We start from the raw sequence: 237377 nt of genomic DNA on the forward strand, positions 1-237377 counted from the left end.
AGCTTTTCCTTGCCAATATCTCTCTTTTGCAAAGAGATAGGCATTGGAAAATGCAGGGCTATAACGTGTAGATGAAGCACTAACAGGAGGCTTTACAATTTTCATTCTAGTGTCTTTCGTTTGGGAGAAAAATGCAAAGGTACAATACAGTTTTTCCTTGCCGATATCTCTCTTTTGCAAAGAGATAGGCATTGGAAAATTCAGGGCTATAACGTGTAGATGAAGCACTAATAGGAGGCTTTAAAATTTTCATTCTAGTGTCCTTCGTTTGGGAGAAAAATGCAAAGGTACAATACAGCTTTTCCTTGCCGATATCTCTCTTTTGCAAAGAGATAGGCATTGGAAAATTCAGGGCTATAACGTGTAGATGAAGCACTAACAGGAGGCTTTAAAATTTTCATTCTAGTGTCTTTCGTTTGGGAGAAAAATGCAAAGGTACAATACAGCTTTTCCTTGCCGATATCTCTCTTTTGCAAAGAGCTAGGCATTGGAAAATGCAGGGCTATAACGTGTAGATGAAGCACTAATAGGAGGCTTTAAAATTTTCATTCTAGTGTCCTTCGTTTGGGAGAAAAATGCAAAGGTACAATACAGCTTTTCCTTGCCGATATCTCTCTTTTGCAAAGAGATAGGCATTGGAAAATTCAGGGCTATAACATGTAGATGAAGCACTAACAGGAGGCTTTAAAATTTTCATTCTAGTGTCTTTCGTTTGGGAGAAAAATGCAAAGGTACAATACAGCTTTTCCTTGCCAATATCTCTCTTTTGCAAAGAGCTAGGCATTGGAAAATTCAGGGCTATACCGTGTAGATGAAGCACTAACAGGAGGCTTTTAAATTTTCATTCTAGTGTCCTTCGTTTGGGAGAAAAATGCAAAGGTACAATACAGCTTTTCCTTGCTGATATCTCTCTTTTGCAAAGAGATAGGCATTGGAAAATTCGGGGCTATAACGTGTAGATGAAGCACTAACAGGAGGCTTTAAAATTTTCATTCTAGTGTCTTTCGTTTGGGAGAAAAATGCAAAGGTACAATACAGCTTTTCCTTGCCGATATCTCTCTTTTGCAAAGAGCTAGGCATTGGAAAATTCAGGGCTATAACGTGTAGATGAAGCACTAATAGGAGGCTTTAAAATTTTCATACTAGTGTCCTTCGTTTGGGAGAAAAATGCAAAGGTACAATACAGCTTTTCCTTGCCGATATCTCTCTTTTGCAAAGAGATAGGCATTGGAAAATGCAGGACTATAACGTGTAGATGAAGCACTAACAGGAGGCTTTAAAATTTTCATTCTAGTGTCTTTCGTTTGGGAGAAAAATGCAAAGGTACAATACAGCTTTTCCTTGCCAATATCTCTCTTTTGCAAAGAGCTAGGCATTGGAAAATGCAGGGCTATAACGTGTAGATGAAGCACTAACAGGAGGCTTTACAATTTTCATTCTAGTGTCTTTCGTTTGGGAGAAAAATGCAAAGGTACAATACAGTTTTTCCTTGCCGATATCTCTCTTTTTCAAAGAGATAGGCATTGGAAAATTCAGGGCTATAACGTGTAGATGAAGCACTAATAGGAGGCTTTAAAATTTTCATTCTAGTGTCCTTCGTTTGGGAGAAAAATGCAAAGGTACAATACAGCTTTTCCTTGCCGATATCTCTCTTTTGCAAAGAGATAGGCATTGGAAAATTCAGGGCTATAACGTGTAGATGAAGCACTAACAGGAGGCTTTAAAATTTTCATTCTAGTGTCTTTCGTTTGGGAGAAAAATGCAAAGGTACAATACAGCTTTTCCTTGCCGATATCTCTCTTTTGCAAAGAGATAGGCATTGGAAAATGCAGGGCTATAACGTGTAGATGAAGCACTAACAGGAGGCTTTAAAATTTTCATTCTAGTGTCCTTCGTTTGGGAGAAAAATGCAAAGGTACAATACAGCTTTTCCTTGCCGATATCTCTCTTTTGCAAAGAGATAGGCATTGGAAAATGCAGGACTATAACGTGTAGATGAAGCACTAACAGGAGGCTTTAAAATTTTCATTCTAGTGTCTTTCGTTTGGGAGAAAAATGCAAAGGTACAATACAGCTTTTCCTTGCCAATATCTCTCTTTTGCAAAGAGCTAGGCATTGGAAAATGCAGGGCTATAACGTGTAGATGAAGCACTAACAGGAGGCTTTACAATTTTCATTCTAGTGTCTTTCGTTTGGGAGAAAAATGCAAAGGTACAATACAGTTTTTCCTTGCCGATATCTCTCTTTTTCAAAGAGATAGGCATTGGAAAATTCAGGGCTATAACGTGTAGATGAAGCACTAATAGGAGGCTTTAAAATTTTCATTCTAGTGTCCTTCGTTTGGGAGAAAAATGCAAAGGTACAATACAGCTTTTCCTTGCCGATATCTCTCTTTTGCAAAGAGATAGGCATTGGAAAATTCAGGGCTATAACGTGTAGATGAAGCACTAACAGGAGGCTTTAAAATTTTCATTCTAGTGTCTTTCGTTTGGGAGAAAAATGCAAAGGTACAATACAGCTTTTCCTTGCCAATATCTCTCTTTTGCAAAGAGCTAGGCATTGGAAAATTCAGGGCTATACCGTGTAGATGAAGCACTAACAGGAGGCTTTTAAATTTTCATTCTAGTGTCCTTCGTTTGGGAGAAAAATGCAAAGGTACAATACAGCTTTTCCTTGCCAATATCTCTCTTTTGCAAAGAGATAGGCATTGGAAAATTCAGGGCTATAACATGTAGATGAAGCACTAACAGGAGGCTTTAAAATTTTCATTCTAGTGTCTTTCGTTTGGGAGAAAAATGCAAAGGTACAATACAGCTTTTCCTTGCCAATATCTCTCTTTTGCAAAGAGCTAGGCATTGGAAAATTCAGGGCTATACCGTGTAGATGAAGCACTAACAGGAGGCTTTTCAATTTTCATTCTAGTGTCCTTCGTTTGGGAGAAAAATGCAAAGGTACAATACAGCTTTTCCTTGCCGATATCTCTCTTTTGCAAAGAGATAGGCATTGGAAAATTCAGGGCTATAACGTGTAGATGAAGCACTAACAGGAGGCTTTAAAATTTTCATTCTAGTGTCTTTCGTTTGGGAGAAAAATGCAAAGGTACAATACAGCTTTTCCTTGCCGATATCTCTCTTTTGCAAAGAGCTAGGCATTGGAAAATTCAGGGCTATAACGTGTAGATGAAGCACTAATAGGAGGCTTTAAAATTTTCATTCTAGTGTCCTTCGTTTGGGAGAAAAATGCAAAGGTACAATACAGCTTTTCCTTGCCGATATCTCTCTTTTGCAAAGAGATAGGCATTGGAAAATTCAGGGCTATAACGTGTAGATGAAGCACTAACAGGAGGCTTTAAAATTTTCATTCTAGTGTCTTTCGTTTGGGAGAAAAATGCAAAGGTACAATACAGCTTTTCCTTGCCAATATCTCTCTTTTGCAAAGAGATAGGCATTGGAAAATTCAGGGCTATAACATGTAGATGAAGCACTAACAGGAGGCTTTAAAATTTTCATTCTAGTGTCTTTCGTTTGGGAGAAAAATGCAAAGGTACAATACAGCTTTTCCTTGCCAATATCTCTCTTTTGCAAAGAGATAGGCATTGGAAAATTCAGGGCTATAACGTGTAGATGAAGCACTAACAGGAGGCTTTAAAATTTTCATTCTAGTGTCTTTCGTTTGGGAGAAAAATGCAAAGGTACAATACAGCTTATCCTTGCCAATATCTCTCTTTTGCAAAGAGCTAGGCATTGGAAAATGCAGGGCTATAACGTGTAGATGAAGCACTAACAGGAGGCTTTACAATTTTCATTCTAGTGTCTTTCGTTTGGGAGAAAAATGCAAAGGTACAATACAGCTTTTCCTTGCCGATATCTCTCTTTTGCAAAGAGATAGGCATTGGAAAATTCAGGGCTATAACGTGTAGATGAAGCACTAATAGGAGGCTTTAAAATTTTCATTCTAGTGTCTTTCGTTTGGGAGAAAAATGCAAAGGTACAATACAGCTTTTCCTTGCCTGCCAATATCTCTCTTTTGCAAAGAGCTAGGCATTGGAAAATTCAGGGCTATACCGTGTAGATGAAGCACTAACAGGAGGCTTTTAAATTTTCATTCTAGTGTCCTTCGTTTGGGAGAAAAATGCAAAGGTACAATACAGCTTTTCCTTGCCGATATCTCTCTTTTGCAAAGAGATAGGCATTGGAAAATTCAGGGCTATAACGTGTAGATGAAGCACTAATAGGAGGCTTTAAAATTTTCATTCTAGTGTCTTTCGTTTGGGAGAAAAATGCAAAGGTACAATACAGCTTTTCCTTGCCAATATCTCTCTTTTGCAAAGAGCTAGGCATTGGAAAATTCAGGGCTATACCGTGTAGATGAAGCACTAACAGGAGGCTTTTAAATTTTCATTCTAGTGTCCTTCGTTTGGGAGAAAAATGCAAAGGTACAATACAGCTTTTCCTTGCCGATATCTCTCTTTTGCAAAGAGATAGGCATTGGAAAATTCAGGGCTATAACGTGTAGATGAAGCACTAACAGGAGGCTTTAAAATTTTCATTCTAGTGTCTTTCGTTTGGGAGAAAAATGCAAAGGTACAATACAGCTTTTCCTTGCCAATATCTCTCTTTTGCAAAGAGCTAGGCATTGGAAAATTCAGGGCTATACCGTGTAGATGAAGCACTAACAGGAGGCTTTTAAATTTTCATTCTAGTGTCCTTCGTTTGGGAGAAAAATGCAAAGGTACAATACAGCTTTTCCTTGCCAATATCTCTCTTTTGCAAAGAGCTAGGCATTGGAAAATTCAGGGCTATACCGTGTAGATGAAGCACTAACAGGAGGCTTTTAAATCTTCATTCTAGTGTCCTTCGTTTGGGAGAAAAATGCAAAGGTACAATACAGCTTTTCCTTGCCGATATCTCTCTTTTGCAAAGAGCTAGGCATTGGAAAATTCAGGGCTATAACGTGTAGATGAAGCACTAACAGGAGGCTTTAAAATTTTCATTCTAGTGTCTTTCGTTTGGGAGAAAAATGCAAAGGTACAATACAGCTTTTCCTTGCCAATATCTCTCTTTTGCAAAGAGATAGGCATTGGAAAATTCAGGGCTATAACATGTAGATGAAGCACTAACAGGAGGCTTTAAAATTTTCATTCTAGTGTCTTTCGTTTGGGAGAAAAATGCAAAGGTACAATACAGCTTTTCCTTGCCAATATCTCTCTTTTGCAAAGAGCTAGGCATTGGAAAATTCAGGGCTATACCGTGTAGATGAAGCACTAACAGGAGGCTTTTAAATTTTCATTCTAGTGTCTTTCGTTTGGGAGAAAAATGCAAAGGTACAATACAGCTTTTCCTTGCCGATATCTCTCTTTTGCAAAGAGCTAGGCATTGGAAAATTCAGGGCTATAACGTGTAGATGAAGCACTAACAGGAGGCTTTAAAATTTTCATTCTAGTGTCTTTCGTTTGGGAGAAAAATGCAAAGGTACAATACAGCTTTTCCTTGCCGATATCTCTCTTTTGCAAAGAGCTAGGCATTGGAAAATTCAGGGCTATAACGTGTAGATGAAGCACTAATAGGAGGCTTTAAAATTTTCATTCTAGTGTCCTTCGTTTGGGAGAAAAATGCAAAGGTACAATACAGCTTTTCCTTGCCGATATCTCTCTTTTGCAAAGAGATAGGCATTGGAAAATTCAGGGCTATAACGTGTAGATGAAGCACTAACAGGAGGCTTTAAAATTTTCATTCTAGTGTCTTTCGTTTGGGAGAAAAATGCAAAGGTACAATACAGCTTTTCCTTGCCGATATCTCTCTTTTGCAAAGAGCTAGGCATTGGAAAATTCAGGGCTATAACGTGTAGATGAAGCACTAATAGGAGGCTTTAAAATTTTCATTCTAGTGTCCTTCGTTTGGGAGAAAAATGCAAAGGTACAATACAGCTTTTCCTTGCCGATATCTCTCTTTTGCAAAGAGATAGGCATTGGAAAATTCAGGGCTATAACGTGTAGATGAAGCACTAACAGGAGGCTTTAAAATTTTCATTCTAGTGTCTTTCGTTTGGGAGAAAAATGCAAAGGTACAATACAGCTTTTCCTTGCCAATATCTCTCTTTTGCAAAGAGATAGGCATTGGAAAATTCAGGGCTATAACATGTAGATGAAGCACTAACAGGAGGCTTTAAAATTTTCATTCTAGTGTCTTTCGTTTGGGAGAAAAATGCAAAGGTACAATACAGCTTTTCCTTGCCAATATCTCTCTTTTGCAAAGAGATAGGCATTGGAAAATTCAGGGCTATAACGTGTAGATGAAGCACTAACAGGAGGCTTTAAAATTTTCATTCTAGTGTCTTTCGTTTGGGAGAAAAATGCAAAGGTACAATACAGCTTTTCCTTGCCGATATCTCTCTTTTGCAAAGAGCTAGGCATTGGAAAATTCAGGGCTATAACGTGTAGATGAAGCACTAATAGGAGGCTTTAAAATTTTCATTCTAGTGTCCTTCGTTTGGGAGAAAAATGCAAAGGTACAATACAGCTTTTCCTTGCCGATATCTCTCTTTTGCAAAGAGCTAGGCATTGGAAAATTCAGGGCTATAACGTGTAGATGAAGCACTAACAGGAGGCTTTAAAATTTTCATTCTAGTGTCTTTCGTTTGGGAGAAAAATGCAAAAGTACAATGCTGCTTTTCCTTGCCGATATCTCTCTTTTGCAAAGAGATAGGCATTGGAAAATGCAGGGCTATAACGTGTAGATGAAGCACTAATAGGAGGCTTTAAAATTTTCATTCTAGTGTCTTTCGTTTGGGAGAAAAATGCAAAGGTACAATACAGCTTTTCCTTGCCTGCCAATATCTCTCTTTTGCAAAGAGCTAGGCATTGGAAAATTCAGGGCTATACCGTGTAGATGAAGCACTAACAGGAGGCTTTTAAATTTTCATTCTAGTGTCCTTCGTTTGGGAGAAAAATGCAAAGGTACAATACAGCTTTTCCTTGCCGATATCTCTCTTTTGCAAAGAGATAGGCATTGGAAAATTCAGGGCTATAACGTGTAGATGAAGCACTAACAGGAGGCTTTAAAATTTTCATTCTAGTGTCTTTCGTTTGGGAGAAAAATGCAAAGGTACAATACAGCTTTTCCTTGCCGATATCTCTCTTTTGCAAAGAGCTAGGCATTGGAAAATTCAGGGCTATAACGTGTAGATGAAGCACTAATAGGAGGCTTTAAAATTTTCATTCTAGTGTCCTTCGTTTGGGAGAAAAATGCAAAGGTACAATACAGCTTTTCCTTGCCGATATCTCTCTTTTGCAAAGAGCTAGGCATTGGAAAATTCAGGGCTATAACGTGTAGATGAAGCACTAACAGGAGGCTTTAAAATTTTCATTCTAGTGTCTTTCGTTTGGGAGAAAAATGCAAAGGTACAATACAGCTTTTCCTTGCCAATATCTCTCTTTTGCAAAGAGATAGGCATTGGAAAATTCAGGGCTATAACATGTAGATGAAGCACTAACAGGAGGCTTTAAAATTTTCATTCTAGTGTCTTTCGTTTGGGAGAAAAATGCAAAGGTACAATACAGCTTTTCCTTGCCAATATCTCTCTTTTGCAAAGAGCTAGGCATTGGAAAATTCAGGGCTATACCGTGTAGATGAAGCACTAACAGGAGGCTTTTAAATTTTCATTCTAGTGTCCTTCGTTTGGGAGAAAAATGCAAAGGTACAATACAGCTTTTCCTTGCCGATATCTCTCTTTTGCAAAGAGATAGGCATTGGAAAATTCAGGGCTATAACGTGTAGATGAAGCACTAACAGGAGGCTTTAAAATTTTCATTCTAGTGTCTTTCGTTTGGGAGAAAAATGCAAAGGTACAATACAGCTTTTCCTTGCCGATATCTCTCTTTTGCAAAGAGCTAGGCATTGGAAAATTCAGGGCTATAACGTGTAGATGAAGCACTAATGGGAGGCTTTAAAATTTTCATTCTAGTTTCCTTCGTTTGGGAGAAAAATGCAAAGGTACAATACAGCTTTTCCTTGCCAATATCTCTCTTTTGCAAAGAGCTAGGCATTGGAAAATTCAGGGCTATAACGTGTAGATGAAGCACTAACAGGAGGCTTTAAAATTTTCATTCTAGTGTCTTTCGTTTGGGAGAAAAATGCAAAAGTACAATGCTGCTTTTCCTTGCCGATATCTCTCTTTTGCAAAGAGATAGGCATTGGAAAATGCAGGGCTATAACGTGTAGATGAAGCACTAACAGGAGGCTTTAAAATTTTCATTCTAGTGTCTTTCGTTTGGGAGAAAAATGCAAAGGTACAATACAGCTTTTCCTTGCCAATATCTCTCTTTTGCAAAGAGCTAGGCATTGGAAAATGCAGGGCTATAACGTGTAGATGAAGCACTAACAGGAGGCTTTACAATTTTCATTCTAGTGTCTTTCGTTTGGGAGAAAAATGCAAAGGTACAATACAGTTTTTCCTTGCCGATATCTCTCTTTTGCAAAGAGATAGGCATTGGAAAATTCAGGGCTATAACGTGTAGATGAAGCACTAATAGGAGGCTTTAAAATTTTCATTCTAGTGTCTTTCGTTTGGGAGAAAAATGCAAAGGTACAATACAGCTTTTCCTTGCCAATATCTCTCTTTTGCAAAGAGCTAGGCATTGGAAAATTCAGGGCTATAACGTGTAGATGAAGCACTAACAGGAGGCTTTAAAATTTTCATTCTAGTGTCTTTCGTTTGGGAGAAAAATGCAAAGGTACAATACAGCTTTTCCTTGCCAATATCTCTCTTTTGCAAAGAGCTAGGCATTGGAAAATTCAGGGCTATACCGTGTAGATGAAGCACTAACAGGAGGCTTTTAAATTTTCATTCTAGTGTCCTTCGTTTGGGAGAAAAATGCAAAGGTACAATACAGCTTTTCCTTGCCGATATCTCTCTTTTGCAAAGAGATAGGCATTGGAAAATTCAGGGCTATAACGTGTAGATGAAGCACTAACAGGAGGCTTTAAAATTTTCATTCTAGTGTCTTTCGTTTGGGAGAAAAATGCAAAGGTACAATACAGCTTTTCCTTGCCGATATCTCTCTTTTGCAAAGAGCTAGGCATTGGAAAATTCAGGGCTATAACGTGTAGATGAAGCACTAATAGGAGGCTTTAAAATTTTCATTCTAGTGTCCTTCGTTTGGGAGAAAAATGCAAAGGTACAATACAGCTTTTCCTTGCCGATATCTCTCTTTTGCAAAGAGATAGGCATTGGAAAATGCAGGGCTATAACGTGTAGATGAAGCACTAACAGGAGGCTTTAAAATTTTCATTCTAGTGTCTTTCGTTTGGGAGAAAAATGCAAAGGTACAATACAGCTTTTCCTTGCCAATATCTCTCTTTTGCAAAGAGCTAGGCATTGGAAAATGCAGGGCTATAACGTGTAGATGAAGCACTAACAGGAGGCTTTACAATTTTCATTCTAGTGTCTTTCGTTTGGGAGAAAAATGCAAAGGTACAATACAGTTTTTCCTTGCCGATATCTCTCTTTTGCAAAGAGATAGGCATTGGAAAATTCAGGGCTATAACGTGTAGATGAAGCACTAATAGGAGGCTTTAAAATTTTCATTCTAGTGTCCTTCGTTTGGGAGAAAAATGCAAAGGTACAATACAGCTTTTCCTTGCCGATATCTCTCTTTTGCAAAGAGATAGGCATTGGAAAATTCAGGGCTATAAAGTGTAGATGAAGCACTAACAGGAGGCTTTAAAATTTTCATTCTAGTGTCTTTCGTTTGGGAGAAAAATGCAAAGGTACAATACAGCTTTTCCTTGCCGATATCTCTCTTTTGCAAAGAGCTAGGCATTGGAAAATTCAGGGCTATAACGTGTAGATGAAGCACTAATAGGAGGCTTTAAAATTTTCATTCTAGTGTCTTTCGTTTGGGAGAAAAATGCAAAGGTACAATACAGCTTTTCCTTGCCGATATCTCTCTTTTGCAAAGAGCTAGGCATTGGAAAATTCAGGGCTATAACGTGTAGATGAAGCACTAACAGGAGGCTTTAAAATTTTCATTCTAGTGTCTTTCGTTTGGGAGAAAAATGCAAAGGTACAATACAGCTTTTCCTTGCCAATATCTCTCTTTTGCAAAGAGATAGGCATTGGAAAATTCAGGGCTATAACATGTAGATGAAGCACTAACAGGAGGCTTTAACATTTTCATTCTAGTGTCCTTCGTTTGGGAGAAAAATGCAAAGGTACAATACAGCTTTTCCTTGCCGATATCTCTCTTTTGCAAAGAGCTAGGCATTGGAAAATTCAGGGCTATAACGTGTAGATGAAGCACTAACAGGAGGCTTTAAAATTTTCATTCTAGTGTCTTTCGTTTGGGAGAAAAATGCAAAGGTACAATACAGCTTTTCCTTGCCAATATCTCTCTTTTGCAAAGAGATAGGCATTGGAAAATTCAGGGCTATAACATGTAGATGAAGCACTAACAGGAGGCTTTAAAATTTTCATTCTAGTGTCTTTCGTTTGGGAGAAAAATGCAAAGGTACAATACAGCTTTTCCTTGCCGATATCTCTCTTTTGCAAAGAGCTAGGCATTGGAAAATTCAGGGCTATAACGTGTAGATGAAGCACTAATAGGAGGCTTTAAAATTTTCATTCTAGTGTCCTTCGTTTGGGAGAAAAATGCAAAGGTACAATACAGCTTTTCCTTGCCAATATCTCTCTTTTGCAAAGAGCTAGGCATTGGAAAATTCAGGGCTATAACGTGTAGATGAAGCACTAACAGGAGGCTTTAAAATTTTCATTCTAGTGTCTTTCGTTTGGGAGAAAAATGCAAAAGTACAATGCTGCTTTTCCTTGCCGATATCTCTCTTTTGCAAAGAGATAGGCATTGGAAAATGCAGGGCTATAACGTGTAGATGAAGCACTAACAGGAGGCTTTAAAATTTTCATTCTAGTGTCTTTCGTTTGGGAGAAAAATGCAAAGGTACAATACAGCTTTTCCTTGCCAATATCTCTCTTTTGCAAAGAGCTAGGCATTGGAAAATGCAGGGCTATAACGTGTAGATGAAGCACTAACAGGAGGCTTTACAATTTTCATTCTAGTGTCTTTCGTTTGGGAGAAAAATGCAAAGGTACAATGCTGCTTTTCCTTGCCGATATCTCTCTTTTGCAAAGAGCTAGGCATTGGAAAATGCAGGGCTTTAACGTGTAGATGAAGCACTAACAGGAGGCTTTAAAATTTTCATTCTAGTGTCTTTCGTTTGGGAGAAAAATGCAAAGGTACAATACAGCTTTTCCTTGCCAATATCTCTCTTTTGCAAAGAGCTAGGCATTGGAAAATGCAGGGCTATAACGTGTAGATGAAGCACTAACAGGAGGCTTTACAATTTTCATTCTAGTGTCTTTCGTTTGGGAGAAAAATGCAAAGGTACAATACAGTTTTTCCTTGCCGATATCTCTCTTTTGCAAAGAGATAGGCATTGGAAAATTCAGGGCTATAACGTGTAGATGAAGCACTAATAGGAGGCTTTAAAATTTTCATTCTAGTGTCTTTCGTTTGGGAGAAAAATGCAAAGGTACAATACAGCTTTTCCTTGCCAATATCTCTCTTTTGCAAAGAGCTAGGCATTGGAAAATTCAGGGCTATACCGTGTAGATGAAGCACTAACAGGAGGCTTTTAAATTTTCATTCTAGTGTCCTTCGTTTGGGAGAAAAATGCAAAGGTACAATACAGCTTTTCCTTGCCAATATCTCTCTTTTGCAAAGAGCTAGGCATTGGAAAATTCAGGGCTATACCGTGTAGATGAAGCACTAACAGGAGGCTTTTAAATCTTCATTCTAGTGTCCTTCGTTTGGGAGAAAAATGCAAAGGTACAATACAGCTTTTCCTTGCCGATATCTCTCTTTTGCAAAGAGCTAGGCATTGGAAAATTCAGGGCTATAACGTGTAGATGAAGCACTAACAGGAGGCTTTAAAATTTTCATTCTAGTGTCTTTCGTTTGGGAGAAAAATGCAAAGGTACAATACAGCTTTTCCTTGCCAATATCTCTCTTTTGCAAAGAGATAGGCATTGGAAAATTCAGGGCTATAACATGTAGATGAAGCACTAACAGGAGGCTTTAAAATTTTCATTCTAGTGTCTTTCGTTTGGGAGAAAAATGCAAAGGTACAATACAGCTTTTCCTTGCCAATATCTCTCTTTTGCAAAGAGCTAGGCATTGGAAAATTCAGGGCTATACCGTGTAGATGAAGCACTAACAGGAGGCTTTTAAATTTTCATTCTAGTGTCCTTCGTTTGGGAGAAAAATGCAAAGGTACAATACAGCTTTTCCTTGCCGATATCTCTCTTTTGCAAAGAGATAGGCATTGGAAAATTCAGGGCTATAACGTGTAGATGAAGCACTAACAGGAGGCTTTAAAATTTTCATTCTAGTGTCTTTCGTTTGGGAGAAAAATGCAAAGGTACAATACAGCTTTTCCTTGCCGATATCTCTCTTTTGCAAAGAGCTAGGCATTGGAAAATTCAGGGCTATAACGTGTAGATGAAGCACTAATAGGAGGCTTTAAAATTTTCATTCTAGTGTCCTTCGTTTGGGAGAAAAATGCAAAGGTACAATACAGCTTTTCCTTGCCGATATCTCTCTTTTGCAAAGAGATAGGCATTGGAAAATGCAGGGCTATAACGTGTAGATGAAGCACTAACAGGAGGCTTTAAAATTTTCATTCTAGTGTCTTTCGTTTGGGAGAAAAATGCAAAGGTACAATACAGCTTTTCCTTGCCAATATCTCTCTTTTGCAAAGAGCTAGGCATTGGAAAATGCAGGGCTATAACGTGTAGATGAAGCACTAACAGGAGGCTTTACAATTTTCATTCTAGTGTCTTTCGTTTGGGAGAAAAATGCAAAGGTACAATACAGTTTTTCCTTGCCGATATCTCTCTTTTGCAAAGAGATAGGCATTGGAAAATTCAGGGCTATAACGTGTAGATGAAGCACTAATAGGAGGCTTTAAAATTTTCATTCTAGTGTCCTTCGTTTGGGAGAAAAATGCAAAGGTACAATACAGCTTTTCCTTGCAAATATCTCTCTTTTGCAAAGAGCTAGGCATTGGAAAATTCAGGGCTATACCGTGTAGATGAAGCACTAACAAGGAGGCTTTTAAATTTTCATTCTAGTGTCCTTCGTTTGGGAGAAAAATTCAAAGGTACAATACAGCTTTTCCTTGCCGATATCTCTCTTTTGCAAAGAGATAGGCATTGGAAAATTCAGGGCTATAACGTGTAGATGAAGCACTAACAGGAGGCTTTAAAATTTTCATTCTAGTGTCTTTCGTTTGGGAGAAAAATGCAAAGGTACAATACAGCTTTTCCTTGCCGATATCTCTCTTTTGCAAAGAGCTAGGCATTGGAAAATTCAGGGCTATAACGTGTAGATGAAGCACTAACAGGAGGCTTTAAAATTTTCATTTTAGTGTCTTTCGTTTGGGAGAAAAATGCAAAGGTACAATACAGCTTTTCCTTGCCAATATATCTCTTTTGCAAAGAGATAGGCATTGGAAAATTCAGGGCTATAACATGTAGATGAAGCACTAACAGGAGGCTTTAAAATTTTCATTCTAGTGTCTTTCGTTTGGGAGAAAAATGCAAAGGTACAAATACAGCTTTTCCTTGCCGATATCTCTCTTTTGCAAAGAGATAGGCATTGGAAAATTCAGGGCTATAACGTGTAGATGAAGCACTAACAGGAGGCTTTAAAATTTTCATTCTAGTGTCTTTCGTTTGGGAGAAAAATGCAAAGGTACAATACAGCTTTTCCTTGCCGATATCTCTCTTTTGCAAAGAGCTAGGCATTGGAAAATTCAGGGCTATAACGTGTAGATGAAGCACTAATAGGAGGCTTTAAAATTTTCATTCTAGTGTCCTTCGTTTGGGAGAAAAATGCAAAGGTACAATACAGCTTTTCCTTGCCAATATCTCTCTTTTGCAAAGAGCTAGGCATTGGAAAATTCAGGGCTATAACGTGTAGATGAAGCACTAACAGAAGGCTTTAAAATTTTCATTCTAGTGTCTTTCGTTTGGGAGAAAAATGCAAAAGTACAATGCTGCTTTTCCTTGCCGATATCTCTCTTTTGCAAAGAGATAGGCATTGGAAAATGCAGGGCTATAACGTGTAGATGAAGCACTAACAGGAGGCTTTAAAATTTTCATTCTAGTGTCTTTCGTTTGGGAGAAAAATGCAAAGGTACAATACAGCTTTTCCTTGCCAATATCTCTCTTTTGCAAAGAGCTAGGCATTGGAAAATGCAGGGCTATAACGTGTAGATGAAGCACTAACAGGAGGCTTTACAATTTTCATTCTAGTGTCTTTCGTTTGGGAGAAAAATGCAAAGGTACAATACAGTTTTTCCTTGCCGATATCTCTCTTTTGCAAAGAGATAGGCATTGGAAAATTCAGGGCTATAACGTGTAGATGAAGCACTAATAGGAGGCTTTAAAATTTTCATTCTAGTGTCTTTCGTTTGGGAGAAAAATGCAAAGGTACAATACAGCTTTTCCTTGCCGATATCTCTCTTTTGCATAGAGCTAGGCATTGGAAAATTCAGGGCTATAACGTGTAGATGAAGCACTAATAGGAGGCTTTAAAATTTTCATTCTAGTGTCTTTCGTTTGGGAGAAAAATGCAAAGGTACAATACAGCTTTTCCTTGCCGATATCTCTCTTTTGCAAAGAGCTAGGCATTGGAAAATGCAGGGCTATAACGTGTAGATGAAGCACTAACAGGAGGCTTTAAAATTTTCATTCTAGTGTCTTTCGTTTGGGAGAAAAATGCAAAGGTACAATACAGCTTTTCCTTGCCAATATCTCTCTTTTGCAAAGAGCTAGGCATTGGAAAATGCAGGGCTATAACGTGTAGATGAAGCACTAACAGGAGGCTTTACAATTTTCATTCTAGTGTCTTTCGTTTGGGAGAAAAATGCAAAGGTACAATACAGTTTTTCCTTGCCGATATCTCTCTTTTGCAAAGAGATAGGCATTGGAAAATTCAGGGCTATAACGTGTAGATGAAGCACTAATAGGAGGCTTTAAAATTTTCATTCTAGTGTCTTTCGTTTGGGAGAAAAATGCAAAGGTACAATACAGCTTTTCCTTGCCAATATCTCTCTTTTGCAAAGAGCTAGGCATTGGAAAATTCAGGGCTATACCGTGTAGATGAAGCACTAACAGGAGGCTTTTAAATTTTCATTCTAGTGTCCTTCGTTTGGGAGAAAAATGCAAAGGTACAATACAGCTTTTCCTTGCCGATATCTCTCTTTTGCAAAGAGATAGGCATTGGAAAATTCAGGGCTATAACGTGTAGATGAAGCACTAATAGGAGGCTTTAAAATTTTCATTCTAGTGTCTTTCGTTTGGGAGAAAAATGCAAAGGTACAATACAGCTTTTCCTTGCCAATATCTCTCTTTTGCAAAGAGCTAGGCATTGGAAAATTCAGGGCTATACCGTGTAGATGAAGCACTAACAGGAGGCTTTTAAATTTTCATTCTAGTGTCCTTCGTTTGGGAGAAAAATGCAAAGGTACAATACAGCTTTTCCTTGCCGATATCTCTCTTTTGCAAAGAGATAGGCATTGGAAAATTCAGGGCTATAACGTGTAGATGAAGCACTAACAGGAGGCTTTAAAATTTTCATTCTAGTGTCTTTCGTTTGGGAGAAAAATGCAAAGGTACAATACAGCTTTTCCTTGCCGATATCTCTCTTTTGCAAAGAGCTAGGCATTGGAAAATTCAGGGCTATAACGTGTAGATGAAGCACTAATAGGAGGCTTTAAAATTTTCATTCTAGTGTCCTTCGTTTGGGAGAAAAATGCAAAGGTACAATACAGCTTTTCCTTGCCGATATCTCTCTTTTGCAAAGAGCTAGGCATTGGAAAATTCAGGGCTATAACGTGTAGATGAAGCACTAATAGGAGGCTTTAAAATTTTCATTCTAGTGTCCTTCGTTTGGGAGAAAAATGCAAAGGTACAATACAGCTTTTCCTTGCCAATATCTCTCTTTTGCAAAGAGCTAGGCATTGGAAAATTCAGGGCTATAACGTGTAGATGAAGCACTAACAGGAGGCTTTAAAATTTTCATTCTAGTGTCTTTCGTTTGGGAGAAAAATGCAAAAGTACAATGCTGCTTTTCCTTGCCGATATCTCTCTTTTGCAAAGAGATAGGCATTGGAAAATGCAGGGCTATAACGTGTAGATGAAGCACTAACAGGAGGCTTTAAAATTTTCATTCTAGTGTCTTTCGTTTGGGAGAAAAATGCAAAGGTACAATACAGCTTTTCCTTGCCAATATCTCTCTTTTGCAAAGAGCTAGGCATTGGAAAATGCAGGGCTATAACGTGTAGATGAAGCACTAACAGGAGGCTTTACAATTTTCATTCTAGTGTCTTTCGTTTGGGAGAAAAATGCAAAGGTACAATACAGTTTTTCCTTGCCGATATCTCTCTTTTGCAAAGAGATAGGCATTGGAAAATTCAGGGCTATAACGTGTAGATGAAGCACTAATAGGAGGCTTTAAAATTTTCATTCTAGTGTCTTTCGTTTGGGAGAAAAATGCAAAGGTACAATACAGCTTTTCCTTGCCGATATCTCTCTTTTGCATAGAGCTAGGCATTGGAAAATTCAGGGCTATAACGTGTAGATGAAGCACTAATAGGAGGCTTTAAAATTTTCATTCTAGTGTCTTTCGTTTGGGAGAAAAATGCAAAGGTACAATACAGCTTTTCCTTGCCGATATCTCTCTTTTGCAAAGAGCTAGGCATTGGAAAATGCAGGGCTATAACGTGTAGATGAAGCACTAACAGGAGGCTTTAAAATTTTCATTCTAGTGTCTTTCGTTTGGGAGAAAAATGCAAAGGTACAATACAGCTTTTCCTTGCCAATATCTCTCTTTTGCAAAGAGCTAGGCATTGGAAAATGCAGGGCTATAACGTGTAGATGAAGCACTAACAGGAGGCTTTACAATTTTCATTCTAGTGTCTTTCGTTTGGGAGAAAAATGCAAAGGTACAATACAGTTTTTCCATGCCGATATCTCTCTTTTGCAAAGAGATAGGCATTGGAAAATTCAGGGCTATAACGTGTAGATGAAGCACTAATAGGAGGCTTTAAAATTTTCATTCTAGTGTCTTTCGTTTGGGAGAAAAATGCAAAGGTACAATACAGCTTTTCCTTGCCAATATCTCTCTTTTGCAAAGAGCTAGGCATTGGAAAATTCAGGGCTATACCGTGTAGATGAAGCACTAACAGGAGGCTTTTAAATTTTCATTCTAGTGTCCTTCGTTTGGGAGAAAAATGCAAAGGTACAATACAGCTTTTCCTTGCCGATATCTCTCTTTTGCAAAGAGATAGGCATTGGAAAATTCAGGGCTATAACGTGTAGATGAAGCACTAATAGGAGGCTTTAAAATTTTCATTCTAGTGTCTTTCGTTTGGGAGAAAAATGCAAAGGTACAATACAGCTTTTCCTTGCCAATATCTCTCTTTTGCAAAGAGCTAGGCATTGGAAAATTCAGGGCTATACCGTGTAGATGAAGCACTAACAGGAGGCTTTTACATTTTCATTCTAGTGTCCTTCGTTTGGGAGAAAAATGCAAAGGTACAATACAGCTTTTCCTTGCCGATATCTCTCTTTTGCAAAGAGATAGGCATTGGAAAATTCAGGGCTATAACGTGTAGATGAAGCACTAACAGGAGGCTTTAAAATTTTCATTCTAGTGTCTTTCGTTTGGGAGAAAAATGCAAAGGTACAATACAGCTTTTCCTTGCCGATATCTCTCTTTTGCAAAGAGCTAGGCATTGGAAAATTCAGGGCTATAACGTGTAGATGAAGCACTAATAGGAGGCTTTAAAATTTTCATTCTAGTGTCCTTCGTTTGGGAGAAAAATGCAAAGGTACAATACAGCTTTTCCTTGCCGATATCTCTCTTTTGCAAAGAGCTAGGCATTGGAAAATTCGGGGCTATAACGTGTAGATGAAGCACTAATAGGAGGCTTTAAAATTTTCATTCTAGTGTCCTTCGTTTGGGAGAAAAATGCAAAGGTACAATACAGCTTTTCCTTGCCAATATCTCTCTTTTGCAAAGAGCTAGGCATTGGAAAATTCAGGGCTATAACGTGTAGATGAAGCACTAACAGGAGGCTTTAAAATTTTCATTCTAGTGTCTTTCGTTTGGGAGAAAAATGCAAAAGTACAATGCTGCTTTTCCTTGCCGATATCTCTCTTTTGCAAAGAGATAGGCATTGGAAAATGCAGGGCTATAACGTGTAGATGAAGCACTAACAGGAGGCTTTAAAATTTTCATTCTAGTGTCTTTCGTTTGGGAGAAAAATGCAAAGGTACAATACAGCTTTTCCTTGCCAATATCTCTCTTTTGCAAAGAGCTAGGCATTGGAAAATGCAGGGCTATAACGTGTAGATGAAGCACTAACAGGAGGCTTTACAATTTTCATTCTAGTGTCTTTCGTTTGGGAGAAAAATGCAAAGGTACAATACAGTTTTTCCTTGCAGATATCTCTCTTTTGCAAAGAGATAGGCATTGGAAAATTCAGGGCTATAACGTGTAGATGAAGCACTAATAGGAGGCTTTAAAATTTTCATTCTAGTGTCCTTCGTTTGGGAGAAAAATGCAAAGGTACAATACAGCTTTTCCTTGCCGATATCTCTCTTTTGCAAAGAGATAGGCATTGGAAAATTCAGGGCTATAACGTGTAGATGAAGCACTAACAGGAGGCTTTAAAATTTTCATTCTAGTGTCTTTCGTTTGGGAGAAAAATGCAAAGGTACAATACAGCTTTTCCTTGCCGATATCTCTCTTTTGCAAAGAGCTAGGCATTGGAAAATGCAGGGCTATAACGTGTAGATGAAGCACTAATAGGAGGCTTTAAAATTTTCATTCTAGTGTCTTTCGTTTGGGAGAAAAATGCAAAGGTACAATACAGCTTTCCCTTGCCGATATCTCTCTTTTGCAAAGAGCTAGGCATTGGAAAATGAAGGGCTATAACGTGTAGATGAAGCACTAACAGGAGGCTTTAAAATTTTCATTCTAGTGTCTTTCGTTTGGGAGAAAAATGCAAAGGTACAATACAGCTTTTCCTTGCCAATATCTCTCTTTTGCAAAGAGCTTGGCATTGGAAAATGCAGGGCTATAACGTGTAGATGAAGCACTAACAGGAGGCTTTACAATTTTCATTCTAGTGTCTTTCGTTTGGGAGAAAAATGCAAAGGTACAATACAGTTTTTCCTTGCCGATATCTCTCTTTTGCAAAGAGATAGGCATTGGAAAATTCAGGGCTATAACGTGTAGATGAAGCACTAATAGGAGGCTTTAAAATTTTCATTCTAGTGTCCTTCGTTTGGGAGAAAAATGCAAAGGTACAATACAGCTTTTCCTTGCCGATATCTCTCTTTTGCAAAGAGATAGGCATTGGAAAATTCAGGGCTATAACGTGTAGATGAAGCACTAACAGGAGGCTTTAAAATTTTCATTCTAGTGTCTTTCGTTTGGGAGAAAAATGCAAAGGTACAATACAGCTTTTCCTTGCCGATATCTCTCTTTTGCAAAGAGCTAGGCATTGGAAAAATCAGGGCTATAACGTGTAGATGAAGCACTAATAGGAGGCTTTAAAATTTTCATTCTAGTGTCTTTCGTTTGGGAGAAAAATGCAAAGGTACAATACAGCTTTTCCTTGCCGATATCTCTCTTTTGCAAAGAGCTAGGCATTGGAGAATTCAGGGCTATAACGTGTAGATGAAGCACTAACAGGAGGCATTAAAATTTTCATTCTAGTGTCTTTCGTTTGGGAGAAAAATGCAAAGGTACAATACAGCTTTTCCTTGCCAATATCTCTCTTTTGCAAAGAGATAGGCATTGGAAAATTCAGGGCTATAACATGTAGATGAAGCACTAACAGGAGGCTTTAAAATTTTCATTCTAGTGTCTTTCGTTTGGGAGAAAAATGCAAAGGTACAATACAGCTTTTCCTTGCCAATATCTCTCTTTTGCAAAGAGCTAGGCATTGGAAAATTCAGGGCTATACCGTGTAGATGAAGCACCAACAGGAGGCTTTTAAATTTTCATTCTAGTGTCCTTCGTTTGGGAGAAAAATGCAAAGGTACAATACAGCTTTTCCTTGCCGATATCTCTCTTTTGCAAAGAGATAGGCATTGGAAAATTCAGGGCTATAACGTGTAGATGAAGCACTAACAGGAGGCTTTAAAATTTTCATTCTAGTGTCTTTCGTTTGGGAGAAAAATGCAAAGGTACAATACAGCTTTTCCTTGCCGATATCTCTCTTTTGCAAAGAGCTAGGCATTGGAAAATTCAGGGCTATAACGTGTAGATGAAGCACTAATAGGAGGCTTTAAAATTTTCATTCTAGTGTCCTTCTTTTGGGAGAAAAATGCAAAGGTACAATACAGCTTTTCCTTGCCGATATCTCTCTTTTGCAAAGAGATAGGCATTGGAAAATGCAGGGCTATAACGTGTAGATGAAGCACTAACAGGAGGCTTTAAAATTTTCATTCTAGTGTCTTTCGTTTGGGAGAAAAATGCAAAGGTACAATACAGCTTTTCCTTGCCAATATCTCTCTTTTGCAAAGAGCTAGGCATTGGAAAATGCAGGGCTATAACGTGTAGATGAAGCACTAACAGGAGGCTTTACAATTTTCATTCTAGTGTCTTTCGTTTGGGAGAAAAATGCAAAGGTACAATACAGTTTTTCCTTGCCGATATCTCTCTTTTGCAAAGAGATAGGCATTGGAAAATTCAGGGCTATAACGTGTAGATGAAGCACTAATAGGAGGCTTTAAAATTTTCATTCTAGTGTCCTTCGTTTGGGAGAAAAATGCAAAGGTACAATACAGCTTTTCCTTGCCGATATCTCTCTTTTGCAAAGAGATAGGCATTGGAAAATTCAGGGCTATAAAGTGTAGATGAAGCACTAACAGGAGGCTTTAAAATTTTCATTCTAGTGTCTTTCGTTTGGGAGAAAAATGCAAAGGTACAATACAGCTTTTCCTTGCCGATATCTCTCTTTTGCAAAGAGCTAGGCATTGGAAAATTCAGGGCTATAACGTGTAGATGAAGCACTAATAGGAGGCTTTAAAATTTTCATTCTAGTGTCTTTCGTTTGGGAGAAAAATGCAAAGGTACAATACAGCTTTTCCTTGCCGATATCTCTCTTTTGCAAAGAGCTAGGCATTGGAAAATTCAGGGCTATAACGTGTAGATGAAGCACTAACAGGAGGCTTTAAAATTTTCATTCTAGTGTCTTTCGTTTGGGAGAAAAATGCAAAGGTACAATACAGCTTTTCCTTGCCAATATCTCTCTTTTGCAAAGAGATAGGCATTGGAAAATTCAGGGCTATAACATGTAGATGAAGCACTAACAGGAGGCTTTAAAATTTTCATTCTAGTGTCTTTCGTTTGGGAGAAAAATGCAAAGGTACAATACAGCTTTTCCTTGCCAATATCTCTCTTTTGCAAAGAGCTAGGCATTGGAAAATTTAGGGCTATACAGTGTAGATGAAGCACTAACAGGAGGCTTTTAAATTTTCATTCTAGTGTCCTTCGTTTGGGAGAAAAATGCAAAGGTACAATACAGCTTTTCCTTGCCGATATCTCTCTTTTGCAAAGAGATAGGCATTGGAAAATTCAGGGCTATAACGTGTAGATGAAGCACTAACAGGAGGCTTTAAAATGTTCATTCTAGTGTCTTTCGTTTGGGAGAAAAATGCAAAGGTACAATACAGCTTTTCCTTGCCGATATCTCTCTTTTGCAAAGAGCTAGGCATTGGAAAATTCAGGGCTATAACGTGTAGATGAAGCACTAATAGGAGGCTTTAAAATTTTCATTCTAGTGTCCTTCGTTTGGGAGAAAAATGCAAAGGTACAATACAGCTTTTCCTTGCCGATATCTCTCTTTTGCAAAGAGCTAGGCATTGGAAAATTCAGGGCTATAACGTGTAGATGTAGCACTAACAGGAGGCTTTAAAATTTTCATTCTAGTGTCTTTCGTTTGGGAGAAAAATGCAAAGGTACAATACAGCTTTTCCTTGCCAATATCTCTCTTTTGCAAAGAGATAGGCATTGGAAAATTCAGGGCTATAACATGTAGATGAAGCACTAACAGGAGGCTTTAAAATTTTCATTCTAGTGTCTTTCGTTTGGGAGAAAAATGCAAAGGTACAATACAGCTTTTCCTTGCCGATATCTCTCTTTTGCAAAGAGCTAGGCATTGGAAAATTCAGGGCTATAACGTGTAGATGAAGCACTAATAGGAGGCTTTAAAATTTTCATTCTAGTGTCCTTCGTTTGGGAGAAAAATGCAAAGGTACAATACAGCTTTTCCTTGCCAATATCTCTCTTTTGCAAAGAGCTAGGCATTGGAAAATTCAGGGCTATAACGTGTAGATGAAGCACTAACTGGAGGCTTTAAAATTTTCATTCTAGTGTCTTTCGTTTGGGAGAAAAATGCAAAAGTACAATGCTGCTTTTCCTTGCCGATATCTCTCTTTTGCAAAGAGATAGGCATTGGAAAATGCAGGGCTATAACGTGTAGATGAAGCACTAACAGGAGGCTTTAAAATTTTCATTCTAGTGTCTTTCGTTTGGGAGAAAAATGCAAAGGTACAATACAGCTTTTCCTTGCCAATATCTCTCTTTTGCAAAGAGCTAGGCATTGGAAAATGCAGGGCTATAACGTGTAGATGAAGCACTAACAGGAGGCTTTACAATTTTCATTCTAGTGTCTTTCGTTTGGGAGAAAAATGCAAAGGTACAATGCTGCTTTTCCTTGCCGATATCTCTCTTTTGCAAAGAGCTAGGCATTGGAAAATGCAGGGCTTTAACGTGTAGATGAAGCACTAACAGGAGGCTTTAAAATTTTCATTCTAGTGTCTTTCGTTTGGGAGAAAAATGCAAAGGTACAATACAGCTTTTCCTTGCCAATATCTCTCTTTTGCAAAGAGCTAGGCATTGGAAAATGCAGGGCTATAACGTGTAGATGAAGCACTAACAGGAGGCTTTACAATTTTCATTCTAGTGTCTTTCGTTTGGGAGAAAAATGCAAAGGTACAATACAGTTTTTCCTTGCCGATATCTCTCTTTTGCAAAGAGATAGGCATTGGAAAATTCAGGGCTATAACGTGTAGATGAAGCACTAATAGGAGGCTTTAAAATTTTCATTCTAGTGTCTTTCGTTTGGGAGAAAAATGCAAAGGTACAATACAGCTTTTCCTTGCCAATATCTCTCTTTTGCAAAGAGCTAGGCATTGGAAAATTCAGGGCTATACCGTGTAGATGAAGCACTAACAGGAGGCTTTTAAATTTTCATTCTAGTGTCCTTCGTTTGGGAGAAAAATGCAAAGGTACAATACAGATTTTCCTTGCCGATATCTCTCTTTTGCAAAGAGATAGGCATTGGAAAATTCAGGGCTATAACGTGTAGATGAAGCACTAATAGGAGGCTTTAAAATTTTCATTCTAGTGTCTTTCGTTTGGGAGAAAAATGCAAAGGTACAATACAGCTTTTCCTTGCCAATATCTCTCTTTTGCAAAGAGCTAGGCATTGGAAAATTCAGGGCTATACCGTGTAGATGAAGCACTAACAGGAGGCTTTTAAATTTTCATTCTAGTGTCCTTCGTTTGGGAGAAAAATGCAAAGGTACAATACAGCTTTTCCTTGCCGATATCTCTCTTTTGCAAAGAGATAGGCATTGGAAAATTCAGGGCTATAACGTGTAGATGAAGCACTAACAGGAGGCTTTAAAATTTTCATTCTAGTGTCTTTCGTTTGGGAGAAAAATGCAAAGGTACAATACAGCTTTTCCTTGCCGATATCTCTCTTTTGCAAAGAGCTAGGCATTGGAAAATTCAGGGCTATAACGTGTAGATGAATCACTAATAGGAGGCTTTAAAATTTTCATTCTAGTGTCCTTCGTTTGGGAGAAAAATGCAAAGGTACAATATAGCTTTTCATTGCCGATATCTCTCTTTTGCAAAGAGCTAGGCATTGGAAAATTCAGGGCTATAACGTGTAGATGAAGCACTAACAGGAGGCTTTAAAATTTTCATTCTAGTGTCTTTCGTTTGGGAGAAAAATGCAAAGGTACAATACAGCTTTTCTTTGCCAATATCTCTCTTTTGCAAAGAGCTAGGCATTGGAAAATTCAGGGCTATACCGTGTAGATGAAGCACTAACAGGAGGCTTTTAAATTTTCATTCTAGTGTCCTTCGTTTGGGAGAAAATTGCAAAGGTACAATACAGCTTTTCCTTGCCGATATCTCTCTTTTGCAAAGAGATAGGCATTGGAAAATTCAGGGCTATAACGTGTAGATGAAGCACTAACAGGAGGCTTTAAAATTTTCATTCTAGTGTCTTTCGTTTGGGAGAAAAATGCAAAGGTACAATACAGCTTTTCCTTGCCGATATCTCTCTTTTGCAAAGAGCTAGGCATTGGAAAATTCAGGGCTATAACGTGTAGATGAAGCACTAATAGGAGGCTTTAAAATTTTCATTCTAGTGTCCTTCGTTTGGGAGAAAAATGCAAAGGTACAATACAGCTTTTCCTTGCCAATATCTCTCTTTTGCAAAGAGCTAGGCATTGGAAAATTCAGGGCTATAACGTGTAGATGAAGCACTAACAGGAGGCTTTAAAATTTTCTTTCTAGTGTCTTTCGTTTGGAAGAAAAATGCAAAAGTACAATGCTGCTTTTCCTTGCCGATATCTCTCTTTTGCAAAGAGATAGGCATTGGGAAATGCAGGGCTATAACGTGTAGATGAAGCACTAACAGGAGGCTTTAAAATTTTCATTCTAGTGTCTTTCGTTTGGGAGAAAAATGCAAAGGTACAATACAGCTTTTCCATGCCAATATCTCTCTTTTGCAAAGAGCTAGGCATTGGAAAATGCAGGGCTATAACGTGTAGATGAAGCACTAACAGGAGGCTTTTAAATTTTCATTCTAGTGTCCTTCGTTTGGGAGAAAAATGCAAAGGTACAATACAGCTTTTCCTTGCCGATATCTCTCTTTTGCAAAGAGCTAGGCATTGGAAAATTCAGGGCTATAACGTGTAGATGAAGCACTAACAGAAGGCTTTAAAATTTTCATTCTAGTGTCTTTCGTTTGGGAGAAAAATGCAAAAGTACAATGCTGCTTTTCCTTGCCGATATCTCTCTTTTGCAAAGAGATAGGCATTGGAAAATGCAGGGCTATAACGTGTAGATGAAGCACTAACAGGAGGCTTTAAAATTTTCATTCTAGTGTCTTTCGTTTGGGAGAAAAATGCAAAGGTACAATACAGCTTTTCCATGCCAATATCTCTCTTTTGCAAAGAGCTAGGCATTGGAAAATTCAGGGCTATACCGTGTAGATGAAGCACTAACAGGAGGCTTTTAAATTTTCATTCTAGTGTCCTTCGTTTGGGAGAAAAATGCAAAGGTACAATACAGCTTTTCCTTGCCGATATCTCTCTTTTGCAAAGAGCTAGGCATTGGAAAATTCAGGGCTATAACGTGTAGATGAAGCACTAACAGGAGGCTTTAAAATTTTCATTCTAGTGTCTTTCGTTTGGGAGAAAAATGCAAAGGTACAATACAGCTTTTCCTTGCCGATATCTCTCTTTTGCAAAGAGCTAGGCATTGGAAAATTCAGGGCTATAACGTGTAGATGAATCACTAATAGGAGGCTTTAAAATTTTCATTCTAGTGTCCTTCGTTTGGGAGAAAAATGCAAAGGTACAATACAGCTTTTCCTTGCCGATATCTCTCTTTTGCAAAGAGCTAGGCATTGGAAAATTCAGGACTATAACGTGTAGATGAAGCACTAACAGGAGGCTTTAACATTTTCATTCTAGTGTCTTTCGTTTGGGAGAAAAATGCAAAGGTACAATAAAGCTTTTCTTTGCCAATATCTCTCTTTTGCAAAGAGATAGGCATTGGAAAATTCAGGGCTATAACATGTAGATGAAGCACTAACAGGAGGCTTTAAAATTTTCATTCTAGTTTCTTTCGTTTGGGAGAAAAATGCAAAGGTACAATACAGCTTTTCCTTGCCAATATCTCTCTTTTGCAAAGAGCTAGGCATTGGAAAATTCAGGGCTATACCGTGTAGATGAAGCACTAACAGGAGGCTTTTAAATTTTCATTCTAGTGTCCTTCGTTTGGGAGAAAAATGCAAAGGTACAATACAGCTTTTCCTTGCCGATATCTCTCTTTTGCAAAGAGATAGGCATTGGAAAATTCAGGGCTATAACGTGTAGATGAAGCACTAACAGGAGGCTTTAAAATTTTCATTCTAGTGTCTTTCGTTTGGGAGAAAAATGCAAAGGTACAATACAGCTTTTCCTTGCCGATATCTCTCTTTTGCAAAGAGCTAGGCATTGGAAAATTCAGGGCTATAACGTGTAGGTGAAGCACTAATAGGAGGCTTTAAAATTTTCATTCTAGTGTCCTTCGTTTGGGAGAAAAATGCAAAGGTACAATACAGCTTTTCCTTGCCAATATCTCTCTTTTGCAAAGAGCTAGGCATTGGAAAATTCAGGGCTATAACGTGTAGATGAAGCACTAACAGGAGGCTTTAAAATTTTCATTCTAGTGTCTTTCGTTTGGGAGAAAAATGCAAAAGTACAATGCTGCTTTTCCTTGCCGATATCTCTCTTTTGCAAAGAGATAGGCATTGGAAAATGCAGGGCTATAACGTGTAGATGAAGCACTAACAGGAGGCTTTAAAATTTTCATTCTAGTGTCTTTCGTTTGGGAGAAAAATGCAAAGGTACAATACAGCTTTTCCATGCCAATATCTCTCTTTTGCAAAGAGCTAGGCATTGGAAAATGCAGGGCTATAACGTGTAGATGAAGCACTAACAGGAGGCTTTACAATTTTCATTCTAGTGTCTTTCGTTTGGGAGAAAAATGCAAAGGTACAATACAGTTTTTCCTTGCCGATATCTCTCTTTTGCAAAGAGATAGGCATTGAAAAATTCAGGGCTATAACGTGTAGATGAAGCACTAATAGGAGGCTTTAAAATTTTCATTCTAGTGTCCTTCGTTTGGGAGAAAAATTCAAAGGTACAATACAGCTTTTCCTTGCCGATATCTCTCTTTTGCAAAGAGATAGGCATTGGAAAATTCAGGGCTATAACGTGTAGATGAAGCACTAACAGGAGGCTTTAAAATTTTCATTCTAGTGTCTTTCGTTTGGGAGAAAAATGCAAAGGTACAATACAGCTTTTCCTTGCCGATATCTCTCTTTTGCAAAGAGCTAGGCATTGGAAAATTCAGGGCTATAACGTGTAGATGAAGCACTAATAGGAGGCTTTAAAATTTTCATTCTAGTGTCTTTCGTTTGGGAGAAAAATGCAAAGGTACAATACAGCTTTTCCTTGCCGATATCTCTCTTTTGCAAAGAGCTAGGCATTGGAAAATGCAGGGCTATAACGTGTAGATGAAGCACTAACAGGAGGCTTTAAAATTTTCATTCTAGTGTCTTTCGTTTGGGAGAAAAATGCAAAGGTACAATACAGCTTTTCCTTGCCAATATCTCTCTTTTGCAAAGAGCTAGGCATTGGAAAATGCAGGGCTATAACGTGTAGATGAAGCACTGACAGGAGGCTTTACAATTTTCATTCTAGTGTCTTTCGTTTGGGAGAAAAATGCAAAGGTACAATACAGTTTTTCCTTGCCGATATCTCTCTTTTGCAAAGAGATAGGCATTGGAAAATCCAGGGCTATAACGTGTAGATGAAGCACTAATAGGAGGCTTTAAAATTTTCATTCTAGTGTCCTTCGTTTGGGAGAAAAATGCAAAGGTACAATACAGCTTTTCCTTGCCGATATCTCTCTTTTGCAAAGAGATAGGCATTGGAAAATTCAGGGCTATAACGTGTAGATGAAGCACTAACAGGAGGCTTTAAAATTTTCATTCTAGTGTCTTTCGTTTGGGAGAAAAATGCAAAGGTACAATACAGCTTTTCCTTGCCGATATCTCTCTTTTGCAAAGAGCTAGGCATTGGAAAATTCAGGGCTATAACGTGTAGATGAAGCACTAATAGGAGGCTTTAAAATTGTCATTCTAGTGTCTTTCGTTTGGGAGAAAAATGCAAAGGTACAATACAGCTTTTCCTTGCCGATATCTCTCTTTTGGAAAGAGCTAGGCATTGGAAAATTCAGGGCTATAACGTGTAGATGAAGCACTAACAGGAGGCTTTAAAATTTTCATTCTAGTGTCTTTCGTTTGGGAGAAAAATGCAAAGGTACAATACAGCTTTTCCTTGCCAATATCTCTCTTTTGCAAAGAGATAGGCATTGGAAAATTCAGGGCTATAACATGTAGATGAAGCACTAACAGGAGGCTTTAAAATTTTCATTCTAGTGTCTTTCGTTTGGGAGAAAAATGCAAAGGTACAATACAGCTTTTCCTTGCCAATATCTCTCTTTTGCAAAGAGCTAGGCATTGGAAAATTCAGGGCTATACCGTGTAGATGAAGCACTAACAGGAGGCTTTTACATTTTCATTCTAGTGTCTTTCGTTTGGGAGAAAAATGCAAAGGTACAATACAGCTTTTCCTTGCCGATATCTCTCTTTTGCAAAGAGCTAGGCATTGGAAAATTCAGGGCTATAACGTGTAGATGAAGCACTAATAGGAGGCTTTAAAATTTTCATTCTAGTGTCCTTCGTTTGGGAGAAAAATGCAAAGGTACAATACAGCTTTTCCTTGCCGATATCTCTCTTTTGCAAAGAGATAGGCATTGGAAAATGCAGGGCTATAACGTGTAGATGAAGCACTAACAGGAGGCTTTAAAATTTTCATTCTAGTGTCTTTCGTTTGGGAGAAAAATGCAAAGGTACAATACAGCTTTTCCTTGCCAATATCTCTCTTTTGCAAAGAGCTAGGCATTGGAAAATGCAGGGCTATAACGTGTAGATGAAGCACTAACAGGAGGCTTTACAATTTTCATTCTAGTGTCTTTCGTTTGGGAGAAAAATGCAAAGGTACAATACAGTTTTTCCTTGCCGATATCTCTCTTTTGCAAAGAGATAGGCATTGGAAAATTCAGGGCTATAACGTGTAGATGAAGCACTAATAGGAGGCTTTAAAATTTTTATTCTAGTGTCCTTCGTTTGGGAGAAAAATGCAAAGGTACAATACAGCTTTTCCTTGCCGATATCTCTCTTTTGCAAAGAGATAGGCATTGGAAAATTCAGGGCTATAACATGTAGATGAAGCACTAACAGGAGGCTTTAAAATTTTCATTCTAGTGTCTTTCGTTTGGGAGAAAAATGCAAAGGTACAATACAGCTTTTCCTTGCCGATATCTCTCTTTTGCAAAGAGCTAGGCATTGGAAAATTCAGGGCTATAACGTGTAGATGAAGCACTAATAGGAGGCTTTAAAATTTTAATTCTAGTGTCTTTCGTTTGGGAGAAAAATGCAAAGGTACAATACAGCTTTTCCTTGCCGATATCTCTCTTTTGCAAAGAGCTAGGCATTGGAAAATTCAGGGCTATAACGTGTAGATGAAGCACTAACAGGAGGCTTTAAAATTTTCATTCTAGTGTCTTTCGTTTGGGAGAAAAATGCAAAGGTACAATACAGCTTTTCCTTGCCAATATCTCTCTTTTGCAAAGAGATAGGCATTGGAAAATTCAGGGCTATAACATGTAGATGAAGCACTAACAGGAGGCTTTAAAATTTTCATTCTAGTGTCTTTCGTTTGGGAGAAAAATGCAAAGGTACAATACAGCTTTTCCTTGCCAATATCTCTCTTTTGCAAAGAGCTAGGCATTGGAAAATTCAGGGCTATAACGTGTAGATGAAGCACTAACAGGAGGCTTTAAAATTTTCATTCTAGTGTCTTTCGTTTGGGAGAAAAATGCAAAGGTACAATACAGCTTTTCCTTGCCAATATCTCTCTTTTGCAAAAAGATAGGCATTGGAAAATTCAGGGCTATAACATGTAGATGAAGCACTAACAGGAGGCTTTAAAATTTTCATTCTAGTGTCTTTCGTTTGGGAGAAAAATGCAAAGGTACAATACAGCTTTTCCTTGCCAATATCTCTCTTTTGCAAAGAGCTAGGCATTGGAAAATTCAGGGCTATACCGTGTAGATGAAGCACTAACAGGAGGCTTTTAAATTTTCATTCTAGTGTCCTTCGTTTGGGAGAAAAATGCAAAGGTACAATACAGCTTTTCCTTGCCGATATCTCTCTTTTGCAAAGAGATAGGCATTGGAAAATTCAGGGCTATAACGTGTAAGATGAAGCACTAACAGGAGGCTTTAAAATTTTCATTCTAGTGTCTTTCGTTTGGGAGAAAAATGCAAAGGTACAATACAGCTTTTCCTTGCCGATATCTCTCTTTTGCAAAGAGCTAGGCATTGGAAAATTCAGGGCTATAACGTGTAGATGAAGCACTAATAATAAGAATTTACTTACCGATAATTCTATTTCTCGGAGTCCGTAGTGGATGCTGGGGTTCCTGAAAGGACCATGGGGAATAGCGGCTCCGCAGGAGACAGGGCACAAAAGTAAAGCTTTCCGATCAGGTGGTGTGCACTGGCTCCTCCCCCTATGACCCTCCTCCAAGCCAGTTAGGTACTGTGCCCGGACGAGCGTACACAATAAGGGAGGAATTTTGAATCCCGGGTAAGACTCATACCAGCCACACCAATCACACCGTACAACTTGTGATCTAAACCCAGTTAACAGTATGATAACAGCGGAGCCTCTGAAAAGATGGCTCACAACAATAATAACCCGATTTTTGTAACTATTTACAAGTATTGCAGATAATCCGCACTTGGGATGGGCGCCCAGCATCCACTACGGACTCCGAGAAATAGAATTATCGGTAAGTAAATTCTTATTTTCTCTATCGTCCTAGTGGATGCTGGGGTTCCTGAAAGGACCATGGGGATTATACCAAAGCTCCCAAACGGGCGGGAGAGTGCGGATGACTCTGCAGCACCGAATGAGAGAACTCCAGGTCCTCCTTAGCCAGGGTATCAAATTTGTAGAATTTAGCAAACGTGTTTGCCCCTGACCAAGTAGCTGCTCGGCAAAGTTGTAAAGCCGAGACCCCTCGGGCAGCCGCCCAAGATGAGCCCACCTTCCTTGTGGAATGGGCATTTACATATTTTGGCTGTGGCAGGCCTGCCACAGAATGTGCAAGCTGAATTGTATTACACATCCAACTAGCAATAGTCTGCTTAGAAGCAAGAGCACCCAGTTTGTTGGGTGCATACAGGATAACAGCAAGTCAGTTTTCCTGACTCCAGCCGTCCTGGAACATATTTTCAGGGCCCTGACAACATCTAGCAACTTGGAGTCCTCCAAGTCCCTAGTAGGTGCAAGGCACCACAATAAGCTGGTTCAGGTGAAACACTGACACCACCTTAGAGAGAGAACTGGGGACGAGTCCGCAGCTCTGCCCTGTCCGAATGGACAAACAGATATGGGCTTTTTTTGAGAAAAAAACACCAATTTGACACTCGCCTGGTCCAGGCCAGGGCCAAGAGCATGGTCACTTTTTATGTGAGATGCTTCAAATCCACAGATTTGACTGGTTTTAAACCAATGTGATTTGAGGAATCCCAGAACTACGTTGAGATCCCACAGTGCCACTGGAGGCACAAAAGGGGGTTGTATATGCAATATTCCCTTGACAAACTTCTGGACTTCAGGAACTGAAGCCAATTCTTTCTGGAAGAAAATCGACAGGGCCGAAATTTGAACCTTAATGGACCCCAATTTGAGGCCCATAGACACTCCTGTTTGCAGGAAATGCAGGAAACGACCGAGTTGAAATTTCTTTGTGGGGCCTTCCTGGCCTCACACCACGCAACATATTTTCGCCACATGTGGTGATAATGTTGTGCGGTCACCTCCTTTCTGGCTTTGACCAGGGTAGGAATGACCTCTTCCGGAATGCCTTTTTCCCTTAGGATCCGGCTTTCCACCGCCATGCCGACAAACGCAGCTGCGGTAAGTCTTGGAACAGACATGGTACTTGCTGAAGCAAGTCCCTTCTTAGCGGCAGAGGCCATAAGACCTCTGTAAGCATCTCTTGAAGTTCCGGGTACCAAGTCCTTCTTGGCCAATCTGGAGCCATGAGTATAGTTCTTACTCCTCTACGTCTTATAATTCTCAGCACCTTAGGTATGAGAAGCAGAGGAGGGAACACATACACCGACTGGTACACCCACGGTGTTACCAGAACGTCCACAGCTATTGCCTGAGGGTCTCTTGACCTGGCGCAATACCTGTCCCGTTTTTTTGTTCAGACGGGACGCCCTCATGTCCACCTTTGGTATTTCCCAACGGTTTACAATCATGTGGAAAAAAACTTCCCGATGAAGTTTCCACTCTCCCGGGTGGAGGTCGTGCCTGCTGAGGAAGTCTGCTTCCCAGTTTCCATTCCCGGGATGAAACACTGCTGACAGTGCTATCACATGATTTTCCGCCCAGCGAAAAGTCCTTGCAGTTTTTGCCATTGCCCTCCTGCTTCTTGTGTCGCCCTGTCTGTTTACGTGGGCGACTGCCGTGATGTTTTTCCCACTGGATCAATACCGGCTGACCTTGAAGCAGAGGTCTTGCTAAGCTTAGAGCATTATAAATTTACCCTTAGCTCCAGTATATTTATGTGGAGAAAAGTCTCCAGACTTGATCACACTCCCTGGAAATTTTTTCCTTGTGTGACTGCTCCCCAGCCTCTCGGGCTGGCCTCCGTGGTCACCAGCATCCAATCCTGAATGCCGAATCTGCGGCCCTCTAGAAGATGAGCACTCTATAACCACCACAGGAGAGACACCCTTGTCCTTGGATATAGGGTTATCCGCTGATGCATCTGAAGATGCGACCCGGACCATTTGTCCAGCAGATCCCACTGAAAAGTTCTTGCGTGAAATCTGCCGAATGGAATTGCTTCGTTGGAAGCCACCATTTTTACCAGGACCCTTGTGCAATGATGCACTGTTTTTAGGAGGTTCCTGACTAGCTCGGATAACTCCCTGGCTTTCTCTTCCGGGAGAAACACCTTTTTCTGGACTGTGTCCAGAATCATCCCTAGGCACAGCAGACGTGTCGTCGGGATCAGCTGCGATTTTGGAATATTTAGAATCCACCCGTGCTGTTGTAGCAGTATCCGAGATAGTGCTACTCCGACCTCCAACTGTTCCCTGGACTATGCCCTTATCAGGAGATCGTCCAAGTAAGGGATAATTAAGACGCCTTTTCTTCGAAGAAGAATCATCATTTCGGCCATTACCTTGGTAAAGACCCGGGGTGCCGTGGACAATCCAAACGGCAGCGTCTGAAACTGATAGTGACAGTTCTGCACCACGAACCTGAGGTACCCTTAGTGAGAAGGGCAAATTTGGGACATAGAGGTAAGCATCCCTGATGTCCCGGGACACTATATAGTCCCCTTCTTCCTGGTTCGTTATCACTGTTCTGAGTGACTCCATCTTGATTTGAACCTTTGTAAGTGTTCAAAAAAATTTTTTTAGAATAAGTCTCACCTAGCCTTCTGGCTTCAGTACCACAATATAGTGTGGAATAATACCCCTTTTCTTGTAGTAGGAGGGGTAATTTAATTATCACCTGCTGGGAATACAGCTTGTGAATTTTTTCCCATACTGCCTCCTTGTCGGAGGGAGACCTTGGTAAAGCAGACTTCAGGAGCCTGCGAAGGGGAAACGTCTCGACATTCCAATCTGTACCCCTGGGATACTACTTGTAGGATCCAGGGGTCCTGTACGGTCTCAGCGCCATGCTGAGAACTTGTCAGAAGCGGTGGAACGCTTCTGTTCCTGGGAATGGGCTGCCTGCTGCAGTCTTCTTCCCTTTCCTCTATCCCTGGGCAGATATGATCTTATAGGGACGAGAGGACTGAGGCTGAAAAGACGGTGTCTTTTTCTGCAGAGATGTGACTTAGGGTAAAAAACGGTGGATTTTCCAGCAGTTGCCGTGGCCACCAGGTCCGATGGACCGACCCCAAATAACTCCTCTTCCTTTATACGGCAATACACCTTTGTGCCGTTTGGAATCTGCATCACCTGACCACTGTCGTGTCCATAACATCTTCTGGCAGTTATGGACATCGCATTTACTCCTGATGCCAGAGTGCAAATATCCCTCTGTGCATCTCGCATATATAGAAATGCATCCTTTAAATGCTCTATAGTCAATAAAATACTGTCCCTGTCAAGGGTATCAATATTTTTAGTCAGGGAATCCGACCAAGCCACCCCAGCTCTGCACATCCAGGCTGAGGCGATCGCTGGTCGCAGTATAACACCAGTATGTGTGTATATACTTTTTATGATATTTTCCAGCCTCCTGTCAGCTGGTCCTTGAGGACGGCCCTATCTATAGACGGTACCGCCACTTGTTTTGATAAGCGTGTGAGCGCCTTATCCACCTTAAGGGGTGTTTCCCAACGCGCCCTAACTTCTGGCGGGAAAGGGTATACCGCCCATAATTTTCTATCGGGGGGAACCCACGCATCATCACACACTTTATTTAATTTATCTGATTCAGGAAAAACTATGGTAGTTTTTTCACATCCCACATAATACCCTCTTTTGTGGTACTTGTAGTATCAGAAATATGTAACACCTCCTTCATTGCCTTTAACGTGTGGCCCTAATAAGGAATACGTTTGTTTATTCACCGTCGACACTGGATTCAGTGTCCCTGTCTGTGTCTGTGTCGACCGACTAAAGTAAACGGGCGTTTTAAAACCCCTGACGGTGTTTTTGAGACGTCTGGACCGGTACTAATTGTTTGTCGGCCGTCTCATGTCGTCAACCGACCTTGCAGCGTGTTGACATTATCACGTAATTTCCTAAATAAGCCATCCATTCCGGTGTCGACTCCCTAGAGAGTGACATCACCATTACAGGCAATTGCTCCGCCTCCTCACCAACATCGTCCTCCTACATGTCGACACACACGTACCGACACACAGCACACACACAGGGAATGCTCTGATAGAGGACAGGACCCACTAGCCCTTTGGAGAGACAGAGGGAGAGTTTGCCAGCACACACCAAAAACGCTATAATTATATAGGGACAACCTTATATAAGTGTTTTCCCTTATAGCATCTTAATATATAAGCATATCGCCAAATTAGTGCCCCCCCTCTCTGTTTTAACCCTGTTTCTGTAGTGCAGTGCAGGGGAGAGCCTGGGAGCCTTCCCTCCAGCCTTTCTGTGAGGGAAAATGGCGCTGTGTGCTGAGGAGATAGGCCCCGCCCCTTTTTCGGCGGCCTCGTCTCCCGCTCTTAACGGATTCTGGCAGGGGTTAAATATCTCCATATAGCCTCCGGAGGCTATATGTGAGGTATTTTTAGCCAAAATAGGTATTCATTTGCCTCCCAGGGCGCCCCCCTCCCAGCGCCCTGCACCCTCAGTGACTGCCGTGTGAAGTGTGCTGAGAGGAAAATGGCGCACAGCTGCAGTGCTGTGCGCTACCTTTAGAAGACTGAGGAGTCTTCTGCCGCCGATTCTGGACCTCTTCTTACTTCAGCATCTGCAAGGGGGCCGGCGGCAAGGCTCCGGTGACCATCCAGGCTGTACCTGTGATCGTCCCTCTGGAGCTGATGCCCAGTAGCCAAGAAGCCAATCCATCCTGCACGCAGGTGAGTTCACTTCTTCTCCCCTAAGTCCCTCGTTGCAGTGATCCTGTTGCCAGCAGGACTCACTGTAAAATAAAAAACCTAAGCTAAACTTTTCTAAGCAGCTCTTTAGGAGAGCCACCTAGATTGCACCCTTCTCGGCCGGGCACAAAAATCTAACTGGCTTGGAGGAGGGTCATAGGGGGAGGAGCCAGTGCACACCACCTGATCGGAAAGCTTTACTTTTGTGCCCTGTCTCCTGCGGAGCCGCTATTCCCCATGGTCCTTTCAGGAACCCCAGCATCCACTAGGACGATAGAGAAAGGAGGCTTTAAAATTTTCATTCTAGTGTCCTTAGTTTGGGAGAAAAATGCAAAGGTACAATACAGCTTTTCCTTGCCGATATCTCTCTTTTGCAAAGAGATAGGCATTGGAAAATGCAGGGCTATAACGTGTAGATGAAGCACTAACAGGAGGCTTTAAAATTTTCATTCTAGTGTCTTTCGTTTGGGAGAAAAATGCAAAGGTACAATACAGCTTTTCCTTGCCAATATCTCTCTTTTGCAAAGAGCTAGGCATTGGAAAATGCAGGGCTATAACGTGTAGATGAAGCACTAACAGGAGGCTTTACAATTTTCATTCTAGTGTCTTTCGTTTGGGAGAAAAATGCAAAGGTACAATACAGCTTTTCCTTGCCGATATCTCTCTTTTGCAAAGAGATAGGCATTGGAAAATTCAGGGCTATAACGTGTAGATGAAGCACTAACAGGAGGCTTTAAAATTTTCATTCTAGTGTCTTTCGTTTGGGAGAAAAATGCAAAGGTACAATACAGCTTTTCCTTGCCGATATCTCTCTTTTGCAAAGAGCTAGGCATTGGAAAATTCAGGGCTATAACGTGTAGATGAAGCACTAATAGGAGGCTTTAAAATTTTCATTCTAGTGTCTTTCGTTTGGGAGAAAAATGCAAAGGTACAATACAGCTTTTCCTTGCCGATATCTCTCTTTTGCAAAGAGCTAGGCATTGGAAAATTCAGGGCTATAACGTGTAGATGAAGCACTAACAGGAGGCTTTAAAATTTTCATTCTAGTGTCTTTCGTTTGGGAGAAAAATGCAAAGGTACAATACAGCTTTTCCTTGCCAATATCTCTCTTTTGCAAAGAGATAGGCATTGGAAAATTCAGGGCTATAACATGTAGATGAAGCACTAACAGGAGGCTTTAAAATTTTCATTCTAGTGTCTTTCGTTTGGGAGAAAAATGCAAAGGTACAATACAGCTTTACCTTGCCAATATCTCTCTTTTGCAAAGAGATAGGCATTGGAAAATTCAGGGCTATAACATGTAGATGAAGCACTAACAGGAGGCTTTAAAATTTTCATTCTAGTGTCTTTCGTTTGGGAGAAAAATGCAAAGGTACAATACAGCTTTTCCTTGCCAATATCTCTCTTTTGCAAAGAGCTAGGCATTGGAAAATTCAGGGCTATACCGTGTAGATGAAGCACTAACAGGAGGCTTTTAAATTTTCATTCTAGTGTCCTTCGTTTGGGAGAAAAATGCAAAGGTACAATACAGCTTTTCCTTGCCGATATCTCTCTTTTGCAAAGAGATAGGCATTGGAAAATTCAGGGCTATAACGTGTAGATGAAGCACTAACAGGAGGCTTTAAAATTTTCATTCTAGTGTCTTTCGTTTGGGAGAAAAATGCAAAGGTACAATACAGCTTTTCCTTGCCAATATCTCTCTTTTGCAAAGAGCTAGGCATTGGAAAATTCAGGGCTATAACGTGTAGATGAAGCACTAATAGGAGGCTTTAAAATTTTCATTCTAGTGTCCTTCGTTTGGGAGAAAAATGCAAAGGTACAATACAGCTTTTCCTTGCCGATATCTCTCTTTTGCAAAGAGATAGGCATTGGAAAATTCAGGGCTATAACGTGTAGATGAAGCACTAACAGGAGGCTTTAAAATTTTCATTCTAGTGTCTTTCGTTTGGGAGAAAAATGCAAAGGTACAATACAGCTTTTCCTTGCCGATATCTCTCTTTTGCAAAGAGCTAGGCATTGGAAAATTCAGGGCTATAACGTGTAGATGAAGCACTAATAGGAGGCTTTAAAATTTTCATTCTAGTGTCTTTCGTTTGGGAGAAAAATGCAAAGGTACAATACAGCTTTTCCTTGCCGATATCTCTCTTTTGCAAAGAGCTAGGCATTGGAAAATTCAGGGCTATAACGTGTAGATGAAGCACTAACAGGAGGCTTTAAAATTTTCATTCTAGTGTCTTTCGTTTGGGAGAAAAATGCAAAGGTACAATACAGCTTTTCCTTGCCAATATCTCTCTTTTGCAAAGAGATAGGCATTGGAAAATTCAGGGCTATAACATGTAGATGAAGCACTAACAGGAGGCTTTAAAATTTTCATTCTAGTGTCTTTCGTTTGGGAGAAAAATGCAAAGGTACAATACAGCTTTTCCTTGCCAATATCTCTCTTTTGCAAAGAGCTAGGCATTGGAAAATTCAGGGCTATACCGTGTAGATGAAGCACTAACAGGAGGCTTTTAAATTTTCATTCTAGTGTCTTTCGTTTGGGAGAAAAATGCAAAGGTACAATACAGCTTTTCCTTGCCGATATCTCTCTTTTGCAAAGAGCTAGGCATTGGAAAATTCAGGGCTATAACGTGTAGATGAAGCACTAATAGGAGGCTTTAAAATTTTCATTCTAGTGTCCTTCGTTTGGGAGAAAAATGCAAAGGTACAATACAGCTTTTCCTTGCCGATATCTCTCTTTTGCAAAGAGATAGGCATTGGAAAATGCAGGGCTATAACGTGTAGATGAAGCACTAACAGGAGGCTTTAAAATTTTCATTCTAGTGTCTTTCGTTTGGGAGAAAAATGCAAAGGTACAATACAGCTTTTCCTTGCCAATATCTCTCTTTTGCAAAGAGCTAGGCATTGGAAAATGCAGGGCTATAACGTGCAGATGAAGCACTAACAGGAGGCTTTACAATTTTCATTCTAGTGTCTTTCGTTTGGGAGAAAAATGCAAAGGTACAATACAGTTTTTCCTTGCCGATATCTCTCTTTTGCAAAGAGATAGGCATTGGAAAATTCAGGGCTATAACGTGTAGATGAAGCACTAATAGGAGGCTTTAAAATTTTCATTCTAGTGTCCTTCGTTTGGGAGAAAAATGCAAAGGTACAATACAGCTTTTCCTTGCCGATATCTCTCTTTTGCAAAGAGATAGGCATTGGAAAATTCAGGGCTATAACGTGTAGATGAAGCACTAACAGGAGGCTTTAAAATTTTCATTCTAGTGTCTTTCGTTTGGGAGAAAAATGCAAAGGTACAATACAGCTTTTCCTTGCCGATATCTCTCTTTTGCAAAGAGCTAGGCATTGGAAAATTCAGGGCTATAACGTGTAGATGAAGCACTAATAGGAGGCTTTAAAATTTTCATTCTAGTGTCTTTCGTTTGGGAGAAAAATGCAAAGGTACAATACAGCTTTTCCTTGCCGATATCTCTCTTTTGCAAAGAGCTAGGCATTGGAAAATTCAGGGCTATAACGTGTAGATGAAGCACTAACAGGAGGCTTTAAAATTTTCATTCTAGTGTCTTTCGTTTGGGAGAAAAATGCAAAGGTACAATACAGCTTTTCCTTGCCAATATCTCTCTTTTGCAAAGAGATAGGCATTGGAAAATTCAGGGCTATAACATGTAGATGAAGCACTAACAGGAGGCTTTAAAATTTTCATTCTAGTGTCTTTCGTTTGGGAGAAAAATGCAAAGGTACAATACAGCTTTTCCTTGCCAATATCTCTCTTTTGCAAAGAGCTAGGCATTGGAAAATTCAGGGCTATAACGTGTAGATGAAGCACTAACAGGAGGCTTTAAAATTTTCATTCTAGTGTCTTTCGTTTGGGAGAAAAATGCAAAGGTACAATACAGCTTTTCCTTGCCAATATCTCTCTTTTGCAAAAAGATAGGCATTGGAAAATTCAGGGCTATAACATGTAGATGAAGCACTAACAGGAGGCTTTAAAATTTTCATTCTAGTGTCTTTCGTTTGGGAGAAAAATGCAAAGGTACAATACAGCTTTTCCTTGCCAATATCTCTCTTTTGCAAAGAGCTAGGCATTGGAAAATTCAGGGCTATACCGTGTAGATGAAGCACTAACAGGAGGCTTTTAAATTTTCATTCTAGTGTCCTTCGTTTGGGAGAAAAATGCAAAGGTACAATACAGCTTTTCCTTGCCGATATCTCTCTTTTGCAAAGAGATAGGCATTGGAAAATTCAGGGCTATAACGTGTAGATGAAGCACTAACAGGAGGCTTTAAAATTTTCATTCTAGTGTCTTTCGTTTGGGAGAAAAATGCAAAGGTACAATACAGCTTTTCCTTGCCGATATCTCTCTTTTGCAAAGAGCTAGGCATTGGAAAATTCAGGGCTATAACGTGTAGATGAAGCACTAATAATAAGAATTTACTTACCGATAATTCTATTTCTCGGAGTCCGTAGTGGATGCTGGGGTTCCTGAAAGGACCATGGGGAATAGCGGCTCCGCAGGAGACAGGGCACAAAAGTAAAGCTTTCCGATCAGGTGGTGTGCACTGGCTCCTCCCCCTATGACCCTCCTCCAAGCCAGTTAGGTACTGTGCCCGGACGAGCGTACACAATAAGGGAGGAATTTTGAATCCCGGGTAAGACTCATACCAGCCACACCAATCACACCGTACAACTTGTGATCTAAACCCAGTTAACAGTATGATAACAGCGGAGCCTCTGAAAAGATGGCTCACAACAATAATAACCCGATTTTTGTAACTATTTACAAGTATTGCAGATAATCCGCACTTGGGATGGGCGCCCAGCATCCACTACGGACTCCGAGAAATAGAATTATCGGTAAGTAAATTCTTATTTTCTCTATCGTCCTAGTGGATGCTGGGGTTCCTGAAAGGACCATGGGGATTATACCAAAGCTCCCAAATGGGCGGGAGAGTGCGGATGACTCTGCAGCACCGAATGAGAGAACTCCAGGACCTCCTTAGCCAGGGTATCAAATTTGTAGAATTTAGCAAACGTGTTTGCCCCTGACCAAGTAGCTGCTCGGCAAAGTTGTAAAGCCGAGACCCCTCGGGCAGCCGCCCAAGATGAGCCCACCTTCCTTGTGGAATGGGCATTTACATATTTTGGCTGTGGCAGGCCTGCCACAGAATGTGCAAGCTGAATTGTATTACACATCCAACTAGCAATAGTCTGCTTAGAAGCAAGAGCACCCAGTTTGTTGGGTGCATACAGGATAACAGCAAGTCAGTTTTCCTGACTCCAGCCGTCCTGGAACATATTTTCAGGGCCCTGACAACATCTAGCAACTTGGAGTCCTCCAAGTCCCTAGTAGGTGCAAGGCACCACAATAAGCTGGTTCAGGTGAAACACTGACACCACCTTAGAGAGAGAACTGGGGACGAGTCCGCAGCTCTGCCCTGTCCGAATGGACAAACAGATATGGGCTTTTTTTGAGAAAAAACCACCAATTTGACACTCGCCTGGTCCAGGCCAGGGCCAAGAGCATGGTCACTTTTTATGTGAGATGCTTCAAATCCACAGATTTGACTGGTTTTAAACCAATGTGATTTGAGGAATCCCAGAACTACGTTGAGATCCCACAGTGCCACTGGAGGCACAAAAGGGGGTTGTATATGCAATATTCCCTTGACAAACTTCTGGACTTCAGGAACTGAAGCCAATTCTTTCTGGAAGAAAATCGACAGGGCCGAAATTTGAACCTTAATGGACCCCAATTTGAGGCCCATAGACACTCCTGTTTGCAGGAAATGCAGGAAACGACCGAGTTGAAATTTCTTTGTGGGGCCTTCCTGGCCTCACACCACGCAACATATTTTCGCCACATGTGGTGATAATGTTGTGCGGTCACCTCCTTTCTGGCTTTGACCAGGGTAGGAATGACCTCTTCCGGAATGCCTTTTTCCCTTAGGATCCGGCTTTCCACCGCCATGCCGACAAACGCAGCTGCGGTAAGTCTTGGAACAGACATGGTACTTGCTGAAGCAAGTCCCTTCTTAGCGGCAGAGGCCATAAGACCTCTGTAAGCATCTCTTGAAGTTCCGGGTACCAAGTCCTTCTTGGCCAATCTGGAGCCATGAGTATAGTTCTTACTCCTCTACGTCTTATAATTCTCAGCACCTTAGGTATGAGAAGCAGAGGAGGGAACACATACACCGACTGGTACACCCACGGTGTTACCAGAACGTCCACAGCTATTGCCTGAGGGTCTCTTGACCTGGCGCAATACCTGTCCCGTTTTTTTGTTCAGACGGGACGCCCTCATGTCCACCTTTGGTATTTCCCAACGGTTTACAATCATGTGGAAAAAAACTTCCCGATGAAGTTTCCACTCTCCCGGGTGGAGGTCGTGCCTGCTGAGGAAGTCTGCTTCCCAGTTTCCATTCCCGGGATGAAACACTGCTGACAGTGCTATCACATGATTTTCCGCCCAGCGAAAAGTCCTTGCAGTTTTTGCCATTGCCCTCCTGCTTCTTGTGTCGCCCTGTCTGTTTACGTGGGCGACTGCCGTGATGTTTTTCCCACTGGATCAATACCGGCTGACCTTGAAGCAGAGGTCTTGCTAAGCTTAGAGCATTATAAATTTACCCTTAGCTCCAGTATATTTATGTGGAGAAAAGTCTCCAGACTTGATCACACTCCCTGGAAATTTTTTCCTTGTGTGACTGCTCCCCAGCCTCTCGGGCTGGCCTCCGTGGTCACCAGCATCCAATCCTGAATGCCGAATCTGCGGCCCTCTAGAAGATGAGCACTCTATAACCACCACAGGAGAGACACCCTTGTCCTTGGATATAGGGTTATCCGCTGATGCATCTGAAGATGCGACCCGGACCATTTGTCCAGCAGATCCCACTGAAAAGTTCTTGCGTGAAATCTGCCGAATGGAATTGCTTCGTTGGAAGCCACCATTTTTACCAGGACCCTTGTGCAATGATGCACTGTTTTTAGGAGGTTCCTGACTAGCTCGGATAACTCCCTGGCTTTCTCTTCCGGGAGAAACACCTTTTTCTGGACTGTGTCCAGAATCATCCCTAGGCACAGCAGACGTGTCGTCGGGATCAGCTGCGATTTTGGAATATTTAGAATCCACCCGTGCTGTTGTAGCAGTATCCGAGATAGTGCTACTCCGACCTCCAACTGTTCCCTGGACTATGCCCTTATCAGGAGATCGTCCAAGTAAGGGATAATTAAGACGCCTTTTCTTCGAAGAAGAATCATCATTTCGGCCATTACCTTGGTAAAGACCCGGGGTGCCGTGGACAATCCAAACGGCAGCGTCTGAAACTGATAGTGACAGTTCTGCACCACGAACCTGAGGTACCCTTAGTGAGAAGGGCAAATTTGGGACATAGAGGTAAGCATCCCTGATGTCCCGGGACACTATATAGTCCCCTTCTTCCTGGTTCGTTATCACTGTTCTGAGTGACTCCATCTTGATTTGAACCTTTGTAAGTGTTCAAAAAAATTTTTTTAGAATAAGTCTCACCTAGCCTTCTGGCTTCAGTACCACAATATAGTGTGGAATAATACCCCTTTTCTTGTAGTAGGAGGGGTAATTTAATTATCACCTGCTGGGAATACAGCTTGTGAATTTTTTCCCATACTGCCTCCTTGTCGGAGGGAGACCTTGGTAAAGCAGACTTCAGGAGCCTGCGAAGGGGAAACGTCTCGACATTCCAATCTGTACCCCTGGGATACTACTTGTAGGATCCAGGGGTCCTGTACGGTCTCAGCGCCATGCTGAGAACTTGTCAGAAGCGGTGGAACGCTTCTGTTCCTGGGAATGGGCTGCCTGCTGCAGTCTTCTTCCCTTTCCTCTATCCCTGGGCAGATATGATCTTATAGGGACGAGAGGACTGAGGCTGAAAAGACGGTGTCTTTTTCTGCAGAGATGTGACTTAGGGTAAAAAACGGTGGATTTTCCAGCAGTTGCCGTGGCCACCAGGTCCGATGGACCGACCCCAAATAACTCCTCTTCCTTTATACGGCAATACACCTTTGTGCCGTTTGGAATCTGCATCACCTGACCACTGTCGTGTCCATAACATCTTCTGGCAGTTATGGACATCGCATTTACTCCTGATGCCAGAGTGCAAATATCCCTCTGTGCATCTCGCATATATAGAAATGCATCCTTTAAATGCTCTATAGTCAATAAAATACTGTCCCTGTCAAGGGTATCAATATTTTTAGTCAGGGAATCCGACCAAGCCACCCCAGCTCTGCACATCCAGGCTGAGGCGATCGCTGGTCGCAGTATAACACCAGTATGTGTGTATATACTTTTTATGATATTTTCCAGCCTCCTGTCAGCTGGTCCTTGAGGACGGCCCTATCTATAGACGGTACCGCCACTTGTTTTGATAAGCGTGTGAGCGCCTTATCCACCTTAAGGGGTGTTTCCCAACGCGCCCTAACTTCTGGCGGGAAAGGGTATACCGCCCATAATTTTCTATCGGGGGGAACCCACGCATCATCACACACTTTATTTAATTTATCTGATTCAGGAAAAACTATGGTAGTTTTTTCACATCCCACATAATACCCTCTTTTGTGGTACTTGTAGTATCAGAAATATGTAACACCTCCTTCATTGCCTTTAACGTGTGGCCCTAATAAGGAATACGTTTGTTTATTCACCGTCGACACTGGATTCAGTGTCCCTGTCTGTGTCTGTGTCGACCGACTAAAGTAAACGGGCGTTTTAAAACCCCTGACGGTGTTTTTGAGACGTCTGGACCGGTACTAATTGTTTGTCGGCCGTCTCATGTCGTCAACCGACCTTGCAGCGTGTTGACATTATCACGTAATTTCCTAAATAAGCCATCCATTCCGGTGTCGACTCCCTAGAGAGTGACATCACCATTACAGGCAATTGCTCCGCCTCCTCACCAACATCGTCCTCCTACATGTCGACACACACGTACCGACACACAGCACACACACAGGGAATGCTCTGATAGAGGACAGGACCCACTAGCCCTTTGGAGAGACAGAGGGAGAGTTTGCCAGCACACACCAAAAACGCTATAATTATATAGGGACAACCTTATATAAGTGTTTTCCCTTATAGCATCTTAATATATAAGCATATCGCCAAATTAGTGCCCCCCCTCTCTGTTTTAACCCTGTTTCTGTAGTGCAGTGCAGGGGAGAGCCTGGGAGCCTTCCCTCCAGCCTTTCTGTGAGGGAAAATGGCGCTGTGTGCTGAGGAGATAGGCCCCGCCCCTTTTTCGGCGGCCTCGTCTCCCGCTCTTAACGGATTCTGGCAGGGGTTAAATATCTCCATATAGCCTCCGGAGGCTATATGTGAGGTATTTTTAGCCAAAATAGGTATTCATTTGCCTCCCAGGGCGCCCCCCTCCCAGCGCCCTGCACCCTCAGTGACTGCCGTGTGAAGTGTGCTGAGAGGAAAATGGCGCACAGCTGCAGTGCTGTGCGCTACCTTTAGAAGACTGAGGAGTCTTCTGCCGCCGATTCTGGACCTCTTCTTACTTCAGCATCTGCAAGGGGGCCGGCGGCAAGGCTCCGGTGACCATCCAGGCTGTACCTGTGATCGTCCCTCTGGAGCTGATGCCCAGTAGCCAAGAAGCCAATCCATCCTGCACGCAGGTGAGTTCACTTCTTCTCCCCTAAGTCCCTCGTTGCAGTGATCCTGTTGCCAGCAGGACTCACTGTAAAATAAAAAACCTAAGCTAAACTTTTCTAAGCAGCTCTTTAGGAGAGCCACCTAGATTGCACCCTTCTCGGCCGGGCACAAAAATCTAACTGGCTTGGAGGAGGGTCATAGGGGGAGGAGCCAGTGCACACCACCTGATCGGAAAGCTTTACTTTTGTGCCCTGTCTCCTGCGGAGCCGCTATTCCCCATGGTCCTTTCAGGAACCCCAGCATCCACTAGGACGATAGAGAAAGGAGGCTTTAAAATTTTCATTCTAGTGTCCTTAGTTTGGGAGAAAAATGCAAAGGTACAATACAGCTTTTCCTTGCCGATATCTCTCTTTTGCAAAGAGATAGGCATTGGAAAATGCAGGGCTATAACGTGTAGATGAAGCACTAACAGGAGGCTTTAAAATTTTCATTCTAGTGTCTTTCGTTTGGGAGAAAAATGCAAAGGTACAATACAGCTTTTCCTTGCCAATATCTCTCTTTTGCAAAGAGCTAGGCATTGGAAAATGCAGGGCTATAACGTGTAGATGAAGCACTAACAGGAGGCTTTACAATTTTCATTCTAGTGTCTTTCGTTTGGGAGAAAAATGCAAAGGTACAATACAGCTTTTCCTTGCCGATATCTCTCTTTTGCAAAGAGATAGGCATTGGAAAATTCAGGGCTATAACGTGTAGATGAAGCACTAACAGGAGGCTTTAAAATTTTCATTCTAGTGTCTTTCGTTTGGGAGAAAAATGCAAAGGTACAATACAGCTTTTCCTTGCCGATATCTCTCTTTTGCAAAGAGCTAGGCATTGGAAAATTCAGGGCTATAACGTGTAGATGAAGCACTAATAGGAGGCTTTAAAATTTTCATTCTAGTGTCTTTCGTTTGGGAGAAAAATGCAAAGGTACAATACAGCTTTTCCTTGCCGATATCTCTCTTTTGCAAAGAGCTAGGCATTGGAAAATTCAGGGCTATAACGTGTAGATGAAGCACTAACAGGAGGCTTTAAAATTTTCATTCTAGTGTCTTTCGTTTGGGAGAAAAATGCAAAGGTACAATACAGCTTTTCCTTGCCAATATCTCTCTTTTGCAAAGAGATAGGCATTGGAAAATTCAGGGCTATAACATGTAGATGAAGCACTAACAGGAGGCTTTAAAATTTTCATTCTAGTGTCTTTCGTTTGGGAGAAAAATGCAAAGGTACAATACAGCTTTACCTTGCCAATATCTCTCTTTTGCAAAGAGATAGGCATTGGAAAATTCAGGGCTATAACATGTAGATGAAGCACTAACAGGAGGCTTTAAAATTTTCATTCTAGTGTCTTTCGTTTGGGAGAAAAATGCAAAGGTACAATACAGCTTTTCCTTGCCAATATCTCTCTTTTGCAAAGAGCTAGGCATTGGAAAATTCAGGGCTATACCGTGTAGATGAAGCACTAACAGGAGGCTTTTAAATTTTCATTCTAGTGTCCTTCGTTTGGGAGAAAAATGCAAAGGTACAATACAGCTTTTCCTTGCCGATATCTCTCTTTTGCAAAGAGATAGGCATTGGAAAATTCAGGGCTATAACGTGTAGATGAAGCACTAACAGGAGGCTTTAAAATTTTCATTCTAGTGTCTTTCGTTTGGGAGAAAAATGCAAAGGTACAATACAGCTTTTCCTTGCCAATATCTCTCTTTTGCAAAGAGCTAGGCATTGGAAAATTCAGGTCTATAACGTGTAGATGAAGCACTAATAGGAGGCTTTAAAATTTTCATTCTAGTGTCCTTCGTTTGGGAGAAAAATGCAAAGGTACAATACAGCTTTTCCTTGCCGATATCTCTCTTTTGCAAAGAGATAGGCATTGGAAAATTCAGGGCTATAACGTGTAGATGAAGCACTAACAGGAGGCTTTAAAATTTTCATTCTAGTGTCTTTCGTTTGGGAGAAAAATGCAAAGGTACAATACAGCTTTTCCTTGCCGATATCTCTCTTTTGCAAAGAGCTAGGCATTGGAAAATTCAGGGCTATAACGTGTAGATGAAGCACTAATAGGAGGCTTTAAAATTTTCATTCTAGTGTCCTTCGTTTGGGAGAAAAATGCAAAGGTACAATACAGCTTTTCCTTGCCGATATCTCTCTTTTGCAAAGAGATAGGCATTGGAAAATGCAGGGCTATAACGTGTAGATGAAGCACTAACAGGAGGCTTTAAAATTTTCATTCTAGTGTCTTTCGTTTGGGAGAAAAATGCAAAGGTACAATACAGCTTTTCCTTGCCAATATCTCTCTTTTGCAAAGAGCTAGGCATTGGAAAATGCAGGGCTATAACGTGCAGATGAAGCACTAACAGGAGGCTTTACAATTTTCATTCTAGTGTCTTTCGTTTGGGAGAAAAATGCAAAGGTACAATACAGTTTTTCCTTGCCGATATCTCTCTTTTGCAAAGAGATAGGCATTGGAAAATTCAGGGCTATAACGTGTAGATGAAGCACTAATAGGAGGCTTTAAAATTTTCATTCTAGTGTCCTTCGTTTGGGAGAAAAATGCAAAGGTACAATACAGCTTTTCCTTGCCGATATCTCTCTTTTGCAAAGAGATAGGCATTGGAAAATTCAGGGCTATAACGTGTAGATGAAGCACTAACAGGAGGCTTTAAAATTTTCATTCTAGTGTCTTTCGTTTGGGAGAAAAATGCAAAGGTACAATACAGCTTTTCCTTGCCGATATCTCTCTTTTGCAAAGAGCTAGGCATTGGAAAATTCAGGGCTATAACGTGTAGATGAAGCACTAATAGGAGGCTTTAAAATTTTCATTCTAGTGTCTTTCGTTTGGGAGAAAAATGCAAAGGTACAATACAGCTTTTCCTTGCCGATATCTCTCTTTTGCAAAGAGCTAGGCATTGGAAAATTCAGGGCTATAACGTGTAGATGAAGCACTAACAGGAGGCTTTAAAATTTTCATTCTAGTGTCTTTCGTTTGGGAGAAAAATGCAAAGGTACAATACAGCTTTTCCTTGCCAATATCTCTCTTTTGCAAAGAGATAGGCATTGGAAAATTCAGGGCTATAACATGTAGATGAAGCACTAACAGGAGGCTTTAAAATTTTCATTCTAGTGTCTTTCGTTTGGGAGAAAAATGCAAAGGTACAATACAGCTTTTCCTTGCCAATATCTCTCTTTTGCAAAGAGCTAGGCATTGGAAAATTCAGGGCTATAACGTGTAGATGAAGCACTAACAGGAGGCTTTAAAATTTTCATTCTAGTGTCTTTCGTTTGGGAGAAAAATGCAAAGGTACAATACAGCTTTTCCTTGCCAATATCTCTCTTTTGCAAAAAGATAGGCATTGGAAAATTCAGGGCTATAACATGTAGATGAAGCACTAACAGGAGGCTTTAAAATTTTCATTCTAGTGTCTTTCGTTTGGGAGAAAAATGCAAAGGTACAATACAGCTTTTCCTTGCCAATATCTCTCTTTTGCAAAGAGATAGGCATTGGAAAATTCAGGGCTATAACATGTAGATGAAGCACTAACAGGAGGCTTTAAAATTTTCATTCTAGTGTCTTTCGTTTGGGAGAAAAATGCAAAGGTACAATACAGCTTTTCCTTGCCAATATCTCTCTTTTGCAAAGAGATAGGCATTGGAAAATTCAGGGCTATAACATGTAGATGAAGCACTAACAGGAGGCTTTAAAATTTTCATTCTAGTGTCTTTCGTTTGGGAGAAAAATGCAAAGGTACAATACAGCTTTTCCTTGCCAATATCTCTCTTTTGCAAAGAGCTAGGCATTGGAAAATTCAGGGCTATACCGTGTAGATGAAGCACTAACAGGAGGCTTTTAAATTTTCATTCTAGTGTCCTTCGTTTGGGAGAAAAATGCAAAGGTACAATACAGCTTTTCCTTGCCGATATCTCTCTTTTGCAAAGAGATAGGCATTGGAAAATTCAGGGCTATAACGTGTAGATGAAGCACTAACAGGAGGCTTTAAAATTTTCATTCTAGTGTCTTTCGTTTGGGAGAAAAATGCAAAGGTACAATACAGCTTTTCCTTGCCGATATCTCTCTTTTGCAAAGAGCTAGGCATTGGAAAATTCAGGGCTATAACGTGTAGATGAAGCACTAATAGGAGGCTTTAAAATTTTCATTCTAGTGTCCTTCGTTTGGGAGAAAAATGCAAAGGTACAATACAGCTTTTCCTTGCCAATATCTCTCTTTTGCAAAGAGCTAGGCATTGGAAAATTCAGGGCTATAACGTGTAGATGAAGCACTAACAGGAGGCTTTAAAATTTTCATTCTAGTGTCTTTCGTTTGGGAGAAAAATGCAAAAGTACAATGCTGCTTTTCCTTGCCGATATCTCTCTTTTGCAAAGAGATAGGCATTGGAAAATGCAGGGCTATAACGTGTAGATGAAGCACTAACAGGAGGCTTTAAAATTTTCATTCTAGTGTCTTTCGTTTGGGAGAAAAATGCAAAGGTACAATACAGCTTTTCCTTGCCAATATCTCTCTTTTGCAAAGAGCTAGGCATTGGAAAATGCAGGGCTATAACGTGTAGATGAAGCACTAACAGGAGGCTTTACAATTTTCATTCTAGTGTCTTTCGTTTGGGAGAAAAATGCAAAGGTACAATGCTGCTTTTCCTTGCCGATATCTCTCTTTTGCAAAGAGCTAGGCATTGGAAAATGCAGGGCTATAACGTGTAGATGAAGCACTAACAGGAGGCTTTACAATTTTCATTCTAGTGTCTTTCGTTTGGGAGAAAAATGCAAAGGTACAATACAGTTTTTCCTTGCCGATATCTCTCTTTTGCAAAGAGATAGGCATTGGAAAATTCAGGGCTATAACGTGTAGATGAAGCACTAACAGGAGGCTTTAAAATTTTCATTCTAGTGTCTTTCGTTTGGGAGAAAAATGCAAAGGTACAATACAGCTTTTCCTTGCCGATATCTCTCTTTTGCAAAGAGATAGGCATTGGAAAATTCAGGGCTATAACGTGTAGATGAAGCACTAATAGGAGGCTTTAAAATTTTCATTCTAGTGTCTTTCGTTTGGGAGAAAAATGCAAAGGTACAATACAGCTTTTCCTTGCCAATATCTCTCTTTTGCAAAGAGCTAGGCATTGGAAAATTCAGGGCTATACCGTGTAGATGAAGCACTAACAGGAGGCTTTTAAATTTTCATTCTAGTGTCCTTCGTTTGGGAGAAAAATGCAAAGGTACAATACAGCTTTTCCTTGCCGATATCTCTCTTTTGCAAAGAAATAGGCATTGGAAAATTCAGGGCTATAACGTGTAGATGAAGCACTAACAGGAGGCTTTAAAATTTTCATTCTAGTGTCTTTCGTTTGGGAGAAAAATGCAAAGGTACAATACAGCTTTTCCTTGCCGATATCTCTCTTTTGCAAAGAGCTAGGCATTGGAAAATTCAGGGCTATAACGTGTAGATGAAGCACTAACAGGAGGCTTTAAAATTTTCATTCTAGTGTCTTTCGTTTGGGAGAAAAATGCAAAGGTACAATACAGCTTTTCCTTGCCAATATCTCTCTTTTGCAAAGAGATAGGCATTGGAAAATTCAGGGCTATAACATGTAGATGAAGCACTAACAGGAGGCTTTAAAATTTTCATTCTAGTGTCTTTCGTTTGGGAGAAAAATGCAAAGGTACAATACAGCTTTTCCTTGCCAATATCTCTCTTTTGCAAAGAGCTAGGCATTGGAAAATTCAGGGCTATACCGTATAGATGAAGCACTAACAGGAGGCTTTTAAATTTTCATTCTAGTGTCCTTCGTTTGGGAGAAAAATGCAAAGGTACAATACAGCTTTTCCTTGCCGATATCTCTCTTTTGCAAAGAGATAGGCATTGGAAAATTCAGGGCTATAACGTGTAGATGAAGCACTAACAGGAGGCTTTAAAATTTTCATTCTAGTGTCTTTCGTTTGGGAGAAAAATGCAAAGGTACAATACAGCTTTTCCTTGCCGATATCTCTCTTTTGCAAAGAGCTAGGCATTGGAAAATTCAGGGCTATAACGTGTAGATGAAGCACTAATAGGAGGCTTTAAAATTTTCATTCTAGTGTCCTTCGTTTGGGAGAAAAATGCAAAGGTACAATACAGCTTTTCCTTGCCAATATCTCTCTTTTGCAAAGAGCTAGGCATTGGAAAATTCAGGGCTATAACGTGTAGATGAAGCACTAACAGGAGGCTTTAAAATTGTCATTCTAGTGTCTTTCGTTTGGGAGAAAAATGCAAAAGTACAATGCTGCTTTTCCTTGCCGATATCTCTCTTTTGCAAAGAGATAGGCATTGGAAAATGCAGGGCTATAACGTGTAGATGAAGCACTAATAGGAGGCTTTAAAATTTTCATTCTAGTGTCTTTCGTTTGGGAGAAAAATGCAAAGGTACAATACAGCTTTTCCTTGCCGATATCTCTCTTTTGCAAAGAGCTAGGCATTGGAAAATGCAGGGCTATAACGTGTAGATGAAGCACTAACAGGAGGCTTTAAAATTTTCATTCTAGTGTCTTTCGTTTGGGAGAAAAATGCAAAGGTACAATACAGCTTTTCCTTGCCAATATCTCTCTTTTGCAAAGAGCTAGGCATTGGAAAATGCAGGGCTATAACGTGTAGATGAAGCACTAACAGGAGGCTTTACAATTTTCATTCTAGTGTCTTTCGTTTGGGAGAAAAATGCAAAGGTACAATACAGTTTTTCCTTGCCGATATCTCTCTTTTGCAAAGAGATAGGCATTGGAAAATTCAGGGCTATAACGTGTAGATGAAGCACTAATAGGAGGCTTTAAAATTTTCATTCTAGTGTCCTTCGTTTGGGAGAAAAATGCAAAGGTACAATACAGCTTTTCCTTGCCGATATCTCTCTTTTGCAAAGAGATAGGCATTGGAAAATTCAGGGCTATAACGTGTAGATGAAGCACTAACAGGAGGCTTTAAAATGTTCATTCTAGTGTCCTTCGTTTGGGAGAAAAATGCAAAGGTACAATACAGCTTTTCCTTGCCGATATCTCTCTTTTGCAAAGAGATAGGCATTGGAAAATTCAGGGCTATAACGTGTAGATGAAGCACTAATAGGAGGCTTTAAAATTTTCATTCTAGTGTCCTTCGTTTGGGAGAAAAATGCAAAGGTACAATACAGCTTTTCCTTGCCGATATCTCTCTTTTGCAAAGAGATAGGCATTGGAAAATTCAGGGCTATAACGTGTAGATGAAGCACTAACAGGAGGCTTTAAAATTTTCATTCTAGTGTCTTTCGTTTGGGAGAAAAATGCAAAGGTACAATACAGCTTTTCCTTGCCGATATCTCTCTTTTGCAAAGAGCTAGGCATTGGAAAATTCAGGGCTATAACGTGTAGATGAAGCACTAACAGTAGGCTTTAAAATTTTCATTCTAGTGTCTTTCGTTTGGGAGAAAAATGCAAAGGTACAATACAGCTTTTCCTTGCCAATATCTCTCTTTTGCAAAGAGATAGGCATTGGAAAATTCAGGGCTATAACGTGTAGATGAAGCACTAACAGGAGGCTTTAAAATTTTCATTCTAGTGTCTTTCGTTTGGGAGAAAAATGCAAAGGTACAATACAGCTTTTCCTTGCCAATATCTCTCTTTTGCAAAGAGCTAGGCATTGGAAAATTCAGGGCTATACCGTGTAGATGAAGCACTAACAGGAGGCTTTTAAATTTTCATTCTAGTGTCCTTCGTTTGGGAGAAAAATGCAAAGGTACAATACAGCTTTTCCTTGCCGATATCTCTCTTTTGCAAAGAGATAGGCATTGGAAAATTCAGGGCTATAACGTGTAGATGAAGCACTAACAGGAGGCTTTAAAATTTTCATTCTAGTTTCTTTCGTGTGGGAGAAAAATGCAAAGGTACAATACAGTTTTTCCTGGCCGATATCTCTCTTTTGCAAAGAGATAGGCATTGGAAAATTCAGGGCTATAACGTGTAGATGAAGCACTAACAGGAGGCTTTAAATTTTTCATTCTAGTTTCCTTCGTTTGGGAGAAAAATGCAAAGGTACAATACAGATTTTCCTTGCCGATATCTCTCTTTTGCAAAGAGATAGGCATTGGAAAATTCAGGGCTATAACGTGTAGATGAAGCACTAACAGGAGGCTTTAAAATTTTCATTCTAGTTTCTTTCGTTTGGGAGAAAAATGCAAAGGTACAATACAGTTTTTCCTGGCCGATATCTCTCTTTTGCAAAGAGATAGGCATTGGAAAATTCAGGGCTATAACGTGTAGATGAAGCACTAACAGGAGGCTTTAAATTTTTCATTCTAGTTTCCTTCGTTTGGGAGAAAAATGCAAAGGTACAATACAGATTTTCCTTGCCGATATCTCTCTTTTGCACAGAGATAGGCATTGGAAAAGTCAGGGCAATAACGTGTAGATAAAGCACTAACAGGAGGCTTTAAAATTTTCATTCTAGTGTCCTTCGTTTGGGAGAAAAATGCAAAGGTACAATACAGCTTTTCCTTGCCAATATCTCTCTTTTGCAAAGAGCTAGGCATTGGAAAATTCAGGGCTATACCGTGTAGATGAAGCACTAACAGGAGGCTTTTAAATTTTCATTCTAGTGTCTTTCGTTTGGGAGAAAAATGCAAAGGTACAATGCAGCTTTTCCTTGCCGATATCTCTCTTTTGCAAAGAGATAGGCATTGGAAAATGCAGGGCTATAACGTGTAGATGAAGCACTAACAGGAGGCTTTAAAATTTTCATTCTAGTGTCTTTCGTTTGGGAGAAAAATGCAAAGGTACAATACAGTTTTTCCTGGCCGATATCTCTCTTTTGCAAAGAGATAGGCATTGGAAAATTCAGGGCTATAACGTGTAGATGAAGCACTAACAGGAGGCTTTAAAATTTTCATTCTAGTTTCCTTCGTTTGGGAGAAAAATGCAAAGGTACAATACAGATTTTCCTTGCCGATATCTCTCTTTTGCAAAGAGATAGGCATTGGAAAATTCAGGGCTATAACGTGTAGATGAAGCACTAACAGGAGGCTTTAAAATTTTCATTCTAGTGTCTTTCGTTTGGGAGAAAAATGCAAAGGTACAATACAGCTTTTCCTGGCCGATATCTCTCTTTTGCAAAGAGATAGGCATTGGAAAATTCAGGGCTATAACGTGTAGATGAAGCACTAACAGGAGGCTTTAAAATTTTCATTCTAGTGTCCTTCGTTTTGGAGAAAAATGCAAAGGTACAATACAGCTTTTCCTTGCCGATATCTCTCTTTTGCAAAGAGATAGGCATTGGAAATTTCAGGGCTGTAACGTGTAGATGTAGCACTAATAGGAGGCTTTTAAATTTTCATTCTAGTGTCTTTCGTTTGGGAGAAAAATGCAAAGGTACAATGCAGCTTTTCCTTGCCGATATCTCTCTTTTGCAAAGAGATAGGCATTGGAAAATGCAGGGCTATAACGTGTAGATGAAGCACTAACATGAGGCTTTAAAATTTTCATTCTAGTGTCTTTCGTTTGGGAGAAAAATGCAAAGGTACAATACAGCATTTCCTTGCCGATATCTCTCTTTTGCAAAGAGATAGGCATTGGAAAATTCAGGGCTATACCGTGTAGATGAAGCACTAACAGGAGGCTTTAAAATTTTCATTCTAGTGTCTTTCGTTTGGGAGAAAAATGCAAAAGTACAATGCAGCTTTTCCTTGCCGATATATCTCTTTTGCAAAGAGATAGGCATTGGAAAATGCAGGGCTATAACGTGTAGATGAAGCACTAACAGGAGGCTTTAAAATTTTCATTCTAGTGTCTTTCGTTTGGGAGAAAAATGCAAAGGTACAATACAGCATTTCCTTGCCGATATCTCTCTTTTGCAAAGAGATAGGCATTGGAAAATTCAGGGCTATAACGTGTAGATGAAGCACTAACAGGAGGCTTTAAAATTTTCATTCTAGTGTCTTTCGTTTGGGAGAAAAATGCAAAGGTACAATACAGTTTTTCCTTGCCGATATCTCTCTTTTGCAAAGAGATAGGCATTGGAAAATTCAGGGCTATAACGTGTAGATGAAGCACTAATAGTAGGCTTTAAAATTTTCATTCTAGTGTCCTTCGTTTGGGAGAAAAATGCAAAGGTACAATACAGCTTTTCCTTGCCGATATCTCTCTTTTGCAAAGAGCTAGGCATTGGAAAATTCAGGGCTATAACGTGTAGATGAAGCACTAACAGGAGGCTTTAAAATTTTCATTCTAGTGTCTTTCGTTTGGGAGAAAAATGCAAAGGTACAATACAGCTTTTCCTTGCCAATATCTCTCTTTTGCAAAGAGCTAGGCATTGGAAAATTCAGGGCTATACCGTATAGATGAAGCACTAACAGGAGGCTTTTAAATCTTCATTCTAGTGTCCTTCGTTTGGGAGAAAAATGCAAAGGTACAATACAGCTTTTCCTTGCCGATATCTCTCTTTTGCAAAGAGATAGGCATTGGAAAATTCAGGGCTATAACGTGTAGATGAAGCACTAACAGGAGGCTTTAAAATTTTCATTCTAGTGTCTTTCGTTTGGGAGAAAAATGCAAAGGTACAATACAGCTTTTCCTTGCCGATATCTCTCTTTTGCAAAGAGCTAGGCATTGGAAAATTCAGGGCTATAACGTGTAGATGAAGCACTAATAGGAGGCTTTAAAATTTTCATTCTAGTGTCCTTCGTTTGGGAGAAAAATGCAAAGGTACAATACAGCTTTTCCTTGCCAATATCTCTCTTTTGCAAAGAGCTAGGCATTGGAAAATTTAGGGCTATAACGTGTAGATGAAGCACTAACAGGAGGCTTTAAAATTTTCATTCTAGTGTCTTTCGTTTGGGAGAAAAATGCAAAAGTACAATGCTGCTTTTCCTTGCCGATATCTCTCTTTTGCAAAGAGATAGGCATTGGAAAATGCAGGGCTATAACGTGTAGATGACGCACTAACAGGAGGCGTTAAAATTTTCATTCTAGTGTCTTTCGTTTGGGAGAAAAATGCAAAGGTACTATACAGCTTTTCCTTGCCAATATCTCTCTTTTGCAAAGAGCTAGGCATTGGAAAATGCAGGGCTATAACGTGTAGATGAAGCACTAACAGGAGGCTTTACAATTTTCATTCTAGTGTCTTTCGTTTGGGAGAAAAATGCAAAGGTACAATGCTGCTTTTCCTTGCCGATATCTCTCTTTTGCAAAGAGATAGGCATTGGAAAATGCAGGGCTATAACGTGTAGATGAAGCACTAACAGGAGGCTTTAAAATTTTCATTCTAGTGTCTTTCGTTTGGGAGAAAAATGCAAAGGTACAATACAGCTTTTCCTTGCCGATATCTCTCTTTTGCAAAGAGATAGGCATTGGAAAATTCAGGGCTATAACGTGTAGATGAAGCACTAATAGGAGGCTTTAAAATTTTCATTCTAGTGTCCTTCGTTTGGGAGAAAAATGCAAAGGTACAATACAGCTTTTCCTTGCCGATATCTCTCTTTTGCAAAGAGATAGGCATTGGAAAATTCAGGGCTATAACGTGTAGGTGAAGCACTAACAGGAGGCTTTAAAATTTTCATTCTAGTGTCTTTCGTTTGGGAGAAAAATGCAAAGGTACAATACAGCTTTTCCTTGCGGATATCTCTCTTTTGCAAAGAGCTAGGCATTGGAAAATTCAGGGCTATAACGTGTAGATGAAGCACTAACAGGAGGCTTTAAATTTTTCATTCTAGTGTCTTTCGTTTGGGAGAAAAATGCAAAGGTACAATACAGCTTTTCCTTGCCGATATCTCTCTTTTGCAAAGAGCTAGGCATTGGAAAATTTGTTCTCTGAAAAGTGTCCACAAAGCCAAGTTTCTGATTAACACCTTTGTAGGGATGGTTTTTAACCTATTACTAAATTAAACTTGCTTCATTGGAAAGGCAGCAAGATGCATCCTCATTTCAATATCTACTGAAATAATACAGGTTGACACCAGGAAACATTAACGCCACTGCATCCTTGCTGCTTTCTCATGTGGAAGTCTGTTTAATGTGAAAACAAGGTGATATCTAATTAGCACACAGGTAAGGAATTAAGAAAATCTTTATTTAAGGGTGAAGATGTTTCTCACAAAATCGTTGCCCCAATGCATCATTGAAATTCAAGCTGGAAAGATGATTTTAATATATCACTTGTACATTTTGTATTGCTCTTCTGGTGACAATGTAGTTTGTTTTTGTCAATTACCATTTTAATAATCGGATAAAGAAAATTAAGTGGATTTTTGAAAGAAAACAATACTGTCAATATACTATTAAAACAAATTAAAATGGTAAAAGTTATTGTACTTTAAGTAAAAATAAAAGAGCAAAAATATCAATCCCAGTTTTGGTTTACTTTAATTAACAAACAAAAAAATGCATATAGCAGAGGATAGTTTCAATCTGCCTATCTCTGGGTTATGGACCCAGCATGCTTCCATTACAGTACTCTGCTGCACATGTAATTGCAAGAGATCCTGAAGCACTCACTCATCATGGGAAAGTACCAATGTGTTTCTTCATTGGTTGATGGAAGAAACATCTTACAAAAACTCTCCAGATTATTGACTATTTAAAGTTTTTCTAGGAAACGTTCTAGATGAATGCTTATTAGCCTTTGTCAGTATGTACTTTTGCAAAGTGTCTCTGTGGTGCAATCGGTTAGTGTGTTTGGTTATTAACCAAAGGGTTGGTGGTTCAATCCCACCCAGGGATGTTATTGACCTTGTCATCAGATTTTGGTGATCTTTAAGTAGACAAGTCAAAATTTCAAACCCCCTCTTATGGTGTAGGGTACCTGGCCTACTCTGATGTAATCAGAGTTAGATTTGATTAAGTGATTTTATCAAAAAACAGCTAGGAAGCACAATTTAGCAGTGGGTTGCAGAGAAAATGAAATATGCTGGCAGAAAAATCCAATTGAGTGATTAAACAGCTCTTCATTTTCTGGCTTTATTTTTATGCTAACAAATTTGTTCTCTGAAAAGTGTCCAAAAAGCCAAGTATCGGATTAACATCTTTGTAGGGATGGTTTTTCACCTATTACTAAATTAAACTTGCTTCATTGGAAAGGCAGCAAGATGCATCCTCATTTCAATATCTACTGAAATAATACAGGTTGACACCAGGAAACATTAACGCCACTGCATCCTTGCTGCTTTCTCATGTGGAAGTCTGTTTAATGTGAAAACAAGGTGATATCTAATTAGCACACAGGTAAGGAATTAAGAAAATCTTTATTTAAGGGTGAAGATGTTTCTCACAAAATCGTTGCCCCAATGCATCATTGAAATTCAAGCTGGAAAGATGATTTTAATATATCACTTGTACATTTTGTATTGCTCTTCTGGTGACAATGTAGTTTGTTTTTGTCAATTACCATTTTAATAATCGGGTAAAGAAAATTAAGTGGATTTTTGAAAGAAAACAATACTGTCAATATACTATTAAAAATATTAAAATGGTAAAAGTTATTGTACTTTAAGTAAAAATAAAAGAGCAAAAATATCAATCCCAGTTTTGGATTACTTTAATTAACAAAAAAAATGCATATAGCAGAGGATAGTTTCAATCTGCCTACCTCTGGGTTATGAACCCAGCATGCTTTCATTACAGTACTCTGCTGCACATGTAAGTGCAAGAGATCCTGAAGCACTCACTCATCATGGGAAAGTACCAATGTGTTTCTTCGTTGGTTGATGGAAGAAACATCTTACAAAAACTCTCCAGATTATTGACTTTTTAAAGTTTTTCTAGGAAACGTTCTAGATGAATGCTTATTAGCCTTTGTCAGTATGGACTTTTGCAAAGTGTCTCTGTGGCGCAATCGGTTAGTGTGATTGGTTATTAACCAAAGGGTTGGTGGTTCAATCCCACCCAGGGATGTAATTGACCTTGTTATCAGATTTTGGTGATCTTTAAGTAGACAAGTCAAAATTTCAAAAACCCCTGTTATGGTGTAGGGTACCTGGCCTTCTCTGATGTAATCAGAGTTAGATTTGATTCAGTGATTTTATAAAAACAGCTAGGAAGCACAATTTAGCAGTGGTTTGCAGAGAAAAAGAAATATGCTGGCAAAAAAATCCAATTGAGTGATTAAACAGCTCTTCATTTTCTGGCTTTATTTTTATGCTAACAAATTTGTTCTCTGAAAAGTGTCCACAAAGCCAAGTATCTGATTAACATATTTGTAGGGATGGTTTTTCACCTATTACTAAATTAAACTTGCTTCATTGGAAAGGCAGCAAGATGCATCCTCATTTCAATATCTACTGAAATAATACAGGTTGACACCAGGAAACATTAACGCCACTGCATCCTTGCTGCTTTCTCATGTGGAAGTCTGTTTAATGTGAAAACAAGGTGATATCTAATTAGCACACAGGTAAGGAATTAAGAAAATCTTTATTTAAGGGTGAAGATGTTTCTCACAAAATCGTTGCCCCAATGCATCATTGAAATTCAAGCTGGAAAGATGATTTTAATATATCACTTGTACATTTTGTATTGCTCTTCTGGTGACAATGTAGTTTGTTTTTGTCAATTACCATTTTAATAATAGGGTAAAGAAAATTAAGTGGATTTTTGAAAGAAAACAATACTGTCAATATACTATTAAAACAAATTAAAATGGTAAAAGTTATTGTACTTTAAGTAAAAATAAAAGAGTAAAAATATCAATCCCAGTTTTGGATTACTTTAATTAACAAAAAAAATGCATATAGCAGAGGATAGTTTCAATCTGCCTACCTCTGGGTTATGAACCCAGCATGCTTTCATTACAGTACTCTGCTGCACATGTAAGTGCAAGAGATCCTGAAGCACTCACTCATCATGGGAAAGTACCAATGTGTTTCTTCGTTGGTTGATGGAAGAAACATCTTACAAAAACTCTCCAGATTATTGACTTTTTAAAGTTTTTCTAGGAAACGTTCTAGATGAATGCTTATTAGCCTTTGTCAGTATGGACTTTTGCAAAGTGTCTCTGTGGCGCAATCGGTTAGTGTGATTGGTTATTAACCAAAAGGTTGGTGGTTCAATCCCACCCAGGGATGTAATTGACCTTGTTATCAGATTTTGGTGATCTTTAAGTAGACAAGTCAAAATTTCAAAAACCCCTGTTATGGTGTAGGGTACCTGGCCTTCTCTGATGTAATCAGAGTTAGATTTGATTCAGTGATTTTATAAAAACAGCTAGGAAGCACAATTTAGCAGTTGTTTGCAGAGAAAAATAAATATGCTGGCAAAAAAATCCAATTGAGTGATTAAACAGCTCTTTATTTTCTGGCTTTATTTTTATGCTAACAAATTTGTTCTCTGAAAAGTGTCCACAAAGCCAAGTATCTGATTAACATCTTTGTAGGGATGGTTTTTCACCTATTACTAAATTAAACTTGCTTCATTGGAAAGGCAGCAAGATGCATCCTCATTTCAATATCTACTGAAATAATACAGGTTGACACCAGGAAACATTAACGCCACTGCATCCTTGCTGCTTTCTCATGTGGAAGTCTGTTTAATGTGAAAACAAGGTGATATCTAATTAGCACACAGGTAAGGAATTAAGAAAATCTTTATTTAAGGGTGAAGAGGTTTCTCACAAAACCGTTGCCCCAATGCATCATTGAAATTCAAGCTGGAAAGATGATTTTAATATATCACTTGTACATTTTGTATTGCTCTTCTGGTGACAATGTAGTTTGTTTTTGTCAATTACCATTTTAATAATCGGGTAAAGAAAATTAAGTGGATTTTTGAAAGAAAACAATACTGTCTATATACTATTAAAACAAATTAAAAAGGTAAAAGTTATTGTACTTTAAGTAAAATAAAAAGAGCAAAAATATCAATCCCAGTTTTGGATTACTTTAATTAACAAAAAAAAAATGCATATAGCAGAGGATTATTTCAATCTGCCTACCTCTGGGTTATGGACCCAGCATGCTTCCATTACAGTACTCTGCTGCACATGTAAGTGCAAGAGATCCTGAAGCACTCACTCATCATGGGAAAGTACCAATGTGTTTCTTCGTTGGTTGATGGAAGAAACATCTTACAAAAACTCTCCAGATTATTGACTATTTAAAGTTTTTCTAGGAAACGTTCTAGATGAATGCTTATTAGCCTTTGTCAGTATGGACTTTTGCAAAGTGTCGCTGTAGCGCAATCAGTTAGTGTGTACGGCTATTAACCAAAAAGTTGGTGGTTCAATCCCACCCAGGGACGTAATTGACCTTGTGATCAGATTTTGGTGATATTTAAGTAGACAAGTCAAAATTTCAAACCCTCTCTTATGGTGTAGGGTACCTGGCCTACTCTGATGTAATCAGAGTTAGATTTGATTAAGTGATTTTATAAAAAAAACAGCTAGGAAGCACAATTTAGCAGTGGTTTGCAGAGAAAAAGAAATATGCTGGCAGAAAAATCCAATTGAGTGATTAAACAGCTCTTCATTTTCTGGCTTTATTTTTATGCTAACAAATTTGTTCTCTGAAAAGAGTCCACAAAGCCAAGTATCTGATTAACACCTTTGTAGGGATGGTTTTTCACCTATTACTAAATTAAACATGCTTCATTGGAAAGGCAGCAAGATGCATCCTCATTTCAATATCTACTGAAATAATACAGGTTGACACCAGGAAACATTAACGCCACTGCATCCTTGCTGCTTTCTCATGTGGAAGTCTGTTTAATGTGAAAACAAGGTGATATCTAATTAGCACACAGGTAAGGAATTAAGAAAATCTTTATTTAAGGGTGAAGATGTTTCTCACAAAATCGTTGCCCCAATGCATCATTGAAATTCAAGCTGGAAAGATGATTTTAATATATCACTTGTACATTTTGTATTGCTCTTCTGGTGACAATGTAGTTTGTTTTTGTCAATTACCATTTTAATAATCGGGTAAAGAAAATTAAGTGGATTTTTGAAAGAAAACAATACTGTCAATATACTATTAAAACAAATTAAAATGGTAAAAGTTATTGTACTTTAAGTAAAAATAAAAGAGCAAAAATATCAATCCCAGTTTTGGATTACTTTAATTAACAAAAAAAAATGCATATAGCAGAGGATAGTTTCAATCTGCCTACCTCTGGGTTATGAACCCAGCATGCTTTCATTACAGTACTCTGCTGCACATGTAAGTGCAAGAGATCCTGAAGCAATCACTCATCATGGGAAAGTACCAATGTGTTTCTTCGTTGGTTGATGGAAGAAACATCTTACAAAAACTCTCCAGATTATTGACTTTTTAAAGTTTTTCTAGGAAACGTTCTAGATGAATGCTTATTAGCCTTTGTCAGTATGGACTTTTGCAAAGTGTCTCTGTGGAGCAATCGGTTAGTGTGATTGGTTATTAACCAAAGGGTTGGTGGTTCAATCCCACCCAGGGATGTAATTGACCTTGTTATCAGATTTTGGTGATCTTTAAGTAGACAAGTCAAAATTTCAAAAACCCCTGTTATGGTGTAGGGTACCTGGCCTTCTCTGATGTAATCAGAGTTAGATTTGATTCAGTGATTTTATAAAAACAGCTAGGAAGCACAATTTAGCAGTGGTTTGCAGAGAAAAAGAAATATGCTGGCAAAAAAATCCAATTGAGTGATTAAACAGCTCTTCATTTTCTGGCTTTATTTTTATGCTAACAAATTTGTTCTCTGAAAAGTGTCCACAAAGCCAAGTATCTGATTAACATCTTTGTAGGGATGGTTTTTCACCTATTACTAAATTAAACTTGCTTCATTGGAAAGGCAGCAAGATGCATCCTCATTTCAATATCTACTGAAATAATACAGGTTGACACCAGGAAACATTAACGCCACTGCATCCTTGCTGCTTTCTCATGTGGAAGTCTGTTTAATGTGAAAACAAGGTGATATCTAATTAGCACACAGGTAAGGAATTAAGAAAATCTTTATTTAAGGGTGAAGATGTTTCTCACAAAATCGTTGCCCCAATGCATCATTGAAATTCAAGCTGGAAAGATGATTTTAATATATCACTTGTACATTTTGTATTGCTCTTCTGGTGACAATGTAGTTTGTTTTTGTCAATTACCATTTTAATAATAGGGTAAAGAAAATTAAGTGGATTTTTGAAAGAAAACAATACTGTCAATATACTATTAAAACAAATTAAAATGGTAAAAGTTATTGTACTTTAAGTAAAAATAAAAGAGCAAAAATATCAATCCCAGTTTTGGATTACTTTAATTAACAAAAAAAATGCATATAGCAGAGGATAGTTTCAATCTGCCTACCTCTGGGTTATGAACCCAGCATGCTTTCATTACAGTACTCTGCTGCACATGTAAGTGCAAGAGATCCTGAAGCACTCACTCATCATGGGAAAGTACCAATGTGTTTCTTCGTTGGTTGATGGAAGAAACATCTTACAAAAACTCTCCAGATTATTGACTTTTTAAAGTTTTTCTAGGAAACGTTCTAGATGAATGCTTATTAGCCTTTGTCAGTATGGACTTTTGCAAAGTGTCTCTGTGGCGCAATCGGTTAGTGTGATTGGTTATTAACCAAAGGGTTGGTGGTTCAATCCCACCCAGGGATGTAATTGACCTTGTTATCAGATTTTGGTGATCTTTAAGTAGACAAGTCAAAATTTCAAAAACCCCAGTTATGGTGTAGGGTACCTGGCCTTCTCTGATGTAATCAGAGTTAGATTTGATTCAGTGATTTTATAAAAACAGCTAGGAAGCACAATTTAGCAGTTGTTTGCAGAGAAAAAGAAATATGCTGGCAAAAAAATCCAATTGAGTGATTAAACAGCTCTTCATTTTCTGGCTTTATTTTTATGCTAACAAATTTGTTCTCTGAAAAGTGTCCACAAAGCCAAGTATCTGATTAACATCTTTGTAGGGATGGTTTTTCACCTATTACTAAATTAAACTTGCTTCATTGGAAAGGCAGCAAGATGCATCCTCATTTCAATATCTACTGAAATAATACAGGTTGACACCAGGAAACATTAACGCCACTGCATCCTTGCTGCTTTCTCATGTGGAAGTCTGTTTAATGTGAAAACAAGGTGATATCTAATTAGCACACAGGTAAGGAATTAAGAAAATCTTTATTTAAGGGTGAAGATGTTTCTCACAAAATCGTTGCCCCAATGCATCATTGAAATTCAAGCTGGAAAGATGATTTTAATATATCACTTGTACATTTTGTATTGCTCTTCTGGTGACAATGTAGTTTGTTTTTGTCAATTACCATTTTAATAATAGGGTAAAGAAAATTAAGTGGATTTTTGAAAGAAAACAATACTGTCAATATACTATTAAAACAAATTAAAATGGTAAAAGTTATTGTACTTTAAGTAAAAATAAAAGAGCAAAAATATCAATCCCAGTTTTGGATTACTTTAATTAACAAAAAAATGCATATAGCAGAGGATAGTTTCAATCTGCCTACCTCTGGGTTATGAACCCAGCATGCTTTCATTACAGTACTCTGCTGCACATGTAAGTGCAAGAGATCCTGAAGCACTCACTCATCATGGGAAAGTACCAATGTGTTTCTTCGTTGGTTGATGGAAGAAACATCTTACAAAAACTCTCCAGATTATTGACTTTTTAAAGTTTTTCTAGGAAACGTTCTAGATGAATGCTTATTAGCCTTTGTCAGTATGAACTTTCGCAAAGTGTCTCTGTGGCGCAATCGGTTAGTGTGTTTGATTATTAACCAAAGGGTTGGTGGTTCAATCCCACCCAGGGATGTAATTGACCTTGTTATCAGATTTTGGTGATCTTTAAGTAGACAAGTCAAAATTTCAAACCTCCTCTTATGGTGTAGGGTACCTGGCCTACTCTGATGTAATCAGAGTTAGATTTGATTAAGTGATTTTATAAAAAATAGCTAGGAAGCACAATTTAGAAGTGGGTTGCAGAGAAAAAGAAATATGCTGGCAGAAAAATCCAACTGAGTGATTAAACAGCTCTTCATTTTCTGGCTTTATTTTTATGCTAACAAATTTGTTCTCTGAAAAGTGTCCACAAAGCCAAGTATCTGATTAACACCTTTGTAGGGATGGTTTTTCACCTATTACTAAATTAAACGTGCTTCATTGGAAAGGCAGCAAGATGCATCCTCATTTCAATATCTACTGAAATAATACAGGTTGACACCAGGAAACATTAAAGCCACTGCATCCTTGCTGCTTTCTCATGTGGAAGTCTGTTTAATGTGAAAACAAGGTGATATCTAATTAGCACACAGGTAAGGAATTAAGAAAATCTTTATTTAAGGGTGAAGAGGTTTCTCACAAAACCGTTGCCCCAATGCATCATTGAAATTCAAGCTGGAAAGATGATTTTAATATATCACTTGTACATTTTGTATTGCTCTTCTGGTGACAATGTAGTTTGTTTTTGTCAATTACCATTTTAATAATCGGGTAAAGAAAATTAAGTGGATTTTTGAAAGAAAACAATACTGTCTATATACTATTAAAACAAATTAAAAAGGTAAAAGTTATTGTACTTTAAGTAAAATAAAAAGAGCAAAAATATCAATCCCAGTTTTGGATTACTTTAATTAACAAAAAAAAATGCATATAGCAGAGGATTATTTCAATCTGCCTACCTCTGGGTTATGGACCCAGCATGCTTCCATTACAGTACTCTGCTGCACATGTAAGTGCAAGAGATCCTGAAGCACTCACTCATCATGGGAAAGTACCAATGTGTTTCTTCATTGGTTGATGGAAGAAACATCTTACAAAAACTCTCCAGATTATTGACTATTTAAAGTTTTTCTAGGAAACGTTCTAGATGAATGCTTATTAGCCTTTGTCAGTATGTACTTTTGCAAAGTGTCGCTGTAGCGCAATCAGTTAGTGTGTACGGCTATTAACCAAAAAGTTGGTGGTTCAATCCCACCCAGGGACGTAATTGACATTGTGATCAGATTTTGGTGATATTTAAGTAGACAAGTCAAAATTTCAAACCCTCTCTTATGGTGTAGGTTACCTGGCCTACTCTGATGTAATCAGAGTTAGATTTGATTAAGTGATTTTATAAAAAAAAACAGCTAGGAAGCACAATTTAGCAGTGGTTTGCAGAGAAAAAGAAATATGCTGGCAGAAAAATCCAATTGAGTGATTAAACAGCTCTTCATTTTCTGGCTTTATTTTTATGCTAACAAATTTGTTCTCTGAAAAGAGTCCACAAAGCCAAGTATCTGATTAACACCTTTGTAGGGATGGTTTTTCACCTATTACTAAATTAAACATGCTTCATTGGAAAGGCAGCAAGATGCATCCTCATTTCAATATCTACTGAAATAATACAGGTTGACACCAGGAAACATTAACGCCACTGCATCCTTGCTGCTTTCTCATGTGGAAGTCTGTTTAATGTGAAAACAAGGTGATATCTAATTAGCACACAGGTAAGGAATTAAGAAAATCTTTATTTAAGGGTGAAGAGGTTTCTCACAAAATCGTTGCCCCAATGCATCATTGAAATTCAAGCTGGAAAGAAGATTTTAATATATCACTTGTACATTTTGTATTGCTCTTCTGGTGACAATGTAGTTTGTTTTTGTCAATTACCATTTGAATAATAGGGTAAAGAAAATTAAGTGGATTTTTGAAAGAAAACAATACTGTCAATATACTATTAAAACAAATTAAAATAATAAAAGTTATTGTACTTAAAGTAAAAATAAAAGAGCAAAAATATCAATCCCAGTTTTGGATTACTTTAATTAACAAAAAAAATGCATATAGCAGAGGATAGTTTCAATCTGCCTACCTCTGGGCTATGGGCCCAGCATGCTTCCATTGCAGTACTCTGCTGCACATGTAAGTGCAAGAGATCCTGAAGCACTCACTCATCATGGGAAAGTACCAATGTGTTTCTTCATTGGTTGATGGAAGAAACATCTTACAAAAACTCTCCAGATTATTGACTTTTTAAAGTTTTTCTAGGAAACGTTCTAGATGAATGCTTATTAGCCTTTGTCAGTATATACTTTTGCAATGTGTCTCTGTGGCGCAATCAGTTAGCGTGTTCGGTTATTAACCAAAAGGTTGGTGGTTCAATCCTACCCAGGGACGTAATTTACCTTGTTATCAGATTTTGGTGATCTTTAAGTAGACAAGTCAAAATTTCAAACCCCCTCTTATGGTGTAGGGTACCTGGCCTTCTCTGATGTAATCAGAGTTAGATTTGATTAAGTGATTTTATAAAAAATAGCTAGGAAGCACAATTTAGAAGTGGGTTGCAGAGAAAAAGAAATATGCTGGCAGAAAAATCCAACTGAGTGATTAAACAGATCTTCATTTTCTGGCTTTATTTTTATGCTAACAAATTTGTTCTCTGAAAAGTGTCCACAAAGCCAAGTATCTGATTAACATCTTTGTAGGGATGGTTTTTCACCTATTACTAAATTAAACTTGCTTCATTGGAAAGGCAGCAAGTGATGTCATCCAAGCAGTGGGTCAAAGTTGGCTTCAACCCTCGTCTGCTTATGAAAAGAGAAAAGGGATATGCAGGGCATGGCGGCCTTTTGCGACGCTTGGATGACCCCTAGTTCGCATTAAACACCCCCACCCTCCTTCGGTGTGGGGCTCATGTTGGCCATGCCCCAGCCCCTGAAGCATTCAAGCTGATTTCTTGCAGCAGCTGGGTACTGTAACAGCTCCAGAGCTGCTCTGTAAGGCAAGTAAAAGGGTGTGGGCCCTGCAGCACTACCTGTAGTTTGCATTGTGCATTGGAAGGCACAAAGTAAGCAGATGGGAGGAGAAGTCAGGATAGTGCACAAGGTTATAGAAGGGAGGGGCTCAAGAAAAGAGAAGTGGAAACAGACAGCATACTAGGCTGGAGAGAGACCTGAGACAAAGAGATCTGAATTATACGAGAGCCGTCCAGGGGAAACACAAATTATGCAGTCAAGTTTCCCACATTTGGGGAAATCGCAAGGGGCAGCACACCCAGAGTGCAATGGGTGAGCCTTGCCCTGGGAGAAGCAACTTCATGATCATAGTATCTCACCTGGCAGGTTAGTAGGAGTTGGGCTAGAGCTGGGGAGGGTCGCTGCTCGGGCACCCCCCTGTCAAGTGAAGGAGATCCAACTGAGGCAGCACAAGGGAACTCTCGAAAGAAGAACAAGGCTAGAGTAAGATCTGAGACAAAGAAATCTGACTTTTACCAGAGCTGACCAGAGGAAAGCACAAACACAGTCCCCCACTACCACAAATAATGCAGTCGAGTTTCCCACATTTGGGGAAATCACAGGGGTCAGCATACCCAGAATGCAATGAATGAACCTAACCCTGGGAGAACAATCTTCATGACCATGGTATCTCCTATGCAAAATAAGTATGATTTGGGATAGGGCTGGGGAGGGCCGTTGCTCAGGCACATCTCTGTCAAGTAAGTTGCATTTGATTTGTTGTTTGGGGGTGCTTCAGTATTAGGCAGCCTTCTGCCCTACCATGTTCATCTGAAAATATGTGTTCTCCCTGCAGTTGTTGTCCCCAGATGAAAGTTCCCTTGTGCTGCCTCAGTTGAATCTCCTTTTGGAGAAGACCTCAATAAGATTGTAGCTGATCTGGCTACTGCTAAAACAGCTTGCCTACCTAGTATGACTCCTACCACGCAGAAGGCTAAAAGTACTTTTCTTGGCCCTTTCATCCTCCAGGTAAAGCGTACCCAAGGTCAGGCATACCCAAAGCAAGCTCATGTTTCCGGACCTGCCAAGCCCAGACTGAAGCAATCCTGGGCTGCCCATCAGCCTGCTTCCAAAACGGACAAGCCTGCCGCATGACGGTGCAGGCCTCCCTCTGGGGGATCCCCGGGTGGGGGGCCCGACTTCTAGGTTTGGCAAAGAAAGGTATAATTCTAAGCTAGAGAATTCTGTTTGGAGCTCACCTTGTACTTTGTGAAGAAATAATCAGCATTGTGGCTGAGCAGATACATGTAGTGTGTGGCTGCAAACTGCATGGATCTGCTGCGTTGTAATGCTGATTCTTTTTTTTTGCAAAGTACCAATAGCTTCATATAATGTTCACAATTTTTATGCAGGATCAAATAGCTCAATAGGTAGGGTGTTTGATTAGAATTCAACAGGTTATAGGTTTGAATCCTGGGTATGGTAGTTTGAGATGTGTTATTTAATAAAGTCTGTTGTTCTGACTGCCGGCATCCTATCACCTGGGATATCATACTAAATAAATGGAATTGATCAAATTTTTTTTTTTTTTTTAACTAGGGACAATTTCCAGATACTTCTCTTTATAACTGAGATTGCCCCCTGGAACTTCACATCAGTTGACAACTATGCATGAGTGGGCAGTGCTTGCCCTGGATCTGCCCACCCATTTATGTGCTGTCATAAAATAAAGCATGACTAACAGTTAGCCTGGGCGTACACTACACAATTATCTGTCAGGCTATCTATCCAGTCTGGATGGATGGAATGAAAATCTGGTAATGTATAGGAGCAAATGTCAATTAACCATTTGCTCCCAAACACTAGAAAAGTGGTCAAAAATGGTCATTACACAAATTGGTTAAACCCAAAATTTAACCAATTTGTTCAGGGGACCATTTTTGTCCATTTTTTAGTGTTTGAGAGTAAATCGTTGATGGTCATTTGCTCACATAGATAACCGGATTTCTATTCCAACCAGCCAGTGTTGGAGAGATGGTCTGCCAGATTACATAATGCATACCAGAGCCATAACTAGACTTTTTGGTGCCCTGTGACAGAGAATTATATGCCCACCCCCCCATTTTTGCAATATGGACAAAAGGCGCATGCCTTGTGGGGAAGGGGCATAACAAGATTGGTCTCAGAGAAAGCACATGAGATATGAAGATATATCTAGTATACTTGACACTCAATGGTTTGTGGTATTGCAGGGGTGCCCTCCTTAAATGCATATACAGTCACACATGGCATGTTTGTGTAAATGGCATATCAGCAGTCAGCACTAACTGGTGACATGCCATTTGTACAAGTAAGCCATGTGTGACTAATATATAAACATACTTTATTAAATAACACCTCAAACTATCATACCCAGGATTCAAACCTATAACCTGTTAAATTCTAGTCAAACACCCTACCCATTGAGCTACTTGATCCTGCATCTATTCTAACCTCCAAAAACAGATTCAGTTGCATTTTCCAGCGTGTTTTGTTTGCGCCTTTGCAAATGTCTTACATCGACAAACTTATTTAGTACTATTTTGCAAATAGGGTTACATTGTCGCAACATTGTGTTCCCTAATTGCTTGATTTTTTAAATGCAAAAATTGATAAAGACACCTGATAATTGCTCTGTGGAGTCTTCTTTTGTGTCTACTTCTTATCTACATTTAATTCCCTACCTATAATCAAGGCATTTTTAAATGCTGGGCGCTGCCAGGACGTGAGGCCTACCTAGTCTTTAGATCTGAATTTGAATGTACTTGTGAACTTACTTAATTTCCTACTTCTAAATTCATTCCTAAATTCACTACTTACATTAATCCTGTAGTTGGGCATTTTGAGCATTCAATTGTGGGCATTGTTTTGTGTCCAGACCAGCAGCTGGTGGTGTGCATTTGCTGGAAAGGCATCGAAGATCTCCGATATGCTGCATCTCCTGATGTGTGTCTGCCTCAAGTGGCTGTCAGCAAATGCATGCTAGACACCCCATTCCAAGCTGATTGTGACATCACGGAACATGCATCATAGAACAGGCATGCTAGAACATGGGTCTTCAACCTGCGATCCTCCAGCTGCTGTGGAACTACATATCCCAGCATGCCCTGCCTCAGTTTTAGCATACCTTAATAGCAAAACTGTGGCAGGGCATGCTGGGATGTGTAGTTTCACAGCAGCTGGAGGGCCACAGGATGAAGACCCATGTGCTAGAACCAAACCGCAGGTACATTGAATGCTAGCAAGCTGAATGTTTAAATCCTTTTTGTTCCGCAGCATTCCAATGCGGAAGATTCCATGGAACCAGAGATTATTCCATTGAGAAGGACATGCTGCCTGGATGACTGCACTGTGCAAATTAAATCACGGAGCCAGTTGGCTTGTGGGTGGCTCTGGTGACTGGGTGGTTGGGTGGGCGGTGTGTCGGAGGTGGAGCACATGCAAATGAATGTGTATCATCCAGCTAGTGAGAGAGAAAACTCATGCAAGAGTGTGCCTGCTTGTCAGTGAGTTATGCACCTTGCCAGACGTCAAATCTACATGGAGCAACTGGAGGGGACAAGAGCAGGTTTGGAAAATATAGACAGAAGAGCATATATGCTGGCGCATTCTCCATGATTGTGTCAGCTTATGTTTTGGTGCACTGCACTTTCCTCCACTAAGTTTTAGCCATTTTGTTTAAACGCAAGTGTAGTTGCTTCTCGCTCTTTTGGCTGTGATATTGTATCGTGGTTGAAGAGTCTGCTGGAGGGATTGTTTTCTTCATTGGCGAGAGACTGAAGATATTCCAGGATGGAAGGCTTGGGAACACTATCCGTTTTTCAGTTGTGGAAGAGTTGAAAGACCGGATTGGACTACATTCTATAGTAAAGGGTATCTTTGTATTTATTAATCCTCCCTTTATATGTGTCTGTCTTTCAATAAAGCTTTGGGCTTGTGATTCCGTCACCCTCTTACACTCCACACCCATAGCCTTATTAACTATTGTATTGTTTAAATGTATAGTGCAGTTCATGATTTATAGTGTAGGCTGGCCTGTGCTGTAGTTCTTGAACTGTACTATACCGACAGCATTTGTATTGTGTTTTGGCTGTGCTGCAACACAGTACTTATGTGTGTAATGTTTATGTATGTTTTTTTGCTTCTTTATGTCAATAAAGACTGCTTTTTCAATCCAATATCTGAAAACAATCAATGTTTATCTTTGATGGCAATAGAAGTGGTATGATATTTGCTGCTTTTGAAAGGCAATATCTGATATGTCCCCTATCTGGGAACCATATATTAAATGGCTTTTCAGAAAAGGGAGATGGGAGAAGAGCTTTCAGTACTTGTAGGACCGATGCACATTTCCTATTCTAGCCTCCAAAAACAGATTCAGTTGCATTTTCCAGCGTGTTTTGGATGCGCCTTTGCAAATGTCTTACATCGACAAACTTATTTAGTACTATTTTGCAAATAGGGTTACATTGTTGCAACATTGTGTTCCCTAATTGCTTGATTTTTTAAATGCAGCAATTGATAAAAACACCTGATAACTGCTCTGCGGAGTCTTATTTTGTGTCTACTTCTTATCTACATTTAATTCCGTACCTCTAATCAAGGCATTTTTAAATGCTGGCGGCTGCCAGGACGTGAGGCCTACCTAGACTTTAGATCTGAATTTGAATGTACTAGTGAACTAACTTAATTTCCTACTTCTAAATTCATTCCTAAATTCACTACTTACATGAATCCTGTAGTTGGGCATTTTGGGACTTCGATTGTGGGCATTGTTTTGTGTCCAGACCAGCAGCAGGTGGTGTGCATTTGCTGGAAAGGCATCGAAGACCTCCGATATGCTGCATCTCCTGATGTGTGTCTCCCTCAAGTCGCTGTCAGCAAATGCCTGCTAGACACCCCATTCCAAGCTGATTGTGACATCACGGAACATGCATCATAGAACAGGCATGCTAAAACATGGGTCTTCAACCTGCGACCCTCCAGCTGCTGTGGAACTACACATCCCAGCATGCCCTGCCTCAGTTTTAGCATACCTTAATAGCAAAACTGTGGCAGGGCATGCTGGGATGTGTAGTTTCACAGCAGCTGGAGGGCCACAGGATGAAGACCCATGTGCTAGAGCCAAGCCGCAGGTACATTGAATGCTAGCAAGCTGAATATTTAAATCCTTTTTGTTCCGCAGCATTCCAATGCGGAAGATTCCATGGAACCAGAGATCCTTCCATTGAAAGGACATGCTGCCTGGATGACTACACTGTGCAAATTAAATCACGGAGCCAGTTGGTTTGTGGGTGGCTCTGGTGACTGGGTGGTTGGGTGGGTGGTGTTTCGGAGGTGGAGCACATGCAAATGATTGTGTATCATCCAGCTAGTGAGAGTGTGCCTGCTTGTCAGTGGGTTATGCACCTTGCCAGACGTTAAATCTACATAGAGCAGCTGGAGGGGACAAGAGCAGGTTTGCAAAATATAGATAGAAGAGCATATATGCTGGCGCATTCTCCATGATTGTGTCAGCTTATGTTTTGGTGCACTGCACTTTCCTCCACTAAGTTTTAGCCATTTTTGTTAAGCTCAAGTGTAGTTGTTTCTCGGCCTTTTGGCTGTGATCTTGTATTGTGGTTGAAGGGTCTGCTGGAGGGAGGGATTGCTTTCTTCATTGGCGAAAGACCAAAGATATTCCAGGATGGAAGGCTTGGGAACACTATCCGTTTTTCAATTGTGAAAGAGTTGAAAGACCGGATTGGACTACATTCTATAGTAAAGGATGTCTTTCTATTTATTAATCCTCCCCTTATATGTGTCAGTCTTTCAATAAAGCTTCGGGCTTGTGATTTCCTCACCCTCTTACACTCCACACCCATAGCCTTATTAACTGTTGTATTATTGTACAGTTTAAATGTATAGTGCAGTTCATGATTTATAGTGTAGGCTGGCCTGTGCTGTAGTTCTTGAACTGTACTATACCGTCAGCATTTCTATTGTGTTTTGGCTGTGCCGCAACGCGGTACTTATGTGTGTAATGTTTATGTATGTTTTTTTGCTTCTTTATGTGCATCGGTCCTACAAGTACTGAAAGCTCTTCTCCCATCTCCCTTTTCTGAAAAGCCATTTAATATATGGTTCCCAGATAGGGGACATATCAGATATTGGATTTCAAAAGCATCAAATATCATACCACTTTTATTGCCATCAAAGATAAACATTGATTGTTTTCAGATATTGGCTTGAAAAAGCAGTCTTTATTGACATAAAAAAAACATACATAAACATTGCACACATAAATACAGTGTTGCAGCACAGCCAAAACACAATACAAATGCTGACGGTATAGTACAGTTCAAGAACTACAGCACAGGCCAGTCTACACTATAAATCATGAACTGCACTCTACATTTAAACTATACAATAATACAACAGTTAATAAGGCTATGGGTGTGGAGTGTAAGAGGGTGAGGGATTCACAAAACCGAAGCTTTATTGTAACACAGACACATATAAGGGGAGGGTCAATAAATAGAAAGATATCCTTTACTATAGAATGTAGTCCAATCCGACCTCTGTGCTCTTCCACAACTGAAAAACAGATAGTGTTCCCAAGCCTTCCATCCTGGAATATCTTTGATCTTTCGCCAATGAAGAAAACAATCCCTCCCTCCAGCAGACCCTTCAACCACGATACAAGATCACAGCCAAAAGGCCGAGAAGCAACTACACTTGAGCTTAACAAAAATGGCTAAAACTTAGTGGAGGAAAGTGCAGTGCACCAAAACATAAGCTGACACAATCATGGAGAATGCGCCAGCATATATGCTCTTCTATCTATATTTTGCAAACCTGCTCTTGTCCCCTCCAGCTGCTCTATGTAGATTTAACGTCTGGCAAGGTGCATAACCCACTGACAAGCAGGCACACTCCTGCATGAGTTTTCTCTCTCACTAGCTAGATGATACACAATCATTTGCATGCGCTCCACTTCCGACACACCACCCACCCAACCACCCAGTCACCAGAGCCACCCACAAGCCAACTGGCTCCGTGATTTAATTTGCACAGTGTAGTCATCCAGGCAGCATGTCCTTCTCAATGGAAGGATCTCTGGTTCCATGGAATCTTCCGCATTGGAATGCTGCGGAACAAAAAGGATTTAAATATTCAGCTTGCTAGCATTCAATGTACCTGCGGCTTGGCTCTAGCACATGGGTCTTCATCCTGTGGCCCTCCAGCTGCTGTGAAACTACACATCCCAGCATGCCCTGCCACAGTTTTGCTATTAAGGTATGCTAAAACTGAGGCAGGGCATGCTGGGATGTGTAGTTCCACAGCAGCTGGAGGGTCGCAGGTTGAAGACCCATGTTTTAGCATGCCTGTTCTATGATGCATGTTCCATGATGTCACAATCAGCTTGGAATGGGGTGTCTAGCAGGCATTTGCTGACAGCGACTTGAGGGAGACACACATCAGGAGATGCAGCATATCGGAGGTCTTCGATGCCTTTCCAGCAAATGCACACCACCTGCTGCTGGTCTGGACACAAAACAATGCCCACAATCGAAGTCCCAAAATGCCCAACTACAGGATTCATGTAAGTAGTGAATTTAGGAATGAATTTAGAAGTAGGAAATTAAGTTAGTTCACAAGTACATTCAAATTCAGATCTAAAGACTAAACACAAAACACAAAATAAGACTCCACAGAGCAATTATCAGGTGTCTTTATCAATTGTTGCATTTAAAAAATCAAGCAATTAGGGAACACAATGTTGCGACAATGTAACCCTATTTGCAAAATAGTACTAAATAAGTTTGTCGATGTAAGACATTTGCAAAGGCGCAAACAAAACACGCTGGAAAATGCAACTGAATCTGTTTTTGGAGGTTAGAAAAGATGCAGGATCAAGTAGCTCAATGGGTAGGGTGTTTGATTAGAATTCAACAGGTTATAGGTTTGAATCCTGGGTATGATAGTTTGAGGTGTTATTTAATAAAGCATGTTTATATATTAGTCACACATGGCTTACTTGTACAAATGGCATGTCACCAGTTAGTGCTGATATGCCATTTGCACAAACATGCCATGTGTGACTGTATATGCATTTAAGGAGGGCACCCCGGCAATACCACAAACCATTGAGTGTCAAGTATACTAGATATATCTTCATATCTCATGTGCTTTCTCTGAGACCAATCTTGTTATGCCCCTTCCCCACAAGGCATGCACCTTTTGTCCATATTGCAAAAATGGGGAGGGGGGGGGAATATAATTCTCTGTCACAGGGCACCAAAAAGTCTAGTTATGGCTCTGGTATGCATTATGTAATCTGGCAGACCATCTCTCCTTTACTTGACAGAGATGTGCCTGAGCAGCGGCCCTCCCCAGCCCTATCCCAAATCATACTTATTTTGCATAGGAGATACCATGGTCATGAAGATTGTTCTCCCAGGGTGAGGTTCATTCATTGCATTCTGGGTATGCTGACCCCTGTGATTTCCCCAAATGTGGGAAACTCGACTGCATTATTTGTGGTAGTGGGGGACTGTGTTTGTGCTTTCCTCTGGTCAGCTCTGGTAAAAGTCAGATTTCTTTGTCTCAGATCTTCCTCTAGCCTTGTTCTTCTTTCGAGAGTTCCCTTGTGCTGCCTCAGTTGGATCTCCTTCACTTGACAGGGGGTACCCGAGCAGCGACCCTCCCCAGCTCTAGCCCAACTCCTACTTACCTGCCAGGTGAGATACTATGATCATGAAGGTGCTTCTCCCAGGGCAAGGCTCACCCATTGCACTCTGGGTGTGCTGCTCCTGCGATTTCCCCAAATGTGGGAAACTTGACTGCATAATTTGTGTTTCCCCTGGTCGGTTCTCGTATAATTCAGATCTCTTTGTCTCAGGTCTCTCTCCAGCCTAGTTTGCTGTCTGTTTCCACTTCTCTTTTCTTGAGCCGCTCCCTTCTATGCCCTTGCGCACTATCCTTACTTCTCCTGTCTGCTTACTTTGTGCCTTCCAATGCACAATGCAAACTACAGGTAGTGCTGCAGGGCCCACACCCTTTTACTTGCCGTACAGAGCAGCTCTGGAGCTGTTACAGAACCCAGCTACTGCAAGAAATCAGCTTGAATGCTTCAGGGGCTGAGGCATAGCCAATATGAGCCCCACACCGAAGGAGGGTGGAGGTGTTTAATGCGAACTAGGGGTCATCCAAGCGCCGCAAAAGGGCGCCATGCCCTGCACGCCCCTTTTCTCTTTTCACATGCAGACGAGGGTTGAAGCCAACTTTGACCCACTGCTTGGATGACATCACCATATGCAAATCCATCTGCTGCAGGCCTTCCCCCAGGAATGCTTGCACTAGTTGTTGCATTTGGTTTGTTGTTTGGGGGTGCTTCAGTATTAGGCAGCCTTCTGCCCTCCCATGTTCATCTGAAAATATGTGTTCTCCCTGCAGTTGTTGTCCCCAGATGAGAGTTCCCTTGTGCTGCCTCAGTTGAATCTCCTTTACTTGACAGAGATGTGCCTGAGCAGCGGCCCTCCCCAGCCCTATCCCAAATCATACTTATTTTGCATAGGTGATACCATGGTCATGAAGATTGTTTTCCCAGGGTGAGGTTCATTCATTGCATTCTGGGTATGCTGACCCCTGTGATTTCCCCAAATGTGGGAAACTCGACTGCATTATTTGTTGTAGTGGGGGACTGTGTTTGTGTTTTCCTCTGGTCAGCTCTGGTAAAAGTCAGATTTCTTTGTCTCAGATCTTCCTCTAGCCTTGTTCTTCTTTCGAGAGTTCCCTTGTGCTGCCTCAGTTGGATCTCCTTCACTTGACAGGGATGTGCCCGAGCAGCGACCCTCCCCAGCTCTAGCCAAACTCCTACTTACCTGCCAGGTGAGATACTATGATCATGAAGGTGCTTTTCCCAGGGCAAGGCTCACCCATTGCACTCTGGGTGTGCTGCCCCTGCGATTTCCCCAAATGTGGGAAACTTGACTGCAGAATTTGTGTTTCCCCTGGTCGGCTCTCGTATAATTCAGATCTCTTTGTCTCAGGTCTCTCTCCAGCCTAGTTTGCTGTCTGTTTCCACTTCTTTTTTCTTGAGCCCCTCCCTTTTATACCCTTGTGCACTATCCTGACTTCTCCTCCTCTCTGCTTACTTTGTGCCTTCCAATGCACAATGCAAACTACAGGTAGTGCTGCAGGGCCCACACCCTTTTACTTGCCTTACAGAGCAGCTCTGGAGCTGTTACAGTGCCAAGCTGCTGCAAGAAATCAGCTTGAATGCTTCAGGGGCTGGGGCATGGCCAACATGAGACCAACACCGAAGGAGGGTGGGGGTGTTTAATGCAAACTAAGGGTCATCCAAGCGCCGCAAAAGGCCGCCATGCCCTGCACGCCCCTTTTCTCTTTTCATATGCAGACGAGGGTTGAAGCCAACTTTGACCCACTGCTTGGATGACATCACCATATGCAAATCCATCTGCGGCAGGCCTTCCCCCAGGAATGCTTGCACTAGTTGTTGCATTTGGTTTGTTGTTTGGGGGTGCTTCAGTATTAGGCTGCCTTCTGCCCTCCCATGTTCATCTGAAAATATGTGTTCTCCCTGCAGTTGTTGTCCCCAGATGAGAGTTCCCTTGTGCTGCCTCAGTTGAATCTCCTTTACTTGACAGAGATGTGCCTGAGCAGCGGCACTCCCCAGCCCTATCCCAAATCATACTTATTTTGCATAGGAGATACCATGGTCATGAAGATTATTCTCCCAGGGTGAGGTTCATTCATTGCATTCTGGGTATGCTGACCCCTGTGATTTCCCCAAATGTGGGTAACTCGACTGCATTATTTGTGGTAGTGGGGGACTGTGTTTGAGTTTTCCTCTGGTCAGCTCTGGTAAAAGTCAGATTTCTTTGTTTCAGATCTTCCTCTAGCCTTGTTCTTCTTTCGAGAGTTCCCTTGTGCTGCCTCAGTTGGATCTCCTTCACTTGACAGGGGGGTGCCCGAGCAGCGACCCTCCCCAGCTCAAGCCCAACTCCTACTTACCTGCCAGGTGAGATACTATGATCATGAAGGTGCTTCTCCCAGGGCAAGGCTCACCCATTGCACTCTGGGTGTGCTGCCCCTGCGATTTCCCCAAATGTGGGAAACTTGATTGCATAATTTGTGTTTCCCCTGGTCAGCTCTCGTATAATTCAGATCTCTTTGTCTCAGGTCTCTCTCCAGCCTAGTTTGCTGTCTGTTTCCACTTCTTTTTTCTTGAGCCCCTCCCTTTTATACCCTTGTGTACTATCCTGACTTCTCCTCCTGTCTGCTTACTTTGTGCCTTCCAATGAACAATGCAAACTACACACCCTTTTACTTGCCTTACAGAGCAGCTCTGGAGCTGTTACAGTGCCAAGCTGCTGTAAGAAATCATCTTGAATGCTTCAGGGGCTGGGGCATTGTTAACATGAGCCCCACACCGTAGGAGGGTGGGGGTGTTTAATGCGAACTAAGGGTCATCCAAGCGCCGCAAAAGGCCGCCATGCCCTGCATACCCCTTTTCTCTTTTCATATGCAGATGAGGGTTCCAGCCAACTTTGGCCCACTGCTTGGATGACATCACCGTATGCAAATCCGTCTTCTGCAGAACTTCCCCCAGGAATGCTTGTACTAGTTGTTGCATTTGGTTTGTTGTTTGGGGTGCTTCAGTATTAGGCAGCCTTCTGCCCTCCCATGTTCATCTGAAAATATGTGTTCTCCCTGCAGTTGTTGTCCCCAGATGAGAGTTCCCTTGTGCTGCCTCAGTTGAATCTCCTATACTTGACAGAGATGTGCCTGAGCAGCGGCCCTCCCCAGCCCTATCCCAAATCATACTTATTTTGCATAGGCGATACCATGGTCATGAAGATTGTTCTCCCAGGGTGAGGTTCATTCATTGCAGAACAAGGCTAGAGGAAAATCTGAGACAAAGAAATCTGACTTTTACCAGAGCTGACCAGAGGAAAGCACAAACACAGCCCCCCACTACCACAAATAATGCAGTTGAGTTTCCCACATTTGGGGAAATCACAGGGGTCAGCATACCCAAAATGCAATGAATGAACCTCACCCTGGGAGAAAAATCTTCATGACCATGGTATCTCCTATGCAAAATAAGTATGATTTGGAATAGGGCTGGGGAGGGCAGCTGCTCATGCACATCTCTGTCAAGTAAAGGAGATTTAACTGAGGCAGCACAAGGGAACTCTCATCTGGGGACAACAACTGCAGGGAGAACACATATTTTCAGATGAACATGGGAGGGCAGAAGGCTGCCTAATACTGAAGCACCCCCAAACAACAAACCAAATGCAACAACTAGTGCAAGCATTCCTGGGGGAAGTTCTGCAGAAGACGGATTTGCATACGGTGATGTCATCCAAGCAGTGGGTCAAAGTTGGCTTCAACCCTCATCTGCATATGAAAAGAGAAAAGGGGCGTGCAGGGCATGGCGGCCTTTTGCGGTGCTTGGATGACCCCTAGTTCGCATTAAACACCTCCACCCTCCTTTGGTGTGGGGCTCATGTTGGCCATGCCCCATCCCCTGAAGCATTCAAGCTGATTTCTTGCAGCAGCTGGGCACTGTAACAGCTCCAGAGCTGCTCTGTAAGGCAAGTAAAAGGGTGTGGGCCCTGCAGCACTACCTGTAGTTTGCATTGTGCATTGGAAGGCACAAAGTAAGCAGACGGGAGGAGAAGTCAGGATAGTGCACAAGGGTATAGAAGGGAGCGGCTGAAGAAAAGAGAAGTGGAAACAGACAGCAAACTAGGCTGGAGAGAGACCTGAGACAAAGAGATCTGAATTATACGAGAGCCGACCAAGGGAAACACAAATTATGCAGTCAAGTTTCCCACATTTGGGGAAATCGCAGGGGCAGCACACCCAGAGTGCAATGGGTGAGCCTTGCCCTGGGAGAAGCACCTTCATGATCATAGTATCTCACCTGGCAGGTAAGTAGGAGTTGGGCTAGAGCTGGGGAGGGTCGCTGTTCGGGCACCCCCCTGTCAAGTGAAAGAGATCCAACTGAGGCAGCACAAGGGAACTCTCGAAAGAAGAACAAGGCTAGAGGAAGATCTGAGACAAAGAAATCTGACTTTTTCCAGAGCTGGCCAGAGGAAAGCACAAACACAGTCCCCCACTACCACAAATAATGCAGTCGAGTTTCCCACATTTGGGGAAATCACAGGGGTCAGCATACCCAGAATGCAATGAATGAACCTCACCCTGGGAGAACAATCTTCATGACCATGGTATCGCCTATGCAAAATAAGTATGATTTGGGATAGGGCTGGGGAGGGCCGCTGCTCAGGCACATCTCTGTCAAGTAAAGGAGATTCAACTGAGGCAGCACAAGGGAACTCTCATCTGGGGACAACAACTGCAGGGAGAACACATATATTCAGATGAACATGTGAGGGCAGAAGGCTGCCTAATACTGAAGCACCCCCAAACAACAAACCAAATGCAACAACTAGTGCAAGCATTCCTGGGGGAAGGCCTGCAGCAGATGGATTTGCATATGGTGAAGTCATCCAAGCAGTGGGTCAAAGTTGGCTTCAACCCTCGTCTGCATATGAAAAGAGAAAAGGGGCGTGCAGGGCATGGCGGCCTTTTGCAGCGCTTGGATGACCCCTAGTTTGCATTACACACCTCCTCCCTCCTTCGGTGTGGGGCTCATGTTGGCTATGCCCCAGCCCCTGAAGCATTCAAGCTGATTTCTTGCAGCAGCTGGGCACTGTAACTGCTCCAGAGCTACTCTGTAAGGCAAGTAAAAGGGTGTGGGCCCTGCAGCACTACCTGTAGTTCGCATTGTGCGTTGGAAGGCACGAAGTAAGCAGACGGGAGAAGTCAGGATAGTGCGCAAGGGCATAGAAGGGAGCGGCTCAAGAAAAGAGAAGTGGAAACAGACAGCAAACTAGGCTGGAGAGAGACCTGAGACAAAGAGATCTGAATTATACGAGAGCCGACGAGGGGAAACACAAATTATGCAGTCAAGTTTCCCACATTTGGGGAAATCGCAGGAGCAGCACACCCAGAGTGCAATGGTTGAGCCTTGCCCTGGGAGAAGCACCTTCATGATCATAGTATCTCACCTGGCAGGTAAGTAGGAGTTGGGCTAGAGCTGGGGAGGGTCGCTGCTCGGGTTCCCCCCTGTGAAATGAAGGAGATCCAACTGAAGCAGCACAAGGGAACTCTCGAAAGAAGAACAAGGCTAGAGGAAGATCTGAGACAAAGAAATCTGACTTTTACCAGAGCTGACCAGAGGAAAGCACAAACACAGTCCCCCACTACCACAAATAATGCAGTCGAGTTTCCCACATTTGGGAAAATCACAGGGGTCAGCATACCCAGAATGCAATGAATGAACCTCACCCTGGGAGAACAATCTTCATGACCATGGTATCTCCTATGCAAAATAAGTATGATTTGGGATAGGGCTGGTGAGGGCCGCTGCTCAGGCACATCTCTGTCAAGTAAAGGAGATTCAACTGAGGCAGCACAAGGGAACTCTCATCTGGGGACAACAACTGCAGGGAGACCACATCTTTTCAGATGAACATGGGAGGGCGGAAGGCTGCCTAATACTGAAGCACCATCAAATATCAAACCATGGCCCTCATTCCGAGTTGATCGCTCGCAAGGCGATTTTAGCAGAGTTACACACGCTAAGCCGCCGCCTACTGGGAGTGAATCTTAGCTTCTTAAAATTGCGACCGATGTATTCACAATATTGCGATTACAAACTACTTAGCAGTTTCAGAGTAGCTTCAGACTTACTCGGCATCTGCGATCAGTTCAGTGCTTGTCGTTCCTGGTTTGACGTCACAAACACTCCCAGAGTTCGACCAGACACTCCCCCGTTTCTCCGGCCACTCCTGCGTTTTTTCCGGAAACTGTAGCGTTTTTTCCCACACGCCCATAAAACGGCCTGTTTCCGCCCAGTAACACCCATTTCCTGTCAATCACATTACGATCGCCGGAGCGAAGAAAAAGCCGTGAGTAAAAATACTTTCTTCATTGTAAAATTACTTGGCGCAGTCGCAGTGCGAATATTGCGCATGCGTACTAAGCAGAATTTCACTGCGATGCGATGAAATTTACAGAGCGAACGACTCGGAATGAGGGCCCATATGCAACAACTAGTACAAGCACTCCTGGGGGAAGGTCTGCAGCAGACGGATTTGCATACGGTGATGTTATCCAAGCAGTGGGCCAAAGTTGACTGGAACCCTCATCTGCATATGAAAAGAGAAAAGGGGCATGCAGGGCATGGCGGCCTTTTGCAGTGCTTGGATGACCCCTAGTTCGCATTAAACACCCCCACCCTCCTTTGGTGTGGGGCTCATGTTGGCCATGCCCCATCCCCTGATGCATTCAAGCTGATTTCTTGCAGCAGCAGGGCACTGTAACAGCTCCAGAGCTGTTCTGTAAGGCAAGTAAAAGGGTGTGGGCCCTGCAGCACCACCTGTTGTTCGCATTGTGCGTTGGAAGGCACAAATTAAGCAGACGGGAGGAGAAGTCAGGATAGTGCGCAAGGGCATTCTTTTCTCTTAGTCCGGGGGCAAGGCTTCAAAATGGGGTCTGCAACGGAGGAGACACAGGGGGCGTGGTCACAGCAGCTTTTCTCTACAGTCTGCACCAGCAGGAGCCTACACCATTTTTTATGATCACGCTGAACTGCAGTGCGACTGCAATTACAGCATGGTCAAGAAGGGAGGCGTCATGCTGGGTGGCCATGCCCTGTCACTGTGCAGGAGCCAGCACCGCTCACACACTAGTCCCCGGGTGCAGCCCCCAACCCCCGGGACACCCGGAGCAACAAAATGTAGATTCAGGCCACCAGGCCACGCCCCTACCTATGAAACCATGCCTCCTTTTTACCATTGCGCTGTTTATCTGCGCGCACTGCATTACAATCTCCCTCGCCACCTCTCTGGGTGTCACCAGTGATAGTGACACCTCTGCCATGCTTGTAGCAGCTGGTCCTAAGATCTACGCCTCAAGCCCTGAGTGTTTGCCCTTGTGACTTGTTGATCATCATAGCGAAGCAGATGCTTACAGAAAACTGCAGGGGCTTAGATTGAAAATAAAAAAAATTGATGGGTATAAGGTAGAGAGGAGCGGGTTCGGTTCTCCGAGAACCGAATTCCCCACGAACTCCACGTGGTTTACACTGGTCCGAGGCAGGCTCGGTTGTTCCCGCCTGACTCGGAAAACCTGAACAAGGGAAAATGTCATCATCCCGCTGTCAGATTCTCGTGAGATTCGGATTCCATATAAAGAGCTGCGCGTTGCTGCCATTTTTACTCGTGCATTGAAGAGAGAGCGGAGAGGACGTGGCTATGTTCTCTCAGTGGAAATCTCAATATCAGTGCTCAGTATCAGTGGTTACTTATTGCTGCTCAGTAATACTAGTAGTGTGTCTCTCCTGCTCAGTGTCAGTTCTCAGTAGTATCCTCATCAGTGCTCAGTATCACTGCTCATTGTCTTGTGCTGCATTGTGGTGCTCAGCATACTACAGTACATTACTAATAGTCCAGTGCTGCATCTTGCTGCTCAGTGTCAGTTCTAGTATCCTCATCAGTGCTCACTATCACTGCTCATTGCATTGTGGTGTTCTGTATACTACAGTAACATAGTAATATAGTATATATAGAGGAGCGGGTTCGGTTCTCCGAGAACCGAATTCCCGACGAACTCCACGTGGTTTACACTGGTCCGAGGCAGGCTCGGTTGTTCCCGCCTGACTCGGAAAACCTGAACAAGGGAAAATGTCATCATCCCGCTGTCGGATTCTCGCGAGATTCGGATTCCATATAAAGAGCTGCGCGTTGCCGCCATTTTTACTCGTGCATTGAAGAGAGAGCGGAGAGGACGTGGCTATGTTCTCTCAGTGGAAATCTCAATATCAGTGCTCAGTATCAGTGGTTACTTATTGCTGCTCAGTAATACTAGTAGTGTGTCTCTCCTGCTCAGTGTCAGTTCTCAGTAGTATCCTCATCAGTGCTCAGTATCACTGCTCATTGTCTTGTGCTGCATTGTGGTGCTCAGCATACTACAGTACATTACTAATAGTCCAGTGCTGCATCTTGCTGCTCAGTGTCAGTTCTAGTATCCTCATCAGTGCTCACTATCACTGCTCATTACATTGTGGTGTTCTGTATACTACAGTAACATAGTAATATAGTAACATATGGTAACATAGTTTTTGAGGTTGAATAGAGGCAAATTGCCCATCGTGTTCAACCTGTTTTAAGTTGTGATGATTCTACATACTTGCTGAATAATGTTTTATGACTAGTTAGCTACTATAACTCATGTTACCCCCGGATTAACCATGTTGATATTTTAAGTATTATAACCTTGGATAGCTTTTTAATTCAGAAATGTATCCATTCCTTTTTTAAATCCAATTACAGAGTCCGCCATTACCACCTTCCCTGGCAGGGAATTCCACATCCTGATTGCCCTAACAGTGAAGATCATAGTATCTCACCTGGCAGGTAAGTAGGAGTTGGGCTAGAGCTGTGGAGGATTGCTGCTCGGGCACCCCCTGTCAAGTGAAGGAGATCCAACTGAGGCAGCACAAGGGAACTCTCGAAAGAAGAACAAGGCTAGAGGAAGATCTGAGACAAAGAAATCTGACTTTTACCAGAGCTGACCAGAGGAAAGCACAAACACAGTCCCCCACTACCACAAATAATGCAGTCGAGTTTCCCACATTTGGGGAAATCACAGGGGTCAGCATACCCAGAGTGCAATGAATGAACCTCACCCTGGGAGAACAATCTTCATGACCATGGTATCTCCTATGCAAAATAAGTATGATTTGGGATAGGGCTGGGGAGGGCCGCTGCTCAGGCACATCTCTGTCAAGTAAAGGAGATTCAACTGAGGCAGCACAAGGGAACTCTCATCTGGGGACAACAACTGCAGGGAGAACACATATTTTCAGATGAACATGGGAGGGCAGAAGGCTGCCTAATACTGAAGCACCCCCAAACAACAAACCAAATGCAACTACTAGTGCAAGCATTCCTGGGGGAAGGCCTGCAGCAGACGGATTTGCATATGGTGATGTCATCCAAGCAGTGGGTCAAAGTTGGCTTCAACCCTCGTCTGCATATGAAAATAAAAAAGGGGTGTGCAGGGCATGGCGGCCTTTTGCGGCGCTTGGATGACCCCTAGTTCGCATTAAACACCTCCACCCTCCTTCGGTGTGGGGCTCATGTTGGCTATGCCCCAGCCCCTGAAGCATTCAAGCTGATTTCTTGCAGCAGCTGGGCACTGTAACAGCTCCAGAGCTGCTCTGTAAAGCAAGTAAAAGGGTGTGGGCCCTGCAGCACTACCTGTAGTTTGCATTGTGCATTGGAAGGCACAAAGTAAGCAGACGGGGAAGTCAGGATAGTGCACAAGGGCATAGAAGGGAGCGGCTCAAGAAAAGAGAAGTGGAAACAGACAGCAAACTAGGCTGGAGAGAGACCTGAGACAAAGAGATCTGAATTACACGAGAGCCGACCAGAGAAAACACAAATTATGTAATCAAGTGTCCCACATTTGGGGAAATCGTAGGAGCAGCACACCCAGAGTGCATTGGGTGAGCCTTGCCCTGGGAGAAGCACCTTCCTGATCATAGTATCTCACCTGGCAGTTAAGTAGGAGTTGGGCTAGAGCTGGGGAGGGTCGCTGTAGGGGCACCCCCCTGTCAAGTGAAAGAGATCCAACTGAGGCAGCACAAGGAAACTCTCGAAAAAAGAACAAGGCTAGATGAAGATCTGAGACATAGAAATCTGACTTTTACCAGAGCTGACCAGAGGAAAGCACAAACACAGTCCCCCACTACAACAAATAATGCAGTCGAGTTTCCCACATTTGGGGAAATCACAGGGGTCAGCATACCCAGAATGCAATGAATGAACCTCACCCTGGGAGAACAATCTTCATGATAATGGTATCTCCTATGCAAAATAAGTATGATTTGGGATAGGGCTGGGGAGGGCCGCTGCTCAGGCACATCTCTGTCAAGTAAAGGAGATTCAACTGAGGCAGCACAAGGGAACTCTCATCTGGGGACAACAACTGCAGGGAGAACATATATTTTCAGATGAAAATGGGAGAGCAGAAGGCTGCCTAATACTGAAGCACCCCCAAACAACAAACCAAATGCAACAACTAGTACAAGCATTCCTGGGAAAAGGTCTGCAGAAGACGGATTTGCATACGGTGATGTCATCCAAGCAGTGGGCCAAAGTTGGCTGGAACCCTCATCTGCATATGAAAAGAGACAAGGGGCGTGCAGGGCATGGCGGCCTTTTGCGGCGCTTGGATGACCCCTAGTTCGCATTACACACCTCCACCCTCCTTCGGTGTGGGGCTCATGTTGGCTATTCCCCAGCCCCTGAAGCATTCAAGCTGATTTCTTGCAGCAGCTGGGCACTGTAACTGCTCCAGAGACGCTCTGTAAGGCAAGTAAAAGGGTGTGGGTCCTGCAGCACTACCTGTAGTTTGCATTGTGCGTTGGAAGGCACGAAGTAAGCAGACGGGAGAAGTCAGGATAGTGCGCAAGGGCATAGAAGGGAGCGGCTCAAGAAAAGAGAAGTAGAAACAGACAGCAAACTAGGCTGGAGAGAGACCTGAGACAAAGAGATCTGAATTATACGAGAGCCGACCAGGGGAAACACAAATTATGCAGTCAAGTTTCCCACATTTGGGGAAATCGCAGAAGCAGCACACCCAGAGTGCAATGGGTGAGCCTTGCCCTGGGAGAAGCACCTTCATGATCATAGTATCTCACCTGGCAGGTAAGTAGGAGTTGGGCTAGAGCTGGGGAGGGTCGCTGCTCGAGCATCCCCCTGTGAAGTAAAGGAGATTCAACTGAGGCAGCACAAGGGAACTCTCATCTGGGGACAACAACTGCAGGGAGAACACATATTTTCAGATAAAAATCTTGGTCATGCTCTGGTTTCTCTTCAGAACGAACAAATCTTTCGCCTTTTACTAAAGATTTCCGTGGAGAGGAGCAAAACCGAGTTTTATCTCAATTTTTGCATGCCCCATCTTTTTGGGGTTTCTTTTATCGGTTTAAAGATAGAATGAGTGTGCTTTAATGTAAGCTCATTTGCATAGAAATGACAGTAAATGTTTGTTTCTTTTCAAACAGAACTTTCTTGACCATGCTACTTGCTTGAAAGATCTGGGAGCACATGGAATACAGTACAAACCATGCTTATAGCAAGGAGAAGACAGGTGAGAAATCTGCTTTCTTTCAAATTGGGCGCTCACTTTGATCTGAATGAGGACTGCTGGCACGGCACTCAGGCGACAGGTGGAATCTTGGTCATGCTCTGGTTTCTCTTCAGAACGAACAAATCTTTCGCCTTTTACTAAAGATTTCCGTGGAGAGGAGCAAAACTGAGTTTTATCTCAATTTTTGCTTGCCCCATATTATTGGGGTTTCTTTTATCGGATTAAAGACAGAACGAGTGTGCTTTCTTGTTAGCTTTAATGTAAGTTTATTTGCATAACAATGACCATAAATGTCTGTTTCTTTTCAAGCAGAACTTTCTTGACCATACTAATTGCTTGAAAGATCTGGGAGCACATGGAAAAGAGTACAAACCATGCTTATAGCAAGGGGAAGCCTGGTGAGAAATCTGCTTTCTTTCTTTCAAATTGGGTGCTCACTTTGAGCTGAATGAGGACTGCTGGCATGGCACTCAGGCGACAGGTGGAATCTTGGTCATGCTCGGGTTTCTCTTCAGAACGAACAAATCTTTCGCCTTTTACTAAAGATTTCCGTGGAGAGGAGCAAAACTGAGTTTTATCTCAATTTTTGCATGCCCCGTCTTATTGGGGTTTCTTTTATCAGTTTAAAGATAGAACGAGTGTGCTTTAATGTAAGCTCATTTGCGTAGAAATGACAGTAAATGTTTGTTTCTTTTCAAACAGAACTTTCTTGACTATACTAATTGCTTGAAAGATCTGGGAGCACATGGAAAAGAGTACAAACCATGTTTATAGCAAGGGGAAGCCTGGTGAGAAATCTGCTTTCTTTCTTTCAAATTGGGTGCTCACTTTGAGCTGAATGAGTACTGCTGGCATGGCACTCAGGCGACAGGTAGAATCTTGGTCATGCTGTGGTTTCTCTTCAGAACGAACAAATCTTTCGCCTTTTACTAAAGATTTCCGTGGAGAGGAGCAAAACTGAGTTTTATCTCAATTTTTGCATGCCCCATCTTATTGGGGTTTTATTTTATTGGTTTAAAGATAGAACGAGTGTGCTTTAATGTAAGCTCATTTGCATAGAAATGACAGTAAATGTTTGTTTCTTTTCAAACAGAACTTTCTTGACCACACTAATTGTTTGAAAGATCTGGGAGCACATGGAAAAGAGTACAAACCATGTTTATAGCAAGGGGAAGCCTGGTGAGAAATCTGCTTTCTTTCATTCAAATTGGGTGATCACTTTGAGCTGAATGAGAACTGCTGGCATGGCACTCAGGCGACAGGTGGAATCTTGGTCATGCTCTGGTTTCTCTTCAGAACTAACAAATATTTCGCCTTTTATTAAAGATTTCCGTGGAGAGGAGCAAAACTGAGTTTTATCTCAATTTTTGCATGCCCCATATTATTGGGGTTTCTTTTATCAGTTGAAAGACAGAACGAGTGTGCTTTCTTGTTAGCTTTAATGTAAGTTTATTTGCATAACAATGACAGTAAATGTTTGTTTCTTTTCAAACAGAACTTTCTTGACCATGCTACTTGCTTGAAAGATCTGGGAGCACATGGAAAACAGTACAAACCATGCAGTATCACAAGAGCCTTTATTTGATCTTTCATGAAGATAGAGCAGAATTGAGGACACGTCAACAATTTCTGCCGAAGGTGGTTCATCTTTCCACATGGTGCCTTTGGCCACTGACACCTTCGTTGAGTCAAAGTCTCTGGCTGTGGTCAGAACTTTGAAAATTTATGTCACCAGAACGGTTCAGATTAGGAAAACAGAGGCTCTGTTTGTCCTGTATGCTCCCAACATGATTGGGTGTCCTGCTTCCATGCAGACCATTATGCGCTGGATCTGTGGTAAGATTCAGCATGCTCATTCCACGGCAGGATTGCCGTTACTGAATTAGGTGAAGACCCATTCTACTAGAAAGGTGGGTTCATCCTGGGCAGCTGGTCGGGGAGTCTCGGCATTGCAACTTTGCCGAGCAGCTATTTAGTAAACACTTTTGCTAAGTTTTACAAGTTTGATACCTTGGCTGATGATAACCTCAAGTTGGGTCATTCGGTGCTGCAGAGTCGTACGCACTCTCCCACCCGTTCAAGAGCTTTGGTATAACCCCATGGTTCTTAATGTGACCCCAGCATCCTCTAGGTCGTATGAGAAAATAGGATTTTAATACCTACCGGTAAATCCTTTTCTCTTAGTACGTAGAGGATGCTGGGCACCCGTCCCAGTCCATACTGTGTCTGCAGTTATTACTTGTGGTTATACACATGTTGTGTTACGGTTCTGGTCAGCTTTTTGCTGCAATTGTTCATGCCGTTGGCTTGTGTTCTGTTGAATGCCACGTTCTGCGGCATGCTTAAGGTGTGAGCTGGTAAGATGCTCACCTTAGTTTAACAATAAATCCTTTCCTCGAAATGTCCGTCTCCCTGGGCACAGTTCCTATAACTGGAGTCTGGAGGAGGGGCATAGAGGGAGGAGCCAGTTCACACCCTTTGAAAGTCTTAAAGTGCCCATGTCTCTTGCGGATCCCGTCTATACCCCATGGTTCTTAATGTGACCCCAGCATCCTCTACGGACTAAGAGAAAAGGATGCCCTTGTGTACTATCCTGACTTCTCCTCCCGTCTGCTTACTTTGTGCCTTCCAACGCACAATGCGAACTACAGGTGGTGCTGCAGGGCCCACACCCTTTTACTTGCCTTACAGAGCAGCTCTGGAGCTGTTACAGTGCCCAGCTGCTGCAAGAAATCAGCATGAATGCTTCAGGGGATGGGGCATGGCCAACATGAGCCCCACACCAAAGGAGGGTGGGGGTGTTTAATGCGAACTAGGGGTCATCCAAGCACTGCAAAAGGCCGCCATGCCCTGCATGCCCCTTTTCTCTTTTTATATGCAGATGAGGGTTCCAGCCAACTTTGGCCCACTGCTTGGATGACATCACCGTATGCAAATCCATCTGCTGCAGACCTTCCCCCAGGAATGCTTGCACTAGTAGTTGCATTTGGTTTGTTGTTTGGGGGTGCTTCAGTTTTAGGCAGCCTTCTGCCCTCCCATGTTCATCTGAAAATATGTGTTCTCCCTGCAGTTGTTGTCCCCAGATGAGAGTTCCCTTGTGCTGCCTCAGTTGAATCTCCTTTACTTGACAGAGATGTGCCTGAGCAGCGGCCCTCCCCAGCCCTATCCCAAATCATACTTATTTTGCATAGGAGATACCATGGTCATGAAGATTGTTCTCCCAGGGTGAGGTTCATTCATTGCATTCTGGGTATGCTGACCCCTGTGATTTCCCCAAATGTGGGAAACTCGACTGCATTATTTGTGGTAGTGGGGGACTGTGTTTGTGCTTTCCTCTGGTCAGCTCTGGTAAAAGTCAGATTTCTTTGTCTCAGATCTTCCTCTAGCCTTGTTCTTCTTTCGAGAGTTCCCTTGTGCTGCCTCAGTTGGATCTCCTTCACTTGACAGGGGGTGCCCAAGCAGCAATCCTCCACAGCTCTAGCCCAACTCCTACTTACCTGCCAGGTGAGATACTATGATCTTCACTGTTAGGGCAATCAGGATGTGGAATTCCCTGCCAGGGAAGGTGGTAATGGTGGACTCTGTAATTGGATTTAAAAAAGGAATGGATACATTTCTGAATGAAAAAGCTATCCAAGGTTATAATACTTAAAATATCAACATGGTTAATCCGGGGGTAACATGAGTTGTAGTAGTTAACTAGTCATAAAACATTATTCAGCAAGTATGTAGAATCATCACAACTTAAAACAGGTTGAACACGATGGGCAATTTGCCTCTTTTCAACCTCAAAAACTATATTACTATATGTTACTATATTACTATGTTACAGTAGTATACAGAACACCACAATGTAATGAGCAGTGATAGTGAGCACTGATGAGGATACTAGAACTGACACTGAGCAGCAAGATGCAGCACTGGACTATTAGTAATGTACTGTAGTATGCTGAGCACCACAATGCAGCACAAGACAATGAGCAGTGATACTGAGCACTGATGAGGATACTACTGAGAACTGACACTGAGCAGGAGAGACACACTACTAGTATTACTGAGCAGCAATAAGTAACCACTGATACTGAGCACTGATATTGAGATTTCCACTGAGAGAACATAGCCACGTCCTCTCCACTCTCTCTTCAATGCACGAGTAAAAATGGCGGCAACGCGCAGCTCTTTATATGAAATCCGAATCTCGCGAGAATCCGACAGCGGGATGATGACATTTTCCCTTGTTCAGGTTTTCCGAGTCAGGCGGGAACAACCGAGCCTGCCTCGGACCAGTGTAAACCACGTGGAGTTCGTGGGGAATTCGGTTCTCGGAGAACCGAACCCGCTCCTCTCTACCTTATACCCATCAATTTTTTTATTTTCAATCTAAGCCCCTGCAGTTTTCTGTAAGCATCTGCTTTGCTATGATGATCAACAAGTCACAAGGGCAAACACTCAGGGCTTGAGGCGTAGAGGACCAGCTGCTACAAGCATGGCAGAGGTGTCACTATCACTGGTGACACCCAGAGAGGTGGCGAAGGAGATTGTAATGCAGTGCGCGCAGATAAGCAGCGCAATGGTAAAAAGGAGGCATGGTTTCATAGGTAGGGGCGTGGCCTGGTGGCCTGAATCTACATTTTGTTGCTCCGGGTGTCCCGGGGGTTGGGGGCTGCACCCGGTGACTAGTGTGTGAGCGGTGCTGGCTCCTGCACAGTGACAGGACATGGCCACCCAGCATGACGCCTCCCTTCTTGACCATGCTGTAATTGCAGTCGCACTGCAGTTCAGCGTGATCATAAAAAATGGTGTAGCCTTCTGCTGGTGCAGACTGTATGTGCGCGCAGGAAGCCGCCACCATTTTTGTGATCACAGCGGCTGAATGTGATGTCATACAGCCGCTGTGACCACGCCCCCTGTGTCTCCTCCGTTGCAGACCCCATTTTGAAGCCTTGCCCCCGCACCGCTTCATCCCTGACTTGGAAATGGAGTGTTGCTGACCCCCCTCTCCCCCCCTGCCCCGATTGACAGGCAGAGGCGATCGCATTCTCTGCGGGGTGCCGCAGAAAATGCAGGCACATGCGTATGCTCTTAGCAATTTTTGCAGTTGGATCGCTTATTGTGATTGCAACCCAACCTGAATCAGGCCCTATTACCTATCACAATGCGCTGTGGGCAGTACAAAATTGGTTTAATATGGGAGAAAAACCCCCAGACCTGTGCTCCTTAACTGTACCTGGTGGCTTGTGGAGCGGCTGCCCAGTAATCAGTGTCCACGCCAGTGCGCACACGGTCCACCCCCTACGGCCACGCTCCCCTTCATCAGCGGCCTCGTGATCCGGAAGGGCGGTGTGTGTGTGACTGACCTTAGGAAGAAACCGGAGCCTCCGCTGCAGTGATCCAGCAACCAGGGCACGGGAGTATACAGCGCCGCTGGGAGTGATGAAGCTGCAGTAAAGATGTCTATTAGACCTAGCCTGCTGCAGCCCTTGTAGATTCTCATAAAAAAAGTTCTTATTTTCTTGTCAAAATTAATAGCTAAGAATAGGCTGCCTGAGGCAGGCCCCTGTTAAGTGGCCTGCTACTGAAGGCACCAACTACAAACTGAGCTCCCTGTTCATGGAAGCGGGGTTATAGAGGAGAATGCGCTGAGCATCTTGGGAACAGTCAAAAGCTTTGAGCCGGTTGGTGCCTCAGATCAAGATCCTACTCTACACCCCAATGTGAATCCTTGTGGAGTCCAGTGTACCCCACAGAAGAAATTAATGTGTCACACCCATTGGCAGCAACCTTAGAATAGCTGCTGACGGGCACAATTGAGAAAGGAAGGGGGGGGGGACATTTGAATCCAGCACATAGATGCAATTCAAATATGTAATTTGAACCTTCCTATTTTAAAATATAATGGATGAACCTCACCCTGTGAGAACAATCTTCATGATATAGAGATCTCATATGCAAAATAAGTATGAGTTCGGATAGGGCTGGGGAGGGTGGCTGCTCGGGCAAGCCCCTCCCCCGTCAAGTTAAGGAGATTCAACTGAGGAGGCACAAGGGAACTCTCGTCTGGGGACAACAACTGCAGGGAGACCACATCTTTTCAGATGAACATGGGAGGGCGGAAGGCTGCCTAATACTGAAGCACCATCAAATATCAAACCATATGCAATAACTAGTACAAGCATTCCTGGGGGAAGGTCTGCAGGAGACGAATTTGCATACGGTGATGTCATCCAAGCAGTGGGCCAAAGTTGGCTGGAACCCTCATCTGCATATGAAAAGAGAAAAGGGTTATGCAGGGCATGGCGGCCTTTTGCGGCGCTTGGATGACCCCTAGTTCGCATTAAACACCTCCACCCTCCTTCGGTGTGGGGCTCATGTTGGCTATGCCCCAGCCCCTGAAGCATTCAAGCTGATTTCTTGCAGCAGCTGGGCACTGTAACAGCTCCAGAGCTGCTCTGTAAGGCAAATAAAAGGGTGTGGGCCCTGCAGCACTACCTGTAGTTCACATTGTGCGTTGGAAGGCACAAAGTAAGCAGACGGGAGAAGTCAGGATAGTGCGCAAGGGCATAGAAGGGAGCGGCTCAAGAAAAGAGAAGTGGAAACAGACAGCAAACTAGGCTGGAGAGAGACCTGAGACAAAGAGATCTGAATTATACGAGAGTCGACCAGGGGAAACACAAATTATGCAGTCAAGTTTCCCACATTTGGGGAAATCGCAGGGGCAGCACACCCAGAGTGCAATGGGTGAGCCTTGCCCTGGGAGAAGCACCTTCAAGATCATAGTATCTCACCTGGCAGGTAAGTAGGAGTTGGGCTAGAGCTGGGGAGGGTCGCTGCTCGGGCACCCCCCTGTCAAGTGAAGGAGATCCAACTGAGGCAGCACAATGGAACTCTCGAAAGAAGAACAAGGCTAGAGGAAGATCTGAGACAAAGAAATCTGACTTTTACCAGAGCTGACCAGCGGAAAACACAAACACAGTCCCCCACTACCACAAATAATGCAGGCGAGTTTCCCACATTTGGGGAAATCACAGAGGTCAGCATACCCAGAATGCAATGAATGAACCTCACCCTGGGTGAACAATTTTCATGACCATGGTGTCTCCTATGCAAAATAAGTATGATTTGGGATAGGGCTGGGGAGGGCCGCTGCTCAGGCACATCTCTGTCAAGTAAAGGAGATTCAACTGAGGCAGCACAAGGGAACTCTCATCTGGGGACAACAACTGCAGGGAGAACACATATTTTCAGATGAACATGGGAGGGCAGAAGGCTGCCTAATACTGAAGCACCCCCAAACAACAAACCAAATGCAACAACTAGTGCAAGCATTCCTGGGGGAAGGCCTGCAGCAGATGGATTTGCATATGGTGATGTTATCCAAGCAGTGGGTCAAAGTTGGCTTCAACCCTCATCTGCATATGAAAAGAGAAAAGGGGCGTGCAGGGCATGGCAGCCTTTTGCGGTGCTTGGATGACCCCTAGATCGCATTAAACACCCCCACCCTCCTTTGGTGTGGGGCTCATGTTGGCCATGCCCCATCCCATGAAGCATTCAAGCTGATTTCTTGCAGCAGCTGGGCACTGTAACAGCTCCAGAGCTGCTCTGTAAGGCAAGTAAAAGGGTGTGGGCCCTGCAGCACTACCTGTAGTTTGCATTGTGCATTGGAAGGCACAAAGTAAGCAGACGGGAGGAGAAGTCAGGATAGTGCACAAGGGTATAGAAGGGAGGGGCTCAAGAAAAAAGAAGTGGAAACAGACAGCAAACTAGGCTGGAGAGAGACCTGAGACAAAGAGATCTGAATTATACGAGAGCCGACCAGAGGAAACACAAATTATGCAGTCAAGTGTCCCACATTTGGGGAAATCGTAGGAGCAGCACACCCAGAGTGCAATGGGTGAGCCTTGCCCTGGGAGAAGCACCGTCCTGATTATAGTATCTCACCTGGGTGTGCTGCCCCTGCGATTTCCCCAAATGTGGGAAACTTGACTGCATAATTTGTGTTTCCCCTGGTCGGCTCTCATATAATTCAGATCTCTTTGTCTCAGGTCTCTTTCCAGCCTAGTTTGCTGTCTGTTTCCACTTCTTTTTTCTTGAGCCCCTCCCTTCTATACCCTTGTGGACTATCGTGACTTCTCCTCCTGTCTGCTTACTTTGTGCCTTCCAATGCACAATGCAAACTACAGGTAGTGCTGCAGGGCCCACACCCTTTTACTTGCCTTACAGAGCAGCTCTGGAGCTGTTACAGTGCCAAGCTGCTGCAAGAAATCAGCTTGAATGCTTCAGGGGCTGGGGCATGGCCAACATGAGCCCCACACCGAAGGAGGGTGGGGGTGTTTAATGCGAACTAAGGGTCATCCAAGCGCCGCAAAAGGCCGCCATGCCCTGCATACCCCTTTTCTCTTTTCATATGCAGATGAGGGTTCCAGCCTACTTTGGCCCACTGCTTGGATGACATCACTGTATGCAAATCCGTCTTCTGCAGACCTTCCCCCAGGAATGCTTGTACTAGTTGTTGCATTTGGTTTGTCGTTTGGGGGTGCTTCAGTATTAGGCAGCCTTCTGCCCTCCCATGTTCATCTGAAAATATGTGTTCTCACTGCAGTTGTTGTCCCCAGATGGGAGTTCCCTTGTGCTGCCTCAGTTGAATCTCCTTTACTCTAAAACTTTTAAAACTTAGCAAAAGTGTTTACTAAATAGCTGCTCGGCAAAGTTGCAATGCCGAGACTCCCCGACCAGCTGCCCAGGATGAACCCACCTTTCTAGTAGAATGGGTCTTCACCTAATTCAGTAACGGCAATCCTGCCATGGAATGAGCATGCTGAATCTTACCACAGATCCAGCGCATAATGGTCTACATGGAAGCAGGACACCCAATCCTGTTGGGAGCATACAGGACAAACAGAGCCTCTGTTTTCCTAATCTGAACCGTTCTGGTGACATAAATTTTCAAAGTTCTGACCACAGCCAGAGACTTTGACTCAACGAAGGTGTCAGTGGCCAAAGGCACCATGTGGAAAGATGAACCACCTTCGGCAGAAATTGTTGACGTGTCCTCAATTCTGCTCTATCTTCATGAAAGATCAAATAAAGGCTCTTGTGATACTGCATGGTTTGTACTGTTTTCCATGTGCTCCCAGATCTTTCAAGAAAGAAGCATGGTCAAGAAAGTTCTGTTTGAAAAGAAACAACATTTACTGTCATTGTTATAGAATTTGGGAGAAAAAACAAGAAGAAATCTGCACTGTTGACGCACTGGACAGAATGAATGAATCATAAAATATAACCTTTATTAAGTATGTATTAAAATTGGATAAATATTAATATTATTATCCCAAACTGCAGTGAAACATAAAGGTTAAAATCACAGAACTAACATACATGTGCATAAGAAAAATAAAGAGATGTGAAAAAAAGGTTTAAAAAGCGTGTCCGTGTGTGATTATTTTTGAAGGCACAACCCTGGCGGGGTTGTTTATATAGATATATATGTTGCTAATAATCACTTTCTAGCGTAATGTTATTAAATAGCTGTTAGTATCTATGTCGTCAGGTACCACTGGGTCGTATCCTATATACTCCTGTGGGAAACTTGACTGCATAATTTGTGTTTCCCCTGGTCGGCTCTCGTATAATTCAGATCTCTTTGTCTCAGGTCTCTCTCCAGCCTAGTTTGCTGTCTGTTTCCACTTCTCTTTTCTTGAGCCGCTGCCTTCTATGCCCTTGTGCACTCTCCTGACTTCTCCTGTCTGCTTACTTTGTGCCTTCCAACGCACAATGCAAACTACAGGTAGTGCTGCAGGGCCCACACCCTTTTACTTGCCTTACAGAGCAGCTCTGGAGCTGTTACAGTGCCCAGCTGCAGCAAGAAATCAGCTTGAATGCTTCAGGGGCTGGGGCATAGCCAACATGAGCCCCACACCGACGGAGGGTGGAGGTGTTTAATGCGAACTAGGGGTCAGCCAAGCGCCGCAAAAGGCCGCCATGCCCTGCATGCCCCTTTTCTCTTTTCATATGCAGACGAGGGTTGAAGCCAACTTTGACCCACTGCTTGGATGACATCACCATATGCAAATCCATCTGCGGCAGGCCTTCCCCCAGGAATGCTTGCACTAGTTGTTGCATTTGGTTTGTTGTTTGGGGGTGCTTCAGTATTAGGCAGCCTTCTGCCCTCCCATGTTCATCTGAAAATATGTGTTCTCCCTGCAGTTGTTGTCCCCAGATGAGAGTTCCCTTGTGCTGCCTCAGTTGAATCTCCTTTACTTGACAGAGATGTGCCTGAGCAGCGGCCCTCCCCAGCCCTATCCCAAATCATACTTATTTTGCATAGGAGATACCATGGTCATGAAGATTGTTCTCCCAGGGTTAGGTTCATTCATTGCGTTCTGGGTATGCTGACCTCTGTGATTTCCCCAAATGTGGGAAACTCAACTGCATTATTTGTGGTAGTGGGGGACTGTGTTTGTGCTTTCCTCTGGTCAGCTCTGGTAAAAGTCAGATTTCTTTGTCTCAGATCTTCCTCTAGCCTTGTTCTTCTTTCAAGAGTTCCATTGTGCTGCCTCAGTTGGATCTCCTTCACTTGACAGGGGGGTGCCCGAGCAGCGACCCTCCCCAGCTCTAGCCCAACTCCTACTTACCTGCCAGGTGAGATACTATGATCATGAAGTTGCTTCTCCCAGGGCAAGGCTCACCCATTGCACTCTGGGTGTGCTGCCCCTGCGATTTCCCCAAATGTGGGAAACTTGACTGCATAATTTGTGTTTCCCCTAGTCGGCTCTCATATAATTCAGATCTCTTTGTCTCAGATCTCTCTCCAGCCTAGTTTGCTGTCTGTTTCCACTTCTTTTTTCTTGAGCCCCTCCCTTCTACACCCTTGTGCACTATCCTGACTTCTCCTCCTGTCTGCTTACTTTGTGCCTTCCGATGCACAATGCAAACTACAGGTAGTGCTGCAGGGCCCACACCCTTTTACTTGCCTTACAGAGCAGCTCTGGAGCTGTTACAGTGCCAAGCTGCTGCAAGAAATCAGCTTGAATGCTTCAGGGGCTGGGGCATGGCCAACATGAGCCCCACACCGAAGGAGGGTGGAGGTGTTTAATGCGAACTAGGGGTCATCCAAGCGCCGCAAAAGGCCGCCATGCCCTGCACACCCCATTTTTATTTTCATATGCAGACGAGGGTTGAAGCCAACTTTGACCCACTGCTTGGATGACATCACCATATGCAAATCCATCTGCTGCAGGCCTTCCCCCAGGAATGCTTGCACTAGTTGCATTTGGTTTGTTGTTTGGGGGTGCTTCAGTATTAGGCAGCCTTCTGCCCTCCCATGTTCATCTGAAAATATGTGTTCTCCCTGCAGTTGTTGTCCCCAGATGAGAGTTCCCTTGTGTTGCCTCAGTTGAATCTCCTTTACTTGACAGAGATGTGCCTGAGCAGCGGCCCTCCCCAGCCCTATCCCAAGTCATACTTATTTTGCATAGGCGATACCATGGTCATGAAGATTGTTCTCCCAGGGTGAGGTTCATTCATTGCACTCTGGGTATGCTGACCCCTGTGATTTCCCCAAATGTGGGAAACTCGACTGCATTATTTGTGGTAGTGGGGGACTGTGTTTGTGCTTTCCTCTGGTCAGCTCTGGTAAAAGTCAGATTTCTTTGTCTCAGATCTTCCTCTAGCCTTGTTCTTCTTTCGAGAGTTCCCTTGTGCTGCCTCAGTTGGATCTCCTTCACTTGACAGGGGGTGCCCGAGCAGCAATCCTCCACAGCTCTAGCCCAACTCCTACTTACCTGCCAGGTGAGATACTATGATCTTCACTGTTAGGGCAATCAGGATGTGGAATTCCCTGCCAGGGAAGGTGGTAATGGCGGACTCTGTAATTGGATTTAAAAAAGGAATGGATACATTTCTGAATGAAAAAGCTATCCAAGGTTATAATACTTAAAATATCAACATGGTTAATCCGGGGGTAACATGAGTTATAGTAGCTAACTAGTCATAAAACATTATTCAGCAAGTATGTAGAATCATCACAACTTAAAACAGGTTGAACACGATGGGCAATTTGCCTCTATTCAACCTCAAAAACTATGTTACTATATGTTACTATATTACTATGTTACTGTAGTATACAGAACACCACAATGTAATGAGCAGTGATAGTGAGCACTGATGAGGATACTAGAACTGACACTGAGCAGCAAGATGCAGCACTGGACTATTAGTAATGTACTGTAGTATGCTGAGCACCACAATGCAGCACAAGACAATGAGCAGTGATACTGAGCACTGATGAGGATACTACTGAGAACTGACACTGAGCAGGAGAGACACACTACTAGTATTACTGAGCAGCAATAAGTAACCACTGATACTGGGCACTGATATTGAGATTTCCACTGAGAGAACATAGCCACGTCCTCTCCGCTCTCTCTTCAATGCACGAGTAAAAATGGCAGCAACGCGCAGCTCTTTATATGGAATCCGAATCTCGCGAGAATCCGACAGCGGGATGATGACATTTTCCCTTGTTCAGGTTTTCCGAGTCAGGCGGGAACAACCGAGCCTGCCTCGGACCAGTGTAAACCACGTGGAGTTCGTGGGGAATTCGGTTCTCGGAGAACCGAACCCGCTCCTCTCTACCTTATACCCATCAATTTTTTTATTTTCAATCTAAGCCCCTGCAGTTTTCTGAAAGCATCTGCTTCGCTATGATGATCAACAAGTCACAAGGGCAAACACTCAGGGCTTGAGGCGTAGATCTTAGGACCAGCTGCTACAAGCATGGCAGAGGTGTCACTATCACTGGTGACACCCAGAGAGGTGGCGAGGGAGATTGTAATGCAGTGCGCGCAGATAAGCAGTGCAATGGTAAAAAGGAGGCATGGTTTCATAGGTAGGGGCGTGGCCTGGTGGCCTGAATCTACATTTTGTTGCTCCGGGTGTCCCGGGGGTTGGGGGCTGCACCCGGGGACTAGTGTGTGTGCGGTGCTGGCTCCTGCACAGTGACAGGGCATGGCCACCCAGCATGACGCCTCCATTCTTGACCATGCTGTAATTGCAGTCGCACTGCAGTTCAGCGTGATCATAAAAAATGGTGTAGCCTCCTGCTGGTGCAGACTGTATGTGCGCGCAGGAAGCCGCCACCATTTTTGTGATCACAGCGGCTGAATGTGATGTCATACAGCCGCTGTGACCACGCCCCCTGTGTCTCCTCCGTTGCAGACCCCATTTTGAAGCCTTGCCCCCGCACCGCTCCATCCCTGACTTGGAAATGGAGTGTTGTTGACCCCCCTCTCCCCCCCCCGCCCCGATTGACAGGCAGAGGCGATCGCATTCTCTGCGGGGTGCCGCAGAAAATGCAGGCACATGCGTATGCTCTTAGCAATTTTTGCAGTTGGATCGCTTATTGTGATTGCAATCCAACCTGAATCAGGCCCTATTACCTATCACAATGCGCTGCGGGCAGTACAAAATTGGGATAATATAGGAGTAAAACTCCCAGACCTGTGCTCCTTAACTGTACCTGGTGGCTAGTGGAGCGGCTGCCCAGTAATCAGTGTCCATGCCAGTGCGCACACGGTCCACCCCCTACGGCCACGCTCCCCTTCATCAGCGGCCTCGTGATCCGGAAGGGCGGTGTGTGTGTGACTGACCTTAGGAAGAAACTGGAGCCTCCGCTGCAGTGACCCAGCAACCAGGGCACGGGAGTATACAGCGCCGCTGGGAGTGATGAAGCTGCAGTAAAGATGTCTATTAGACCTAGCCTGCTGCAGCCCTTGTAGATTCTCATAAAACAAGTTCTTCTCATATGCAAAATAAGTATGAGTTGGGATAGGGCTGGGGAGGGTGTCTGCTCGGGCAGCCCCTCCCCCGTCAAGTTAAGGAGATTCAACTGAGGACGCACAAGGGAACTCTCGTCTGGGGACAACAACTGCAGGGAGACCACATCTGTTCAGATGAACATGGGAGGGTGGAAGGCTGCCTAATATTGAAGCACCATCAAATATCAAACCATATGCAACAACTAGTACAAGCATTCCAGGGGGAAGGTCTGCAGAAGACGGATTTGCATACGGTGATGTCATCCAAGCAGTGGGCCAAAGTTGGCTGGAACCCTCATCTGCATATGAAAAGAGAAAAGGGGCATGCAGGGCATGGCGGCCTTTTGCGGTGCTTGGATGACCCCTAGTTCGCATTAAACACCCCCACCCTCCTTTGGTGTGGGGCTCATGTTGGCCATGCCCCATCCCCTGAAGCATTCAAGCTGATTTCTTGCAGCAGCTGGGCACTGTAACAGCTCCAGAGCTGTTCTGTAAGGCAAGTAAAAGGGTGTGGGCCCTGCAGCACCACCTGTAGTTCGCATTGTGCGTTGGAAGGCACAAAGTAAGCAGACGGGAGGAGAAGTCAGGATAGTGCGCAAGGGCATCCTTTTCTCTTAGTCCGTAGAGGATGCTGGGGTCACATTAAGAACCATGGGGTATAGACGGGATCCGCAAGAGACATGGGCACTTTAAGACTTTCAAAGGGTGTGAACTGGCTCCTCCCTCTATGCCCCTCCTCCAGACTCCAGTTATAGGAACTGTGCCCAGGGAGACGGACATTTCGAGGAAAGGATTTATTGTTAAACTAAGGTGAGCATCTTACCAGCTCACACCTTAAGTAGTGATGAGCGAGGTTCGGTTTTACTCGGTTTTACTCGGTTTTACTCGGTTCTCAAAACGGCATCTTATTGGCTATCCAAAACACGTGACATCCGTGAGCCAATAAGATGCCGTTTTGAGAACCGAGTAAAACCGAGTAAAACCGAGTAAAACCGAATCCGCTCATCACTAACCTTAAGCATGCCGCAGAACGTGGCATTCAACAGAACACAAGCCAACGGCATGAACAATTGCAGCAAAAAGCTGACCAGAACCATAACACAACAGGAAGTTAGTTGAGGAAGTTAAAAAGAGACTCGAACCACATGCTAACATGCCTGAATTTAAAGAAAGGGATAGGATCGTTACTGAAAAAATTGATAAATTTGAACAAACGCTTCTAGATACCAAATGTACAAAATTTAGGCGAGACTTTGATGATTATACGAAAGGAACAGTGAGAACATATAAACTAAAGAATAGGGAGGAACAGATAGAACAGCGAGGGAGACCATACGAAAAACTACAAGGTCGACCATATAATAAATCAACATCCAATAGACGCAGGAAATTTTCCACTAGAAAAACTTATCCCTCTCCCCATAGGAACTTCAACTATCCCCAATATAGAGAACGGGAATATACGAGACATTACTGGCCAAATAGCTCTCCTACTTTTAGGAGAAATAAAAGAAATGAAATAGAAACCCCCTATTCCAGATATCCCCATCCAATATCCCCTAGAATACAGGATAGACCAACCTATGACACACAGAGTAGAGGGGCGAGACCTAAAGAAAGAGATCTAAATATGAGCAGAACGGAAACCACAACAGAGGGTTTTTTAGACAAACGCCCAAACAAATTACATTGGGATCAAATACCACATGCGAACGAACAACAGATAACATCAAAAAGAGGAAGAAGAAGTACAGATTCAGAGGTAGAAGAGGGGGTAAGAAAGAAAAATACAAGAAACTAAATAGAAATAAGAATAAGGGCACAAAGACCTCCAATATTTTCAATTTATCTACAAAAGTTCTCTCAGACTCTGAAATTACCCTCCTAAATAAGGGCCTTAAATTTTCCCCATCCACTCCCCCAAACATCTTCACTTTGTTTGTGGAACTTAATAGATACATCAGAACTTTATGCCGTAAAAGATTCTTCGCTAAACAACACATAAAACAAAGGAAGGAGGAAGCTATACCTATAGTGCTTGATGATGGGGACCAGATAGCTCTGGATATATTGGAGGAACTGGCTAATACAGAACAATGTACCCCCAACAAAACAGAGAAACTGTACGACATATCCAGAAAGAATTTTAAACAGAGATCAGAATTTTTCCCAATTAAATCCAAATGTTCCAGCATAGAAACCTTTTATAAGGTGACCATGGACGATTTTAAGACAATGTGTTCTGACATTCATCTCCATTCACATAAGAACAAATCTAACCTATCTCGACAAGAGAAAAGGGCCATCAATAATCTAACTAGGGATAAATCCATTATCATTAAGGAGGCCGACAAGGGGGGAGGGCTTGTCATACAGAACAAAACCGACTATATACTGGAGGCCACAAGACAGTTAGAAAACCCCGAGTTCTACACCAAACTAAGCAGTGATCCCACCCGAGAATTCCTTCTGGAGCTTGTTACTCTTCTGGGGGGGGCTCTAAGCGATGAAGTCATATCCAAAGACGAATACAATTTTCTTTATTCTGCACACCCTGTCACCCCGGTTTATTATCATTTACCCAAGATACACAAATCCCTCACCTCACCCCCAGGGCGCCCTATTATTTCTGGTATTCACTCCCTCACATCCAACCTATCTTATTATGTAGACTCATACCTACAACCACGTGTACCTACACTCAGGTCTCACATCAAGGACACTACTCACTTTTTATCCCTTATCAAAGATGTGAAATGGCTTAATTCATATGCATTCCTAACTTTGGATGTCCAAAGTCTTTATTCAAATATCCCACACGAGAAAGGCTTACTCACAATATCTAACCGACTCACTCAAGATGGGGACCTGAGTGAGATACACAAGAAATTCATAATTGACTCTATTTCTTATATCCTTCATCACAATTATTTTTTGTTTCTACAATCTCACTATTTACAAGTCAAGGGTACCGCCATGGGGACCAGGTTCGCCCCCAGCTATGCCAACCTCTATGTGGGCGAATTGGAGGAACAACTTATCTGGAGGGGAGGCTGGGAGGCGCACCTGGTCCTATATGGCAGGTACATTGACGATCTTTTTATTATTTGGGATGGGGACTCACATTCAGCACAGTTATTTGTTGATTCTCTTAATTCTAACACTTATGGTTTAACTTTCACACACCAATATCACTCCCAATGTATTAACTTTTTGGACGTGTCACTTGAAGTTAAAGATGATACAATCTACACTACTAATTATGCTAAGGAAGTAGGCACTAATGCATATCTACACTATTCCAGTGCACACTACCCCCCCTGGAAGAGGAATATCCCCAGGGGACAACTCATACGCCTCAGACGCAATTGCTCTGATATAATATCTTTTGAAGCCCAAGCATCCGAGATGCTAAAATCGTTTGAACAGAGAGGGTACCCTACAGTTCTTCTAAATAAAGCACTTGAAGAAGTTAGAAAAATAGACAGAAACACGTTACTAACTAATAAGAAAAAGGATAAAACTAACCTAATAGAAGATGAGAAACCAATAGCATTCATTTCTACCTATAACAGTCACTGTTCCCAAATCAAACAAATTATAAAGAGAAACCATAATATCCTTAAACAGGATTATCTAATAGCCCCCCTGCTACCAAGCGACCCAGTTTTTATCTTTAAGAAAAATAGATCCCTTAGAAATTCATTGGCACCCAGCTTTTTGAAACCTGATTTAAAACCCACAGCCCAATTAGACTCCTGGCTTCCATCTAATACTAAGGGGTTTTTCAAATGTGGAGCAACCAGGTGTATCACCTGCAACTATATAGATAATAGAACTAAGACCATTAAAATTGAAGATAGTGGGGCACTATATGAAATTAAACACTTCATTAACTGTAATTCATCATATGTTATATATATACTCTCATGTGAATGCGGACTCAAATATGTAGGGCGTACCACCAGAAAACTCAAAATCAGGTTTCTTGAACACCGGAGAAATATTATTAAAAGACTGTCATCCCATAGTGTCTCCCAACACTTCCATGAATTCCACCAAGGCAATCCCAACAGCCTTAAACTAATTGGAGTGGAGCACATCCCTATAACCAATAGGGGTGGGGACCGTTATAAAAAACTATGCCAACAAGAAACTTATTGGATGTTTAAAATGGGCTCCATTTACCCTGGCGGTCTTAACGATGCCGTAGAATTAAATACCATAATATGAAATATTGCTAATAATTAATCTTTCTCCCACATGGAGTATACATGGCTTTCCTCTAAAAATTACAATTCTGTTCATAAATTATTGTCTCGCCCTTTCTAGTGAACTTTTTAGTGATCTGTTCATCACGCTGAAACCTCTGAATCAATATTACAATAAATAATAAAATATTAAATATTTATATATTAATAGAGGGGACATTTATATGGTCCCTATACCACTATATCTATTATAATATTTAGATAAAATCAATATACTGAGTAATAATTAGTCATGAAGTATCACATTTTATTAATTCATTTAGGATATTAATATTTAGATTTTTACCCATTGGATGCGATAACATAATGTTTAAAATACTTATTATTAGAACTTAAATATACCCCCCTCCCATAGTCTGAACATTGGCCCTGTTGGGTCAGATCCCTAAGCCACCTAAAAGGTATGAGTTCCAATTGAATCTAAATCTAAATGTAATCCCTATCTCTGATAACTTGGTTGGCGGAAGTACTATGCCTCTAACGGACTGGTGGGCGGAAGTAATGCCTGTAATGATTCATAGACAATGACGCAATCACGTCCTCCCTAAACACACGGACTAGGGCGGACAAGTCGCTACGGATCATGGTCTGTGTAATCGAATACACTATCCGGTTGCCTAGCAACCGTCTCCCCGCTCTCCCGCACGCTATAAGACATACAATACAAAGCCCCGACCACGTGACATAAGTCACGTGATCGGAACAAAACGGAAATATGCAATTTCAGTCCCGCTCTCTACATGTTCCTCCACCTATAATGGAAGCTGTCAATATCATCTCCATGACAACAGGATCCACAACAAATTCAGTTATTGGTTAATGCTCTTTTACACACTTCCTGTTTGTCTTTATTCACTTACTTACATATCAATAAAGGCCTTTAAACAACTCGGTTTTTATAAATAATGTATATATCTGCTACCTATCATATGCTACTCGAAGTAGGTCTGTCTCAGCTCATAAGTTTATTCTGATTTTATGCATCTAGCCCTAAAAGTGATTATGCAATTGCACTCAGGTGTTTCAAGGGGCTAATTAGCCACCATATTAGAGGTGGTATATAAACCCCACATGTTTTAGACTGCACATACCTTTGAGAAAGCTGCCAGCTGATTGCAGCGAAACGCGTCAGGTGAACCAGGGACCCCTGCCAGGAATTGACTCCAAGGAGGACCGAACCATTCCCCAAGCCTCGTCCAGACGATTTTTCTAATTCTCAGACTCCACATGGCAAACATCGCATAAAGGACTGCAGTAACCGTAATGCATGAGGAGCTCTCCACTACAGATTTCGGAGCACATTACCCTCTAACGGTAACTTGTCCATACATTGGACCTTGCCTAAATTCTGAGACTACTGTATAAGCTGGACTATAATGATATAGGGGAAATACATCAGGAACGGTCACTGCATATATCTCCACAAAGTCTAATTCCATATCTGGCGGATTGGTTAGTCCCTTGGGATATTTATTTACATTTTAGAAATTGTATTATTTAATACTTTACACATGTGCATATTTTTAATATAATCCTTATATACCTATTGTACTATTTTAGGAATAAACTTGTTTTATTGATTATACCAATAGTGTTGTATTCATCAAATCTAGCGCAGTCTCACCACCCCCTTTCTTTTGCAGAACCATAACACAACATGTGTATAACCACAAGTAATAACTGCAGACACAGTATGGACTGGGACGGGTGCCCAGCATCCTCTACGGACTAAGAGAAAAGGATTTACCGGTAGGTATTAAAATCCTATTTTCTCATACGACCTAGAGGATGCTGGGGTCACATTAAGAACCATGGGGTTATACCAAAGCTCTTGAACGGGTGGGAGAGTGCGTACGACTCTGCAGCACCGAATGACCCAACTTGAGGTTATCATCAGCCAAGGTATCAAACTTGTAAAACTTAGCAAAAGTGTTTACTAAATAGCTGCTCGGCAAAGTTGCAATGCCGAGACTCCCCGACCAGCTGCCCAGGATGAACCCACCTTTCTAGTAGAATGGGTCTTCACCTAATTCAGTAACGGCAATCCTGCCGTGGAATGAGCATGCTGAATCTTACCACAGATCCAGCGCATAATGGTCTACATGGAAGCAGGACACCCAATCCTGTTGGGAGCATACAGGACAAACAGAGCCTCTGTTTTCCTAATCTGAACCGTTCTGGTGACATAAATTTTCAAAGTTCTGACCACAGCCAGAGACTTTGACTCAACGAAGGTGTCAGTGGCTAAAGGCACCATGTGGAAAGATGAACCACCTTCGGCAGAAATTGTTGACGTGTCCTCAATTCTGCTCTATCTTCATGAAAGATCAAAGATCAAAAGCTCTTGTGATACTGCATGGTTTGTACTGTTTTCCATGTGCTCCCAGATCTTTCAAGCAAGTAGCATGGTCAAGAAAGTTCTGTTTGAAAAGTAACAACATTTACTGTCATTGTTATAGAATTTGGGAGAAAAAACAAGAAGAAATCTGCACTGTTGACGCACTGGACAGAATGAATGAATCATAAAATATAACCTTTATTAAGTATGTATTAAAATTGGATAAATATTAATATTATTATCCCAAACTGCAGTGAAACATAAAGGTTAAAATCACAGAACTAACATACATGTGCATAAGAAGAATAAAGAGATGTGAAAAAAAGGTTTAAAAAGCGTGTCCGTGTGTGATTATTTTTGAAGGCACAACCCTGGCGGGGTTGTTTATATAGATATATATGTTGCTAATAATCACTTTCTAGCGTAATGTTATTAAATAGCTGTTAGTATCTATGTCGTCAGGTACCACTGGGTCATATCCTATATACTCCCTTCACTCAATAGGGGTTACCTCCCGGGAAGCCATCCCCATTGGCGAATTTGTGGGGGTGATTGAGTATAACCGGTAAGCTAACCTCCAATTTGTGGGGTGCTTAGGTAGATGGGGATCACTTATTTCTCTGTGTCCCCTAAGACTATATTCCTAAATTCAATACCATAGGGGGATAGCTTTCTATATCGGATAAGGAATCACTTGATAGGGAAATCTCTATGCATCATGGAAAGATCATATTTATTAATATCCAAACTAAAAAAATGATGAATAGCTTTAATTTAGCTGTTTAGATATAGTTAATTGGCGAGATATACCAACAGGTGCGGTTGCCTTAAGGAATATGGCAATTCCAATATAAATAGCAGCCCTCCTTCATATAATCAGCCAGATCTTATTAAATCTGGTCCAAATATAGCCGTTCAGATATACTTAATTGACAACATATATCAATCGGTGGGGTTGCCTTAAGGAATATAGCAATTCCAATTCTCATATAAATAGCAACCTTCCTTCATATATTCAGCCAGATCTTATTTAATCTGATCTAGGCGTAGGCAATAATGCTTTCCTTAGAGGTATAGCCACCTCAATTCTTATTAGGAAGCAAAGTGTCTGTCATAATGGTTTATCCAATTCATCTAAGAAATAATATATTCCATGTGTCAGAGATTCATTACTCTCTATTTACACTGTTAAAGAGTTAATTCTTATTATGTTACAGTGTAATGAAATTATCATATAGGGAGATGTGGCAATTCCATGTGCTATATATATAATAACCCTTAGTGGTCCAGATTCCACAATGAGGAATTTTCTTATAAACCGCTGAAACACACAGCTGTTTGACTGACTTCCAAATATATCTATCTCACTTTGTAACAGTCTTATGATAGAGAAACTGTTACATATTCGGTCACTTAGTTATCTAAAGGTAAACAGACTCAGTGTGAGGGTAATATAATATATCAAATGCGCTGTCAATAATCGTGGTAACTGGTGTAATAATGTGGTATATTGAGTATGCTAGTAAGGCATATAACTGCTCTCCAGCCTTTAAGTGTTACCAATCAATTTGTTACACTGTAAAGGATTTATGGTGTCCTGTTAGGACATGCAGCTGCTAGGCTGACTCAAAGATTTATCCATTTGTAACAATTATGTAACAGTTATATACATGTTACTGGTATTACATAGAAATAGTATGACACAGGCCAGCAGTCCCATGTGTCTAGATTCCACAATAGGAGATTTTCTTTGTCTTATAAACTGCTGGAACACACAGCTGCTAGACTGACTTCAAATATATATATTACTTTGTAACAGTCTTATAGTAAAGAGACTGTTACACACTGTCATTTAGTTATCTCAAGGTTAGCAGATTCTGTGTGAGGATAGTGTTCTGTTAGAACAGGGGTGGCCAACCAGTTAGAGGCAAAGAGCCAAAAAATATCTGTAGTCAAGCGAAAGAGCCACTGCCATGTGCGCGCCGAAGGCGCGCCCAAAAAATGGGGCGTGGCCTAGCTGGCACAAGGCTACGCCCCATTTTTGTGTGTATGCCTTCAGTATGATGTTCGTAGGAGCATGACCGTGTGTATCATTCTCCCCCATTTTTAATCACGCAGGTGGTGAGCCCAGCACATAGAAAATAACACATCATCTGCACACAATCTTCCCAGTATAAAACTTTGTTTACCTTTTTACTTTGCAAACATAGAGAAAGCCATATTCACATAAAATACACTGAAACAAGCCAGATCAAAAGAAAATACACCGAAAAAAGCCAGTTTCACATAAAATACACTCCACAAGAAAATACACTGGAAAAATACACTTCCACATAAAATGTTTTTTTTAAAACCCACAAACATAAAATAAATTTTGAAATTCAAAACCACATAAATTAATTGAAAAAGTCAGATTCACATAGTACACGTCTCCATGTGTCACTTTAGCCCCTCCCATGTCATTCCTGCCCAGGGACAGATTATAGGTGGGGTGACAGGGGACACAGTATCCACTATCCAGCATCCCCCCAGCTCCACATACAGTATCAAGCATCCCCCCCAGCTCCAAACCCAGTAGCCAGCATCCCCCCCAGCTCCACACACAGTAGCCAGCATCCCCCCCAGCTCCAAACACTGTAGCCAGCATCCCCCCAGCTCCACACACAGTAGCCAGCATCCCCCCCAGATCCAAACACAGTTCCCAGCATCCCCCCCAGATCCAAACACAGTAGTCAGCATTCCCCCCAGCTCCAAACACTGTAGCCAGCATCCCCCCAGCTCCACACACAGTAGCCAGCATCCCCCCCAGATCCAAACACAGTTCCCAGCATCCCCCCCCAGATCCAAACACAGTAGTCAGCATTCCCCCCAGCTCCACACACAGCATAACATCCAAGACCCGAGTATTCCCTCCTCCTCCCCTCTCACTCCCCGCAGGTATTTAGCATCTGATCTTCTCACCGCACGGCGCGTGGTGCTGGCTGGGCCGCCCTCACCGCACAGATGACAGCGGCGCCTGGGTCCCCCTCACCGCACAGATGACTGCGGCGCCTGGGTCCCCCTCACCGCACAGATGACAGCGGCACCTGGGTCCCCCTCATCATGCAGACAGGCTCTCATGGCAGGCTCCAGGCTCCACCACCACCCCCTCCTCCGCTGTGGCATTTAGACACCAGCCGCAGCCTAGACTGCATACTTACAATGGCGTCCACGAGTCCCGCAGCTGCATCCTCTCCTGTGGCAGCGGCTCCGCCTCTCATTAAGCGATGTGACGTCCTAACTAGAGATGAGCGGGTTCGGTTTCTCTGAATCCGAACCCGCACGAACTTCATGTTTTTTTTCACGGGTCCGAGCGACTCGGATCTTCCCGCCTTGCTCGGTTAACCCGAGCGCGCCCGAACGTCATCATGACGCTGTCGGATTCTCGCGAGGCTCGGATTCTATCGCGAGACTCGGATTCTATATAAGGAGCCGCGCGTCGCCGCCATTTTCACACGTGCATTGAGATTGATAGGGAGAGGACGTGGCTGGCGTCCTCTCCGTTTAGAATAGATTAGAGAGACACTTGATTTACTAATTTTGGGGAGCATTAGGAGTACTCAGTACAGTGCAGAGTTTTGCTGATAGTGACCACCAGTTTTATTTATAATCCGTTCTCTGCCTGAAAAAAGCGATACACAGCACACAGTGACTCAGTCACATACCATATCTGTGTGCACTGCTCAGGCTCAGGCCAGTGTGCTGCATCATCTATTATCTATATATAATATTATACATATCTGATTATCTGTCTGACTGCTCAGCTCACACAGCTTATAATTGTGGGGGAGACTGGGGAGCACTACTGCAGTGCCAGTTATAGGTTATAGCAGGAGCCAGGAGTACATAATATATTATATAGTGAGTGACCACCAGACACACAGTGCAGTTTATTTAATATATCCGTTCTCTGCCTGAAAAAAGCGATACACACAGTGACTCAGTCAGTCACATACCATATCTGTGTGCACTGCTCAGGCTCAGGCCAGTGTGCTGCATCATCTATATATATTATATATCTGTCTGACTGCTCAGCTCACACAGCTTATAATTGTGGGGGAGACTGGGGAGCACTACTGCAGTGCCAGTTATAGGTTATAACAGGAGCCAGGAGTACATAATATTATATTAAAACAGTGCACACTTTTGCTGCAGGAGTGCCACTGCCAGTGTGACTAGTGACCAGTGACCTGACCACCAGTATATATAATATTAGTAGTATACTATCTCTTTATCAACCAGTCTATATTAGCAGCAGACAAAGTACAGTGCGGTAGTTCACGGCTGTGGCTACCTCTGTGTCGGCACTCGGCAGCCCGTCCATAATTGTATATACCACCTAACCGTGGTTTTTTTTTCTTTCTTTATACATACATACTAGTTACGAGTATACTATCTCTTTATCAACCAGTCTATATTAGCAGCAGACACAGTACAGTGCGGTAGTTCACGGCTGTGGCTACCTCTGTGTCGGCACTCGGCAGCCCGTCCATAATTGTATATACCACCTAACCGTGGTTTTTTTTTCTTTCTTTATACATACATACTAGTTACGAGTATACTATCTCTTTATCAACCAGTCTATATATTAGCAGCAGACACAGTACAGTGCGGTAGTTCACGGCTGTGGCTACCTCTGTGTCGGCACTCGGCAGCCCGTCCATAATTGTATATACCACCTAACCGTGGTTTTTTTTTCTTTCTTTATACATACATACTAGTTACGAGTATACTATCTCTTTATCAACCAGTCTATATATTAGCAGCAGACACAGTACAGTGCGGTAGTTCACGGCAGTGGCTACCTCTGTGTCGGCACTCGGCAGCCCGTCCATAATTGTATATACCACCTAACCGTGGTTTTTTTTTCTTTCTTTATACATACATACTAGTTACGAGTATACTATCTCTTTATCAACCAGTCTATATATTAGCAGCAGACACAGTACAGTGCGGTAGTTCACGGCTGTGGCTACCTCTGTGTCGGCACTCGGCAGCCCGTCCATAATTGTATATACCACCTAACCGTGGTTTTTTTTTCTTTCTTTATACATACATACTAGTTACGAGTATACTATCTCTTTATCAACCAGTCTATATATTAGCAGCAGACACAGTACAGTGCGGTAGTTCACGGCTGTGGCTACCTCTGTGTCGGCACTCGGCAGCCCGTCCATAATTGTATATACCACCTAACCGTGTTTTTTTTTTCTTTCTTTATACATACATACTAGTTACGAGTATACTATCTCTTTATCAACCAGTCTATATATTAGCAGCAGACACAGTACAGTGCGGTAGTTCACGGCTGTGGCTACCTCTGTGTCGGCACTCGGCAGCCCGTCCATAATTGTATATACCACCTAACCGTGTTTTTTTTTTCTTTCTTTATACATACATACTAGTTACGAGTATACTATCTCTTTATCAACCAGTCTATATATTAGCAGCAGACACAGTACAGTGCGGTAGTTCACGGCTGTGGCTACCTCTGTGTCGGCACTCGGCAGCCCGTCCATAATTGTATATACCACCTAACCGTGTTTTTTTTTTCTTTCTTTATACATACATACTAGTTACGAGTATACTATCTCTTTATCAACCAGTCTATATATTAGCAGCAGACACAGTACAGTGCGGTAGTTCATGGCTGTGGCTACCTCTGTGTCGGCACTCGGCAGCCCGTCCATAATTGTATATACCACCTAACCGTGGTTTTTTTTTCTTTCTTTATACATACATACTAGTTACGAGTATACTATCTCTTTATCAACCAGTCTATATATTAGCAGCAGACACAGTACAGTGCGGTAGTTCACGGCTGTGGCTACCTCTGTGTCGGCACTCGGCAGCCCGTCCATAATTGTATATACCACCTAACCGTGGTTTTTTTTTCTTTCTTTATACATACATACTAGTTACGAGTATACTATCTCTTTATCAACCAGTCTATATATTAGCAGCAGACACAGTACAGTGCGGTAGTTCACGGCTGTGGCTACCTCTGTGTCGGCACTCGGCAGCCCGTCCATAATTGTATATACCACCTAACCGTGGTTTTTTTTTCTTTCTTTATACATACATACTAGTTACGAGTATACTATCTCTTTATCAACCAGTCTATATATTAGCAGCAGACACAGTACAGTGCGGTAGTTCACGGCTGTGGCTACCTGTGTGTCGGCACTCGGCAGCCCGTCCATAATTGTATATACCACCTAACCGTGGTTTTTTTTTCTTTCTTTATACATACATACTAGTTACGAGTATACTATCTCTTTATCAACCAGTCTATATTAGCAGCAGACACAGTACAGTGCGGTAGTTCACGGCTGTGGCTACCTCTGTGTCGGCACTCGGCAGCCCGTCCATAATTGTATATACCACCTAACCGTGTTTTTTTTTTCTTTCTTTATACATACATACTAGTTACGAGTATACTATCTCTTTATCAACCAGTCTATATATTAGCAGCAGACACAGTACAGTGCGGTAGTTCACGGCTGTGGCTACCTCTGTGTCGGCACTCGGCAGCCCGTCCATAATTGTATACTAGTATCCAATCCATCCATCTCCATTGTTTACCTGAGGTGCCTTTTAGTTGTGCCTATTAAAATATGGAGAACAAAAATGTTGAGGTTCCAAAATTAGGGAAAGATCAAGATCCACTTCCACCTCGTGCTGAAGCTGCTGCCACTAGTCATGGCCGAGACGATGAAATGCCAGCAACGTCGTCTGCCAAGGCCGATGCCCAATGGCATAGTACAGAGCATGTCAAAACCAAAACACCAAATATCAGTAAAAAAAGGACTCCAAAACCTAAAATAAAATTGTCGGAGGAGAAGCGTAAACTTGCCAATATGCCATTTACCACACGGAGTGGCAAGGAACGGCTGAGGCCCTGGCCTATGTTCATGGCTAGTGGTTCAGCTTCACATGAGGATGGAAGCACTCAGCCTCTCGCTAGAAAACTGAAAAGACTCAAGCTGGCAAAAGCACCGCAAAGAACTGTGCGTTCTTTGAAATCCCAAATCCACAAGGAGAGTCCAATTCTGTCGGTTGCGATGCCTGACCTTCCCAACACTGGACGTGAAGAGCATGCGCCTTCCACCATTTGCACGCCCCCTGCAAGTGCTGGAAGGAGCACCCGCAGTCCAGTTCCTGATAGTCAGATTGAAGATGTCAGTGTTGAAGTACACCAGGATGAGGAGGATATGGGTGTTGCTGGCGCTGGGGAGGAAATTGACCAGGAGGATTCTGATGGTGAGGTGGTTTGTTTAAGTCAGGCACCCGGGGAGACACCTGTTGTCCGTGGGAGGAATATGGCCGTTGACATGCCAGGTGAAAATACCAAAAAAATCAGCTCTTCGGTGTGGAGGTATTTCACCAGAAATGCGGACAACAGGTGTCAAGCCGTGTGTTCCCTTTGTCAAGCTGTAATAAGTAGGGGTAAGGACGTTAACCACCTCGGAACATCCTCCCTTATACGTCACCTGCAGCGCATTCATAATAAGTCAGTGACAAGTTCAAAAACTTTGGGTGACAGCGGAAGCAGTCCACTGACCAGTAAATCCCTTCCTCTTGTAACCAAGCTCACGCAAACCACCCCACCAACTCCCTCAGTGTCAATTTCCTCCTTCCCCAGGAATGCCAATAGTCCTGCAGGCCATGTCACTGGCAATTCTGACGAGTCCTCTCCTGCCTGGGATTCCTCCGATGCATCCTTGCGTGTAACGCCTACTGCTGCTGGCACTGCTGTTGTTGCCGCTGGGAGTCGATGGTCATCCCAGAGGGGAAGTCGTAAGCCCACTTATACTACTTCCAGTAAGCAATTGACTGTTCAACAGTCCTTTGCGAGGAAGATGAAATATCACAGCAGTCATCCTACTGCAAAGCGGATAACTGAGTCCTTGACAACTATGTTGGTGTTAGACGTGCGTCCGGTATCCGCCGTTAGTTCACAGGGAACTAGACAATTTATTGAGGCAGTGTGCCCCCGTTACCAAATACCATCTAGGTTCCACTTCTCTAGGCAGGCGATACCGAGAATGTACACGGACGTCAGAAAAAGACTCACCAGTGTCCTAAAAAATGCAGTTGTACCCAATGTCCACTTAACCACGGACATGTGGACAAGTGGAGCAGGGCAGGGTCAGGACTATATGACTGTGACAGCCCACTGGGTAGATGTATGGACTCCCGCCGCAAGAACAGCAGCGGCGGCACCAGTAGCAGCATCTCGCAAACGCCAACTCTTTCCTAGGCAGGCTACGCTTTGTATCACCGCTTTCCAGAATACGCACACAGCTGAAAACCTCTTACGGCAACTGAGGAAGATCATCGCGGAATGGCTTACCCCAATTGGACTCTCCTGTGGATTTGTGGCATCGGACAACGCCAGCAATATTGTGTGTGCATTAAATATGGGCAAATTCCAGCATGTCCCATGTTTTGCACATACCTTGAATTTGGTGGTGCAGAATTTTTTAAAAAACGACAGGGGCGTGCAAGAGATGCTGTCGGTGGCCAGAAAAATTGCGGGACACTTTCGGCGTACAGGCACCACGTACAGAAGACTGGAGCACCACCAAAAACTACTGAACCTGCCCTGCCATCATCTGAAGCAAGAAGTGGTAACGAGGTGGAATTCAACCCTCTATATGCTTCAGAGGTTGGAGGAGCAGCAAAAGGCCATTCAAGCCTATACAATTGAGCACGATATAGTAGGTGGAATGCACCTGTCTCAAGTGCAGTGGAGAATGATTTCAACGTTGTGCAAGGTTCTGATGCCCTTTGAACTTGCCACACGTGAAGTCAGTTCAGACACTGCCAGCCTGAGTCAGGTCATTCCCCTCATCAGGCTTTTGCAGAAGAAGCTGGAGGCATTGAAGAAGGAGCTAAAAGGGAGCGATTCCGCTAGGCATGTGGGACTTGTGGATGCAGCCCTTAATTCGCTTAACAAGGATTCACGGGTGGTCAATCTGTTGAAATCAGAGCACTACATTTTGGCCACCGTGCTCGATCCTAGATTTAAAGCCTACCTTGGATCTCTCTTTCCGGCAGACACAGGTCTGCTGGGGTTGAAAGACCTGCTGGTGACAAAATTGTCAAGTCAAGCGGAACGCGACCTGTCAACATCTCCTCCTTCACATTCTCCCGCAACTGGGGGTGCGAGGAAAAGGCTCAGAATTCCGAGCCCACCCGCTGGCGGTGATGCAGGGCAGTCTGGAGCGACTGCTGATGCTGACATCTGGTCCGGACTGAAGGACCTGACAACGATTACGGACATGTCGTCTACTGTCACTGCATATGATTCTCTCAACATTGATAGAATGGTGGAGGATTATATGAGTGACCGCATCCAAGTAGGCACGTCACACAGTCCGTACTTATACTGGCAGGAAAAAGAGGCAAATTGGAGGCCCTTGCACAAACTGGCTTTATTCTACCTAAGTTGCCCTCCCACAAGTGTGTACTCCGAAAGAGTGTTTAGTGCCGCCGCTCACCTTGTCAGCAATCGGCGTACGAGGTTACATCCAGAAAATGTGGAGAAGATGATGTTCATTAAAATGAATTATAATCAATTCCTCCGCGGAGACATTGACCAGCAGCAATTGCCTCCACAAAGTACACAGGGAGCTGAGATGGTGGATTCCAGTGGGGACGAATTGATAATCTGTGAGGAGGGGGATGTACACGGTGATATATCGGAGGGTGAAGATGAGGTGGACATCTTGCCTCTGTAGAGCCAGTTTGTGCAAGGAGAGATTAATTGCTTCTTTTTTGGGGGGGGGTCCAAACCAACCCGTCATATCAGTCACAGTCGTGTGGCAGACCCTGTCACTGAAATGATGGGTTGGTTAAAGTGTGCATGTCCTGTTTTGTTTATACAACATAAGGGTGGGTGGGAGGGCCCAAGGACAATTCCATCTTGCACCTCTTTTTTCTTTTCTTTTTCTTTGCATCATGTGCTGATTGGGGAGGGTTTTTTGGAAGGGACATCCTGCGTGACACTGCAGTGCCACTCCTAGATGGGCCCGGTGTTTGTGTCGGCCACTAGGGTCGCTAATCTTACTCACACAGTCAGCTACCTCATTGCGCCTCTTTTTTTCTTTGCGTCATGTGCTGTTTGGGGAGGGTTTTTTGGAAGGGACATCCTGCGTGACACTGCAGTGCCACTCCTAGATGGGCCCGGTGTTTGTGTCGGCCACTAGGGTCGCTAATCTTACTCACACAGCTACCTCATTGCGCCTCTTTTTTTCTTTGCGTCATGTGCTGTTTGGGGAGGGTTTTTTGGAAGGGACATCCTGCGTGACACTGCAGTGCCACTCCTAGATGGGCCCGGTGTTTGTGTCGGCCACTAGGGTCGCTAATCTTACTCACACAGCTACCTCATTGCGCCTCTTTTTTTCTTTGCGTCATGTGCTGTTTGGGGAGGGTTTTTTGGAAGGGACATCCTGCGTGACACTGCAGTGCCACTCCTAGATGGGCCCGGTGTTTGTGTCGGCCACTAGGGTCGCTAATCTTACTCACACAGCTACCTCATTGCGCCTCTTTTTTTCTTTGCGTCATGTGCTGTTTGGGGAGGGTTTTTTGGAAGGGACATCCTGCGTGACACTGCAGTGCCACTCCTAGATGGGCCCGGTGTTTGTGTCGGACACTAGGGTCGCTAATCTTACTCACACAGCTACCTCATTGCGCCTCTTTTTTTCTTTGCGTCATGTGCTGTTTGGGGAGGGTTTTTTGGAAGGGACATCCTGCGTGACACTGCAGTGCCACTCCTAGATGGGCCCGGTGTTTGTGTCGGCCACTAGGGTCGCTAATCTTACTCACACAGCTACCTCATTGCGCCTCTTTTTTTCTTTGCGTCATGTGCTGTTTGGGGAGGGTTTTTTGGAAGGGACATCCTGCGTGACACTGCAGTGCCACTCCTAGATGGGCCCGGTGTTTGTGTCGGCCACTAGGGTCGCTTATCTTACTCACACAGCGACCTCGGTGCAAATTTTAGGACTAAAAATAATATTGTGAGGTGTGAGGTATTCAGAATAGACTGAAAATGAGTGTAAATTATGGTTTTTGAGGTTAATAATACTTTGGGATCAAAATGACCCCCAAATTCTATGATTTAAGCTGTTTTTTAGTGTTTTTTGAAAAAAACACCCGAATCCAAAACACACCCGAATCCGACAAAAAAAATTCGGTGAGGTTTTGCCAAAACGCGTTCGAACCCAAAACACGGCCGCGGAACCGAACCCAAAACCAAAACACAAAACCCGAAAAATTTCAGGCGCTCATCTCTAGTCCTAACTTCACATCCCGCATAGAGCGGAGCAGTGCCGGCGCCTCCCAAGCCTCCTGTGACGGAGGCAGGCTGTTGGAAGGCTGAGACAAGTGCCGGTGCTAGTCAAGAGCCGCGTCACTTGAATGAGAGAGAGCGGGAGCCGCATCACAACAAGGAGAGAGCCGCATGCGGCTCGAGAGCCGCGGGTTGGCCACCTCTGTGTTAGAACATGCAGCTGCTAGGCTGACTCATAGAAAATGTATCCATTTGTAACAAATGACACATACAGCATTAAATTAATATCTATAGCAGCCCATGTGACATCTCTACTCTTATCATAATTGTCTGGTTATTGCCAATCTGGACAGCAGGAGTGATATATATTCACTAGTCCCAATATCCCATCATATAAATATACCCACACTGATATACTTTCTTATCAAGAGTTATTAGTAGCTATCTGTATGCACTTTAGACATTGTAATTGCTAAGTGACATCATATCTAGTGTATTCCTTTCTTATAGCTCAGCTTCTATTCCCTATTAGTGGAGACTAACAGCTAACATCATAATCATATATTTTTGTTTTATAACATTTCACATGAGTCAAATACACGCGGACACGCCGTGCCCTACACGCGTGTTTCACTGCATCTATGGCAACTTATATTAAAGCTAACAAGAAAGCACACTCGTTCTGTCTTTAAACTGATAAAAGAAACCCCAATAATATGGGGCATGCAAAAATTGAGATAAAACTCAGTTTTGCTCCTCTCCAAGGAAATCTTTAGTAAAAGGCGAAAGATTTGTTCGTTCTGAAGAGAAACCAGAGCATGACCAAGATTCCACCTGTCGCCTGAGTGCCATGCCAGCAGTCCTCATTCAGCTCAAAGTGAGCACCCAATATGAAAGAAAGAAAGCAGATTTCTCACCAGGCTTCCCCTTGCTATAAGCATGGTTTGTACTCTTTTCCATGTGCTCCCAGATCTTTCAAGCAATTAGTATGGTCAAGAAAGTTCTGGTTGAAAAGAAACAGACATTTACTGTCATTGTTATACAAATAAACTTACATTAAAGCCAACAAGAAAGCACAATCGTTCTGTCTTTAAACTGATAAAAGAAACCCCAATAATATGGGGCATGCAAAAATTGAGATAAAACTCAGTTTTGCTCCTCTCCACGGAAATCTTTAATAAAAGGCGAAAGATTTGTTCATTCTGAAGAGAAACCAGAGCATGACCAAGATTCCACCTGTCGCCTGAGTGCCATGCCAGCAGTATTCATTCAGATCAAAGTGAGCGCCCAATTTGAAAGAAAGCAGATTTCTCACCTGGCTTCTCCTTGCTATAAGCATGGTTTGTACTGTATTCCATGTGCTCCCAGATCTTTCAAGCAAGTAGCATGGTCAAGAAAGTTCTGTTTGAAAAGAAACAAACATTTACTGTAATTTCTATGCAAATGAGCTTTCATTAAAGCACACTCATTCTATCTTTAAACCGATAAAAGAAACCCCAAAAAGATGGGGCATGCAAAAATTGAGGTAAAACTCAGTTTTGCTCCTCTCCACGGAAATCTTTAGTAAAAGGCGAAAGATTTGTTCGTTCTGAAGAGAAACCAGAGCATGACCAAGATTTTAATCTGAAAATATGTGTTCTCCCTGCAGTTGTTGTCCCCAGATGAGAGTTCCCTTGTGCTGCCTCAGTTGAATCTCCTTTACTTGACAGAGATGTGCCTGAGCAGCGGCCCTCCCCAGCCCTATCCCAAATCATACTTATTTTGCATAGGAGATACCATGGTCATGAAGATTGTTTTCCCAGGGTGAGGTTCATTCATTGCATTCTGGGTATGCTGACCCCTGTGATTTCCCCAAATGTGGGAAACTCGACTGCATTATTTGTGGTAGTGGGGGACTGTGTTTGTGCTTTCCTCTGGTCAGCTCTGGTAAAAGTCAGATTTCTTTGTCTCAGATCTTCCTCTAGCCTTGTTCTTCTTTCGAGAGTTCCCTTGTGCTGCCTCAGTTGGATCTCCTTCACTTGACAGGGGGTGCCCGAGCAGCAATCCTCCACAGCTCTAGCCCAACTCCTACTTACCTGCCAGGTGAGATACTATGATCTTCACTGTTAGGGCAATCAGGATGTGGAATTCCCTGCCAGGGAAGGTGGTAATGGCGGACTCTGTAATTGGATTTAAAAAAGGAATAATTACATTTCTGAATGAAAAAGCTATCCAAGGTTATAATACTTAAAATATCAACATGGTTAATCCGGGGGTAACATGAGTTATAGTAGCTAACTAGTCATAAAACATTATTCAGCAAGTATGTAGAATCATCACAACTTAAAACAGGTTGAACACGATGGGCAATTTGCCTCTATTCAACCTCAAAAACTATGTTACTATATGTTACTATATTACTATGTTACTGTAGTATACAGAAAACCAAAATGCAATGAACAGTGATAGTGAGCACTGATGAGGATACTAGAACTGACACTGAGCAGCAAGATGCAGCACTGGACTATTAGTAATGTACTGTAGTATGCTGAGCACCACAATGCAGCACAAGACAATGAGCAGTGATACTGAGCACTGATGAGGATACTACTGAGAACTGACACTGAGCAGGAGAGACACACTACTAGTATTACTGAGCAGCAATAAGTAACCACTGATACTGAGCACTGATATTGAGATTTCCACTGAGAGAACATAGCCACGTCCATTCCGCTCTCTCTTCAATGCACGAGTAAAAATGGCGGCAACGCGCAGCTCTTTATATGGAATCCGAATCTCGCGAGAATCCGACAGCGGGATGATGACATTTTCCCTTGTTCAGGTTTTCCGAGTCAGGCGGGAACAACCGAGCCTGCCTCGGACCAGTGTAAACCACGTGGAGTTCGTGGGGAATTCGGTTCTCGGAGAACCGAACCCGCTCCTCTCTACCTTATACCCATCAATTTTTTTATTTTCAATCTAAGCCCCTGCAGTTTTCTGTAAGCATCTGCTTCGCTATGATGATCAACAAGTCACAAGGGCAAACACTCAGGGCTTGAGGCGTAGATCTTAGGACCAGCTGCTACAAGCATGGCAGAGGTGTCACTATTACTGGTGACACCCAGAGAGGTGGCGAGGGAGATTGTAATGCAGTGCGCGCAGATAAGCAGCGCAATGGTAAAAAGGAGGCATGGTTTCATAGGTAGGGGCGTGGCCTGGTGGCCTGAATCTACATTTTGTTGCTCCGGGTGTCCCGGGGGTTGGGGGCTGCACCCGGGGACTAGTGTGTGAGCGGTGCTGGCTCCTGCACAGTGAAAAGGTATGGCCACCCAGCATGACGCCTCCCTTCTTGACCATGCTGTAATTGCAGTCGCACTGCAGTTCAGCGTGATCATAAAAAATGGTGTAGCCTCCTGCTGGTGCAGACTGTATGTGCGCGCAGGAAGCCGCCACCATTTTTGTGATCACAGCGGCTGAATGTGATGTCATACAGCCGCTGTGACCACGCCCCCTGTGTCTCCTCCGTTGCAGACCCCATTTTGAAGCCTTGCACCCGCACCGCTCCATCCCTGACTTGGAAATGGAGTGTTGCTGACCCACCTATCCCCCCCCCCCGCCCCGATTGACAGGCAGAGGCGATCGCATTCTCTGCGGGGTGCCGCAGAAAATGCAGGCACATGCGTATGCTCTTAGCAATTTTTGCAGTTGGATCGCTTATTGTGATTGCAATCCAACCTGAATCAGGCCCTATTACCTATCACAATGCGCTGCGGGCAGTACAAAATTGGGTTAATATAGGAGAAAACCCCCCAGACCTGTGCTCCTTAACTGTACCTGGTGGCTAGTGGAGCGGCTGCCCAGTAATCAGTGTCCACGCCAGTGCGCACACGGTCCACCCCCTACGGCCACGCTCCCCTTCATCAGCGGCCTCGTGATCCGGAAGGGTGGTGTGTGTGTGACTGACCTTAGGATGAAACCGGAGCCTCCGCTGCAGTGACCCAGCAACCGGGGCACGGGAGTATACAGCGCCGCTGGGAGTGATGAAGCTGCAGTAAAGATGTCTATTAGACCTAGCCTGCTGCAGCCCTTGTAGATTCTCATAAAACAAGTTCTTCTTTTCTTGTCAAAATTTATAGCTAAGAATAGGCTGCCTGAGGCAGGCCCCTGTTAAGTGGCCTGCTACTGAAGGCACCAACTACAAACTGAGCTCCCTGTTCATGGAAGCGGGGTTATAGAGGAGAATGCACTGAGCATCTTGGGAACAGTCAAAAGCTTTGAGCCGGTTGGTGCCTCAGATCAAGATCCTACTCTACACCCCAATGTGAATCCTTGTGGAGTCCAGTGTACCCCACAGAAGAAATAAATGTGTCACACCCATTGGCAGCAACCTTAGAATAGCTGCTGACGGGCACAATTGAGAATGGAAGGGGGGGGGGGGGACATTTGAATCCAGCACATAAATGCAATTCAAATATGTAATTTGTACCTTCCTATTTTAAAATATAATGGATGAACCTCACCCTGTGAGAACAATCTTCATGATCAAGAAATCTCATATGCAAAATAAGTATGAGTTGGGATAGGGCTGGGGAGGGTGTCTGCTCTGGCAGCCCCTCCCCCGTCAAGTTAAGGAGATTCAACTGAGGAAGCACAAGGGAACTCTCGTCTGGGGACAACAACTGCAGGGAGACCACATCTTTTCAGATGAACATGGGAGGGCGGAAGGCTGCCTAATACAGAAGCACCATCAAATATCAAACCATATGCAACATCTAGTACAAGCATTCCTGGGGGAAGGTCTGCAGCAGACGGATTTGCATACAGTGATGTTATCAAAGCAGTGGGCCAAAGTTGGCTGGAACCCTCATCTGCATATGAAAAGAGAAAAGGGGCGTGCAGGGCATGGCGGCCTTTTGCAGTGCTTGGATGACCCCTAGTTCTCATTAAACACCCCCACCCTCCTTTGGTGTGGGGCTCATGTTGGCCATGCCCCATCCCCTGAAGCATTCAAGCTGATTTCTTGCAGCAGCTGGGCACTGTAACAGCTCCAGAGCTGTTCTGTAAGGCAAGTAAAAGGGTGTGGGCCCTACAGCACCACCTGTAGTTCACATTGTGCGTTGGAAGGCACAAAGTAAGCAGACGGGAGGAGAAGTCAGGATAGTGCGCAAGGGCATCCTTTTCTCTTAGTCCGTAGAGGATGCTGGGGTCACATTAAGAACCATGGGGTATAGACGGGATCCGCAAGAGACATGGGCACTTTAAGACTATCAAAGGGTGTGAACTGGCTCCTTCCTCTATGCCCCTCCTCCAGACTCCAGTTATAGGAACTGTGCCCAGGGAGATGGACATTTCGAGGAAAGGATTTATTGTTAAACTAAGGTGAGCATCTTACCAGCTCACACCTTAAGCATGCCGCAGAACGTGGCATTCAACAGAACACAAGCCAACGGCATGAACAATTGCAGCAAAAAGCTGACCAGAACCATAACACAACATGTGTATAACCACAAGTAATAACTGCAGACACAGTATGGACTGGGACGGGTGCCCAGCATCCTCTACAGACTAAGAGAAAAGGATTTACCGGTAGGTATTAAAATCCTATTTTCTCATACGACCTAGAGGATGCTGGGGTCACATTAAGAACCATGGGGTTATACCAAAGCTCTTGAACGGGTGGAAGAGTGCGTACGACTCTGCAGCACCGAATGACCCAACTTGAGGTTATCATCGGCCAAGGTATCAAACTTGTAAAACTTAGCAAAAGTGTTTACTAAATAGCTGCTCGGCAAAGTTGCAATGCCGAGACTCCCCGACCAGCTGCCCAGGATGAACCCACCTTTCTAGTAGAATGGGTTTTCACCTAATTCAGTAACGGCAATCCTGCCGTGGAATGAGCATGCTGAATCTTACCACAGATCCAGCGCATAATGGTCTGCATGGAAGCAGGACACCCAATCCTGTTGGGAGCATACAGGACAAACAGAGCCTCTGTTTTCCTAATCTGAACCGTTCTGGTGACATAAATTTTCAAAGTTCTGACCACAGCCAGAGACTTTGACTCAACAAAGGTGTCAGTGGCCAAAGGCACCATGTGGAAAGATGAACCACCTTCGGCAGAAATTGTTGACGTGTCCTCAATTCTGCTCTATCTTCATGAAAGATCAAATAAAGGCTCTTGTGATACTGCATGGTTTGTACTGTTTTCCATGTGCTCCCAGATCTTTCAAGCAAGTAGCATGGTCAAGAAAGTTCTGTTTGAAAAGAAACAAACATTTACTGTCATTGTTATGCAAATAAACTTACATTAAAGCTAACAAGAAAGCACACTCGTTCTGTCTTTAAACTGATAAAAGAAACCCCAATAATATGGGCATACCTCCCAACTTTGTCGGCTCGCATAGAGGGACACACGCGCGGCGAAGTCGCGCGCGCTCCCAAAAAGGGCGTGGTCTAAGTAAAAGGGGTGTGGCTTCGCGGGAGGACCCGCGATCGCGAGTCACGCCCCCGTTTTCGGCACTGAGGGGGCATGCCCAGCGCTCTGTGAGCCGCTGGCATGCCACCTCTCCCTCTGACTTCAGTGAATAGACGCTGTGCGCATGCGCACAGCGTCTATTCACCGCTGCTCTGCTAAGCAGGGCAGCGACAGACAGAGCCTCCCAACTGTCCTCCCCACCGCGGGACACTGCGGCCCGCAGGTGGGACAGCGGGACAGTCCCCAAAAAACGGGACTGTCCCGCGAAAATCGGGACAGTTGGGAGGTATGATATGGGGCATGCAAAAATTGAGATAAAACTCAGTTTTGCTCCTCTCCACGGAAATCTTTAATAAAAGGCGAAATATTTGTTAGTTCTGAAGAGAAACCAGAGCATGACCAAGATTCCACCTGTCGCCTGAGTGCCATGCCAGCAGTTCTCATTCAGCCAGGGCCGGCGCTACCACTAGGCAGCTTTAGGCAGCTGCCTATGGGCGGCGACCACTGGAGGGCGGCACTGCTTAGTGAACGAAAGTGAAAGAGAACACTTTTTTATCATGTGCCTCAGCAGAAACAGAGGAGCTGCTCGTGTGTGCCCACCACGTCTGTCTGACTCTGCCTTCAAAAGTGAGTTGACTGACTGTGTGCCTACTTCTGCAACCCTGCCGTGCCGCCGCCCCCCCACCTCTGCGATCATAACACATTCCACTATGTTATGTGGGCTATGTGCAGCCTGCTGCCGCCTGTGCTCCTGAGTCCGGGGTCCCGGGTCCCACAGTATCAGCCTATCACTGACTACCCGCCGCTCCCCCACGCGATGGTCTCCCGCGTCCCCCCCCCATCACCCCTGCATTTGGGCACAGGGCACATGAAGGAGAGTCACCCGCTGGCCTAGTCCGCTCCGCATCACTGACTACCCGCCGCTCCCCCACGCGATGGTCTCCCGCGCCGCGTCCCCCCCCCCCCATCACCCCTGCATTTGGGCACAGGGCACATGAAGGAGAGTCACCCGCTGGCCTGGTCCGCACTGCTGCCGCATCGGGCGCCGCCTCTCCCTACAATCCAGTGCAAATTGTTATCCGCGCTACCCCCCCAATCCCGCGACCGGCTCCCGCATCAGTACCTGCTGCTGCCTCTTTTTGTGACAAGCGCCCCCACAGCTATTAGGCTCCCGCTGCACCCCCCCCCCTCCCCTCCTGCATCTTGTAGCTTTGTTCACTTCTCCCCCCCCTTCTGCATCTTGTAGCTTTGTTCACTTCTCCCCCCCCCTTCTGCATCTTGTAGCTATGTTCACTTCTCCCCCCCCCTCTGCCTCTTCTAATTACCAGCTCCCCCACAGCTATTAGGCTCCCGTTGCTCCCCCCCCCTCCTGCATCTTGTAGCTAGGTTCACTTCTTCCCCCCCCCCCTCTGCCTCTTCTTATTACCAGCTCCCCCACAGCTATTAGGCTCCCGCTGCTCCCCCCCCCCCTCCTGCATCTTGTAGCTAGGTTCACTTCTTCCCCCCCCTCTGCCTCTTCTTATTTAATTTATGTGAAAGGCAATAGGTTCTGCAGCAGCTGCGCCTCTCTAGTGCCTGAGAGGTGGCAGCTGTCTGTAGGTGGCCACAATAATCGGCCACAGTAATATACACGTGTGTGTGTATGTATATATATATATATATATATATATATATATACACATATATACACACATATACACACAACACAGTATATCCATCTATGTATAAACACAGTACATCTATCTTGATAGATCTTTTTAGATATATATATATGGACCGGATTAAAGACTTTTTTACTTTACAACAGTCTGCTGAGTGCCGCTGATTTCCTTTCCACTATATATATATATATATATATATATAGTAACCTGTTTCCTCTGTCACTCCATAAGGGTACATGCTCACATGTATATGGTATCCAAATAGCTGGCGGCACTCAGAGGCTTGTACAAAGTGGGAAAAAAACCTGTGCAGGGTGTGTTGTTTATTAAATGTGACATTTGGGGACCGTTCCCCTTCTTCAAGATAGGGGATACGGTCCCTGAAACGTCACATTTAATAAACACACCACCCTGCAGAGGTTTTTTTTTTTTTTTTTAACTTTGTACAAGCATCTAGGGCTTGGGGGGGACTGGGGAACTGGTGTAGCGGTGTTGGAGGATGTGTCAAAATTATTATGTATGTATATACTATATATATATGTATTTATGGGTGGCACTCCTGTATTTATGGGTGGCACTCCACATGTTTCAAAGAAGTACAGTATGCACATATGCGGAAATACAACTGTAGCTTATCAACTTTTCAGATGCTTTAATGTTGCATCTTTTGACAAAACATCCAATATTAAAGATTCAATATCAAAGCATCCGAAACGTTGTTAAGCTATTTCTGCGCAAGTGCTGCGCACAAGTACAGGAGTATATTGTATATATTTATAAAGCTTAAAAGGAGCTTAGAAGACGCTACCTACGCACTGTTTCACCTGAGAGGCCGGGCATTGGGGGGGGGCGATGAAGATTTGCCTAGGGTGCCGAGGAACCTTGCACCGGCCCTGCATTCAGCTGAAAGTGAGCACCCAATTTGAATGAAAGAAAGCAGATTTCTCACCAGGCTTCCCCTTGCTATAAACATTGTTTGTACTCTTTTCCATGTGCTCCCAGATCTTTCAAGCAATTAGTGTGGTCAAGAAAGTTCTGTTTGAAAAGAAACAAACATTTACTGTAATTTTTATGCAAATGAGCTTACATTAAAGCACACTCGTTCTATCTTTAAACAGATAAAATAAAACCCCAATAAGATGGGGCAAGGAAAAAATGAGATAAAACTCAGTTTTGCTCCTCTCCACGGAAATCTTTAGTAAAAGGCGAAAGATTTGTTCGTTCTGAAGAGAAACCAGAGCATGACCAAGATTCCACCTGTCGCCTGAGTGCCATGCCAGCAGTTCTCATTCAGCTCAAAGTGAGCACCCAATTTGAAAGAAAGAAAGCAGATTTCTCACCAGGCTTCCCCTAGCTATAAACATGGTTTGTACTCTTTTCCATGTGTTCCCAGATCTTTCAAGCAATTAGTATAGTCAAGAAAGTTCTGTTTGAAAAGAAACAAACATTTACTGTCATTTCTATGCAAATGAGCTTACATTAAAGCACACTCGTTCTATCTTTAAACCGATAAAATAAAACCCCAATAAGATGGGGCATGCAAAATTTGAGATAAAACTCAGTTTTGCTCCTCTCCACGGAAATCTTTAGTAAAAGGCGAAAGATTTGTTCGTTCTGAAGAGAAACCAGAGCATGACCAAGATTCCACCTGTCGCCTGAGTGCCATGCCAGCAGTCCTCATTCAGCTCAAAGTGAGCACCCAATTTGAAAGAAAGAAAGCAGATTTCTCACCAGGCTTCCCCTTGCTATAAGCATGGTTTGTACTCTTTTCCATGTGCTCCCAGATCTTTCAAGCAATTAGTATGGTCAAGAAAGTTCTGCTTGAAAAGAAACAGACATTTACTGTCATTGTTATACAAATAAACTTACATTAAAGCTAACAAGAAAGCACACTCGTTCTGTCTTTACACTGATAAAAGAAACCCCAATAATATGGGGCATGCAAAAATTGAGATAAAACTCAGTTTTGCTCCTCTCCACGGAAATCTTTAATAAAAGGCGAAAGATTTGCTCATTCTGAAGAGAAACCAGAGCATGACCAAGATTCCACCTGTCGCCTGAGTGCCATGCCAGCAGTCCTCATTCAGATCAAAGTGAGCGCCCAATTTGAAAGAAAGCAGATTTCTCACCTGGCTTCTCCTTGCTATAAGCATGGTTTGTACTGTATTCCATGTGCTCCCAGATATTTCAAGCAAGTAGCATGGTCAAGAAAGTTCTGTTTGAAAAGAAACAAACATTTACTGTAATTTCTATGCAAATGAGCTTTCATTAAAGCACACTCATTATATCTTTAAACCGATAAAAGAAACCCCAAAAAGATGGGGCATGCAAAAATTGAGGTAAAACTCAGTTTTGCTCCTCTCCACGGAAATCTTTAGTAAAAGGCGAAAGATTTGTTCGTTCTGAAGAGAAACCAGAGCATGACCAAGATTTTCATCTGAAAATATGTGTTCTCCCTGCAGTTGTTGTCCCCAGATGAGAGTTCCCTTGTGCTGCCTCAGTTGAATCTCCTTTACTTGACAGAGATGTGCCTGAGCAGCGGCCCTCCCCAGCCCTATCCCAAATCATACTTATTTTGCATAGGAGATACCATGGTCATGAAGATTGTTCTCCCAGGGTGAGGTTCATTCATTGCATTCTGGGTATGCTGACCCCTGTGATTTCCCCAAATGTGGGAAACTCGACTGCATTATTTGTGGTAGTGGGGGACTGTGTTTGTGCTTTCCTCTGGTCAGCTCTGGTAAAAGTCAGATTTCTTTGTCTCAGATCTTCCTCTAGCCTTGTTCTTCTTTCGAGAGTTCCCTTGTGCTGCCTCAGTTGGATCTCCTTCACTTGACAGGGAGTGCCCGAGCAGCAATCCTCCACAGCTCTAGCCCAACTCCTACTTACCTGCCAGGTGAGATACTATGATCTTCACTGTTAGGGCAATCAGGATGTGGAATTCCCTGCCAGGGAAGGTGGTAATGGCGGACTCTGTAATTGGATTTAAAAAAGGAATGGATACATTTCTGAATGAAAAAGCTATCCAAGGTTATAATACTTAAAATATCAACATGGTTAATCCGGGGGTAACATGAGTTATAGTAGCTAACTAGTCATAAAACATTATTCAGCAAGTATGTAGAATCATCACAACTTAAAACAGGTTGAACACGATGGGCAATTTGCCTCTATTCAACCTCAAAAACTATGTTACTATATGTTACTATATTACTATGTTACTGTAGTATACAGAAAACCAAAATGCAATGAACAGTGATAGTGAGCACTGATGAGGATACTAGAACTGACACTGAGCAGCAAGATGCAGCACTGGACTATTAGTAATGTACTGTAGTATGCTGAGCACCACAATGCAGCACAAGACAATGAGCAGTGATACTGAGCACTGATGAGGATACTACTGAGAACTGACACTGAGCAGGAGAGACACACTACTAGTATTACTGAGCAGCAATAAGTAACCACTGATACTGAGCACTGATATTGAGAATTCCACTGAGAGAACATAGCCACGTCCATTCCGCTCTATCTTCAATGCACGAGTAAAAATGGCGGCAACGCGCAGCTCTTTATATGGAATCCGAATCTCGCGAGAATCCGACAGCGGGATGATGACATTTTCCCTTGTTCAGGTTTTCCGAGTCAGGCGGGAACAACCGAGCCTGCCTCGGACCAGTGTAAACAACGTGGAGTTCGTGGGGAATTCGGTTCTCGGAGAACCGAACCCGCTCCTCTCTACCTTATACCTATCAATTTTTTTATTTTCAATCTAAGCCCCTGCAGTTTTCTGTAAGCATCTGCTTCGCTATGATGATCAACAAGTCACAAGGGCAAACACTCAGGGCTTGAGGCGTAGATCTTAGGACCAGCTGCTACAAGCATGGCAGAGGTGTCACTATCACTGGTGACACCCAGAGAGGTGGCGAGGGAGATTGTAATGCAGTGCGCGCAGATAAGCAGCGCAATGGTAAAAAGGAGGCATGGTTTCATAGGTAGGGGCGTGGCCTGGCGGCCTGAATCTACATTTTGTTGCTCCGGGTGTCCCGGGGGTTGGGGGCTGCACCCGGGGACTAGTGTGTGAGCGGTGCTGGCTCCTGCACAGTGAAAGGGCATGGCCACCCAGCATGACGCCTCCCTTCTTGACCATGCTGTAATTGCAGTCGCACTGCAGTTCAGCGTGATCATAAAAAATGGTGTAGCCTCCTGCTGGTGCAGACTGTATGTGCGCGCAGGAAGCCGCCACCATTTTTGTGATCACAGCGGCTGAATGTGATGTCATACAGCCGCTGTGACCACGCCCCCTGTGTCTCCTCCGTTGCAGACCCCATTTTGAAGCCTTGCCCCCGCACCGCTCCATCCCTGACTTGGAAATGGAGTGTTGCTGACCCACCTATCCCCCCCCCCCGCCCCGATTGACAGGCAGAGGCGATCGCATTCTCTACGGGGTGCCGCAGAAAATGCAGGCACATGCGTATGCTCTTAGCAATTTTTGCAGTTGGATCGCTTATTGTGATTGCAATCCAACCTGAATCAGGCCCTAATACCTATCACAATGCGCTGCGGGCAGTACAAAATTGGGTTAATATAGGAGAAAACCCCCCAGACCTGTGCTCCTTAACTGTACCTGGTGGCTAGTGGAGCGGCTGCCCAGTAATCAGTGTCCACGCCAGTGCGCACACGGTCCACCCCCTACGGCCACGCTCCCCTTCATCAGCGGCCTCGTGATCCGGAAGGGTGGTGTGTGTGTGACTGACCTTAGGATGAAACCGGAGCCTCCGCTGCAGTGACCCAGCAACCAGGGCATGGGAGTATACAGCGCCGCTGGGAGTGATGAAGCTGCAGTAAAGATGTCTATTAGACCTAGCCTGCTGCAGCCCTTGTAGATTCTCATAAAACAAGTTCTTCTTTTCTTGTCAAAATTTATAGCTAAGAATAGGCTGCCTGAGGCAGGCCCCTGTTAAGTGGCCTGCTACTGAAGGCACCAACTACAAACTGAGCTCCCTGTTCATGGAAGCGGGGTTATAGAGGAGAATGCACTGAGCATCTTGGGAACACTCAAAAGCTTTGAGCCGGTTGGTGCCTCAGATCAAGATCCTACTCTACACCCCAATGTGAATCCTTGTGGAGTCCAGTGTACCCCACAGAAGAAATTAATGTGTCACACCCATTGGCAGCAACCTTAGAATAGCTGCTGACGGGCACAATTGAGAATGGAAGGGGGGGGGGCGGGGGGACATTTGAATCCAGCACATAAATGCAATTCAAATATGTAATTTGTACCTTCCTATTTTAAAATATAATGGATGAACCTCACCCTGTGAGAACAATCTTCATGATCAAGAGATCTCATATGCAAAATAAGTATGAGTTGGGATAGGGCTGGGGAGGGTGGCTGCTCGGGCAGCCCCTCCCCCGTCAAGTTAAGGAGATTCAACTGAGGAAGCACAAGGGAACTCTCGTCTGGGGACAACAACTGCAGGGAGACCACATCTTTTCAGATGAACATGGGAGGGCGGAAGGCTGCCTAATACTGAAGCACCATCAAATATCAAACCATATGCAACATCTAGTACAAGCATTCCTGGGGGAAGGTCTGCAGCAGACGGATTTGCATACAGTGATGTTATCCAAGCAGTGGGCCAAAGTTGGCTGGAACCCTCATCTGCATATGAAAAGAGAAAAGGGGCGTGCAGGGCATGGCGGCCTTTTGCAGTGCTTGGATGACCCCTAGTTCTCATTAAACACCCCCACCCTCCTTTGGTGTGGGGCTCATGTTGGCCATGCCCCATCCCCTGAAGCATTCAAGCTGATTTCTGGCAGCAGCTGGGCACTGTAACAGCTCCAGAGCTGTTCTGTAAGGCAAGTAAAAGGGTGTGGGCCCTGCAGCACCACCTGTAGTTTGCATTGTGCGTTGGAAGGCACAAAGTAAGCAGACGGGAGGAGAAGTCAGGATAGTGCGCAAGGGCATCCTTTTCTCTTAGTCCGTAGAGGATGCTGGGGTCACATTAAGAACCATGGGGTATAGACGGGATCCGCAAGAGACATGGGCACTTTAAGACTATCAAAGGGTGTGAACTGGCTCCTCCCTCTATGCCCCTCCTCCAGACTCCAGTTATAGGAACTGTGCCCAGGGAGACGGACATTTTCCAGGAAAGGATTTATTGTTAAACTAAGGTGAGCATCTTACCAGCTCACACCTTAAGCATGCCGCAGAACGTGGCATTCAACAGAACACAAGCCAACGGCATGAACAATTGCAGCAAAAAGCTGACCAGAACCATAACACAACATGTGTATAACCACAAGTAATAACTGCAGACACAGTATGGACTGGGACGGGTGCCCAGCATCCTCTACAGACTAAGAGAAAAGGATTTACCGGTAGGTATTAAAATCCTATTTTCTCATACGACCTAGAGGATGCTGGGGTCACATTAAGAACCATGGGGTTATACCAAAGCTCTTGAACGGGTGGAAGAGTGCGTACGACTCTGCAGCACCGAATGACCCAACTTGAGGTTATCATCGGCCAAGGTATCAAACTTGTAAAACTTAGCAAAAGTGTTTACTAAATAGCTGCTCGGCAAAGTTGCAATGCCGAGACTCCCCGACCAGCTGCCCAGGATGAACCCACCTTTCTAGTAGAATGGGTCTTCACCTAAATCAGTAACGGCAATCCTGCCGTGGAATGAGCATGCTGAATCTTACCACAGATCCAGCGCATAATGCTCTGCATGGAAGCAGGACACCCAATCCTGTTGGGAGCATACAGGACAAACAGAGCCTCTGTTTTCCTAATCTGAACCGTTCTGGTGACATAAATTTTCAAAGTTCTGACCACAGCCAGAGACTTTGACTCAACGAAGGTGTCAGTGGCCAAAGGCACCATGTGGAAAGATGAACCACCTTCGGCAGAAATTGTTGACGTGTCCTCAATTCTGCTCTATCTTCATGAAAGATCAAATAAAGGCTCTTGTGATACTGCATGGTTTGTACTGTTTTCCATGTGCTCCCAGATCTTTCAAGCAAGTAGCATGGTCAAGAAAGTTCTGTTTGAAAAGAAACAAACATTTACTGTCATTGTTATGCAAATAAACTTACATTAAAGCTAACAAGAAAGCACACTCGTTCTGTCTTTAAACTGATAAAAGAAACCCCAATAATATGGGCATACCTCCCAACTTTGTCGGCTCGCAAAGAGGGACACACGCGCGGCGAAGTCGCGAGCGCTCCCAAAAAGGGCGTGGCCTAAGTAAAAGGGGGCGTGGCTTCGCGGGAGGACCCGCGATCGCGAGTCACGCCCCCGTTTTCGGCACTGAGGGGGCATGCCCAGCGCTCTGTGAGCCGCTGGCATGCCACCTCTCCCTCTGACTTCAGTGAATAGACGCTGTGCGCATGCGCACAGCGTCTATTCACCGCTGCTCTGCTAAGCAGGGCAGCGACAGACAGAGCCTCCCAATTGTCCTCCCCACTGCGGGACACTGCGGCCCGCAGGTGGGACAGCGGGACAGTCCCCAAAAAACGGGACTGTCCCGCGAAAATCGGGACAGTTGGGAGGTATGATATGGGGCATGCAAAAATTGAGATAAAACTCAGTTTTGCTCCTCTCCACGGAAATCTTTAATAAAAGGCGAAATATTTGTTAGTTCTGAAGAGAAACCAGAGCATGACCAAGATTCCACCTGTCGCCTGAGTGCCATGCCAGCAGTTCTCATTCAGCTGAAAGTGAGCACCCAATTTGAATGAAAGAAAGCAGATTTCTCACCAGGCTTCCCCTTGCTATAAACATGGTTTGTACTCTTTTCCTTGTGCTCCCAGATCTTTCAAGCAATTAGTGTGGTCAAGAAAGTTCTGTTTGAAAAGAAACAAACATTTACTGTAATTTCTATGCAAATGAGCTTACATTAAAGCACACCCGTTCTATCTTTAAACAGATAAAATAAAACCCCAATAAGATGGGGCATGCAAAATTTGAGATAAAACTCAGTTTTGCTCCTCTCCACGGAAATCTTTAGTAAAAGGCGAAAGATTTGTTCGTTCTGAAGAGAAACCAGAGCATGACCAAGATTCCACCTGTCGCCTGAGTGCCATGCCAGCAGTCCTCATTCAGCTCAAAGTGAGCACCCAATTTGAAAGAAAGAAAGCAGATTTCTCACCAGGCTTCCCCTTGCTATAAACATGGTTTGTACTCTTTTCCATGTGCTCCCAGATCTTTCAAGCAATTAGTATGGTCAAGAAAGTTCTGCTTGAAAAGAAACAGACATTTATTGTCATTGTTATGCAAATAAACTTACATTAAAGCTAACAAGAAAGCACACTCGTTCTGTCTTTAAACTGATAAAAGAAACCCCAATAATATGGGGCATGCAAAAATTGAGATAAAACTCAGTTTTGCTCCTCTCCACGGATAATCTTTAATAAAAGGCGAAAGATTTGTTCGTTCTGAAGAGAAACCAGAGCATGACCAAGATTCCACCTGTCGCCTGAGTGCTGTGCCAGCAGTCCTCATTCAGATCAAAGTGAGCGCCCAATTTGAAAGAAAGCAGATTTCTCACCTGGCTTCTCCTTGCTATAAGCATGGTTTGTACTGTATTCCATGTGCTCCCAGATCTTTAAAGCAAGTAGCATGGTCAAGAAAGTTCTGTTTGAAAAGAAACAAACATTTACTGTCATTGTTATGCAAATAAACTTACATTAAAGCTAACAGGAGGGGAGGGGGGGGGGTGCAGCGGGAGCCTAATAGCTGTGGTGGCGCTTGTCACAAAAAGAGGCAGCAGCAGGTACTGATGCGGGAGCCGGTCGCGGGATTGGGGGGGTAGCGCGGATAACAATTTGCACTGGATTGTAGGGAGAGGCGGCGCCCGATGCGGCAGCAGTGCGGACCAGGCCAGCGGGTGACTCTCCTTCATGTGCCCTGTGCCCAAATGCAGGGGTGATGGGGGGGGGGGGGGACGCGGCGCGGGAGACCATCGCGTGGGGGAGCGGCGGGTAGTCAGTGATGCGGAGCGGACCAGGCCAGCGGGTGACTCTCCTTCATGTGCCCTGTGCCCAAATGCAGGGGTGATGGGGGGGGGACGCGGGAGACCATCGCGTGGGGGAGCGGCGGGTAGTCAGTGATAGGCTGATACTGTGGGACCCGGGACCCCGGACTCAGGAGCACAGGCGGCAGCAGGCTGCACATAGCCCACATAACATAGTGGAATGTGTTATGATCGCAGAGGTGGGGGGGCGGCGGCACGGCAGGGTTGCAGAAGTAGGCACACAGTCAGTCAACTCACTTTTGAAGGCAGAGTCAGACAGACGTGGTGGGCGCACACGAGCAGCTCCTCTGTTTCTGCTGAGGAACATGATATAAAAGTGTTCTCTTTCACTTTCGTTCACTAACCAGTGGTCGCCGCCCATAGGCAGCTGCCTAAAGCTGCCTAGTGGTAGCGCCGGCCCTGGCTGAATGAGAACTGCTGGCATGGCACTCAGGCGACAGGTGGAATCTTGGTCATGCTCTGGTTTCTCTTCAGAACTAACAAATATTTCGCCTTTTATTAAAGATTTCCGTGGAGAGGAGCAAAACTGAGTTTTATCTCAATTTTTGCATGCCCCATATCATACCTCCCAACTGTCCCGATTTTTGCGGGACAGTCCCGTTTTTTGGGGACTGTCCCGCTGTCCCACCTGCGGGCCGCAGTGTCCCGCAGTGGGGAGGACAATTGGGAGGCTCTGTCTGTCGCTGCCCTGCTTAGCAGAGCAGCGGTGAATAGACGCTGTGCGCATGCGCACAGCGTCTATTCACTGAAGTCAGAGGGAGAGGTGGCATGCCAGCGGCTCACAGAGCGCTGGGCATGCCCCCTCAGTGCCGAAAACGGGGGCGTGACTCGTGATCGCGGGTCCTCCCGCGAAGCCACACCCCTTTTACTTAGGCCACGCCCTTTTTGGGAGCGCGCGCGACTTCGCCACGCGTGTGTCCCTCTATGCGAGCCGACAAAGTTGGGAGGTATGCCCATATTATTGGGGTTTCTTTTATCAGTTTAAAGACAGAACGAGTGTGCTTTCTTGTTAGCTTTAATGTAAGTTTATTTGCATAACAATGACAGTAAATGTTTGTTTCTTTTCAAACAGAACTTTCGTGACCATGCTACTTGCTTGAAAGATCTGGGAGCACATGGAAAACAGTACAAACCATGCAGTATCACAAGAGCCTTTATTTGATCTTTCATGAAGATAGAGCAGAATTGAGGACACGTCAACAATTTCTGCCGAAGGTGGTTCATCTTTCCACATGGTGCCTTTGGCCACTGACACCTTCGTTGAGTCAAAGTCTCTGGCTGTGGTCAGAACTTTGAAAATTTATGTCACCAGAACGGTTCAGATTAGGAAAACAGAGGCTCTGTTTGTCCTGTATGCTCCCAACAGGATTGGGTGTCCTGCTTCCATGCAGACCATTATGCGCTGGATCTGTGGTAAGATTCAGCATGCTCATTCCACGGCAGGATTGCCGTTACTGAATTAGGTGAAGACCCATTCTACTAGAAAGGTGGGTTCATCCTGGGCAGCTGGTCGGGGAGTCTCGGCATTGCAACTTTGCCGAGCAGCTATTTAGTAAACACTTTTGCTAAGTTTTACAAGTTTGATACCTTGGCCGATGATAACCTCAAGTTGGGTCATTCGGTGCTGCAGAGTCGTACGCACTCTTCCACCCGTTCAAGAGCTTTGGTATAACCCCATGGTTCTTAATGTGACCCCAGCATCCTCTAGGTCGTATGAGAAAATAGGATTTTAATACCTACCGGTAAATCCTTTTCTCTTAGTCTGTAGAGGATGCTGGGCACCCGTCCCAGTCCATACTGTGTCTGCAGTTATTACTTGTGGTTATACACATGTTGTGTTATGGTTCTGGTCAGCTTTTTGCTGCAATTGTTCATGCCGTTGGCTTGTGTTCTGTTGAATGCCACGTTCTGCGGCATGCTTAAGGTGTGAGCTGGTAAGATGCTCACCTTAGTTTAACAATAAATCCTTTCCTCGAAATGTCCGTCTCCCTGGGCACAGTTCCTATAACTGGAGTCTGGAGGAGGGGCATAGAGGGAGGAGCCAGTTCACACCCTTTGATAGTCTTAAAGTGCCCATGTCTCTTGCGGATCCCGTCTATACCCCATGGTTCTTAATGTGACCCCAGCATCCTCTACGGACTAAGAGAAAAGGATGCCCTTGCGCACTATCCTGACTTCTCCTCCCGTCTGCTTACTTTGTGCCTTCCAACGCACAATGCGAACTACAGGTGGTGCTGTAGGGCCCACACCCTTTTACTTGCCTTACAGAACAGCTCTGGAGCTGTTACAGTGCCCAGCTGCTGCAAGAAATCAGCTTGAATGCTTCAGGGGATGGGGCATGGCCAACATGAGCCCCACACCAAAGGAGGGTGGGGGTGTTTAATGAGAACTAGGGGTCATCCAAGCACTGCAAAAGGCCGCCATGCCCTGCACGCCCCTTTTCTCTTTTCATATGCAGATGAGGGTTCCAGCCAACTTTGGCCCACTGCTTGGATAACATCACTGTATGCAAATCCGTCTGCTGCAGACCTTCCCCCAGGAATGCTTGTACTAGATGTTGCATATGGTTTGATATTTGATGGTGCTTCAGTATTAGGCAGCCTTCCGCCCTCCCATGTTCATCTGAAAAGATGTGGTCTCCCTGCAGTTGTTGTCCCCAGACGAGAGTTCCCTTGTGCTTCCTCAGTTGAATCTCCTTAACTTGACGGGGGAGGGGCTGCCAGAGCAGACACCCTCCCCAGCCCTATCCCAACTCATACTTATTTTGCATATGAGATTTCTTGATCATGAAGATTGTTCTCACAGGGTGAGGTTCATCCATTATATTTTAAAATAGGAAGGTACAAATTACATATTTGAATTGCATTTATGTGCTGGATTCAAATGTCCCCCCCCCCCCTTCCATTCTCAATTGTGCCCGTCAGCAGCTATTCTAAGGTTGCTGCCAATGGGTGTGACACATTTATTTCTTCTGTGGGGTACACTGGACTCCACAAGGATTCACATTGGGGTGTAGAGTAGGATCTTGATCTGAGGCACCAACCGGCTCAAAGCTTTTGACTGTTCCCAAGATGCTAAGTGCATTCTCCTCTATAACCCCGCTTCCATGAACAGGGAGCTCAGTTTGTAGTTGGTGCCTTCAGTAGCAGGCCACTTAACAGGGGCCTGCCTCAGGCAGCCTATTCTTAGCAATAAATTTTGACAAGAAAAGAAGAACTTGTTTTATGAGAATCTACAAGGGCTGCAGCAGGCTAGGTCTAATAGACATCTTTACTGCAGCTTCATCACTCCCAGCGGCGCTGTATACTCCCGTGCCCCGGTTGCTGGGTCACTGCAGCGGAGGCTCCGGTTTCATCCTAAGGTCAGTCACACACACACCACCCTTCCGGATCACGAGGCCGCTGATGAAGGGGAGCGTGGCCGTAGGGGGTGGACCGTGTGCGCACTGGCGTGGACACTGATTACTGGGCAGCCGCTCCACTAGCCACCAGGTACAGTTAAGGAGCACAGGTCTGGGGGTTTTTCTCCTATATTAACCCAATTTTGTACTGCCCGCAGCGCATTGTGATAGGTAATAGGGCCTGATTCAGGTTGGATTGCAATCACAATAAGCGATCCAACTGCAAAAATTGCTAAGAGCATACGCATGTGCCTGCATTTTCTGTCAATCGGGGCGGGGGGGGGGGATAGGTGGGTCAGCAACACTCCATTTCCAAGTCAGGGATGGAGCGGTGCGGGGGCAAGGCTTCAAAATGGGGTCTGCAACGGAGGAGACACAGGGGGCGTGGTCACAGCGGCTGTATGACATCACATTCAGCCGCTGTGATCACAAAAATGGTGGCGGCTTCCTGCGCGCACATACAGTCTGCACCAGCAGGAGGCTACACCATTTTTTATGATCACGCTGAACTGCAGTGCTAATGCAATTACGGCATGGTCAAGAAGGGAGGCGTCATGCTGGGTGGCCATGCCTTTTCACTGTGCAGGAGCCAGCACCGCTCACACACTAGTCCCCGGGTGCAGCCCCCAACCCCCGGGACACCCGGAGCAACAAAATGTAGATTCAGGCCACCAGGCCACGCCCCTACCTATGAAACCATGCCTCCTTTTTACCATTGCGCTGCTTATCTGCGCGCACTGCATTACAATCTCCCTCGCCACCTCTCTGGGTGTCACCAGTAATAGTGACACCTCTGCCATGCTTGTAGCAGCTGGTACTAAGATCTACGCCTCAAGCCCTGAGTGTTTGCCCTTGTGACTTGTTGATCATCATAGCGAAGCAGATGCTTACAGAAAACTGCAGGGGCTTAGATTGAAAATAAAAAAATTGATGGGTATAAGGTAGAGAGGAGCGGGTTCGGTTCTCCGAGAACCGAATTCCCCACGAACTCCACGTGGTTTACACTGGTCCGAGGCAGGCTCGGTTGTTCCCGCCTGACTCGGAAAACCTGAACAAGGGAAAATGTCATCATCCCGCTGTCGGATTCTCGCGAGATTCGGATTCCATATAAAGAGCTGCGCGTTGCCGCCATTTTTACTCGTGCATTGAAGAGAGAGCGGAATGGACGTGGCTATGTTCTCTCAGTGGAAATCTCAATATCAGTGCTCAGTATCAGTGGTTACTTATTGCTGCTCAGTAATACTAGTAGTGTGTCTCTCCTGCTCAGTGTCAGTTCTCAGTAGTATCCTCATCAGTGCTCAGTATCACTGCTCATTGTCTTGTGCTGCATTGTGGTGCTCAGCATACTACAGTACATTACTAATAGTCCAGTGCTGCATCTTGCTGCTCAGTGTCAGTTCTAGTATCCTCATCAGTGCTCACTATCACTGTTCATTGCATTTTGGTTTTCTGTATACTACAGTAACATAGTAATATAGTAACATATAGTAACATAGTTTTTGAGGTTGAATAGAGGCAAATTGCCCATCGTGTTCAACCTGTTTTAAGTTGTGATGATTCTACATACTTGCTGAATAATGTTTTATGACTAGTTAGCTACTATAACTCATGTTACCCCCAGATTAACCATGTTGATATTTTAAGTATTATAACCTTGGATAGCTTTTTCATTCAGAAATGTATCCATTCCTTTTTTAAATCCAATTACAGAGTCCGCCATTACCACCTTCCCTGGCAGGGAATTCCACATCCTGATTGCCCTAACAGTGAAGATCATAGTATCTCACCTGGCAGGTAAGTAGAAGTTGGGCTAGAGCTGTGGAGGATTGCTGCTCGGGCACCCCCTGTCAAGTGAAGGAGATCCAACTGAGGCAGCACAAGGGAACTCTCGAAAGAAGAACAAGGCCTCTAGGAAGATCTGAGACAAAGAAATCTGACTTTTACCAGAGCTGACCAGAGGAAAGCACAAACACAGTCCCCCACTACCACAAATAATGCAGTCGAGTTTCCCACATTTGGGGAAATCACAGGGGTCAGCATACCCAGAGTGCAATGAATGAACCTCACCCTGGGAAAACAATCTTCATGACCATGGTATCTCCTATGCAAAATAAGTATGATTTGGGATAGGGCTGGGGAGGGCCGCTGCTCAGGCACATCTCTGTCAAGTAAAGGAGATTCAACTGAGGCAGCACAAGGGAACTCTCATCTGGGGACAACAACTGCAGGGAGAACACATATTTTCAGATGAAAATCTTGGTCGTGCTCTGGTTTCTCTTCAGAACGAACAAATCTTTCGCCTTTTACTAAAGATTTCCGTGGAGAGGAGCAAAACTGAGTTTTACCTCAATTTTTGCATGCCCCATCTTTTTGGGGTTTCTTTTATCGGTTTAAAGATAGAATGAGTGTGCTTTAATGAAAGCTCATTTGCATAGAAATTACAGTAAATGTTTGTTTCTTTTCAAACAGAACTTTCTTGACCATGCTACTTGCTTGAAAGATCTGGGAGCACATGGAATACAGTACAAACCATGCTTATAGCAAGGAGAAGCCAGGTGAGAAATCTGCTTTCTTTCAAATTGGGCGCTCACTTTGATCTGAATGAGGACTGCTGGCATGGCACTCAGGCGACAGGTGGAATCTTGGTCATGCTCTGGTTTCTCTTCAGAATGAACAAATCTTTCGCCTTTTATTAAAGATTTCCGTGGAGAGGAGCAAAACTGAGTTTTATCTCAATTTTTGCATGCCCCATATTATTGGGGTTTCTTTTATCAGTTTAAAGACAGAACGAGTGTGCTTTCTTGTTGGCTTTAATGTAAGTTTATTTGTATAACAATGACAGTAAATGTCTGTTTCTTTTCAAGCAGAACTTTCTTGACCATACTAATTGCTTGAAAGATCTGGGAGCACATGGAAAAGAGTACAAACCATGCTTATAGCAAGGGGAAGCCTGGTGAGAAATCTGCTTTCTTTCTTTCATATTGGGTGCTCACTTTGAGCTGAATGAGGACTGCTGGCATGGCACTCAGGCGACAGGTGGAATCTTGGTCATGCTCTGGTTTCTCTTCAGAACGAACAAATCTTTCGCCTTTTACTAAAGATTTCCGTGGAGAGGAGCAAAACTGAGTTTTGTCTCAATTTTTGCATGCCCCATATTATTGGGGTTTCTTTTATCAGTTTAAAGACAGAACGAGTGTGCTTTCTTGTTAGCTTTAATGTAAGTTGCCATAGATGCAGTGAAACACGCGTGTAGGGCACGGCGTGTCCGCGTGTATTTGACTCATGTGAAATGTTATAAAACAAAAATATATGATTATGATGTTAGCTGTTAGTCTCCACTAATAGGGAATAGAAGCTGAGCTATAAGAAAGGAATACACTAGATATGATGTCACTTAGCAATTACAATGTCTAAAGTGCATACAGATAGCTACTAATAACTCTTGATAAGAAAGTATATCAGTGTGGGTATATTTATATGATGGGATATTGGGACTAGTGAATATATATCACTCCTGCTGTCCAGATTGGCAATAACCAGACAATTATGATAAGAGTAGAGATGTCACATGGGCTGCTATAGATATTAATTTAATGCTGTATGTGTCATTTGTTACAAATGGATACATTTTCTATGAGTCAGCCTAGCAGCTGCATGTTCTAACAGAACACTATCCTCACACAGAATCTGCTAACCTTGAGATAACTAAATGACAGTGTGTAACAGTCTCTTTACTATAAGACTGTTACAAAGTAATATATATATTTGAAGTCAGTCTAGCAGCTGTGTGTTCCAGCAGTTTATAAGACAAAGAAAATCTCCTATTGTGGAATCTAGACACATGGGACTGCTGGCCTGTGTCATACTATTTCTATGTAATACCAGTAACATGTATATAACTGTTACATAATTGTTACAAATGGATAAATCTTTGAGTCAGCCTAGCAGCTGCATGTCCTAACAGGACACCATAAATCCTTTACAGTGTAACAAATTGATTGGTAACACTTAAAGGCTGGAGAGCAGTTATATGCCTTACTAGCATACTCAATATACCACATTATTACACCAGTTACCACGATTATTGACAGCGCATTTGATATATTATATTACCCTCACACTGAGTCTGTTTACCTTTAGATAACTAAGTGACCGAATATGTAACAGTTTCTCTATCATAAGACTGTTACAAAGTGAGATAGATATATTTGGAAGTCAGTCAAACAGCTGTGTGTTTCAGCGGTTTATAAGAAAATTCCTCATTGTGGAATCTGGACCACTAAGGGTTATTATATATATAGCACATGGAATTGCCACATCTCCCTATATGATAATTTCATTACACTGTAACATAATAAGAATTAACTCTTTAACAGTGTAAATAGAGAGTAATGAATCTCTGACACATGGAATATATTATTTCTTAGATGAATTGGATAAACCATTATGACAGACACTTTGCTTCCTAATAAGAATTGAGGTGGCTATACCTCTAAGGAAAGCATTATTGCCTACGCCTAGATCAGATTAAATAAGATCTGGCTGAATATATGAAGGAAGGTTGCTATTTATATGAGAATTGGAATTGCTATATTCCTTAAGGCAACCCCACCGATTGATATATGTTGTCAATTAAGTATATCTGAACGGCTATATTTGGACCAGATTTAATAAGATCTGGCTGATTATATGAAGGAGGGCTGCTATTTATATTGGAATTGCCATATTCCTTAAGGCAACCGCACCTGTTGGTATATCTCGCCAATTAACTATATCTAAACAGCTAAATTAAAGCTATTCATCATTTTTTTAGTTTGGATATTAATAAATATGATCTTTCCATGATGCATAGAGATTTCCCTATCAAGTGATTCCTTATCCGATATAGAAAGCTATCCCCCTATGGTATTGAATTTAGGAATATAGTCTTAGGGGACACAGAGAAATAAGTGATCCCCATCTACCTAAGCACCCCACAAATTGGAGGTTAGCTTACCGGTTATACTCAATCACCCCCACAAATTCGCCAATGGGGATGGCTTCCCGGGAGGTAACCCCTATTGAGTGAAGGGAGTATATAGGATATGACCCAGTGGTACCTGACGACATAGATACTAACAGCTATTTAATAACATTACGCTAGAAAGTGATTATTAGCAACATATATATCTATATAAACAACCCCGCCAGGGTTGTGCCTTCAAAAATAATCACACACGGACACGCTTTTTAAACCTTTTTTTCACATCTCTTTATTCTTCTAATGCACATGTATGTTAGTTCTGTGATTTTAACCTTTATGTTTCACTGCAGTTTGGGATAATAATATTAATATTTATCCAATTTTAATACATACTTAATAAAGGTTATATTTTATGATTCATTCATTCTGTCCAGTGCGTCAACAGTGCAGATTTCTTCTTGTTTTTTCTCCCAAATTCTATAACAATGACAGTAAATGTTGTTACTTTTCAAACAGAACTTTCTTGACCATGCTACTTGCTTGAAAGATCTGGGAGCACATGGAAAACAGTACAAACCATGCAGTATCACAAGAGCTTTTGATCTTTGATCTTTCATGAAGATAGAGCAGAATTGAGGACACGTCAACAATTTCTGCCGAAGGTGGTTCATCTTTCCACATGGTGCCTTTGGCCACTGACACCTTCGTTGAGTCAAAGTCTCTGGCTGTGGTCAGAACTTTGAAAATTTATGTCACCAGAACGGTTCAGATTAGGAAAACAGAGGCTCTGTTTGTCCTGTATGCTCCCAACAGGATTGGGTGTCCTGCTTCCATGTAGACCATTATGCGCTGGATCTGTGGTAAGATTCAGCATGCTCATTCCACGGCAGGATTGCCGTTACTGAATTAGGTGAAGACCCATTCTACTAGAAAGGTGGGTTCATCCTGGGCAGCTGGTCGGGGAGTCTCGGCATTGCAACTTTGCCGAGCAGCTATTTAGTAAACACTTTTGCTAAGTTTTACAAGTTTGATACCTTGGCTGATGATAACCTCAAGTTGGGTCATTCGGTGCTGCAGAGTCGTACGCACTCTCCCACCCGTTCAAGAGCTTTGGTATAACCCCATGGTTCTTAATGTGACCCCTGCATCCTCTAGGTCGTATGAGAAAATAGGATTTTAATACCTACCGGTAAATCCTTTTCTCTTAGTCCGTAGAGGATGCTGGGCACCCGTCCCAGTCCATACTGTGTCTGCAGTTATTACTTGTGGTTATACACATGTTGTGTTATGGTTCTGGTCAGCTTTTTGCTGCAATTGTTCATGCCGTTGGCTTGTGTTCTGTTGAATGCCACGTTCTGTGGCATGCTTAAGGTGTGAGCTGGTAAGATGCTCACCTTAGTTTAACAATAAATCCTTTCCTCGAAATGTCCGTCTCCCTGGGCACAGTTCCTATAACTGGAGTCTGGAGGAGGGGCATAGAGGGAGGAGCCAGTTCACACCCTTTGAAAGTCTTAAAGTGCCCATGTCTCTTGCGGATCCCGTCTATACCCCATGGTTCTTAATGTGACCCCAGCATCCTCTACGGACTAAGAGAAAAGGATGCCCTTGCGCACTATCCTGACTTCTCCTCCCGTCTGCTTACTTTGTGCCTTCCAACGCACAATGCGAACTACAGGTGGTGCTGCAGGGCCCACACCCTTTTACTTGCCTTACAGAACAGCTCTGGAGCTGTTACAGTGCCCAGCTGCTGCAAGAAATCAGCTTGAATAGTTCAGGGGATGGGGCATGGCCAACATGAGCCCCACACCAAAGGAGGGTGGGGGTGTTTAATGCGAACTAGGGGTCATCCAAGCACCGCAAAAGGCCGCCATGCCCTGCATGCCCCTTTTCTCTTTTCATATGCAGATGAGGGTTCCAGCCAACTTTGGCCCACTGCTTGGATGACATCACCGTATGCAAATCCGTCTTCTGCAGACCTTCCCCCTGGAATGCTTGTACTAGTTGTTGCATATGGTTTGATATTTGATGGTGCTTCAATATTAGGCAGCCTTCCACCCTCCCATGTTCATCTGAACAGATGTGGTCTCCCTGCAGTTGTTGTCCCCAGACGAGAGTTCCCTTGTGCGTCCTCAGTTGAATCTCCTTAACTTGACGGGGGAGGGGCTGCCCGAGCAGCCACCCTCCCCAGCCCTATCCCAACTCATACTTATTTTGCATATGAGATCTCTTGATCATGAAGATTGTTCTCACAGGGTGAGGTTCATCCATTATATTTTAAAATAGGAAGGTACAAATTACATATTTGAATTGCATCTATGTGCTGGATTCAAATGTCCCCCCCCCCCCTTCCTTTCTCAATTGTGCCCGTCAGCAGCTATTCTAAGGTTGCTGCCAATGGGTGTGACACATTCATTTCTTCTGTGGGGTACACTGGACTCCACAAGGATTCACATTGGGGTGTAGAGTAGGATCTTGATCTGAGGCACCAACCGGCTCAAAGCTTTTGACTGTTCCCAAGATGCTCAGCGCATCCTCCTCTATAACCCCGCTTCCATGAACAGGGAGCTCAGTTTGTAGTTGGTGCCTTCAGTAGCAGGCCACTTAACAGGGGCCTGCCTCAGGCAGCCTAATCTTAGCTATTAATTTTGACAAGAAAAGAAGAACTTGTTTTATGAGAATCTACAAGGGCTGCAGCAGGCTAGGTCTAATAGACATCTTTACTGCAGCTTCATCACTCCCAGCGGCGCTGTATACTCCCGTGCCCTGGTTGCTGGGTCACTGCAGCGGAGGCTCCAGTTTCTTCCTAAGGTCAGTCACACACACACCGCCCTTCCGGATCACGAGGCCGCTGATGAAGGGGAGCGTGGCCGTAGGGGGTGGACCGTGTGCGCACTGGCGTGGACACTGATTACTGGGCAGCCGCTCCACTAGCCACCAGGTACAGTTAAGGAGCACAGGTCTGGGAGTTTTACTCCTATATTATCCCAATTTTGTACTGCCCGCAGCGCATTGTGATAGGTAATAGGGCCTGATTCAGGTTGGATTGCAATCACAATAAGCGATCCAACTGCAAAAATTGCTAAGAGCATACGCATGTGCCTGCATTTTCTGCGGCACCCCGCAGAGAATGCGATCGCCTCTGCCTGTCAATTGGGGCGGGGGGGGGGAGAGGGGGGTCAACAACACTTTATATGAGAGCCGACCAGGGGAAACACAAATTATGCATATATGGAAATACAGCGCTACTGGGTAAACATAAAATTATTGTGTTTTTTTCCTGGGTCATATAGCGCTGGGGTGTGTGCTGGCATACTCTCTCTCTCTGTCTCTCCAAAGGGCCTTGTTGGGGAACTGTCCTCAGATAAGAGGATTCCCTGAGTGTATGGTGTGTCGGTACACGTGTGTCGACATGTCTGAGGTAGAAGGCTCTCCTAGAGAGGAGCAGGAGCAAATTAATGTGGTGTCTCCATCGACAACGCCGACACCTGACTGGATGGATATGTGGAATGTTTTAAGTGCTAATGTAAACTTATTACACAAGAGATTAGACAAAGCTAAAGCTAGGGAACAGTCAGGGAGTCAACCCATGCCTGTCCCTATGTCGCAGGGACCTTCGGGGTCTCAAAAGCGCCCACTATCCCAAATAGTTGACACAGATACCGACACAGATTCTGACTCCAGTGTCGACTACGATGATGCAAAGTTACAGCCAAAATTGGCTAAATGTATTCGATATATGATTATTGCAATAAAAGATGTTTTGCACATCACAGAGTCCCCTGTCCCTGACACGAGGGTACACATGTATAAGGGAAAGAAACCTGAGATAACCTTTCCCCCCTCACATGAGTTGAACGAATTATGTGAAAAAGCTTGGGAATCTCCAGACAAAAAGCTGCAGATTCCCAAAAGGATTCTTATGGCGTATCCTTTCCCGCCAATGGACAGGATACGGTGGGAATCCTCCCCTAGGGTGGATAAAGCATTGACACGCTTATCCAAAAAGGTAGCGCTGCCATCCCAGGATACGGCTACCATCAGGGACCCTGCTGACCGCAAGCAGGAGGTTACCCTAAAGTCCATTTACACACATTCTGGTACCTTACTCAGACCGGCAATTGCGTCGGCCGGGGTTGTAGCGCGGTGGCAGCATGGACAGATACCTTATCAGCAGAGATTGAGACCCTAGATAAGGATGCTATGTTATTGACCATTGGGCATATAAAAGATGCTGTCCTATATATGAGAGATGCTCAAAGTGACATTAGTCTACTGGGTTCTAGAATAAACGCTATGTCGATTTCTGCTAGACGAGTCCTATGGACCCGGCAATGGACAGGTGATGCCGACTCAAAAAGGCATATGGAGGTTTTACCTTACAGGGGTGAGGAATTGTTTGGGGAAGGTCTCTCGGACCTAGTCTCCACAGCTACAGCTGGTAAATCAAATTTTTTGCCTTATATTCCCTCACAGCCTAAGAAAGCACCACATTATCAAATGCAGTCCTTTCGATCACAGAGAAACAAGAAAGTACGAGGTGCGTCCTTTCTTGCCAGAGGTAAGGGCAGAGGGAAGAAGCTGCACAACACAGCTAGTTCCCAGGAACAGAAGTCCTCTACGGCCTCTACAAAATCCACCGCATGACGCTGGGGCTCCGCTAAAGGAGTCCGCCCAGTTGGGGGCACGTCTTCGAGTTTTCAGCCACATCTGGGTTCATTCGCAGGTGGATCCCTAGGCAATAGAAATTGTTTCTCAGGGTTACAAGCTGAAATTCGAAGAGGTGCCTCCTCGCCGGTTTTTCAAATCGGCCCTACCATCTTCTCCCCAGGAAAGGGAGATAGTGTTAAATGCAATTCACAAATTGTATCTTCAACATATGCAGATGAGGGTTCCAGCCAACTTTGGCCCACTGCTTGGATGACATCACCGTATGCAAATCCGTCTTCTGCAGACCTTCTCCCAGGAATGCTTGTACTAGTTGTTGCATTTGGTTTGTTGTTTGGGCGTGCTTCAGTATTAGGCAGCCTTCTGCCCTCCCATGTTCATCTGAAAATATGTGTTCTCCCGGCAGTTGTTGTCCCCAGATGAGAGTTCCCTTGTGCTGCCTCAGTTGAATCTCCTTTACTTGACAGAGATGTGCCTGAGCAGCGGCCCTCCCCAGCCCTATCTCAAATCATACTTATTTTGCATAGGAGATACCATGGTCATAAAGATTGTTCTCCCAGGGTGAGGTTCATTCATTGCATTCTGGGTATGCTGACCCCTGTGATTTCCCCAAATGTGGGAAACTCAACTGCATTATTTGTGGTAGTGGGTGACTGTGTTTGTGTTTTCCTCTGGTCAGCTCTGGTAAAAGTCAGATTTCTTTGTCTCAGATCTTCCTCTAGCCTTGTTCTTCTTTCGAGAGTTCCATTGTGCTGCCTCAGTTTGATCTCCTTCACTTGACAGGGGGGTACCCGAGCAGCGACCCTCCCCAGCTCTAGCCCAACTCCTACATACCTGCCAGGTGAGATACTATGATCATGAAGGTGCTTCTCCCAGGGCAAGGCTCACCCATTGCACTCTGGGTGTGCTGCTCCTGCGATTTCCCCAAATGTGGGAAACTTGACTGCATAATTTGTGTTTCCCCTGGTCGGCTCTCGTATAATTCAGATCTCTTTGTCTCAGGTCTCTCTCCAGCCTAGTTTGCTGTCTGTTTCCACTTCTGTTTTCTTGAGCCGCTCCCTTCTATGCCCTTGCGCACTATCCTGACTTCTCCCGTCTGCTTACTTTGTGCCTTCCAACGCACAATGCGAACTACAGGTAGTGCTGCAGGGCCCACACCCTTTTACTTGCCGTACAGAGCAGCTCTGGAGCTGTTACAGTGCCCAGCTGCTGCAAGAAATCAGCTTGAATGCTTCAGGGGCTGGGGCATAGCCAACATGAGCAGCAAGATGCAGCACTGGACTATTAGTAATGTACTGTTGTATGCTGAGCACCACAATGCAGCACAAGACAATGAGCAGTGATACTGAGCACTGATGAGGATACTACTGAGAACTGACACTGAGCAGGAGAGACACACTACTAGTATTACTGAGCAGCAATAAGTAACCACTGATACTGGGCACTGATATTGAGATTTCCACTGAGAGAACATAGCCACGTCCTCTCCGCTCTCTCTTCAATGCACGAGTAAAAATGGCGGCAACGCGCAGCTCTTTATATGGAATCCGAATCTCGCGAGAATCCGACAGCGGGATGATGACATTTTCCCTTGTTCAGGTTTTCCGAGTCAGGCGGGAACAACCGAGCCTGCCACGGACCAGTGTAAACCACGTGGAGTTCGTCGGGAATTCGGTTCTCGGAGAACCGAACCCGCTCCTCTATATATACTATATTACTATGTTACTGTAGTATACAGAACACCACAATGCAATGAGCAGTGATAGTGAGCACTGATGAGGATACTAGAACTGACACTGAGCAGCAAGATGCAGCACTGGACTATTAGTAATGTACTGTAGTATGCTGAGCACCACAATGCAGCACAAGACAATGAGCAGTGATACTGAGCACTGATGAGGATACTACTGAGAACTGACACTGAGCAGGAGAGACACACTACTAGTATTACTGAGCAGCAATAAGTAACCACTGATACTGAGCACTGATATTGAGATTTCCACTGAGAGAACATAGCCACGTCCTCTCCGCTCTCTCTTCAATGCACGAGTAAAAATGGCAGCAACGCGCAGCTCTTTATATGGAATCCGAATCTCGCAAGAATCCGACAGCGGGATGATGACATTTTCCCTTGTTCAGGTTTTCCGAGTCAGGCGGGAACAACCGAGCCTGCCTCGGACCAGTGTAAACCACGTGGAGTTCGTGGGGAATTCGGTTCTCGGAGAACCGAACCCGCTCCTCTCTACCTTATACCCATCAATTTTTTTATTTTCAATCTAAGCCCCTGCAGTTTTCTGTAAGCATCTGCTTCGCTATGATGATCAACAAGTCACAAGGGCAAACACTCAGGGCTTGAGGCGTAGATCTTAGGACCAGCTGCTACAAGCATGGCAGAGGTGTCACTATCACTGGTGACACCCAGAAAGGTGGCGAGGGAGATTGTAATGCAGTGCGCGCAGATAAACAGCGCAATGGTAAAAAGGAGGCATGGTTTCATAGGTAGGGGCGTGGCCTGGTGGCCTGAATCTACATTTTGTTGCTCCGGGTGTCCCGGGGGTTGGGGGCTGCACCCGGGTACTAGTGTGTGAGCTGTGCTGGCTCCTGCACAGTGACAGGGCATGGCCACCCAGCATGACGCCTCCCTTCTTGACCATGCTGTAATTGCAGTCGCACTGCAGTTCAGCGTGATCATAAAAAATGGTGTAGGCTCCTGCTGGTGCAGGCTGTAGAGAAAAGCTGCTGTGACCACGCCCCCTGTGTCTCCTCCGTTGCAGACCCCATTTTGAAGCCTTGCCCCCGGACTAAGAGAAAAGTATGCCCTTGCGCACTATCCTGACTTCTCCTCCCGTCTGCTTAATTTGTGCCTTCCAACGCACAATGCGAACAACAGGTGGTGCTGCAGGGCCCACACCCTTTTACTTGCCTTACAGAACAGCTCTGGAGCTGTTACAGTGCCCAGCTGCTGCAAGAAATCAGCTTGAATGCTTCAGGGGATGGGGCATGGCCAACATGAGCCCCACACCAAAGGAGGGTGGGGGTGTTTAATGCGAACTAGGGGTCATCCAAGCACTGCAAAAGGCCGCCATGCCCTGCATGCCCCTTTTCTCTTTTCATATGCAGATGAGGGTTCCAGTCAACTTTGGCCCACTGCTTGGATAACATCACCGTATGCAAATCCGTCTGCTGCAGACCTTCCCCCAGGAGTGCTTGTACTAGTTGTTGCATATGGTTTGATATTTGATGGTGCTTCAGTATTAGGCAGCCTTCCGCCCTCCCATGTTCATCTGAAAAGATGTGGTCTCCCTGCAGTTGTTGTCCCCAGATGAGAGTTCCCTTGTGCTGCCTCAGTTGAATCTCCTTTACTTGACAGAGATGTGCCTGAGCAGCGGCCCTCACCAGCCCTATCCCAAATCATACTTATTTTGCATAGGAGATACCATGGTCATGAAGATTGTTCTCCCAGGGTGAGGTTCATTCATTGCATTCTGGGTATGCTGACCCCTGTGATTTTCCCAAATGTGGGAAACTCGACTGCATTATTTGTGGTAGTGGGGGACTGTGTTTGTGCTTTCCTCTGGTCAGCTCTGGTAAAAGTCAGATTTCTTTGTCTCAGATCTTCCTCTAGCCTTGTTCTTCTTTCGAGAGTTCCCTGGTGCTGCCTCAGTTGGATCTCCTTCACTTCACAGGGGGGAACCCGAGCAGCGACCCTCCCCAGCTCTAGCCCAACTCCTACTTACCTGCCAGGTGAGATACTATGATCATGAAGGTGCTTCTCCCAGGGCAAGGCTCAACCATTGCACTCTGGGTGTGCTGCTCCTGCGATTTCCCCAAATGTGGGAACCTTGACTGCATAATTTGTGTTTCCCCTCGTCGGCTCTCGTATAATTCAGATCTCTTTGTCTCAGGTCTCTCTCCAGCCTAGTTTGCTGTCTGTTTCCACTTCTCTTTTCTTGAGCCGCTCCCTTCTATGCCCTTGCGCACTATCCTGACTTCTCCCGTCTGCTTACTTCGTGCCTTCCAACGCACAATGCGAACTACAGGTAGTGCTGCAGGGCCCACACCCTTTTACTTGCCTTACAGAGTAGCTCTGGAGCAGTTACAGTGCCCAGCTGCTGCAAGAAATCAGCTTGAATGCTTCAGGGGCTGGGGCATAGCCAACATGAGCCCCACACCGAAGGAGGGTGGAGGTGTGTAATGCGAACTAGGGGTCATCCAAGCGCTGCAAAAGGCCGCCATGCCCTGCACGCCCCTTTTCTCTTTTCATATGCAGACGAGGGTTGAAGCCAACTTTGACCCACTGCTTGGATGACATCACCATATGCAAATCCGTCTGCTGCAGGCCTTCCCCCAGGAATGCTTTCACTAGTTGTTGCATTTGGTTTGCTGTTTGGGGGTGCTTCAGCATTAGGCAGCCTTCTGCCCTCCCATGTTCATCTGAAAATATATGTTCTCCCTGCAGTTGTTGTCCCAAGATGAGAGTTCCCTTGTGCTGCCTCAGTTGAATCTCCTTTACTTGACAGAGATGTGCATGAGCAGCGGCCCTCCCCAGCCCTATTCCAAATCATACTTATTTTGCATAGGAGATACCATGGTCATGAAGATTTTTCTCCCAGGGTGAGGTTCATTCATTGCATTTTGGGTATGCTGACCCCTGTGATTTCCCCAAATGTGGGAAACTTGACTGCATTATTTGTGGTAGTGGGAGACTGTGTTTGTGCTTTCCTCTGGTCAGCTCTGGTAAAAGTCAGATTTCTTTGTCTCAGATTTTCCTTTAGCCTTGTTCTTCTTTCGAGAGTTCCCTTGTGCTGCCTCAGTTGGATCTCCTTCACTTGACAGGGGGGTACCCGAGCAGCGACCCTCCCCAGCTCTAGCCCAACTCCTACTTACCTGCCAGGTGAGATACTATGATCATGAAGGTGCTTCTCCCAGGGCAAGGCTCACCCATTGTACTCTGGGTGTGCTGCTCCTGCGATTTCCCCAAATGTGGGAAACTTGACTGCATAATTTGTGTTTCCCCTGGTCGGCTCTCGTATAATTCAGATCTCTTTGTCTCAGGTCTCTCTCCAGCCTAGTTTGCTGTCTGTTTCCACTTCTCTTTTCTTCAGCCGCTCCCTTCTATACCCTTGTGCACTATCCTGACTTCTCCTCCCGTCTGCTTACTTTGTGCCTTCCAATGCACAATGCAAACTACAGGTAGTGCTGCAGGGCCCACACCCTTTTACTTGCCTTACAGAGCAGCCCTGGAGCTGTTACAGTGCCCAGCTGCTGCAAGAAATCAGCTTGAATGCTTCAGGGGCTGGGGCATAGCCAACATGAGCCCCACACCGAAGGAGGGTGGAGGTGTTTAATGCAAACTAGGGGTCAGACAAGCGCCGCAAAAGGCCACCATGCCCTGCACGCCCCTTTTCTGTTTTCATATGCAGACGAGGGTTGAAGCCAACTTTGACCCCCTGCTTGGATGACATCACCATATGCAAATCCGTCTTCTGCAGAACTTCCCCCAGGAATGCTTGCACTAGTTGTTGCATTTGGTTTGTTGTTTGGGGGTGCTTCAGTATTAGGCAGCCTTCTGCCCTCCCATGTTCATCTGAAAATATGTGTTCTCCCTGCAGTTGTTGTCCCCAGATGAGAGTTCCCTTGTGCTGCCTCAGTTGAATCTCCTTAACTTGACAGAGATGTGCATGAGCAGCGGCCCTCCCCAGCTCTATCCCAAATCATACTTATTTTGCATAGGAGATACCATGGTCATGAAGATTATTCTCCCAGGGTGAGGTTCATTCATTGCATTCTGGGTATGCTGACCCCTGTGATTTCCCCAAATGTGGGAAACTCGACTGCTTTATTTGTGGTAGTGGGGGACTGTGTTTGTGTTTTCCTCTGGTCAGCTCTGGTAAAAGTCAGATTTCTTTGTTTCAGATCTTCCTCTAGCCTTGTTCTTCTTTCGAGAGTTCCCTTGTGCTGCCTCAGTTGGATCTCCTTCACTTGACAGGGGGGTGCCCAAGCAGAGACCCTCCCCAGCTCTAGCCCAACTCCTACTTACCTGCCAGGTGAGATACTATGATCATGAAGGTGCTTCTCCCAGGGCAAGGCTCACCCATTGCACTCTGGGTGTGCTGCCCCTGCGATTTCCCCAAATGTGGGAAACTTGACTGCATAATTTGTGTTTCCCCTGGTCGGCTCTCGTATAATTCAGATCTCTTTGTCTCAGATCTCTCTCCAGCCTAGTTTGCTGTCTGTTTCCACTTCTCTTTTCTTCAGCTGCTCCCTTCTATACCCTTGTGCACTATCCTGACTTCTCCTCCCGTCTGCTTACTTTGTGCCTTCCAATGCACAATGCAAACTACAGGTAGTGCTGCAGGGCCCACACCCTTTTACTTGCCTTACAGAGCAGCTCTGGAGCTGTTACAGTGCCCAGCTGCTGCAAGAAATCTGCTTGAATGCTTCAGGGGATGGGACATGGCCAACATGAGCCCCACACCAAAGGAGGGTGGAGCAGAAGGCTGACTAATACTGAAGCACCCACAAACAACAAACCAAATGCAACAACTAGTGCAAGCATTCCTGGGGGAAGGCCTGCCGCAGATGGATTTGCATATGGTGATGTCATCCAAGCAGTGGGTCAAAGTTGGCTTCAACCCTCGTCTGCATATGAAAACAGAAAAGGGGCGTGCAGGGCATGGTGGCCTTTTGCGGCGCTTGACCGACCCCTAGTTTGCATTAAACACCTCCACCCTCCTTCGGTGTGGGGCTCATGTTGGCTATGCCCCAGCCCCTGAAGCATTAAAGCTGATTTCTTGCAGCAGCTGGGCACTGTAACAGCCCCAGAGCTGCTCTGTAAGGCAAGTAAAAGGGTGTGGGCCCTGCAGCACTACCTGTAGTTTGCATTGTGCATTGGTAGGCACAAAGTAAGCAGACGGGAGGAGAAGTCAGGATAGTGCACAAGGGTATAGAAGGGAGCGGCTGAAGAAAAGAGAAGTGGAAACAGACAGCAAACTAGGCTGGAGAGAGACCTGAGACAAAGAGATCTGAATTATACGAGAGCCGACCAGGGGAAACACAAATTATGCAGTCAAGTTTCCCACATTTGGGGAAATCGCAGGAGCAGCACACCCAGAGTGCAATGGGTGAGCCTTGCCCTGGGAGAAGCACCTTCATGATCATAGTATCTCACCTGGCAGGTAAGTAGGAGTTGGGCTAGAGCTGGGGAGGGTCGCTGCTCGGGTACCCCCCTGTAAAGTCAAGGAGATCCAACTGAGGCAGCACAAGGGAACTTTCGAAAGAAGAACAAGGCAAGAGGAAAATCTGAGACAAAGAAATCTGACTTTTACCAGAGCTGACCAGAGGAAAGCACAAACACAGTCCCCCACTACCACAAATAATGCAGTTGAGTTTCCCACATTTGGGGAAATCACAGGGGTCAGCATACCCAAAATGCAATGAATGAACCTCACCCTGGGAGAACAATCTTCATGACCATGGTATCTCCTATGCAAAATAAGTATGATTTGGAATAGGGCTGGGGAGGGCCGCTGCTCATGCACATCTCTGTCAAGTAAAGGAGATTCAACTGAGGCAGCACAAGGGAACTCTCATCTGGGGACAACAACTGCAGGGAGAACACATATTTTCAGATGAACATGGGAGGGCAGAAGGCTGCCTAATACTGAAGCACCCCCAAACAACAAACCAAATGCAACAACTAGTGCAAGCATTCCTGGGGGAAGTTCTGCAGAAGACGGATTTGCATACGGTGATGTCATCCAAGCAGTGGGTCAAAGTTGGCTTCAACCCTCATCTGCATATGAAAAGAGAAAAGGGGCGTGCAGGGCATGGCGGCCTTTTGCGGTGCTTGGATGACCCCTAGTTCGCATTAAACACCTCCACCCTCCTTTGGTGTGGGGCTCATGTTGGCCATGCCCCATCCCCTGAAGCATTCAAGCAGATTTCTTGCAGCAGCTGGGCACTGTAACAGCTCCAGAGCTGCTCTGTAAGGCAAGTAAAAGGGTGTGGGCCCTGCAGCACTACCTGTAGTTTGCATTGTGCATTGGAAGGCACAAAGTAAGCAGACGGGAGGAGAAGTCAGGATAGTGCACAAGGGTATAGAAGGGAGCGGCTGAAGAAAAGAGAAGTGGAAACAGACAGCAAACTAGGCTGGAGAGAGACCTGAGACAAAGAGATCTGAATTATACGAGAGCCGACCAGGGGAAACACAAATTATGCAGTCAAGTTTCCCACATTTGGGGAAATCGCAGGGGCAGCACACCCAGAGTGCAATGGGTGAGCCTTGCCCTGGGAGAAGCACCTTCAAGATCATAGTATCTCACCTGGCAGGTAAGTAGGAGTTGGGCTAGAGCTGGGGAGGGTCTCTGCTCGGGCACCCCCCTGTCAAGTGAAGGAGATCCAACTGAGGCAGCACAAGGGAACTCTCAAAAGAAGAACAAGGCTCTGAAACAAAGAAATCTGACTTTTACCAGAGCTGACCAGAGGAAAACACAAACACAGTCCCCCACTACCACAAATAAAGCAGTCGAGTTTCCCACATTTGGGGAAATCACAGGGGTCAGCATACCCAGAATGCAATGAATGAACCTCACCCTGGGAGAATAATCTTCATGACCATGGTATCTCCTATGCAAAATAAGTATGATTTGGGATAGAGCTGGGGAGGGCCGCTGCTCAGGCACATCTCTGTCAAGTTAAGGAGATTCAACTGAGGCAGCACAAGGGAACTCTCATCTGGGGACAACAACTGCAGGGAGAACACATATTTTCAGATGAACATGGGAGGGCAGAAGGCTGCCTAATACTGAAGCACCCCCAAACAACAAACCAAATGCAACAACTAGTGCAAACATTCCTGGGGGAAGGCCTGCCGCAGATGGATTTGCATATGGTGATGTCATCCAAGCAGTGGGTCAAAGTTGACTTCAACCCTCGTCTGCATATGAAAACAGAAAAGGGGCGTGCAGGGCATGGTGGCCTTTTGCGGCGCTTGTCTGACCCCTAGTTTGCATTAAACACCTCCACCCTCCTTCGGTGTGGGGCTCATGTTGGCTATGCCCCAGCCCCTGAAGCATTCAAGCTGATTTCTTGCAGCAGCTTGGCACTGTAACAGCTCCAGAGCTGCTCTGTAAGGCAAGTAAAAGGGTGTGGGCCCTGCAGCACTACCTGTAGTTTGCATTGTGCATTGGAAGGCACAAAGTAAGGAGACGGGAGGAGAAGTCTGGATAGTGCACAAGGGTATAGAAGGGAGCGGCTGAAGAAAAGAGAAGTGGAAACAGACAGCAAACTAGGCTGGAGAGAGACCTGAGACAAAGAGATCTGAATTATACGAGAGCCGACCAGGGGAAACACAAATTATGCAGTCAAGTTTCCCACATTTGGGGAAATCGCAGGAGCAGCACACCCAGAGTACAATGGGTGAGCCTTGCCCTGGGAGAAGCACCTTCATGATCATAGTATCTCACCTGGCAGGTAAGTAGGAGTTGGGCTAGAGCTGGGGAGGGTCGCTGCTCGGGTACCCCCCTGTAAAGTGAAGGAGATCCAACTGAGGCAGCACAAGGGAACTCTCGAAAGAAGAACAAGGCTAAAGGAAAATCTGAGACAAAGAAATCTGACTTTTACCAGAGCTGACCAGAGGAAAGCACAAACACAGTCTCCCACTACCACAAATAATGCAGTCAAGTTTCCCACATTTGGGGAAATCACAGGGGTCAGCATACCCAAAATGCAATGAATGAACCTCACCCTGGGAGAAAAATCTTCATGACCATGGTATCTCCTATGCAAAATAAGTATGATTTGGAATAGGGCTGGGGAGGGCCGCTGCTCATGCACATCTCTGTCAAGTAAAGGAGATTCAACTGAGGCAGCACAAGGGAACTCTCATCTTGGGACAACAACTGCAGGGAGAACATATATTTTCAGATGAACATGGGAGGGCAGAAGGCTGCCTAATACTGAAGCACCCCCAAACAACAAACCAAATGCAACAACTAGTGCAAGCATTCCTGGGGGAAGGCCTGCCGCAGATGGATTTGCATATGGTGATGTCATCCAAGCAGTGGGTCAAAGTTGGCTTCAACCCTCGTCTGCATATGAAAAGAGAAAAGGGGCGTGCAGGGCATGGTGGCCTTTTGCGGCGCTTGGCTGACCCCTAGTTTGCATTAAACACCTCCACCCTCCTTTGGTGTGGGGCTCATGTTGGCTATGCCCCAGCCCCTGAAGCATTCAAGCTGATTTCTTGCAGCAGCTGGGCACTGTAACAGCTCCAGAGCTGCTCTGTAAGGCAAGTAAAAGGGTCTGGGCCCTGCAGCACTACCTGTAGATCGCATTGTGCGTTGGAAGGCACAAAGTAAGCAGACAGGAGGAGAAGTCAGGATAGTGCGCAAGGGCATAGAAGGGAGCGGCTCAAGAAAAGAGAAGTGGAAACAGACAGCAAACTAGGCTGGAGAGAGACCTGAGACAAAGAGATCTGAATTATACCAGAGCCGACCAGGGGAAACACAAATTATACAGTCAAGTTTCCCACATTTGGGGAAATCGCAGGAGCAGCACACCCAGAGTGCAATGGGTGAGCCTTGCCCTGGGAGAAGCACCTTCATGATCATAGTATCTCACCTGGCAGGTAAGTAGGAGTTGGGCTAGAGCTGGGGAGTGTCGCTGCTCGGGTACCCCCCTGTAAAGTGAAGGAGATCCAACTAAGGCAGCACAAGGGAACTCTCGAAAGAAGAACAAGGCTAGAGGAAAATCTGAGACAAAGAAATCTGACTTTTACCAGAGCTGACCAGAGGAAAGCACAAACACAGTCCCCCACTACCACAAATAATGCAGTTGAGTTTCCCACATTTGGGGAAATCACAGGGGTCAGCATACCCAAAATGCAATGAATGAACCTCACCCTGGGAGAAAAATCTTCATGACCATGGTATCTCCTATGCAAAATAAGTATGATTTGGAATAGGGATGGGGAGGGCCGCTGCTCATGCACATCTCTGTCAAGTAAAGGAGATTTAACTGAGGCAGCACAAGGGAACTCTCATCTGGGGACAACAACTGCAGGGAGAACACATATTTTCAGATGAACATGGGAGGGCAGAAGGCTGCCTAATACTGAAGCACCCCCAAACAACAAACCAAATGCAACAACTAGTGCAAGCATTCCTGGGGGAAGTTCTGCAGAAGACGGATTTGCATACGGTGATGTCATCCAAGCAGTGGGTCAAAGTTGGCTTCAACCCTCATCTGCATATGAAAAGAGAAAAGGGGCGTGCAGGGCATGGCGGCCTTTTGCGGTGCTTGGATGACCCCTAGTTCGCATTAAACACCTCCACCCTCCTTTGGTGTGGGGCTCATGTTGGCCATGCCCCATCCCCTGAAGCATTCAAGCTGATTTCTTGCAGCAGCTGGGCACTGTAACAGCTCCAGAGCTGCTCTGTAAGGCAAGTAAAAGGGTGTGGGCCCTGCAGCACTACCTGTAGTTTGCATTGTGCATTGGAAGGCACAAAGTAAGCAGACGGGAGGAGAAGTCAGGATAGTGCACAAGGGTATAGAAGGGAGCGGCTGAATAAAAGAGAAGTGGAAACAGACAGCAAACTAGGCTGGAGAGAGACCTGAGACAAAGAGATCTGAATTATACGAGAGCCGACCAGGGGAAACACAAATTATGCAGTCAAGTTTCCCACATTTGGGGAAATCGCAGGGGCAGCACACCCAGAGTGCAATGGGTGAGCCTTGCCCTGGGAGAAGCACCTTCATGATCATAGTATCTCACCTGGCAGGTAAGTAGGAGTTGGGATAGAGCTGGGGAGGGTCGCTGTTCGGGCACCCCCCTGTCAAGTGAAAGAGATCCAACTGAGGCAGCACAAGGGAACTCTCGAAAGAAGAACAAGGCTAGAGGAAGATCTGAGACAAAGAAATCTGACTTTTTCCAGAGCTGACCAGAGGAAAGCACAAACACAGTCCCCCACTACCACAAATAATGCAGTCGAGTTTCCCACATTTGGGGAAATCACAGGGGTCAGCATACCCAGAATGCAATGAATGAACCTCACCTTGGGAGAACAATCTTCATGACCATGGTATCGCCTATGCAAAATAAGTATAATTTGGGATAGGGCTGGGGAGGGCCGCTGCTCAGGCACATCTCTGTCAAGTAAAGGAGATTCAACTGAGGCAGCACAAGGGAACTCTCATCTGGGGACAACAACTGCAGGGAGAACACATATTTTCAGATGAACATGTGAGGGCAGAAGGCTGCCTAATACTGAAGCACCCCCAAACAACAAACCAAATGCAACAACTAGTGCAAGCATTCCTGGGGGAAGGCCTGCAGCAGATGGATTTGCATATGGTGATGTCATCCAAGCAGTGGGTCAAAGTTGGCTTCAACCCTCGTCTGCATATGAAAAGAGAAAAGGGGCGTGCAGGGCATGGCGGCCTTTTGCAGCGCTTGGATGACCCCTAGTTCGCATTACACACCTCCACCCTCCTTCGGTGTGGGGCTCATGTTGGCTATGCCCCAGCCCCTGAAGCATTCAAGCTGATTTCTTGCAGCAGCTGGGCACTGTAACTGCTCCAGAGCTACTCTGTAAGGCAAGTAAAAGGGTGTGGGCCCTGCAGCACTACCTGTAGTTCGCATTGTGCGTTGGAAGGCACGAAGTAAGCAGACGGGAGAAGTCAGGATAGTGCGCAAGGGCATAGAAGGGAGCGGCTCAAGAAAAGAGAAGTGGAAACAGACAGCAAACTAGGCTGGAGAGAGACCTGAGACAAAGAGATCTGAATTATACGAGAGCCGACCAGGGGAAACACAAATTATACAGTCAAGTTTCCCACATTTGGGGAAATCGCAGGAGCAGCACACCCAGAGTGCAATGGGTGAGCCTTGCCCTGGGAGAAGCACCTTCATGATCATAGTATCTCACCTGGCAGGTAAGTAGGAGTTGGGCTAGAGCTGGGGAGGGTCGCTGCTCGGGTACCCCCCTGTAAAGTGAAGGAGATCCAACTAAGGCAGCACAAGGGAACTCTCGAAAGAAGAACAAGGCTAGAGGAAAATCTGAGACAAAGAAATCTGACTTTTACCAGAGCTGACCAGAGGAAAGCACAAACACAGTCCCCCACGACCACAAATAATGCAGTTGAATTTCCCACATTTGGGGAAATCACAGGGGTCAGCATACCCAAAATGCAATGAATGAACCTCACCCTGGGAGAAAAATCTTCATGACCATGGTATCTCCTATGCAAAATAAGTATGATTTGGAATAGGGATGGGGAGGGCCGCTGCTCATGCACATCTCTGTCAAGTAAAGGAGATTTAACTGAGGCAGCACAAGAAAACTCTCATCTGGGGACAACAACTGCAGGGAGAACACACATTTTCAGATGAACATGGGAGGGCAGAAGGCTGCCTAATACTGAAGCACCCCCAAACAACAAACCAAATGCAACAACTAGTGCAAGCATTCCTGGGGGAAGTTCTGCAGAAGACGGATTTGCATACGGTGATGTCATCCAAGCAGTGGGTCAAAGTTGGCTTCAACCCTCATCTGCATATGAAAAGAGAAAAGGGGCGTGCAGGGCATGGCGGCCTTTTGCGGTGCTTGGATGACCCCTAGTTCGCATTAAACACCTCCACCCTCCTTTGGTGTGGGGCTCATGTTGGCCATGCCCCATCCCCTGAAGCATTCAAGCTGATTTCTTGCAGCAGCTGGGCACTGTAACAGCTCCAGAGCTGCTCTGTAAGGCAAGTAAAAGGGTGTGGGCCCTGCAGCACTACCTGTAGTTTGCATTGTGCATTGGAAGGCACAAAGTAAGCAGACGGGAGGAGAAGTCAGGATAGTGCACAAGGGTATAGAAGGGAGCGGCTGAAGAAAAGAGAAGTGGAAACAGACAGCAAACTAGGCTGGAGAGAGACCTGAGACAAAGAGATCTGAATTATACGAGAGCCGACCAGGGGAAACACAAATTATGCAGTCAAGTTTCCCACATTTGGGGAAATCGCAGGGGCAGCACACCCAGAGTGCAATGGGTGAGCCTTGCCCTGGGAGAAGCACCTTCATGATCATAGTATCTCACCTGGCAGGTAAGTAGGAGTTGGGCTAGAGCTGGGGAGGGTCGCTGTTCGGGCACCCCCCTGTCAAGTGAAAGAGATCCAACTGAGGCAGCACAAGGGAACTCTCGAAAGAAGAACAAGGCTAGAGGAAGATCTGAGACAAAGAAATCTGACTTTTTCCAGAGCTGACCAGAGGAAAGCACAAACACAGTCCCCCACTACCACAAATAATGCAGTCGAGTTTCCCACATTTGGGGAAATCACAGGGGTCAGCATACCCAGAATGCAATGAATGAACCTCACCTTGGGAGAACAATCTTCATGACCATGGTATCGCCTATGCAAAATAAGTATAATTTGGGATAGGGCTGGGGAGGGCCGCTGCTCAGGCACATCTCTGTCAAGTAAAGGAGATTCAACTGAGGCAGCACAAGGGAACTCTCATCTGGGGACAACAACTGCAGGGAGAACACATATTTTCAGATGAACATGTGAGGGCAGAAGGCTGCCTAATACTGAAGCACCCCCAAACAACAAACCAAATGCAACAACTAGTGCAAGCATTCCTGGGGGAAGGCCTGCAGCAGATGGATTTGCATATGGTGATGTCATCCAAGCAGTGGGTCAAAGTTGGCTTCAACCCTCGTCTGCATATGAAAAGAGAAAAGGGGCGTGCAGGGCATAGCGGCCTTTTGCAGCGCTTGGATGACCCCTAGTTCGCATTACACACCTCCACCCTCCTTCGGTGTGGGGCTCATGTTGGCTATGCCCCAGCCCCTGAAGCATTCAAGCTGATTTCTTGCAGCAGCTGGGCACTGTAACTGCTCCAGATCTACTCTGTAAGGCAAGTAAAAGGGTGTGGGCCCTGCAGCACTACCTGTAGTTCGCATTGTGCGTTGGAAGGCACGAAGTAAGCAGACGGGAGAAGTCAGGATAGTGCGCAAGGGCATAGAAGGGAGCGGCTCAAGAAAAGAGAAGTGGAAACAGACAGCAAACTAGGCTGGAGAGATACCTGAGACAAAGAGATCTGAATTATACGAGAGCCGACGAGGGGAAACACAAATTATGCAGTCAAGTTTCCCACATTTGGGGAAATCGCAGGAGCAGCACACCCAGAGTGCAATGGTTGAGCCTTGCCCTGGGAGAAGCACCTTCATGATCATAGTATCTCACCTGGCAGGTAAGTAGGAGTTGGGCTAGAGCTGGGGAGGGTCGCTGCTCGGGTTCCCCCCTGTGAAGTGAAGGAGATCCAACTGAGGCAGCACCAGGGAACTCTCGAAAGAAGAACAAGGCTAAAGGAAGATCTGAGACAAAGAAATCTGACTTTTACCAGAGCTGACCAGAGGAAAGCACAAACACAGTCTCCCACTACCACAAATAATGCAGTCAAGTTTCCCACATTTGGGGAAATCACAGGGGTCAGCATACCCAAAATGCAATGAATGAACCTCACCCTGGGAGAAAAATCTTCATGACCATGGTATCTCCTATGCAAAATAAGTATGATTTGGAATAGGGTTGGGGAGGGCCGCTGCTCATGCACATCTCTGTCAAGTAAAGGAGATTCAACTGAGGCAGCACAAGGGAACTCTCATCTTGGGACAACAACTGCAGGGAGAACATATATTTTCAGATGAACATGGGAGGGCAGAAAACTGCCTAATACTGAAGCACCCCCAAACAACAAACCAAATGCAACAACTAGTGCAAGCATTCCTGGGGGAAGGCCTGCCGCAGATGGATTTGCATATGGTGATGTCATCCAAGCAGTGGGTCAAAGTTGGCTTCAACCCTCGTCTGCATATGAAAAGAGAAAAGGGGCGTGCAGGGCATGGTGGCCTTTTGCGGCGCTTGGCTGACCCCTAGTTTGCATTAAACACCTCCACCCTCCTTTGGTGTGGGGCTCATGTTGGCTATGCCCCAGCCCCTGAAGCATTCAAGCTGATTTCTTGCAGCAGCTGGGCACTGTAACAGCTCCAGAGCTGCTCTGTAAGGCAAGTAAAAGGGTGTGGGCCCTGCAGCACTACCTGTAGTTCGCATTGTGCGTTGGAAGGCACAAAGTAAGCAGACAGGAGGAGAAGTCAGGATAGTGCGCAAGGGCATAGAAGGGAGCGGCTCAAGAAAAGAGAAGTGGAAACAGACAGCAAACTAGGCTGGAGAGAGACCTGAGACAAAGAGATCTGAATTATACGAGAGCCGACCAGGGGAAACACAAATTATACAGTCAAGTTTCCCACATTTGGGGAAATCGCAGGAGCTGCACACCCAGAGTGCAATGGGTGAGCCTTGCCCTGGGAGAAGCACCTTCATGATCATAGTATCTCACCTGGCAGGTAAGTAGGAGTTGGGCTAGAGCTGGGGAGGGTCGCTGCTCGGGTACCCCCCTGTAAAGTGAAGGAGATCCAACTAAGGCAGCACAAGGGAACTCTCGAAAGAAGAACAAGGCTAGAGGAAAATCTGAGACAAAGAAATCTGACTTTTACCAGAGCTGACCAGAGGAAAGCACAAACACAGTCCCCCACTACCACAAATAATGCAGTTGAGTTTCCCACATTTGGGGAAATTACAGGGGTCAGCATACCCAAAATGCAATGAATGAACCTCACCCTGGGAGAAAAATCTTCATGACCATGGTATCTCCTATGCAAAATAAGTATGATTTGGAATAGGGCTGGGGAGGGCCGCTGCTCATGCACATCTCTGTCAAGTAAAGGAGATTTAACTGAGGCAGCACAAGGGAACTCTCATCTGGGGACAACAACTGCAGGGAGAACACATATTTTCAGATGAACATGGGAGGGCAGAAGGCTGCCTAATACTGAAGCACCCCCAAACAACAAACCAAATGCAACAACTAGTGCAAGCATTCCTGGGGGAAGTTCTGCAGAAGACGGATTTGCATACGGTGATGTCATCCAAGCAGTGGGTCAAAGTTGGCTTCAACCCTCATCTGCATATGAAAAGAGAAAAGGGGCGTGCAGGGCATGGCGGCCTTTTGCGGTGCTTGGATGACCCCTAGTTCGCATTAAACACCTCCACCCTCCTTTGGTGTGGGGCTCATGTTGGCCATGCCCCATCCCCTGAAGCATTCAAGCTGATTTCTTGCAGCAGCTGGGCACTGTAACAGTTCCAGAGCTGCTCTGTAAGGCAAGTAAAAGGGTGTGGGCCCTGCAGCACTACCTGTAGTTTGCATTGTGCATTGGAAGGCACAAAGTAAGCAGACGGGAGGAGAAGTCAGGATAGTGCACAAGGGTATAGAAGGGAGCGGCTGAAGAAAAGAGAAGTGGAAACAGACAGCAAACTAGGCTGGAGAGAGACCTGAGACAAAGAGATCTGAGTTATACGAGAGCCGACCAAGGGAAACACAAATTATGCAGTCAAGTTTCCCACATTTGGGGAAATCGCAGGGGCAGCACACCCAGAGTGCAATGGGTGAGCCTTGCCCTGGGAGAAGCACCTTCATGATCATAGTATCTCACCTGGCAGGTAAGTAGGAGTTGGGCTAGAGTTGGGGAGGGTCGCTGTTCGGGCACCCCCCTGTCAAGTGAAAGAGATCCAACTGAGGCAGCACAAGGGAACTCTCGAAAGAAGAACAAGGCTAGAGGAAGATCTGAGACAAAGAAATCTGACTTTTTCCAGAGCTGGCCAGAGGAAAGCACAAACACAGTCCCCCACTACCACAAATAATGCAGTCGAGTTTCCCACATTTGGGGAAATCACAGGGGTCAGCATACCCAGAATGCAATGAATGAACCTCACCCTGGGAGAACAATCTTCATGACCATGGTATCGCCTATGCAAAATAAGTATGATTTGGGATAGGGCTGGGGAGGGCCGCTGCTCAGGCACATCTCTGTCAAGTAAAGGAGATTCAACTGAGGCAGCACAAGGGAACTCTCATCTGGGGACAACAACTGCAGGGAGAACACATATTTTCAGATGAACATGTGAGGGCAGAAGGCTGCCTAATACTGAAGCACCCCCAAACAACAAACCAAATGCAACAACTAGTGCAAGCATTCCTGGGGGAAGGCCTGCAGCAGATGGATTTGCATATGGTGATGTCATCCAAGCAGTGGGTCAAAGTTGGCTTCAACCCTCGTCTGCATATGAAAAGAGAAAAGGGGCGTGCAGGGCATAGCGGCCTTTTGCAGCGATTGGATGACCCCTAGTTCGCATTACACACCTCCACCCTCCTTCGGTGTGGGGCTCATGTTGGCTATGCCCCAGCCCCTGAAGCATTCAAGCTGATTTCTTGCAGCAGCTGGGCACTGTAACTGCTCCAGATCTACTCTGTAAGGCAAGTAAAAGGGTGTGGGCCCTGCAGCACTACCTGTAGTTCGCATTGTGCGTTGGAAGGCACGAAGTAAGCAGACGGGAGAAGTCAGGATAGTGCGCAAGGGCATAGAAGGGAGCGGCTCAAGAAAAGAGAAGTGGAAACAGACAGCAAACTAGGCTGGAGAGATACCTGAGACAAAGAGATCTGAATTATACGAGAGCCGACGAGGGGAAACACAAATTATGCAGTCAAGTTTCCCACATTTGGGGAAATCGCAGGAGCAGCACACCCAGAGTGCAATGGTTGAGCCTTGCCCTGGGAGAAGCACCTTCATGATCATAGTATCTCACCTGGCAGGTAAGTAGGAGTTGGGCTAGAGCTGGGGAGGGTCGCTGCTCGGGTTCCCCCCTGTGAAGTGAAGGAGATCCAACTGAGGCAGCACCAGGGAACTCTCGAAAGAAGAACAAGGCTAAAGGAAGATCTGAGACAAAGAAATCTGACTTTTACCAGAGCTGACCAGAGGAAAGCACAAACACAGTCTCCCACTACCACAAATAATGCAGTCAAGTTTCCCACATTTGGGGAAATCACAGGGGTCAGCATACCCAAAATGCAATGAATGAACCTCACCCTGGGAGAAAAATCTTCATGACCATGGTATCTCCTATGCAAAATAAGTATGATTTGGAATAGGGTTGGGGAGGGCCGCTGCTCATGCACATCTCTGTCAAGTAAAGGAGATTCAACTGAGGCAGCACAAGGGAACTCTCATCTTGGGACAACAACTGCAGGGAGAACATATATTTTCAGATGAACATGGGAGGGCAGAAAACTGCCTAATACTGAAGCACCCCCAAACAACAAACCAAATGCAACAACTAGTGCAAGCATTCCTGGGGGAAGGCCTGCCGCAGATGGATTTGCATATGGTGATGTCATCCAAGCAGTGGGTCAAAGTTGGCTTCAACCCTCGTCTGCATATGAAAAGAGAAAAGGGGCGTGCAGGGCATGGTGGCCTTTTGCGGCGCTTGGCTGACCCCTAGTTTGCATTAAACACCTCCACCCTCCTTTGGTGTGGGGCTCATGTTGGCTATGCCCCAGCCCCTGAAGCATTCAAGCTGATTTCTTGCAGCAGCTGGGCACTGTAACAGCTCCAGAGCTGCTCTGTAAGGCAAGTAAAAGGGTGTGGGCCCTGCAGCACTACCTGTAGTTCGCATTGTGCGTTGGAAGGCACAAAGTAAGCAGACAGGAGGAGAAGTCAGGATAGTGCGCAAGGGCATAGAAGGGAGCGGCTCAAGAAAAGAGAAGTGGAAACAGACAGCAAACTAGGCTGGAGAGAGACCTGAGACAAAGAGATCTGAATTATACGAGAGCCGACCAGGGGAAACACAAATTATACAGTCAAGTTTCCCACATTTGGGGAAATCGCAGGAGCTGCACACCCAGAGTGCAATGGGTGAGCCTTGCCCTGGGAGAAGCACCTTCATGATCATAGTATCTCACCTGGCAGGTAAGTAGGAGTTGGGCTAGAGCTGGGGAGGGTCGCTGCTCGGGTACCCCCCTGTAAAGTGAAGGAGATCCAACTAAGGCAGCACAAGGGAACTCTCGAAAGAAGAACAAGGCTAGAGGAAAATCTGAGACAAAGAAATCTGACTTTTACCAGAGCTGACCAGAGGAAAGCACAAACACAGTCCCCCACTACCACAAATAATGCAGTTGAGTTTCCCACATTTGGGGAAATTACAGGGGTCAGCATACCCAAAATGCAATGAATGAACCTCACCCTGGGAGAAAAATCTTCATGACCATGGTATCTCCTATGCAAAATAAGTATGATTTGGAATAGGGCTGGGGAGGGCCGCTGCTCATGCACATCTCTGTCAAGTAAAGGAGATTTAACTGAGGCAGCACAAGGGAACTCTCATCTGGGGACAACAACTGCAGGGAGAACACATATTTTCAGATGAACATGGGAGGGCAGAAGGCTGCCTAATACTGAAGCACCCCCAAACAACAAACCAAATGCAACAACTAGTGCAAGCATTCCTGGGGGAAGTTCTGCAGAAGACGGATTTGCATACGGTGATGTCATCCAAGCAGTGGGTCAAAGTTGGCTTCAACCCTCATCTGCATATGAAAAGAGAAAAGGGGCGTGCAGGGCATGGCGGCCTTTTGCGGTGCTTGGATGACCCCTAGTTCGCATTAAACACCTCCACCCTCCTTTGGTGTGGGGCTCATGTTGGCCATGCCCCATCCCCTGAAGCATTCAAGCTGATTTCTTGCAGCAGCTGGGCACTGTAACAGTTCCAGAGCTGCTCTGTAAGGCAAGTAAAAGGGTGTGGGCCCTGCAGCACTACCTGTAGTTTGCATTGTGCATTGGAAGGCACAAAGTAAGCAGACGGGAGGAGAAGTCAGGATAGTGCACAAGGGTATAGAAGGGAGCGGCTGAAGAAAAGAGAAGTGGAAACAGACAGCAAACTAGGCTGGAGAGAGACCTGAGACAAAGAGATCTGAGTTATACGAGAGCCGACCAAGGGAAACACAAATTATGCAGTCAAGTTTCCCACATTTGGGGAAATCGCAGGGGCAGCACACCCAGAGTGCAATGGGTGAGCCTTGCCCTGGGAGAAGCACCTTCATGATCATAGTATCTCACCTGGCAGGTAAGTAGGAGTTGGGCTAGAGTTGGGGAGGGTCGCTGTTCGGGCACCCCCCTGTCAAGTGAAAGAGATCCAACTGAGGCAGCACAAGGGAACTCTCGAAAGAAGAACAAGGCTAGAGGAAGATCTGAGACAAAGAAATCTGACTTTTTCAAGAGCTGGCCAGAGGAAAGCACAAACACAGTCCCCCACTACCACAAATAATGCAGTCGAGTTTCCCACATTTGGGGAAATCACAGGGGTCAGCATACCCAGAATGCAATGAATGAACCTCACCCTGGGAGAACAATCTTCATGACCATGGTATCGCCTATGCAAAATAAGTATGATTTGGGATAGGGCTGGGGAGGGCCGCTGCTCAGGCACATCTCTGTCAAGTAAAGGAGATTCAACTGAGGCAGCACAAGGGAACTCTCATCTGGGGACAACAACTGCAGGGAGAACACATATTTTCAGATGAACATGTGAGGGCAGAAGGCTGCCTAATACTGAAGCACCCCCAAACAACAAACCAAATGCAACAACTAGTGCAAGCATTCCTGGGGGAAGGCCTGCAGCAGATGGATTTGCATATGGTGATGTCATCCAAGCAGTGGGTCAAAGTTGGCTTCAACCCTCGTCTGCATATGAAAAGAGAAAAGGGGCGTGCAGGGCATGGCGGCCTTTTGCAGCACTTGGATGACCCCTAGTTTGCATTACACACCTCCTCCCTCCTTCGGTGTGGGGCTCATGTTGGCTATGCCCCAGCCCCTGAAGCATTCAAGCTGATTTCTTGCAGCAGCTGGGCACTGTAACTGCTCCAGAGCTACTCTGTAAGGCAAGTAAAAGGGTGTGGGCCCTGCAGCACTACCTGTAGTTCGCATTGTGCGTTGGAAGGCACGAAGTAAGCAGACGGGAGAAGTCAGGATAGTGCGCAAGGGCATAGAAGGGAGCGGCTCAAGAAAAGAGAAGTGGAAACAGACAGCAAACTAGGCTGGAGAGAGACCTGAGACAAAGAGATCTGAATTATACGAGTGCCGACGAGGGGAAACACAAATTATGCAGTCAAGTTTCCCACATTTGGGGAAATCGCAGGAGCAGCACACCCAGAGTGCAATGGTTGAGCCTTGCCCTGGGAGAAGCACCTTCATGATCATAGTATCTCACCTGGCAGGTAAGTAGGAGTTGGGCTAGAGCTGGGGAGGGTCGCTGCTCGGGTTCCCCCCTGTGAAGTGAAGGAGATCCAACTGAAGCAGCACAAGGGAACTCTCGAAAGAAGAACAAGGCTAGAGGAAGATCTGAGACAAAGAAATCTGACTTTTACCAGAGCTGACCAGAGGAAAGCACAAACACAGTCCCCCACTACCACAAATAATGCAGTCGAGTTTCCCACATTTGGGAAAATCACAGGGGTCAGCATACCCAGAATGCAATGAATGAACCTCACCCTGGGAGAACAATCTTCATGACCATGGTATCTCCTATGCAAAATAAGTATGATTTGGGATAGGGCTGGTGAGGGCCGCTGCTCAGGCACATCTCTGTCAAGTAAAGGAGATTCAACTGAGGCAGCACAAGGGAACTCTCATCTGGGGACAACAACTGCAGGGAGACCACATCTTTTCAGATGAACATGGGAGGGCGGAAGGCTGCCTAATACTGAAGCACCATCAAATATCAAACCATGGCCCTCATTCCGAGTTGATCGCTCGCAAGGCGATTTTAGCAGAGTTACACACGCTAAGCCGCCTCCTACTGGGAGTGAATCTTAGCTTCTTAAAATTGCGACCGATGTATTCGCAATATTGCGATTACAAACTACTTAGCAGTTTCAGAGTAGCTTCAGACTTACTCGGCATCTGCGATCAGTTCAGTGCTTGTCGTTCCTGGTTTGACGTCACAAACACTCCCAGAGTTCGCCCAGACACTCCCCCGTTTCTCCGGCCACTCCTGCGTTTTTTCCGGAAACTGTAGCGTTTTTTCCCACACGCCCATAAAACGGCCTGTTTCCGCCCAGTAACACCCATTTCCTGTCAATCACATTACGATCGCCGGAGCGAAGAAAAAGCCGTGAGTAAAAATACTTTCTTCATTGTAAAATTACTTGGCGCAGTCGCAGTGCGAATATTGCGCATGCGTACTAAGCAGAATTTCACTGCGATGCGATGAAATTTACAGAGCGAACGACTCGGAATGAGGGCCCATATGCAACAACTAGTACAAGCACTCCTGGGGGATGGTCTGCAGCAGACGGATTTGCATACGGTGATGTTATCCAAGCAGTGGGCCAAAGTTGACTGGAACCCTCATCTGCATATGAAAAGAGAAAAGGGGCATGCAGGGCATGGCGGCCTTTTGCAGTGCTTGGATGACCCCTAGTTCGCATTAAACACCCCCACCCTCCTTTGGTGTGGGGCTCATGTTGGCCATGCCCCATCCCCTGATGCATTCAAGCTGATTTCTTGCAGCAGCTGGGCACTGTAACAGCTCCAGAGCTGTTCTGTAAGGCAAGTAAAAGGGTGTGGGCCCTGCAGCACCACCTGTTGTTCGCATTGTGCGTTGGAAGGCACAAATTAAGCAGACGGGAGGAGAAGTCAGGATAGTGCGCAAGGGCATTCTTTTCTCTTAGTCCGGGGGCAAGGCTTCAAAATGGGGTCTGCAATGGAGGAGACACAGGGGGCGTGGTCACAGCAGCTTTTCTCTACAGTCTGCACCAGCAGGAGCCTACACCATTTTTTATGATCACGCTGAACTGCAGTGCGACTGCAATTACAGCATGGTCAAGAAGGGAGGCGTCATGCTGGGTGGCCATGCCCTGTCACTGTGCAGGAGCCAGCACCGCTCACACACTAGTCCCCGGGTGCAGCCCCCAACCCCCGGGACACCCGGAGCAACAAAATGTAGATTCAGGCCACCAGGCCACGCCCCTACCTATGAAACCATGCCTCCTTTTTACCATTGCGCTGTTTATCTGCGCGCACTGCATTACAATCTCCCTCGCCACCTCTCTGGGTGTCACCAGTGATAGTGACACCTCTGCCATGCTTGTAGCAGCTGGTCCTAAGATCTACGCCTCAAGCCCTGAGTGTTTGCCCTTGTGACTTGTTGATCATCATAGCGAAGCAGATGCTTACAGAAAACTGCAGGGGCTTAGATTGAAAATAAAAAAAATTGATGGGTATAAGGTAGAGAGGAGCGGGTTCGGTTCTCCGAGAACCGAATTCCCCACGAACTCCACGTGGTTTACACTGGTCCGAGGCAGGCTCGGTTGTTCCCGCCTGACTCGGAAAACCTGAACAAGGGAAAATGTCATCATCCCGCTGTCAGATTCTCGTGAGATTCGGATTCCATATAAAGAGCTGCGCGTTGCTGCCATTTTTACTCGTGCATTGAAGAGAGAGCGGAGAGGACGTGGCTATGTTCTCTCAGTGGAAATCTCAATATCAGTGCTCAGTATCAGTGGTTACTTATTACTGCTCAGTAATACTAGTAGTGTGTCTCTCCTGCTCAGTGTCAGTTCTCAGTAGTATCCTCATCAGTGCTCAGTATCACTGCTCATTGTCTTGTGCTGCATTGTGGTGCTCAGCATACTACAGTACATTACTAATAGTCCAGTGCTGCATCTTGCTGCTCAGTGTCAGTTCTAGTATCCTCATCAGTGCTCACTATCACTGCTCATTGCATTGTGGTGTTCTGTATACTACAGTAACATAGTAATATAGTATATATAGAGGAGCGGGTTCGGTTCTCCGAGAACCGAATTCCCGACGAACTCCACGTGGTTTACACTGGTCCGAGGCAGGCTCGGTTGTTCCCGCCTGACTCGGAAAACCTGAACAAGGGAAAATGTCATCATCCCGCTGTCGGATTCTCGCGAGATTCGGATTCCATATAAAGAGCTGCGCGTTGCCGCCATTTTTACTCGTGCATTGAAGAGAGAGCGGAGAGGACGTGGCTATGTTCTCTCAGTGGAAATCTCAATATCAGTGCTCAGTATCAGTGGTTACTTATTGCTGCTCAGTAATACTAGTAGTGTGTCTCTCCTGCTCAGTGTCAGTTCTCAGTAGTATCCTCATCAGTGCTCAGTATCACTGCTCATTGTCTTGTGCTGCATTGTGGTGCTCAGCATACTACAGTACATTACTAATAGTCCAGTGCTGCATCTTGCTGCTCAGTGTCAGTTCTAGTATCCTCATCAGTGCTCACTATCACTGCTCATTACATTGTGGTGTTCTGTATACTACAGTAACATAGTAATATAGTAACATATGGTAACATAGTTTTTGAGGTTGAATAGAGGCAAATTGCCCATCGTGTTCAACCTGTTTTAAGTTGTGATGATTCTACATACTTGCTGAATAATGTTTTATGACTAGTTAGCTACTATAACTCATGTTACCCCCGGATTAACCATGTTGATATTTTAAGAATTATAACCTTGGATAGCTTTTTCATTCAGAAATGTATCCATTCCTTTTTTAAATCCAATTACAGAGTCCGCCATTACCACCTTCCCTGGCAGGGAATTCCACATCCTGATTGCCCTAACAGTGAAGATCATAGTATCTCACCTGGCAGGTAAGTAGGAGTTGGGCTAGAGCTGTGGAGGATTGCTGCTCGGGCACCCCCTGTCAAGTGAAGGAGATCCAACTGAGGCAGCACAAGGGAACTCTCGAAAGAAGAACAAGGCTAGAGGAAGATCGGAGACAAAGAAATCTGACTTTTACCAGAGCTGACCAGAGGAAAGCACAAACACAGTCCCCCACTACCACAAATAATGCAGTCGAGTTTCCCACATTTGGGGAAATCACAGGGGTCAGCATACCCAGAGTGCAATGAATGAACCTCACCCTGGGAGAACAATCTTCATGACCATGGTATCTCCTATGCAAAATAAGTATGATTTGGGATAGGGCTGGGGAGGGCCGCTGCTCAGGCACATCTCTGTCAAGTAAAGGAGATTCAACTGAGGCAGCACAAGGGAACTCTCATCTGGGGACAACAACTGCAGGGAGAACACATATTTTCAGTTGAACATGGGAGGGCAGAAGGCTGCCTAATACTGAAGCACCCCCAAACAACAAACCAAATGCAACTACTAGTGCAAGCATTCCTGGGGGAAGGCCTGCAGCAGACGGATTTGCATATGGTGATGTCATCCAAGCAGTGGGTCAAAGTTGGCTTCAACCCTCGTCTGCATATGAAAATAAAAAAGGGGTGTGCAGGGCATGGCGGCCTTTTGCGGCGCTTGGATGACCCCTAGTTCGCATTAAACACCTCCACCCTCCTTCGGTGTGGGGCTCATGTTGGCTATGCCCCAGCCCCTGAAGCATTCAAGCTGATTTCTTGCAGCAGCTGGGCACTGTAACAGCTCCAGAGCTGCTCTGTAAAGCAAGTAAAAGGGTGTGGGCCCTGCAGCACTACCTGTAGTTTGCATTGTGCGTTGGAAGGCACAAAGTAAGCAGACGGGGAAGTCAGGATAGTGCACAAGGGCATAGAAGGGAGCGGCTCAAGAAAAGAGAAGTAGAAACAGACAGCAAACTAGGCTGGAGAGAGACCTGAGACAAAGAGATCTGAATTATACGAGAGCCGACCAGAGGAAACACAAATTATGTAATCAAGTGTCCCACATTTGGGGAAATCGTAGGAGCAGCACACCCAGAGTGCATTGGGTGAGCCTTGCCCTGGGAGAAGCACCTTCCTGATCATAGTATCTCACCTGGCAGGTAAGTAAGAGTTGGGCTAGAGCTGGGGAGGGTCGCTGTACGGGCACCCCCCTGTCAAGTGAAGGAGATCCAACTGAGGCAGCACAAGGAAACTCTCGAAAAAAGAACAAGGCTAGATGAAGATCTGAGACATAGAAATCTGACTTTTACCAGAGCTGACCAGAGAAAAGCACAAACACAGTCCCCCACTACAACAAATAATGCAGTCGAGTTTCCCACATTTGGGGAAATCACAGGGGTCAGCATACCCAGAATGCAATGAATGAACCTCACCCTGGGAGAACAATCTTCATGATAATGGTATCTCCTATGCAAAATAAGTATGATTTGGGATAGGGCTGGGGAGGGCCGCTGCTCAGGCACATCTCTGTCAAGTAAAGGAGATTCAACTGAGGCAGCACAAGGGAACTCTCATCTGGGGACAACAACTGCAGGGAGAACACATATTTTCAGATGAAAATGGGAGAGCAGAAGGCTGCCTAATACTGAAGCACCCCCAAACAACAAACCAAATGCAACAACTAGTACAAGCATTCCTGGGAAAAGGTCTGCAGAAGACGGATTTGCATACGGTGATGTCATCCAAGCAGTGGGCCAAAGTTGGCTGGAACCCTCATCTGCATATGAAAAGAGAATAAGGGTTATGCAGGGAATGGCGGCCTTTTGCGGCGCTTGGATGACCCCTAGTTCTCATTAAACACCTCCATTCTCCTTCGGTGTGGGGCTCATGTTGGCTATGCCCCAGCCCCTGAAGTATTCAAGCTGATTTCTTGCAGCAGCTGGGCACTGTAACAGCTCCAGAGCTGCTCTGTAAGGCAAGTAAAAGGGTGTGGGCCCTGCAGCACTACCTGTAGTTCGCATTGTGCGTTGGAAGGCACAAAGTAAGCAGACGGGAGAAGTCAGGATAGTGCGCAAGGGCATAGAAGGGAGCGGCTCAAGAAAAGAGAAGTGGAAACAGGCAGCAAACTAGGCTGGAGAGAGACCTGAGACAAAGAGATCTAAATTATACGAGAGCCGACCAGGGGAAACACAAATTATGCAGTCAAGTGTCCCACATTTGGGGAAATCGCAGGAGCAGCACACCCAGAGTGCAATGGGTGAGCCTTGCCCTGGGAGAAGCACCTTCATGATCATAGTATCTCACCTGGCAGGTAAGTAGGAGTTGGGCTAGAGCTGGGGAGGGTTGCTGCTCGGGTACCCCCCTGTCAAGTGAAGGAGATCCAACTGAGGCAGCACAAGGGAACTCTCGAAAGAAGAACAAGGCTAGAGGAAAATCTGAGACAAAGAAATCTGACTTTTACCAGAGCTGACCAGAGGAAAGCACAAACACAGTCCCCCACTACCACAAATAATGCAGTCGAGTTTCCCACATTTGGGGAAATCACAGGAGTCAGCATACCCAAAATGCAATGAATGAACCTCACCCTCGGAGAACAATCTTCATGACCATGGTATCTCCTATGCAAAATAAGTATGATTTGTGATAGGGCTGGGGAGGGCCGCTGCTCAGGCACATCTCTGTCAAGTAAAGGAGATTCAACTGAGGCAGCACAAGGGAACTCCCATCTGGGGACAACAACTGCAGGGAGAACACATATTTTCAGATGAACATGGGAGGGCAGAAGGCTGCCTAATACTGAAGCACCCCCAAACAACAAACCAAATGCAACAACTAGTACAAGCATTCCTGGGGGAAGTTCTGCAGAAGACGGATTTGCATACGGTGATGTCATCCAAGCAGTGGGCCAAAGTTGGCTGGAACCCTCATCTGCATATGAAAAGAGAAAAGGGGTATGCAGGGCATGGCGGCCTTTTGCAGCGCTTGGATGACCCTTAGTTCGCATTAAACACCCCCACCCTCCTTCGGTGTGGGGCTCATGTTGGCTATGCCCCAGCCCCTGAAGCATTCAAGCTGATTTCTTGCAGCAGCTGGGCACTGTAACAGCTCCAGAGCTGCACTGTACGGCAAGTAAAAGGGTGTGGGCCCTGCAGCACTACCTGTAGTTTGCATTGTGCATTGGAAGGCACTTAAGAATAGAGAAGTGGAAACAGACAGCAAACTAGGCTGGAGAGAGACCTGAGACAAAGAGATCTGAATTATACGAGAGCCGACCAGGGGAAACACAAATTATGCAGTCAAGTTTCCCACATTTGGGGAAATCGCAGGAGCAGCACACCCAGAGTGCAATGGGTGAGCCTTGCCCTGGGAGAAGCACCTACGTGATCATAGTATCTCACCTGGCAGGTAAGTAGGAGTTGGGCTAGAGCTGGGGAGGGTCGCTGCTCGGGTACCCCCCTGTCAAGTGAAGGAGATCCAACTGAGGCAGCACAAGGGAATTCTCGAAAGAAGAACAAGGCTAGAGGAAGATCTGAGACAAAGAAATCTGACTTTTACCTGAGCTGACCAGAGGAAAACACAAACACAGTCCCCCACTACCACAAATAATGCTGTCGAGTTTCACACATTTGGGGAAATCACAGGGGTCAGCATACCCAGAATGCAATGAATGAACCTCACACTGGGAGAATAATCTTCATGACCATGGTATCTCCTATGCAAAATAAGTATGATTTGGGATAGGGCTGGGGAGGGCCGCTGCTCAGGCACATCTCTGTCAAGTAAAGGAGATTCAACTGAGGCAGCATAAGGGAACTCTCATCTGGGGACAACAACTGCAGGGAGAACACATATTTTCAGATGAACATGGGAGGGCAGAAGGCTGCCTAATACTGAAGCACCCCCAAACAACAAACCAAATGCAACAACTAGTGCAAGCATTCCTGGGGGAAGGCCTGCAGCAGATGGATTTGCATATGGTGATGTCATCCAAGCAGTGGGTCAAAGTTGGCTTCAACCCTCGTCTGCATATGAAAAGAGAAAAGGGGCGTGCAGGGCATGGTGGCCTTTTGCGGCGCTTGGATGACCCCTAGTTCGCATTAAACACCTCCACCCTCCTTTGGTGTGGGGCTCATGTTGGCTATGCCCCAGCCCCTGAAGCATTCAAGCTGATTTCTTGCAGTAGCTGGGCACTGTAACAGCTCCAGAGCTGCTCTGTACGGCAAGTAAAAGGGTGTGGGCCCTGCAGCACTACCTGTAGTTTGCATTGTGCATTGGAAGGCACAAAGTAAGCAGACGGGAGAAGTAAGGATAGTGCGCAAGGCCATAGAATGGAGCGGCTTAAGAAAAGAGAAGTGGAAACAGACAGCAAACTAGGCTGGAGAGAGACCTGAGACAAAGAGATCTGAATTATACGAGAGCCGACCAGGGGAAACACAAATTATGCAGTCAAGTTTCCCACATTTGGGGAAATCGCAGGGGCAGCACATCCAGAGTGCAATGGGTGAGCCTTGCCCTGGGAGAAGCACCTTCATGATTATAGTATCTCACCTGGCAGGTAAGTAGAAGTTGGGCTAGAGCTGGGGAGGGTCGCTGCTCGGGCACCACCCTGTCAAGTGAAGGAGAACCAACTGAGGCAGCACAAGGGAACTCTCGAAAGAAGAACAAGGCTAGAGGAAGAACTGAAACAAAGAAATCTGACTTTTAAAAGAGCTGACCAGAGGAAAGCACAAACACAGTCCCCCACTACCACAAATAATGCAGTTGAGTTTCCCACATTTGGGGAAATCACAGGGGTCAGCATACCCAGAATGCAATGAATGAACCTCACCCTGGGAGAACAATCTTCAAGACCATGGTCTCTCCTATGCAAAATAAGTATGATTTGGGATAGGGCTGGGGAGGGCCGCTGCTCAGGCACATCTCTGTCAAGTAAAGGAGATTCAACTGAGGCAGCACAAGGGAACTCTCATCTGGGGACAACAACAGCAGGGAGAACACATATTTTCAGATGAACATGGGAGGGCAGAAGGCTGCCTAATACTGAAGCACCCCCAAACAACAAACCAAATGCAACAACTAGTGCAAGCATTCCTGGGGGAAGGCCTGCAGCAGATGGATTTGCATATGGTGATGCCATCCAAGCAGTGGGTCAAAGTTGGCTTCAACCCTCGTCTGCATATGAAAAGAGAAAAGGGGCGTGCAGGGCATGGCGGCCTTTTGCGGCGCTTGGATGACCCCTAGTTCGCATTACACACCTCCACCCTCCTTCGGTGTGGGGCTCATGTTGGCTATGCCCCAGCCCCTGAAGCATTCAAGCTGATTTCTTGCAGCAGCTGGGCACTGTAACTGCTCCAGAGCTGCTCTGTAAGGCAAGTAAAAGGGTGTGGGCCCTGCAGCACTACCTGTAGTTTGCATTGTGCGTTGGAAGGCACGAAGTAAGCAGACGGGAGAAGTCAGGATAGTGCGCAAGGGCATAGAAGGGAGCGGCTCAAGAAAAGAGAAGTGGAAACAGACAGCAAACTAGGCTGGAGAGAGACCTGAGACAAAGAGATCTGAATTATACGAGAGCCGACCAAGGGAAACACAAATTATGCAGTCAAGTTTCCCACATTTGGGGAAATCACAGGGGCAGCACAACCAGAGTGCAATGGGTGAGCCTTGCCCTGGGAGAAGCACCTTCATGATCATAGTATCTCACCTGGCAGGTATGTAGGAGTTGGGCTAGAGCTGGGGAGGGTCGCTGCTCGGGCACCCCCCTGTCAAGTGAAAGAGATCCAACTGAGGCAGCACAAGGGAACTCTCGAAAGAAGAACAAGGCTAGAGGAAGATCTGAGATAAAGAAATCTGATTTTTACCAGAGCTGACCAGAGGAAAGCACAAACACAGTCCCCCACTACCACAAATAATGCAGTCGAGTTTCCCACATTTGGGGAAATCACAGGGGTCAGCATACCCAGAATGCAATGAATGAACCTCACCCTGGGAGAACAATCTTCATGACCATGGTATCGCCTATGCAAAATAAGTATGATTTGGGATAGGGCTGGGGAGGGCCGCTGCTCAGGCACATCTCTGTCAAGTAAAGGAGATTCAACTGAGGCAGCACAAGGGAACTCTCATCTGGGGACAACAACTGCAGGGAGAACACATATTTTCAGATGAACATGGGAGGGCAGAAGGCTGCCTAATACTGAAGCACCCCCAAACAACAAACCAAATGCAACAACTAGTGCAAGCATTCCTGGGGGAAGGCCTGCAGCAGATGGATTTGCATATGGTGATGTCATCCAAACAGTGGGTCAAAGTTGGCTTCAACCCTCGTCTGCATATGAAAAGAGACAAGGGGCGTGCAGGGCATGGCGGCCTTTTGCGGCGCTTGGATGACCCCTAGTTCGCATTACACACCTCCACCCTCCTTCGGTGTGGGGCTCATGTTGGCTATTCCCCAGCCCCTGAAGCATTCAAGCTGATTTCTTGCAGCAGCTGGGCACTGTAACTGCTCCAGAGACGCTCTGTAAGGCAAGTAAAAGGGTGTGGGTCCTGCAGCACTACCTGTAGTTTGCATTGTGCGTTGGAAGGCACGAAGTAAGCAGACGGGAGAAGTCAGGATAGTGCGCAAGGGCATAGAAGGGAGCGGCTCAAGAAAAGAGAAGTAGAAACAGACAGCAAACTAGGCTGGAGAGAGACCTGAGACAAAGAGATCTGAATTATACGAGAGCCGACCAGGGGAAACACAAATTATGCAGTCAAGTTTCCCACATTTGGGGAAATCGCAGAAGCAGCACACCCAGAGTGCAATGGGTGAGCCTTGCCCTGGGAGAAGCACCTTCATGATCATAGTATCTCACCTGGCAGGTAAGTAGGAGTTGGGCTAGAGCTGGGGAGGGTCGCTGCTCGAGCATCCCCCTGTCAAGTAAAGGAGATTCAACTGAGGCACCACAAGGGAACTCTCATCTGGGGACAACAACTGCAGGGAGAACACATATTTTCAGATAAAAATCTTGGTCATGCTCTGGTTTCTCTTCAGAACGAACAAATCTTTCGCCTTTTACTAAAGATTTCCGTGGAGAGGAGCAAAACCGAGTTTTATCTCAATTTTTGCATGCCCCATCTTTTTGGGGTTTCTTTTATCGGTTTAAAGATAGAATGAGTGTGCTTTAATGTAAGCTCATTTGCATAGAAATGACAGTAAATGTTTGTTTCTTTTCAAACAGAACTTTCTTGACCATGCTACTTGCTTGAAAGATCTGGGAGCACATGGAATACAGTACAAACCATGCTTATAGCAAGGAGAAGACAGGTGAGAAATCTGCTTTCTTTCAAATTGGGCGCTCACTTTGATCTGAATGAGGACTGCTGGCACGGCACTCAGGCGACAGGTGGAATCTTGGTCATGCTCTGGTTTCTCTTCAGAACGAACAAATCTTTCGCCTTTTACTAAAGATTTCCGTGGAGAGGAGCAAAACTGAGTTTTATCTCAATTTTTGCATGCCCCATATTATTGGGGTTTCTTTTATCGGATTAAAGACAGAACGAGTGTGCTTTCTTGTTAGCTTTAATGTAAGTTTATTTGCATAACAATGACAATAAATGTCTGTTTCTTTTCAAGCAGAACTTTCTTGACCATACTAATTGCTTGAAAGATCTGGGAGCACATGGAAAAGAGTACAAACCATGCTTATAGCAAGGGGAAGCCTGGTGAGAAATCTGCTTTCTTTCTTTCAAATTGGGTGCTCACTTTGAGCTGAATGAGGACTGCTGGCATGGCACTCAGGCGACAGGTGGAATCTTGGTCATGCTCTGGTTTCTCTTCAGAACGAACAAATCTTTCGCCTTTTACTAAAGATTTCCGTGGAGAGGAGCAAAACTGAGTTTTATCTCAATTTTTGCATGCCCCGTCTTATTGGGGTTTCTTTTATCAGTTTAAAGATAGAACGAGTGTGCTTTAATGTAAGCTCATTTGCGTAGAAATGACAGTAAATGTTTGTTTCTTTTCAAACAGAACTTTCTTGACTATACTAATTGCTTGAAAGATCTGGGAGCACATGGAAAAGAGTACAAACCATGTTTATAGCAAGGGGAAGCCTGGTGAGAAATCTGCTTTCTTTCATTCAAATTGGGTGCTCACTTTGAGCTGAATGAGAACTGCTGGCATGGCACTCAGGCGACAGGTGGAATCTTGGTCATGCTCTGGTTTCTCTTCAGAACTAACAAATATTTCGCCTTTTATTAAAGATTTCCGTGGAGAGGAGCAAAACTGAGTTTTATCTCAATTTTTGCATGCCCCATATTATTGGGGTTTCTTTTATCAGTTTAAAGACAGAACGAGTGTGCTTTCTTGTTAGCTTTAATGTAAGTTTATTTGCATAACAATGACAGTAAATGTTTGTTTCTTTTCAAACAGAACTTTCTTGACCATGCTACTTGCTTGAAAGATCTGGGAGCACATGGAAAACAGTACAAACCATGCAGTATCACAAGAAGATAGAGCAGAATTGAGGACACGTCAACAATTTCTGCCGAAGGTGGTTCATCTTTCCACATGGTGCCTTTGGCCACTGACACCTTCGTTGAGTCAAAGTCTCTGGCTGTGGTCAGAACTTTGAAAATTTATGTCACCAGAACGGTTCAGATTAGGAAAACAGAGGCTCTGTTTGTCCTGTATGCTCCCAACATGATTGGGTGTCCTGCTTCCATGCAGACCATTACGCGCTGGATCTGTGGTAAGATTCAGCATGCTCATTCCACGGCAGGATTGCCGTTACTGAATTAGGTGAAGACCCATTCTACTAGAAAGGTGGGTTCATCCTGGGCAGCTGGTCGGGGAGTCTCGGCATTGCAACTTTGCCGAGCAGCTATTTAGTAAACACTTTTGCTAAGTTTTACAAGTTTGATACCTTGGCTGATGATAACCTCAAGTTGGGTCATTCGGTGCTGCAGAGTCGTACGCACTCTCCCACCCGTTCAAGAGCTTTGGTATAACCCCATGGTTCTTAATGTGACCCCAGCATCCTCTAGGTCGTATGAGAAAATAGGATTTTAATACCTACCGGTAAATCCTTTTCTCTTAGTACGTAGAGGATGCTGGGCACCCGTCCCAGTCAATACTGTGTCTGCAGTTATTACTTGTGGTTATACACATGTTGTGTTACGGTTCTGGTCAGCTTTTTGCTGCAATTGTTCATGCCGTTGGCTTGTGTTCTGTTGAATGCCACGTTCTGCGGCATGCTTAAGGTGTGAGCTGGTAAGATGCTCACCTTAGTTTAACAATAAATCCTTTCCTCGAAATGTCCGTCTCCCTGGGCACAGTTCCTATAACTGGAGTCTGGAGGAGGGGCATAGAGGGAGGAGCCAGTTCACACCCTTTGAAAGTCTTAAAGTGCCCATGTCTCTTGCGGATCCCGTCTATACCCCATGGTTCTTAATGTGACCCCAGCATCCTCTACGGACTAAGAGAAAAGGATGCCCTTGTGTACTATCCTGACTTCTCCTCCCGTCTGCTTACTTTGTGCCTTCCAACGCACAATGCGAACTACAGGTGGTGCTGCAGGGCCCACACCCTTTTACTTGCCTTACAGAGCAGCTCTGGAGCTGTTACAGTGCCCAGCTGCTGCAAGAAATCAGCATGAATGCTTCAGGGGATGGGGCATGGCCAACATGAGCCCCACACCAAAGGAGGGTGGGGGTGTTTAATGCGAACTAGGGGTCATCCAAGCACTGCAAAAGGCCGCCATGCCCTGCATGCCCCTTTTCTCTTTTTATATGCAGATGAGGGTTCCAGCCAACTTTGGCCCACTGCTTGGATGACATCACCGTATGCAAATCCGTCTGCTGCAGACCTTCCCCCAGGAATGCTTGTACTAGTTGTTGGATATGGTTTGATATTTGATGGTGCTTCAGTATTAGGCAGCCTTCCGCCCTCCCATGTTCATCTGAAAAGATGTGGTCTCCCTGCAGTTGTTGTCCCCAGACGAGAGTTCCCTTGTGCTTCCTCAGTTGAATCTCCTTAACTTGACGGGGGAGGGGCTGCCCGAGCTGCCACCCTCCCCAGCCCTATCCCAACTCATACTTATTTTACATATTAGATCTCTTGATCATGAAGATTGTTCTCACAGGGTGAGGTTCATCCATTATATTTTAAAATAGGAAGGTACAAATTACATATTTGAATTGCATCTATGTGCTGGATTCAAATGTCCCCCCCCCCCCTTCCTTTCTCAATTGTGCCCGTCAGCAGCTATTCTAAGGTTGCTGCCAATGGGTGTGACACATTAATTTCTTCTGTGGGGTACACTGGACTCCACAAGGATTCACATTGGGGTGTAGAGTAGGATCTTGATCTGAGGCACCAACCGGCTCAAAGCTTTTGACTGTTCCCAAGAAGCTCAGTGCATTCTCCTCTATAACCCCGCTTCCATGAACAGGGAGCTCAGTTTGTAGTTGGTGCCTTCAGTAGCAGGCCAATTAACAGGGGCCTGCCTCAGGCAGCCTATTCTTAGCTATTAATTTTGACAAGAAAAGAAGAACTTGTTTTATGAGAATCTACAAGGGCTGCAGCAGGCTAGGTCTAATAGACATCTTTACTGCAGCTTCATCACTCCCAGCGGCGCTGTATACTCCCGTGCCCTGGTTGCTGGGTCACTGCAGCGGAGGCTCCGGTTTCATCCTAAGGTCAGTCACACACACACCACCCTTCCGGATCACGAGGCCGCTGATGAAGGGGAGCGAGGCCGTAGGGGGTGGGCCGTGTGCGCACTGCGGTGGACACTGATTACTGGGCAGCCGCTCCACTAGCCACCAGGTACAGTTAAGGAGCACAGGTCTGGGGGTTTTTCTCCTATATTAACCCAATTTTGTACTGCCCGCAGCGCATTGTGATAGGTAATAGGGCCTGATTCAGGTTGGATTGCAATCGCAATAAGCGATCCAACTGCAAAAATTGCTAAGAGCATACGCATGTGCCTGCATTTTCTGCGGCACCCCGCAGAGAATGTGATCGCCTCTGCCTGTCAATCGGGGCGGGGAAGGGGGGGAGAGGTGGGTCAGCAACACTCCATTTCCAAGTCAGGGATGGAGCGGTGCGGGGGCAAGGCTTCAAAATGGGGTCTGCAACGGAGGAGACACAGGGGGCGTGGTTACAGCGGCTGTATGACATCACATTCAGCCGCTGTGATCACAAAAATGGTGGCGGCTTCCTGCGCGCACATACAGTCTGCACCAGCAGGAGCCTACACCATTTTTTATGATCACGCTGAACTGCAGTGCGACTGCAATTACAGCATGGTCAAGAAGGGAGGCGTCATGCTGGGTGGCCATGCCCTGTCACTGTGCAGGAGCCAGCACCGCTCACACACTAGTCCCCGGGTGCAGCCCCCAACCCCCGGGACACCCGGAGCAACAAAATGTAGATTCAGGCCACCAGGCCACGCCCCTACCTATGAAACCATGCCTCCTTTTTACCATTGCGCTGCTTATCTGCGCGCACTGCATTACAATCTCCCTCGCCACCTCTCTGGGTGTCACCAGTGATAGTGACACCTCTGCCATGCTTGTAGCAGCTGGTCCTAAGATCTACGCCTCAAACCCTGAGTGTTTGCCCTTGTGACTTGTTGATCATCATAGCGAAGCAGATGCTTACAGAAAACTGCAGGGGCTTAGATTGAAAATAAAAAAATTGATGGGTATAAGGTAGAGAGGAGCGGGTTCGGTTCTCCGAGAACCGAATTCCCCACGAACTCCACGTTGTTTACACTGGTCCGAGGCAGGCTCGGTTGTTCCCGCCTGACTCGGAAAACCTGAACAAGGGAAAATGTCATCATCCCGCTGTCGGATTCTCGCGAGATTCGGATTCCATATAAAGAGCTGCGCGTTGCTGCCATTTTTACTCGTGCATTGAAGAGAGAGCGGAGAGGACGTGGCTATGTTCTCTCAGTGGAAATCTCAATATCAGTGCTCAGTATCAGTGGTTACTTATTGCTGCTCAGTAATACTAGTAGTGTGTCTCTCCTGCTCAGTGTCAGTTCTCAGTAGTATCCTCATCAGTGCTCAGTATCACTGCTCATTGTCTTGTGCTGCATTGTGGTGCTCAGCATACTACAGTACATTACTAATAGTCCAGTGCTGCATCTTGCTGCTCAGTGTCAGTTCTAGTATCCTCATCAGTGCTCACTATCACTGCTCATTGCATTGTGGTGTTCTGTATACTACAATAACATAGTAATATAGTAACATAGTTTTTGAGGTTGAATAGAGGCAAATTGCCCATCGTGTTCAACCTGTTTTAAGTTGTGATGATTCTACATACTTGCTGAATAATGTTTTATGACTAGTTAGCTACTATAACTCATGTTACCCCCGGATTAACCATGTTGATATTTTAAGTATTATAACCTTGGATAGCTTTTTCATTCAGAAATGTATCCATTCCTTTTTTAAATCCAATTACAGAGTCCGCCATTACCACCTTCCCTGGCAGGGAATTCCACATCCTGATTGCCCTAACAGTGAAGAAACCTTTCCTCCATTGCGTTCTGAACTTTCCTCCAGTCGCAGCGAGTGACCACGTGTTCGTTTAATAAATAATTCCTCTGATAACTCTTTGTTATGTATCTTTACATATTTGAAGATATTAATAATATCTCCTCTTAGGCACCTCTTTTCTAGTGTATAAATATTCAGCCTAGTAAGTCTTTCCTTATAGTCCAGTACTTTTAGGCCTTTAATCAATTTAGTCTTCAGGATCTCTTACACTTCCATGAGCAGCAGAGTAGTGCAATGGAAGCATGCTGGGCCCATAACCCAGAGGTTGATTGATCGAAACTATCCTCTGCTATGTGCATTTTTTTTTGTTAATTAAAGTAATCAAAAACTGGGATTGATATTTTTGCTCTTTTATTTTTACTTAAAGTACAATAACTTTTACCATTTTAATTTGTTTTAATAGTATATTGACAGTATTGTTTTCTTTCAAAAATCCAATTAATTTTCTTTACCCGATTATTAAAATGGTAATTGACAAAACAAACTACATTGTCACCAGAAGAGCAATGCAAAATGTACAAGTGATATATTAAAATCATCTTTCCAGCTTGAATTTCAATGATGCATTGGGGCAACGATTTTGTGAGAAACATCTTCACCCTTAAATAAAGATTTTCTTAATTCCTTACCTGTGTGCTAATTAGATATCACCTTGTTTTCACATTAAACAGACTTCCACATGCGAAAGCAGCAAGGATGCAGTGGCGTTAATGTTTCCTGGTGTCAACCTGTATTATTTCAGTAGACATTGAAATGAGGATGCATCTTGCTGCCTTTCCAATGAAGCAAGTTTAATTTAGTAATAGGTGAAAAACCATCCCTACAAAGGTGTTAATCAGAGACTTGGCTTTGTGGACACTTTTCAGAGAACAAATTTGTTAGTATAAAAATAAAGCCAGAAAATGAAGAGCTGTTTAATCACTCAATTGGATTTTTCTGCCAGCATATTTCTTTTTCTCTGCAACCCACTGCTAAATTGTGCTTCCTAGCTGTTTTTATAAAATCACTGAATCAAATCTAAACATCAGAGAAGGCCAGGTACCCTACACCATAACAGTGGGTTTGAAATTTTGACTTGTCTACTTAAAGATCACCAAAATCTGATAACAAGGTCAATTAAGTCCCTGGGTGGGATTGAACCACCAACCTTTTGGTTAATAGCCTTACACACTAACTGATTGCGCCACAGAGACACCTTGCAAAAGTCAATACTGACAAAGGCTAATAATCATTCATCTAGAACGTTTCCTAGAAAAACTTTAAAAAGTCAATAATCAAGATACACATTGGTACTTTCCCATGATGAGTGAGTGCTTCAGGATTTCTTGCACTTACATGGGCTATTAACCAAAAGGTTGGAGGTTCAATCCCACCCAGGGATGTAATTGACCTTGTCATCAGATTTTGGTGATCTTTAAGTAGACAAGTCAAAATTTCAAACCCCCTCTTATGGTGTAGGGTACCTGGCCTTCTCTGACGTAATCAGAGTTAGATTTAATTAAGTGATTTTATAAAAAACAGCTAGGAAGCACAATATCTCTCTTTTGCAAAGAGCTAGGCATTGGAAAATTCAGGGCTATAACGTGTAGATGAAGCACTAACAGGAGGCTTTTAAATTTTCATTCTAGTGTCCTTCGTTTGGGAGAAAAATGCAAAGGTACAATACAGCTTTTCCTTGCCGATATCTCTCTTTTGCAAAGAGATAGGCATTGGAAAATTCAGGGCTATAACGTGTAGATGAAGCACTAACAGGAGGCTTTAAAATTTTCATTTTAGTGTCTTTCGTTTGGGAGAAAAATGCAAAGGTACAATACAGTTTTTCCTTGCCGATATCTCTCTTTTGCAAAGAGATAGGCATTGGAAAATTCAGGGCTATAACGTGTAGATGAAGCACTAACAGGAGGCTTTAAAATTTTCATTCTAGTGTCTTTCGTTTGGGAGAAAAATGCAAAGGTACAATACAGCTTTTCCTTGCCAATATCTCTCTTTTGCAAAGAGCTAGGCATTGGAAAATTCAGGGCAATAACGTGTAGATGAAGCACTAACAGGAGGCTTTAAAATTTTCATTCTAGTGTCTTTCGTTTGGGAGAAAAATGCAAAAGTACAATGCAGCTTTTCCTTGCCGATATCTCTCTTTTGCAAAGAGATAGGCATTGGAAAATGCAGGGCTATAACGTGTAGATGAAGCACTAACAGGAGGCTTTAAAATTTTCATTCTAGTGTCTTTCGTTTGGGAGAAAAATGCAAAGGTACAATACAGCATTTCCTTGCCGATATCTCTCTTTTGCAAAGAGATAGGCATTGGAAAATTCAGGGCTATAACGTGTAGATGAAGCACTAACAGGAGGCTTTAAAATTTTCATTCTAGTGTCTTTCGTTTGGGAGAAAAATGCAAAGGTACAATACAGCTTTTCCTTGCCGATATCTCTCTTTTGCAAAGAGCTAGGCATTGGAAAATTCAGGGCTATACCGTGTAGATGAAGCACTAACAGGAGGCTTTTAAATTTTCATTCTAGTGTCTTTCGTTTGGGAGAAAAATGCAAAGGTACAATACAGCTTTTCCTTGCCAATATCTCTCTTTTGCAAAGAGCTAGGCATTGGAAAATTCAGGGCTATAACGTGTAGATGAAGCACTAACAGGAGGCTTTAAAATTTTCATTCTAGTGTCTTTCGTTTGGGAGAAAAATGCAAAGGTACAATACAGCTTTTCCTTGCCAATATCTTTCTTTTGCAAAGAGCTAGGCATTGGAAAATTCAGGGCTATAACGTGTAGATGAAGCACTAACAGGAGGCTTTAAAATTTTCATTCTAGTGTCTTTCGTTTGGGAGAAAAATGCAAAAGTACAATGCAGCTTTTCCTTGCCGATATCTCTCTTTTGCAAAGAGATAGGCATTGGAAAATGCAGGGCTATAACGTGTAGATGAAGCACTAACAGGAGGCTTTAAAATTTTCATTCTAGTGTCTTTCGTTTGGGAGAAAAATGCAAAGGTACAATACAGCATTTCCTTGCCGATATCTCTCTTTTGCAAAGAGATAGGCATTGGAAAATTCAGGGCTATAACGTGTAGATGAAGCACTAACAGGAGGCTTTAAAATTTTCATTCTAGTGTCTTTCGTTTGGGAGAAAAATGCAAAGGTACAATACAGCTTTTCCTTGCCGATATCTCTCTTTTGCAAAGAGATAGGCATTGGAAAATTCAGGGCTATAACGTGTAGATGAAGCACTAACAGGAGGCTTTAACATTTTCATTCTAGTGTACTTCGTTTGGGAGAAAAATGCAAAGGTACAATACAGCTTTTCCTTGCCGATATCTCTCTTTTGCAAAGAGATAGGCATTGGAAAATTCAGGGCTATAACGTGTAGATGAAGCACTAATAGGAGGCTTTAAAATTTTCATTCTAGTGTCCTTCGTTTGGGAGAAAAATGCAAAGGTACAATACAGCTTTTCCTTGCCGATATCTCTCTTTTGCAAAGAGATAGGCATTGGAAAATTCAGGGCTATAACGTGTAGATGAAGCACTAACAGGAGGCTTTAAAATTTTCATTCTAGTGTCTTTCGTTTGGGAGAAAAATGCAAAGGTACAATACAGTTTTTCCTTGCCGATATCTCTCTTTTGCAAAGAGATAGGCATTGGAAAATTCAGGGCTATAACGTGTAGATGAAGCACTAACAGGAGGCTTTAAAATTTTCATTCTAGTGTCTTTCGTTTGGGAGAAAAATGCAAAGGTACAATACAGCTTTTCCTTGCCAATATCTCTCTTTTGCAAAGAGCTAGGCATTGGAAAATTCAGGGCAATAACGTGTAGATGAAGCACTAACAGGAGGCTTTAAAATTTTCATTCTAGTGTCTTTCGTTTGGGAGAAAAATGCAAAAGTACAATGCAGCTTTTCCTTGCCGATATCTCTCTTTTGCAAAGAGATAGGCATTGGAAAATGCAGGGCTATAACGTGTAGATGAAGCACTAACAGGAGGCTTTAAAATTTTCATTCTAGTGTCTTTCGTTTGGGAGAAAAATGCAAAGGTACAATACAGCATTTCCTTGCCGATATCTCTCTTTTGCAAAGAGATAGGCATTGGAAAATTCAGGGCTATAACGTGTAGATGAAGCACTAACAGGAGGCTTTAAAATTTTCATTCTAGTGTCTTTCGTTTGGGAGAAAAATGCAAAGGTACAATACAGCTTTTCCTTGCCGATATCTCTCTTTTGCAAAGAGCTAGGCATTGGAAAATTCAGGGCTATACCGCGTACATGAAGCACTAACAGGAGGCTTTTAAATTTTCATTCTAGTGTCTTTCGTTTGGGAGAAAAATGCAAAGGTACAATACAGCTTTTCCTTGCCAATATCTCTCTTTTGCAAAGAGCTAGGCATTGGAAAATTCAGGGCTATAACGTGTAGATGAAGCACTAACAGGAGGCTTTAAAATTTTCATTCTAGTGTCTTTCGTTTGGGAGAAAAATGCAAAAGTACAATGCAGCTTTTCCTTGCCGATATCTCTCTTTTGCAAAGAGATAGGCATTGGAAAATTCAGGGCTATAACGTGTAGATGAAGCACTAATAGGAGGCTTTAAAATTTTCATTCTAGTGTCTTTCGTTTGGGAGAAAAAAACAAAGGTACAATACAGCTTTTCCTTGCCGATATCTCTCTTTTGCAAAGAGATAGGCATTGGAAAATTCAGGGCTATAACGTGTAGATGAAGCACTAACAGGAGGCTTTAAAATTTTCATTCTAGTGTCTTTCGTTTGGGAGAAAAATGCAAAGGTACAATACAGCTTTTCCTTGCCGATATCTCTCTTTTGCAAAGAGCTAGGCATTGGAAAATTCAGGGCTATAACGTGTAGATGAATCACTAACAGTAGGCTTTAAAATTTTCATTCTAGTGTCTTTCGTTTGGGAGAAAAATGCAAAGGTACAATACAGCTTTTCCTTGCCGATATCTCTCTTTTGCAAAGAAATAGGCATTGGAAAATTCAGGGCTATAACGTGTAGATGAAGCACTAACAGGAGGCTTTAAAATTTTCATTCTAGTGTCCGTCGTTTGGGAGAAAAATGCAAAGGTACAATACAGCTTTTCCTTGCCGATATCTCTCTTTTGCAAAGAGATAGGCATTGGAAAATTCAGGGCTATATCGTGTAGATGAAGCACTAACAGGAGGCTTTAAAATTTTCATTCTAGTGTCTTTCGTTTGGGAGAAAAATGCAAAGGTACAATACAGCTTTTCCTTGCCAATATCTCTCTTTTGCAAAGAGCTAGGCATTGGAAAATTCAGGGCTATAACGTCTAGATGAAGCACTAACAGGAGGCTTTAAAATTTTCATTCTAGTGTCTTTCGTTTGGGAGAAAAATGCAAAAGTACAATGCAGCTTTTCCTTGCCGATATCTCTCTTTTGCAAAGAGATAGGCATTGGAAAATGCAGGGCTATAACGTGTAGATGAAGCACTAACAGGAGGCTTTAAAATTTTCATTCTAGTGTCTTTCGTTTGGGAGAAAAATGCAAAGGTACAATACAGCATTTCCTTGCCGATATCTCTCTTTTGCAAAGAGATAGGCATTGGAAAATTCAGGGCTATAACGTGTAGATGAAGCACTAACAGGAGGCTTTAAAATTTTCATTCTAGTGTACTTCGTTTGGGAGAAAAATGCAAAGGTACAATACAGCTTTTCCTTGCCGATATCTCTCTTTTGCAAAGAGATAGGCATTGGAAAATTCAGGGCTATAACGTGTAGATGAAGCACTAATAGGAGGCTTTAAAATTTTCATTCTAGTGTCCTTCGTTTGGGAGAAAAATGCAAAGGTACAATACAGCTTTTCCTTGCCGATATCTCTCTTTTGCAAAGAGATAGGCATTGGAAAATTCAGGGCTATAACGTGTAGATGAAGCACTACCAGGAGGCTTTAAAATTTTCATTCTAGTGTCTTTCGTTTGGGAGAAAAATGCAAAGGTACAATACAGCTTTTCCTTGCCGATATCTCTCTTTTGCAAAGAGCTAGGCATTGGAAAATTCAGGGCTATAACGTGTAGATGAAGCACTAACAGGAGGCTTTAAAATTTTCATTCTAGTGTCTTTCGTTTGGGAGAAAAATGCAAAGGTACAATACAGCTTTTCCTTGCCGATATCTCTCTTTTGCAAAGAGATAGGCATTGGAAAATTCAGGGCTATAACGTGTAGATGAAGCACTAACAGTAGGCTTTAACATTTTCATTCTAGTGTCTTTCGTTTGGGAGAAAAATGCAAAGGTACAATACAGCTTTTCCTTGCCGATATCTCTCTTTTGCAAAGAGATAGGCATTGGAAAATGCAGGGCTATAACGTGTAGATGAAGCACTAACAGGAGGCTTTACAATTTTCATTCTAGTGTCTTTCGTTTGGGAGAAAAATGCAAAAGTACAATGCAACTTTTCCTTGCCGATATCTCTCTTTTGCAAAGAGATAGGCATTGGAAAATGCAGGGCTATAACGTGTAGATGAAGCACTAACAGGAGGCTTTAAAATTTTCATTCTAGTGTCTTTCGTTTGGGAGAAAAATGCAAAGGTACAATACAGCATTTCCTTGCCGATATCTCTCTTTTGCAAAGAGATAGGCATTGGAAAATTCAGGGCTATTACGTGTAGATGAAGCACTAACAGGAGGCTTTAAAATTTTCATTCTAGTGTCCTTCGTTTGGGAGAAAAATGCAAAGGTACAATACAGCTTTTCCTTGCCGATATCTCTCTTTTGCAAAGAGATAGGCATTGGAAAATTCAGGGCTATAACGTGTAGATGAAGCACTAACAGGAGGCTTTAAAATTTTCATTCTAGTGTCTTTCGTTTGGGAGAAAAATGCAAAGGTACAATACAGCTTTTCCTTGTCGATATCTCTCTTTTGCAAAGAGCTAGGCATTGGAAAATTCAGGGCTATAACGTGTAGATGAAGCACTAACAGTAGGATTTAAAATTTTCATTCTAGTGTCTTTCGTTTGGGAGAAAAATGCAAAGGTACAATACAGCTTTTCCTTGCCGATATCTCTCTTTTGCAAAGAGATAGGCATTGGAAAATTCAGGGCTATAACGTGTAGATGAAGCACTAACAGGAGGCTTTAAAATTTTCATTCTAGTGTCTTTCGTTTGGGAGAAAAATGCAAAGGTACAATACAGTTTTTCCTTGCCGATATCTCTCTTTTGCAAAGAGATAGGCATTGGAAAATTCAGGGCTATAACGTGTAGATGAAGCACTAATAGGAGGCTTTAAAATTTTCATTCTAGTGTCCTTCGTTTGGGAGAAAAATGCAAAGGTACAATACAGCTTTTCCTTGCCGATATCTCTCTTTTGCAAAGAGATAGGCATTGGAAAATTCAGGGCTATAACGTGTAGATGAAGCACTAACAGGAGGCTTTAAAATTTTCATTCTAGTGTCTTTCGTTTGGGAGAAAAATGCAAAGGTACAATACAGCTTTTCCTTGCCGATATCTCTCTTTTGCAAAGAGCTAGGCATTGGAAAATGCAGGGCTATAACGTGTAGATGAAGCACTAACAGTAGGCTTTAACATTTTCATTCTAGTGTCTTTCGTTTGGGAGAAAAATGCAAAGGCACAATACAGCTTTTCCTTGCCGATATCTCTCTTTTGCAAAGAGATAGGCATTGGAAAATTCAGGGCTATAACGTGTAGATGAAGCACTAACAGGAGGCTTTAAAATTTTCATTCTAGTGTCTTTCGTTTGGGAGAAAAATGCAAAAGTACAATGCAGCTTTTCCTTGCCGATATCTCTCTTTTGCAAAGAGATAGGCATTGGAAAATGCAGGGCTATAACGTGTAGATGAAGCACTAACAGGAGGCTTTAAAATTTTCATTCTAGTGTCTTTCGTTTGGGAGAAAAATGCAAAAGTACAATACACTTTTCCTTGCCGATATCTCTCTTTTGCAAAGAGATAGGCATTGGAAAATTCAGGGCTATAACGTGTAGATGAAGCACTAATAGGAGGCTTTAACATTTTCATTCTAGTATCCTTCGTTTGGGAGAAAAATGCAAAGGTACAATACATCTTTTCCTTGCCGATATCTCTCTTTTGAAAAGAGATAGGCATTGGAAAATTCAGGGCTATAACGTGTAGATGAAGCACTAACAGGAGGCTTTAAAATTTTCATTCTAGTGTCTTTCGTTTGGGAGAAAAATGCAAAGGTACAATACAGCTTTTCCTTGCCGATATCTCTCTTTTGCAAAGAGCTAGGCATTGGAAAATTCAGGGCTATAACGTGTAGATGAAGCACTAACAGTAGGCTTTAAAATTTTCATTCTAGTGTCTTTCGTTTGGGAGAAAAATGCAAAGGTACAATACAGCTTTTCCTTGCCGATATCTCTCTTTTGCAAAGAGCTAGGCATTGGAAAATTCAGGGCTATAACGTGCAGATGAAGCACTAACAGTAGGATTTAAAATTTTCATTCTAGTATCTTTCGTTTGGGAGAAAAATGCAAAGGTACAATACAGCTTTTCCTTGCCGATATCTCTCTTTTGCAAAGAGATAGGCATTGGAAAATTCAGGGCTATAACGTGTAGATGAAGCACTAACAGGAGGCTTTAAAATTTTCATTTTAGTGTCTTTCGTTTGGGAGAAAAATGCAAAGTTACAATACAGTTTTTCCTTGCCGATATCTCTCTTTTGCAAAGAGATAGGCATTGGAAAATTCAGGGCTATAACGTGTAGATGAAGCACTAATAGGAGGCTTTAAAATTTTCATTCTAGTGTCCTTCGTTTGGGAGAAAAATGCAAAGGTACAATACAGCTTTTCCTTGCTGATATCTCTCTTTTGCAAAGAGATAGGCATTGGAAAATTCAGGGCTATAACGTGTAGATGAAGCACTAACAGGAGGCTTTAAAATTTTCATTCTAGTGTCTTTCGTTTGGGAGAAAAATGCAAAGGTACAATGCAGCTTTTTCTTGCCGATATCTCTCTTTTGCAAAGAGCTAGGCATTGGAAAATTCAGGGCTATAACGTGTAGATGAAGCACTAACAGTAGGCTTTAACATTTTCATTCTAGTGTCTTTCGTTTGGGAGAAAAATGCAAAGGTACAATACAGCATTTCCTTGCCGATATCTCTCTTTTGCAAAGAGCTAGGCATTGGAAAATTCAGGGCTATAACGTGTAGATGAAGCACTAACAGTAGGCTTTAAAATTTTCATTCTAGTGTCTTTCGTTTGGGAGAAAAATGCAAAGGTACAATACAGCTTTTCCTTGCCGATATCTCTCTTTTGCAAAGAGATAGGCATTGGAAAATTCAGGGCTATAACGTGTAGATGAAGCACTAACAGGAGGCTTTAAATTTTTCATTCTAGTGTCCTTCGTTTGGGAGAAAAATGCAAAGGTACAATACAGCTTTTCCTTGCCGATATCTCTCTTTTGCAAAGAGATAGGCATTGGAAAATTCAGGGCTATAACGTGTAGATGAAGCACTAACAGGAGGCTTTAAAATTTTCATTCTAGTGTCTTTCGTTTGGGAGAAAAATGCAAAAGTACAATGCAGCTTTTCCTTGCCGATATCTCTCTTTTGCAAAGAGATAGGCATTGGAAAATGCAGGGCTATAACGTGTAGATGAAGCACTAACAGGAGGCTTTAACATTTTCATTCTAGTGTACTTCGTTTGGGAGAAAAATGCAAAGGTACAATACAGCTTTTCCTTGCCGATATCTCTCTTTTGCAAAGAGATAGGCATTGGAAAATTCAGGGCTATAACGTGTAGATGAAGCACTAATAGGAGGTTATAAAATTTTCATTCTAGTGTCCTTCGTTTGGGAGAAAAATGCAAAGGTACAATACAGCTTTTCCTTGCCGATATCTCTCTTTTGCAAAGAGATAGGCATTGGAAAATTAAGGGCTATAACGTGTAGATGAAGCACTAACAGGAGGCTTTAAAATTTTCATTCTAGTGTCTTTCGTTTGGGAGAAAAATGCAAAGGTACAATACAGCTTTTCCTTGCCGATATCTCTCTTTTGCAAAGAGCTAGGCATTGGAAAATTCAGGGCTATAACGTGTAGATGAAGCACTAACAGGAGGCTTTAAAATTTTCATTCTAGTCTCTTTCGTTTGGGAGAAAAATGCAAAGGTACAATACAGCTTTTCCTTGCCGATATCTCTCTTTTGCAAAGAGATAGGCATTGGAAAATTCAGGGCTATAACGTGTATATGAAGCACTAACAGGAGGCTTTAAAATTTTCATTCTAGTGTCTTTCGTTTGGGAGAAAAATGCAAAGGTACAATACAGCTTTTCCTTGCCGATATCTCTCTTTTGCAAAGAGATAGGCATTGGAAAATTCAGGGCTATAACGTGTAGATGAAGCACTAACAGTAGACTTTAAAATTTTCATTCTAGTGTCTTTCGTTTGGGAGAAAAATGCAAAGGTACAATACAGCTTTTCCTTGCCAATATCTCTCTTTTGCAAAGAGCTAGGCATTGGAAAATTCAGGGCTATAACGTGTAGATGAAGCACTAACAGGAAGCTTTAAAATTTTCATTCTAGTGTCTTTCGTTTGGGAGAAAAATGCAAAGGTACAATACAGCATTTCCTTGCCGATATCTCTCTTTTGCAAAGAGCTAGGCATTGGAAAATATAGGGCTATAACGTGTAGATGAAGCACTAACAGTAGGCTTTAAAATTTTCATTCTAGTGTCTTTCGTTTGGGAGAAAAATGCAAAGGTACAATACAGCTTTTCCTTGCCGATATCTCTCTTTTGCAAAGAGATAGGCATTGGAAAATTCAGGGCTATAACGTGTAGATGAAGCACTAACAGGAGGCTTTAAATTTTTCATTCTAGTGTCCTTCGTTTGGGAGAAAAATGCAAAGGTACAATACAGCTTTTCCTTGCCGATATCTCTCTTTTGCAAAGAGATAGGCATTGGAAAATTCAGGGCTATAACGTGTAGATGAAGCACTAACAGGAGGCTTTAAAATTTTCATTCTAGTGTCTTTCGTTTGGGAGAAAAATGCAAAAGTACAATGCAGCTTTTCCTTGCCGATATCTCTCTTTTGCAAAGAGATAGGCATTGGAAAATGCAGGGCTATAACGTGTAGATGAAGCACTAACAGGAGGCTTTAACATTTTCATTCTAGTGTACTTCGTTTGGGAGAAAAATGCAAAGGTACAATACAGCTTTTCCTTGCCGATATCTCTCTTTTGCAAAGAGATAGGCATTGGAAAATTCAGGGCTATAACGTGTAGATGAAGCACTAATAGGAGGTTATAAAATTTTCATTCTAGTGTCCTTCGTTTGGGAGAAAAATGCAAAGGTACAATACAGCTTTTCCTTGCCGATATCTCTCTTTTGCAAAGAGATAGGCATTGGAAAATTCAGGGCTATAACGTGTAGATGAAGCACTAACAGGAGGCTTTAAAATTTTCATTCTAGTGTCTTTCGTTTGGGAGAAAAATGCAAAGGTACAATACAGCTTTTCCTTGCCGATATCTCTCTTTTGCAAAGAGCTAGGCATTGGAAAATTCAGGGCTATAACGTGTAGATGAAGCACTAACAGGAGGCTTTAAAATTTTCATTCTAGTGTCTTTCGTTTGGGAGAAAAATGCAAAGGTACAATACAGCTTTTCCTTGCCGATATCTCTCTTTTGCAAAGAGATAGGCATTGGAAAATTCAGGGCTATAACGTGTATATGAAGCACTAACAGGAGGCTTTAAAATTTTCATTCTAGTGTCTTTCGTTTGGGAGAAAAATGCAAAGGTACAATACAGCTTTTCCTTGCCGATATCTCTCTTTTGCAAAGAGATAGGCATTGGAAAATTCAGGGCTATAACGTGTAGATGAAGCACTAACAGTAGACTTTAAAATTTTCATTCTAGTGTCTTTCGTTTGGGAGAAAAATGCAAAGGTACAATACAGCTTTTCCTTGCCAATATCTCTCTTTTGCAAAGAGCTAGGCATTGGAAAATTCAGGGCTATAACGTGTAGATGAAGCACTAACAGGAGGCTTTAAAATTTTCATTCTAGTGTCTTTCGTTCGGGAGAAAAATGCAAAGGTACAATACAGTTTTTCCTTGCCGATATCTCTCTTTTGCAAAGAGATAGGCATTGGAAAATTCAGGGCTATAACGTGTAGATGAAGCACTAACAGGAGGCTTTAAAATTTTCATTCTAGTGTCCTTCGTTTGGGAGAAAAATGCAAAGGTACAATACAGCTTTTCCTTGCCAATATCTCTCTTTTGCAAAGAGTAAGGCATTGGAAAATTCAGGGCTATAACGTGTAGATGAAGCACTAACAGGAGGCTTTAAAATTTTCATTCTAGTGTCTTTCGTTTGGGAGAAAAATGCAAAGGTACAATACAGCATTTCCTTGCCGATATCTCTCTTTTGCAAAGAGATAGGCATTGGAAAATTCAGGGCTATTACGTGTAGATGAAGCACTAAAAGGAGGCTTTAAAATTTTCATTCTAGTGTCTTTCGTTTGGGAGAAAAATGTAAAAGTACAATGCAGCTTTTCCTTGCCGATATCTCTCTTTTGCAAAGAGATAGGCATTGGAAAATTCAGGGCTATAACGTGTAGATGAAGCACTAACAGGAGGCTTTAAAATGTTCATTCTAGTGTCTTTCGTTTGGGAGAAAAATGTAAAAGTACAATGCAGCTTTTCCTTGCCGATATCTCTCTTTTGCAAAGAGATAGGCATTGGAAAATTCAGGGCTATAACGTGTATATGAAGCACTAACAGGAGGCTTTAAAATTTTCATTCTAGTGTCTTTCGTTTGGGAGAAAAATGCAAAGGTACAATACAGCTTTTCTTTGCCGATATCTCTCTTTTGCTAAGAGATAGGCATTGGAAAATTCAGGGCTATAACGTGTAGATGAAGCACTAAAAGGAGGCTTTAAAATTTTCATTCTAGTGTCCTTCGTTTGGGAGAAAAATGCAAAGGTACAATACAGCTTTTCCTTGCCGATATCTCTCTTTTGCAAAGAGATAGGCATTGGAAAATTCAGGGCTATAACGTGTAGATGAAGCACTAATAGGAGGCTTTAAAATTTTCATTCTAGTGTCCTTCGTTTGGGAGAAAAATGCAAAGGTACAATACAGCTTTTCCTTGCCGATATCTCTCTTTTGCAAAGAGATAGGCATTGGAAAATTCAGGGCTATAACGTGTAGATGAAGCACTAACAGGAGGCTTTAAAATTTTCATTCTAGTGTCTTTCGTTTGGGAGAAAAATGCAAAGGTACAATACAGCTTTTCCTTGCCGATATCTCTCTTTTGCAAAGAGCTAGGCATTGGAAAATTCAGGGCTATAACGTGTAGATGAAGCACTAACAGGAGGCTTTAAAATTTTCATTCTAGTGTCTCTCGTTTGGGAGAAAAATGCAAAGGTACAATACAGCATTTCCTTGCCGATATCTCTCTTTTGCAAAGAGATAGGCATTGGAAAATTCAGGGCTATAACGTGTAGATGAAGCACTAACAGGAGGCTTTAAAATTTTCATTCTAGTGTCTTTCGTTTGAGAGAAAAATGCAAAGGTACAATACAGCTTTTCCTTGCCGATATCTCTCTTTTGCAAAGAGATAGGCATTTGAAAATTCAGGGCTATAACGTGTAGATGAAGCACTAACAGGAGGCTTTAAAATTTTCATTCTAGTGTCCTTCGTTTGGGAGAAAAATGCAAAGGTACAATACAGCTTTTCCTTGCCGATATCTCTCTTTTGCAAAGAGATAGGCATTGGAAAATTCAGGGCTATAACGTGTAGATGAAGCACTAATAGGAGGCTTTAAAATTTTCATTCTAGTGTCCTTCGTTTGGGAGAAACATGCAAAGGTACAATACAGCTTTTCCTTGCCGATATCTCTCTTTTGCAAAGAGATAGGCATTGGAAAATTCAGGGCTATAACGTGTAGATGAAGCACTAACAGGAGGCTTTAAAATTTTCATTCTAGTGTCTTTCGTTTGGGAGAAAAATGCAAAGGTACAATACAGCTTTTCCTTGCCGATATCTCTCTTTTGCAAAGAGCTAGGCATTGGAAAATTCAGGGCTATAACGTGTAGATGAAGCACTAATAGGAGGCTTTAAAATTTTCATTCTAGTGTCTTTCGTTTGGGAGAAAAATGCAAAAGTACAATGCTGCTTTTCCTTGCCGATATCTCTCTTTTGCAAAGAGATAGGCATTGGAAAATTCAGGGCTATAACGTGTAGATGAAGCACTAACAGGTGGCTTTAAAATTTTCATTCTAGTGTCTTTCGTTTGGGAGAAAAATGCAAAGGTACAATACAGCTTTTCCTTGCCGATATCTCTCTTTTGCAAAGAGCTAGGCATTGGAAAATTCAGGGCTATAACGTGTAGATGAAGCACTAACAGGAGGCTTTAAAATTTTCATTCTAGTGTCTTTCGTTTGGGAGAAAAATGCAAAGGTACAATACAGCTTTTCCTTGCCGATATCTCTCTTTTGCAAAGAGCTAGGCATTGGAAAATTCAGGGCTATAACGTGTAGATGAAGCACTAACAGGAGGCTTTAAAATTTTCATTCTAGTGTCTTTCGTTTGGGAGAAAAATGCAAAGGTACAATACAGCTTTTCCTTGCCAATATCTCTCTTTTGCAAAGAGCTAGGCATTGGAAAATTCAGGGCTATAACGTGTAGATGAAGCACTAACAGGAGGCTTTAAAATTTTCATTCTAGTGTCTTTCGTTTGGGAGAAAAATGCAAAGGTACAATACAGCTTTTCCTTGCCAATATCTCTCTTTTGCAAAGAGCTAGGCATTGGAAAATTCAGGGCTATAACGTGTAGATGAAGAACTAACAGGAGGCTTTAAAATTTTCATTCTAGTGTCTTTCGCTTGGGAGAAAAATGCAAAGGTACAATACAGTTTTTCCTTGCCGATATCTCTCTTTTGCAAAGAGATAGGCATTGGAAAATTCAGGGCTATAACGTGTAGATGAAGCACTAACAGGAGGCTTTAAAATTTTCATTCTAGTGTCCTTCGTTTAGGAGAAAAATGCAAAGGTACAATACAGCTTTTCCTTGCCAATATCTCTCTTTTGCAAAGAGCTAGGCATTGGAAAATTCAGGGCTATACCGTGTAGATGAAGCACTAACAGGAGGCTTTTACATTTTCATTCTAGTGTCCTTCGTTTGGGAGAAAAATGCAAAGGTACAATACAGCTTTTCCTTGCCGATATCTCTCTTTTGCAAAGAGATAGGCATTGGAAAATTCAGGGCTATAACGTGTAGATGAAGCACTAACAGGAGGCTTTAAAATTTTCATTCTAGTGTCTTTCGTTTGGGAGAAAAATGCAAAGGTACAATACAGCTTTTCCTTGCCGATATTGCTCTTTTGCAAAGAGATAGGCATTTGAAAATTCAGGGCTATAACGTATAGATGAAGCACTAACAGGAGGCTTTAAAATTTTCATTCTAGTGTCCTTCGTTTGGGAGAAAAATGCAAAGGTACAATACAGCTTTTCCTTGCCGATATCTCTCTTTTGCAAAGAGATAGGCATTGGAAAATTCAGGGCTATAACGTGTAGATGAAGCACTAATAGGAGGCTTTAAAATTTTCATTCTAGTGTCCTTCGTTTGGGAGAAAAATGCAAAGGTACAATACAGCTTTTCCTTGCCGATATCTCTCTTTTGCAAAGAGATAGGCATTGGAAAATTCAGGGCTATAACGTGTAGATGAAGCACTAACAGGAGGCTTTAAAATTTTCATTCTAGTGTCTTTCGTTTGGGAGAAAAATGCAAAGGTACAATACAGCTTTTCCTTGCCGATATCTCTCTTTTGCAAAGAGCTAGGCATTGGAAAATTCAGGGCTATAACGTGTAGATGAAGCACTAACAGGAGGCTTTAAATTTTTCATTCTAGTGTCCTTCGTTTGGGAGAAAAATGCAAAGGTACAATACAGCTTTTCCTTGCCGATATCTCTCTTTTGCAAAGAGATAGGCATTGGAAAATTCAGGGCTATAACGTGTAGATGAAGCACTAACAGGAGGCTTTAAAATTTTCATTCTAGTGTCTTTCGTTTGGGAGAAAAATGCAAAGGTACAATACAGCTTTTCCTTGCCGATATCTCTCTTTTGCAAAGAGATAGGCATTGGAAAATTCAGGGCTATAACGTGTAGATGAAGCACTAACAGGAGGCTTTAAATTTTTCATTCTAGTGTCCTTCGTTTGGGAGAAAAATGCAAAGGTACAATACAGCTTTTCCTTGCCGATATCTCTCTTTTGCAAAGAGATAGGCATTGGAAAATTCAGGGCTATAACGTGTAGATGAAGCACTAACAGGAGGCTTTAAAATTTTCATTCTAGTGTCTTTCGTTTGGGAGAAAAATGCAAAAGTACAATGCAGCTTTTCCTTGCCGATATCTCTCTTTTGCAAAGAGATAGGCATTGGAAAATGCAGGGCTATAACGTGTAGATGAAGCACTAACAGGAGGCTTTAACATTTTCATTCTAGTGTACTTCGTTTGGGAGAAAAATGCAAAGGTACAATACAGCTTTTCCTTGCCGATATCTCTCTTTTGCAAAGAGATAGGCATTGGAAAATTCAGGGCTATAACGTGTAGATGAAGCACTAATAGGAGGTTATAAAATTTTCATTCTAGTGTCCTTCGTTTGGGAGAAAAATGCAAAGGTACAATACAGCTTTTCCTTGCCGATATCTCTCTTTTGCAAAGAGATAGGCATTGGAAAATTCAGGGCTATAACGTGTAGATGAAGCACTAACAGGAGGCTTTAAAATTTTCATTCTAGTGTCTTTCGTTTGGGAGAAAAATGCAAAGGTACAATACAGCTTTTCCTTGCCGATATCTCTCTTTTGCAAAGAGCTAGGCATTGGAAAATTCAGGGCTATAACGTGTAGAAGAAGCACTAACAGGAGGCTTTAAAATTTTCATTCTAGTGTCTTTCGTTTGGGAGAAAAATGCAAAGGTACAATACAGCTTTTCCTTGCCGATATCTCTCTTTTGCAAAGAGATAGGCATTGGAAAATTCAGGGCTATAACGTGTATATGAAGCACTAACAGGAGGCTTTAAAATTTTCATTCTAGTGTCTTTCGTTTGGGAGAAAAATGCAAAGGTACAATACAGCTTTTCCTTGCCGATATCTCTCTTTTGCAAAGAGATAGGCATTGGAAAATTCAGGGCTATAACGTGTAGATGAAGCACTAACAGTAGACTTTAAAATTTTCATTCTAGTGTCTTTCGTTTGGGAGAAAAATGCAAAGGTACAATACAGCTTTTCCTTGCCAATATCTCTCTTTTGCAAAGAGCTAGGCATTGGAAAATTCAGGGCTATAACGTGTAGATGAAGCACTAACAGGAGGCTTTAAAATTTTCATTCTAGTGTCTTTCGTTTGGGAGAAAAATGCAAAGGTACAATACAGCTTTTCCTTGCCGATATCTCTCTTTTGCAAAGAGATAGGCATTGGAAAATTCAGGGCTATAACGTGTAGATGAAGCACTAACAGTAGACTTTAAAATTTTCATTCTAGTGTCTTTCGTTTGGGAGAAAAATGCAAAGGTACAATACAGCTTTTCCTTGCCAATATCTCTCTTTTGCAAAGAGCTAGGCATTGGAAAATTCAGGGCTATAACGTGTAGATGAAGCACTAACAGGAGGCTTTAAAATTTTCATTCTAGTGTCTTTCGTTCGGGAGAAAAATGCAAAGGTACAATACAGTTTTTCCTTGCCGATATCTCTCTTTTGCAAAGAGATAGGCATTGGAAAATTCAGGGCTATAACGTGTAGATGAAGCACTAACAGGAGGCTTTAAAATTTTCATTCTAGTGTCCTTCGTTTAGGAGAAAAATGCAAAGGTACAATACAGCTTTTCCTTGCCAATATCTCTCTTTTGCAAAGAGTAAGGCATTGGAAAATTCAGGGCTATAACGTGTAGATGAAGCACTAACAGGAGGCTTTAAAATTTTCATTCTAGTGTCTTTCGTTTGGGAGAAAAATGCAAAGGTACAATACAGCATTTCCTTGCCGATATCTCTCTTTTGCAAAGAGATAGGCATTGGAAAATTCAGGGCTATTACGTGTAGATGAAGCACTAAAAGGAGGCTTTAAAATTTTCATTCTAGTGTCTTTCGTTTGGGAGAAAAATGTAAAAGTACAATGCAGCTTTTCCTTGCCGATATCTCTCTTTTGCAAAGAGATAGGCATTGGAAAATTCAGGGCTATAACGTGTAGATGAAGCACTAACAGGAGGCTTTAAAATTTTCATTCTAGTGTCTTTCGTTTGGGAGAAAAATGTAAAAGTACAATGCAGCTTTTCCTTGCCGATATCTCTCTTTTGCAAAGAGATAGGCATTGGAAAATTCAGGGCTATAACGTGTATATGAAGCACTAACAGGAGGCTTTAAAATTTTCATTCTAGTGTCTTTCGTTTGGGAGAAAAATGCAAAGGTACAATACAGCTTTTCTTTGCCGATATCTCTCTTTTGCTAAGAGATAGGCATTGGAAAATTCAGGGCTATAACGTGTAGATGAAGCACTAAAAGGAGGCTTTAAAATTTTCATTCTAGTGTCCTTCGTTTGGGAGAAAAATGCAAAGGTACAATACAGCTTTTCCTTGCCGATATCTCTCTTTTGCAAAGAGATAGGCATTGGAAAATTCAGGGCTATAACGTGTAGATGAAGCACTAATAGGAGGCTTTAAAATTTTCATTCTAGTGTCCTTCGTTTGGGAGAAAAATGCAAAGGTACAATACAGCTTTTCCTTGCCGATATCTCTCTTTTGCAAAGAGATAGGCATTGGAAAATTCAGGGCTATAACGTGTAGATGAAGCACTAACAGGAGGCTTTAAAATTTTCATTCTAGTGTCTTTCGTTTGGGAGAAAAATGCAAAGGTACAATACAGCTTTTCCTTGCCGATATCTCTCTTTTGCAAAGAGCTAGGCATTGGAAAATTCAGGGCTATAACGTGTAGATGAAGCACTAACAGGAGGCTTTAAAATTTTCATTCTAGTGTCTCTCGTTTGGGAGAAAAATGCAAAGGTACAATACAGCATTTCCTTGCCGATATCTCTCTTTTGCAAAGAGATAGGCATTGGAAAATTCAGGGCTATTACGTGTAGATGAAGCACTAAAAGGAGGCTTTAAAATTTTCATTCTAGTGTCTTTCGTTTGGGAGAAAAATGTAAAAGTACAATGCAGCTTTTCCTTGCCGATATCTCTCTTTTGCAAAGAGATAGGCATTGGAAAATTCAGGGCTATAACGTGTAGATGAAGCACTAATAGGAGGCTTTAAAATTTTCATTCTAGTGTCCTTCGTTTGGGAGAAAAATGCAAAGGTACAATACAGTTTTTCCTTGCCGATATCTCTCTTTTGCAAAGAGATAGGCATTGGAAAATTCAGGGCTATAACGTGTAGATGAAGCACTAACAGGAGGCTTTAAAATTTTCATTCTAGTGTCTTTCGTTTGAGAGAAAAATGCAAAGGTACAATACAGCTTTTCCTTGCCGATATCTCTCTTTTGCAAAGAGATAGGCATTTGAAAATTCAGGGCTATAACGTGTAGATGAAGCACTAACAGGAGGCTTTAAAATTTTCATTCTAGTGTCCTTCGTTTGGGAGAAAAATGCAAAGGTACAATACAGCTTTTCCTTGCCGATATCTCTCTTTTGCAAAGAGATAGGCATTGGAAAATTCAGGGCTATAACGTGTAGATGAAGCACTAATAGGAGGCTTTAAAATTTTCATTCTAGTGTCCTTCGTTTGGGAGAAACATGCAAAGGTACAATACAGCTTTTCCTTGCCGATATCTCTCTTTTGCAAAGAGATAGGCATTGGAAAATTCAGGGCTATAACGTGTAGATGAAGCACTAACAGGAGGCTTTAAAATTTTCATTCTAGTGTCTTTCGTTTGGGAGAAAAATGCAAAGGTACAATACAGCTTTTCCTTGCCGATATCTCTCTTTTGCAAAGAGCTAGGCATTGGAAAATTCAGGGCTATAACGTGTAGATGAAGCACTAATAGGAGGCTTTAAAATTTTCATTCTAGTGTCTTTCGTTTGGGAGAAAAATGCAAAAGTACAATGCTGCTTTTCCTTGCCGATATCTCTCTTTTGCAAAGAGATAGGCATTGGAAAATTCAGGGCTATAACGTGTAGATGAAGCACTAACAGGAGGCTTTAAAATTTTCATTCTAGTGTCCTTCGTTTGGGAGAAAAATGCAAAGGTACATTACAGCTTTTCCTTGCCAATATCTCTCTTTTGCAAAGAGCTAGGCATTGGAAAATTCAGGGCTATAACGTGTAGATGAAGCACTAACAGGAGGCTTTAAAATTTTCATTCTAGTGTCTTTCGTTTGGGAGAAAAATGCAAAGGTACAATACAGCTTTTCCTTGCCGATATCTCTCTTTTGCAAAGAGATAGGCATTGGAAAATTCAGGGCTATAACGTGTAGATGAAGCACTAACAGGAGGCTTTAAAATTTTCATTCTAGTGTCCTTCGTTTGGGAGAAAAATGCAAAGGTACAATACAGCTTTTCCTTGCCGATATCTCTCTTTTGCAAAGAGATAGGCATTGGACAATTCAGGGCTATAACGTGTAGATGAAGCACTAACAGGAGGCTTTAAAATTTTCATTCTAGTGTCTTTCGTTTGGGAGAAAAATGCAAAGGTACAATACAGCTTTTCCTTGCCGATATCGCTCTTTTGCAAAGAGCTAGGCATTGGAAAATTCAGGGCTATAACGTGTAGATGAAGCACTAACAGGAGGCTTTAAAATTTTCATTCTAGTGTCTTTCGTTTGGGAGAAAAATGCAAAGGTACAATACAGCTTTTCCTTGCCAATATCTCTCTTTTGCAAAGAGCTAGGCATTGGAAAATTCAGGGCTATAACGTGTAGATGAAGCACTAACAGGAGGCTTTAAAATTTTCATTCTAGTGTCTTTCGTTTGGGAGAAAAATGCAAAGGTACAATACAGCTTTTCCTTGCCAATATCTCTCTTTTGCAAAGAGCTAGGCATTGGAAAATTCAGGGCTATAACGTGTAGATGAAGCACTAACAGGAGGCTTTAAAATTTTCATTCTAGTGTCTTTCGTTTGGGAGAAAAATGCAAAGGTACAATACAGTTTTTCCTTGCCGATATCTCTCTTTTGCAAAGAGATAGGCATTGGAAAATTCAGGGCTATAACGTGTAGATGAAGCACTAACAGGAGGCTTTAAAATTTTCATTCTAGTGTCCTTCGTTTGGGAGAAAAATGCAAAGGTACAATACAGCTTTTCCTTGCCAATATCTCTCTTTTGCAAAGAGCTAGGCATTGGACAATTCAGGGCTATAACGTGTAGATGAAGCACTAACAGGAGGCTTTAAAATTTTCATTCTAGTGTCTTTCGTTTGGGAGAAAAATGCAAAGGTACAATACAGCTTTTCCTTGCCGATATCTCTCTTTTGCAAAGAGCTAGGCATTGGAAAATTCAGGGCTATAACGTGTAGATGAAGCACTAACAGGAGGCTTTAAAATTTTCATTCTAGTGTCTTTCGTTTGGGAGAAAAATGCAAAGGTACAATACAGCTTTTCCTTGCCAATATCTCTCTTTTGCAAAGAGCTAGGCATTGGAAAATTCAGGGCTATAACGTGTAGATGAAGCACTAACAGGAGGCTTTAAAATTTTCATTCTAGTGTCTTTCGTTTGGGAGAAAAATGCAAAGGTACAATACAGCTTTTCCTTGCCAATATCTCTCTTTTGCAAAGAGCTAGGCATTGGAAAATTCAGGGCTATAACGTGTAGATGAAGAACTAACAGGAGGCTTTAAAATTTTCATTCTAGTGTCTTTCGCTTGGGAGAAAAATGCAAAGGTACAATACAGTTTTTCCTTGCCGATATCTCTCTTTTGCAAAGAGATAGGCATTGGAAAATTCAGGGCTATAACGTGTAGATGAAGCACTAACAGGAGGCTTTAAAATTTTCATTCTAGTGTCCTTCGTTTAGGAGAAAAATGCAAAGGTACAATACAGCTTTTCCTTGCCAATATCTCTCTTTTGCAAAGAGCTAGGCATTGGAAAATTCAGGGCTATACCGTGTAGATGAAGCACTAACAGGAGGCTTTTACATTTTCATTCTAGTGTCCTTCGTTTGGGAGAAAAATGCAAAGGTACAATACAGCTTTTCCTTGCCGATATCTCTCTTTTGCAAAGAGATAGGCATTGGAAAATTCAGGGCTATAACGTGTAGATGAAGCACTAACAGGAGGCTTTAAAATTTTCATTCTAGTGTCTTTCGTTTGGGAGAAAAATGCAAAGGTACAATACAGCTTTTCCTTGCCGATATTGCTCTTTTGCAAAGAGATAGGCATTTGAAAATTCAGGGCTATAACGTATAGATGAAGCACTAACAGGAGGCTTTAAAATTTTCATTCTAGTGTCCTTCGTTTGGGAGAAAAATGCAAAGGTACAATACAGCTTTTCCTTGCCGATATCTCTCTTTTGCAAAGAGATAGGCATTGGAAAATTCAGGGCTATAACGTGTAGATGAAGCACTAATAGGAGGCTTTAAAATTTTCATTCTAGTGTCCTTCGTTTGGGAGAAAAATGCAAAGGTACAATACAGCTTTTCCTTGCCGATATCTCTCTTTTGCAAAGAGATAGGCATTGGAAAATTCAGGGCTATAACGTGTAGATGAAGCACTAACAGGAGGCTTTAAAATTTTCATTCTAGTGTCTTTCGTTTGGGAGAAAAATGCAAAGGTACAATACAGCTTTTCCTTGCCGATATCTCTCTTTTGCAAAGAGCTAGGCATTGGAAAATTCAGGGCTATAACGTGTAGATGAAGCACTAACAGGAGGCTTTAAAATTTTCATTCTAGTGTCTTTCGTTTGGGAGAAAAATGCAAAGGTACAATACAGCTTTTCCTTGCCAATATCTCTCTTTTGCAAAGAGCTAGGCATTGGAAAATTCAGGGCTATAACGTGTAGATGAAGCACTAACAGGAGGCTTTAAAATTTTCATTCTAGTGTCTTTCGTTTGGGAGAAAAATGCAAAGGTACAATACAGTTTTTCCTTGCCGATATCTCTCTTTTGCAAAGAGATAGGCATTGGAAAATTCAGGGCTATAACGTGTAGATGAAGCACTAACAGGAGGCTTTAAAATTTTCATTCTAGTGTCCTTCGTTTGGGAGAAAAATGCAAAGGTACAATACAGCTTTTCCTTGCCAATATCTCTCTTTTGCAAAGAGCTAGGCATTGGACAATTCAGGGCTATAACGTGTAGATGAAGCACTAACAGGAGGCTTTAAAATTTTCATTCTAGTGTCTTTCGTTTGGGAGAAAAATGCAAAGGTACAATACAGCTTTTCCTTGCCGATATCTCTCTTTTGCAAAGAGCTAGGCATTGGAAAATTCAGGGCTATAACGTGTAGATGAAGCACTAACAGGAGGCTTTAAAATTTTCATTCTAGTGTCTTTCGTTTGGGAGAAAAATGCAAAGGTACAATACAGCTTTTCCTTGCCAATATCTCTCTTTTGCAAAGAGCTAGGCATTGGAAAATTCAGGGCTATAACGTGTAGATGAAGCACTAACAGGAGGCTTTAAAATTTTCATTCTAGTGTCTTTCGTTTGGGAGAAAAATGCAAAGGTACAATACAGCTTTTCCTTGCCAATATCTCTCTTTTGCAAAGAGCTAGGCATTGGAAAATTCAGGGCTATAACGTGTAGATGAAGAACTAACAGGAGGCTTTAAAATTTTCATTCTAGTGTCTTTCGCTTGGGAGAAAAATGCAAAGGTACAATACAGTTTTTCCTTGCCGATATCTCTCTTTTGCAAAGAGATAGGCATTGGAAAATTCAGGGCTATAACGTGTAGATGAAGCACTAACAGGAGGCTTTAAAATTTTCATTCTAGTGTCCTTCGTTTAGGAGAAAAATGCAAAGGTACAATACAGCTTTTCCTTGCCAATATCTCTCTTTTGCAAAGAGCTAGGCATTGGAAAATTCAGGGCTATACCGTGTAGATGAAGCACTAACAGGAGGCTTTTACATTTTCATTCTAGTGTCCTTCGTTTGGGAGAAAAATGCAAAGGTACAATACAGCTTTTCCTTGCCGATATCTCTCTTTTGCAAAGAGATAGGCATTGGAAAATTCAGGGCTATAACGTGTAGATGAAGCACTAACAGGAGGCTTTAAAATTTTCATTCTAGTGTCTTTCGTTTGGGAGAAAAATGCAAAGGTACAATACAGCTTTTCCTTGCCGATATTGCTCTTTTGCAAAGAGATAGGCATTTGAAAATTCAGGGCTATAACGTATAGATGAAGCACTAACAGGAGGCTTTAAAATTTTCATTCTAGTGTCCTTCGTTTGGGAGAAAAATGCAAAGGTACAATACAGCTTTTCCTTGCCGATATCTCTCTTTTGCAAAGAGATAGGCATTGGAAAATTCAGGGCTATAACGTGTAGATGAAGCACTAATAGGAGGCTTTAAAATTTTCATTCTAGTGTCCTTCGTTTGGGAGAAAAATGCAAAGGTACAATACAGCTTTTCCTTGCCGATATCTCTCTTTTGCAAAGAGATAGGCATTGGAAAATTCAGGGCTATAACGTGTAGATGAAGCACTAACAGGAGGCTTTAAAATTTTCATTCTAGTGTCTTTCGTTTGGGAGAAAAATGCAAAGGTACAATACAGCTTTTCCTTGCCGATATCTCTCTTTTGCAAAGAGCTAGGCATTGGAAAATTCAGGGCTATAACGTGTAGATGAAGCACTAACAGGAGGCTTTAAATTTTTCATTCTAGTGTCCTTCGTTTGGGAGAAAAATGCAAAGGTACAATACAGCTTTTCCTTGCCGATATCTCTCTTTTGCAAAGAGATAGGCATTGGAAAATTCAGGGCTATAACGTGTAGATGAAGCACTAACAGGAGGCTTTAAAATTTTCATTCTAGTGTCTTTCGTTTGGGAGAAAAATGCAAAGGTACAATACAGCTTTTCCTTGCCGATATCTCTCTTTTGCAAAGAGATAGGCATTGGAAAATTCAGGGCTATAACGTGTAGATGAAGCACTAACAGGAGGCTTTAAATTTTTCATTCTAGTGTCCTTCGTTTGGGAGAAAAATGCAAAGGTACAATACAGCTTTTCCTTGCCGATATCTCTCTTTTGCAAAGAGATAGGCATTGGAAAATTCAGGGCTATAACGTGTAGATGAAGCACTAACAGGAGGCTTTAAAATTTTCATTCTAGTGTCTTTCGTTTGGGAGAAAAATGCAAAAGTACAATGCAGCTTTTCCTTGCCGATATCTCTCTTTTGCAAAGAGATAGGCATTGGAAAATGCAGGGCTATAACGTGTAGATGAAGCACTAACAGGAGGCTTTAACATTTTCATTCTAGTGTACTTCGTTTGGGAGAAAAATGCAAAGGTACAATACAGCTTTTCCTTGCCGATATCTCTCTTTTGCAAAGAGATAGGCATTGGAAAATTCAGGGCTATAACGTGTAGATGAAGCACTAATAGGAGGTTATAAAATTTTCATTCTAGTGTCCTTCGTTTGGGAGAAAAATGCAAAGGTACAATACAGCTTTTCCTTGCCGATATCTCTCTTTTGCAAAGAGATAGGCATTGGAAAATTCAGGGCTATAACGTGTAGATGAAGCACTAACAGGAGGCTTTAAAATTTTCATTCTAGTGTCTTTCGTTTGGGAGAAAAATGCAAAGGTACAATACAGCTTTTCCTTGCCGATATCTCTCTTTTGCAAAGAGCTAGGCATTGGAAAATTCAGGGCTATAACGTGTAGAAGAAGCACTAACAGGAGGCTTTAAAATTTTCATTCTAGTGTCTTTCGTTTGGGAGAAAAATGCAAAGGTACAATACAGCTTTTCCTTGCCGATATCTCTCTTTTGCAAAGAGATAGGCATTGGAAAATTCAGGGCTATAACGTGTATATGAAGCACTAACAGGAGGCTTTAAAATTTTCATTCTAGTGTCTTTCGTTTGGGAGAAAAATGCAAAGGTACAATACAGCTTTTCCTTGTCGATATCTCTCTTTTGCAAAGAGATAGGCATTGGAAAATTCAGGGCTATAACGTGTAGATGAAGCACTAACAGTAGACTTTAAAATTTTCATTCTAGTGTCTTTCGTTTGGGAGAAAAATGCAAAGGTACAATACAGATTTGCCTTGCCAATATCTCTCTTTTGCAAAGAGCTAGGCATTGGAAAATTCAGGGCTATAACGTGTAGATGAAGCACTAACAGGAGGCTTTAAAATTTTCATTCTAGTGTCTTTCGTTCGGGAGAAAAATGCAAAGGTACAATACAGTTTTTCCTTGCCGATATCTCTCTTTTGCAAAGAGATAGGCATTGGAAAATTCAGGGCTATAACGTGTAGATGAAGCACTAACAGGAGGCTTTAAAATTTTCATTCTAGTGTCTTTCGTTTGGGAGAAAAATGCAAAGGTACAATACAGCATTTCCTTGCCGATATCTCTCTTTTGCAAAGAGATAGGCATTGGAAAATTCAGGGCTATTACGTGTAGATGAAGCACTAAAAGGAGGCTTTAAAATTTTCATTCTAGTGTCTTTCGTTTGGGAGAAAAATGTAAAAGTACAATGCAGCTTTTCCTTGCCGATATCTCTCTTTTGCAAAGAGATAGGCATTGGAAAATTCAGGGCTATAACGTGTAGATGAAGCACTAACAGGAGGCTTTAAAATTTTCATTCTAGTGTCTTTCGTTTGGGAGAAAAATGCAAAGGTACAATACAGCTTTTCCTTGCCGATATCTCTCTTTTGCAAAGAGCTAGGCATTGGAAAATTCAGGGCTATAACGTGTAGATGAAGCACTAACAGGAGGCTTTAAAATTTTCATTCTAGTGTCTTTCGTTTGGGAGAAAAATGCAAAGGTACAATACAGCTTTTCCTTGCCAATATCTCTCTTTTGCAAAGAGCTAGGCATTGGAAAATTCAGGGCTATAACGTGTAGATGAAGCACTAACAGGAGGCTTTAAAATTTTCATTCTAGTGTCTTTCGTTTGGGAGAAAAATGCAAAGGTACAATACAGCTTTTCCTTGCCAATATCTCTCTTTTGCAAAGAGCTAGGCATTGGAAAATTCAGGGCTATAACGTGTAGATGAAGAACTAACAGGAGGCTTTAAAATTTTCATTCTAGTGTCTTTCGCTTGGGAGAAAAATGCAAAGGTACAATACAGTTTTTCCTTGCCGATATCTCTCTTTTGCAAAGAGATAGGCATTGGAAAATTCAGGGCTATAACGTGTAGATGAAGCACTAACAGGAGGCTTTAAAATTTTCATTCTAGTGTCCTTCGTTTAGGAGAAAAATGCAAAGGTACAATACAGCTTTTCCTTGCCAATATCTCTCTTTTGCAAAGAGCTAGGCATTGGAAAATTCAGGGCTATACCGTGTAGATAAAGCACTAACAGGAGGCTTTTACATTTTCATTCTAGTGTCCTTCGTTTGGGAGAAAAATGCAAAGGTACAATACAGCTTTTCCTTGCCGATATCTCTCTTTTGCAAAGAGATAGGCATTGGAAAATTCAGGGCTATAACGTGTAGATGAAGCACTAACAGGAGGCTTTAAAATTTTCATTCTAGTGTCTTTCGTTTGGGAGAAAAATGCAAAGGTACAATACAGCTTTTCCTTGCCGATATTGCTCTTTTGCAAAGAGATAGGCATTTGAAAATTCAGGGCTATAACGTATAGATGAAGCACTAACAGGAGGCTTTAAAATTTTCATTCTAGTGTCCTTCGTTTGGGAGAAAAATGCAAAGGTACAATACAGCTTTTCCTTGCCGATATCTCTCTTTTGCAAAGAGATAGGCATTGGAAAATTCAGGGCTATAACGTGTAGATGAAGCACTAATAGGAGGCTTTAAAATTTTCATTCTAGTGTCCTTCGTTTGGGAGAAAAATGCAAAGGTACAATACAGCTTTTCCTTGCCGATATCTCTCTTTTGCAAAGAGATAGGCATTGGAAAATTCAGGGCTATAACGTGTAGATGAAGCACTAACAGGAGGCTTTAAAATTTTCATTCTAGTGTCTTTCGTTTGGGAGAAAAATGCAAAGGTACAATACAGCTTTTCCTTGCCGATATCTCTCTTTTGCAAAGAGCTAGGCATTGGAAAATTCAGGGCTATAACGTGTAGATGAAGCACTAACAGGAGGCTTTAAATTTTTCATTCTAGTGTCCTTCGTTTGGGAGAAAAATGCAAAGGTACAATACAGCTTTTCCTTGCCGATATCTCTCTTTTGCAAAGAGATAGGCATTGGAAAATTCAGGGCTATAACGTGTAGATGAAGCACTAACAGGAGGCTTTAAAATTTTCATTCTAGTGTCTTTCGTTTGGGAGAAAAATGCAAAGGTACAATACAGCTTTTCCTTGCCGATATCTCTCTTTTGCAAAGAGATAGGCATTGGAAAATTCAGGGCTATAACGTGTAGATGAAGCACTAACAGGAGGCTTTAAATTTTTCATTCTAGTGTCCTTCGTTTGGGAGAAAAATGCAAAGGTACAATACAGCTTTTCCTTGCCGATATCTCTCTTTTGCAAAGAGATAGGCATTGGAAAATTCAGGGCTATAACGTGTAGATGAAGCACTAACAGGAGGCTTTAAAATTTTCATTCTAGTGTCTTTCGTTTGGGAGAAAAATGCAAAAGTACAATGCAGCTTTTCCTTGCCGATATCTCTCTTTTGCAAAGAGATAGGCATTGGAAAATGCAGGGCTATAACGTGTAGATGAAGCACTAACAGGAGGCTTTAACATTTTCATTCTAGTGTACTTCGTTTGGGAGAAAAATGCAAAGGTACAATACAGCTTTTCCTTGCCGATATCTCTCTTTTGCAAAGAGATAGGCATTGGAAAATTCAGGGCTATAACGTGTAGATGAAGCACTAATAGGAGGTTATAAAATTTTCATTCTAGTGTCCTTCGTTTGGGAGAAAAATGCAAAGGTACAATACAGCTTTTCCTTGCCGATATCTCTCTTTTGCAAAGAGATAGGCATTGGAAAATTCAGGGCTATAACGTGTAGATGAAGCACTAACAGGAGGCTTTAAAATTTTCATTCTAGTGTCTTTCGTTTGGGAGAAAAATGCAAAGGTACAATACAGCTTTTCCTTGCCGATATCTCTCTTTTGCAAAGAGCTAGGCATTGGAAAATTCAGGGCTATAACGTGTAGAAGAAGCACTAACAGGAGGCTTTAAAATTTTCATTCTAGTGTCTTTCGTTTGGGAGAAAAATGCAAAGGTACAATACAGCTTTTCCTTGCCGATATCTCTCTTTTGCAAAGAGATAGGCATTGGAAAATTCAGGGCTATAACGTGTATATGAAGCACTAACAGGAGGCTTTAAAATTTTCATTCTAGTGTCTTTCGTTTGGGAGAAAAATGCAAAGGTACAATACAGCTTTTCCTTGCCGATATCTCTCTTTTGCAAAGAGATAGGCATTGGAAAATTTAGGGCTATAACGTGTAGATGAAGCACTAACAGTAGACTTTAAAATTTTCATTCTAGTGTCTTTCGTTTGGGAGAAAAATGCAAAGGTACAATACAGATTTGCCTTGCCAATATCTCTCTTTTGCAAAGAGCTAGGCATTGGAAAATTCAGGGCTATAACGTGTAGATGAAGCACTAACAGGAGGCTTTAAAATTTTCATTCTAGTGTCTTTCGTTCGGGAGAAAAATGCAAAGGTACAATACAGTTTTTCCTTGCCGATATCTCTCTTTTGCAAAGAGATAGGCATTGGAAAATTCAGGGCTATAACGTGTAGATGAAGCACTAACAGGAGGCTTTAAAATTTTCATTCTAGTGTCCTTCGTTTGGGAGAAAAATGCAAAGGTACAATACAGCTTTTCCTTGCCAATATCTCTCTTTTGCAAAGAGCTAGGCATTGGAAAATTCAGGGCTATAACGTGTAGATGAAGCACTAACAGGAGGCTTTAAAATTTTCATTCTAGTGTCTTTCGTTTGGGAGAAAAATGCAAAGGTACAATACAGCATTTCCTTGCCGATATCTCTCTTTTGCAAAGAGATAGGCATTGGAAAATTCAGGGCTATTACGTGTAGATGAAGCACTAAAAGGAGGCTTTAAAATTTTCATTCTAGTGTCTTTCGTTTGGGAGAAAAATGTAAAAGTACAATGCAGCTTTTCCTTGCCGATATCTCTCTTTTGCAAAGAGATAGGCATTGGAAAATTCAGGGCTATAACGTGTAGATGAAGCACTAACAGGAGGCTTTAAAATTTTCATTCTAGTGTCTTTCGTTTGGGAGAAAAATGTAAAAGTACAATGCAGCTTTTCCTTGCCGATATCTCTCTTTTGCAAAGAGATAGGCATTGGAAAATTCAGGGCTATAACGTGTATATGAAGCACTAACAGGAGGCTTTAAAATTTTCATTCTAGTGTCTTTCGTTTGGGAGAAAAATGCAAAGGTACAATACAGCTTTTCCTTGCCGATATCTCTCTTTTGCTAAGAGATAGGCATTGGAAAATTCAGGGCTATAACGTGTAGATGAAGCACTAAAAGGAGGCTTTAAAATTTTCATTCTAGTGTCCTTCGTTTGGGAGAAAAATGCAAAGGTACAATACAGCTTTTCCTTGCCGATATCTCTCTTTTGCAAAGAGATAGGCATTGGAAAATTCAGGGCTATAACGTGTAGATGAAGCACTAATAGGAGGCTTTAAAATTTTCATTCTAGTGTCCTTCGTTTGGGAGAAAAATGCAAAGGTACAATACAGCTTTTCCTTGCCGATATCTCTCTTTTGCAAAGAGATAGGCATTGGAAAATTCAGGGCTATAACGTGTAGATGAAGCACTAACAGGAGGCTTTAAAATTTTCATTCTAGTGTCTTTCGTTTGGGAGAAAAATGCAAAGGTACAATACAGCTTTTCCTTGCCGATATCTCTCTTTTGCAAAGAGCTAGGCATTGGAAAATTCAGGGCTATAACGTGTAGATGAAGCACTAACAGGAGGCTTTAAAATTTTCATTCTAGTGTCTCTCGTTTGGGAGAAAAATGCAAAGGTACAATACAGCATTTCCTTGCCGATATCTCTCTTTTGCAAAGAGATAGGCATTGGAAAATTCAGGGCTATTACGTGTAGATGAAGCACTAAAAGGAGGCTTTAAAATTTTCATTCTAGTGTCTTTCGTTTGGGAGAAAAATGTAAAAGTACAATGCAGCTTTTCCTTGCCGATATCTCTCTTTTGCAAAGAGATAGGCATTGGAAAATTCAGGGCTATAACGTGTAGATGAAGCACTAACAGTAGACTTTAAAATTTTCATTCTAGTGTCTTTCGTTTGGGAGAAAAATGCAAAGGTACAATACAGCTTTTCCTTGCCAATATCTCTCTTTTGCAAAGAGCTAGGCATTGGAAAATTCAGGGCTATAACGTGTAGATGAAGCACTAACAGGAGGCTTTAAAATTTTCATTCTAGTGTCTTTCGTTCGGGAGAAAAATGCAAAGGTACAATACAGTTTTTCCTTGCCGATATCTCTCTTTTGCAAAGAGATAGGCATTGGAAAATTCAGGGCTATAACGTGTAGATGAAGCACTAACAGGAGGCTTTAAAATTTTCATTCTAGTGTCCTTCGTTTGGGAGAAAAATGCAAAGGTACAATACAGCTTTTCCTTGCCAATATCTCTCTTTTGCAAAGAGCTAGGCATTGGAAAATTCAGGGCTATAACGTGTAGATGAAGCACTAACAGGAGGCTTTAAAATTTTCATTCTAGTGTCTTTCGTTTGGGAGAAAAATGCAAAGGTACAATACAGCATTTCCTTGCCGATATCTCTCTTTTGCAAAGAGATAGGCATTGGAAAATTCAGGGCTATTACGTGTAGATGAAGCACTAAAAGGAGGCTTTAAAATTTTCATTCTAGTGTCTTTCGTTTGGGAGAAAAATGTAAAAGTACAATGCAGCTTTTCCTTGCCGATATCTCTCTTTTGCAAAGAGATAGGCATTGGAAAATTCAGGGCTATAACGTGTAGATGAAGCACTAACAGGAGGCTTTAAAATTTTCATTCTAGTGTCTTTCGTTTGGGAGAAAAATGTAAAAGTACAATGCAGCTTTTCCTTGCCGATATCTCTCTTTTGCAAAGAGATAGGCATTGGAAAATTCAGGGCTATAACGTGTATATGAAGCACTAACAGGAGGCTTTAAAATTTTCATTCTAGTGTCTTTCGTTTGGGAGAAAAATGCAAAGGTACAATACAGCTTTTCCTTGCCGATATCTCTCTTTTGCTAAGAGATAGGCATTGGAAAATTCAGGGCTATAACGTGTAGATGAAGCACTAAAAGGAGGCTTTAAAATTTTCATTCTAGTGTCCTTCGTTTGGGAGAAAAATGCAAAGGTACAATACAGCTTTTCCTTGCCGATATCTCTCTTTTGCAAAGAGATAGGCATTGGAAAATTCAGGGCTATAACGTGTAGATGAAGCACTAATAGGAGGCTTTAAAATTTTCATTCTAGTGTCCTTCGTTTGGGAGAAAAATGCAAAGGTACAATACAGCTTTTCCTTGCCGATATCTCTCTTTTGCAAAGAGATAGGCATTGGAAAATTCAGGGCTATAACGTGTAGATGAAGCACTAACAGGAGGCTTTAAAATTTTCATTCTAGTGTCTTTCGTTTGGGAGAAAAATGCAAAGGTACAATACAGCTTTTCCTTGCCGATATCTCTCTTTTGCAAAGAGCTAGGCATTGGAAAATTCAGGGCTATAACGTGTAGATGAAGCACTAACAGGAGGCTTTAAAATTTTCATTCTAGTGTCTCTCGTTTGGGAGAAAAATGCAAAGGTACAATACAGCATTTCCTTGCCGATATCTCTCTTTTGCAAAGAGATAGGCATTGGAAAATTCAGGGCTATTACGTGTAGATGAAGCACTAAAAGGAGGCTTTAAAATTTTCATTCTAGTGTCTTTCGTTTGGGAGAAAAATGTAAAAGTACAATGCAGCTTTTCCTTGCCGATATCTCTCTTTTGCAAAGAGATAGGCATTGGAAAATTCAGGGCTATAACGTGTAGATGAAGCACTAACAGTAGACTTTAAAATTTTCATTCTAGTGTCTTTCGTTTGGGAGAAAAATGCAAAGGTACAATACAGCTTTTCCTTGCCAATATCTCTCTTTTGCAAAGAGCTAGGCATTGGAAAATTCAGGGCTATAACGTGTAGATGAAGCACTAACAGGAGGCTTTAAAATTTTCATTCTAGTGTCTTTCGTTCGGGAGAAAAATGCAAAGGTACAATACAGTTTTTCCTTGCCGATATCTCTCTTTTGCAAAGAGATAGGCATTGGAAAATTCAGGGCTATAACGTGTAGATGAAGCACTAACAGGAGGCTTTAAAATTTTCATTCTAGTGTCCTTCGTTTGGGAGAAAAATGCAAAGGTACAATACAGCTTTTCCTTGCCAATATCTCTCTTTTGCAAAGAGCTAGGCATTGGAAAATTCAGGGCTATAACGTGTAGATGAAGCACTAACAGGAGGCTTTAAAATTTTCATTCTAGTGTCTTTCGTTCGGGAGAAAAATGCAAAGGTACAATACAGTTTTTCCTTGCCGATATCTCTCTTTTGCAAAGAGATAGGCATTGGAAAATTCAGGGCTATAACGTGTAGATGAAGCACTAACAGGAGGCTTTAAAATTTTCATTCTAGTGTCCTTCGTTTGGGAGAAAAATGCAAAGGTACAATACAGCTTTTCCTTGCCAATATCTCTCTTTTGCAAAGAGCTAGGCATTGGAAAATTCAGGGCTATAACGTGTAGATGAAGCACTAACAGGAGGCTTTAAAATTTTCATTCTAGTGTCTTTCGTTTGGGAGAAAAATGCAAAGGTACAATACAGCATTTCCTTGCCGATATCTCTCTTTTGCAAAGAGATAGGCATTGGAAAATTCAGGGCTATTACGTGTAGATGAAGCACTAAAAGGAGGCTTTAAAATTTTCATTCTAGTGTCTTTCGTTTGGGAGAAAAATGTAAAAGTACAATGCAGCTTTTCCTTGCCGATATCTCTCTTTTGCAAAGAGATAGGCATTGGAAAATTCAGGGCTATAACGTGTAGATGAAGCACTAACAGGAGGCTTTAAAATTTTCATTCTAGTGTCTTTCGTTTGGGAGAAAAATGTAAAAGTACAATGCAGCTTTTCCTTGCCGATATCTCTCTTTTGCAAAGAGATAGGCATTGGAAAATTCAGGGCTATAACGTGTATATGAAGCACTAACAGGAGGCTTTAAAATTTTCATTCTAGTGTCTTTCGTTTGGGAGAAAAATGCAAAGGTACAATACAGCTTTTCCTTGCCGATATCTCTCTTTTGCTAAGAGATAGGCATTGGAAAATTCAGGGCTATAACGTGTAGATGAAGCACTAAAAGGAGGCTTTAAAATTTTCATTCTAGTGTCCTTCGTTTGGGAGAAAAATGCAAAGGTACAATACAGCTTTTCCTTGCCGATATCTCTCTTTTGCAAAGAGATAGGCATTGGAAAATTCAGGGCTATAACGTGTAGATGAAGCACTAATAGGAGGCTTTAAAATTTTCATTCTAGTGTCCTTCGTTTGGGAGAAAAATGCAAAGGTACAATACAGCTTTTCCTTGCCGATATCTCTCTTTTGCAAAGAGATAGGCATTGGAAAATTCAGGGCTATAACGTGTAGATGAAGCACTAACAGGAGGCTTTAAAATTTTCATTCTAGTGTCTTTCGTTTGGGAGAAAAATGCAAAGGTACAATACAGCTTTTCCTTGCCGATATCTCTCTTTTGCAAAGAGCTAGGCATTGGAAAATTCAGGGCTATAACGTGTAGATGAAGCACTAACAGGAGGCTTTAAAATTTTCATTCTAGTGTCTCTCGTTTGGGAGAAAAATGCAAAGGTACAATACAGCATTTCCTTGCCGATATCTCTCTTTTGCAAAGAGATAGGCATTGGAAAATTCAGGGCTATTACGTGTAGATGAAGCACTAAAAGGAGGCTTTAAAATTTTCATTCTAGTGTCTTTCGTTTGGGAGAAAAATGTAAAAGTACAATGCAGCTTTTCCTTGCCGATATCTCTCTTTTGCAAAGAGATAGGCATTGGAAAATTCAGGGCTATAACGTGTAGATGAAGCACTAACAGTAGACTTTAAAATTTTCATTCTAGTGTCTTTCGTTTGGGAGAAAAATGCAAAGGTACAATACAGCTTTTCCTTGCCAATATCTCTCTTTTGCAAAGAGCTAGGCATTGGAAAATTCAGGGCTATAACGTGTAGATGAAGCACTAACAGGAGGCTTTAAAATTTTCATTCTAGTGTCTTTCGTTCGGGAGAAAAATGCAAAGGTACAATACAGTTTTTCCTTGCCGATATCTCTCTTTTGCAAAGAGATAGGCATTGGAAAATTCAGGGCTATAACGTGTAGATGAAGCACTAACAGGAGGCTTTAAAATTTTCATTCTAGTGTCCTTCGTTTGGGAGAAAAATGCAAAGGTACAATACAGCTTTTCCTTGCCAATATCTCTCTTTTGCAAAGAGCTAGGCATTGGAAAATTCAGGGCTATAACGTGTAGATGAAGCACTAACAGGAGGCTTTAAAATTTTCATTCTAGTGTCTTTCGTTTGGGAGAAAAATGCAAAGGTACAATACAGCATTTCCTTGCCGATATCTCTCTTTTGCAAAGAGATAGGCATTGGAAAATTCAGGGCTATTACGTGTAGATGAAGCACTAAAAGGAGGCTTTAAAATTTTCATTCTAGTGTCTTTCGTTTGGGAGAAAAATGTAAAAGTACAATGCAGCTTTTCCTTGCCGATATCTCTCTTTTGCAAAGAGATAGGCATTGGAAAATTCAGGGCTATAACGTGTAGATGAAGCACTAACAGGAGGCTTTAAAATTTTCATTCTAGTGTCTTTCGTTTGGGAGAAAAATGTAAAAGTACAATGCAGCTTTTCCTTGCCGATATCTCTCTTTTGCAAAGAGATAGGCATTGGAAAATTCAGGGCTATAACGTGTATATGAAGCACTAACAGGAGGCTTTAAAATTTTCATTCTAGTGTCTTTCGTTTGGGAGAAAAATGCAAAGGTACAATACAGCTTTTCCTTGCCGATATATCTCTTTTGCTAAGAGATAGGCATTGGAAAATTCAGGGCTATAACGTGTAGATGAAGCACTAAAAGGAGGCTTTAAAATTTTCATTCTAGTGTCCTTCGTTTGGGAGAAAAATGCAAAGGTACAATACAGCTTTTCCTTGCCGATATCTCTCTTTTGCAAAGAGATAGGCATTGGAAAATTCAGGGCTATAACGTGTAGATGAAGCACTAATAGGAGGCTTTAAAATTTTCATTCTAGTGTCCTTCGTTTGGGAGAAAAATGCAAAGGTACAATACAGCTTTTCCTTGCCGATATCTCTCTTTTGCAAAGAGATAGGCATTGGAAAATTCAGGGCTATAACGTGTAGATGAAGCACTAACAGGAGGCTTTAAAATTTTCATTCTAGTGTCTTTCGTTTGGGAGAAAAATGCAAAGGTACAATACAGCTTTTCCTTGCCGATATCTCTCTTTTGCAAAGAGCTAGGCATTGGAAAATTCAGGGCTATAACGTGTAGATGAAGCACTAACAGAAGGCTTTAAAATTTTCATTCTAGTGTCTCTCGTTTGGGAGAAAAATGCAAAGGTACAATACAGCATTTCCTTGCCGATATCTCTCTTTTGCAAAGAGATAGGCATTGGAAAATTCAGGGCTATTACGTGTAGATGAAGCACTAAAAGGAGGCTTTAAAATTTTCATTCTAGTGTCTTTCGTTTGGGAGAAAAATGTAAAAGTACAATGCAGCTTTTCCTTGCCGATATCTCTCTTTTGCAAAGAGATAGGCATTGGAAAATTCAGGGCTATAACGTGTAGATGAAGCACTAATAGGAGGCTTTAAAATTTTCATTCTAGTGTCCTTCGTTTGGGAGAAAAATGCAAAGGTACAATACAGTTTTTCCTTGCCGATATCTCTCTTTTGCAAAGAGATAGGCATTGGAAAATTCAGGGCTATAACGTGTAGATGAAGCACTAACAGGAGGCTTTAAAATTTTCATTCTAGTGTCTTTCGTTTGGGAGAAAAATGCAAAGGTACAATACAGTTTTTCCTTGCCGATATCTCTCTTTTGCAAAGAGATAGGCATTGGAAAATTCAGGGCTATTACGTGTAGATGAAGCACTAAAAGGAGGCTTTAAAATTTTCATTCTAGTGTCTTTCGTTTGGGAGAAAAATGTAAAAGTACAATGCAGCTTTTCCTTGCCGATATCTCTCTTTTGCAAAGAGATAGGCATTGGAAAATTCAGGGCTATAACGTGTAGATGAAGCACTAACAGGAGGCTTTAAAATTTTCATTCTAGTGTCTTTCATTTGGGAGAAAAATGTAAAAGTACAATGCAGCTTTTCCTTGCCGATATCTCTCTTTTGCAAAGAGATAGGCATTGGAAAATTCAGGGCTATAACGTGTATATGAAGCACTAACAGGAGGCTTTAAAATTTTCATTCTAGTGTCTTTCGTTTGGGAGAAAAATGCAAAGGTACAATACAGCTTTTCCTTGCCGATATCTCTCTTTTGCTAAGAGATAGGCATTGGAAAATTCAGGGCTATAACGTGTAGATGAAGCACTAAAAGGAGGCTTTAAAATTTTCATTCTAGTGTCCTTCGTTTGGGAGAAAAATGCAAAGGTACAATACAGCTTTTCCTTGCCGATATCTCTCTTTTGCAAAGAGATAGGCATTGGAAAATTCAGGACTATAACGTGTAGATGAAGCACTAACAGGAGGCTTTAAAATTTTCATTCTAGTGTCTTTCGTTTGGGAGAAAAATGCAAAGGTACAATACAGCATTTCCTTGCCGATATCTCTCTTTTGCAAAGAGATAGGCATTGGAAAATTCAGGGGTATTACGTGTAGATGAAGCACTAAAAGGGGGCTTTAAAATTTTCATTCTAGTGTCTTTCGTTTGGGAGAAAAATGTAAAAGTACAATGCAGCTTTTCCTTGCCGATATCTCTCTTTTGCAAAGAGATAGGCATTGGAAAATTCAGGGCTATAACGTGTAGATGAAGCACTAACAGGAGGCTTTAAAATTTTCATTCTAGTGTCTTTCGTTTGGGAGAAAAATGTAAAAGTACAATGCAGCTTTTCCTTGCCGATATCTCTCTTTTGCAAAGAGATAGGCATTGGAAAATTCAGGGCTATAACGTGTATATGAAGCACTAACAGGAGGCTTTAAAATTTTCATTCTAGTGTCTTTCGTTTGGGAGAAAAATGCAAAGGTACAATACAGCTTTTCCTTGCCGATATCTCTCTTTTGCAAAGAGATAGGCATTGGAAAATTCAGGGCTATAACGTGTAGATGAAGCACTAACAGGAGGCTTTAAAATTTTCATTCTAGTGTCTTTCATTTGGGAGAAAAATGCAAAGGTACAATACAGCTTTTCCTTGCCGATATCTCTCTTTTGCAAAGAGCTAGGCATTTGAAAATTCAGGGCTATAACGTGTAGATGAAGCACTAACAGAAGACTTTAAAATTTTCATTCTAGTGTCTTTCGTTTGGGAGAAAAATGCAAAGGTACAATACAGCTTTTCCTTGCCGATATCTCTCTTTTGCTAAGAGATAGGCATTGGAAAATTCAGGGCTATAACGTGTAGATGAAGCACTAAAAGGAGGCTTTAAAATTTTCATTCTAGTGTCCTTCGTTTGGGAGAAAAATGCAAAGGTACAATACAGCTTTTCCTTGCCGATATCTCTCTTTTGCAAAGAGATAGGCATTGGAAAATTCAGGGCTATTACGTGTAGATGAAGCACTAAAAGGAGGCTTTAAAATTTTCATTCTAGTGTCTTTCGTTTGGGAGAAAAATGTAAAAGTACAATGCAGCTTTTCCTTGCCGATATCTCTCTTTTGCAAAGAGATAGGCATTGGAAAATTCAGGGCTATAACGTGTAGATGAAGCACTAACAGGAGGCTTTAAAATTTTCATTCTAGTGTCTTTCGTTTGGGAGAAAAATGTAAAAGTACAATGCAGCTTTTCCTTGCCGATATCTCTCTTTTGCAAAGAGATAGGCATTGGAAAATTCAGGGCTATAACGTGTATATGAAGCACTAACAGGAGGCTTTAAAATTTTCATTCTAGTGTCTTTCGTTTGGGAGAAAAATGCAAAGGTACAATACAGCTTTTCCTTGCCGATATCTCTCTTTTGCTAAGAGATAGGCATTGGAAAATTCAGGGCTATAACGTGTAGATGAAGCACTAAAAGGAGGCTTTAAAATTTTCATTCTAGTGTCCTTCGTTTGGGAGAAAAATGCAAAGGTACAATACAGCTTTTCCTTGCCGATATCTCTCTTTTGCAAAGAGATAGGCATTGGAAAATTCAGGGCTATAACGTGTAGATGAAGCACTAATAGGAGGCTTTAAAATTTTCATTCTAGTGTCCTTCGTTTGGGAGAAAAATGCAAAGGTACAATACAGCTTTTCCTTGCCGATATCTCTCTTTTGCAAAGAGATAGGCATTGGAAAATTCAGGGCTATAACGTGTAGATGAAGCACTAACAGGAGGCTTTAAAATTTTCATTCTAGTGTCTTTCGTTTGGGAGAAAAATGCAAAGGTACAATACAGCTTTTCCTTGCCGATATCTCTCTTTTGCAAAGAGCTAGGCATTGGAAAATTCAGGGCTATAACGTGTAGATGAAGCACTAACAGTAGACTTTAAAATTTTCATTCTAGTGTCTTTCGTTTGGGAGAAAAATGCAAAGGTACAATACAGCTTTTCCTTGCCAATATCTCTCTTTTGCAAAGAGCTAGGCATTGGAAAATTCAGGGCTATAACGTGTAGATGAAGCACTAACAGGAGGCTTTAAAATTTTCATTCTAGTGTCTTTCGTTTGGGAGAAAAATGCAAAGGTACAATACAGTTTTCCTTGCCGATATCTCTCTTTTGCAAAGAGATAGGCATTGGAAAATTCAGGGCTATAACGTGTCGTGTAGATGAAGCACTAACAGGAGGCTTTAAAATTTTCATTCTAGTGTCTTTCGTTTGGGAGAAAAATGCAAAGGTACAATACAGCTTTTCCTTGCCGATATCTCTCTTTTGCAAAGAGATAGGCATTGGAAAATTCAGGGCTATAACGTGTAGATGAAGCACTAATAGGAGGCTTTAAAATTTTCATTCTAGTGTCCTTCGTTTGGGAGAAACATGCAAAGGTACAATACAGCTTTTCCTTGCCGATATCTCTCTTTTGCAAAGAGATAGGCATTGGAAAATTCAGGGCTATAACGTGTAGATGAAGCACTAACAGGAGGCTTTAACATTTTCATTCTAGTGTCTTTCGTTTGGAGAAAAATGCAAAGGTACAATACAGCTTTTCCTTGCCGATATCTCTCTTTTGCAAAGAGCTAGGCATTGGAAAATTCAGGGCTATAACGTGTAGATGAAGCACTAATAGGAGGCTTTAAAATTTTCATTCTAGTGTCTTTCGTTTGGGAGAAAAATGCAAAAGTACAATGCTGCTTTTCCTTGCCGATATCTCTCTTTTGCAAAGAGATAGGCATTGGAAAATTCAGGGCTATTACGTGTAGATGAAGCACTAACAGGAGGCTTTAAAATTTTCATTCTAGTGTCCTTCGTTTGGAGAAAAATGCAAAGGTACAATACAGCTTTCCCTTGCCAATATCTCTCTTTTGCAAAGAGCTAGGCATTGGAAAATTCAGGGCTATTACGTGTAGATGAAGCACTAACAGGAGGCTTTAAAATTTTCATTCTAGTGTCTTTCGTTGGGAGAAAAATGCAAAGGTACAATACAGCATTTCCTTGCCGATATCTCTCTTTTGCAAAGAGATAGGCATTGGAAAATTCAGGGCTATTACGTGTAGATGAAGCACTAAAAGGAGGCTTTAAAATTTTCATTCTAGTGTCTTTCGTTTGGGAGAAAAATGTAAAAGTACAATGCAGCTTTTCCTTGCCGATATCTCTCTTTGCAAAGAGATAGGCACTGAAAATTCAGGGCTATAACGTGTAGATGAAGCACTAACAGGAGGCTTTAAAATTTTCATTCTAGTGTCTTTCGTTTGGGAGAAAAATGTAAAAGTACAATGCAGCTTTTCCTTGCCGATATCTCTCTTTTGCAAAGAGATAGGCATGAGAAAATTCAGGGCTATAACGTGTATATGAAGCACTAACAGGAGGCTTTAAAATTTTCATTCTAGTGTCTTTCGTTTGGGAGAAAAATGCAAAGGTACAATACAGCTTTTCCTTGCCGATATCTCTCTTTTGCTAAGAGATAGGCATTGGAAAATTCAGGGCTATAACGTGTAGATGAAGCACTAACAGGAGGCTTTAAAATTTTCATTCTAGTGTCCTTCGTTTGGGAGAAAAATGCAAAGGTACAATACAGCTTTTCCTTGCCGATATCTCTCTTTTGCAAAGAGATAGGCATTGGAAAATTCAGGGCTATAACGTGTAGATGAAGCACTAATAGGAGGCTTTAAAATTTTCATTCTAGTGTCCTTCGTTTGGGAGAAAAATGCAAAGGTACAATACAGCTTTTCCTTGCCGATATCTCTCTTTTGCAAAGAGATAGGCATTGGAAAATTCAGGGCTATAACGTGTAGATGAAGCACTAACAGGAGGCTTTAAAATTTTCATTCTAGTGTCTTTCGTTTGGGAGAAAAATGCAAAGGTACAATACAGCTTTTCCTTGCCGATATCTCTCTTTTGCAAAGAGCTAGGCATTGGAAAATTCAGGGCTATAACGTGTAGATGAAGCACTAACAGTAGACTTTAAAATTTTCATTCTAGTGTCTTTCGTTTGGGAGAAAAATGCAAAGGTACAATACAGCTTTTCCTTGCCAATATCTCTCTTTTGCAAAGAGCTAGGCATTGGAAAATTCAGGGCTATAACGTGTAGATGAAGCACTAACAGGAGGCTTTAAAATTTTCATTCTAGTGTCTTTCGTTTGGGAGAAAAATGCAAAGGTACAATACAGTTTTTCCTTGCCGATATCTCTCTTTTGCAAAGAGATAGGCATTGGAAAATTCAGGGCTATAACGTTTAGATGAAGCACTAACAGGAGGCTTTAAAATTTTCATTCTAGTGTCTTTCGTTTGGGAGAAAAATGCAAAGGTACAATACAGCTTTTCCTTGCCGATATCTCTCTTTTGCAAAGAGATAGGCATTTGAAAATTCAGGGCTATAACGTGTAGATGAAGCACTAACAGGAGGCTTTAAAATTTTCATTCTAGTGTCCTTCGTTTGGGAGAAAAATGCAAAGGTACATTACAGCTTTTCCTTGCCGATATCTCTCTTTTGCAAAGAGATAGGCATTGGAAAATTCAGGGCTATAACGTGTAGATGAAGCACTAACAGGAGGCTTTAAAATTTTCATTCTAGTGTCTTTCGTTTGGGAGAAAAATGCAAAGGTACAATACAGCTTTTCCTTGCCAATATCTCTCTTTTGCAAAGAGCTAGGCATTGGAAAATTCAGGGCTATAACGTGTAGATGAAGCACTAACAGGAGGCGAACATCCCCAAAGGGGAGTTCCTAAGATTAAAGAGGAACTGTTCGGATGAGGCAACCTACCGACACAAAAGTGAGGAGGTAGAGGCCCGTCTCAAGGAACGAGGCTACAGCAATAGATCCATTAAAAAGGCACGGAACTCCCTTTTGAAAACAACTAGGAATTCCCTCATCTTCCAAGAAAAGAAAGTGAAGGATCAAGATGACCTGAGATTTGTGGGAGACTTCTGTCAGGAGTGGAGACAACTTAAAGAAGGTATACAAAAACACTGGCATGTTCTGTTGTCTGACTCAGACCTAGCAACTAGCCTGGGAGACAAGGTCTCGATGAGCTGGAGAAGGTCACCCAACCTAAAGGACTATTGGGTACAAAGTCATTACCAACGACTCCCTTCCGTCTCTCCTTCAGTAAGAGGCACATACCCTTGTGGGACCTGCAGGGCCTGTGACTATATGAAGCCAACACAAGAAATCACAGACAAATTTGGTAACCAACACAGGATCTCCGATTACTTCAACTGCAAAACAACCAATGTGGTGTATTGCCTACAGTGCCTGTGTGGCAAAAGATATGTGGGAATAACCACACGGATGTTTAAACAACGGATTTTGGAACATGCAGGAACAATCCGAAACGTGGATAGGGATATGCAGAACTTCCGACAAATAACCACGGTGGCCAGACATTTTCATCTCCACCATAATGACAACACCCATCGAATGCAAGCTTTTGGCCTGGAAAAGGTCAAACTTGGAATCAGAGGGGGCGATGTAATGCAGGAACTACTCAAAAAGGAGAGCCAGTGGACCTACCTATTGGGAAGTTTAGCTCCATCAGGTCTCAACGAACACATAAACTATACGGTGTTCCTATGATGATTATTTACATGTGATATTGAGACACGCCATTTAGATCTCGATGGCGCCAATGTATGCGCTCTCTCTCTTTCTCTCTTTCCCCTTTCTTAACTCAACCTTTCCTTAGGCTCCAACAAATTCGTGCTACCCCGGCCTGCAAGACCTATTTTCATTACATGCTGTGTATCAGGCCACTTTTCATTAGATGTATCAACATAATAATTGCAATAGCAAATTAAATCACCAGTATATTTCAACAATATACAACTATTACCCCAATTTTTAACCTACTCCCCCCTTGGTGTCCTCCTTGACTCACCGTCCTTTCCCTTTCCTCCCCACTTTTCACCAGTTCTATTATTATCATTATTTTTATTTCTATAATTCTTACACATTCTGTACTCACTAGTATTCTTATTATTTGAATATACACACTCTTTAGACCGTTTTGAACAACAACTAGGTACACTTTTTGACATTACCTATCAAGGTAACATCGTTATCACCCACAAACATTTGTTTTGTGTTTTCTCACATGTGCACTTTTAATTTTGTGTTTAATGTCACTTTTTTCAATTTTGTCACTTTTATTCACATATTTTTCATCTCTGATACCACAACCATCAGGTCACAATTACATCTGCTCGATGATTTTTCGAGCAGACCTACACATAGAACCTAAATTAATCACCTGCAGTCAATTTCTACACAATCAGGTTTCATAACATTCACAATACAGAGCACCAACACTAATGATACACAACAACCAAACAAGCCTCCCCTGCACTGTAGTCACCCATTTCCCATTATTTAACCCTTTTTTTCCCCATTCTGTCATCCCTTCCCCCTCCCCTTCCAATTTTCCCTTCCCTCAATTACACCCCCCTTTTCTCCTCCCCCTTTTGTTTTCACTTCCCTCCCCCCCCCTCCCCCTTTCCCCCCTCTTTTTCCCCCCTCCCCCCCCCTCCCTTTTCCTCCCCCCCCCCCTCCCCCGCTTTTTTCCCCCTGGTCCCTCCATACCCATTTCCCCCCCCCCCCCCTCCCAAACCCCCGCCCCCCCCACCCCCCTTTTATAAAAAAAAAAATTTTTATATTTATATTTATCTTTATAATCTCTAATCCTTAATTTTCATGTTTCATTTTTAATTTCTAATTTTATATTTATATTTATTCTTATTTTTACATTCTTTATATTTATTTTTATTTTACAGTTATATTTATTGTCTTATCTATACCTATCTCATACCCATTTACATTTATCATTATTATTACTATTATTTTCAAATTTATACTCATTTTTATTCTTATTTATTATTTTTTATTATTATCATTATTACTTTTATTTATTTTGCATTTTTCTCTCCTCCGTATTTCCCCAAATTTCAACTTCGTATTCATCAGTGCATAATTTTACTCTATACGGACTTTGGCGGGAAAGCCTAAACTTTAAGGTTATATTATCAAAGATGAATATTCGGCGAGGATAATGCACAATATTTCCATCTCCAGAACAAGATTTGTTCCTCTAAATAGAGTTTTATTTATTTATTATTTATCATAACCGTCTATTAATTAGTAAATTACAGTCACTTTTATCTTACTTACGACGATTGGGTCACCAACCTCTGTCACTGGCATATTTTGATTAACAGGTCGGTCATGTTTATATCTATTTTCATTATTTTTTATTATTATTTCCTATTATCCCTATTATGATTATTACTTTTATTTTGATATCACTATTATTATTAGTATTATCACAGGAGATATTTCCTCTTACTAATCAATTAATTTCTGCATTAAGAATGTCATAGCTTAAATCTCCTGAAACATATTGTCGATTCTAATTATGTTAAATGTATGTTTAGAAAACGCACATTGTCTTTAATCTTATTTTTCTGTTGGATTTTCAGCTTATATAACTGTGATTTGATTAACCATTATCCTCCATAAAAAAATTCTGTTTATTAATTAAACCGTTATTCGATATTTTTGATCTAACACACCATACGCTTTGAACATTACTTTAATTGATTCCATTGTGATCCACATATATTAACTTTCATTTATGGAGGTTTAATAGAATAAGCACTGCCTGGTGGATAGAATTGTTTAACAAAAATTATGCCATAATTAGTGGTCTACGTATATTAACTATTACTTATGGAGCTTCAATAGAATAAGCACAGCCAGGTGGATGGAAGCGCTGAACAAACCTATGCCATAATTAGGCAATTAAGAACTCAGGAAAGGGATTGGTTGATGATCCCCTTTTTAAATGCACCATCTGAACACCACCATAGGCTGCCAGGTGAGCAAGCCCAGGTGGTGAAACGTACGTCCAACTAACGGCCTCACGCACGGACTCCTCACTGCAGGAGGAGCCGTGACCAACAGCAGTCATTCAGAACGGCTGAGCGGCAATGATCCATCGAGTTCGGGGAGATCGCGAGTGGTAATGTACAATAACCTACGGGTCAGACTCACTCACCCGACACTCCCCACACACTCTCTCTCTTCCTGTCAACTTTCACTTTCACGGACAGACACCCGGTCTCCGGTGGCGCATCCGGACCCTGCAAGGCAAGTGGCAACAGGGTCCGCCTAACACCACATACGGCTTCTCAGGCTGCCGTCCGCTGCCTTTCTTTCCACGGCACAACCCACGATCCCACTCTCATCTGTCCTCCGCTCCAATGATGAGGTCAGACAGCAGATGGGATCAGTGAACTGGAGTGCCGACTATCCTTTGCCCTCAGAGTTACAGTCTCACACTTGACCAGTTACCTGCAGGTAATTTTGATAAAATAACAAGTACCAACGCATACAAAAACATGGCAATAAACAAGGCGCAATTATTGGGGATATAAACACCTGTGATTTTGTTTTAACTTGTGCCTATTAAGATAATATCAATTGTTACCTAGCAACAGCAATGTTTTTTATTAGGAGCAGGTCTGTTTTGTGCAATCTCATTGCACAATAAATGTTGTTAAATGATGCAGTGTTATTAACACAATTGTGATTTAGTCTATTACTGTGGGCCTTTTTATTTCATTTTCGGACTCTGGCTCAGACCCAAGTGGCGCATTTAGGACCCTGCAAGGCTCATAAGCATCAGGGCCCATCTAACACCACGTTGGGGTCTCTAGCCAGTGTGCCAGTTCTATCTTTTTTCTGTGACACAGTCGACGGTCCTACTCTCATCTTTCCTCCGCTCATGAATGAGGTTAGACAGCAGATGGGACTAGCAGACTAGAGTGTCACTATCTAATTTTCTACTATCCATGCCAGCATAATCTTGTTTTTTCTTTATTTGCATTTGTTACATACCTGACAAACAACACTAATGTGTCAGTTTTTCATTCAAGATACAAATGAATCATTTTGGAGACAGAATGTTGCAGTAAAACCCAATTGTAACTATGTATTCTCTAACAGACATGGATATTATTTTCTCTTTAACATGGAAGAGATGTTAAAACACAGATTTACTCTGTGAAATATGGGGAGAAGCTGATCTCACATACACAGCAGTATTTTTCTGCAAGGTGTAATTAATTATATCACCAATATCATCTCTGCTGCTCACAGGATATTTTTGATAGATTACTATCATTTTTTGTCATTAATTTCTGTGATTACTGCTGTTCATTGGATAAGTTTGATAGATTACTATCATTTTTCTTATCATCCATTGTTGAGCAAAATATACAAATAATTTTAAGATGATGATATTTGCTCTTTTTTGAATTATTCATATTTTTACCACTGTTTAAAAGGGGAATAAGTAATTGATACGTCTAATATACCCCTGTTATTTTATTTTAGTTGAGTATTGGATAAATAAAAGCTAAGTTTTAATTATAGACAGTTTTCATCTTTTTCACATCATTAATCATCAAAAGAGTGCTCCAAATATAGGAATTTCTTCTATTTGGTAAGATGTGGGCTCTTCCACACCCACCAAATCATTCTGTATCTGGTACACTATTCCTGGGAGCACCTCCAACGTCAGAATAGTTGCCCACTTGGGCTTGATATATTTTTTCTGTTTAGTTGGTTGTTTGAGATTTAGTCATTCAATTATAACCAGTCTGGTGCAGGGTAAACCAAGTTTTGCCACAAAAGTCAATACTGACAAAGGCTAATAATCATTCATCTAGAACGTTTCCTAGAAAAACTTTAAAAAGTCAATAATCTGGAGAATTTTTGTAAGAAACACATTGGTACTTTCCCATGATGAGTGAGTGCTTCAGGATTTCTTGCACTTACATGGGCTATTAACCAAAAGGTTGGTGGTTCAATCCCACCCAGGGATGTAATTGACCTTGTCATCAGATTTTGGTGATCTTTAAGTAGACAAGTCAAAATTTCAAACCCCCTCTTATGGTGTAGGGTACCTGGCCTTCTCTGACGTAATCAGAGTTAGATTTAATTAAGTGATTTTATAAAAAACAGCTAGGAAGCACAATTTAGCAGTGGGTTGCAGAGAAAACAATAACATTTTAAACCTACCGGTAATTTTTTTTTCTCGTAGTCCGTAGAGGATGATGGGGACTCCGTAAGGACCATGGGGGATAGACGGGCTCCGCAGCAGACATGGGCACTTTAAGAAAGACTTTAGATCTGGGTGTGCACTGGCTCCTCCCTCTATGCCCCTCCTCCATACCTCAGTTAGAGAAACTGTGCCCAGAGGAGACGGACAGTACGAGGAAAGGATTTTTGTTAATCCAAGGTCAAGATTCATACCAGCCACACCAATCACACCGTATAACTTGTGATATACTACCCAGTTAACAGTATGAATCAAATCTAACTCTGATTACATCAGAGAAGGCCAGGTACCCTACACCATAGCAGGGGTTTTCGAAATTTTGACTTGTCTACTTAAAGATCAACAAAATCTGATAATAAGTTCAATTACATCCCTGGGTGGGATTGAACCACCAACCTTTTGGTTAATAGCCGTATACACTAACTGATTGCGCCACAGCGAAACTTTGCAAAAGTACATACTGACAAAGGCTAATAAGCATTCATCTAGAACGTTTCCTATAAAAACTTTAAATAGTCAATAATCTGGAGAGTTTTTGTAAGATGTTTCTTCCATCAACCAATGAAGAAACACATTGGTACTTTCCCATGATGAGTGAGTGCTTCAGGATCTCTTGCACTTACATGTGCAGCAGAGTACTGTAATGGAAGCATGCTGGGTCCATAACCCAGAGGTAGGCAGATTGAAACTATCCTCTGCTATATGACTTGTCTACTTAAATATTACCAAAATTTGATCACAAGGTCAATTACGTCCCTGGATGGGATTGAACCACCAACCTTTTGATTAATAGCTGAACACACTAACCGATTGCGCCACAGAGAAACTTTGCAAAAAGTATATACTGACAAAGACTAATAAGCATTCATCTAGAACGTTTCCTAGAAAAACTTTAAAAAGTCAATAACCTGGAGAGTTTTTGTAAGATGTTTCTTCCAGCAACCAATGAAGAAACACATTGGTACTTTCCCATGATGAGTGAGTGCTTCAGGATCTCTTGCACTTACATGTGCAGCAGAGTACTGCAATGGAAGCATGCTGGGCCCATAACCCAGAGGTAGGCAGATTGATACTATCCTTTGCTATATGCATTTTTTTTGTTCATTAAAGTAATCCAAAACTGGGATTGATATTTTAGCTTTTATTTTTACTTAAAGTACAATAACTTTTACCATTTTAATTTGTTTTAATAGTATATTGACAGTGTTGTTTTCTTTCAAAAATCCAA

General features: G+C 43.0%; 91 non-coding genes and 8 pseudogenes across 91 annotated transcripts; 33 read left to right on the top strand and 66 right to left on the bottom strand.

The window, feature by feature from the left end:
• Nucleotides 1-68206: 68206 nt before the first annotated feature.
• LOC135008753 (U1 spliceosomal RNA) lies at nt 68207-68370 on the bottom strand. The gene has a single exon (XR_010208400.1). It is a non-coding gene; the product is annotated as a U1 spliceosomal RNA (small nuclear RNA).
• A 152-nt stretch (nt 68371-68522) lies between these two features.
• On the bottom strand, nt 68523-68686 carry LOC135008564 (U1 spliceosomal RNA). The gene has a single exon (XR_010208218.1). It is a non-coding gene; the product is annotated as a U1 spliceosomal RNA (small nuclear RNA).
• Nucleotides 68687-76407: 7721 nt separating this feature from the next.
• Nucleotides 76408-76571, top strand: LOC135008670 (U1 spliceosomal RNA). Its single transcript, XR_010208323.1, has one exon. It is a non-coding gene; the product is annotated as a U1 spliceosomal RNA (small nuclear RNA).
• Nucleotides 76572-76722: 151 nt separating this feature from the next.
• On the top strand, nt 76723-76885 carry LOC135008689 (U1 spliceosomal RNA). The gene has a single exon (XR_010208341.1). It is a non-coding gene; the product is annotated as a U1 spliceosomal RNA (small nuclear RNA).
• A 671-nt stretch (nt 76886-77556) lies between these two features.
• On the top strand, nt 77557-77720 carry LOC135008642 (U1 spliceosomal RNA). The gene has a single exon (XR_010208294.1). It is a non-coding gene; the product is annotated as a U1 spliceosomal RNA (small nuclear RNA).
• Nucleotides 77721-77872: 152 nt separating this feature from the next.
• Nucleotides 77873-78035, top strand: LOC135008799 (U1 spliceosomal RNA). Its single transcript, XR_010208445.1, has one exon. It is a non-coding gene; the product is annotated as a U1 spliceosomal RNA (small nuclear RNA).
• A 674-nt stretch (nt 78036-78709) lies between these two features.
• On the top strand, nt 78710-78873 carry LOC135008673 (U1 spliceosomal RNA). Its single transcript, XR_010208326.1, has one exon. It is a non-coding gene; the product is annotated as a U1 spliceosomal RNA (small nuclear RNA).
• A 152-nt stretch (nt 78874-79025) lies between these two features.
• Nucleotides 79026-79188, top strand: LOC135008767 (U1 spliceosomal RNA). Its single transcript, XR_010208413.1, has one exon. It is a non-coding gene; the product is annotated as a U1 spliceosomal RNA (small nuclear RNA).
• A 780-nt stretch (nt 79189-79968) lies between these two features.
• LOC135008552 (U1 spliceosomal RNA) lies at nt 79969-80132 on the bottom strand. Its single transcript, XR_010208207.1, has one exon. It is a non-coding gene; the product is annotated as a U1 spliceosomal RNA (small nuclear RNA).
• Nucleotides 80133-80806: 674 nt separating this feature from the next.
• On the bottom strand, nt 80807-80969 carry LOC135008734 (U1 spliceosomal RNA). Its single transcript, XR_010208383.1, has one exon. It is a non-coding gene; the product is annotated as a U1 spliceosomal RNA (small nuclear RNA).
• A 152-nt stretch (nt 80970-81121) lies between these two features.
• Nucleotides 81122-81285, bottom strand: LOC135008574 (U1 spliceosomal RNA). The gene has a single exon (XR_010208228.1). It is a non-coding gene; the product is annotated as a U1 spliceosomal RNA (small nuclear RNA).
• Nucleotides 81286-81983: 698 nt separating this feature from the next.
• LOC135008819 (U1 spliceosomal RNA) lies at nt 81984-82119 on the bottom strand (annotated as a pseudogene).
• Nucleotides 82120-82271: 152 nt separating this feature from the next.
• Nucleotides 82272-82435, bottom strand: LOC135008800 (U1 spliceosomal RNA). Its single transcript, XR_010208446.1, has one exon. It is a non-coding gene; the product is annotated as a U1 spliceosomal RNA (small nuclear RNA).
• A 3239-nt stretch (nt 82436-85674) lies between these two features.
• Nucleotides 85675-85838, bottom strand: LOC135008548 (U1 spliceosomal RNA). The gene has a single exon (XR_010208203.1). It is a non-coding gene; the product is annotated as a U1 spliceosomal RNA (small nuclear RNA).
• A 670-nt stretch (nt 85839-86508) lies between these two features.
• Nucleotides 86509-86671, bottom strand: LOC135008869 (U1 spliceosomal RNA). The gene has a single exon (XR_010208484.1). It is a non-coding gene; the product is annotated as a U1 spliceosomal RNA (small nuclear RNA).
• Nucleotides 86672-86823: 152 nt separating this feature from the next.
• On the bottom strand, nt 86824-86987 carry LOC135008572 (U1 spliceosomal RNA). The gene has a single exon (XR_010208226.1). It is a non-coding gene; the product is annotated as a U1 spliceosomal RNA (small nuclear RNA).
• Nucleotides 86988-87658: 671 nt separating this feature from the next.
• On the bottom strand, nt 87659-87821 carry LOC135008771 (U1 spliceosomal RNA). Its single transcript, XR_010208417.1, has one exon. It is a non-coding gene; the product is annotated as a U1 spliceosomal RNA (small nuclear RNA).
• A 144-nt stretch (nt 87822-87965) lies between these two features.
• LOC135008907 (U5 spliceosomal RNA) lies at nt 87966-88081 on the top strand. Its single transcript, XR_010208509.1, has one exon. It is a non-coding gene; the product is annotated as a U5 spliceosomal RNA (small nuclear RNA).
• Nucleotides 88082-88351: 270 nt separating this feature from the next.
• Nucleotides 88352-88467, top strand: LOC135008925 (U5 spliceosomal RNA). The gene has a single exon (XR_010208526.1). It is a non-coding gene; the product is annotated as a U5 spliceosomal RNA (small nuclear RNA).
• Nucleotides 88468-88753: 286 nt separating this feature from the next.
• Nucleotides 88754-88869, top strand: LOC135008926 (U5 spliceosomal RNA). Its single transcript, XR_010208527.1, has one exon. It is a non-coding gene; the product is annotated as a U5 spliceosomal RNA (small nuclear RNA).
• A 274-nt stretch (nt 88870-89143) lies between these two features.
• LOC135008931 (U5 spliceosomal RNA) lies at nt 89144-89259 on the top strand. Its single transcript, XR_010208532.1, has one exon. It is a non-coding gene; the product is annotated as a U5 spliceosomal RNA (small nuclear RNA).
• A 275-nt stretch (nt 89260-89534) lies between these two features.
• On the top strand, nt 89535-89650 carry LOC135008949 (U5 spliceosomal RNA). Its single transcript, XR_010208549.1, has one exon. It is a non-coding gene; the product is annotated as a U5 spliceosomal RNA (small nuclear RNA).
• A 1782-nt stretch (nt 89651-91432) lies between these two features.
• On the top strand, nt 91433-91596 carry LOC135008682 (U1 spliceosomal RNA). Its single transcript, XR_010208334.1, has one exon. It is a non-coding gene; the product is annotated as a U1 spliceosomal RNA (small nuclear RNA).
• Nucleotides 91597-94895: 3299 nt separating this feature from the next.
• On the bottom strand, nt 94896-95058 carry LOC135008750 (U1 spliceosomal RNA). The gene has a single exon (XR_010208397.1). It is a non-coding gene; the product is annotated as a U1 spliceosomal RNA (small nuclear RNA).
• A 152-nt stretch (nt 95059-95210) lies between these two features.
• Nucleotides 95211-95374, bottom strand: LOC135008688 (U1 spliceosomal RNA). Its single transcript, XR_010208340.1, has one exon. It is a non-coding gene; the product is annotated as a U1 spliceosomal RNA (small nuclear RNA).
• A 674-nt stretch (nt 95375-96048) lies between these two features.
• On the bottom strand, nt 96049-96204 carry LOC135008899 (U1 spliceosomal RNA). Its single transcript, XR_010208501.1, has one exon. It is a non-coding gene; the product is annotated as a U1 spliceosomal RNA (small nuclear RNA).
• Nucleotides 96205-98565: 2361 nt separating this feature from the next.
• On the top strand, nt 98566-98729 carry LOC135008609 (U1 spliceosomal RNA). Its single transcript, XR_010208263.1, has one exon. It is a non-coding gene; the product is annotated as a U1 spliceosomal RNA (small nuclear RNA).
• Nucleotides 98730-98881: 152 nt separating this feature from the next.
• Nucleotides 98882-99016, top strand: LOC135008812 (U1 spliceosomal RNA; annotated as a pseudogene).
• Nucleotides 99017-99715: 699 nt separating this feature from the next.
• Nucleotides 99716-99879, top strand: LOC135008973 (U1 spliceosomal RNA). Its single transcript, XR_010208573.1, has one exon. It is a non-coding gene; the product is annotated as a U1 spliceosomal RNA (small nuclear RNA).
• A 20841-nt stretch (nt 99880-120720) lies between these two features.
• On the bottom strand, nt 120721-120836 carry LOC135008930 (U5 spliceosomal RNA). The gene has a single exon (XR_010208531.1). It is a non-coding gene; the product is annotated as a U5 spliceosomal RNA (small nuclear RNA).
• Nucleotides 120837-121122: 286 nt separating this feature from the next.
• On the bottom strand, nt 121123-121238 carry LOC135008945 (U5 spliceosomal RNA). The gene has a single exon (XR_010208546.1). It is a non-coding gene; the product is annotated as a U5 spliceosomal RNA (small nuclear RNA).
• Nucleotides 121239-121508: 270 nt separating this feature from the next.
• LOC135008900 (U5 spliceosomal RNA) lies at nt 121509-121624 on the bottom strand. Its single transcript, XR_010208503.1, has one exon. It is a non-coding gene; the product is annotated as a U5 spliceosomal RNA (small nuclear RNA).
• A 144-nt stretch (nt 121625-121768) lies between these two features.
• On the top strand, nt 121769-121932 carry LOC135008972 (U1 spliceosomal RNA). Its single transcript, XR_010208572.1, has one exon. It is a non-coding gene; the product is annotated as a U1 spliceosomal RNA (small nuclear RNA).
• A 4822-nt stretch (nt 121933-126754) lies between these two features.
• Nucleotides 126755-126867, bottom strand: LOC135008967 (U5 spliceosomal RNA). Its single transcript, XR_010208567.1, has one exon. It is a non-coding gene; the product is annotated as a U5 spliceosomal RNA (small nuclear RNA).
• Nucleotides 126868-129258: 2391 nt separating this feature from the next.
• On the bottom strand, nt 129259-129374 carry LOC135008944 (U5 spliceosomal RNA). The gene has a single exon (XR_010208545.1). It is a non-coding gene; the product is annotated as a U5 spliceosomal RNA (small nuclear RNA).
• A 275-nt stretch (nt 129375-129649) lies between these two features.
• LOC135008928 (U5 spliceosomal RNA) lies at nt 129650-129765 on the bottom strand. The gene has a single exon (XR_010208529.1). It is a non-coding gene; the product is annotated as a U5 spliceosomal RNA (small nuclear RNA).
• A 286-nt stretch (nt 129766-130051) lies between these two features.
• Nucleotides 130052-130167, bottom strand: LOC135008948 (U5 spliceosomal RNA). Its single transcript, XR_010208548.1, has one exon. It is a non-coding gene; the product is annotated as a U5 spliceosomal RNA (small nuclear RNA).
• Nucleotides 130168-130437: 270 nt separating this feature from the next.
• LOC135008901 (U5 spliceosomal RNA) lies at nt 130438-130553 on the bottom strand. The gene has a single exon (XR_010208504.1). It is a non-coding gene; the product is annotated as a U5 spliceosomal RNA (small nuclear RNA).
• Nucleotides 130554-130697: 144 nt separating this feature from the next.
• LOC135008694 (U1 spliceosomal RNA) lies at nt 130698-130861 on the top strand. Its single transcript, XR_010208345.1, has one exon. It is a non-coding gene; the product is annotated as a U1 spliceosomal RNA (small nuclear RNA).
• Nucleotides 130862-135689: 4828 nt separating this feature from the next.
• Nucleotides 135690-135802, bottom strand: LOC135008968 (U5 spliceosomal RNA). The gene has a single exon (XR_010208568.1). It is a non-coding gene; the product is annotated as a U5 spliceosomal RNA (small nuclear RNA).
• A 275-nt stretch (nt 135803-136077) lies between these two features.
• Nucleotides 136078-136193, bottom strand: LOC135008929 (U5 spliceosomal RNA). Its single transcript, XR_010208530.1, has one exon. It is a non-coding gene; the product is annotated as a U5 spliceosomal RNA (small nuclear RNA).
• A 286-nt stretch (nt 136194-136479) lies between these two features.
• LOC135008962 (U5 spliceosomal RNA) lies at nt 136480-136596 on the bottom strand. The gene has a single exon (XR_010208562.1). It is a non-coding gene; the product is annotated as a U5 spliceosomal RNA (small nuclear RNA).
• Nucleotides 136597-137629: 1033 nt separating this feature from the next.
• On the top strand, nt 137630-137742 carry LOC135008969 (U5 spliceosomal RNA). The gene has a single exon (XR_010208569.1). It is a non-coding gene; the product is annotated as a U5 spliceosomal RNA (small nuclear RNA).
• Nucleotides 137743-142529: 4787 nt separating this feature from the next.
• LOC135008657 (U1 spliceosomal RNA) lies at nt 142530-142693 on the bottom strand. Its single transcript, XR_010208309.1, has one exon. It is a non-coding gene; the product is annotated as a U1 spliceosomal RNA (small nuclear RNA).
• Nucleotides 142694-142837: 144 nt separating this feature from the next.
• LOC135008914 (U5 spliceosomal RNA) lies at nt 142838-142953 on the top strand. Its single transcript, XR_010208516.1, has one exon. It is a non-coding gene; the product is annotated as a U5 spliceosomal RNA (small nuclear RNA).
• Nucleotides 142954-143223: 270 nt separating this feature from the next.
• LOC135008946 (U5 spliceosomal RNA) lies at nt 143224-143339 on the top strand. The gene has a single exon (XR_010208547.1). It is a non-coding gene; the product is annotated as a U5 spliceosomal RNA (small nuclear RNA).
• A 286-nt stretch (nt 143340-143625) lies between these two features.
• Nucleotides 143626-143741, top strand: LOC135008924 (U5 spliceosomal RNA). The gene has a single exon (XR_010208525.1). It is a non-coding gene; the product is annotated as a U5 spliceosomal RNA (small nuclear RNA).
• A 6972-nt stretch (nt 143742-150713) lies between these two features.
• LOC135008614 (U1 spliceosomal RNA) lies at nt 150714-150877 on the top strand. The gene has a single exon (XR_010208267.1). It is a non-coding gene; the product is annotated as a U1 spliceosomal RNA (small nuclear RNA).
• Nucleotides 150878-151029: 152 nt separating this feature from the next.
• LOC135008784 (U1 spliceosomal RNA) lies at nt 151030-151192 on the top strand. Its single transcript, XR_010208431.1, has one exon. It is a non-coding gene; the product is annotated as a U1 spliceosomal RNA (small nuclear RNA).
• A 2424-nt stretch (nt 151193-153616) lies between these two features.
• Nucleotides 153617-153780, top strand: LOC135008811 (U1 spliceosomal RNA). The gene has a single exon (XR_010208457.1). It is a non-coding gene; the product is annotated as a U1 spliceosomal RNA (small nuclear RNA).
• A 152-nt stretch (nt 153781-153932) lies between these two features.
• Nucleotides 153933-154068, top strand: LOC135008861 (U1 spliceosomal RNA; annotated as a pseudogene).
• Nucleotides 154069-154766: 698 nt separating this feature from the next.
• On the top strand, nt 154767-154930 carry LOC135008644 (U1 spliceosomal RNA). The gene has a single exon (XR_010208296.1). It is a non-coding gene; the product is annotated as a U1 spliceosomal RNA (small nuclear RNA).
• A 152-nt stretch (nt 154931-155082) lies between these two features.
• LOC135008759 (U1 spliceosomal RNA) lies at nt 155083-155245 on the top strand. Its single transcript, XR_010208406.1, has one exon. It is a non-coding gene; the product is annotated as a U1 spliceosomal RNA (small nuclear RNA).
• Nucleotides 155246-155919: 674 nt separating this feature from the next.
• Nucleotides 155920-156083, top strand: LOC135008620 (U1 spliceosomal RNA). Its single transcript, XR_010208273.1, has one exon. It is a non-coding gene; the product is annotated as a U1 spliceosomal RNA (small nuclear RNA).
• Nucleotides 156084-156235: 152 nt separating this feature from the next.
• On the top strand, nt 156236-156398 carry LOC135008697 (U1 spliceosomal RNA). Its single transcript, XR_010208349.1, has one exon. It is a non-coding gene; the product is annotated as a U1 spliceosomal RNA (small nuclear RNA).
• Nucleotides 156399-157226: 828 nt separating this feature from the next.
• Nucleotides 157227-157389, bottom strand: LOC135008724 (U1 spliceosomal RNA). Its single transcript, XR_010208374.1, has one exon. It is a non-coding gene; the product is annotated as a U1 spliceosomal RNA (small nuclear RNA).
• Nucleotides 157390-157541: 152 nt separating this feature from the next.
• Nucleotides 157542-157705, bottom strand: LOC135008599 (U1 spliceosomal RNA). The gene has a single exon (XR_010208253.1). It is a non-coding gene; the product is annotated as a U1 spliceosomal RNA (small nuclear RNA).
• A 674-nt stretch (nt 157706-158379) lies between these two features.
• On the bottom strand, nt 158380-158542 carry LOC135008770 (U1 spliceosomal RNA). The gene has a single exon (XR_010208416.1). It is a non-coding gene; the product is annotated as a U1 spliceosomal RNA (small nuclear RNA).
• Nucleotides 158543-158684: 142 nt separating this feature from the next.
• On the bottom strand, nt 158685-158848 carry LOC135008621 (U1 spliceosomal RNA). The gene has a single exon (XR_010208274.1). It is a non-coding gene; the product is annotated as a U1 spliceosomal RNA (small nuclear RNA).
• A 674-nt stretch (nt 158849-159522) lies between these two features.
• Nucleotides 159523-159685, bottom strand: LOC135008760 (U1 spliceosomal RNA). Its single transcript, XR_010208407.1, has one exon. It is a non-coding gene; the product is annotated as a U1 spliceosomal RNA (small nuclear RNA).
• A 152-nt stretch (nt 159686-159837) lies between these two features.
• LOC135008645 (U1 spliceosomal RNA) lies at nt 159838-160001 on the bottom strand. The gene has a single exon (XR_010208297.1). It is a non-coding gene; the product is annotated as a U1 spliceosomal RNA (small nuclear RNA).
• A 685-nt stretch (nt 160002-160686) lies between these two features.
• On the bottom strand, nt 160687-160838 carry LOC135008747 (U1 spliceosomal RNA; annotated as a pseudogene).
• Nucleotides 160839-160990: 152 nt separating this feature from the next.
• LOC135008950 (U1 spliceosomal RNA) lies at nt 160991-161154 on the bottom strand. The gene has a single exon (XR_010208550.1). It is a non-coding gene; the product is annotated as a U1 spliceosomal RNA (small nuclear RNA).
• A 674-nt stretch (nt 161155-161828) lies between these two features.
• Nucleotides 161829-161991, bottom strand: LOC135008698 (U1 spliceosomal RNA). The gene has a single exon (XR_010208350.1). It is a non-coding gene; the product is annotated as a U1 spliceosomal RNA (small nuclear RNA).
• A 152-nt stretch (nt 161992-162143) lies between these two features.
• On the bottom strand, nt 162144-162307 carry LOC135008633 (U1 spliceosomal RNA). The gene has a single exon (XR_010208286.1). It is a non-coding gene; the product is annotated as a U1 spliceosomal RNA (small nuclear RNA).
• A 671-nt stretch (nt 162308-162978) lies between these two features.
• On the bottom strand, nt 162979-163141 carry LOC135008723 (U1 spliceosomal RNA). Its single transcript, XR_010208372.1, has one exon. It is a non-coding gene; the product is annotated as a U1 spliceosomal RNA (small nuclear RNA).
• A 152-nt stretch (nt 163142-163293) lies between these two features.
• On the bottom strand, nt 163294-163457 carry LOC135008573 (U1 spliceosomal RNA). Its single transcript, XR_010208227.1, has one exon. It is a non-coding gene; the product is annotated as a U1 spliceosomal RNA (small nuclear RNA).
• Nucleotides 163458-164131: 674 nt separating this feature from the next.
• LOC135008699 (U1 spliceosomal RNA) lies at nt 164132-164294 on the bottom strand. Its single transcript, XR_010208351.1, has one exon. It is a non-coding gene; the product is annotated as a U1 spliceosomal RNA (small nuclear RNA).
• Nucleotides 164295-164446: 152 nt separating this feature from the next.
• On the bottom strand, nt 164447-164610 carry LOC135008635 (U1 spliceosomal RNA). Its single transcript, XR_010208288.1, has one exon. It is a non-coding gene; the product is annotated as a U1 spliceosomal RNA (small nuclear RNA).
• A 698-nt stretch (nt 164611-165308) lies between these two features.
• On the bottom strand, nt 165309-165444 carry LOC135008820 (U1 spliceosomal RNA; annotated as a pseudogene).
• A 152-nt stretch (nt 165445-165596) lies between these two features.
• Nucleotides 165597-165760, bottom strand: LOC135008647 (U1 spliceosomal RNA). Its single transcript, XR_010208299.1, has one exon. It is a non-coding gene; the product is annotated as a U1 spliceosomal RNA (small nuclear RNA).
• Nucleotides 165761-166434: 674 nt separating this feature from the next.
• On the bottom strand, nt 166435-166597 carry LOC135008768 (U1 spliceosomal RNA). The gene has a single exon (XR_010208414.1). It is a non-coding gene; the product is annotated as a U1 spliceosomal RNA (small nuclear RNA).
• A 152-nt stretch (nt 166598-166749) lies between these two features.
• LOC135008600 (U1 spliceosomal RNA) lies at nt 166750-166913 on the bottom strand. The gene has a single exon (XR_010208254.1). It is a non-coding gene; the product is annotated as a U1 spliceosomal RNA (small nuclear RNA).
• Nucleotides 166914-167587: 674 nt separating this feature from the next.
• On the bottom strand, nt 167588-167750 carry LOC135008748 (U1 spliceosomal RNA). Its single transcript, XR_010208395.1, has one exon. It is a non-coding gene; the product is annotated as a U1 spliceosomal RNA (small nuclear RNA).
• Nucleotides 167751-167902: 152 nt separating this feature from the next.
• On the bottom strand, nt 167903-168066 carry LOC135008575 (U1 spliceosomal RNA). Its single transcript, XR_010208229.1, has one exon. It is a non-coding gene; the product is annotated as a U1 spliceosomal RNA (small nuclear RNA).
• A 698-nt stretch (nt 168067-168764) lies between these two features.
• LOC135008821 (U1 spliceosomal RNA) lies at nt 168765-168900 on the bottom strand (annotated as a pseudogene).
• A 152-nt stretch (nt 168901-169052) lies between these two features.
• On the bottom strand, nt 169053-169216 carry LOC135008648 (U1 spliceosomal RNA). Its single transcript, XR_010208300.1, has one exon. It is a non-coding gene; the product is annotated as a U1 spliceosomal RNA (small nuclear RNA).
• Nucleotides 169217-169890: 674 nt separating this feature from the next.
• On the bottom strand, nt 169891-170053 carry LOC135008769 (U1 spliceosomal RNA). The gene has a single exon (XR_010208415.1). It is a non-coding gene; the product is annotated as a U1 spliceosomal RNA (small nuclear RNA).
• A 152-nt stretch (nt 170054-170205) lies between these two features.
• On the bottom strand, nt 170206-170369 carry LOC135008601 (U1 spliceosomal RNA). Its single transcript, XR_010208255.1, has one exon. It is a non-coding gene; the product is annotated as a U1 spliceosomal RNA (small nuclear RNA).
• Nucleotides 170370-171043: 674 nt separating this feature from the next.
• LOC135008749 (U1 spliceosomal RNA) lies at nt 171044-171206 on the bottom strand. The gene has a single exon (XR_010208396.1). It is a non-coding gene; the product is annotated as a U1 spliceosomal RNA (small nuclear RNA).
• Nucleotides 171207-171358: 152 nt separating this feature from the next.
• On the bottom strand, nt 171359-171522 carry LOC135008576 (U1 spliceosomal RNA). The gene has a single exon (XR_010208230.1). It is a non-coding gene; the product is annotated as a U1 spliceosomal RNA (small nuclear RNA).
• Nucleotides 171523-172220: 698 nt separating this feature from the next.
• On the bottom strand, nt 172221-172356 carry LOC135008837 (U1 spliceosomal RNA; annotated as a pseudogene).
• A 152-nt stretch (nt 172357-172508) lies between these two features.
• On the bottom strand, nt 172509-172672 carry LOC135008822 (U1 spliceosomal RNA). Its single transcript, XR_010208463.1, has one exon. It is a non-coding gene; the product is annotated as a U1 spliceosomal RNA (small nuclear RNA).
• Nucleotides 172673-175911: 3239 nt separating this feature from the next.
• LOC135008664 (U1 spliceosomal RNA) lies at nt 175912-176075 on the bottom strand. The gene has a single exon (XR_010208316.1). It is a non-coding gene; the product is annotated as a U1 spliceosomal RNA (small nuclear RNA).
• Nucleotides 176076-176745: 670 nt separating this feature from the next.
• On the bottom strand, nt 176746-176908 carry LOC135008881 (U1 spliceosomal RNA). The gene has a single exon (XR_010208494.1). It is a non-coding gene; the product is annotated as a U1 spliceosomal RNA (small nuclear RNA).
• Nucleotides 176909-177060: 152 nt separating this feature from the next.
• On the bottom strand, nt 177061-177224 carry LOC135008606 (U1 spliceosomal RNA). Its single transcript, XR_010208260.1, has one exon. It is a non-coding gene; the product is annotated as a U1 spliceosomal RNA (small nuclear RNA).
• Nucleotides 177225-177917: 693 nt separating this feature from the next.
• LOC135008794 (U1 spliceosomal RNA) lies at nt 177918-178059 on the bottom strand (annotated as a pseudogene).
• Nucleotides 178060-178211: 152 nt separating this feature from the next.
• Nucleotides 178212-178375, bottom strand: LOC135008595 (U1 spliceosomal RNA). Its single transcript, XR_010208249.1, has one exon. It is a non-coding gene; the product is annotated as a U1 spliceosomal RNA (small nuclear RNA).
• A 615-nt stretch (nt 178376-178990) lies between these two features.
• On the bottom strand, nt 178991-179153 carry LOC135008791 (U1 spliceosomal RNA). Its single transcript, XR_010208438.1, has one exon. It is a non-coding gene; the product is annotated as a U1 spliceosomal RNA (small nuclear RNA).
• Nucleotides 179154-179305: 152 nt separating this feature from the next.
• On the bottom strand, nt 179306-179469 carry LOC135008695 (U1 spliceosomal RNA). The gene has a single exon (XR_010208346.1). It is a non-coding gene; the product is annotated as a U1 spliceosomal RNA (small nuclear RNA).
• Nucleotides 179470-180140: 671 nt separating this feature from the next.
• LOC135008842 (U1 spliceosomal RNA) lies at nt 180141-180303 on the bottom strand. The gene has a single exon (XR_010208467.1). It is a non-coding gene; the product is annotated as a U1 spliceosomal RNA (small nuclear RNA).
• Nucleotides 180304-180455: 152 nt separating this feature from the next.
• On the bottom strand, nt 180456-180619 carry LOC135008975 (U1 spliceosomal RNA). Its single transcript, XR_010208575.1, has one exon. It is a non-coding gene; the product is annotated as a U1 spliceosomal RNA (small nuclear RNA).
• A 671-nt stretch (nt 180620-181290) lies between these two features.
• Nucleotides 181291-181453, bottom strand: LOC135008862 (U1 spliceosomal RNA). The gene has a single exon (XR_010208479.1). It is a non-coding gene; the product is annotated as a U1 spliceosomal RNA (small nuclear RNA).
• A 152-nt stretch (nt 181454-181605) lies between these two features.
• Nucleotides 181606-181769, bottom strand: LOC135008578 (U1 spliceosomal RNA). The gene has a single exon (XR_010208232.1). It is a non-coding gene; the product is annotated as a U1 spliceosomal RNA (small nuclear RNA).
• A 671-nt stretch (nt 181770-182440) lies between these two features.
• On the bottom strand, nt 182441-182603 carry LOC135008772 (U1 spliceosomal RNA). The gene has a single exon (XR_010208419.1). It is a non-coding gene; the product is annotated as a U1 spliceosomal RNA (small nuclear RNA).
• Nucleotides 182604-182747: 144 nt separating this feature from the next.
• Nucleotides 182748-182863, top strand: LOC135008908 (U5 spliceosomal RNA). The gene has a single exon (XR_010208510.1). It is a non-coding gene; the product is annotated as a U5 spliceosomal RNA (small nuclear RNA).
• A 270-nt stretch (nt 182864-183133) lies between these two features.
• Nucleotides 183134-183249, top strand: LOC135008902 (U5 spliceosomal RNA). Its single transcript, XR_010208505.1, has one exon. It is a non-coding gene; the product is annotated as a U5 spliceosomal RNA (small nuclear RNA).
• A 286-nt stretch (nt 183250-183535) lies between these two features.
• Nucleotides 183536-183651, top strand: LOC135008916 (U5 spliceosomal RNA). The gene has a single exon (XR_010208518.1). It is a non-coding gene; the product is annotated as a U5 spliceosomal RNA (small nuclear RNA).
• A 274-nt stretch (nt 183652-183925) lies between these two features.
• LOC135008951 (U5 spliceosomal RNA) lies at nt 183926-184041 on the top strand. The gene has a single exon (XR_010208551.1). It is a non-coding gene; the product is annotated as a U5 spliceosomal RNA (small nuclear RNA).
• Nucleotides 184042-237377: the final 53336 nt, after the last annotated feature.

Source organism: Pseudophryne corroboree, unplaced genomic scaffold (genome assembly GCF_028390025.1).
Source record: "Pseudophryne corroboree isolate aPseCor3 unplaced genomic scaffold, aPseCor3.hap2 scaffold_223, whole genome shotgun sequence".
Lineage (NCBI taxonomy): Eukaryota > Metazoa > Chordata > Amphibia > Anura > Myobatrachidae > Pseudophryne > Pseudophryne corroboree.